This window comes from Mastigoproctus giganteus, chromosome 11 (genome assembly GCF_048544385.1).
Source record: "Mastigoproctus giganteus isolate SK-2022 chromosome 11, ASM4854438v1, whole genome shotgun sequence".
NCBI classification, from domain to species: Eukaryota; Metazoa; Arthropoda; class Arachnida; order Uropygi; family Thelyphonidae; genus Mastigoproctus; species Mastigoproctus giganteus.
In genome coordinates this window covers 90627053-90846231 of record NC_143585.1, presented here as the reverse complement: position 1 = coordinate 90846231, position 219179 = coordinate 90627053, and the positions used below count along the sequence as shown (strand labels likewise).

The window sequence follows — 219179 nt, the reverse complement described above, 5'->3', positions numbered from 1 at the left end:
TTCTGGAAACTCCAGACTACAACTTGAAATCCATGCTAATGAAATCCTATCAGACCTAGATGAGTGGTGTAGTTTGGTACACAAACTATTTCTATTCCCAAAACAAAAATTCTTCTCAAAGGAAAATTAGACTCAAATAGACCTCCAAGTATTAAGATTAAAGAACAATCAATAAAATTAGTTAACTCGTACAAATACTTAGGAATTATGTTAGATAAACTCCAATTCATTGCTAAATATGTACCACGCAAAATCAAGATTTTGACAGGCAAAATAAACAGAATTACCAAAGGTTCTTGGGGTCTGAAACCCTCCACTCTCAAGCTGTACTACAAATGCATATTTATTCCTATTGTCTGCTATGCTTGATTCAAGTCCAGTGCTTCTTCCTGATTGCAACTTCAAGAGCTTGTCCCACGATTTCAACGTCAGCACTACAATGGCAAACTGCCAATTAAATATGAAGTACTGTACAATTACTTTCAGTACTGTAGAAGGAACGATAATGGAGCACAGTTAAACCAGTTTTCTGTTAACCTTGACTTGCCAGTGAAAGAAGACAACACTAGATTAAGAAACCAGTTCCTCCAGGAGTGGCAAAACAAATGGACTAATGCCAACACTGGAAGAATTACTACCCTTTTTATATCTCAAGTTGCTGAATTTGACAAAAAAAGCTGGCCCTAGTTTAACCCAGGTCTTCACCTAGGGTTATTTCCTAACTTTCTTTCTATCCAGGCATGGCAGCCTAAACTCAAAGGTTTTTACTCTGGGTTTGGCTGCATCTCCTCTATGTAAATGTGGCTCAGAGGAGACACTCCAACGTGTAATCTTAGACTGTCGATATTATGTAGATATTCAATTTGAACTTCAGACCTTGATGTAAATTTATGATGTAAATAACTTCAAGTTTTTAGAATGTAAAGAAAATTATCAGGCACTGGCTAACTTTGCAGACAAGGCTTTCCACAGAAGGAAAGGACTTGATGACTGAGTATAATTATGTTATTAGTGTACTATCACTGTATATAGTTGCCTTGGTATTAATCGTATTGTTATAGGACCTCTGATGGATTGGAAATTCATTTGTATTTATCGCCGGATGGCAATATTAGCATTTGGTATATATATGTTGATGTGCCAGGTTCACTGTTGAGTGGGCAGTGTCCTGGGACTTGGGTGTCTAATAAGGTGTATAAATTGTAAATCTTAAATTCTATAAATTGTAAGATATAATGTCTGACCTCACTGTAACCAAACTGGTAAGTTTTAGCTATCTGTACAAGTTGTGAATTTGAAAACCAAAGCTTGAAACACAGCAGATGATATCAAACATCATTACATATCAAGATGCCTATTATAACTGCATTGTCCAAGACCAAAACCCAGGACTTTTACAGATGCTTGTTGGATTAACTGTATTGTATAAGGAAATTTTGTTTAAGACAACAGAAACTGGTGCCTTTAACATATTGTAATAACTGAGTTCCAAGTGTTATGGATATCATATAGTCAAATGTGCGGCTATACTACATTGATCTCAGACAAGAGACATTGTTTATATAATTATTCCTGTTAAGTTGGTGGATCAAGATGTTTTGCAAAACCACAAATTGTAAATAATGTACAGTTACTCTTCAGCAGCCACTTGACCCTAAACACTATGTACTACGTATTCTATCAAGTCCTTCCCTGTCTGCATTGCATGGACTTCATACTGATGAACTGAGGGACACTATTTTGTCATCGCTGTATATATTGCATTCGTCAGTGACGTCACTACTAGGTGCTGTGGAATGTGTCCAGTCATGGAGACAAGGGTGGTCATAATTTTTTGGCTCATGAGTGTATATGTTTACTTCCTTTTATCATTTTGTTAATCTAAGGTCATTACACATGCAGAAACAAACTTTTTGGAATCAGTCTGAAATAAAGCAAGTCTTCCTTCACGATGAGGAGTCAAAAAATCACTGTACCTGAAGAAAGTCCAAAGTTTGTCCCAATGTAAAGTGCCTGCCAACTGTGCTTTATATATATAACCTACCTTGATGGTAGGCATCAGGAATTTATCCCACAAGAGTGTGAATAAACATTTTTTAAAAGATGTTCTGTAGCATTTATAAGAAATGTGACAAAAATAGCCAAAGAAAACAAAACTCTCCCTCTGTATTGAGTGCATAGGAATATTTCTTAAAGCATCTTTTGTCTCTGACTGACCCATTGTACTTTCTTTTTTTTTTTTTTTTTTTTTTTTTTTGAAAGCCAAAGCTTGAAACACAGCAGATGATATAAAACATCATTACATATCAAGATGCCAATTATAGCTGCATTGTCCAAGACCCAGGACTTTTACAGATGCCTGTTGGATTAACTGTATTGTATAAGGAAATTTTGTTTAAGGCAACAGTATGGAATAGATGCTAAATTCAGTAAGTATGAAGAACAACATACAATTCACTAACCTTCTGATTACACCTTAAAACTGACTGGGCTAACAGTTTGAACAAAATAAGTCAGCTTGTTTCAGAGAATATACTTTTAAATCTGAAAATCAAATGAGTTTATAAAATTTACTGCAAAATATCTTTGAATGATCAAGGAAGGAATGTATAATAAGCAATGAATCTCCTTCACTTATGAGAAAAGTTCAAAGCAATAAAATAAAGCAACCCTAAGTATTTTTCACTTGGGAAATTTATTACACAGGTATGGTGACAATATGGCAAACAAGTCTATAAAAATTCTACAAATTTTACCTACAAATTTTACAAATTCTACCTATGCATTTAATAGTAAATAATTTAAGAAGAATATTAAAAGATTCTATGAACAAAACTTAAGTTAAAATTGGAACTATATATATTATCAGTATTTTGGATTAATTAACATAATCTAAACAAAAGATTCAGAGAATTTTTTTAAAATCTAACTAATTCACATGAATAAAATTACATTACTTCACTATTAAAGCAATTTTAATAGTTATCTGTCCAATGATTACAATGTTTTAATGACTGCAGTTTGCATAATAATTTCTGTAAAAATTATTGTATAATGCATTTAAGATGCAAACTTTAGTTATGCCAATTTCATTGTACACTGTGAAAATCTAAGAAAAATGAACAAAACATAATTGAAAATTCAATTCAGATGAACTCTCCCCAGTTATCAACTTTTGCTGATGACCTGATATGCTTTATTCTCAGAAGATTCTGTCCATGTAAAGTAAACTGTGACCATGCAAAAAGTTGAATGAAGGCACATACTAGAGGAATAAATATTAACAGCCAAAAACAAGCTTCTTGGTAGGCAGGTGTAGTGACAAGTTTTCCTTGGTGTCCTGCACCAAGCTTTATGCTGTTGCTAGCTGTACTTCCAAATAGTTCCTCTCCTGTTAAATAGTGAAAAACATTAAAAAATTATTTTTAATATAATGCCACCATGTAGAATTGCTTTTTTTTTTTTTTTTTTTAAATCTAACATACATTTTGATCAATGTTTCTCAAATGCTAGTCTAGGAAAACATTTTGCCAATCTAATAAACTTTTATTAGCCCATTATACATTTTTTTGTTGAGAACCACTGCATTAGATAAAGAAATATTAATTTCTGAAGGAATTAATAATTGTAACTAAAAGTATAGTACTTTATTTCTTTAACAAAGAAAGACAATAAAGAGAAATGCAGGAATGCATTTCCCTTTATTGTCTTCATTTCATTATAGCCTAAAATACACATTAATATACATTAAAATACATTATCTCACTACACATTTAAAAAGTTTTTCTCCTAGTGATATTTATTTGAGCCAATGGGAGAAGAGGGTGGGGCAATTATGTCACTTATTCGAGCCATAATTGCCTCCATAACGTTCACCAACCTCATGCATGTGGTTCACTGTCTAATACATGACCACACCTGGCATTATTTGATGTTCCATGTAATGTTCGCTGATGAAGGGACACAATATAGTTTGTATGTTTGCAAATAGTTTAGTATTTTGTAAATATTTTAAATATTTGTATAGTTTGTAAATATTTTAGTCCTACTCTTTCGGATGCAACAATATTGCTCATGCATTACATAGGTCATTTCCTGATTAGATATCGATCAGTGCGTTTTGACAGGTGTGTATGGAATCCGTGATGTTTGATTTGTTAATTATACGTACTAATGTAGTAATTAACACAATGCCGCAACCTAGACTGGCAATCACCAATTCCAAGAGAAAATGATGGTGTCATGAGTCTTCACAGAAATATAGAGAGAAACATGCCGAAAGGTTACAAACTAATTATTGAATAAGTTCAATGATGACAGAGCAAGTGGAAAATCAATGCTACAGGAAGTGGGTAGCTAATAGGGTCAAAAAACAGGCCAAAACTCAGCAAACCATTAAACAGCTCAGGCGGAATGTAAGACCTTCACAAGATCCTGATAATGAAGAAACCACTGAAGTATCATATTGCAATTTAGGTAATATGGTAGATGGATGTCAACATTGCATTGGATTATCTTTTCACGGCGAACTTGGAAGAGCCACATATTTGTGTTGTCACGGAGGGAAGGTATGTTTGCCAACTGTAGATACCTATCCAGATGCTTTAAAGACTTTGACAACACATAAAAAGGGAGACATTTCCAAGAAAATGTTCAAGTCTACAACAATCTTTATGCCTTCGTGTCTTTTAATGCCAAAAACACGGACTTTCAAGGTGGCGGTGGCCCTCATATGAATACGAGGAGGTGCCATGGTGAAAGGAACGGCGAGTTTAATGACCTTTAGAGATGTTCCACAATTAGGCCAAATCTACATTTATGACGTGGAGAAGCATTGATGGAACGAGCTAAAATAGTGAAAAGGACTGATGGAGACTCGGAACGCTTTCTCGTTTGAGTCTACATAAGCGAGAGTTGGCAAGCAAAGCGTGCAGGTGGTGGAGCTCCCTAGTACACATTAATATAATATATTAATGTATATATAATAAAGTATATACATTAAAACAAATTCAAAACAAAAAGATACATTAACATTATTTTAGTTATGCATGCAACTATATGGAGCAATGTGAACATGTTTACTCTGAGTTGTTCTAACTGTTGCACATGGAAATTTGAATGACACTTTAGTATCTAAAGCAACAATACTGGCAATATTGTTGCAAGATATTCATGCTTCAACATTCCAGGAGTTAATGGCTGTCAGTAGGCAGATAGGGAAACCAGACAGGCTCACCTTTTTCTTCTACAGAGGATCCAAATTGAAGTCTAGGCCCCTACACAATATATGCCCCATCATCCCTCATCATCTGCACATTGCATTCATACTTCCCTGACTACAAACTAATTTATTTTTAAAGGTATTCAAAAATTTTATAGGTTTCATAATTAGCTCAACCTGGAAGCAAAAGAGGCATTCGTTTTGCATAAAATATACATTTTTCCATTTTGAAACCATATAATTTTGGGGATGAGGCTTCTATTGAAAAAAATACAGTACATTTTGTTTGTTTGTTATTAGGTTTTTAGGAGCATTAGCAACTAAGGCCATGTTGCTCGGGGATATGCGGTGGTCATTCCCTGACCTTTCAGCATCCTCCGTATTTGGTGGTGATGGGCTCGAACCCCGGTCTAATCAAGAAGCGTGTGCTACGTACTGCTGCTCCTTCCCACCTGGCTACAGAGGCGCCTAATACAGTACATGTATTTTAAGGATGTCTGTAACGATGCTTATGAAACAGTTCGTAAAGCCTGTAGTATTCCCACCACAAGAACTATTCGGTGTAGTTCTCCCACCCCAAGAACTATTTCCTAGACCGGTATTCAGTGTCCGGTGGATGTGGCTCTTAAAATATCAGTTGAACGGAGGAGGATAAGTGTAGAGTGTGTTTAGTGTCAAACGGCATCAGGTGTTTCCCCCATCTCTGTGTAGTATACATTGTAGGTGTGAAACAGAACATTGTCAATGCCAGAGGTTTAAAGGTGTATGGATCTTGTATATTTGTAGCGTCGTGTATCATTGTTCCTCTGGTCATTTGACTGCTGGGCCCCTAATGGGACCCAACCTTGCCTACACTCCGCCCCATGTAGGCAGACCAGGTACACCAGTATTATAGTTATTTACTCTGGCAGGTCCTGCCACCTAATTTCCTGAGATTTCAGTAGCTAGGACCTAAAAAAAACAAAAAAAAAAACAAACAAACCCATGCTATAGATAGGGGTAAGCCAAAAGGAGTACAGGAACTCCCCAACTTATATAAGGGTTGTGTTCCACAAAATGCTACGTAAGTCAGGGAATTTCCCACATGCTTGTGCAGCATTCGCAACTGTGCTCGTTGAATTGATTGAATCAAAAAATAAATGTTTGAGAATTATTTATTGTATTTATTCAATTTTTTATCTCATGCACAGGAAAAATTACAAAAGTGTGCAATTTAAAAAATTTAAAAATTATAAAATTACAAAAAAAGAGAGACAGGCATAATGTCAGTAAGTTTTACCTCTCGGACATCGTTGCCAGAATCGACAGCACCTTCAGCTGATAAGTACGGCGCTGCAGAGGATGAGGGCTGTGTAGATTTAGAAGGGGTCGGTAGCTCAACCTTACCAAAGAATATATTAATGGATGACTGCACAGTGGCCTTTTTCGTTTCACCATAGATTTCTTTGTAGTAAGCAAGCATATCATTCACCCCTCTGTTAACTTTTAAGAATTGTTCGCTGTCAGGATCATCTTCTCAAACGTCGCCATTGCCAATGCAATTTCATGAAATGCCACTGCCATCTCTCTGGTGATAAAGCATCTCGGCTCCTCATTTGGTTCATCTTGAGTTTCGCCAGCATTTTCTTCTTTTACTATCGCTGCCTGCAAGTCAATAAGTTCTTCGTTAGATAGTTCCTTCTCTTCTTCCTCTATTAACTCCTCTGCGTCTTTCGAATCAACCTCCAACTGAAGTAGTTCTGCAACCTTTACAATCTTATCTGTAACCTCTTCATGTAATTCATCTTTTTCAAATCCTTCGAAGCCTTTTACGTGGTGTGTGCATATTTTCTTCCATGCACCATTAAAACAACTTTTAATAATTTCTGCCCAGGCCTTATTAAGATGGTGTAGTAAATGTTGTAAGATTTCCAAAAGTCTCTTAACGTAAAATTTTTCTCATCGTCTACTGCAGACAATGGATGAGCAAATCTTGAGTAAATAGTATGTTTTTAAATTTGATCCAGCATTTTTTTTTTTCCCCATTCATTTTAATCTTTAAATCAATTTTGTTGGTTTCCTAGCACTGCCAGCACTTGCAATTTCCATTGGTCCCTTTCCCTTCACCATTGTAATAAGTAAATAGGAATGAAGAGACGATTCTGAAAATTTATTTGTGTTTTTTTATATGACTGAAGATGTCAGTGAAGAGGAACACATTTCACCATAATAGCATAAAAACCCACACAATTGCAGTTATCGGTATTATTGCAAATGCAATAAGATCGAGTTTACTACCCATTTATAATTAGGTGCACTAAAAGAAAAGCCCAGTAAACCGAAAAATGCAAATTTTTTTTTATTGTTTTATGATTGTGACCTCCAGAAACGTGCCTTAGAAAAATATCACAAAGGCATTCAAAATTGATCCTTTAAAGGGAACATATGATAACGATGAAAGGGTAGTGTGATTTCCATTATAAATATGACCTTTTAGAAAGAAAAATAGCTTAGTGATACAGCGAAATTTTCAACTTTCAAGACTTGGAACGAATTACAAAAAAAAAAATAAAAAAAAAAGGTGTTATTGGGTTCAACATTATGATATTTTCAATGATACCTCCATTTATTCCTATGTTTCCCCAATTTTTTTTAAGTTTGCACCGGCTGGCAAAAACTTACGTAAAGTTGAATTTCTGTAAGTTGAGTATTACGTAAGTCGTTGAGTTCCTGTACTAGTTATGCGATTTAATGTAATTAAGTTTGTGGGTATAGGGCTCAAGCAATTTAACAATGATTTGAATGCTAGTAGTTGTAAGTTAGAGGGGGGGAGACTGAAGGTTGGGGGGGAAAGACAGATACTGGGTCCATAGAGAAGACTCCCAAATCAATAGAGCAGGCCCATGCCCCACCAGAGGGGTGGCAAGCAGGGATATCAGGGGTAACCTCCCCCTCCCACCCAGGGAATGGAGGAAAAGGACCACGCAAGGGAGTGTGGCTAGGAAGGCCTAATGGCAGCAGCTGAGGTGCTGGTGGTTGTATCCCACCTGAGACAGCATGCCTACTAGGAACAGCATGGATGATCTTGGGGTCCATAAGGTTCCCATGGTCATCCATCCATCTAGTGGAGAGGCTGGGATAGAACATGCAATTTATATCATTCATTCACTCACCATTTTTTTACATTTTATGTTACAGTTTTTCCTCCCTACATTTCAAGGCAAGTTTTATAGTTTTTACATTTTACAACATTTTTTTTACTTTTTTTTTCCCCATTCATCCATTATTCTCACCAGGGAGAGTTACTTATTAAACAAGCAAAATTGACACCAAGCTGCCAATCCTACCTGTCCAATTATTGCTTTTAAATTAATTCAATGCTTGTTTAACCATTACTTTAAAGATGAAGCAACAATTTAAACAAGCAAAATAATTTAAAGAAAGCTCACACAATTTAAATGACATACAAATAATCAAATTTAGGAGAATATTTTGAATATTTATCTACATATCTTAATTGAACAAAAAAAAATGCACACATTTATATAACAATTATACTAATACAAAATTTTTTTTTGAAAACAAACTTCCTGTCATACTTTTACATTCTGCCTTCGACATTTATACATTCAACCCTATTTCTCGCATTCATTCATTCATCCAGGCACACACTTTTTCATCCTTACATTCACACAGCCCATTTCACTCAGACTCCACAGTCATTCGCTAATTATACTCAATTTCTGCATTTACTCTTTCAGCAATCACCCTTTCTTGCACATCCATCCTCAGAGGCTTAAATTATCATTCACTTACCCTTCCTAACATTTCCTTTCACACTCTCACCTTTACATTCACTCAAGTTCTCATTCATTCAATCCTCATTCATACTAGCATACTTCAGAAACCTGCAGCTTACTAGTTTTTTCCAGCTGACAGGTAACCCTGGCTGCATGTCTATACCAATCTCTTTAAAATCCTATCCATGAGTGTTGCCATGTTTGGGAACTCAGTGTGCTTTGATTGGACGTATGCTATGATGAGGGCAGTACCAGCCTGCCTTTATTCCCATCAGTCACATTTGGTTATTTTCCTACCTCTATGGTTCCCTGGCAATGAACCAAACGAGTCCCCAGAGGCAGGGTCTCAAATCTGGTAAAGTCCGGTAATTTCTGAGTCAATTCAGGTGTGTGTTCAGTCATGTAAAGATTTTGTCATTCACTGGGCATGGGGAGAGAAATGGGCTGGTTACATATTTGGTCTATTGATTTGGTACAGGGACTGGTTGAAGAGCTTGTCTCTGCAAGTTTCGATGGATTTCAAAAATTTTTTGAGCATACTTGGTGAAGGCCTCTTCCATGATGAATTGATGTTCTTGGCCCCTAGGAAGGGGTCCAATTTCTGTGATTAACTGTCTACATTGATTTTCATAGATTACACAGTCATATAGAACAAGTGCCCAATCCTCACTTTCGCCACGTGTACAGTGGGGGAGATCATCGGCCAGTCCCAAAGAGTGCAATTTAGCCTTAAGGGATCCATGACCTATCAATAGAAATGTGGTATAAAGTCTTGGAGCATACCACTTAGGTGGTTTTGGGCTAATCATAGCCACCTGTGGAAAAAAATTTTTGGTAGTAGCACCTTTGGTCTCTTGCTTCCATCCAGTTTGGCATATCTGATGTAGTCATGTGGCAACTTGTCGTTTTTCTGCCTTGATGTCATTGGCAAGATTTGGGGTTATGCCCAGGAAACCCATGGGGATTCCTTTTTTAAGTCTATAATATAGCCCTTTTTTTTTTTTTTTTTTTTGCAATTTCAAGGTGCAGTGTAGTAGGGTACCAGCCAAAACCTGCAGGACCAGGATACTAACTGTACAGCATGCTCTAGTTATTGTTAATAAGATTGTTCTTTGAATGCTATTTAATTTTGCTGTTTCTAACTGTGGCTGTGCAATGAAACCATACACCAACACCACTGGAGATGACAAGTAAAAACACTGCTCTGTAAATGAGTGCGCTTGAGACCCCAATCGGCTTGTCTGATTCTGGCAATCATTCCGGCATAGTTTTGGACTTTTTTGGCCAAGTATAACAGGTGTGGGTAGAATGTTAATTTGGAGTCTAGAATTATGCCTAAGTATTTCAATTCTTGGACCATGTGAATTGAGGTATCACCTAATTTTATCACTGGTGGTAGTCTTATATTTAGATTTCCTTTCAGTAGGATACATTTAGTTTTTTCTGTCAAAATTTTGAGCATGTGGATTAACACCCATTCCTGCAGTTGTTTGAGTGCCATGTTTGTTCTTTCTTCCACCACCTTTCTGGTGTTACCTTTTACCAATAAGACAAGGTCTTCAGCAAAGATTTAGGCCCTGTCTGTAGGGTCTAAATCTTTTGTCAGGAATTCACCAAGCACAGAGGTCCAAAAGAATAGACCTAGTACTGAACCCTGTGGGCAACCTTTAGTAACTGGGCATTTTATTTTTTGGGCCAAGATGGGTGCTTATACATTGATATAGATTTTGTGGTACATTTGTCTGGCGGAGTCTTCTGAGGATACTTGGCCACCAGAGGGTGTCAAATGCACCAGCGAAGTCAATAGATATTGCCAAAATGTACTTTTGATCACTATTATTTACTGTTGTTAGGATGTAGTGCATGGCATCCTCAGTTCAGGATCCTTGCTTGAAACCAAATTGCTGTTCAGAATTTAGGTTGGCTTCCGTAAATATAAATTAAGTCTATAGAGGAGTAGGCATCAAAATGGGAAGCATTCAAAGAACTTATCTTGGAAGCTACTAGGCTTTACATACCAACTAAGAAATATTGTTCAAGGTTTAGGCCTAAGTGGATGTCAGATGAACTAATGAGACATATGACAGAGAAGAAAAATGCATGGGATACATACAAATTAACACGTGACACAGAAGCCTATGATAGATACAAGTTCATCTGTAACCAAGTTACAAAGGAGGTTAGGCAGGCGAAGGCAGATTACGAGAAATCTTTGGCAAGGGATGCAAAGAAAAACAGCAAAGAGTTCTTTACTTATGTAAACTCTAGAAGAAAGGGGATGAATCAGATTGGTCCACTTGGTGATCCTGCTCAGGTAGCTAACAAACTGAATGAGAATTTTGCATCGACATTCACACATGAGGAGTTATTCAGCGAGGGGAATGCCAGAGGTGTATTCAACTCTGGCAGTAAGCTAGAGAATCTTGTAATAACTGAGAGTAAAGTGGAGGAGAAATTGTCGAAGATAAATACAAGAAAGGCAATGGGGTGGATGGGATCTATCCAGTTATATTAAAGGAGGCAGCAAAGGAAGTAAGCAAACCCTTAGCCATAATTATGAGAGCTTCCTTGGACTCAGGGGAAGTACCCATGGACTGGAGATGTGCAAATGTGACCCCAATTCACAAAGGAGGATCAAAGGGCGACACAAGTAATTATAGACCTGTTAGTTTAACTTCTGTTCCTGGAAAATTAATGGAGGCACTGGTTAAAGAAGCACTGCAGGATCATCTAGACAAGACTTCAGTTATAGCTCAGACACAGCATGGTTTTGTTAAGAGGAAGTCTTGCCTGACCAATTGGATTGGATACTATGATGCAGTCACAAAAGAACTGGATGCAGGGAATAACTTTGATATTATATACTTGGATCTTAGAAAGGCTTTTGATACTGTTGCACATGGAAGACTGCTGCACAAATTGGAGCAGTGTGGCATTGGAGGCAAATTGCTGCTATGGATAAAGGGGTGGTTGAGGGGGAGAAGACAGAGAGTGGTAATCAATGGACACTGCTCATCGTGGACTAATGTTATTAGTGGAGTCCCTCAGGGTTCAGTATTGGGTCCATTATTGTTTTCTGTATTTATATATGATATTGATGATGGTATATCAAGCTTAATGTCCAAGTTTGCAGACGATACGAAGGTTGGCAGGGTTGTCAAGGACACTACTGACACTATGCTACTGCAACAGGATCTGGAAAGGTTGAGCAGATGGGCTGAGAGGTGGCAAATGAAGTTTAACATTGACAAATGTAAAGTACTACACATGGGAAACAGCAACCCCAGAGCAATGTATCAACTCTGTGGTACTACACTGACAGTGGTAGAGAATGAAAGGGACCTGGGGGTGGTTGTGCAGGCAGATATGAAGTTTTCTGACAGTGCAGACGGGCTGCAAGAGTAGCTCATGGTGTATTGTTGATGATATATAGGAATTTTTCTAGCAGGGATAAGGAGGTGATTATTCCCTTGTATAAGGCAATGGTCAGGCCACACCTAGAGTACTGTATACAGGTCTGGAGGCCTCATTTCAAGAAGGATGTAGAGATACTGGAACGAGTACAGAGAAGGGCAACAAGATTAGTGAATGGAACAAAGGGGTGCTCTTACGAAGAAAGGCTTAAGTTTTGCAAATTACAGTGTCTGGGGACTAGGCACCAGCGAGGTTTGTTTGTTTGTTTGTTTGTGTTTTATTGGCGCATCAGCAACTGAGGCTATAATGCGCCAAATACCGGTCATATATAAAAGGTAAAAGATTCAGTGACCTAAGTAGTTAGGCCACCATGTCCATATGTATAATAACAAAGATATAAAAAGTAAACCAATAAATACGTAACAATAACGTAAATTTTTATATACAATTAAAAACTTTTATTAATTTGAAATAGCTAAAAACAGCAGACACGTTGTCGTTGTCGGATAAAATCTGACTGAGTGTATACGGCTCAGTCAGATGATTAAAAATGCTAGAACGGATATTGCTAAAATCTGGACATTCGATTAAAAGGTGTCTAATTGATATAATTGTGCCACAAGACGCACACATAGGAGGGTCATCAGCCCTCAGCAGAAAAGAATGTGTCAAATGACTATGTCCTATGCGGGTCCGGGCAAGAACAACTTCCTCCTTACGATTCCTGCGCAGACAAGACTGCCACGGTTCAATAACAGGCTTTATACGATGTAATTTATTCGCAGTCTGTCTATTCCACGAATCCTGCCATTGGGAATGTACCTTTTGATGTACTGTTTGCCTGTAGTCTGTATAGGGGACTAACAGGCAACGGTTATTATTGGGAATTGCTGATTTGGCTGCGGCGTCAGCCAAATCATTTCCCCTAATCCCAATGTGGCTGGGAATCCAGCAGAAGCGGATGTCATATTCGCGTTCATGGAGAACGTGAATCTTCTGCTGAATGCTAGACAGAACTGGATGAGGATTATACCTCACAGATATTAAAGCCTGTAACATGCTAAGAGAGTCGGAATATAAAATGAACCGTTGGTATTGGCATTTACTAATATGATCCAAGGCTAACTCTACAGCGTGCAGCTCTGCAGTAAATATGCTGCAATCAGAGGGAATCTGCTCTGATATAGTGCTGTCTGTGAAGACAGCAGCAGATCCCACATATGATTCCGACTTCGAACCGTCTGTGTAGACTGGCGCGAAGTCGGAATATTCAGTTCGGTGAGCTGAATGAAGCTGCAGGTAGACACATGATGGCGTGTCCAACTTTCCCCAGTTTCTAAGCGACAAGTCGCATGCCGGGACACGAGCATGCCAGGGTGGAAAGGGTTGCTTTGATGTTTGGGCAACCTTGTCTACCTTGATATTAAGTTCTTTGAGTAGCTCTTGGAAACGAATACCAAAAGGACGATTGGCAGTCTTACGGGTATTGTATAAATTTTCCCATCGTGGCTCAAAAACGAAGGGCCACGTAGGATGGTCTGGCAGGGATTTCAATTTTAAAGCATACTTTAAAGACAACTGCTTACGTCGAAGTGATAACGGTGGTTCGTTTGCTTCGACGTATAAGCTCTGGACAGGAGATGTGCGATATGATCCAGTAGCAATACGTAGGGCCTGATGATGGACGGGGTCCAGCCATCGCAGGACACTGTCTCTGGCTGAGGAATATACATGGGACCCATAATCTAGTTTGGATCGCACAAGTGCACGGTAGAGCCGAAGAAGGATACATCTGTCTGCTCCCCAAGATGTAGAGGAGAGCGAGCGAAGCATATTAAGGCCTCTTGTGCACTTTGTGCGGAGCTGACGAATATGATCTAAAAACGTCAGTTTTTTATCGAATATGAGTCCCAAGAATTTTATGTTCGCTGCTACTGGAATGGCATTTTGTCCGAGCCTTAATTCAGGTTCAGGATGAAGATTACGCTTGCGACAAAAGTGTACGCAAACGGTCTTCTCCGGCGAGAACCTGAAGCCATTAGCAGGTACCCAGGAATTCAGACTATCAATGGCTTTCTGCAGTTGTCTTTCAATAACCCTCATGTTGCACGACTGGCAAAAAATGCTAAAGTCATCAACATAGAGGGCACTGTTTACAGTCGGAGGAAGTTGTTCTGTGATGGAATTTATTTTTATGGCAAAAAGCGTGACACTTAATACTGATCCTTGTGGTACTCCCTCCTCTTGGCTAAAGGAGCGAGAGAGTGAGGATCCCACACGAACTTGGAACGATCGATTGGCTAAAAAGTTTTGAATAAAAAAAGGCAGATGCCCTCTTAGGCCAAGGCTATGTAAGTCTTTTAAAAAGCCAAATCTCCAAGTTGTGTCATACGCTTTTTCCATGTCAAAGAACACCGACACCAAGTGTTCCCGTTTTAGGAATGCATCCCGGATAGATGCTTCCATTCTAATAAGATGGTCCAAAGTGGACCGGTTCCGTCGGAAGCCGCACTGGATGTTGGAGAGAAGGTCATTTGATTCTAAATACCATAGTAAACGAGAATTGACCATTCTCTCCAGGATTTTGCACAAACAGCTAGTCAGAGCAATAGGACGATAATTGGTGGTGACTTTTGGATCCATTCCTGGCTTAGGAAAGGCAAGAACGATTGCCTTTCGCCAGGAGTCCGGAAACTGCCCTTCAGTAAAGATTCTGTTATACAGAAGGAGCAGACAATCCATAGATTTTGGTGAAAGATGTTTAATCATTTCATAATGGATGCCATCTGGTCCAACGGCACTTGCTTTGGAAAGAGCGAGGGCTCTTTTCAATTCCACAATAGTGAAATCCCCGTTGTAGGGATAAATGCCCTTAGTTTTAAAGTTAAGTGCCTGTTTTTCTATTTTATATTTCAGGACCAGGAACTCTGGGGAATACGAAGATGTTGCAGAGATGTTAGAGAATGTTTCCCCAAGAGCATTGGCTATTGCAGTTGGATCTGCAATAGCGCATCCATTATAATCTAGGATTGCAGAAGGGTGGGAGGTATATTTTCCCTTCATTTTCCGGATTTTATCCCAGACTACCTTAGAGTTGGTAGACTGGTTAATAGATGATGTAAAACGGATCCAAGATTCCTTTTGACTCTGACGACGGATGTAGCGTGCTTTAGCTCGTGCACGTTTGAAGACTATAAGGTTGTTCGTGGTAGGATATCGGCGAAATATCCCCCACGCTTTGTTTTGAGCCTTTTTTGCTGCTGTGCATTGTGAATTCCACCAAGGTTTGGGAAATGGTGGAAACCGGGCTGATGTTTTTGGGACAGCATTAGCAGCTGCTTGGACGATGATTTCTGTGATGAACTTTACTGCGTCATTGATCGGCTCTTGACTGACTGTGCTAAGATCGAAATTTGCCTGTTGTTGGAAGGCAGTCCAGTCAGCCTGATCAATCTTCCACCGTGGTAACCTAAAAGGAAGACATGGTCTCCCACTGTGTAACAAGGTTATCACAGGGAAGTGATCGCTTCCGTATGGATTCTCCTCCACTTCCCAGGTGAGTGAAGGGAGTAGAGAAGGGGAGCAGATAGATAGATCAATGGCAGAAAAAGTACGGGTAGGCATGTGGAAGAAGGTGTTATTTCCAGTATTTAGAAGGGAAAGGTCATTGTCATTGAGCATACGCTCAATGACTCGTCCCCTTCCGTTGACGTTAGCACTACCCCACAGGGTGTTATGTCCGTTAAAATCCCCGAGAAGTAAGAAAGGGGGAGGCAGCTGCGTTAGAAGATCATCAAGGTCTGCTGGGGAGATGTCAGTCCCAGGTGGCAAATAGACAGAGCACACAGTTAATAAAAATCCCACCGTAAGGCGAATTGCAACAGCCTCTATGCTAGTTGTAATTAGTAAGGACTGCACTGGGGTCTGGTTACCCACAAGGATAGCCACTCCCCCATGTACAGAGCCATCCGCAATTCTATCCTTACGAAAAATTGTGGTGTTATGCATCGTGGGATCGTCACTTGCCTTTAGATATGTCTCCTGCAAGCAAAAGCAAACTGGCTCGTGCTTTTGCAGGAGGGCCTTGATGTCATCTATATTTCGCCGGAATCCACGACAATTCCATTGTAGGAATTTAGCCATTATTTTGGCTTGGTGGGTCCGTCAGGCGGCTTCCGAGGTGCTGAGGGCTTACTTTTATCAGTCTTGGATTTATCTTTTTTGGGGAAGAATGGACGCTGTCCCGTGTCCATTTCCTCCTCCGCAAAGAGTTCCAAGACGGACTCTTCGGGTACCTCCTTCTGCTCGACATCCATCTTTTCTTGGGTACTAGGGGGTACTTCCCCTTTTTTGTTCTTTTCTTTAATAGTTAACTTTGGAACTTGTGGAGCATCAGGAGGTACCGATATAGGAGTGGCAGCTGATTGGTCCTTTTGTGCAGGTTTTTGAGAACTTAATAGATACCGCGCGATGGGAGTGAAAGACTCCTTTGGAGGAATGGTCATGTCCGTCTGAGTTCCAACGGAACATCTCCCTGCTACCTTCTGGGCGTAGGTAGGTCTGTTGATATTCAGGGGTTTGACCGATTTCCTTGCCTCCTGGTATGATATGTTAAGCTCGGCCTTCAGCCGTTGAATCTCTTTTTCTTCTTTCCACCTCTGGCATGCTCGTGAGTAGGCCGGGTGTTCGCCCTCACAGTTAATACAGGTGGGTTTTGCGGCTGAACATGCTGTTGTTTCGTGGTCCTTTGCACTGCATCGAGCGCATGCAAGGACTCCACGGCAGGCCATTTGGGAATGTCCATACTTTTGGCATTTAAAACACCGTAAAGGATTTGGTATGTATGGACGCACTGAACAGTTGATATATCCAGCTTTAATCTCCTCAGGAGGTTTAGGAGTGTTAAAAGTCAGGATAACGCTCCTGGTTTTAACAATTTTTCCATCCCTTCGCGCAGTGATTCTCTTGACGGCAATGACTCCCTGTGGTTTTAATTCGGAGCAGATTTCCTCCTCGTATACGTCGAGAAGGTCCCACTCCGAAATGACACCTCTAGATGAATTGAGTGTTCTGTGTGGTGTCACTGTTATAGGGATTCCTCCGATTGATGTTGTTCGGAGTAGATGTTCTGATTGCCTGTCAGTTTTGGATTCAATTAAGAGGTCTCCAGAACGGAGCCTCTTAACTGATTTGGGGGAACCTGCTATCCCATCTAACCCTTTTTGAATGAAAAAGGGCGACATTTTACCAATCGGTTTTTCACCGGTTGAGTGCATAATTAGGAACCTGGGTACAGGCCCTGATGTTACTTCTGTTCGCTGCCTCTTTGTACTAATAGTACTATCTGGATCTTCATCTATGTTTGCAGATAGGGACCGGGTTGGGGCCCCTGAAGAAGTTAGTTTATCAGGATTCATGAGTTTTTTTAAGTGGTTCAGTGCCCGGGCTCCCCACCCACCACGGAGCCCAAAGGGACGCCCACTACCCGGCATGCAATAAATGCGCTCGGGAGTGGGACGCCAGGGCTACCCAGACACCATACCCGCACCGCCGCCAGCCTGAATCCTGTCCCTCGGACCATGAGGGTAGGGGCATGGCTTTGACACGGTTGACCCTCGCAGGCGAACCTACTAGCCGATTGATCCTAGCCGGGCCTTCCAGGACCACCCGTCTTGTCGAAGCAGGGGCCAAAGTGGTGTATTGAAGCTGGGCCCCTCAACCACCAGGATCCCCCTTTCCGAATTTCCACGGGTCGCAGCGCATGGCAAACACGCCGGATTCCATTGATGTAAGCCCGGAACCTAGGCTGTGGGCGTTGGATCCCAGTGATGCTAGTCTGGAAGTCCAGCAGCGTCACTGGGAGGTCCCCTCACCACGTACAGGTGCCCACGTCGAGGGGCCAGCGAGGTGATCTGATAGAGGTGTATAAAGCCTTGAATGGTTTGAGCATGCTCAATGTTGATGGGATTCTTCCTCTTGCTCAGAATAATCACCTGAGAGGGCATAAATTCCAATTGAGAAAAGACAGATGTAGGATAGACGTGAGGAAATTTGCCTTTAGCCAGCGGGTGATTGGTTGGTGGAATAGACTTCCATCCCTTGTCGTGGAAGTTGATAGCCTAAATAAGTTTAAGGCTCAGCTGGACAGGTATTTCGAACGAACAGAGAGGTGAAGTGCAAGTGGTTATTTTTTATCTATTTATTATTATTATTATTATTTATTTTTTTTTTGTTTTATTTTTTTGTTTTTTTAGCTGATGCTGCATAAGCTTGCTTTCTTGCATCAAATGCCTCTACTAATGCATTCCATTATTCTTCCTAGAATAGGCAATAAAGCTATAGGTTTGTATGTTTAGGTTCAGTAGGATTTTTTCCTGGATTCTTTAAGATTAATCTAATTATAGCTAGTTTCCATGCTTGTACGAATAAGCCAAGCAGTGATTAAATAAGTTCAGTAGAGTATCAGGAGAAATTTCTGCTAACATTTTAACGGTTTCTATTTCAATTAAATCAGGTCCAGGGCACTTATTGTTTTTGGTTTTTAAGAGTGCTGCTTGAAGTTCTTCCATGGTAAAGGGTGGTTCTATTGACATATTGCTATAATTTATGTTGCTGGTCATTATGTCACTTTGAGCCTGGGTTAACCCTTGGTCCTCAGACTGGAATAAAAGATCTAATATGTTATTTACGGAGTCTGCCCAAGTGTTGAGTTGGGGTTCCATCAGCCTTAACTGTATAGTTCACCACATCACCTCTTCGTAGTTTGTTGGTGACAATCCTGAAGACCACACCCCAAGGTTGGCATTACCGGATATCCCCACCAAGGACCACCAACATTCCTTCTTTTTTGTCCTTACTAGAGCAGTATATGAGTTTCTGCGAGTCCTAGAGGAATCTCTCAGAGCATCAACATCATTCTGGGACGAAGTTGCCCTTGCTCTCTGGAAGTGTTTTCTGGCTTGGTGCACCTTTCACTGGAGTATATCAAGTTCAGGGCACTACCAGGGAACAGCATTCGGTTTTCTTTTGGATATTGCTAGATTGGATGCTTTTTGAAGCATAATTGTGACATTTAGGTTGTGTTCATCTGGGCTATAGTTGTTATGGATCTGAGTCTGCTGCTGTTCTATTTGGTTTTGGATTTCATCTGTGAAGGTCTGCCAGTTGGCTTTCTTTAAGTTATATCTGATTATATCTTGGAGTGGTTGTATCTGGCTGTTTGTCTGTTTAAGGTAAAAGTTACAGCCCTATGGTCTGAGGTGGTCCAAGTTTCTTGGACCATCCAACTGTAATTTTGGTAGATATGGAAGCAGTGGCCAAAGTTATATCTATATCACTTTCCCACAGTGTACTACTGTAGGTAGGTAGGTTGTGGGGTCTATTTATTACCTGTAGGGTAAAAGTGGTTAGGTGGTCTGTTAGGAGTTGGCCATTATGTGTTCCTGGTCTGTCAACTCTATGGCTATGCCAGAGGCTTGAGCAACAGTTGGCATCCACGGAGACTATTATCTTAGAATTTGGAAGAACTGTCAGTACATTTTGTAGATAATGAATGCTGGGATTTATATCCCTTCCTGGCCTACAGTAGAGGAATACAACATGAAAGGATCCTGTTTGACTAATTATTTGTGCACAAAGTGCTAACCATAGCCTTTGTAACCGTAAGAGAAGGATTTCTAATTACTATAGCTGTTAGTGAGGTTTCATGTGAAACTTCTATTATTATTTTGTATGTTCTAGGGAATCCCTGAACCATACCCTGATGAACATATGGCTCTTGGATTATCAGGATATCTATATTATTATCCTCTGCTTTAAGTTTGATTTGATCCACAACTTTACATGCTTTGTGAGCATTTTAATTGGATGAACTTTAGAGCCCTGTAACAAGTCTGGTTTAAATTAAGGCCCATAATTGGTTCTCAATTTAAGCTGTTTTACCATTTTTTGATAGCTGGGACAATTATTGTCCCTAAGACTACGGTGAAAGTCTATTTTGGCCAACTTACATGTACCACGCTTAGGCTGTGTGGTTCTACTGTTACAGTTTTTATAGTCATGGCCAGCGACTGCACAGTGGCCACAGATTGGGTCTTTTTGCTGGCACTGCCTAGCTGTACCAAATCTGTGGCAGTGGTAACATTTTGTAACTGGGAAATATTCTCTGAATCTATGGCTTGTCCAGCCAGCATTGATTCTCTGCTGATTTTTTAGGATTGTCCATGCCCTTGGAGAAAGGGCCACAATGGCATTTAATTAGACATTTTTTTTATTTGTTGTTCCATGTTTGATTTGGAATTCCTTAGCCATTTCATCTAAGGCTAATTGCTCACTGAAATTTTTATAATAAAAGTCCATCATGACCTCTCTCATGGGGGTGGTTTTAGGCATGTCAAAGATAATGATATTTGGGTTTCTACCCTTTGGCTTTTCAGCTTGTAATCCTAGTTTTTGGATGTCCCTATATAATTTCTATATCCTCTTTAGTGGCCTTCAATTAGAACACCATTGTTTCTGGTTTTCCTAAGGCTATTAACTTCACTTCCTTCAGGTGAGGTTTAAATTTAGTCAATACTGTTTCTTTGACTTCTTCACTATTTTTTAATGAGGATTTCTCTGTAGCTTTTAATATCATTACATTTGTATCCTTTTTAGGGGTTCAGTCTTTTTTGTCTTTGTTATTATCTCTTTAGGTTGAGTCCAAGTTTGTGGCAGTTCCAACGGCCTGTGCATAAGTTTATACATTTATGCTTTTATATGCTTCTTTTCCAGAGTTTAAAGCTTCAACTTTGGTTTTTAACACTTTGTTTTCCACATTCAGTTTGTTCACTGTGCTCTTTAATATCATCCAGTATTGGACTATTTGTAGGAGGATAAGTGATGAAACGTTGACCATTTGGCAGAATCAATGGACACATTCTGAGAAAAAAGCAGACATCTGTATGCCCCCCCCCCCTCCGTTTGTACCAGCTAGCATAGAGCCTGGTTGTCTGCTGTGTCCTGATCGGACATGGCTGAAATCGAGGTTGCTCTAGTTGGGGTTAGCGATCTCAGACTTATGCTCATGTGGTAAGCCTGAAATGGGTATCCACATTGTGCTGAACTGTCCACAGTACTCTAACCTCCAAGTGAGGTTGGAGAGAGAGGTGCTCTCTCTCTCTCTCTCTCTCTCTCTCTCTCTCTCTCTCTCTCTCTCTCCAGATCCACTTTGGTGGAGTTATGTAATGATTTAACAAGTTTTGATAGATTTGTAGAATTTGTTAAAGATGTGTTTGTACTTTGACGATTGGTCGATGGTTAATGTTAAGATTAATCTAATATGTTAGGATGTCAATGACATCATAGAATCGCTAGATAGGGTGCCCTACCTCCTCGTGGTGGGGACGGAGACGCCATCCCCACTGCAAGGCTAAATGGTCATTCTATCATAGTCAATTGCCATTAGAATGTTGACTTGTGGTGAATATACCAATAATATTGTTGATTAACCTTGATTACCGATGAAAGAAACAAGTTAAAGACCAATGTATTAGCTGCATATGTGCAGAAGCACAGGAGGCGACTAAGATATAGGGACAAATGACCCCAAGAACTATATGGTATATGGAGCATTCTGCTGCATAATTGGAATTATAACTCTGGTAACACTCTTTGCAATAAGCAATGTAAAATTTTTTGTATTTTACAAGCAAGGTACTTTCAACAATGATCACTTTTACTAAAAATATTCAATTTGTAATTAATTGCAACTATAATATGTTCATAATATGATCAAAATTTATATATAAACATGAGTCTGTACCGAAGTCATAAAAATTAAAGTAGTTTATTAAATGAAAAAAACTTAATAAAAGTTTATCCCAAACCTTATAATATTGCTGGTTCAGAGTAAAAGATAAAAGTTATTGCTTTGTATTGTTTTTATTTTTTTTATGAAAACCCCAAACACGAGAGGTATTAGAACCTATAGTACTTGGTACCGTGCTTGGGTTGAGAAGACGAAAGAATATATTTGTTGACATTAGACTTGAACTTCCATAGACTGTAATTTTCAGGAAAGACATATGAAGGAAGGTTGTTCCAGAAAACGGCAGTTGAATGAATAAACGAGGAAGATGAAAAGTTGGTTCTGTGAGTTTGAAGTTGGACAGAAAATGGACGTTGGCTGGTGGTGGCACGTGTTCGGACTGTTTTGAAAGAGAGAGCGGGAATAATAGAAGCCAATTCAGGAGAACAGTGCCCATGGAAGTACCTGTAGAAGAGGCATGCAGCAGAAACAGTATTTCTATGAGACAGCGAGTGACAAGACTCTGTTAGAGAGGAGTCATTAATTAACCTAATTGCCCTCTTCTGAATGGAATCTAGAAGCCTGAGAGAGGTTTTGGGAGCACCGCCCCAGATGTGGGAACAATATTCCATGGAAGGGCAGATTTGCAATTTGTATTAAGAGAATATTAAATTTAAACCATAATACTAACTCTCCACATTTATCAGTACACATTCCACAATATGTAGGGACAAAAATAGTTGATAATATTATAGAGTCAGAATTAGGTGGGTTGGAAAACTGTTAGCTTAGGGGCTGACACAGACTAATAGCAGCTGCAAGAAGGAATGAAACTAATTTTTTTGCTGCTTCTACTGTAATATACAGTGGCTTGGAACCAAAATTACATGGTGTTGGGAGTCCTCGTGGGAAAAGGAAATAAATGGTCAGTGATAGGGTTACTAAGAAGGAAAACAGGCACATTTATGCATGCTTGTACACTAATGGTAGGAGTACAGTAAATAAATGCGATATATTTAAAGTACTGGTTAAGTCATCAAATGTGGAATTTAAATATGGTGAGTACAATGTGTACAGAAGTGAAGTGACAAGTATGTATTTATCTCATGTAAGTGAAATGGAACCTGAGGTTTCTCTCATTGTCCATAAAGTGCATGTGTGAAGACTACAGACACTGTATAGCCAATCATGTGAGTAGCATTAGCATTAGTAGAGGCATATGATTCAAGAAAGCAAGCTAAAAAAACCAACACACTTCCATTTCACCCCTCCGTTCGTTCGAAATACCTGTCCAGCTGAGCCTTAAAATTATTTAGGCTATCAACTTCCACAACAAGGGATGGAAGTCTGTTCCACCAACCAACTACCCGCTGGCTAAGGGCAAATTTCTGCACATCTATCCTACATCTGTCTTTCCGCAATCTGAATTTATGCCCTCTCAGGTGATTATTCTGAGCAAGAGGAAGAATCCCATCAGCATTGAGCATACTCAAACCATTCAAGGTTTTATGCACCTCTATTAGATCACCTCGCCGGTGCCTAGTCTCCAGACACTGTAATTTGCAAAACTTAAGCCTTTCTTCGTAAGAGCAACCCTTTGTTCCATTCACTAATCTTGTTGCCCTTCTCTGTACTCATTCCAGCAGCTCTACATCCTTCTTGAAATGAGGCCTCCAGAGCTGTATGCAGTACTCAAGGTGTGGCCTGACCATTGCCTTAATCAAGGGAATAATCACTTTCTTATCCCTGCTAGAAAAATTCCTGTATATCATTGACAAGACACCATGGGCTACTCTTGCAGCCCGTCTGCACTGCTCAGAGAACTTCATATCTGCCTGCACAATTACCCCCAGGTCCTTTTCATTCTCTATCACTGTCAGTGTAGTAGTGGCAGTTTTCGTGAAAGAATGAGTGACCTAGCATGAGGGAAAGAGAGAGTGAATGGGAATGAGTGGAAGAGCAAATGTAATTGGCCGAAAGAATACAAAGTTAAAAATAACTTACATTACTTTATACATACTGTACCAACAAACATTTACTAACCACATAAACACTATCACTGCATTCTCCCCTGGCCTGCAAAAAAAAAAAAAAAAACTTGCGGCTAGGCCTGCACCACAACTGAAGAATAACAGTAAGTTGAGGTGCCCAGAGAGTGCAGTGCAGAAAGTAAGAGTCAAATAAATGAGATGAGAGCTAGAAGAATGAATAAAAGTGTAAGCGTGAGAAAAAGAACCTTCATACCAGATTCGACACTCCTTGGACATGACACCAAAGAAGACATTCTGCGGCTTTGCTGCCAACAAGCCATTGACGATCTGAACTGGGGACTCTAACCTGGTTCCCTTTAAAACCCCATCCCCAGGTAAACAGCCTCATAGTTACCTCACCCAAAACCAGGTTCTTAATCAAGCAAAAAACAAACACCCATGAAATACATAAAAGCAGACTTTTTGAGAGTTGATAGTAGGTCCAACTGTGGCATGGGTGTAGATGACTCACCCATGATTTCATTCTCAATATATTTGCTCTAATTGTAATTAGAACAAATATATTCACTTTGACAGCACTAGGTTCATCTAGGCTCGATTTACTCGACACAGTCATGACACCATATACATATACTGATGCAGGAAGAGTATCTAGGAAGTTTTAGTCATAATACTCTATCTAACACTGATCAGCTAAGAAATTTACAGCTGGTGGGGCCAGCCAGCCAGCTAGAAAAATGCTATACTTATTGTTATGTCTCTAAGAGAATAGAATAACTGAAGTGAAATGGTTGTTAAAATGTGAATAGAGGTGTCATCTCTATGTATATTTCCAGAGGTGTATTGCTAAAAAAAAAAATAGTACCAGAATGCTCGTTCTCCAGAAGACTATATGATAACGCCACATCGACTGTACAGTAACTGAACCAGACTCACAGTTCATAGAACAACCAGTTCTAGCATTCAGCTCATGGCAAATCAAAATGCAGCGTTCGCACACATCACAGTATATCTCATTTGTTAGATCTGTTTATCTAACACATCGTACTTTAGTAAGAAACGTTAAATTTTCATTGTAAAATTTATATTTTTGTTTTTAAATAAATTTTTAAAGAAATCTATTAATTTTTTTTTAAAGATTACTATTAATATATATTTTTAGTAGCTATGGGTAAAATAGATATTTCTCCCTCCCCTTTGATTATGCCATTGTTTCATAATATTGATGTATAAATTTAATGATTTTCTGTTATGACTTTTAGAAACAAGTACCAGAACGTCGTTCCGGTGGGTTCAGGACCGAATACACCACTGTATATTTTTCCCAACAATGTTGTAGCTGATGTTATAATTTATAAACTACATTGGCATCTAAGGCCCAGTGTGTGGGTAGGAGCTTTAAAAAATTCGTCAAAATTTATAATGAATTTTATAGATTTATTTTGAATAATCCATAAAAATTCAAATAAAGTCCTATATTGTTGATTGGGAAATGGTAGCAACTTTGAAATATATCACATTTTGAATAATACAATATCGAATTAATGATGTAAATTAATGAGGTATATAATGTAATGAAATCAAAAAATGGAAAGCCTGAGTGTTACACTAGCACAAGCTTTTTAAATTGATATCTGTAACAAAACTTCATCATCTGTTCTGTTTTGATATTTTTTATACAATGACATTATTAAAAAAATAAGCATACTTTTATTTAAAAAAGTAAAAAGAATAAAAAAATTTCACAGTGTATCACAAGCAACAAAAGGTAGAGAGCTACTGCTTTAGGACAGGATTAAACTCTTTGAAACTTTTTTTTTTTTTAAATGAGCTATTTATCTTATTTTGCCCATGATTTTGAAAATGTTAACAGTAAAAGATTATTTTTAAAATAATTGCTAATTGTTCATTCTAAATGTTTTTAGGTAACTCACCTGTATGCCATGTTATAAGCCAAGTTCCTAGTAAAGGTGCTAGAGTCTGACCTGGCTTCGATAATAATGATGAAGTGCCAAATATTAAAGCTGAAATTGCTTGGGGACGTTCATTTCTTACCATGTCTTCGTCGACTAGATCACTAACTATTAAATTGAGTAATTTGCATGTTCCCTCAGTAAAAATCCGATTGCTGTTAATAATAAATAAAAAAATAATAATAAAATAAAATCATATAAACAAACAAACAAACAAATAAACAAATAAATGTGTATATATATATATATATATATATATATATATATATATATATATATATATATATATATATATGGGGGTGATCAATATTTGGGAAATTATGAAGCTTTAATATTTATTATTAGCTACACAGCAAGGAATTAACAGGCTTTTTCTGCACTGGTTAAAAAAATAAAAATAAAACAAATAAAATATAAAAAACAAATAATAAAACTTACTAATATCAAAAATAAAAAGAAAATAAACAACTATCTAGCACACCTTTGAATAATCCCAAGCGATTACCCAGATCTCTATGAATAGCTTACCAGCTATTCAGATAGTTCTTGAAAGTAGTCTCCTTAACATTTATACATGTACTGAATATACATCAATTGCAATGCAACTCTTCTGGAAGCATTCCTGATAGGCTTGTTTTGGAACTGCTAACAGTTCTTATGTCATATTCTGAATAATTTCCTCAGCTGTTGTAAATCTGTCACCTTTCAAGAGGGGAGCTTTAAACTTGGGGGAATTATCACAGGGAGCTAAATCCAGTGAGTATAGAAGAAGGGGACCACAGCTGTGGTGTACTCCACAAGGAATTCTTGAATAGAAAGTGTTGAGTGTTCAGGAGCACTGTTATGATATAAGTGCCAATTTCGTAAAACTTATACTTTTCTGGTGATTTTCTCCAAATAGCATCATGCAATTGCCATGGAACTGTTCTGTGGGATTCCTGGTTTACTGTCTGATCATGCAGGCATGTTAATAATACAATAAGCATGTGATCTTCACATTTTATTGAGATTATCTTGCTTTTTTGGGTATTGGGAATATTGGTGAGTGGGGTGAATGTTAATTATTGTTAATTAACGTTACGCTTACTGCACGAATATTGGGGGGAGTGAAGTTAACAACTCTTCAGGGACACCCCCACCCCAGTGTTTTGAGGGGGAAGGTCTCTTCAGGAAGTGCATGGTGCTGGACCTTCTGATGCGGCACTTGCATTACGCCTTCGCACTTTAGAGAAGTGGGGTGCTCCAATATTTTGCACTTCAGTGTAGATTCGGCATAATGTGTTCGTCTCGTGGTTTTGATTAGGACCAGATCTCATATACCCTCAACATAGGAGAGAGGAGAGAAGAGAAGAGAAACTCACCTCTCCAAATGTTGCAGTTTGGACCTGTTAGCGTTGTATAATATTGTGGAACTTAAGAAAGTTCATCAATATGCAATAACCCTTTCATTTTGATCTTATCGAAGTCTGCCGATTACTGGTGTGATTAGGAGCTTAGCAAAGAGGCAAAATTTCAACATAACAAAGGTTTATTGAATATATATATAAAAAAAAATATGTACACATCATTTACATTCTCTTAAAATCTTCATTATAGAAACATAATTTTCACAAATATAAAGTATTACAATGGTTCATTTGGTTATTTCATACCCCTTTACAAAGGGTCATACCATCAACATAGTAATTTACGGTATATAAACTTCTCATATATGTGGCCATTGCTTAAGTATCAACATCTTACTCTTGACTTATCCCTCAGTATAATATTTAAGTAAATGGGATAATCAAACCTTTACTTATCACCTGCATTAACCATTTAATATTCATGCTATTCTCCAAAATTAGGTTCTGTGACATATAATTCATGTCATGCTTAACATACTAAATCATAGGAAGGAATCATCTTCTTTTAAAACTTAGTTATTCCGTTATTATTCCATTTAAAGGTTTGCCTTTCACACACACATCTTACACATAATGAAGCTTTTCTGCTTACCCTTTTTATCTTCTTCTTTAACTCTATGGGCTGGCTTCTCTACTCGGGCGTTTTCGCCTTGCTTTCTTGCTTCTCTGGAACCGCTTTTATTCTATACTTCGGCTATGGCACTGGCATTTTGATAACTCTTTTACTGCACTTTTCACTTCAACATAAACACCAACTACCAAAAGACTGACCGACCAACTCTTAACAACCCCGGGTCCCGTTAAAGACCCCTTTATAAACCAGGAGCAGCTCTCTATGTTTAGACAACTACTCCTTCTCACTGGATGTTCCAAGTCCAGGGTCAGATCCCAAGTGCCTCAACAGCGTGTGATGGATAAGGAATCATCACCCCATCCTCCAGAAATTTCACATCCATTGAACCATAGGTAAGTCACAACTCTTTTGGTATAGTCACCACTGTGGTTCTGTGCATCACATGCACAATCTTGACCATTTTGGGCAAGCAAGAGTGTTACTTAACACCAGAGAACACTTACAGAGAGCTCAAGGTGTTTGCTGTACACGTGGGAAAACAATTTTTCCTCACTCTACACCCCGCTCTAGTGTCATCCCATACTTGTGAAGCTCTCACACGTTTATAGGGGAAGAAATCGTTTTTTTCTTGACCCTTTCCTGACCTTACAACGGAAATCTACCACTGTACTGTGAATGCAAACCTAGGCTTATGTGGCATGTACATCTACATGGCTTCTTCTATGCTAGTTACGAGTGGGTGGGCTTTTTCTTAAGATTCTTAATATTTTAACTCTAATTTTGAATATTTGCTTGATTCTACTGGTTTCCATCCTTGTTGATGGAATTAACAGATTGGTTAAAATACAGGTGCTCAATTAATAATATAGATATCAGCAATAAAGGAAACCAGGTTAATATTGGTTTTATCATTTAATAAAGGTTTAATTTAATCAAAAGAGAAAGGTGGGATCTATACCACTCGTAACAGGAAGGCGGTCTTCCATTGAGAGGACTCTGTCTTTGTTTCCGATCACACACACACACACACACACACACACACACACACACACACACACACACACACACACACACACACACACACACACACACACACACACACAAATTAGATACTTTGTTCACTTCACTTCTGTTTTAAAATTTGAAATAGAGGAATCTTGCTTTCCACAGAGAAGTAAACACCTTTACTGAATATTGCTTTTTTCTGTGTTCTCATCTTTAAGTGAAAGCAATAACAAATATTTCACAAGAACTCACACAAAACTGCTGATGTCTGTATAACTAGTAGCAGAGGAAAACAAGCAAACTCGAAATGTAAAAAATGCCAATTCGTATAATTTTGCAGAATTAGCAAGTGTGAGATGACACACCACTCTACGATTTTACCTTAGAGTTGCAAAGAGCATAGCTTAACACCCATAGGTTCTTGCACTCTATTACTCTGTGAAAACGGTTAATAACAAAATATTTCATTTTTTCCAGGAGCTATTACAGTAAATGTGTGACTATATTTAAGGAGGTAGAAAAATATTTTCAATTTTTCATCATTGATTAACTGTTAATGCTGGATTATTATTTTGGGATGGCACATGTCAAATGAAGCTACTACCATTATGTTATGTCAGGTGGGCTGATATGTAAGGATGCTATACATGTATGCAATTCAGGGTGAGAATAAGCAAGAAAAAGATTTAAGTAACTTACATTGAATGGAATGGTAGTAAGTGCCTGGGATACTCTGGTATGAGCATCGCAGAAACTCAATTCTGCTGAGGTTTTGTATATGACTGTGTTTGGGGTGTACTGAGATTGGTCCAATAACGAAATAACATCTAACCAACAGAAATCCAATGGTTGGAAACAGCTCATTGATGTGAGGCCAATAGAAGCTAATAAGACACAAACAGGGTAACAAAAAGGCTACAGGCAGTCAAAAAACAAACTCATTACAATACAGCCAAGAAGCATTTCAGAATGCACAACTCATGTCACTGATGGTGTATCGCAGCTGACAACTGAACTAGGTTCCACTCTTATCAGCAAAAAAACAAGGTTACAGTGAACTCGAAAACAACACTACTGAGCTGTGGTGGATTGAAAAAATATTGCCTGGCCTGAATTCTATTTCCTGTTGTTAGACACTGCTGGGATGACCAAAATATGGAGAAAACGGCATGGTAAGTTTACGAGCCCATTTTACCAGGTGTCAACATTGTAGGCTAGTGATGGCAGTGCATTGGTGTGGTAAATGTCCTTGAGGTTGTCACAGACATTCTCTCAGATATGCCAGACAAGCTGTACTTGCTACCTGGGAGTCTAAAAAGCTGATGGAAGTGATATTCAGGTGATATTCAAGTGGACCCAATTTCGGTGATGTCCGGAAGTCTGTGACAGTCAAATCCTCTGCTTGCACTTTCACAATGGTGGGACTGTTAGTAATCCTGGGTATAACCTCCATGCACAAGCACACTGTGGGTGACCACCCAGGTGTGAACCAATGTAAGCAGGGATCGAGGTGTGGTGCACCCACCACATGGAGGAATGCCACCCCTCTGTGTTACCAGGCAATACTAGGTGGTAGATGACTCAACAACCAGTGCAATATGACCACTTTGCTTATTGGAGGCTTGAAGTGATGGAACCCATGTTTAGTTTCCAGAGCTAAGTAGTAGTAGTAGCGGCACATGATTTTTTTTTTTTTTTTTTTTTTATGTGAACCCCAAACACGAGAGGTATTAGCACCTATAGTACTTAGTACCGTGCTTGGGTTTGAGGTTAAGAAGATGAAAGAAGATATTTGTTGACATTGGACTTGAACTTCTGTAGATTGTAATTTTCAGGAAATACGTATGAAGGAAGGTTGTTCCAGAAAACGGCAGTTGAATGAATAAATAAGGAAGATGAAAATTTGGTTCTGTGGGTTTGAAGTTGGACAGTAAATGGATGTTGGCTGGTGGCGGCACGTGTTCGGACTGTTTTGAAAGAGAGAGCAGGAATTATAGAAGCCAATTCAGAAGAACAGTGCCCATGGAAGTATCTGTAGAAGAGACATGCAGCAGAAACAGTACGTCTATGAGAAAGCGAGTGGAGAGACTCTGTTAGAGATGAATCATTAATTAACCTAACTGCCCTCTTCTGGATGGAATCAAGAAGCCGGAGAGAGGTTTTGGGTAACCACCCCAGATATGGGAACAATATTCCATGGCAGGGCGAATTTGCGATTTATACAGAGTGAGCAGCTGTTTGGAAGAAAAGTAACGCCGAGAGCGAAAGAGAAAACCAAGTTTTTTAGATGCAGAGGAAGCAATATTTGTAATGTGCTTGTGCCAAGAGAGATTAGAAGTCAGGGTAATCCCCAAAAGAGATATATCATTTTGCCTAGAAATCGGAGTGTCACTAAAGATAAGCATAGGAGTAGAAGAATCCTTTTTGCGAGATATAAGACAAGACTGAGTTTTAGAAGGGTTGAAATCAACTAAGTTGTCTTTGCCCCACTGGAGAATTACCTGAAGATCGGCATTTAAGGAATTGGTAGCAGATTTTCGAGAAGTTGAAACTGATTGAGCAGGACAAGGTTTCTCAAAATGGAAAGTTGAATGCAATGTGCTATCATCGGCAAAACTATGGATAGGATTTCCAGTCAATGGAAGAAGGTCATTGATATACAAGAGGAAAAGAGTGGGGGAAAGAACTGAACCTTGGGGGACACCGGCATTAGTGGAGAAGTTAGAAGACAGAGAGCCATCTACCATCACCCTCAGTGAGCGATCAGAGAGAAAACTGGATAACCAATTACTAAAAACAGTTGGCAAACCATAAGATGGAAGCTTGTTTAGAAGACCTTTATGCCAAACACGATCAAAAGCCTTTGAGATGTCAAGAGCAACTACTTGTGTTTCACCGAACCTTTCCATTGAATTAGTCAATAAATGGGTAACATAAGCCAGAATATCTCCAGTGGATCGACACTGACGGAATCCATACTGGTGATCGTTGATCAGACGGAAGGTTTCTAGGTAGTTTAAGAGTTGGCGGTTAATTGATTTCTCCATTACTTAGAAAGAGTAGAAGTAATTGCAATGGGACGATAATTGGATGGGAGGGATTTGTCACCCTTTTTAGGAACTGGCTGGATATGAGCAAATTTCCAAGCAGAAGGAAAAACACCTTTGGAATAAGAAAGTGAAAAAAGGCGGCAAAGAATAGGAGTAAGTTCAGGAGCACAGGTTTTGAGAACAAGTGGAGAAATACCATCAGGACCTGGAGCTTTCTTAGCATCAAGATTCATCAAAATCCTTCTGATATCCTTTTGACGGAAGACCACAGGAGGCATTGAATGGAGCGTGTTGGGAATGGTGGGAGGTGTTTTACCAAGATCATTAATACATGAGCTGGAAGAAAAATGGGATGCTAGAAGGTCAGCTTTATCCTTGGCTGAAGTGGCAACAGAACCATCTGGTTTGGACAGAGGTGGGAGTAAAGATGGGCAAAAGTTGCGGCCAATAGCTTTGGCAAGAGACCAGAATGCTCGGCTACCATTAGGGCAAGAAGCAAGTTTTCTACTCTTAGCCTGTTCAAACTCTAGTTTGGACTGGTTAATAACTGCTTTACAACTGTTGCGAGCTTTGGTGTAGGCAGAAAATGAAACTGAAGAATTAGAAACAAGCCAATTACGATATGCAACGTTCTTCTCTTGGACAGCCTTAGCACATTTATTGGAAAACCAAGGTTTAGATAAAGGACGAGATTTTAAAGTGGAGTGTGGGATAAAGGATTCCATTCCTGCAAGAATAATTTCACTGACACGATCTGAGCAAACGTTGACATCAGAAGTTTTGAAACAGTAATCCGACCAAGGAAAAGAAGAAAAGAAGTCTCGCAGGTCATCCCATTTTGCATTCTTGTAATGCCAAACAACACGTGGTTGGGAATAGCCATGAGATAAAGGTTCCATTGGAGAAGAGACAATCACCAAGTTGTGATCTGAAGTGCCTAAAGGACCTCTCACTTCGACCGTGTACTTAGAAGGGTTGATTGTGAGAAAAAGATCAAGTGTATTGGCTGTATGATTAGGATTGTGTAGCATCAGCCAAAAAAAAAAAAAAAAAAAATCACACCATTCCCTCCAAATGCCTGTCCAGTTCCTCCTTAAATTTATTTAACCTATCAACTTCCACAACGACAGATGGAAGTTTGTTCCAGCAATTAACCACCCGCTGGCTGAAGGCAAATTTCCGCACATCTATTCTACATCTGTCCTTTCTTAATTTGAACTTATGTCCCCGTAGGTTGGTAATCTGAACAAGTGGAAGGATCCCATCAGAATTCAGCGTGCTCAACCCATTCAAGGCCTTATAGACCTCAATCAGATCACCGCGCAGGTGCCTAGTCTCCAGCCACTGCAATTTGCAGAACTTAAGCCTCTCTTGGTAAGAGAATCCCTTCATTCCCCTCACCAATCGTGTTGCTCTTCTCTGCACACGCTCAAGCAAATCTACATCCTTCCTAAAATGAGGCCTCCAGACCTGTACGCAGTACTCAAGGCGTGGCCTGACCATTGCCTTATACAGAGGGACAATCACCTCCTTTTCCCTGCTAGCAAAATTCCTATATATCATTGACAAAACCCCATGACCCGCCCTAGCAGCCTGTCTGCACTGCTCAGAAAACTTCTGAGCAGTGCAGAAAAGTTCCGGTCAACCATTCCCCATCTCTTCCATCATGCAGTATGACTGATGACTTTTGAGGTTATGATGGACATCATGGTGAGATCCAATCTTCCTTACATTTCGAGGGTACAGCTCTAAAACGGTGTTCACAGGCTGGCCGCTAGTTAGTACACCTGACTGAACCTTTTGGTAACTCTTTAGGTAACTTACTGAATACACCATGAATTGTCAAACTAATAGAGCAAGCTTATCTAACACTTCTTAGTTCATTTCACAAATATACGTGGTCTCAATTCTAATCTCAACGATGTCCACTTTCACTTGCAGTCTGCAAAACCCCATGTACTTTTTCTGACAGAATCTCAGTTATCGGTTGATTCAACTAATGCTCATCTCAGTTGCCCAAATTATTTGCTGTACAATTCCTTTCGCCTCAAAGATGGTACTTGTGCATATGTCCATACTGATATTCCCTGTCAGTGACTTGGTAATTTGGAATCTCCTCTTTTCGATCTTCTCTGGCTTAAAATTTCTCTACTTCATTGCATCAAATTCATCTGTTGTCCCTACCGTTTTCTCAACTTCACAAATCAGTTGGAGCTCTTTGACTTCCTCTCTTTGCAACTTGACTTTCTCCAGTCCAAATTTCCTAACAGTGAGGTAATTTTCCTTGGTGATTTTAATGTTCACAACTCCAGCTGGCTTGTTTTCTAGTCACACCGATCCAGCTGGTCGAGATGCTGAGGCTTTTGCAATTACTAATGACCTTGTACAGATTGTTCATTTACCTACAAGAATACCGGACAATCCTAACCATACATACAACACGCTTGATCTTTTTCTCACAAACAACCCTTCTAAGTACACTGTCAAAGTGAGTGGTCATATAGGCACCTCAGATCGCAACTTGCTGATTGTCTCTTCTCCAATGGAGTCTTTATCTCATGGCTATTCCCAACCTCATATTGTTTGGCATTACAAGAAGGCAAAATGGGATGACCTGCGAGACTTCTTTTCTTCTTATCCTTGCTCGGATTACTGTTTCAAAACTTCTGATGTCAATGTTTGCTTTGATCGTGTCAGTGAAATTATTCTTGCAGGAATGCAATCCTTTTTCCACACTCCACTTTAAAATCTGGTCCTTTATCTAAACCTTGGTTTTCCATTAAATGTGCTAAGGCTGTTCAAGAGAAGAATGTTGCATATCGTAATTGGCTTGTTTCCAATTCTTCAGTTTCATTTTCTGCCTACACCAAAGCTGGCAACAATTGTAAAGCAGTTATCAATCAGTCCAAACTAGATTTTGAACAGGCTAAGAGTAGAAAACTTGCTACTTGCCCTAATGGTAGCCAAGCATTCTGGGCTCTTGCCAAAACTATTGGCCGCAACTTTTGCCCTTCTCTGCTCCCACCTCTGTTAAAACCAGATGGTTCTGTTGTCACTTCAGGCAAGGATAAAGCTGACCTGCTAGCATCCCATTTTTCTTCAAACTCATATATTAATGATCTTGGTAAAACACCTCCCAAGATCATTCCCAACGTGGTCCATTCAATGCCTCTTGTGGTCTTCCTTCAAAAGGATATCAGAAGAATTTTGATGAATCTTGATGCTCACAAAATTCTAGGTCCTGATGGTATTTCTCCACTTGTTCTCAAAACCTGTGCTCCTGAACTTACTCCTGTTCTTTGCCGCCTTTTTTCACTTTCTTATTCCAAAGGTGTTTTTCCTTCTGCTTGGAAATTTGCTCATATTCAGCCATTTCTTCTTTTTCAGCCATCCACTCGCTCCAAATGTTTGTCAAGTTCTGCCTTGAATCTATTTAAGCCAACTTCTACAACGACAGATGGTAGTTTGTTCCACCAATCAACCACCCGCTAGCTAAAGGCCAACTTCCGCACATCTATCCTACAAACCGACTTTCCTCAATTTCAATTTATGCCCTCTCAGGCGATTACTCTGAGCAAGAGGAAGAATCCCATGTGCATTGAGCATGCTCAAACCATTCAAGGCTTTATACACCTCAATCAGATCACCTCGCAGGTGCCTAGTCTCTAGACACTAATTTTCAAAATTTAAGCCTTTCTCCGTAAGAGCAATCTTTTGTTCCATTCACTATTCTTGTTGCCCTTCTCTGTACTCGTTCCAATAGCTCTACATCCTTCTTAAAATAAGGCCTCCAGACCTGTATACAGTACTCATGGTGTGGCCTAACCATTGCCTTATACAAGAGGATAATCACCTCCTTATCCCTGCTAGAAAAATTCCTGTATATTATTGACAAGACACCATGAGCTACTCTTGCAGACCGTCTGCACTGCTTAAGAAAACTTCATATCAGCCTGCACAATTACCCCCAGGTCCTTTTCATTCTCAACCACTGTCAGTGTAGTACCAGAGATGATAATACGTTACTCCTGGATTACTGCTTCCCATATATAATACTTTACATTTGTCAATGTTAAATTTCATTTGCCACCTCTCAGCCTATCTGCTCAACTCTTCTAGATGCTGCTGCAACAGCGCACTGTCATTAGTGTCATTAACAACTCTGCCGACCTTCGTATCGTCTGCAAACTTGGACATTAAGCCTGATATACCACCATCAATATCATTTATAAATACAGAAAACAAAAATGGACCCAACACTGAACACTGGGAGACTCCACTAATAACATTAGTCCATGAAGAACAGTGTCCATTGATTACCACTCTCTGTCTTCTCCCACTCAACCATCCCTTTATCCATAGCAGCAATTTGTTTCCAGTGCCACACTGCTCCAATTTGTGCAGTGGTCTTCCATGTGCAACAGTATCAAAGGCTTTTCTAAGATCCAAATATATGATATCAAAGTTATTCTTTGCATCCAGTTCCTTTGTGACTACATCATATTATCCAATCAAATAAATTAGTCAGACAAGACTTCCCCTTAACAAACCCCTGCTGTGTCCAAGCTATAACTGAAGTCTTGTCTATATGATCCTGCAATGCTTCTTTAACCAGTGCCTCCATTAATTTCCCTGGAACAGAAGTTAAACTAACAGGTCTGTAATTAACTGTATCTCCCTTCGATCCTCCTTTGTGGATTGGGGTCACATTTGCACATCTCCAGTCCATGGGTACCTCCCTGAGTCCAGGGAAGCTCTAATAATTATGGCTAAGGGTTTGCTTATTTCCTTTGCCGCCTCCTTTAATATAACTGGATAGATTCCATCCACCCTAGATGACTTTCTTGTGTTTATCTTCAACAATTTCTCCTCCACTTTCCTCTCAGTTATTACAAGATTATCTAGCTTACTGCCAGAATTGAATACACCTCTGGCATTCCCCTCATGTGTGAATGTAGATGCAAAATATTCATTTAATTTGTTAGCTACCTCAGCAGGATCATCAACAGTTGAACCATCGATATCAAGTGGACCAATCTGATTCATCACCTTCCTTCTAGAGTTTACATAAGTAAAGAACTCTATGCTGTTTTTCTTTGCATTCTTTTCCAAGGATTTCTTGTAATCTGCCTTCGGCTGCCTAACCTCCTTTGTAACTTGGTTACAGACCAGCTTATATCTATCATGGGCTTCTGTGTCACATGTCTAATTAGTTCATCTGACATCCATTTCTTGAACATTTCTTGCCTAAATTTTGAACAATATTTCTTTGTTGGTATGAAAAGCCTAGTAGCTTCCAAGATTAATTCTTTGAATGCTTCACATTTTGAATTTGCTGTTGGTAACATCAGTTGGTTCCACATCAGTTGTACTCCCCAAATTCCAGTTCTGCACTGCTTATGTCTGTGTGACACCATGTCTCTAATATCCCAACAATATCTGCCTTTGATGTCTTGACTAGCACTTCAAGCTCATCGAATTTATTAAATATAATCCTAGTTCTGGTGTTCATGCAAGTATACATGCACCTGTTTCTACTCTTAGTTACCCTAACACTAGGGTTACCATCCGTCCTCTTTTAACTGGATTTGTCCGGATTTTTTGGCTAAAATTTTTGTCCGGGTGGATTTTAATAAATTTGTCTAAATGTCCGGATTTTTATATTATACTCCATTTTTTTTATGCAAGCTCAATGGAAACTACCAAGTTACGTTATACAGAATCTTTTTCGGAACAGGAGACGACTCTTCAATTTGAATTTCCGTGTTGACAATTAGGCAGAAGACCCCGACGACACTCAGTTTAGTGCATTGAGATTGTTACCAACCCACTTCAGAATTTATGCACATATAAATTTTATATAGTCTAGCAATACAATATTTTGGTTTAGAGAGTAGATAACGCGTGAAGATCAGATGGTGTGCTAGAAAAAGATATATAAATTACAGGAATTTCAGCATGTCAAATAAATATTGACAGTTAGAGAGACTGTTTTCTCTAGAAATTGATTGCAGCATATAAAAACATGGATTTTGAGCAAATTGATCGAAAGTTGCGTACTGTCGACTAAATTTGTTATAATTAGCAACGGTCCAATCAAGAGGCAGACACTAGTTTATTTAATACCAAAGTTTACCTTTTTTTAAAATATTGTTTGTTTTTCACTTTAATTACAAAAATATTTATTATCCATCTTTATACCTATAGGTACTTTTCTGCAATTAGGTTAGTTTAGTTGTGAATGTAAAACATAACCTAACCATAATAAAATTTATGCTTCACTACTTACAATAAAAAATATTTATTATTATTTCAATTATAAAAATTAATATTATAAAGACTATACTTTCCCTAAAATGCCTAAAAGGAAGTGCATTTTACAGAAGAGATGAAAAACAAATTTCCATGTTTTGTATCTGGCCGAGAGGAATGGGAAGCTGAATTTAAAGTTTGCAGAATGGGGACATATGTTTCAGTAGCCAATAAAGGGGTTGGTGATTTGAAGCATCACATTGAAACTGAGAAGCACAAGAAAGCAGTTCAAGGTGAGGCCTCTTCAGGAAAGGTTAGATTTTTTTGTCAAAGCTGTCGGTAAAATAGAATATGATCTGGCTGCTGCAGAGGGTACCTTTGCTTTTCACACTGTTAAACATCATAGTAGTTACAAATCAATGGATTGCACAACTGTCATGTTAAAAAATGTATTTTTTGATTCTGAGATAGCAAAAAGATTTTCCTGCGCTAGAACCAAGACAGAAGCCATTGTAAACTTGCAAATCATTCTCTTAATGTTACTGTAAAAACTTTAAAAGAAAAGAAAATTTCATACTGTGGGGTCTCAACTGATGGAAGTAATCATGGTTCTGAAAAAATCTTCCCATTAATTATTCAGTATTTTGATGTAAATGAAGAAGGGTTACAAACAAAATTAATTGAATTACAGAAGATGCCTAACGAGACTGCAAATACCATTTCTACATATGTTAAAGAAACTCTTGAAAAAAATGGTTTGTGTGAAAAATGTATTGCATTCACTGGGGACAATTGCAATATAATGTTTGGAGGACTGAGACGAAATGAAGAAGGGAATAATGTCTTTGCAAAATTAAAGAAATTGTTGCATAACAATACTTTGATTGGAGTGTGCTGCCATGCACAATTTTGAACAATTGTCTTCAGAATGCCGCAGAACTTTGAGAAGTTGATGTAGAGAACATTGTTTTTAAAATTTACCAATATTTTCATAATTATACAGTCCGGACTGAAGAGCTTAAGGAATATTGCGAGTTTGTTGAGATTGAATATAGACAGCTCCTTTCTCACAGCAAGACGAGATGGCTTTCATTATTTCCAAGCATCACAAGGCTCATAGATATGTTTCCAGCTTTACAGGCTTATTTTCTGTCCCAAGAAAAACCTCCCATTGTGATTAAAAGGTTCTTTGAAAATGGATTTAGTGAGATTTATCTTTGGTTCGTGCAATCATTTATGAGTGTATTCCATACACACATACAACGAATTGAAAGACAAAGTAACTCAGTTGCAGAAGTGCTAGATGTCTTAGTTTCAGTGAAAGAAATTATCTCGAAACGGATGGATCACAACTTCATGCCATTAAGAGTAAAGGAAATGCTATACAAAAAACATGATGAAGAATTTGTACTTGAATGTGAAAACTTTTCTAGTGATACAAAAAATCTGTATAGAAATTGCATGGAATATTTAGATAAGTGGCTTCACCACATGGAATCCATTTCCTGTTTTATGTGGATGAAAATGGATGCAGTACCAAGCTGGAATGATGTAGAATGTTCCATTTCCTACTTGATTGACAAAGGGGTAACAATTGATGATGTTAAGTGTTTTGACCAATTTAACAATTTGAAGAATTTTTTTGAGGGTCAAATGAATAATAAAGACTTTAAAAACATGCTTATACATGAAAAGTGGGCCAAATATTTTAGTAATTCAAAAAATATTGAATTCCATTCAGAACTGTTGAAAATTGCCCAGTATTTTCTTTGCAATTCCTCCTCACAATGCAAATGTAGAGAGAGCATTCTCTCTAATGCAAAGTCAGTGGATGAAAGAAAGGAATAGGTTAAATGTCAATTCTGTAAAAGGTATTTTGTTTTTGCAGTACAATTTCAAACTTATGTCATGCGCTGATTTTTACACATATTTCAGAGGCAATCCAGAGCTATGGAAAGAAATAATTTCTCAAGACATCCTAAACATCAGTAAATGTGGTTTACATTGTTTTTATTTTATTATTTACATAATATATTTGTCCTCTTTTTTTTTTTTAATCCAAGATGAATTTTGCCCTCTTTTATTTGCCCCAAAATATGTAAATGTCCTCTTTTCATGAGTGCAGAAGATGGTAACCCTACCTAACACAGCCCATGTATTTACTTGTTCCACTATGACTCCCAGCAGTACTGGAAATTCCCATTGCCTTCCTTTCCACTCTGCTGCTCAATGGCATTTCAATAGAAGTAGCACAAGAATCACTTTTACCTCTGCCAGTGGCTACTGTTAATCTATTAGTCAGTGTATCGACCCAAGCTAGCAGTTTTCCGACCCATCTAACTTTGCCTCGATAGCATGAGCAAATATTCTTCCACCCTTTCTATTTAAGTGTACCCCATCCCTGTAAAAGCAGCCTTTCCTGTTAACAAGTACAGACCATGCTGAGAAAAATTCTACTCCTTGAGCCTTGTACAATCTCTCCAGTGCTGAATTGATCAACAAGGCTCTCATGATATACTCCTCTCCTCTCGTTTCTGGGCAGAATTGCAGACACTTTCAAATTCAACCCTAACTCACGGATTTTTTTCAGCATTGTCTTGTACTTGTTAAGTAATTCTGCTGGTCTCCTACTCTTAATATCATTAGTGCCAACATGTACAAGAATATCACCCTTTGTGCCCTTAAAGGATGATATCTGCTCTACGTCATCAACCTTTTCCCATGGCAGACATACCCTGCTCTTGTTCTATTTTTCCTTTTTGCACAATATGTTCCCCGTTTCCCTGACAATAGAGTCACCTACAACAACTAGTTCCTTTGGGACCAGCGCATTCTGCCTTGGGGGTTGCCGCTGTGTTGCATGATGTTCAAGTGCAAGCTCTGGCATTGATGTGGGCAGCTGAGAGCTTGATGGGCCCCTCAATTTAAATCCTTCGAGGGCATCCACCCTGTCCTTCAAGCTCTCAATATAGGCCCACAACAATGCCAAGTTGATGCCCGATTTCGTTGCATTCCTTACATCGCGCACACACAGACATTCCCCTTGGCAATATCATGTCCCGTTCCTGATTGCGCTACAAACATCAAACAAGCAATGCATTTCACTAGACTGATTCAGAGGACAACCACCTCAACCTCAGTTCTCCCCTAAGCCACAGCACTTCCACTAGTTTGAGCCTTTTGCTTTGCTGCTCTGGTCTGAGTCATGATTTCTATTCAAGTTCAATAAAATTTCAATACAAAATATAACCCTAAACCTACATCCAAATGCCGTTATAACACTATATATATATATGTATTTCAGTATAGTATATTATCTCCGAGTTACGTTATATGACTTTCTTATCCCTTGTCAACTTATATGTATTAATTTATGATGTTATGTTTGTAATAACTAGGTCGCTATATTTATTTAGTCAAAAAAGTACAATTCAATTGATAATGAAATTTAATAAGATTAATAAAGTTTACTGATTAATTGATACTACTATACTCACTATCTAGTTTTCCGTTAAACCTTACGCTAGCACACGTTGTATGGTATAACAATGGCGGCAAGTTACGAATGGTTAATCTGTGGACATGAGGTATTTGTATTTACTTTTAAAATCGCGCTATCTAAATTCAAAATAGTTAAGTAATTCCGCCGGTCAGCTACTCTTAATATCATTAGTGCCAATGTGTACAACAATATCACCCTTTGTACTCTTAAAAGATGATATCTGCTCTACAACATCATCAACCTTTGCCTCTGGCAGACATACCCTGGCCCTGTTTCACCTATCCTTTTTGCACAATATGTTCCCCATTTCCCTGACAATAGAGTTACTGACAACAACTAGTTCCTTTGGGACTAGCACATTGTGCCTTGCCACTGTGTTGCATGATGTTCAAGTGCAAGCTCTGGCATTGATATGGACAGCTGAGAGCTTGATGGGCCCCTCAATTTAAATGCTTCGAGGGCATCCACCCTGTCCTTCAAGCTCTCATATAGGCCCATAACAACACTGAGTTGGCACCCAATTTCCTCACACTTGTTACATTGCACACACACAAAGACATTCCTCTTGGCAAGATCATGTCCCATTCCTGATTGCTCCACAAACATCAAACAAGCAGTGCAATTCAAAAGGCTGTGATTCAGAGGAAACTGACTCCCTCAGTTCTCCCCTCAGCCACAGCGCTCCCATTAGTTTGAGCCTTTTGCTTTGCTGCTCTGGTCTGAATCATGACTTCTATTCAATTTCAAATAAGATTCCAATACAAAATATAACCCTAAACTTATATCCCAATGCAGTTATAACGCTCTATATATATATATATAAAAAATAGGGATGAATATATGGCCTACTGCAAGCTGTATACTGTTGTGTTCATATATATGTTCAGCATCTTATAGTACTTATTATGCTTTTACTATAATAACTATATTATAGACTGATATAATGTATAGTACTTAATTGTGCTTTTACTATAATAACTATATATATATATATATACTGAAATATATATATATATTTCAGTATTGAATATTATCTCTGAGTTACGTTATAAGATTATCTCCTGTCAAGTTATATGTATTAATTTATAATGTTATGTTCGTAAAAATTAGGTTTTGTATGTATTTAGTTAAAAAAAGTACAATTTAATTGACAATGAAATTTAATAAGATTAGTAAATTTTACTGATTAATTTATACTACTATACTTGCTATCTATTTTTCCGTTAAACCTTACGCTATCTAGTTTGGGGTACACATCGTATCGTATAACAATGGTGGCAAGTTATGAACAGTAAATCTATGGACACCAGGTATTATTTACTTTCAAAATCACGCTATCTAAATTCAAAATAAACCACAGAGCTTGACTAGGTCTATAAGCTACTTAAAGAAAATAATTTAATCTACCAATTAAGTCAATAAAACGGCTAAATATAATTAAAAACTTAGCATTTGCAGGAGCTGCAAAGCATGTTCAACGCGTGGATTAGATACCCTTACTGATTTCTTGTCTTAATGGCCTTATTGCATCTATACAACTTGCCCATCTTGTATCGCTTACTGGTTTTAAAAGTAATTTCAAAACATGTTTTTTCAAAATGTCCCAACATTGCATGGACAAAGAAAAAAATATAAACAATTCTTGAAATGAGTTAAAAAAATCTACTGTTTCAAAATGAATTTTGGCAGCATCATTAACCACCAAGTTGAGACTATGTGCAGTGCATGGTACAAAAAAAGCACGGGGGTTGATATTTAAAATTTCTTTGCAAACCATTGTTTGCCCCTCATGTTAGTTCAGTTGTCATAACCTTGCCCACGCATATCTTTAATAAAAGGTAAAGTGCAGCCATTATCAACCCACTGCAGGATGGAAGCCTCCTCAACAATTCATGCTGAGGGAAATGGACCATAATCTGCCACGCTGGTCCAGTGCGGGTTGGCAGATCGACCGTATTCAGCAGTCAGGGGCTTGAACTCCGGTCTACTCAAAGAGCATGTGCTACTGCACTCCCGCTCCTGACCACTCGGCTATGGAGGCACCTTAATATAAAGGCTTAATTCATTAAACTTGTTTAAAATAAATGCACTTAACCCTTCTCCCATTGAATTTGTTATAGGGGAAAACGTAAAAACTGTTCTCTTATATCTACTTTTTTGTTAACTTCATTTAAATTTACAAATCTAATTATAATAGTAGGTTGTTCTGTATGGCTTACGTCAGGCGTACCATCTAATATTATAGAAAAATATTTATGTTGTTTTGCCATGAACAAAATGTTGTCTTTAAAATTATTTCTCTCTCTCAATTTTGTCACCCAGATATGTCGGCATACATGTTTGAGCATTTTGTATTCTTCAAAGGTGTTGTGAAATAGTTGGATCAAATTTTGAAATCATTTCCACAGCTTTTAAAAAATTGCCATTATTTGAATCAAATAAAATATTACTCGTTCCCCTAAGGGCTAAATTTTGTTGTGCCAAAAACTAAATTATATATATTATCCGTTTTATTACTTCATACCAATGAATTTTTTCACGATTAAAAATTTTTTGCTCTTAGTGATCTATCGTGGTTTTGTTTTCTAACGCTTTTCTAAGATCCATCCATTTAGTATAATTTTTAATACGAGTTTCATTCAATTCATGTCTTGATAAAAATTGGGATAAATGTTGCCAGTCTGAAAATCCATTTATAGCTAACAAATTCGTGGGAAAACCGAAAATTCACCGGGAAAACAAAAAACATCATTCAAAGATATAGAGTAGAGCAACCAATTTCTTGAGGTTTTCCCCATTAGATAAAGTACATTTGTAATATCAGAAATTTATTCTCATTGTCATCAACAGAATAAATAATATTTTTTACTTATACAGGTTCATTTTGAATTAAAACTTCCACCAACTTATTAGACAGCCTTAACAGCCGCATACCGGAATCATTACTTATTTCATCTACTTCAATATCCTTTATTTGCATTTCGGCAGAGTCTTTTTCAGCACTACAGTCAGTCCTCGTATAACACATGTTTACACTACACGAATTCGATCATACACGATTTATAAATAGGGGAACGTTATCTTATATAACACGAACCGAATTTGCTTATGCACGATTCGCCTTTGTGTTTACAAGAAATGGCAGTCGAACGCGGAATCGCCCCAACCGAACGCAACACGATAGGAATGAAGAGAAGATTCTGAAAATGTATTTATGTGTTTTATCAGTGAAGGGGAAACACATTTCACCATAATAACGTAAAAACCCACACAATTCCAGCTATCGGTATAATCGCAAATGCAATTAGATAGAGTTTACTACCAGTTTATTACAGATTCCACTAGCAGAAACGCAACTGGAAATTGTTTTTATTGTTTTATGGTAGTAACCCCCAGAAATGTGCTTTAGTAAAATGTGAAGTGTTAATGGTGTATCTCGGCCTTTACCGTGTTGTTTATTCAGTTGCTACACGCGCGCAGCTTTGTTTATGTGTATCAAGCGTGCCTCCTCGTTTTGTAATTGTGCTTTATTCCCTAAAAATGAGTAAAGTACTTTACCCGGGAAAATTTTGTAGTGGCCTCATACTAGCATTTATGGCCAAAATCACACCAGCCTCACCGTGGTTTTTCCCGGTAAGGCTTATGGCCAGTCCGCCTCTGTCGATAGAGAAAAAATATGAAATTGTGAAACGCTTTGAGTGAAATGAAAGACCATGTGATATTGCACGTGCTACAGACCTAAATGAGGCAACCCCGAGAATTACAAAGAATGCAGAGAAAATAAAAACAACTTTTATAGCAGGAACAACTCAAAGTGTAATTTAAATTCATTAGATTAAGACACAAAGAATTGGAAGAGATGGAACCGCTGTCATCTGTTTGGATAGAAAATCAAACAAAAAACAAGTTTGCTTACGATAGAAGCAAAAGCATTAGCAACATTTTATTACATAATAGTCGTAATAAAATACATAAGTATTTTATTACGATTATTTATTGTGTATTGTAATGTTTTGGTTACAAATGTGTGTTCAATCTTGAGTGGCCGGCACCTAACCCTATTTTTCCCATAGGGCCTGTTGTTTATATTGCATGATTCTGCATTGCACGAGGGTTTCTAGGAACACAACTATCGTGCTATACGAGGCCTGACTGTACTTCTATCTTGACCTTCATTTTTATTCTTGTCTTCTTCTTTATAATTTTCTTCGACGGAACCTGAACCACTTTCACTACTTTCTGATGCGGTTACTGGACACATTGAAGATGCTGTCGGTTCTTCAAGACAAAGTATTTTAAAATGGCACCTTCTCATTTTTTATTTTCTTCATCTTTTACTTTTCTTTTTTTACAATATTGCACACTGCAAAATCTTTTTGTTTTTCGGTAAGTTTGGCTGTCTTTAGGCATGGCTGAACATAAAACAATATATTCTATTACTATTATAAATATACATACATTTTTCAGTTACGAAAACTCACCTACTGCAGGGTAATTTAAAGTCAATATTTAATTTAAGTAAATAGATAAATTGTAATAAACTTAACGCTGATAATATTTATTAAATTTATTTTTTAATATTCTTATGTAATACACTTCACTTTAAAATAAAACTATTAAATGTTAAATTTCAGTTCATTACCTCCGTAAATGATACTCGCTATAACATAACTGATAAAAGATTTTAGTTGGTGGCGACTAGGTACGAACAAGTAATTCCCCTAAATTTGATCCAATTGTCTCAGCAAACGCATCCCTATCATTAAACGAGGTAAACCATATAATGGGCTCTCAACATCTCAACTACTAATATATGAATGAAGAATGAAAAAAAAGTTACAGGTTCACTATCTAATCATTTTTAAAAATTGTTTGTTTTGTTAAGTATAGAGTTATTTATTGGATGTCTAAATAAATGAAATTTAAGAAATGCATAGTATGCATACATTGATATCCATAGCAGTTTGCTCAGTGCCTTGGGTTAAAAACCGACAAATACTGAGTCAAAAAAATAAAGACTACATTTACAGAACAACTATCAAGAACAATAGCCCTTTGATAAGTGTTTGGCTGCCTGTTATTTTTATGTTAGTTTATTATGACAAGAATTTCTTTATTTGTATTTTCTTTATTCAAATTATGCTTAGATTCTACATCATTTCGGCTGCCCTTGGATTTTGCTGACCGTATTCGTTGCACACTAATGCAGGGTTGGAATGGCCCTGCAGGAGATTAATCACACCTATTACAATCAAAGCTCTTTATAGTGACCACACCCCAAAGGAATGAGAAAAAGGTTGTTATATTGATACTTCATAAAATCAACAAAAGAACAAAAAAAGTGAACATTTAATTTAATTCTACTAATACAATACATAATTTAATTCAGAATATGTACTACAGCAGTGGTGTCCAACCTTTTCCTGCACGGTTGTTGTTGTTATTTGGTTTTTAGGAGCATTAGCAACTAAGGCCATATTGCTCCGGGAATATGCGGTGGTCATTCCCTGACCTTTCTGCATCCTCCGTATTTGGTGGTGACGGGCTCGAACCCTGGTCTAATCAAGAAGTGTGTGCTCCGCACTGCTGCTCCTTCCCACCTGGATACGGAGGTGCCTTTCTGTATGGGGGCCGTATTCAAGGTTAGATTTGTTTCGCGGATCGCATTAGAGAAAAAAAATTGTCAGATTTACATATCTTGTTACACGTAAAAGGAAGTTTCTATTTTCATGTTACTGTTTTTACTTTTCAAGCTATATATAAAATATGAAAATTCCCAGCACTTTTATATACAACAAATCTATGCCAGTGATTTATTTTTTAGATTTTATTAAAATTATAAAAATACGACTTTTTTTTAAATACTTTACTTTTGTTTAAAAAAAAATACTTTAAAAAAATGCTCACTTTAGAAAATTTACAACCTGAAAAGAATCACTGCTTTTCAATATTAAGGTGCATAAATAAATATAATGTTAAACCTAAAATTGAAATATTCAAAAATTTTATTAAGTACAATACACAATAACAATTACTGAACAAAACAACATTTAATGAGATAATTGATGCTGGATATTTTTAGATAATTGTTCAAAATTTGGTTGCAATTTTGTGAGCCAATCTCAATAAAAATGAAGATTATGTCCTGATGGTATTTCTCGATGGAGATCCAGGTCCCAAAGGTACTTCTCCACTTGTTCTCAAAACCTGCGCTCCTGAACTTACTCCTGTTCTTTGCCACCTTTTTTTCACTTTCTTATTCCAAAGGTGTTTTTCCTTCTGCTTGGAAATTTGCTCATATTCAGCCAATTCCTAAAAAGGGCGACAAATCCCTCCCATCCAATTATCATCCCATTGCAATTACTTCTACCCTTTCTAAAGTAATGGAGAAATCAATTAACCACCAACTCTTAAACTATGTAGAAACCTTCCGTCTGATCAACGATCGCCAGTATGCATTCCGTCAGTATCGATTCACAGGTGATATTCTGGCTTATGTTACCAATTTTGGGACAAATTCAGTGGAAAAGTTCGGTGAAACACAAGAAGTTGCTCTTGACATCTCAAAGGCTTTCAATCTTGTTTGGCGTAAAGATCTTCTAAACAAGTCTTCCATCTTATGGTTTGCCAACTGTTTTTTTTTTTAACTGGTTATCCAGTTTTCTCTCTGACTGCTCACTGAGGGTGATGATAGATGGCTCCCTGTTTTTTAACTTCTCTACTAATGCTGTTGTCCCTCAAGGTTCAGTTGTTTCCCTCTATTCTTTTCCTCTTGTATGACCTTCTTCCATTGACTGGAAACCCTATCCATAGTTTTGCTGATGATACCACATTGCATTCTACTTTCCACTTTGAGAAACATCGGCCCTGCTCAATCAGCTTAAAAACTTTCTTCGAATATCCGCTATTAATTCCCTAAACGCCGATCACCAGGTAATTCTCCAGTGGGGCAAAGACAACTTAGTTGATTTCAATCCTTTTTAAACTCATTCCCGTCTTATATCTCACAAAAAGGATTCTTCTTCTCCTATGGTTATCTTTGGTGATACTTCGATTTCTAGGCAAGATGATATCTCTTTTGGGAATTATCCTGACTTCTAATCTCTCTTGGCACAAGCACATTACAAATATTGCTTCCTCTGCATCTAAAAACTTGGTTTTCTATTTCACTCTCTCGGTGTTACTTTTCTTCCAAACACCTGTTCACTCTGTAAAAATCGCAAATCCGCCCTACCGTGGAATATTGTACCCATATCTGGGGCCATGCCCCCAAACCCTCTCTCAGGCTTCTAGATTCAGTTCAGAAGGCTTAATTAATGACTCATCTCTAAAAGAGTCTCTCCACTCTGTCTCATAGAGATTCTGTTTCTGCTGCATGCCTTTTCTACAGATACTTCCATGGGCACTGTTCTTCTGAATTGGCTTCTATAATTCCCCTCTTTAAAAACAGTCCAAACACGTGCCACCACCAGCCAACATCCATTTACTGTCCAACTTCAAACTCACAGAACAAACTTTATTTTCCTCGTTTATTCATTCAGCCACCGTTTTCTGGAACAACCTTCCTTCATATGTATTTCCTGAAAATTAGCATACAGAAGTTCAAGTCTAATGTCAACAAATATCTTCTTTTGTCATCTCAACCTCCAACCCTTGCAAGGTACTAAGTACTATAGGTTCTATTACTTCTCATGTTTGGAGTTTTTATAAAAAAAAAAAAAAAAAAAAAAATGCTCATCTGTTATTCTGTTTCTTTTAAAATAGTTATTTGATTTCACGAGTGAAAAAATTTGCTTGCAAAATATGTTGATCCGAATAACGTAGCCCTTTTCATGGCATTTTCTTTTAGTAGCAGAAAATCTTCAGATGGAGAGCATTGTAGAATTCAAATAGTTTATTTTCACAGTCCATATACTTATTTTTGAATTGGCTTGAAGATCCATAATTTTCAGCCATAGAAGTAAATGGGTTCTCAAACAAAAGCTTATCTTTTTCATGGGGTTTTATATCAGCAAATCAACTTTCAAACTTGTCAAAAAGTAACTGTAATAACGAAAGGCAGCGATTCTTTGGAATTGTGTTTTTCCTTTAGCTCAGTACAACTTTCAAAGTGAACTAAATTGTCTTGCTCAAGTTGGGATTTAAATAATAATTTATTCTGAAATGATTTGATATCACTAAACAAATCGGACCAATTTTCGTTCCCCTGTAGTTTTAAATTAAGAGCATTTAAATAACTAGAAATGTACAGGCAGTTCTCGCTTTACAAGTTTTTTTCTCCCAAGTATCAACAAAATCGAAAATATGAACATTAATTGCAAAAAAATGAATGTTAAACATTCAAAAATACCGCATCCAAACCATGTGCGTTGCTATACAATACAGTGTACCCCACTTTACGATATTAATCAGTTCAAGAGACACCATCGTATTGTGAAAATATCGCAATGTGAATCCACCAACATACTGTTTTTTGATAATTCGTTTCAAGATCTCGGAAGTTGAAATTTTTGCTGTATAACTAAGCTATTTATCTCTCTAAAATTTCATTTTTAAGATAACGAGTGTGACCTTAGGGCCATATAAAAGGTCGTGAGTGTGGTTTGCCAACTGTATTAGTTACAAATTCAAATCATTAAAATGCACTACACTTTCATCGTTATCATATGTTCCGTTATAAGAATTAATTTTGAATGCCTTTGTGATATTTTTCTAAAGCACGTTTCTGGAGGTCACTACCATAAAACATTAAAAAAAATTTGCACTTTTCGGTTTATTGGGCTTTTCTGCTAGTGCATCTAGTTATAAACGGGTAGTAAATTTATTGCATCTGATAATACCGATAGCTGGAATGCTGGGGGTTTTTAAGTTATTATGGTGAAATGTGCTTCCCCTTCACTGAAATCTTCAATCGTATAAACAAACAAATAAATTTTCAGAATCTTCTCTTCATTCCTTTTTTTTAAAGCTTTGTAAAAACTTCTTATGCCACGCGAATCATGTTAGTTGCAATTTGTGTGCTGTTAAAAAATGCTTATGCAATCATGAAATTTATAATTAAAAGAGAAGATTATCTTGGAAACAAATGCCTCTTGAAGCATTTCTGAAGAAGACGAATCCTTATGCAACAAACCAACGAGTGCCTAGCCAATAATGAATGATCAACGAGTGTGCATTTAGTCGATGATGATGAAGAAGAATAAACATTCTTTAACATTTGTAAGTCATAAATAATTTCTCTATTATTATAATTTGCTTGATTTTACAGGCTACGTTTTCATTTCTTTGGATAAATCAATCATTGTTTAAACAAACTAATTAGCTAACTAATTTCATTGTCGATAACGTAACCCCTATTTTTAACGTTATGTCTATGTGAAATAAATTCCTGCTTTATGAGCGCATGCTAGGAACAAATTAACTCAAAGTTGAGAACTACCTGTATGTATGAACTGCAAGATCAAACAGCCACTCCATATTTGATAGTTGTTTTATTGGTTTCCCCTTTTCTGTGTTGAAATTCAGTGATGTTTCAACAGCCACATTAAGGCCATGTGATCACATAAAATTTATAGTTGAAATAACCACAATCATAACGTGTTGGGGATCCAATACTGTCCCATAAATAGCTTCTTGATGCACAATGCAGTCCAATCTGAGGTTCAGCTCCAATATCTATCATTTTCTTGGTTATTCTACCCATAAGCTCAATGTTTTTACCAGTCATATTTTTTGCACCGCCAGTTGTGACTCCTACCAGTTTTTTAATATTTAATCCTAACTTTTCAATAGATTGGCAAAATTTTTCAAAAAAATTCACTTGCAGTTGTTCTGTGCATACTCTGTACCTCCACTTAATCATAATCCACTAAAATTATGATCAATTCCACGTATGAAGATGAGGAGTTGGGCTGCATCATTTACATCAGTACAGTCATCCAGTGCCACACTAAAATATTTAATTTGTTTTATGTTTTTCAAAAGTTGCTGGAACAAATTCTTTCCAGTATCTTCTACTCTTCGAATAATTGCTTATCGAGACAAACTAATGTCTTGCATCATTGTTCCTCTCTCCGGATACATTTCTTTCACAATTTTAACTAACACCATTTAACAAATTCACCATCAATGAACAGTTTACTTTCAAAAGCAATCAAATGTGCAACTTGATAACTGGCACTTACAGCAGATAAATTCCTTGATTGATACGTTTTCAGTGTGTTTTGTCGGTTTCTTAATTTGTTTTGTAACTTTGAACACTTCTTTTCGCAACACTCCTTTATGTTGATCATAAGATTTATGCTTGGAACCAGTGTCGTTTTAAATTATATTCTTTAAAAATTGACACAGTCTCCTGACACACCAAACACACTGCTTTTTCGTGGTAATCAATGAAGAAATAGTCTTCAGTCCACCTTGGATCAAAAACACGACACTCCAACTCGAATTTCCCCTTTTGGAACATTTTTAAGAATGATTTTTTTAAAATCAATACAAATTAATAATTAATTCAATGCAATGAACAAGCTATATCAAAATACATAACTGTATTTAGCATAGATATGACTACACTGAACCACATGTACACTTTTGATATAGTCTAGCTGGATGTTTGCATGCCTGTACATGCAGTGGCAATCGACGCTGTTTTAGTTTACTTCCTGCGTGGGCCTTATAAAAATTATTCGCAGGCCGTATGTATTACAGTATTACAACCATTGTAATACTGTAGTACAAGGGTTGGACACCATTGTACTACAGTATTAAACAAGAAAATTGACATCCAAGCTCTTTTGATCTGTTTGATACATAATTGGCAATGTCTTCAAGTCTTTAAAAGCATCAGGGCTTTTGGGCTTTCCCAAAGATTAGAGAGAAAGCTTCTCTTCTGTGCCAGACAATATTTGCCACTAGGAGAATGGAGTCATCTGTTTTTTTTTTTTTTTTTGATGCCACTATATTTTTCACCTTTAAATGTAAGCATTTTATCCAGTAACAATTAAAAAAAATAATAATAAAATATTCAGTTTCATCAGCACTGAAGATACCATATCCGTTGCATGTCAGCAAAACACATTAAAACATTCTCCTTTAATCCCTTGGTAGCTCCAGTGCTGATGGCTGCACTTTTGCCATACACTTTTTTTGAAGACAGCCCATGACAGGTCTTACATTTCTGGAGCCATCCATCTATCAAGGCCTGAATTCTTCAATAAACATCCAACGTGCAAACAATTCAGCCTTAGTTTTTAAAAGATTTCTATCTACAACAGTGGTGTCTAACCTTTTCCCGTACAGGGGTCATATTCAAAGTTAGATTTGTTTTGCAGGCCGCACTGAGTGATTTAAGAAAAATTAGTGTGTTACATTCTCCATATCTTGTTACATGTAAAAGGAAGTTTCTATTTTCATGTTACCATTTTTTATTTTCAGGGCTATATATAAAAAATGCAAACTCCCAACATTATGTGCAACAAATCTATGTCAGTGATTTATTTTTTAGATTTTATAAAAATCTATAAAAAATATGGCTTATTTTTGTGTTTTAAATAAACTTTACTTTTAAATGCTCACTTTAGAAAATTTACAACCTGAAAAGGATCACTAATTTTCAATATTAAGGTGAATAAATAAATATAATGAAAAATTGAAAATATTCGAAAATTTTTTAAAAGTACAATACACAATAACATTTACTGAACAAAACTTAACATTTAATGAGATGACTGAGGCTGGATATTTTTAGATAATTGTTCAAAATTTGCAATTCTCAATACGGAATAACAAATGAGATGATGCTCATCTGTTATTCTGTTTCTTTTTAAATATTTGACTTCATGCGCAAAAATTTGTTCTCAAACATATGCTGATCCAAGCAAAGTAGCCATTTTCATGGCCGTATAGGCCATATAAAAATTATTCGTGGGCTCTAAGGTTGGACACAACTGGTTTACAGGAATAGTTTTGGCATCTTTCATTTTGAAATGAGAATATTGTAATAGAAAAGGAAAAATCAATAAAGAATGTGGCAAGTTTGAGGTAGCAAAAGAGAATTCAAGTAGTCTTTCATTATAACGAATGTAAAATAGTATTAGGTTTATCAGAAATTGGCCAGGATCTACCACACAGGTCATTATAACATGCTGGGACATTAAAAAGTCACTATAAAGAGCTTCTACTGTATTATTCTATGCCTTCTTCACAGTTTCTTTCCTTCTTGTACTTACACCTATACCAGATATAAAATTGTAAATAATGCTGGCCATTTTTTTTTTGCACAATGTTACCTCACAGAGCAGTACTGGACATTCTGTTCACAATAGTCTTCCAACTTATATCATTTATGTCATTACCATATAAAGTTTTTTTTGACATTATGTATATATAAACACATGAATGGAGGTACACCATATGTTACATATGTTTAAAAAAAAAAAAAACCCACCAAGATCAATGTACTGTTTACTTCTTCAAGGGATGAAAGGGGAGGGGGAGAATTGTATCCTGATGAGTGTACTTTTATTTGGATTTACTGACTTAAAATAAAGTGGGAACCACTCAGATTATGAGCAGGGTCCTTTTAGAATTCTTGTGTTTACAGCCTGATACAACCCAAAATTTACAATACCGAGGAGGCAGTCCATAATGCTTTGGTACTCTAATTTGTATCTATTTTGATCTATCTTGAGACAAGATTGAAATTGACCTTGCCAATGTTTTTCCAGTTTATATTTACAACTTTTAGTGATCAGTATAATTTCTTGTAGTGTCAAAAAAAGATTCATGCAAAAAAAAAATAAATAAATAAAAATAATTGTTTGCCTGCATTTTTTTCTGCAAACTCTGACAATTATGATACTGAAGTAAATAAATTACTGCATAAAATAGAATGGACTTTATTTGTTTGCTATTAGTATGTCTATGATTATTCAGTTTAATCCCAATGCCTAGATCCAGGCCTGCTGTATAATATCATAAAATAGGCAGTGCAGAAAGAAATTCCATGGTCAAAGGAAAACATCAGAGTTTAATTACATGAAGGGAGACCACAGTGGATTTAGGTATTTTTTTTTTTTTTTTTTTTTTGTTTCATTAACTGGAGCTATTCCTATACGCTATTTGATACTAATGCATTACAGGAAGTGACACATTATAACTACATAATTGCCATAATGTCAATAAAAAACAGATTCCTAGGGAGGACTACAATTTTTTTTTTTTTTTGAAATTTGATAGACAGAAAGAGGACAATTTGATAGACATAATAGGACAATGGTGAAACCACACTTGGAGTATTGAACAGCCTGAAGGCTACATCTAAAAAACAATACAGAACATCTAGAGGTGATAAAAACCATTGGAGATGGCTTGTACCATCTCTGAATGTGGTCTGCAGAGTATTAAATAGACACCTTGGAAATTGTGTGGGGGGATGAATTTGAAGTGCATAAGGCCCCTGAGGAAAATTAGTAAAATAAATGGAGGAATATTTTTGCTGGTGAGTAAGACAAGAACCAGAGGGTACAAATATAAAATATTAGGGGGTAACAGCACACTAGATTTTATGAAGTTTATCTTCAAGCAGTATGCTGTGGAACACTGCAATAAGTAGCTTGAAAGGGTGGTGCCGAGGTAGGCAGTTCAGCAAAAGAGGATACTCTCCAACAGTAATCAATCTGATATGAATTCAGTTTCATTTTGGTAATATAATTAAGTAAGCTGCAGTTTTCATTTCAGAAGTGACTCGTTCACTTCCATGTTTATAGATTAGGGATGGATGGACAGAAATCTGGTTTAATGACTGCATTTCATTCCTTGAAAATATAAGCAGAATTATACAACATATTATCTCTATTGAATGTTGATTAAACAGACAAATCTATCTCACTGTGGAAAACTGCTCTGGGTAAGATTTTAATAACAGCATCATAAATGGATATATATCAAAAGCTAATTACCTTGCAATGAAAAAGCACAGCAAGTAAATATGACTTGGCCCCATAAACCACATGACTAAACTGAGCAATAACTTTATAACAAATAATCCATAGACCACATAATATGAACCCCAAGTCTGGCACAGTTGCATAAAATAAAGATTATTGATGTGTGGAGCCAAAAAGGATACTCCCAGCAATACTGATGCTGTACTTGGTGTCAAAGTACTTCCTAGAAGTACTTCCAGAAACAGAGGAAAAAAGTTACTGTTGAAGTGGCAATTAAAGACCTGTAATTATATTAAAGTTTTATTATACAAAACTCTTTGGAAATTATTTTATTTAAGACAGTAACATCTTAATTCTATTTTATTTTCAATAAATGAAAAAAATCAAATCATTCCTTTGATACACACACTAAAATATTCTACTATTTTTTCTTATTTATTTTAATATATATATATATATTTTTTTTTTCTTATTTATTTTGATTACTTTTTATCTCTTTATTTAATTTTGGAACACACACATGCACGCACACGCACGCACGCACACCTCTCAATTTTCATTAAATATCCAATAAAGAACACAGAATGCTTTAGATAATAAGGAAAATACTTTTCAAATGTGACATATTTAATCTTGTAGACAAAAAATTCATGAAATCCATTAGAGCAAATATTTATTTATTTATTATATTATTTCGATATGCTATACACTAGTACATACAGAATTACAAAATATGTTAAAAATAAGTATCTTTCCTGTAGCACAGAATAATTCTTTTCACCATGTTTAAAAAGATATAGCAAAATGTTTCTCAAATTATTTATCACACTTTAGAGTAAAATAATTTTATATATTGTTATTACATATATAATCTTTATAATTCAACATAATCAAATTTCTTTTGATTATGTTGAAAAAAAATAAAGAATTTGTACCTGTGGTGGTCATCCTGTACTCCACATTCTAATCTCACTGTGGAATTTATGTCAATTTATATATATTCAGAGATGAAAACTAATTGATATCCTAACAATATGTCTACCTCTACCATTTCATGGTGTAACCTATCAGTAGGTAGCCAGCCAGTTATATGGCTTTGGAACAAATGAATGAATGAAGATTGGCTGTCAATATAGAAATGAACCGACAAACTGGATAAATTATAGTATGAAACCTTTTCAATATGAGAGGATAAGAAATCAAAACAATAGCAGCTGGGATGTTGCTTATATCAACAAGGTCACCCACTGTGCTTATAAGGAACCCATGAACACACACTAATATACGTGATACCGGAGCAACCATCAAGATAAGTACAATCAACATGAAAAGAATAAATGGCAAAGAAATGGAACAGACATCTACTATTCAATATATCAAAATAGTTGTCACAAAAACCAAGAGGATTAATACATGGGAGTTGCAGTAAAAACAATAATTGTAACCTAATTTATTTTAGAAGTAAGATGATACAAGAAATGTATAGCAACAGCTTTTAAAAATAAGATGGAAGAAAATTTGATTGGCTAGGATGCATTATCTAACAGTTATGTGGGCAAAATTTAAAATGGAATGTTGAGAGAAGAAATCTGTCTGTGCATTCTTTAATATATTAGAAGAGAAGAATAAACATCTACTATACAGTGCAGAATTAGAATTTGGGGAGTACAATGTGTACAGAAAGGATAGACAGGATAGGAAGGGAGGATGGGTTATACTGTTAGTTAAGAAACACAAATTCTAAGGCAGTGCATCCAGTTCTCATGGGGGGACAGTGCAATGTTGATTCGGTTTGGTGTGACATAACACTGGGAAAGCAAAAATGAGGGTAGGAGTGTGTTGTAGATCTAACGACTCTGATAAGTACAATGAACAACTGTACAGAGAAATAGTGGGCCAGTAAATCAGAATGTCAGAATATAAATTGGAGAATTAAATAATAATTACAGTTTAATAATATGAAAATCGCTGATTAAAATTTGTAAAAAAATCATACAAATTATTAAACACACAACAGTATTATAATAATCTTATTCTTCTTTTACATATATATCAATCACACTTCATTTATTAATTTTTCCGATAACTCATTCAGACCTAAGCTTATCTTCTTGCAATATTACAGTTTAGATACATATGTAATAAAAAGATTACAAAATGTATTGTTTGTAGGCTGTGACTAAACAGTTTTGTTTGCAGTATACAAAGGAAGAATTAGCTACAAGCCTCTTGCTGTGAAAAAAACAAAGGGAATCTGAAAACCATAAAGCAAAATTGCTGACAATTGAAATAGTAGCTGCAATAGCCTCCTCTCTCTGCCCAACATCGTTTAGCCCTTCCCCTGAAAGCTGAGGGACATTTTCTAATTCAAATAGCATCCATCACTGAGGAACTACTTCAGGAAAACCTATTCATGGCCTGCCATCCAGTTGTCTTGTTTGCGATATACAAACAAAGAATTAGTCGCAAGTAGACCATTTGTATGAAAAGCTATCAAGAGATGGTTTGTGTGAAAATAAATGGAAGCTGAAAACCATAAAACAAAAATGCCGACACTTTTAGCTACAATTTGTGCAGCCAGAAATATTGCCCATTTAATTATTTTGTAATTTTTGTATCTTTTGAATTTTAGTGATTTATTTTCGCTGTGTACCACCGAACAAATACCACATGTAGTTGATGTGATTTTTGCATTTATTTGATATAAATTTATTGAATTCATGTTTTATAATTACAACATTGCATAAACTGATAATATGGACCCTAAAGAGCACAGTAGCAAGAAAATTAATTAAAATTAAACAAAAAATGTGGCGAAAATTTCAATGTTCGAGGTCTTTGAATGAATATTAAAATAAAAATTACTATTTTTTGCTGGGGGAGTTATTCCTCTGGAGTGAAACTCGCCCACAGTTACCCCCTGGATACAACACTGTATGGTAGTCATAATCTAGTATGTAATCAAGTCAAAAAGGAGGTTAGGCAAGCAAAGGCAGATCACAAGAAAAATAGCAAAGAATTCTTTACATATGTAAACTCAAGAAGGGTGTGAATCAGATTGAATCAGGCAATGGTCAGGCTGCACCTTGAGTACTCTATACAGGTGCAGAGGGCCTCACTTTAGAAAGGACATATATCTGTTGGGACGGGTGTAGAGAAAGGCAACCAGATTGGCATAGGAACAAAACAGCATTCTTACCTAGAAAGAGCTTCCATTCTGCAAACTGCAGTCTTGAGCCCCTGCAGGGAGATCCGATTGAGGTGTTTAAAGCCCCGAATTGATGCATAAGCTGAATGTTAATGGTATTCTTCAATATGCTGACACTTCACACGAATGGGCATAAATTCAAGTTAAGGAAGGATGGCTGCAGGATAGATGTGCATAAGTTTGCTTCAGCCAGAAGGTGGTTGATTGTTGGAACAGGTTTCCATCAGTTGTTTTGGAAGTGGATGGTAACTCTTGAATAAGTTCAAGAGAGAACTAGACAAATTCTTGGAGGATACAGATGAGCGTATTTTGTGTTTTGTTTTTTTTGGCTGGTGCTATATGAGCGTGCTTTCTTGCATCATTTGCCATTACTACTACTATTAAAACCACCACTTTGCTTACTAGAGGCTTGAAGTGGCTGAATCGATGTTTAGTCTCCAGAGCAAAACTATGGCAACCCTCCCTCCCCATCTCGTCAACCATGCAGTATGATCGATTTCTTTTGAGGTTATAATGGATATCCTGGTGAGATCCAACCTTCCTTACATTTCAAGGGTACAGCTATAAAACGGTGTTCGGACATCTATTAGAGAGCCCACTGACCTATTGGTAACTCACTAGGAGGCTTCTGGATCAGCTAGAGTATAATCTCGCTGCCTCAACTCTGCCAGATAGTGACCAGAGGAGTCCAAGTAGTGTGTACACGTGGGGCCATTGTTGAAACCATGTTATGTCAAGGAGCTGGGTACATTCTTGCCATGTGTACACTATATCCAAGAATTTCATTACTTCATACAGCATGTCCCCCCCACCTCCTGTTCTAACTACTGAATCCATCATGAATGGTCAAACTAATAGAACAAACTTATGTGCGAAAAAAAACCAAACTTCCCAAACACTTCCTTGTTCATTTCATGAATACACCTGGTCTCAGGTCCAATCTCGGTGTCCATTTCCACTTGCAGTCTGCCAAACCCCATGTACTCTGACAGAATCTCAATTATCACATGATTCAACCAATTCCCATCTCAGTTATCCAAATTATTTGTCATATGATTTATTTCGCTTCAAAGGTGGTACTTTGCATACGTCTGCTCTGATATTTTCTGTCAGAGGCTTAGTAATTTGGAATCTCTTCATTTCAATCTTCTTTGGCTTAAAATCACTCACTCACACACACACACACACACACACACACACACACACACACACACACACACACACACACACACACACACACACACACACACACACACACACACACACACAATCATTCTCCCAACTCCACTAATCACTCAGAACTCTTTGAAACGGGCGCCTCCGTAGCCAAGTGGGCAGGAGCAGCAGTGCGTGGCACACGCTTCTGGATTAGACCGGGGTTCGAGCCCGTCACCACCAAATACGGAGGATGCGGAAAGGTCATGGAATGACCACCGCATATCCCGGAGCAATATGGCCTTAGTTGCTAATGCTCCTAAAAACCAAATAACTAACAAACAAATAACAAACTCTTTGAAACCGGACTTTCTCCAGTCCAACTTTCCTAACAGTGAAGTCATTTTCCTTGGTGATTTTGATGTTCACAATGCAGTTGACTTCCATTTTATACTCACACAGACCCAGCTAGTTGAGATGCTGAGGCTTTTGCAATTACTAATGACCTCACACAGATTGTTCATTTACCTACCAGGATACCAGACGATCCTAACCACGCAGCCAACGCGCTTGATCTTTTTCTCACAAACAACCCTTCTAAGTACACGGCCGAGTGCATGGCCCTCCAGATGCCTCAGATCATAACTTGGTGATGGTCTCTTCTCCTATGGAGCCTTCCCCTTGTGGCCATTCTCAATCTTGTGTTGATTGTCATTAAAAGAATGCAAAACGATTTGCAAGATTTCTTCTCTACTTTTCCTTGGTCAGATGACTGTTTCTAAATCTTTTGATGTTAATATTTGCTCAGATCATGTCAGTGCAATTAATCTTGTAGGGATGATATATTTTATTCCACACTTAACTTTACAATCTTATCCTTTATCTAAACCTTGCATTTCAAATAAATGTGCTAAGGCTGTTCAAGATAAGAATGTTGAATATTGCAACTGGCTTGTATCCATATCTCCAGATTCATTTTATGCCTACACCAAAGTTCACAATGATTGTAGCACAATATGGCCTTAGTAGCCTTTGTGCGATTAAACAACATACCAAAACCACAATGATTGTAAAGCAGTTATTTATCAGTCCAAACTATATTTTGAACAGGGTAAGAGTAGAAAACTTGCTTTTTGTCCAAATGGTAGCCGAGCATTCTGGTCTCTTGCTAAAGCTATTGGCTGCAACTTTTGCCAATCTCTATTCCCAACTCTGTAAAAACCAGATGGTTCTATTGCCACTTCAGCCACAGATAAAGTTGACCTACCAGCACCATACTTTTCTTCTAACTCATGTATTGACGATCTCAGTAAACCACATTCTACCATCACAAGTACACTTCATTCAATGCCTCCTGTGACTTTCTGTTGAAAGGATATCAGAAGGATTTGAACAATCTTGATGCTAAGAAAGTTCCAGGCCCTGATGGTATTTCTCCACTTGTTCTTAAAACCTGTGCTGTGTTGTTGCCGTTTCTCATTTTCTAATTCCAAAGGCGTTTTTTCCTTCTGCTTGGAGATTTTTTTTTTATAAATCCAGCCAGTTCCTAAAAAGGCTGACAAATCCCTCCTATCCAATTATCATCCAATTGCACTTACCTTCTACTCTTTCTAAAGTAATGGAGAAATCAGTTAACTGCCAACTTTTAAACTATCTAGAAACCTTCCATTTGATCAATGATCGCCAGTATAGATTCTAGCAGTGGCAATTCACTGGTGATATACTGGCTTATGTTACCCATCTATGTAAAAAATTCAGTTGAAAAGTTTGGTGCAACTCAAGCAGTTTCTCTTGACATTTTAAAAGGTTTCTGATTGTGTTTGGCATAAAGGTCTTCTAAATAAGCTTCCATCTTATGGATTTCTAACCGTTTTCTGTAATTAGGTATCTAGTTTTCTCTTCGCCTACTTACTTCAGGTGATATATTTATATTATATATATTATTCACTATATATTATTATTAGCTATATGGTGCAAGGAAGCCTGAGGCTTTTGCTGCACCAGCAAAAGCCACAGGTGATGGTAGATAGCTCTCTGTCTTCTAACTTCTCCACTAATGCTGGTGTTCCACAAGGCTCTGTTCTTTCTCCCACTCTTTTCCTTTTGTATATTAATGACCTTCTTCCATTGACTAGAAATCCTATCCATAGTTTTGCTGATGATAGCATGTTGCATTCCACCTTCAAGTTTGAGAACCTTGCCTTGAACAAACAAGGCCTTAAATGCTGATCTCTAGATAATTCTTCAGCTGGGCAAAGATAAATAGTTGATTTTAATCCTTCTAAAACTCAGTCCCGTCTTATATCTTGCAAAAAAAATTTCTTTTGTTCCTATGTTTATCTTCGATGACACTTTGATTTCTAGATAAGGTTGGGAATTACCTACACACTTGCTCCAAATGTTTGTCTAGTTCTGCCTTGAATCTATTTAAGCTGTTAACTTTTAAAATGACAGATGGAAGTTTGTTCCAGCAATCAACCACTCGCTGGCTAAAGGCAAACTTCTACACATTTATCCTACAACTGCCTTTCCTCAATTTGAATTTATGCCCTCTCAGATGATTATTCTTAGCAAGTGGAAGAATCACATCAGCACTGAGCATGCTCAATGCCGATGCTCCAACCATTCAAGGCTTTATACACCTCAATCAGATAACCTTGCAAGTCAGTCTTCAGACACTAATTTTCAAAACTTAAGCCTTCTCTGTACTCGTTCCAGCAGCTCTACATTCTTCTTAAAATGAGGCCTCCAGACCTATATACAGTACTCAAGGTGTGGCCTGACCATTGCATTATCATTATAATTATTATTATTAATAGCTACATGGTGCAAGGAAGCCTGAGGCTTATGCTGCAGCAGCCTAAAAAAAAAAAAAAATCCCAATTTACCCTGAAAGAGAGAGAGTCAAAGGTAGAAGCAAATCAGCAAGAAAGAGAAGAATGATGATATCCAGCTCAGGATCCTAGGTCCATACTCACCAGATGTGAGCCCCTGGGATTAATACAAGGGGATAATCACCTCCTTATCCCTGCTAGAAAAATTCCTGCATATCTTAGACAAGACACCATGAGCTACTGTTGCAGACCATCTACGTTGCTCAGAAAACTTCATATTTGCCTGCATAATTACCCCCAGGTCCTTTTCGTTCTCTACCACTGTCAGTGTAGTACCACATAGTAGGCACATTACTCTGCAGTTACTGCTACCCATATGCAGTATTTTACATTTGTCAATGTTAAACTTCAGTTGCCACCTCTCAGCCCACCTACTCAACTTTACTAGATCCTGTTGCAGCAGCATACTGTCATTAGCAAACATGCTGACCTTCATATTGTCTGCAAACTTGGACATTAAGCATGATATACCATCATCAATATCATTAATAAATACAGAAAACAACAATGGACCCAGCACTGAACCCTGAGGGACTCCACTAATAACATTAGTCCATGAACAGCAATGTCCATTGATTACCACTCTGTCTTCTCCCACTCAACAATCCCTTTATCCATACAAGCAATTTGCCTCCAATGCCACACTGCTCCAAATTGTGCAGCAGTCTTCCATGTGCAAAAGTATCAAAAGTGTTTCTAAGATAAAAATAAATGACATCAAAATTATTCTTTGCATCAATTTTTTTTGTGACCGCACCATAGTATCCAATCAAATTGGTCAGACAAGACTTCCCCCTTAACAAACCCATGCTGTGTCCGAGCTATAACTGAAGTTTTGTCTAGATGATCCTGCAGTGCTTCTTTAGCCAGTGCCTCCATTAATTTCCCTGGAACAGAAATTAAACTAACAGGTCTGTAATTACTTGTCACCCTTTGATCTTCCTTTGTGAATTGGGGGTGACATTTGCACTTCTCCAGTCCATGGGTACCTCCCCCGAGTCTAAGGAAGCTTTCATAATTATGGCTAAGGGTTTGCTTACTTCTTTTGCTGCCTCCTTTAATATAACTGGATAAACCCCATCTAACCCAGGTGCCTTTCTTATGTTTATCTTCAACAATTTCTCCTCCACTTTGCTCTCATTTATTACAAAATTATCTAGCTCACTGCCAGAGTTTAATTCACCTCTGCCATTCCCATCTCCCTGAATAACTCTTCATGTGTGAATGTAGATGCAAAATACTCATTTAGTTTGTTAGCTACTTGTGCAGCACCATCGATATCAAGTGGACTAATCTGATCCATCCCCTTTCTTCTAGAGTTTACATAAGTAAAGAACTCTTTGATGTTTTTCTTTGCATCCTTTGTCAAAGATTTCTTGTAATCTGCCTTTACCTTCCTAACCTCCTTTGCGACTTGGTCACAGACTAGCTTATATCTATCATAGGCTTCCATGTCACTTGTTAATTTATATGTATCCCATTAATATTTCTTCTCTGCCACATGTCTCAATTTATCTGACATCCATTTATGCCTAAACCTTGAACAGTATTTATTAGTTGTTATGAATAGCCTAGTAGCTTCCAGGATTAATTCTCTGAATGCTTCCCATTTTGAATTTGCTGTTGGTAACATCACTTGTTTCCACCGTATAGAATTTAAATAATGTCTCAGACCACCATAGTCACTTTTATGACAGCAAAAACCCTTCTCTTTGCCCCTGATGATAGTTACCTCTTTGAGTGATCCCACTTCAGCACACTGTGATCACTGCCACCTAGTGGTTCCTTTATCTGCAGATTCTTAATGCATGAAGAATCACTACCGATAATCAGACAAGAGTGTTACTCCCTCTAGTTGCCTCCCAAACATGCTGCTGTAGAAAATTATCATCCAATGCCTTGCTAAATTACCGCAAATGCCTTGCTAGCGTGCGAGTGAAAAACCCACAAATTCCAGTAATATCTGGGAAATTAAAATCCCCCATTATAAAACACTGATTTACTGGCCCACTCTATTTCTCTGTACAGTTGTTTATTATACTCATCAGAGTTATTAGGCCTATAACACACTCCTACTGTCAATTTTGTTTTCCCAGTGCTTATGTCACACCAAACTGACTCGACACTGCACTGTCCAGCCGTGTCGACTGGCTGTACTTCCTTGGTTTTCATGCATTGCCCAAATTCCAGTTCTGCAATCCTTATATCTGTGTGACACCATGTCTCTGATATACCAACAATATCTGCCTTTCATGTTTAGACCAACACCTCAAATTCATCAAATTTATTTACCAAACTCCTAGCATTGGTGTTCACGCAAGTATACATACACCTGTTCCTATTCTTAGCTACCCTAACGCAGCCCATGTAGTTACTTGTTCCACAATGACTCCCAGCAGTCTCTGAAATCTCCTGCGCCTTGTTTTCCAGGCTGCTGCTCATTCCAATAGAAGTAGTGCAAGAATCACTTTCACCACTGCCAGTAGCTACTGTTAATCTATTAGTCCATGTATTCCCCCCCCCCAAAGCTAGCAGTTTTCCGACCCACCTAACACTGCCTCAATAGCATCAGCAAATATTCTTGCACCTTTTCTATTTAAGTGTATCCCATCCCTATAGAAGCAGTCTTTCCTGTTAAAAAGCACAAACCAGGCTGAGAAAAATTCTACCCCTTGAGCCTTGCAATCTCTCCAGGGTCGAATTCATCGACAAGGGTCTCGTCATAATATACTCCCTCCTATTATGTTTGGGCAGAATTGCAGACACTTTCAAATTCAACCCTAACTCACGGCTTTTTTTCAACATTGACCTGTACTTGTTAAGTAATTCCACCGGTCTCCTTCTCTTAATATCATTAGTGCCAATGGGTACAACAATATCACCCTTTGTGCCCTTAAACAATGATATCTGTTCTACAATGTTATCAACCTTTGCCCCTGGCAGACATACCCTGGTCCTGTTCTACCTATCCTTTTTGCACAATATGTTCCCCGTTTCCCTGACAATATATTCACTGACAACTAGTTTTGTGGTTCCAAAGGAGTGGTCCTTTGAGACCATGCATTCTGTCTTGGGGGTTGCCACTGTGTTGTGTGAAGTTCAAGTGTAAGCTCTGGCATTGATGTGGGCAGCTAAGAGCTTGATGGGCCCATCAATTTAAATCCTTCGAGGGCATCTACCCTGTCCTTCAAACTCTCAATATAGGCCCATAACAATACTGAGTTGGCGCCTGATTTCCTCACACTGCTTACATTGTGCACACACAAAGACATTCCCCTTTGCAATATCATGTCCCTTTCCTGATTGCTCCAGAAACATCAAACAAGTAGTACATATCAAAAGGCTGTGATTCAGAGGACAACCCCCCCCCCCTCAGTTCTCCCCTGAGCCACAGCAGTCCCATTAGCTTGAGCCTTTTGCTTTGCTGCTCTGGTCTGAGTCACGATTTCGATTCAAATTTCGAAGAAACTGGCTTTCTGCCGGAACAAACTTCCATTCAGTGTTGTAGAAGTGGGTATTGTGATAAATTGAAGGAAGAACTAGACAAATTACATTTCCTTACATCATTTTCCACTGCTAATATTAAAACTTGATATGCACCCAAATTCTTTTTAATTTATGAAAAAGTTTGATTTTTTTTATTCTGTCTGAAGAACACCAATGCTCATCCAATACTTATTAAATGTGATTTTATCTTTCTGATAAAAACTTTGAAAATTTAAAAATGTGTTTTACATACGTTATTTTCAACGAAATAAAACTTTTATTAGTTCTGCTGAAAAGAAAAAGTCGCAAAATTTACAGTCATAAAATCTAATCACAAAACCAATAGTCATTTCCATTTTCCAGTTCAGAATACCATTAGGTGCATGACAATTTAAACTTACATGGGCAATAATATATTTTATCAAACAGCAAAAAGGATAAGCAGATAAATAATAATAATTACAGACAAGACCAAAAACGAAAAAAAGAAAAAAAAAAGTGCTACTTTCAGTTTCAGCAATGTATTATTTATATAATTTTGAAGTGGAAGGCAAAATTAGTAAATAGCTGTGCGGTAACCGATGGGTTCTTTGCATGCAAAATTCAAGTAAACAGAATAATTGTTCACTTTTGAACCTGCTCAAATAAAAGTTTGACTATAATCAATTAATGTGCAATAGTTATTTTGGAGAGGAACCTATCATGTCATGTACCGGAACTTGTGGGTTAAACAAGCATCATCAGATGAAGTTTTTTACCATCTAGAGCATTTCCACTTTTTTTTTTTTTTTGCCATTAGTCATGCAGAACTCAATGCAAACATTGTTCTGCTGCTTTCATATCTATCAGGAAGGAGAAGTAAATCTTCTCCCCACCACCAACATCTTTTCCAGCTTTCAATTTTCATCCAGAAAACAGGGCAAACTGACCTTTGCTACACACTCAAATATTCTACCATGCATATTATGTCAGTACTTATATCCAAATATATGGACATAATACACATCATAGAAAAGGACATGGGAAAACCTAACTCTTCTTCTCCTTTGGGATGCTATTATGCATGCATTAAGGTTGCAAATTAACAAAGGCTGAAATACTGGAATATTTTAAAACAGAAGAGAATTCAAGATCTGAAATCTCTCTCTCCCATCCTTTAATAATATAATGATTTTCAACCATAAATTTTGAAGTATTTTAACCAATAAAGGTTAAAATACTTAATATGAGGAAGAAGAAAAATTTCATAACACAAGTTTTCAAAGAAGTTATATTCAATACTTGAGTTTTAAAACTTACCTGTATCAAGTTCATAGAAGTGAACCAGAGGAAGTTTTTATGCTTACTGAGTTGCAAAACGTATGACTTCAGAGTATATGCAGTACTTGGATTTGTTTTATTAAAATCCATTGAAACCCTGAAACACACAAAAACACAAGGAATTAACTAGAGTTTATATGCATATATACCAGGTGGTTATAAAATAAGTTTCCCTATTCAGGAGACCTGTGTCAAAATGGTTAGAGAGATAGCACTGTGAAAATCGGTGGGAGTGGGTATGTCATTTAGGGTAGGGGAAGCGATTTGTAGAATAAAAAAAATTAGTTCAAATTTCTGCCACCAAGGGATTGAGATCTGGGGATCGAGCTGGCCAGAACTGCAGAAAGTCTCTAAAAATGATGTGATCATTTCCGAATGTTGAAAGGAGCAGTTCCTTCACTTTTCAACCAACTTGGAGAGGGACACCATTTTGCATGAACACTACGGTCTCCAAGCATTGCTTTCTTGCAGAGCAGGAATAATGTGATCTCTTAGAAGAGCTCAGTACTGTGCACCTTACAGGGGCCATGAGGTGTAGACTCTTCAAAGAAAATGGTCCAATTATAAACTCTGCTGTGAATCCAAACCATACTGTAACGTATGGATTTTGTAATGGCCTTTCATGCACAGCCGATGGACGAGAAGTTCCCATATTTGGCAGTTTTGTGCATTTACAGCCCAGTGAAGAGTGAAATGTGCCTCATCAGACCACAAGATCATTCGAGCCCATGTATCGTCAAGTTGTATATGAGCCAGAAATCATAGAGCAAAGTTTATTCGTTGTTGCTGATCACAAGACTTTAAGTCTTGCACCACGTGAATCTTGTATGGGAACCAGCATAAAATTATTTGAAGCACTTTATGTACAGTAGACCAAGGAAGGTTCGAGTATCTTGACACACCTCTGGCACTACTGATTGGTAGTGTTTCGCATTTTGACCATTGCAACCACCACTTCATCCACTACCTCCGTTCCGATACGTGGTGGTCCTCTGACTGGAATTACACGTAACTCCCCGGTTGCTTCAAATTTCTTTATTAGTTTTCAAAGCCCCACCGATGTCAAAGGTCCTTTATGCAAACCTTTAAGTTACCGATATTCACGTAGTGCTGCATTAGCATTATTATTATTCTGGTAGAACAGTTTTACTAAAAGAGCATGTTCCTTTTTTTGTAAGAGCCATAATGGTTATTGACTGTGGTCTTTCTGCTTTTATCTAACAGGATGTCATTTGCATAAGCAGCATTTCTTGAAGTAAATGAAAAAAAAACCTTTTTCCCCCTGGTGGCAAAAATTTGAACTCCCCCCCCCCTTCAAATCGCAATTTTCATAGCTCTATCTCTAACCATTTTGACATTAGGGTCTCCTGAATAGGGAAACTTATTTTATAACCACCCGGTATGTAAATGTATATATCTGTAAAGCACACTATAATTTTTTCTGTGATAACTAAAACTTGCATTAGATTCCTAATTATTTGGTATATAAGAGACATGGTGTCACATAATTATAAGGAATGCAGAATTGGAGGAGTATGATGTGTACAGAAAGGATAGGAGGGGTTATGCTGTTCGTTAAGAAACACACAAAATCGAAGGAAGGGCATCCAGTTAACATAGATGAACAGTGCAATGCTGAGTCAGTTTGGTGCAACATAAGTACAGGGAAAGAAAAAGTGAGGGTAGCAGTTTGTTATAGGTCTAATGACTCTGATGAGTGCAATGAACAATTATACAGAGAAATACAGAGTCGGCCAGTAAATCACAGTGTCTTATAATGGGGGATTTTAACTTCCCAAATGTTGACTGGAATTTGTGGGTTGGTCACTCACACACTAGCAAGGCTTTTATGGATTTATTGGATGACTGTTTTCTACAGCAGCATGTTAGAGAGGCAAACTAAGGGAGTAACACTCTTGATCTGATTATCAGCAGTGACTATTATTCAGGCATTAAGAATTTACAGATAAAGGAACCATAAGGTGGCAGTAATTACAGCGTACTGATGTGGGATTTACTTTAAGATGTAACTACCATCAGGGGTAAAGGGATGGATTTCTGCTTTCGTAAAGGTGACTAACAGTGGTCTCAGAGTTTTTTAAGTTCTATACAGTGGGACCAACTGACGATGTTACCAACAGCAAATTCTAAATGGGAAGCATTCAAGGAAGTAATCTTGGAAGCTACTAGGCTTTTTTTCCAACTAAGAAATACAGTTCTAGATTTAGGCCCAAACGGACGTCAGATGAACTAATGAGACTCGTGGCAGAGAAAAAAAAAATCATGGGATGCGTATAAATTATCAGGCGACATAGAAACCTATGGCAGATAGAAGCTAGTCTGTAATCAAGACACAAAGGAGGTTAGGCAAGCGAAGGCAGATTATGAGAATTCTTTGACAAAGGATGCAAAGAAAAACAGCAAAGATTTCTTTACTTATATAAACTATAAAAGGAAGGGGAAGAATCATATTGGTCCACTTGATATCAATGGTTTGACTGTAGATGATCTTTCTCAGATAGCTACCAAAACTAAATGGGTATTTTGCATCTACATTCACGCATGAGGAGTTATTCAAGGAGAAGAGGGCTAGATGTTTATCAAATTCTAACAGGGAGATAAATGATTTTGTAATAACTGAGAGCAAGGTGGAGGAGAAATTGTTGAAGTGAAACATAAGAAAGGCATCTGGTGTGGATTGGATCTATCCACTTATATTAAAGGAGGTGGCAAAGGAAGTAAGCAAACCCTTAGCCATAATTATGAGAGCATCGTTGGACTCAGGGGAAGTCCCCAGGGACTGTAGATTTGGATATGTATCTCCAATTCACAAAGGGAGATCAAAGGGTGACACGAGTAATTTGAACTGTTAGTTTGACTTCTGTTCCACTAAAAATAATGGAGTCACTGCTTAGAGAAGCATTGCAGGATCATCTAGACAAGACAGCAGTAATAATTCAGGCACAGCATGGGTTTGTTAAGGGGAAGTCTTGTCTAACCAATTCGATTGGATACTATGACATCATCAGAAAGGAATTGGATGCAAAAAATAATTCAATATCATATACTTGTATTTCATGAAAGCTTTTGATACTGTTGCACATGGAAGACTACTGTACAAATTGGAGCAGTATGGCATAAAGTGCAAGTTGCTACAATGGATAAAAGGATGGTTGAGTGGGAGAAGACAGAGTGGTAATCTATGGACACTGCTCTTCACGGACTAATGTTATTAGTGGTGTCCCCCAGGGTTCGGTGTTGGGGCCATTGTTTGTTTTGAATATTTATCAATGATACTGATAAAGGTATATCAAGCTTAATATCAAAGTTTGCAGATGGTACAAAGGTTGGCAAGGTTATTAATAACAGTAATGACAGTATTCTGCTGCTGTAACAGGATCTGGAAAAGTTGGGAAGATAGGCTGAGATGTGGCAACTGAAGTTTAACATTGAGAAATGCAAAGTACTGCATATGGGTAACAGTAACCGCAGAGAAATGAATCAACTGGGTGGTGTTACACTCAGGGTACTGGAGAATGAAAGAGACCTGGGGATAATTGTGCAGTCAGATATGAAGTTTTCTGAGCAGTGCAGACAGGTCAGGCAGACAGACAACCGAGTGATATTATAAGGCTCCTTCGTTAGACTATGGACCCTAAAAAAGGTTAAGAAACACTGATGTATAGGATGTTTGTAAATAGACGTAAACTAGTAGTGCTGAGGCTTTATTTATGCATTTGTTTGGGTTTCGTGAAATCTCTCCAAATCATTGAGCATTAGTTTAGATGCTGGTCTGAACTAATAATTTTAAACATGATTATACATCAGCAAGCTTAAATTTTGATTATAAAAAGAGAATTTCAGCTAATTATGGCGTTTATTGTAGTCTCTTCTGTTGCTTGATTCAATATGCTGGGAATAATTAAATTAGGATATGGGATAAAAAAAATAATAAATCAAGTTAAGAAATTTAAAAGCTCTATTTTCACAAAGTTTACTAGGGGGTCACTGAACCTTATCTTTGTGCAAGTTGGTTTGGAACTGGCAAAGATACTGCTTTGGGAAGATATACCAAAGTTTTTGAATGGAGCTAAATCTCTATAAGAAATTTTCAAAAATGAGTGTTACCACAAATCAATTTAATATTGTTTTTCCACCACTATATATTACATTAAAGAACAAAAAATAACAATTGAAACAGCTGAAAGTTATCTTATTGTTAATTTTGTCTCTATACTTTAGAGTTATGTATTTTCTTTATTTTAATGGTAGGTGTGGTGTGTAAAAGCAACTTAGGACATGAGGTACCAGTATATTTTCTGTAACAGTGTGCACTCCTTGGTTGGTTTGGCTAAATGCTGGGCAAAAAACTGAGCTTCAGAAAAATAAAACATGCAACTCTTGTCCAAAAATAGGAATAAAATTTTAACTAACCCTAAAGATATCTTTCTCTGACTTTTCTGGAAACAAATTCACTGCAGAATGCATAATATTCCAGTGCTGAATGTCATTCTGAATGGAAAGAACTGGCAATCCTGATAGGCATTCTGTCTTAATTAGTTTCATTCTTGAAAAGCACCTTTCAGCAGATGCAGTAGTAACAAGAATAGTCAATTATTCTTAACAGAATAAAAAAATTTAGATACAATTCATAGAGAGTTTCACTGAACAATAAATTTAAACAAGTCTCTCATGTTGGAAATATCTGAAGGAACAATTGTACTAAATACTTGTGATTTTTCAAAAAGTCTGTAAAAATGAACATCAATCATTGCTAAAAGATAAGCTATTGTTTAAATCTTTGCAACATTTCAAAACATCTACCAAAATTTTTTTTCAAGTTTGATATACTTCAAATTTATGAAAAAATCAGTTTAGTGATTCTAACCGAATTTCTAAATTTGCTTTAATTTAATTAATTGTTATGCTGAAATATTAGATTCTGAAATGACTTGGACTTTTTATAGTTTCAACATTTTCATAATCATTTCTCTTTTTTTGTAACTCTTTCTCTTCTCTTCAAATATCAAATTAACAGTTTTCTGAAGATTGGCAAACTCCTTTTAATGCAAAATGAAACCAATTTGAACAATATCGATCAATTTAAGCACAAGACCATTGAAGATGAGAGACACTGTTCTTTAAATGAGCTTCAAATTTTTAACAAATTTTATTTATTTATTAACACAAAACAAAACTTAGTACCTTTTATTTAATAAAAGGTCTACAGGGTCCAATGCACTTTGAAGTTGATAACTTTAAATAAAAGGAGTTGACTTTATCTCTTTTCAAATAACTGCCTGTACACCACACACACAGAGTTAATTATAATCATGAATTTTATCACACAAAAAAAGTTACATCCCACATTCCCAGTCAAAAGAATGAAAGGGCACCTATTCACCACAGAACTTTTTAGCTTGAATTTCAGCTCGATTCTGTACTTTTTTGTAATTTTATGTGTGGGTCATATAGAAGCAGTACTTGACAAAATTAAGGTAAGCACGTTCTTACATTAAGATAGCACTCTGTACAATGTTATCAATGACCGTACAAACTGAAGCATTGTTAATTTCATTTAAAAGCAATTTGCAGTCAGTCATGGTTGCCAAATAACTTTACATATTACAAAGGTTTTGCATATGAGGCATTGCAATAAAGTTCCCAGACTGGTGCAATAAAAGAGAACAAAGTGCAGTTCAAAAATAGTTTTATTTTTATTCAAAGTAATGCACTTATTACACTGTTATAAAAGTTCTCAAAAAGAGTCAGAAAAGGCACATCCAAAGAAATGTTCAGTTTGGAAGTTACATTTTTCTTGGTGTTCTCAACATCCTGAAATCTTTCCTTTGAGGGAAATTTTTGCCTTGGTCAAGAGGAAGAAGTCTGCTGGCACTAGCTTGGAAGAGTAGGGTGGATGGTTGATCTGTACAAAGTCACATTCCATTAGAAATGTCTTCACAACAAGTGCAGAATGGGAGAGGGCATTGTCATGTAACAAGAATCAGCTGCCTTTTTATCAAAATTGCAACTTCACCTGTGAAATGCACTTCAACAGTCTTTTATACAAGATATGCAGTCAAGATATGCTCTTTGAATGTAAGTCAACTGCTCATAGTCATATTATTGTAGTCAGCACAGGCATTACTACAGAGACTGGTTACACCACACAGTCAGTGACTAGTATAATCTAACAGTATGGCAAAATACTTAACATATTTGATTTTGTTCACTACTGTCTACTTGACTTTATTTGCCATTAACAATGCTATCAGCTCTTTTTGTATTTCATTGCTTAACATGTTTGCAGCTGGAATGCAAATTTGCATCAAAATGAAGTACAATTTTTGTGCCTTAATGCAAATATGTGTCCTTTCAATTTCAATCAATAAATGAGTGCTGTAAAAGGAAAGGCACTTGAAATAAACAACTCAGTGATATTGGCATGCAGACTGAACTATGAGCTATTGCATTATGGCTAGGATTTTGCTTAGTGTAAAATGCACCATCTAGTTTAGTATTTTTTCTTTGCTTATGTTGAAGTGTGTGGGACTGTTAGTAATCCTGGGTATAACCTCCATGCACAAGTACATGGTAGGTGACCACCCAGGTGTGAACCAACGTAAGCAGGGGTCGAGGTGTGGCACCCACACCACATGGAGGAATGCGCCCCTCTATGTTACCAGGCAGTACTAGGTGGTAGATGACTCTCATCAACCGGTGAAATACCACCACTTTGCTTATTGGAGGCTTGAAGTGGTGGAACCCATGTTTAGTCTCTAGAGCTAAGTTCCGGTCAACCCTTCCCTATCTCTTCATGCAGTATGATTGATGACTTTTGAGGTTATGATGAACGTCGTGGCAAGATCCAATATTCCTTACATTTCGAGGGTACAGCTCTAAAACGGTGTTCGCAGGCCGGCCGCTAGTTAGTACACCGGGCTGAACCTATTGGTAACTCTCTAGGAGGCTTCCGGATCAGCTAGTGTATAATCTTGCTACCTCTACTCTGCCAGATAGTGACTGGAGGGAGTCTGAGTAGTGTGTATGCGGGGAGCATTGTCAAGGCCACGTTATGTCAAGGATCTGGGTATATTCTTACCATGTGTACGCCATATCCAAAAATTTCATTACTTCATACACCATGTCCCACCCACTTTTTCTTACTATTGAATACATCACGAATTGTCAAACTAATAGAGCAAGCTTATCTGCGAAAAGATCTAAACCTCCCAAGCACTTCCTAATTCATTTCACAAATATACGTGGTCTCAATTCTAATATCAATGATGTCCATTTCCACTTGCAGTCTGCCAAACCCCATGTACTTTTTCTAACAGAATCTCAGTTATCGGTTGATTCAACTACTGCTCATCTCAGATGCCCAAATTATTCGCTGTATGATTCCTTTCGCCTCAAAGGTGGTACTTGTGCATATGTCCGTTCTGATATTCCCTGTCAGAGACTTGGCAATTTGGAATCTCCTCTCATTGATCTTCTCTGGCTCAAAATCTCTCTACCTCATTGTGTCAAATTCATCTGTTGTCTCTACCGTTCTCCCAACTCCACTAATCACTTGGAGCTCTTTTCCTCTCTTTGCAACTTAACTTTCTCCAGTCCAACTTTCCTAACAGTGAGGTAATTTTCTTTGGTGATTTTAATGTTCACAACTCCAGCTGGCTTCCGTTTTCTAGGCACACCGACCCAGCAGGTCGAGATGCTGAGGCTTTTGCAAATACTAATGACCAACTGTTTACCAACTGTTTTTAGCAGATTGTTCATTTACCTACAAGAATACCGGACAATCCTAATGATACAGCCAATACACTTGATCTTTTTCTCACAAACAACCCTTCTAAGTACACTGTCAAAGTGAGAGGTCCTTTAGGCACTTCAGATCACAACTTGGTGACTGTCTCTTCTCCAATGGAACCATTATCTCATGGCTATTCCCAACCTCGTGTTGTTTGGCATTACAAGAATGCAAAATGAGATGACCTGTGAGACTTCTTTTCTTCTTTTCCTTGGTCGGATTACTGTTTCAAAACTTCTGATGTCAACGTTTGCTCAGATCATGTCAGTGAAATTATTCTTGCAGGAATGGAATCCTTTATCCCACACTCCACTTTAAAATCTCGTCCTTTATCTAAACCTTGGTTTTCCAATAAATGTGCTAAGGCTGTTCAAGAGAAGAATGTTGCATATCGTAATTGGCTTGTTTCTAATTCTTTGGTTTCATTTTCTGCCTACACCAAAGCTCGCAACAATTGTAAAGTAGTTATTAATCAGTCCAAACTAGAGTTTGAACAGGCTAAGAGTAGAAAACTTGTTTTTTGCCCTAATGGTAGCCGAGCATTCTGGTCTCTTGCCAAAGCTATTGGCCACAACTTTTGCCCATCTCTGCTCCCACCTCTGTCCAAACCAGATGGTTCTGTTGTCACTTCAGCTAAGGATAAAGCTGACCTGCTAGCATCCCATTTTCTTCCAGCTCATGTATTAATGATCTTGGTAAAACACTTCCCACCATTCCCAACATACTCCATTCAATGCCTCCTGTGGTCTTCCGTCAAAAGGATATCAGAAAGATTTTGATGAATCTTGATGCTAAGAAAGCTCCAGGTCCTGATGGTATTTCTCCACTTGTTCTCAAAACCTGTGCTCCTGAACTTACTCCTATTCTTTGCCGCCTTTTTTCACTTTCTTATTCCAAAGGTGTTTTTCCTTCTGCTTGGAAATTTGCTCATATCCAGCCAGTTCCCAAAAAGGGTGACAAATCCCTCCGATCCAATTATCGTCCCATTGCAATTACTTCTACTCTTTCTAAAGTAATGGAGAAATCAATTAACTGCCAACTCTTAAACTACCTAGAAACCATCTGTCTGATCAACGATCGCCACTATGGATTCAGTCTGTGTCGATCCATTGGTGATATTCTGTCTTACGTTACCCATTTATGGACTAATTCAATGGAAAGGTTCGGTGAAACACAAGTAGTTGCTCTTGACATCTCAAAGACTTTTGATCGTGTTTGTCATAAAGGTCTTCTAAACAAGCTACCATCTTATGGTTTGCTAACTGTTTTTCATAATTGGTTATCCAGTTTTCTCTGATCGCTCACTGAGGGTGATGGTAGATGGCTCTCTGTCTTCTAACTTCTCCACTAATGTTGGTGTCCCCCAAGGTTCAGTTCTTTCCCCCACTCTTTTCCTGTTGTATATTAATGACCTTCTTCCATTGACTGGAAATCCTATCCATAATTTTGCCGATGATAGCACATTGCATTCCACTTTCCATTTTGAGAAACCTTGTCCTGCTCAATCAGCTTCAACTTCTCGAAAATCTGCTACCAATTCCTTAAATGCCAATCTTCAGGTAATTCTCCAGTGGGGCAAAGACAACTTAGTTGATTTCAACCCTTCTAAAACTCAGTCTTGTATCTCGCAAAAAGGATTCTTCTGCTCCTATGCTTATCTTTAGTGACACCCCGATTTCTAGGCAAAATGATATATCTCTTTTGGGGATTACCCTGACTTCTAATCTCTCTTGGCACAAGCATATTACAAATATTGCTTCCTCTGCATCTAAAAAACTTGGTTTTCTCTTTCGCTCTCAGCGTTACTTTTCTTCCAAACAGCTGCTCACTCTGTATAAATCGCAAATCCGCCCTGCCATGGAATATTGTTCCCACATCTGGGGTGGTGCCCCCAAAACCTCTCTCAGGCTTCTTGATTCCATTCAGAAGAGGGCTAATTAATCATTAATTAACCTAATTAATTAGGTTAATTAATGATTCATCTCTAACAGAGTCTCCCCACTCGTTTTCTCATAGACGTACTGTTTCTGCTGCATGCCTCTTCTACAGATACTTCCATGGGCACTGTTCTTCTGAATTGGCTTCTATAATTCTCGCTCTCTCTTTCAAAACAGTCCAAACACGTGCCGCCACCAGCCAACATCCATTTACTGTCCAACTTCAAACCCACAGAACCAACTTTTCATCTTCCTTATTTATTCATTCAACTGCCGTTTTCTGGAACAACCTTCCTTCATACGTATTTCCTGAAAATTACAATCTACAGAAGTTCAAGTCCAATGTCAACAAATATCTTCTTTCGTCTTCTCAACCTCCAACCCAAGCATAGTACTAAGTACTATAGGTTCTAATACCTCTCGTGTTTGGGGTTCACATAAAAAAAAAAGTTATTTTATCTAGTTTAGTATTTTCCACAAGAAGAAAAGAATTTTTTTTGAAAATTATAGATGCTGAATTTTAATTTTTTAGTTTGTGAAATACAAAAAATTATCCTTAGTTTAAGTCTACTGATAAAATGTTTTCTTATAAAATTTTACCCTAAAGGGTTGTTATAATGGATCCACAGCCTGGGGCATCAGGTCTGAAAATAAACAGGGATAGACAGTATGTTGAAGATGATAATATTGAATCGGCTCTTTATAATGTGTCATCTGATACTGAAATAGAATTCTATTCAAGTGATGTGAATTGTGGATCTCATTCAAATGCATCTGTTGATGTTTAGAACACTACAAATATACTAAAAATCATCACTCCAAGCATTACTTGGAGTGATGATCCTTCACAGATGAAATCCATTTACTAAAAAGCAGTACCCTACTTGTTCCAACACCCCAAGGCACACATAAAGGACCCTCACAAATATAAGCAACATCGAATGTGTTAAATAATGATCATGGATTTCATTTTCATTTATACAATGGACAGTTTTTTGAAGGAATCCCAAATACTTTGTTTGTTTTCAATGGACATCTACAGAATATTCTGACATCTGAGAGACACTACTTTAAAATTTTCTGTCAATTTTCTTTAAAATTTATAAATGAAATAACAAATAACTGTGTTGTTATTTCATTTATACCAATTTGCACACCAATATTCTCTAACTGGTTATACAGCATTTTCTGTTTTCATTTTGATATACTATGAATTACAAGACAATTTTTTGTTTAGTGTTTAACAGACACCAAATGAGCAAAAATATCTGTCTTTCCTCTGGGCAGTTCCCATTCCCACATGGCATCTGCAAGACACTAGTGATGAATCTGTCAAATCTTGCTGTACAGTTTTGATTTCACTGGCTAAACATAAACAGCTGACAAAAATACATATGTTCACACTGCATCTGATGCCATGAAAGTGTCGGTTTCAATTCTTTCGAAGAATTTCCAAGGTTACTCATCTAAGGGGATGAGTAACCTTGGAAATTCTTAAAAATTATAAAATCTTTATTATTATAATTGGTTTTCTCATTTATTTTCATTCAATTTTTTTAATTGAGTTCATAAAATGATAATTAATAGATCACCTTTTTCAATTGAGTAAAAAAAAGCTAAAAATAATTTTTTTATAATTAAACAAAAAGGGGGTGAGTCTCACAGATTCCAAGCAAGCATCACTGCTAAATTGAAGGCACAAGTGATAGAAGGTTAAATAATCATATCTTTAATAAAAAGATTGATGCACCTAAGACTAGTGTGCGTGAAAGTTACAGCACTGATTTTGTTGTTGCAAATCAGTACAAATATTAATATTGTATTGTATTAATAATAATAACAATAATTAAATTAAAAATTATTTATTATTATTACTTCTACCTTGTGAAAAAAAGGCCATATAAATTCCTCCCATTCCAATGGTAAGTATCCCTCAGTTCTGTCAAATGACAGGAATAAAACTGACATTTTCCAAACTTCATTTTCTCACTGAAGCCAGTCTTCTATATCTATGTGACTATTAAAAAGAGCAGATATAATCACTCTGCTAACTACATGAGTGCCTTTTCAGGTTACTTAAAATACAATTATGAATTTTTTTCATAATTGCAAATTTCCTTAATTTCTTTTTTTTCCAATATAATCAATGTATTAATACTACTAATGGATAGATCCTATGTATAGTAGTCAGTGTTCTCCCTAGAACATTTTGTCAGCTGGGTGGCATTATGAAGTAGCCAGGTGGGGGTGTAATACTTTGCTACATTATAAAATTTTCTGTTATTTATAAATGCAACTTAAGCGATCCAGAGCAAAAATTAATTACATAATTTAACATTACACTCCTGCCGCTTTGACATTGATTGCATAGTATGTTCGAATTAATAATGATTGAGATTAGTGAGCAGTACCACGAGAATCGCTTAAATTTTAGCTAGGCGGTCAGTTAAATTCACCGGGCGGTGCACCCATTCAATAGGTCCTGGGGAGAACACTACCTACTGATGAATATTTATCACAATGCATCTTTGGTAATATCATCTTTCCCATGGATTCAAGGTATTATTTGTGGATTTGGAATTTCTCCTAATATAACCTCTCAAATGTCAGGTATTTATTTCAATAATTTATTGAATTTGAGGAATAAATAAATGAAGTATGAATATATATGCATTCACGTCATACATGTAGTGAAATAACAAAATGGCTGCAGATTTGCTAGTCTGACTAACTTATCAGATTCAATAAACATTTAAGATTGATCACAGTCATTTGGTCTAATTTTACATGATTAACTTAAAGAACTGAGTGTGAGATAATTGATCAGCCAATGACAACAAGAAACCAATAATGAAATATATACCGATATTATTCCTTTTCCAATATTTTATGAGTATTGGAAAAACAAATGCAAAGAAGCAAGCCAAAAACATTATACATCACACAAAAAAAACAAAACAAAAAATTTACTCATTTATCCATTCCTTTAACATTAATACTACACACTTTCACAACACCAGGTAGAAGCTTATTCTAAGAATCAAATACCCCCTGGCTGAAAACAAATCGTCTTCCTCTTGAATGTGTCATCTAAGAAAGTGTACAGATATCATTAGCATTTAGTTTACGCAATGCTTTTGAAGCCATAAACATTTCATAAACTTCATTGCACAGATTAGCATTAGCAGAGGCAATGATGCAAGAAAGCAAGATTATACAGCATCATCCAAAAAAAAAAAAAAACTTGCCATTTCACCCATCTATTTGCTCCAAATGTTTGTCTAGTTCTGCCTTGGATTTATTTAAGCTGTCAACTTTTACAACGGCAGATGGCAGTTTGTTCCAGCAATCAACCACCCGCTGGCTAAAGGCATAATTCCGCACATCTATTCTATAACTGTCTTTCCTCAATTTGAATTTATGTCTCCTCAAGAAATTAATCTAGGCAAGAAGAAGAATTGTCAGCATTGAGCTTTCTCAAACCATTCAAGGCCTTATACACCACAATCAGATCACCTGGCAAGTGCCTAGTCTTCAAACACTATAATTTGCAAAACTTAAGCCTTTATTCATAATATTAACCCTTTGTTCCATTCACTAATCTTGCTGTCCTTCTCTGTACTCGTTCCAGCAGCTCTACATCCTTCAAATGAGGCCTCCAGACCTATATACAGTACTCAAGATGTAGCCTGACCATTGCCTTAGCCTTATACAATGGGATAATCACCTTATTCCTGCTAGAAAAATTCCTGTATATCATTGAGAAGACACCATGAGCTACTCTTGCAGACTGTCTGGAGTGCTCAGAAAACTTCATATCTGACTGCACAATTACCCCCAGGTCCTTATCATTCTCTGCCACCCTCAGTGTAATACCACACAGTTGATACGTTACTCTGGGGTTACTGCAATCCATATGCAGTACTTTACATTTGTCAATGTTAAACTTCTGTTGCCACATCTCAGCCCATCTTCTCAACTTTTCTAGATCCTGTTGCAGTAGCGTACTGTAATTAACAACCCTGCCAACCTCCATATCGTCTACAAACTTAGACATTAAGCCTGATATACCTTCATCAATATCATTAATAAATACAGATAACAACAATGGACCCAACACCGAACCCTGGGGGCCTCCACTAATAACATTAGTCTACGAAGAGCAGCGACCAATGATTACCACTCTGTCTTCTCCCACTCACCCATCCATTTATCCATAGCAGCAATTAGCCCCCAATGCCAGACTGCTCCAGTCGATACAGCAGTCTCCATTTGCAACAGTATCAAAAACCTTCCTAAGATCCAAGTATATGATATCAAAATTATTCTTTGCATCCAGTTCTTTTGTGACCACATAATAGTATCCAATCAAATTGGTCAGACAAGACTTCCCTTAACAAACCCATGCTGTGTCCAAACTATAACTGAAGTCTTGTCTAGATGATACTGCAGTCCTCCTTTAACCAGTGCCTCCATTAATTTCCTCAGAACAGAAATTAAACTAACAGGTCTGTAATTACTTGTGTCACCCTTTGATCCTCCTTTGTGAATTGGAATGACACTTGCACATCTCCAGTTCATTGTTCCTTCCCTGAGTCCAAGGAAGCTCTCATAATTATGGCTAATGGTTTGCTTAACTTCCTTTGCTGTCTCCTTTAATATAACTGGATAGATCCCATCCACCCCAGGTGCCTTTCTTATGTTTATCTTCAACGATTTCTGCTCCACTTTGCTCTCAGTTATTACAAAATCATTTAGCTCACTGCCAGAGTTTAATACACCTCTGGCATTCCCCTCCCTGAATAACTCCTCATGTGTGACTGTACATGCAAAATACTCATTCAGTTTGTTAGCTAGATGAGCATGATCATCAATAGTTTAACCGTTGATATCAAGTGGTCCAATCTGATTCATCCCCTTCCTTCTAGGGTTTAAATAAGTAAAGAACTCTTTGCTGTTTTTCTTTGCATCCTTTGCCAGCCTAACCTCTTTTGTGATTTGATTCCAGACCAGCTTATATCCACCATAGGCTTCTGTATCACCAATTAATTTATACGTATCCGATGCATTTTTCTTCTATGCCACATTGTCTCATTAGTTCATCTGACATCCATTTAGGCCTAAACCTTGAACAAATATTTCTTAGTTGGTACGAAAAGCCTAGTAGCTTCAAAGATTAATTCTTTGAATGCTTCCCATTTAGAATTTGCTGTTGGTAATGTCATTTGGTCCCACTGTACAGAATTTAAAAAAGTCTCAGACCATCATAGTCACCTTTATGAAAGCAAAAACCTTTCCCTTCACTCTTGATGGTAGTTACATCTTCGAGTAAATCCCACATCAGCACACTGTAATCAGTGCCACCTAGTGGTTTCTTTATCTGTGGATTCTTAATGCAGAGATGTCTAGTTTCTGGACACCGCAATTTACAAAACTTGAATCTTTCTTAGTGAGAATATCCTTTTGTGTCCCTGACTAATCTTGTTGCTCTTTGCTGTATCCATTCCAACAGATCAACATTCTTTCTAAAATGAGGTTTCCAAACCTGTATGCAGTATTCAAGGATAGCCTAACTATTGTTTTATACAAATAGGGTAATCACTTCTTTATCCCAACTGGCAAAATTCCTGTATATCATTAATAGAACACCATGTGGTGTTTAAGTGGCATGTCTGCATTATTCTGAGAATGCAGATGTTGGATTGTATAACCCTTTGTCTTTTTCATTATTAACTACTTTGAGTTTGATGCTTTCCAATTGTTATATTATTCTGGGATTAATGCCAACCTTGCATTTATCAAGTAAGATTTAACAATTTCAACTGTCATTTTTCAGTCCATCTATCTAGTTTATCTAGATATTTTTGAAGTTGCGTACCCTGATTAATGTCATCAACCACTCTATCCACCTTTGTATCATCAGTAGACTTAAACATCAATATCATTAATAAATATTCAAAACAAGACAAAACCAAACCTTGTGGTACCCCCACTCATAACATAAGTCCACGAAGAGCAGTGGCCATTTATAACCACTGTTTCCTACCACTAAATCATACCTTTATTCATAGTAACTTTTCCCCCTAATGCCACATCGGTTCAATTTATATATCAATCATTCAAGTAAAAAAAAGTATTAAAAACTTTAGTGAAATAGAGCAAGGGTGGCCAACAAGTCGATTGCGGCTTTAATTTCGGTTTCGGTTTAAAATTCGTTAAGACGAATTTTAAATTTATAAAAACAGATTAGTTAAAATCTAAATGTTATTGTTGCATAATAATACAAATATTATTATTACAAATCTGTTGAATCACGCGACTACTCTTGTCGTTGTGCAGCCGCTGGGCTTGTCTAGTGAAAACTCAAGCAATTACATTGTGGAGAGCACATAGTGTATGTGTCAAACTCTTATTTAGTTTACTTAATATTAATAACTGGACAGTATTTATATGTTAATTTAATACCCTTTGATTTAAAATGAATACTACGAAAAAGAGTAAAACGTATCATTTTCATCAAGAGTGGGAACTGGAATATTTTTTTATAATGATAAAAGAAAAATGTTGTTTGATTTGCGATGCTTTCGTGGCTATACCCAAAAAAGGAAATTTAGAAAGGCATTTTCAATGCACTCCATGGTAAATACCAATTGGATTTTCTGCCAATAGTAGTGACCTTTGAAAAAATAAATTAAAAGAACTTAAATCCAGATTATTCACACAACAAAATTTCTTCATGACACCTAACTTAAAATCCAAAGCAGAAACTGTAGCGTCATTTAAAGTGAGTCATCTTCTTGCAAAAAAAAAAATGCAAACTATTTTCTGATGGTCAATTCATCAAAGACGGATTTTTAGAAATAACAGATTCTCTTTTTGAAAATTTTAAGAACAAAAATGAAATTAAAAGTGCTCTTCAAGATCTGCAATTATCTCGAAATACTGCAATACGAAGTAAAAATGTGAGCGAACAATTGCGTGCACGTTGCTAATTGTGTGTCCTTTTCTTTACAACTGGATGAATCTACAGGTGTCAGTGATACAACTCAATTGCTCGTTTTTATTCGTAAGGTTTTCAATGATTCTACCACTAGAGAACAACTGCTGGGTATGGTTTCGTTAAAAGAAAGAACTAGAGAACAACTGCTGGGTATGGTTTCATTAAAAGAAAGAACTAGAGGCCTTGATATTTTTAACGCATTCAAAAATTTTATTGAAAAAAAAAAAAACTATTTAAGCTCGTATCAATAACAACAGATGGAGCCAAAGCAACGATGGGGCATCTTAATGGATTCATTGCATTGGGCCAAAAGGATGATGAATTCCCAGATTTTTTCAGTTACCACTGTATCATCCACCAACAAGTGTTAACCAGCAAAAGATTAAATACTAAAAGTGTTATGGACATAGCTTTCAAAATCGTGAATTCCATCAGAGGACAATCTCTTCAAAGGAGACTTTTCAAAATGCAACTCGATGAAAAAGAACACAATCTAATTTTACACACAGGCGTGAAGTGGCTGAGTTCGAATAATTCCTACAGAGATTTCGAAATTTGCTGGGCCTTTTCCACCCGGTGTGGGGAGGACAGTGACGATACCACTGTGCTACACACACATGCAGTGAACTTTTAAATTCCTGTTTTGGTTCCACATATCTATGTGAATTGGCCTTTTCATATTTGAAATAAACAAAGACGAAGAATCGTTTTACTCTTACGGACTTGCATACAAAAGATTCTTTACGGTTGGCCTTATCAGAGTATATTCCTGATTTTGAAAGCTTGGCAGATGACACGAAGACAAAAACTTTACATAAATTAAATATGTATGAATTTAAAATAAGAATTCTAAATTGTATTTAATTTTAAAATTTATAAACAACATTTTTCAATGTGTTGATTAGCTTTTTTTAACCATGTGCAATGGAATTCTTGAGATGGTAGATTGCGGCACATTTTGAAAAAAAAATGTAGATCACATCACAAATTAAGTTGGCCACCCCTGAAATAGAGTATGTTGTCAAAATTATTCTTAGCATTTAGTTCCTTTGTGGCAACCACATAGTAACTAATCATATTGGTCAGGCACATTCTTCCCTTAACAAATCCATTCTGTGATTGCCTTATCACTCCACTGATTCCTCATGCATAGAAGTTATTTCTAAAATTAATCTGTAATTGTTCACCTCCTCACCCATTGATCCCCTTTGTGAATAGGAGAGACATATCTGTTGGAATTGGAAAGGTTCAAATCTTTCCTAATTCTAAGGTTGCTCTGATAATTATGGATAAAGGTATACTTGCTACATGATGTTGATTTTAATATTTGATAGACATCGTCAGCCCCATACACTACTTACAGATACAATTTCTCTTCACCTTCTTTTCAGCTATTATAAAATCATTTTAAGTCAGCTATTATAAAATCATTTTAAGTCACAATTATTAGATAAAGAACAAATAACTCTCAATCAGTGTGTGGCATCCCCATTTCTGAAGACTTTTCATTTTTGAATGTAGATGCAAAATACTGTTTGGCAGCAAACAGTGTTATCATTAGTTATGCCATTTATATCAAGTGGCTCATCTGAATCCTTCTAATGTTAAAATAAGCTAAGAATGCTTTGCAAATTTTTTTGCACTGTTATCAGACTTATCATAAATTGCTTTCTCGCGTCTAACCTATGAGTAAGGCAATTATAGATTAATTCATAATTAATGCAGGATACTGTATCTCCTGACAATTTCATAGCTGCTGTCTCTCCAGATTTACAATGGAGACTTCATCTTTTTTAGACAACTTGACCATTTTCTGTCTCACTGTTATAATGTAGTTGATGGCAAAGAATTGTCTTTTTGCAGAATCTGTTTTTCTCCATCTTTTTCTTTTCACAAAAAATAAAGCTGTGTTAAAATTGGAATTTTTTTTTTTTTTTTAATTTTGATTCACTGCTTATTTTCATTAATGAATTGGCTGCGAGGTGTGCTGCAGCAGTCAATGTTGCAAAATAAAAATATGGGATAATAGCAGTGATCTCCATTGTGGTATGGTCATTTTATAGTACTGGTGCATAATGCAAAACTAATTAACATCTCTCAGTAGGATGCTAAAAAATTTTAAGCAACATTTTAGAAGACATATATACAAGATTTTCTATGTAATGTAAAATCTGAAAAAGGTAATATGTTTGACTTGCTTACCTTATGTAAATGTGATTTTTCAGTTTCAAGGAACAGGAAACGCAGTGTAATCAACACGTTTGCAAATAAATAAGCATAACGATAGCATGCAGTGCATAAAAATAAATGCCAAAATAGTTTGTTTTTTTTATGAAAACCCCAAACATGAGAGGTAGAACCTATACTACTTAGTACCGTGCTTGGGCTGGAGGTTGAGAAGACGAGACAAAAGAAGATATTTGTTCACATTAGACTTGAACTTCTGTACACTAATTTTCAGGAAAGACATATGAAGGAAGGTTATTCCAGAAAACAGCAGTTGAATGAATAAATGAGGAAGATGAAAAGTTGGTTCTGTGAGTTTGAAGTTGGACAATAAATGGATGTTGGCAGCACATGCTCAGACTGTTTTGAAAGAGAGCAGGATGAGGCAACCAGAGAGGGTAATACTCTTGATCTGGTTATCAGCAGTGATCATTCATGTATTAAGAATTTGCAGATAAAGGAACCATTAGGTGGCAGTGATCACAGTGTACTGATGTGGGATTTACTTAAAGATATAATTACGATCAGGGGTAAAGGAAGAGATTTTTGCTTCCATAAAGGTGACTATAGTGGTCTCAGACAGTTTTTAAATTACAGTGGGACCAACTGATGATGTTACCAACAGCAAATTCTAAGCGGGAAGCATTCAAGGAATTAATAGTGGAAGCTACTAAGCGTTTCATACCTATTAAGAAATACTGTTCAAAGTTTAGGCCTATATGGTTGTCAAATGAACTAATGAGACTTGTGGCAGAGAAGAAAATGCATGGATGCATATAAATTATCAGGGGACACAGAAGCCTATGATACATATAAGATAGTCTGTAATCAAGTCACAAAGGAGGTTAGGCAGGCGAAGCCAGATTACGAGAAATCTTTGGCAAAGGACGCTAAGAAAAACAGCAAGGATTTCTTTACTTATATAAACTCTAAAAGGAAGGGGATGAATCTAATTGGCCCACTTGATATCGATGGTTCGACTGTTCATGATCCTGCTCAGATAGCAAATAAACTGAATGAGTATTTTGCATCTACATTCACACAAGAGGAGTTAAGGTTTGAAAATGCCACAAGGTTATCAAATTGTAACAGGGTGCTTAATGATTTTGTAATAACTGAGAACAAAGTGGAGGAGAAATCGTTGAAGTTAAACATAAGGCACCTAGGGTGGATGGGATCTATTCAGTTATATTAAAGGAGGTGGCAAAGGAAGTAAGCAAATCCTTAGCCATAATTATGAGAGCATCCTTAGACTCAGGGGAGATCCCCATGGACAGGAGATGTGCAAATGTGTCCCCAATTCACAAAAGGGGATCGAAGGGTGACATGAGTAATTACAGACCACTTAGTTTAACTTCTGTTCCGGGTAAAATAATGGAGTCACTGGCTAAAGATGCACTGCAGGATCATCTAGACAAGACTGCAGCAATAATTCAGACACAGCATGGGTTTGTTAAGGGAAAGTCTTGTCTGATAAATTTGATTGGTTATTATGATGTGGTCACAAAGGAACTAGATGCAAAAAATAATTTTGATATCATATACTTGAATTTCAGGAAAGCTTTTGACACTGATGTGCATGGAAGACTACTGTACAAATTGAAGCAGAATGGTATTAAGGGTAAGTTGCTACAATGGATAAAAGGATGGTTGAGTGGAAGAAGACAGAGGGTGGTAATCAATGGGTGCTCCTCTTCGTGGACTAATGTTATTAGTGGAATCCCCCAGGGTTCGGTGTTGGGTCCACTGTTGTTTTGTATATTTATCAATGATATTGATGAAATTATATCAGGCTTAATATCGAAGTTTGCAGATGATACAAAGGTTGGCAGGGTTGTTAATGACAGTAATGGCAGTGTGTTACTGCAACAGGATCTAGAAAATTTGGGCAGATGGGCTGAGAAGTGGCAACTGAAGTTTAACATTGAAAAATAAAATAAATAAATAAAAATAAATAAAAGAAAAAGAAAATAAACTCCTTAAGTGTAGTACCAACTGTGTGGTACTACACTTAAGGAGGTAGAAAATGAAAAAGACCTGGGAGTAATTGTGCAGTCAGATATGAAGTTTTCTGACCAATGCAGACAGGTTGCCAGGGCAGGTCATGGGGTGTTGTCAATGATATACAGGAATTTTGTTAGCAGGGAAAAGGAGGTGATTGTCCCTCTGTATAAGGAAATGGTCAGACCACACCTTGAGTACTGCGTGCAGTTCTGGAGGCTTCATTTTAGGAAGGATGCAGATTTGCTTGAGCATGTACAGAGAAGGGCAACAAAATTGGTGAGGGGAATGAAGGGATCCTCTTACCAGGAGAGGCTTAAGTTCTGCAAATTGCAGAAGCAGGAGACTAGGCACCTGCATTCCACTTGTTCAGATTACGAACCTAAGGGGGCATAAATTAAAATTGAGGAAGGAGAGATATAGAATAGATGTGCGGAAATTTGCCTTTAGCCAGCGGGTGGTTAATTGCTGGAACAAACTTCCATCTGTCGTTGTGGAAGTTGATAGGTTAAATAAATTTAAGGAGGAAGTGGACAAATATTTAGAGGGGATTGTTTTGTGTTTTTTTTTTTTTTTTTTTTTTTTGGCTGATGCTGCATAAGATCATACGCTTACTTTCTTGCATCACATGCCACTACTACTACTATAGAAGCCAATTGAGAAGAACAGAGTGCCCGTCGGATTATCTGTAGACAAGGCATGCAGCAGAAACAGTACTTCTATGAGACAACAAGTGGAGAGACTGTTAGAGATGAGTCATTAATTAACTCTTCTGAATTAACTAGAAGCCTGAGAGGGGTTTTGGGGGCACTGCCCCAGATGTGGGAACAATATTCCATGGTAGGGCAGATTTGCAATTTGTACAGAGTGAACAGGTGTTTGGAAGAAAAGTAACACTGAGAGCAAAATAGAAAAACAAGTTTTTAGATGCAGAAGAAGCAATATTTGTAATGTACTTGTGCCAAGAGAGAGATTAGAAGTCAGGGTAATCCCCAAAAGAGATATATCATCTTGCCCAGAAATCAAATTATCACCAAAGATAAGCATAGGCACAGAAGAATCCTTTTTGCAAGATATAAGACAGGAATGAGTTTTAGAAGGATTGAAATCAATTAAGTTGTCTTTGCCCGACTGGAGAATTACCTGGAAATCGGCATTTAAAGAATTGGTAGCAGATATTCGAGAAGTTGAAGCTGATTGAGCAGGACAAGGTTTCTCAAACCGGAAAGTGGAATGCAATGTGCTATCATCGGCAAAATTATGGATAGGATTTCCAGTCAATGGAAGAAGGTCATTAATATACAAGAGGAAAGGAGTGGGGGAAAGAACTGAACCTTGGGGGACACCGGCATTAGTGGAGAAGTTAGAAGACAGAGAGCCATCTACCATCACCCTCAGTGAGCGATCAGACAGAAAACTGGATAACCAATTACTAAAAACAGTTGGCAAACCATAAGATGGAAGCTTGTTTAGAAGACCTTTATGCCAAACACGATCGAAAGCCTTTGAGGTGTCAAGAGCAACTACTTGTGTTTCACCGAACCTTTCCATTGAATTAGTCCATAAATGGGTAACATAAGCCAGAATATCACCAGTGGATCGACACTGACGGAATGCATACTGGCGATTGTTGATAAGACGGAAAGTTTCTAGGTAGTTTAAGAGTTGGCGGTTAATTGATTTCTCCATTACTTTAGAAAGAGTAGAAGTAATTGCAATGGGACGATAATTGGATGAGAGAGATTTGTCACCCTTTTTAGGAACTGGTTGGATATGAGCAAATTTCCAAGCAGAAGGAAAAACACCTTGAATAAGAAAGTGAAAAAAGCTCAAAGAACAGGAGTAAGTTCAGGAGCACAGGTTTTGAGAACAAGTGGAGAAATACCATCAAGACCTGGAGCTTTGTGAGCACCAAGGTTTTTCAAAATCCTTCTGACATCCTTATGACAGAAGACCACAGGAGGTATTGAATGGACCAGGTTGGGAATGGTGGGAGGTGTTTTACCAAGATCATTAATACATGAGTTGGAAGAAAAATGGGATGCTAGCAGGTCAGCTTTATCCTTAGCTGAAGTGATAATAGAACCATCTGGTTTTGACAGAGGTGTGAGCAGAGATGGGCAAAAGTTGGGGCCAATAACTTTGGCAAGAGACCACAATGCTAGGCTACCACATTAGGGGGCAAGTAGCAAGTTTTCTTCTCTTAGCCTGTTCAAAATCTAGTTTGGACTGATTAATAACTACTTTACAATTCTTGCGAAGTTTAGTGTAGGCAGAAAATGAAACTGAAGAATTGGAAAAAAGCCAATTACGATATGCAACATTCTTCTCCTGAACGGCCTTAGCACATTTATTGGAAAACCAAGGTTTAGATAAAGGACGAGATTTTAAAGTGGAGTGTGGGATAGAGGATTCCATTCCTACAAGAATAATTTCACTGACATGATATGAGAAAATGTTGACATCAGAAGTTTTGAAACAGTAGTCCGAACAAGGAAAAGAAGAAAAGAAATCTCGCAGGTCATCCCATTTTGCATTCTTGTAATGCCAAACAACACGACGTTCGGATTAGCAATGAAATAATGGCTCCATTGGAGATGAGACAATCACCAAGTTCTCATCTGAGGTGCCTAAAGCACCACTCACTTTGACCGTGTACTTAGAAGGGTTGTTTGTGAGAAAAAGATCAAGCGTGTTGGCTGTATGGTTAGGATCATCCTGTATTCTTGTAGGTAAATGAACAATCTGTGCAAGGTCATTAGTGATTGCAATAGCCTCAGCATCTCGACCAGCTGGGTCGGTGTGACTAGAAAACATTAAACATTAAAATCACCAAGGAAAATTACCTCGCTGTTAGGAAAGTTGGACTGGAGAAAGTCAAGTTGCAAAGAGAGGAAGTCAAAGAGCTCCAAGTGATTAGTGGAGTTGGGAGAAGAGTAGAAACAACAGATGAATTTGACACAATGAGGTAGAGAGATTTTAAATCAGAGAAGATCAAAGAGCGAAGATTCAAAATTACCAAGTCTCTGACAGGGAATATCGGAACGGACATATGCCCAAGTACCACCTTTGAGGTGAAAGGAATCATACAGCAAATAATTTGGGCAACTGAGATGAGCAGTAGTTGAATCAACTGATAACTGAGATTCTGTCAGAAAAGGTACATAGGGTTTGGCAGACTGCAAGTGGAAATGGACATCATTTAGATTAGAATTAAGACCATGTATATTTGTGAAATGAACTAGGAAATGTTTGGGAGGTTTAGATCTTTTTGCTGATAAGCTTACTCTATTAGTTTGATAATTCATGGTGTATTCAATAGTAAGAAAAATTCGGAGGTAGGGGAGACACACTGTATGAAGTAAATTTTGGATATGGCGTACACATGGTAAGAATATACCCAGATCCTTGACAAAACATGGCCTCAACAATGCCCCCTACATGCACACTACTTGGAATCCCTCCAGTCACTATCTGGCGGAGTAGAGTTAGCAAGATTATACACTAGCTGATTCGGAAGCATCCTGAAGAGTTACCAATAGGTTCGGTCCCGTGTACTAAATAGCGGTCGGCCTGCAAACACCGTTTTAGAGCTGTATTCTAAGTCGCCAGTCATACTGCATGATGGAAGAGATCGGGAAAGGTTGACCAGAACTTAGCTCTGGGGACTAAACATGGGTTCCACCACTTCGAGCCTCCAATAAGCAAAGTGGTGGTATTGCACTGGTCGATGAGTCATCTCCCACCTAGGATTCATTCAGGTTGCATTTCACGTTAACAATGTTATAGGTGCCAAATGTTTATTTGTATCTTTTGTCATAGGATATAATCTTCCACTGAGTTGTGTGATTACACAAGCATGTTATTCAGAAATGTTTCAGCAAATCAGAAAAAAAAAAAAAAAAAAAGGTTGTGGAAGAACAAAAACAAAAGGCACTCTCAGTGAAATTGCACAGATAAGGAAAGAGGAGCTAGTGATGGCCTGAAAATTGGGCTGTTTTCAATGGCTACAGATGGCAGTAATCAGATTGATTCCAAGCTGTCAATGTCTGCCAGAAAGTTAAGTGTCAACTTTTAGTCCAGTATTCAAAATTTCTCATCCTTTCAAACTCCAATAAACATTAAATGGAAAAATCCAAGAATAATACTATAATTCTATGTCCTGATACATAAAAATAATAAAACAACATTTTCATGTTGCATTGATGAGAAAATGCAATTGAGTACCATCAAACAGGTCAATTGTGGACCTATTTTTGTATTAATACCTTCTCTTTGTAATGCACAATTCGTTAGCAAACTTCTCTTCACTAGAAATAAATACTAATGAATTAGTTTTAAATTTTTTCCCCCACTTTTTTCCAACTTTTTCTTTTCACTAATAGCATGTTGGGCCTGCTTGAGTGCTATTGGAATATGCCCCTTTACTAAGGACACACACACACACACACACACACACACACACACACACACACACACACACACACACACACACACACACACTGTTGCATAGCTGTCACAAGATTACAAACCATATCTATGGATTTGATTTACCATACAGCTTAAAGAGCATCCCACAAATGCACAGGCCATTCAAACTTCATCCCATACATGTTCAATGGGATTGAGATCAGACCTTCTGAATGTTCTACATATTATACCTACACAACTCCAGCCATGTGGCGTGGTGTATTATTCTAGTGAAAGATACCAATGAGAAGTTAATAGAAACAATATTAGATCTACAATCTCAGCAAAACACTCCCTCAGACCATGTTATCATTACAACCAGCCTGAAATATGCTCAGTTGTGTCTACTGCTCCATGCATTGGTGTGTGTCTACTGACACACACACACACACACACACACACACACACACACACACACACACACACACACACACACACACACACACACACACACACACACACACACACACACACCAGAAGGAAATGATTTTGAATTAGACATACTGTTTCAGAGAGAGAAAAGAGAGAGAGAGAGAGAGAGAGAGAGAGAGAGAGATCTATTCTGCTGACTAACAATGACTCCTCCTCCAGTGCTGGATTAAGGTACAACCTAGCAAGGCCCTTGCCCGGGGCACTAAATTTTACGAATCATGAAAAAGAAAAAAATAAATGAAAAAAAATATATATATATATATATCCTTAGTAAAGGGGCAATCTCATTCTGCCTAGGGTGCAGAAATACCTTGTTGTGGGCTTGTCCTACTTTGTGACTCAAGTGACTCAAGCTCACCTTTTTTTTTTACACTTCATTCTCCATCAGTGACGAGCATGCTTCAACAGCCACTGATTATAATTATCATATATTATAATTGTATATATAATTAAAGCAATTTAACAGTCTAATTAAAGCAATTTAAAATAGAATTTCAAAGCCAGTTTGCGTGTGCCTACATGCTTGTCTGTTCATAAAAGGCCAGCCTCTTTCCTTTATAGCTGACCAGTTGCCTGTTTCAGTGTGTTTATGGCTTTTTCTAAAGCTGCTGCTGCTGCTGCTTTTCTCATAAAACACTTCAAATTTCCAATGCAAGGGCTAACTTAGCTGAGATCTACAACCTAGAGCATGTGCCTAATAATTGCTATTGTCAGGAAAGCAACAAATGAATATATTTTCCTTCAGTGGCACATTTATGATTATTTGGAGGTGGAGACCAAAAATAAAGGACACATTACTGCTCTTAATTTTCAGAGTTGGATATCAGCCTCTAAAGCCTTTTAGGCATGCTTTGCCACTGTAATTTCTATCAAAGACCTTTGACAACAGCATTCATTAGGGATTGCTCAAAACATTTAAGGCACGATATTGCATTGACAGTTAAACCAAGTGACACAGTTAGATACATGTTCTTACTCAAAGCAGTAGTGATGACATTTAACTTAACATCTGTGGCAACTATTTAGAATACAGCAAGAATTATCTCCCACAGTGTGTCAATGTTAGTAGCAACTGGAGATAAGCATATATGTCTGCTGCAGCACAAAGGGCCTCAAAATTTGCAGATGATGTCAATATTGATAGAGTAGTTAACAATCTGTGTCAAGAAACACTCCTTCAGGAGAAAAGTTATAATCTCACTGTATAAGGCAATTGTAAGGCTGCACTTGGAATATGTGTTCAAGCATAGAGACTGCATATAAAAAAAAGATATCAGGCTTCTTAAACGGATCCAGTGATGGGCAACGAACCTGTAGATCACTTGACATCAGCAAAAGTGTGCCCATATGAGGAAATACATCGAATATGTGGGATACACATACACAGCTTGGTAACCAGGCACCTTAAAGGAGAACTAACTGAAGTGTATAAGACTAATTAATTAATCTTAACTATTATTTTTTATTTATTTATTTGCTCTCCTGTTGCAGCAAAAGCCTTGGGCTTCCTCGCACCTTATGGCTACCGCTAATAAGGTTTAACGTACTGATAATTCCAACTGTGAACTACTTATGTGGAGTGTAGACTGGACATCATCTGCAGAGTAATTTACTGTGCCACTATAGTAGCCACCAGGATGAACGGAAGAGAAACCATAGACCAACAGAAAACAAAATGCAAAGACAAGGAACCACCAGCCTGGGAAAGACAGCAACAGCAGAAGATAAAAAAAAATATAAGAATGAAGATAGGCCAACTGACCCAGTACCAACGCGGTAACAGAGGTAAGAAACTGGTTAGAAAAGTGAAGACCATCCTCAAGAAAAACATCTACAGCACACGAGACCTATAATCAGAGGACTGAAGAATACCTTGACACCCTCAAGCAGAAACTCCTTGCACTCAGTAAGAGACTACTGTTACAGGCAAAGTGTCTAGAGAAAAACAGGATATTTGTTGAAAATTAGAGAGCTTTCTACAAGAAAATCAGACAAGAGGAAAAGGAAGACAACAGACCACTCAACTAGAACTCCTTGACATAACTCCTCCACAACCCCTACCCCCGAGTCTCTGACTCAAGGAATCGCATACCTGAAGACCAAGGACAAAGACCACAAACCTGGTGAAGTAAAGACCAATCACCTGTCTCCCAACAATGTACAAGATCCTGACCAGCTGCATAACCAAGAAGATATCAGATGACTTGAAAAGCTAGAGCATCATGGCTAAGCAGCAGAAGGGACATAAGCAGATGAGCGACTGACTTATGGAGCAAGCCTACAAGAAGAATCGCAACCTGTACATGGCCTATATCAGCAAGTGCAAGGCCTTCGACTCCATGCCCCATTGCTAGTTGTTTGAGACAGTGAAGATCTACAAATCAACCTGACATGACACTTCCTAGAAGCAACCATAGTGAAATGGAGGACCACCATCGAGGTCATTAACATCACAACCAGACCAATCCCCACCATTCTGCTGTCCACCATGCTCAATAACAGCAAGTACAGATATACCCTAAAAGAACGGAGGAAGAATCTATACATCCTCTCTCTCACCTGATGTGCATGGATAACGTCAATGTCGCAACTGAGAATCAATTCCTACAGCTACTCCAGATCACCGAAGAGTTCAGCACTGGCATTATATGATGCAATTTGGTCTAGACAAATGCATCATATAATGCATCAACTGCATCAGGGAGATCCAGTCGGACAAAACTACCAACCGAAGACCAGTGAACAGACTGAAGCCATGACATAGGGAAAGACCTACAAGTTAGAACACAAGGAAATTAAGGCTCTCCTGACTGAGTGTGAGAAGCCTCTCATGGCGGGAACATGTTCACAGGCGTAAACACCTATGCAGTCCCAGTACTAATGTAATGACCATCCTGATCACTGTCAACCACAAGCATGGTGTCAAAGAGCCTCCAGAGAACACTTACATGGAACTCCAGAAAGCCACGATTCTGAACATCTGTAGGATAGTAAGAGAGCTACTTGACCAACAGTAATAACAATAATATTAACCAGGTATAATGAACCATCTCATGCATTTGGTACCAGTGCTGGGCTGAAAAAAAAAAAAAAAAAGTCTCATAAAGGATAATTTTTTTTTATAATAATAATAAAAGCTGTAATGTTGTCAATGAGGGAGAATATTTAGCATATTAATTTATCACAGTGTAGGCCTTACCAGAGTGTTGCATGAGCTGTCAGTTATACTCTAGTTCTGAAGAATCATCATAACGGGAGTAAATAGCTTTAAAAAACCCAACTTTATTCTCAAAAGGTGCAGATAGAATTTGAATACATGTGGACTGCAATTATCAATAGGAGGGTAGAGAAAATTGTTTAATATATTAATATTTCCTAGTAAGTCTCACTATAGCACTGCTTAGGCTCATTGCTATATTCTCATCCCAAAGAATATTCTAATGAGAGCAAGTAACCTTTAAATCAGTTCCCAAAGGGGGCGGTGGGCACAAAGAAGCAGGGGGGAGAAGATGCATTTGAGGCCAGACCTTCCCAAGTGTGTTGATCATTTATTTACTATTGTTCAGGTAAGTGAACAGCACAAATATTTGTGCATATTTGTTAAGTAATTACACAGGGTGTCACACAAATGACGAGCAGAACTGACAAGATTCTGTTCTCAAATTATAAGTGAAAATCACACACCCTTGTCTGAGTACAGCGTTTTCAGGAAGTATCATCCTTAGGAACAATGGTCTCTGTGGCAATTTTTTTATTTCAAGCGTAAAAGGTTTTTTTTTACTTTCTTTTGTATGCCAAGAATCTGCATATTTAATGAAAAACAACGACGATAAAATAACCAGAAATAGAAAGAAATATTTTACTGTGGCAATTATATAAATAAGGAAGTACTGTTTTACATGTCATCACATGAAGTAATTAAGAGTATTTCTTTAAGCAAAAATTCAGTTCAGAGATGAAATGGCTGAGAATGTGGAAGATATGTAGCATACTAAGGACTTCAGAATTTGCATTACAGCTAGATGAGTCAACTTTGCCAGGCAATGGATCTTTGTTTCTAACACATGTGCACTTTATAAAAGATGAAAGTTTAGTTCAAGAGTTGCTGTTTGCAAGGCAGTTAGAAACAGATACTAAAGGTGAGTCAATATTTCGTGTTGTTCTTTAAAGACAAGAAAATTCCACTTGCTAACATACTTGCTCTTGTGACGGATGGAGCTCCATCAATGACTGGTCACTACTGTGGTTGTGTTGTGTACTTGAAGAAAGTTGTACCAAATGTCTTTACCACTCACTGTCATTCAATGCTAATATTTGGTTGCAAAAAACCTCAGTGATTGCCTTCACAAGTCATTACTGGTGTTAATAAAATCAAAGCCCATGCTCTCAACGATAGACTATTCCAGGAGAATAGTTGTTGAATGTTGAGAATGATGATCTTCAAAGTGTGTTGTTTCACACTGAAGTTCGTTGGTTATCAGAAGGCAACTGCGTAAGATGCTTTTATAAATTATTGTCTTTTTGACTCTGTTGTGGAGTTTTTTTTTCAAAAGAAAGATGCTTTTCTCAGTGATAAACCTAAAGGTATCAGGCATGACATTGCATATTTGTCCAAACTATTTGCAAAGTTCAATGAAGTGAATTTACAGTTGCAAGGAAATGATATCAACCTTATTAAGGCCAAATCTGTAGTATTCACTTTTATTTCAAAGTTAAACTTTATTCTAGTGCAATATAGGCCATCGCAAGCTATATCAATTTCCCTCTCTGTCTGAGCTAGAAAAGATTAGTGGGATACAGGATGATGATCTGCGAGTCTTTTGTGACCACTTGGATACACTGCTTAAAGATATGTCTGAACGATTTAAGGATCTTGTTTTGATAGAAATTCCAGATTGGACAAGAAATCAATTTTTAGATATTGAGGAAGTTGGGGTATTAAACTTAGAGGAAGACTGAGTTACAAAATGATATTGAACTGAAACCAAAATTTAAGAAATCTTATCAACAGTTTTGGTTATAGAAGAAAATTTTTGATCACTATCCTGCACTATGGACAGTGGTTAAGAAGCTACTTATTGCATTCCCAACTTCATATTTTGTAGAACATGGTTTTAGTGTGGTCATCCAAATTATCTCCAAGCAAAGAAATCGACTCCAGATTACTGAACATGGTGATTTAAGACTCCTTCTAAGAGACTTTAAACTGGACATTGAGAAACTGGTATTATGTCATCAAGCCCATCTCTCACATTAAAAATTTTCTGAAAAATTAACTTGCTACTAAATGTAGTTCTAAGACTTTTGTTAAATGATTGTCGGATTTTGAAAAGCTAGATTCACTAGTCCAGTAATTTCAATATGTTGAATTAAATAAAATAAAACTTTTAATAAGTTTGAAATAAATGTGCAATCAATCATTATTGTTTTAAATTATATATTTTTTTATTATCTTCCTCATTGGGTCATGCAGTCTGCCACTCTGAAAAATATTTTTATAAGTTAAGACTGGGGGGCATTGGGGATGCATTTATGGAACCAAGGGAGCGGTAACTCAATAAAGTTTGGGAGTCACTGCTTTAAATGCTCACACATTTGATTTGTCTGTATTCCTAATATTCTACTGCTTTACATGTCATTTACATTTGATGAACAGTTACACTCCTACCCACAACTGCGTTATATACATAAGGGTCTTGGGCTCGTTGGACACCCAAACTGCCCTATTAGTAATATAATTATAGATGCAGACAGTGAAGGTGGAAACTAATGTTAAAAATCACTTAAATTTCTCAGCATCTCAGGAAAAGTAGAATCACATACTACATTCACAATAAATGCTCTCATTTATTTTGCATACCGTATGGCAGAATTGTCTGAAGATCTTTCTCAATATCCACTCACTGGTGATTTCATTTCATTGAATGCATGCTTGACTGCCAGTTTCATTATGAAAATCAGTTTTAAGATTTATCAGCAATCCTTTTTTTCTAATATAAGTGAAGCATTTACTTTTCTGATATTTAGACAGCAACTTGTGATGTAGGAGGGGGATAGCATATGTACTCCTGTCTGTCTTTGTCTAAACTAAAAAATCAGAATTTACATATAAACTGAATGGGCATACTATCTCATTGCCATTCGGTTAAACACTATTTTTTTTTTTGGGACTACAATGTCATATTAACTAATTAACTGGTTCATGTGGGAAATAAGTATAACCACCTAATTAACTATATTAGGTGGTTACACTTATTTCCCAAATGAACCTGTTAATTAGTTGTTTTTTTCATGGTTGTCTTCCATGAAAATTAATTGTTATAATAACCACTTTTCTACCATGTGATATTAATAATATAGTTTATTAAGCTTATAGCCCAAACCTATACATTCAAGGTAACATTTCAGGTGACTTACCGCTGTCTATTATCAGACCAAATATTGGCTGTTAGCGGGAGAAAGAGCCGTGCCGAGGCGAACGAGGTTCTTCCCTCAGCTTAAAAGGGCACCAAAAGAAAGATTAAATAATTGCCAACGTTGCCATCATTAACAGTAGGGCACGATTTTTCACTCTTGCCTCAGGTACTAAAATGGCTCGCCATGGCCCTGGGAGAAAATATCAAGAGTTATAATTTTGGGAACATTTGTAGTTAATTATTAATTGTGAATTATATGGGTTTTCAATTACATTAGGGTTAAACAGGGTTGTACTTTAGATTAAGGTAAATACATACAGATACACATACATCAAAATTAAAAATTCTTACTTGCTGTCAAACTCCTGCTTACTGATGCCACCTACATAAAAATGCACATACATAAAAATAAAATTATAGGATTAAATCTATTAACCAGTAGTAGGGTGCCAAGTTTTACTATCCTGGATCCAGTGGTTCTTGTTTGAGATGTGCTACCTTCATGCTTGGATCATCTGCAGGAAGCCTTCTTCATAAAAATGTTCAGAACCTCATCAATTAACAGGAAACACGGAATTAAATTTAACCCTCAATATTTCCACCTATTCAACAAAAAAATAAAGGAGTATATAGAAAAACAGGAAAAACAAAAAAGAAAATATTCCAAAAATCTAAAAGAGCAGCCCACACAACCCCCTCCAGTACCAGCTTTAAGATGACCTGAGCAAGAAAGTAGCACACTTCAAACAAGAACCACTGAATCCAGGATAGTAAAACTTGGCACCCTACTATTGGTCAATAGATTTAATCCTATAATGTAATTGTTGGCAGTACCTTTTGCAAGTATGCACAACAGGTTTGGTGGCATCAGTAAACAGGAGTCTGACAACAGGTAAGAATTTTTATGTATGTGTATCCATACATATTTACCTTAATCTATAGACAACTCTGTGTAACCCTAATGTAATTGAAAATCCTTATAATTCACAATTAATAATTGTGAATTATAAGGGTTTTACAGCAGACTTTTGATTAAACAGGATCAGATTAACTGGGACACTGACTCCAAATAAAAAAAAAAAAAAAAAAAAAAAAATTAACCAGAAATCAAAAAATTCAAGTAATAACTAGAATAGGCATAAAAAGATATTTTGAAAGTCGTAAATAAGTGATATTATAAGTCGTCATTGCGAGATAAGTGTACCTATTATCTTGCAATCCCGCTGTCTTCACACTCGCCGCTCAAAAAAAAGAGAAGAAAGTAAAAAAAAAAAAAAGAGAAACAAATGTTTAGTTTGTTTTAGTGCATAGAGTCGATTGTTGTGTTCCGTTGCAGTGCAAAAGGACAAATTTTGTTTCGTTATTTATGTCAGGGATGTTAGAATTTTTTTATAGTAATTTTTTTTTTTGTTCAGAAATTGCGAAAATGATGGGTAAATGCAAAAAAACTTGAAATTATTCAAAAGTTTGAAAACTGTGCATCTGTTAAATCTCTAAGGAACCATTATAATGTTGTTGACCAAACCATACACAACGCCATAAAAAAATAAAGGGAAGTTATTAGACTTAAAATCGACATCGCAAAAAATAAACGGAAGCATCGTATTGGAGACGCGAGTAGAGCGTGGTAAGTTTTATCTATCGTCATATTTTTTACGTAGGTTGCTGAACATTTTTCGATACAGTAAGTCCCCGACTTATGCAACTACGGTTTTACGTAAATTTTTTTTAACCCAATTTTTTTTTTTTTTTTTTTTTTTTTTAGGATTGCAAAATTTAAAACAAACAAAAATAATAAATAAATAAATAAGCAATCAGTAACGACGATCATGGCACACACAAATTGCACAAGTGAGATATGGAGTAACAAGAAAAAAAAATAGGAAAGAAGAGAAGATTCTTACAATTTATTTATCGTTTTTTTTTTTTTTTTTCTATATGACTGAAGATTTCAGTGAAGGGGACACATTTCACCATAATAATGTAAAAACCCACACAATTCCAGCTATCGGTATTATCGCAAATGCAATAAGATAGAGTTTACTACCCATTTATAAGTAGAAGCATGAACAGAAAAGCCCAGTAACCCGGAAGGTGCAAATTGTTTAATGACAGTGACCTCCAGAAATGTGCTTTAGTAAAATGTGAGTTCGCATGAGGTGATAATAGTGTGTTTCCCCCTTAACCCTGTGAAGTTCTTTTCAGAAAATTTCAATTTGACCGTTATCATGGTACCGACTAAGAGAATAAGTAACAGCACTACTAGTAAATCTATCAACAAAAGGAAAGCCATTGATTTGAATCAGAAAATTAAACTAATAAGGATGTATGAAAATGGCCAAACATCGCACAAAATTCAGATTTGTCAATAATAATATAGTAGCAATATGTTATTAGTCATTCCTGAGTTACGTAAAACTCGACGAAGTAAGAAGTCCTGGAACGTATCTCTTACGTATGTCGAGGACTTTGTATTTTTGGATTAACCGGAAAATTGATTATCCGGGATTTCTTTTTTACCATCTATCCTGGAAAATCAAGAGTCTACTGTAATTACAAATGTTCCCAAAATTGTAACTATTGACATTTTCTCCCCCTAACAGGCAATGTTTGGTCTGATGATAGGCAGCAGTAAGTTGCCTGAAATGTCACCTTGAATGTATAGTGGTTTGGGCTATAAGCTTAATAAACTATATTATTAATATCACATGGTAAAAGAGTGGTTATTATCAGTGGCGGATTCAGGGTAGGGGCACCGGGGAATGTCCCCCAGCCTGTCATTTTTCGGAAAATATATACCAGTTGTTTAAATTCCCTTTAGCTATAAAAAAAAATTTTTTTTTTTTCATTGTTAACATAGGATTTTATCGATTTTTGCATTGTGTTTCAGCTATTTTTAACTGACTACAGTTGGCAACACTGATGCTAAACTGATTGCTATTCTAATGCACAAAATGGTGCCCCTCCTGTCATTTTTTTTTTTTTTGGATCCGTAACTGGTTATTATAATTAATTTTCAAGCATAACCACTATTTAAATCTCATATTAAAGTGTCATTCTTGACATTCCTTTGGTCAATGAGTGGACATCAGGAAAGTAGATAGGTGAAACATTTCCTGGGTACCTTCAGGTCAATTCTCTCCTTAACTAAAAAAAAAAAATAAATAAATAAATAAATAAAAGAGAGGAAAGAAAACATACCTTTTACAGTTATTTGACGAATTACAAAAACACTTGTTAAGATATGAGCAGCTCACTCTGAATCCTATAGCAGATACAATAGCTAATACAAAACAAAACATTCGAAATATATGAGGACTACTTCGATCCCAAAATATGTATGAAAGAAATACTGATGATGAGCCTATGCAGCTAAAGAATGAGTTAAAACTGTTAAAATTTGCTCTAATATTTGCAGATACAGCCAGATCTGCTAATAAAGCAGTGTGCTGTAAATCAATAATAGTCAGAAAACTGTCATACAAACAGAGGCACAAAACAAATTGAAGTCCAGCTGGAAACCATGGATACCACACAGTCATAAATGCAAAAGCAAGCAGAGGTCCATTTCTTGCCAAAGCTGCTACACGTTTCGTTATTATTTCTGCTTCGCTAGCAGTGGATGATTTCTTTAAATATGACTGATCACTTATCCACCCAAATAGTGGGTCATTAAAGGAATTCCACAATAAAAAGACAGTTTCTCCTAACCAAAAGGCACTTCTATCAATCTTATAAATAGAAACAAAAGTTTCTATATGATACAAAAGAAAAATATTCTGAAGAAGTGATAAAAATAAGGCAAGAGATCCATAAGCAAGGTATATAGGTAAAGTTGATTGATCCATTCTCTACTTGAACTGCTTTCAATGAAAAAGATTTACATTTTTTAAAATTGCTCAAACAGAAATTATCCTGAGGGGGAAATGTTTAATAAGATGCATATCAAAGACCTAAAGAGGATACACATGAAGACCCTTAAAAAAAGCTTATCCATTTCAGCTGTCCTTAATAGCATTATTTCATCTGAAAGAAAAAAAAAAAAAAACAATGAATAAAACATTTAGATAAACTATAACTTCATTCTGAATAGTTATATAATTATAATATATAAATTGGATTTAGGAAAGTGATTTTCATTGTATTATTATGATATTAAAGTGACAGTAGTCATACATACTTTTAATGAACCACAAATTTAAAAAATAAATAAATAAAATAATTAATATTAGTATCAGTAGTGACAAATAATGCATAAAAGCAAATTTATACAGCATCAGACAAAAAAACATGTCCCATATTACCTTTCATGCCCTCTAATAATTTGTCTGGTTCTTAAATTTACTCAAACTACATACTTCCACAACCTTAGATAGAAGTTTGTTCCAACAATCAAACACCCCCCCCCCATGGCAGAAGCCAATTTCTGCACATCTATCCTACAACCATCCTAACATAATTTCAATTTATGCCCCCTCAAGTGTTTAATCTAAGTGAGAGGAAGGATGCAATCAGCATTGAGCTTACTCTATCCATTCAAAAGCCTTCAGCACCTCAATCAGATATCCCCACAGGTGCCTAGTCTCCACACTCTTTAATTTGCAAAATTAAAGCCTTTTTTGCTCTTCTCTGTATCATTCCAATAGATCCATATCTTTCCTAAACTGAGGCTTCTAGACCTACATACAGTATTCAATATGTAGCCTAATACAACAGGATAAGTATAAGTATTTGCCATATAGTGTAAGGACACCACATGCTTTTGCTGAATCAGCAAAAAATAAAAATTGAGAGGAATCCTTTCAGCTATTTTTCAGCCCACCTACCTAATTTTTCTAGATCTCATTGCAATAGCATAACCTGATTATTGTCATTAACCATCCTACCAACCTTTGTATCATTTGCAAACTCAAACATTATGCTTGATATTCCTTCATCGATATCTTTAACCCCAGGGACTCACATTTGGTGAGTATGAGCTTGGCACACCCAGAGTCCTGAGCTGGATATCATCATTCTTCTCTTTCTTGGTGATTACCTTCTACTTCTGACTCACTCTTTGGTAACTCAGAAATTTTTTTTTGCATAAGCCTCAGGCTTTTGTGCACCATATGGCTAATAATAATAATAAATAATGAAAACAGCACAGAGGCAAACAGTGAACTGAGGGATTCCACTAATAACAGTAAACCAGGAAGAGCAATGCCCAGATAATCACTCTGTCTTCTCCCATTCAAACATTCCTTTATCCATAGAAGTAACTTGCCTCTAATGTCATGCTGCTCCAATTTGTACAAAAGTCTTATGTGGAACAGTATCAAACGTTTTTCTGAAATCTAAGTATATGATGTCAAAGTTACTTTTTACATCTAGTTCCTTTATTATTGCATCATAGTACCCAATCAGATTGGTCAGACAAGGTTGCCTCTTAACATATACATACTGTGACTGCAGTATAACTTCATTCCTGTCTAGATGGTTCTGCATTACTTCTTTAATCAGCAACCCCATTATTTTCCCTGGAAGAGAAGTTGAGCTAAGGAGCCTCTAATTACTCACATCACTCTTCGACCTCCTCCCCTTACAAACTGGGAATACATCTGCACATCTCCAGTCCATAGGGACCTCCCTTGAATCCAAGGATGTTCTCATAACTATGGCTAAAGATTTGCTTCCTCCCTTAATAAGGCTTTTTTACATTTAGCTTCAATAATTTCTTTCCTACTTTTCTCTCGGTTATCACTAAATCATTTAGCACTGTGTCAGAATTTAATATACTTCTGGCACTCTCATTTTTAAAAAAAATTCCTCATGCATGAAAGTAGATGCAAAATATCTATTTAGATTGTCTGCAACCTGACCAGGATCATCAACAGTTAAATATTCATATCTACAGAACTACTGTGATTCATCCCTTTCCTTCTAGTGTTTACTTAAGTAAAGAAATCTTTGCCACTTACCTTTGCATTCTTTGCCAGGGACTCCTTGTAATCTGCCTTTGCTTCCCTAATGCCCTTTGTGACTTGACTGCAGACACTAGTCTGCAATCTTATATTTACTATAGACACTAGCCTTATATTTATTGTATGCTTAAGTATCACCTGATATTTTATATGTATCCAATGTATTTTTTTTCTCTGTCACAAGTCTCATCAGTTCAGACATAATATCATAATATCATACAAAAAATCTAGTAGTTTTACGATTTCTACCCTGAATGATTCCCATTTAGAATTCACTGTTGGTAATGTCATCATTTGGTCCCACTGAATAGATTTTAAAAACCTGTCTGAGACCACTATAGTCATCTTTATGAAAGCAAAAGCCCTTCCCTTTGACAGTAGTTATATCTTTAAGTAAATCCCACATCAATAAACTATGATCACTCCCACATAGTGGTTTTTATTATTATTAGCCATATGGTGCAAGGAAGCCCAAGGCTTATGCTGCACCAGCCAAAAAAAAAAAAAAAAATTCCTGACAGAGAGAGAGAGTGAGTGTGTGAGTGTCAGAAGTAGAAAGGAATCACCAAGAAAGAGAAGAATGATGATATCCAGCTCAGGACCCTGGGTTTGCCAAGCCCTCACCAGATGTGAGCCCCTGGGGTTATCTGCAGGTTCAAAGTGCATGCTGCTGCATAATTAAGAGTCACTGCTGATAATCAGATCATTAAAAAATATCACAAAATAAATCACCCATATCCTTGTGTGAATGTGCATATTTTCCTTAAATCTATCCACTAAGAAAAGCATGGCTTGGTAATAATAATTGCAGGGTATAATTCTCTGAATGAATACATGCTTTCAAACATTCAAACATGCTAAAGCAAACAACTGTTTGCTTTAGGATATACAGCAATACCCTGATAATTGGTACCAAAACTGTACAATGTTATGTGAAACCATGCTGATTGAGGTATAATTATAATGGGTATTAGTATTAGTAATGGCCACATGGTGCAAGAAAGCCTATGGCTTATGCTGCACAAACCAAAAAAAAAAAAAAAAAAACACCCAAATAAGACAATGATGAAAAAAAAAACAAAAAAAAAAAACTAATAATTAACAAAAGAAAAGGAAATTAAACCTATCATCCTATGCGTTTCCCTCACCCAAAGGTACTCTCCAGATGTCCTTTGAATTTCCCCAAACTATCAGCCTCTACCACCCATGTAAGCGACTTATTCCAGTAATTTATAACTCCTGGCTAAAATAAAACTTCCTGCAGTCCAATCTAAACATCTCCCGCCGTAACTTGAATTTATGTTCCCCTAGTTCTAGCATCATTTATAAGCTTGAAAATTGTCATCCTCATTCATTTTACTGATGCCTCTCAGAGCCTTAAACACCTCAATCAAATCTCCTCTAAGGTGTCTAGTTTCCAAACTCTGCAACCCACATATTCAAAGTCTTTCTTCATAAGGATGCCCTTTTGCCGATCTCACAAGGAGAGTTACCAGTCTTGGAACCCTTTCAAGAAGCTCGATGTCTTTCTTTAGGTGCAGTTTCCTAAAGAAATTTTAATTGAATGTGTACCAGAGAAAAAGTCTATAAACAAATTATAATAAATCTATAAACAATATGCAGTTGATAGCCAATTAAAATGATTTGAAATTAAAAATATTGCAAAAATTTTATTAATGAAAGGTAACATCATTAGATATGAGGGAAAAAAAGAGCTTTATTTAGGTATTTCAATAATAGAGTCTGGTGAAGTCATCTCTTCTTTTTCTCAGTGTACAAGTTTTTGTAGCATCAAAACCCACCTTGTAAAATTTGCCATATCTTGATGCTACGTTCAACATCTGGACCTCCATTCATAATCACCTTGCACACCATGTCAACCCTCCCCCGAAAAACTTTCTCCAATTCTTCTGTTAAATTCTTTTGTGTTATCAACTTCAGAATTGTTTTCCTCTTCTTCATATGCAGTTTCCTTGTCAATTTCAAGGAGAGTTGCATCATCTAAGTCATTTGCATGCGAGTCAATGCAGTCATACATTCACAGTGTCAAAAAGTTTAAAATCAAGTCTTTTCTGATCTTCACAATGTCTTTGGCAGTTGTCTGAATTCTTATTCAAAATTAGTGAAATAATTTGCCAAATGGGGCAAAACATGCTGCCAAACAGAATGCATGTTGTTGGCAGTGATTTCTAGCCAAGATGCAAATATATTTTCGATCGTATTTAAAGGGGTAAAAAATAAATTGTGAAATGAAAAGCAATCTTGTCAGGATGGAATTAAGAATACTGAACACCGTTGCACATTGCTGATGACTGCCTGATGGAATCTACTGGCACATGTGCATGTGGGACAATAGAGTTGGCACTGCAGCATATATGTATGCATTCCTAGGCTACAACAATGCAGCATATATGTAAAGTACGTGTCTAGGCAATTGAATAAGTTTTAATACGTAAAATAAATTTTTGACTTAAACTTAATTGAAAACCATGTTATAGTGAAACCCGTGCTAAGCGAGGTATTGCTGTATGCATAAACAAAGAGGATCTATTATATGCTCCATAAATAAACCAAATTTGCTGTCTTTGCAAAATTGAAAGCAGTTTCTTTGTCCTCCTGATCCCCCTTTCCAGGAAATTCATACATTTTTATTATCAGTTCAAATTATTACACATCCAACTTTAGTGTTATCATTATCCCCTTTAAGATACTATGTGCAAATGTATCCTTAATTCACAAAGTGGATTCTAAGGATGACACGAGTAATTACAGACCAGTTAGTTTAACTTCTGTTCAGGGGAAAATAATGGAGTAACTGGTTAAATGTATTTTTGATATATGATATCAAAAATAATTTTGATATCATATATTTGGATTTCAGGAAAGCTTTTGACACTGTTGCGCATGGAAGACTATTGTACAAATTGTAGCAGAATGGTATTAAGGGCAAGTTGCTACAATGGATAAAAGGATGGTTAAGTGCGAGAAGACAGAGGGTGGTAATCAATGGGAGCTGCTCTTCTTGGACTAATGTTATTAGTGGAGTCCCACAGGGTTCGGTGCTAGATCCACTGTTGTTTTGTATATTTATCGATGATATTGATGAAGGTATATCAGGCTTAATGTCGAAGTTTGCAGATGATACAAAGGTTGGCAGGGTTGTTAATGACAGTAATGGCAGTGTGCTACTGCAACAGGATCTAGATAATTTGGGCAGATGGGCTAAGAAGTGGCAACTGAAGTTTAACCTTGACAAATGCAAAGTACTGCATATGGGTAGAAGTAACCCCAGAGAAACGTACCAACTGTGTGGTACTACACTTAAGGTGGTAGAAAATGAAAAAGACCTGGGAGTAATTGTGCAGGCAGATATGAAGTTTTCTGAGCAATGCAGACAGGCTGCCAGGGCAGGTCATGGGGTTTTGTCAATGATATATAGGAATTTTGCTAGCAAGGAAAAGGAGGTGATTATTCCTCTGTATAAGGCAATGGTCAGGCCACGCCTTGAGTACTGCGTATAGGTCTGGAGGCCTCATTTTAGGAAGGATGTAGATTTACTTGAGCGTGTACAGAGATGTTGTTGTTGTTTTGGTTTTTAGGAGCATTAGCAACTAAGGCCATATTGCTCCAGGATATGCGGCGGTCATTCCTTAACCTTTCCGCATCCTCCGTATTTGGTGGTGACGGGCTCGAACCCCGGTCTAATCAAGAAGCGTGTGCTACGCACTGCTGCTCCTTCCCACCTGGCTACGGAGGCGCCTCGTGTACAGAGAAGGGCAACAAGATTGGTGAGGGGGAATGAAGGGATCCTCTTACCAAGAGAGGCTTAAGTTCTGTAAATTGCAGTGGCTGGAGACTAGGCACCTGTGCGGTGATCTGACTGAGGTATATAAGGCCTTGAATGGGTTGAGCACGCTGAATTCTGATGGGATCCTTCCACTTGTTCAGATTACGAACCTAAGGGGGCATAAATTCAAATTAAGAAAGGACAGATGTAGAATAGATGTGCGGAAATTTGCCTTTAGCCAGCGGGTGGTTAATTGCTGGAACAAACTTCCATCTGTCGTTGTGGAAGTTGATAGGTTGAATAAATTTAAGGAGGAACTGGACAGGCATTTGGAGGGAATGGTGTGATTTTTTTTTTTTTTTTTTTGGCTGATGCTACATAAGCTCATACATTTGCTTTCTTGCATCACATGCCACTACTACTACTACACTGCAGGATTATCTAGACAAGACTGCAGTAATAATTCAGACATAGCATGGGTTTGTTAAGGGAAAGTCTTGTCTGACAAATTTGATTGGATACTATGATGTGGTTACAAAGGAACTGGATACAAAAAATAATTTTGATATCATAAAAGCTTTTGACACTGTTGCGAATGGAAGACTACTGTATAAATAGAAGCAGTATGGTATTAAGTAAAGTAATAAGGTATGGTATTGAGCAATAAGGATAAGCTACTACAATGGATAAAAGGGTGGTTGAGTGGGAGAATACAGAGAGTGGTAATCAATGGACACTGCTCTTCGTGGACTATTGTTATTAGTGGAATCTCCCAGGGTTCAGTTTTTTGTTTTCTGTATTTATTAATGATATTGTTGATGGTATATCAGGCTTAAATGTCTAAGTTTTCAGACAATACAAAGGTTGGTAGGATTTTTAATGACAGTAGTGATAGTATGCTATTGCAACAGGATCTGGAAATGTTGAGCAGATGGGCTGAGAGGTGGCAACTGAAGTTTAACATTAACAAATGTTAAATACTGCATATAGTTATTGTTGGCGACTCTACCGTCAGTGAGACGGGGAATATACTATACAAGAAGGATAGGTGGAACAGGATATGTCTGCCAGGGGCAAAATTTGGTTGTAGAGCAGATATATCTTTTAAGGGCACAAAATGTGATATTGTTGTACATGTTGGAACTAATGACATTAGGAGTAAGAGATCTGCAGATTTACTCAACAAGTACAGGTCAATATTGAAAAAAGTCACAAGTTACGGCTGAATGTGAAAGTGTCTGCAATTCTGTCCAGACACGACAGGAGGGAGTATATGATGAGAGCCTTGTCGATGAATTCTGCCCTGGAGAGATTGTGCAAGGCTCAAGGGATAGAATTTTTTTCAGCCTGGTCTGTGCTTGTTGACAGGAGAGACTGCTTCTACAGGGATGGGGTACAATTAAATAGAAAGGGTGTAAGAATATTTGCTGATGCTATCGAGGCAGTTTTAGGTGGGTAGGAAACCTGCTAGCTTAGGGGGATACACAGACTAAAAGGTTAGTCTCTGTATTCCCCTAACAGATTTAACAGTGGCTGCAGGCAGAGGCAAAAGTAATTCTTGCACTGCTTCTAGTAAAATGAGCAGCAGCATGGAAAGCAAGGCAATGGAGATTTCTAGGACTGTTGGGAGTCATAGTGGAACAAAAAAATACATGGGCTGTGTTAGGGTAACTAAGAGTAGAAACAGGTGCATGTATACTTGCATGTACACCAATGCTAGGAGTATAGTTAATAAATTTAATGAGCTTCAAGCACTAGTCAAGACATCAAAGGCAGATATTGTTGGGATATGAGAGATGTGGTGTCATACAGATATAAGCAGTGCAGAATTGGAATTTGGGGAGTACAATTTGTATAGATAGGACAGGAAGGGAGGAGGAGATTCTGTTAGTTAAGAAACACACAAAATCTAAGAAAGTGCATCAAACCGATGTTGGTGAACAATGCAATGTTGATTCTGTTTGGTGTGACAAGCACTGGGAAAGTGAAAAATGAGAGTAGGTGTGTGTTATAGGCCTAATGAATCTGATGAATATAATGAGCAGTTGTGAACAGAAATAGAGTGGGCCAGTAAATCAGAATGTCTTATAATGGGGGATTTTAAATTTACAGATATTTACTAGAACTTGTGGATTGGTCACTCAACAGTAGCAAGAATTTTTTTGGATTTTTTTTTGATGACTGTTTTCTACAGCAGCATGTTCGCGAAGCAACTAGAGGGAGTAATACTCTTGATCTGATTATCAGCAGCAATTATTCATGCATTAAGAATTTTCAGATAAAGGAACCACTGGGTGACAGTGATCACAATGTACTGATATGGGAATTACTTAAAGATGTAATTACCATCAAAGCTAAAAGGAAGGGCTTTTGCTTTCTTCAAGGTGACTACAGGGGTCTCAGACAGTTTTTATATTCTGTACAGTGGAATCAACTGATGATGTTACCAAAGTTGAATTCTAAATGGGAAGCCTTCAGGGACTTAATCTTGGAGGCTACTAGTTTTTCATTCGAAATAAGAAATATTGTTCAGGCCTAATTGGATGTGAGATGAATTAATGAGGCTCATGGCAGAGAAGAAAAATGTATGGGATGCATATAAATTATCAGGTGACACAGAAGCCTATGGCAGATATAAGCTTGTCTGTAATCAAGTCACAAAGGAGTTAGGCAGACTAAGGCAGATTACGAGAAATTTTTGGTAAAGGATGCAAAGAAAAACAGCAAAAAGAGTTCTTTACTTATGTAAACTCTAGAAAGAAAGGGATGAATCAGATTGGACCACTTAATATAGATGGGTTGACTAATGATGATCATGCTGAGGTAGCTGATAGGCGCCTCCGTAGCCAGGTGGGAAGGAGCAGCAGTGCATAGCACAGGCTTCTTGATTAGACCGGGGTTCGAGCCCGTCACCACCAAATACAGAGGATGTGGCAAGGTCAGGGAATGACCACCGCATATCCCGGAGCAATATGGCCTTAGTTGCTAATGCTCCTAAAACCAAATAACTAACTAACTAACTAACGAGGTAGCTGATAAACTGAATGAGTATTTTGCATTTACACATGAGGAGTTATTCAATGATGGGAATGCCAGAAGTTTATCAAACATCTAACAGGGAGCTAAGTGATTTTGTAATAACTAAGAGAAAAGAGGAGGAGAAATTGTTGAAGTTAAACATAAGGGAAGCACCTGGGGTGGACAGAATCTATCCAGTTATATTAAAGGAGGGAGCTAAGGAAGTAAGCAAACCCTTAGCCATAATTATGAGAGCATCCTTAGACTCAGGGGAGGTTCCCATGGACTGGAGATGTGCAAATGTATCCCCAATTCACAAAGGGGGATCGAAGGGTGACACGAGTAATTACAGACCAGTTAGTATAACTTCTGTTCCGGGTAAAATAATGGAGTCGCTGGTTAAAGATGCATTGCAGGATCATCTAGACAAGACTGCAGCAATAATTCAGACACAGCATGGGTTTGTTAAGGGAAAGTCTTGTCTGACAAATTTGATAGGATATTATGATGTGGTTACAAAGGAACTGGATGCAAAAAATAATTTTGATATCATATATTTGGATTTCAGGAAAGCTTTTGACACTGTTGCGCATGGAAGACTATTGTACCAATTGGAGCAGAATGGTATTAAGGGTAAGTTGCTACAATGGATAAAAGGATGGTTAAGTGCGAGAAGACAGAGGGTGGTAATCAATGGGTGCTGCTCTTCTTGGACTAATGTTATTAGTGGAGTCCCACAGGGTTCGGTGCTGGGCCCATTGTTGTTTTGTGTATTCATCAATGATATTGATGAAGGTATATCAGGATTAATGTCCAAGTTTGCATATGATACAAAGGTTGGCAGGGTTGTTAACAACAGTATGCTACTTCAACTGGATCTAGTAAGTTGGCAAATGGGTTGAGAAGTGGCAACTGAAGTTTAACATTGACAAGTGCAAAGTACTGCATATGAGTAGCAATAACCCAAGAGAAACGTACCAACTGTGTGGTACTACACTCAGGGAGGTGGAAAGTAAAAAAAGACCTGGAGGTAATTGCGCAGTTGAATATGAAGTTTGCTGTGCGGTGCAGATGGGCTGCCAGGGCAGGTCATGGAGTCTTGTCAATGATATATAGGAATTTTGCTAGCAGGGACAGGTAGCTGATTATCCCGTTGTACAAGGTATACCTACAGTACTGTGTATAGCTCTGGAGGACTCATTTTAAGAATGATGTAGAGTTTCTAGAATGAGTACAAAGAAGGGCGACAAGATTGGTGAGGGGAACAAAGGGGTGCTCTTACCAAGAAAGGCTTAAGTTCTGCAAATTGCAGTGCCTGGAGAGTAGGCACCTGCGAGGGGATCTGATTGAGGTGTATAAGGCCTTGAATGAGTTGAGCAAGCTGAATGTTGATGGGATTCTTCCTCTTGCTCAGATTAAGAACCTGAGGGGGCATACATTCAAACTGAGGACAGACAGTTGTAGTACAGATGTGCAGAAGTTTGCCTTTAGCCAGCGGGTGGTTGATTGCTGGAACAAACTTCCATCTGTCATAGAAGTTAATATCTCAAATAGATTTAACTAGACAAACATTTGGAACGAGTGGATGGGTGAAATGAGAAGATTTTTTTTTTTTTTGGCTGATGCTGTATAAGTTTGCTTGCTTATGTCTATAAACTAATGACTGTTTAAACTGTTTTTTATTCTGATTTCAGAAACGTTATTCATTTTTTCTATAATGTACCGTTTTTTCACAAAGCACCTAAGCTGATGTCATGAGTTGTATTATTGAACTTAAGTTAAGAGTAAATGCTGGGAATTTGTAAACTAAATTCCCAGCACGGGAATTTGTAAACAGCCTTCAGTCATTATTTTCTTGACATTCAGAGCTCCATGCAGCAGTGTTTATCAGTGTAAGCTCAGTTTCTTTTTGAGGTTATGTCAAACTTGTGCTGAAAAGTGACTAAAAAAGTGAGTATATTTGTTAGTAAGATATGTAGTCCTCAAGCAAAGACAAGATATTACAGAATTTGTAAAAAAATGTGTATTGTGCTTAGTTTTGGAGTGAAACTCAATGACCAAGATTAATGGGCTCCACAAAGTTTGCTGAAACTGTGTTGAAGCACTGAAATTGTGTAAAAATTGTAAAAAGAAGGCAATGCCATTTGCAAACCGATGATTTGACAGGTGCCTACAAACCACAGTGATGACTGTTAGTTAATGTAGAGGGATACAGTGCAAAGACTAAGAAGGGAATTATGTATCCTAATATTCCAACTCCCATCAGACCAGTCCCACATGGATATCACCTGCTGATTCCATGTCCTCCACTTATATTGGAAGACTGTGGCTACAGTGAGTGCTGAAAGAGAAGCGTCTGAAGATGAAACTGAAGTTTGAATACCTGGAGACACTGAGTCTTTGTCCAGCCCTCAACTGTTTTCACAACAAGAACAATGATCTGGTAAGAGATTTAAATTGACCAAAGGAATCTGAAGAAGTCCTTGGTTCTAAACTTAGGTCAAAAATCTTTTAGCACATGGTACTTTCTCATGGTACTGACACATAGAACGAGAACTGGTTCCCTAGTTTTCTGAGGACAATTCTACGGGCTTTTTTTTTTGCAGTAATATAACTGACCTAATGAACTATTTAGTAATTAGTTACAATCTCACAGAGTGGAGAGACTTTATTGACTCATGAAAGAGAAGCCTCAAATGTGTGTTGCTCCACACCTTTGATATAAATGAAAATATGGTTCAATTCCAGTAGCTCATTCTGTGCATTTGAAATAAATATATGAGAACTTTAAGAAGATGTTGATGAATATTATGTATGAAGAACATGGTCGGTTGATCTGGGCTGACTTTAAAGTGATAGGCACGTTACTTGGACAGCAATCTGGCTACACAAAAATGTCTTGCTTTTGGTGTGAGTGGAACAGTCGAGCAAGGAGTAAGCACTGGGATGTAATGATCTGGCCAAAGAGGGGCAGTTTGTTGCAAGAATCATAGAACATAGTTCATAAACCACTGACCCCAAAACTGTCCTCTTTCCACCCTTGTGCATCAAACTGAATTTGATGAAACAGTTTGTGAAAGCTTTACTTCAGGAAGGTTCCTGCTTCAACTGCCTTTGTAGTAAATTCCCATCGATCACTCACAAAAATACCTTGTTTTAGTCCAAGAGAAGCTAAAACAAGGAATTTTTATTGGACCTCAAATTTGCAAACTGATGAGGGTCCAAGATTTTGGGGGAACTATGAATAAAAGAGAAAAACAGGCATGGATTAGCTGCAGATTTGTTGTTGAGAACTTCTTAGGGAACAACAAGGATCAAGACTACAAGAATATAAGTGAAAATATGTTGACAAACTTCAAGAAGCTGGGCTGCAACATGAGTGTCAAGGTACATTTTTTACACTCCCACATTGACCACTTCCAAGAAAATCTACAAAGTGTTAGTGAACAACAGGGTAAGAGGTTTAATAAGAGAATGGGGTGAATAAGGTGAATAAAAGAATAGGGTGTTTCACTAGGATATTAAAGACATGGAGATGAGGTACCAAGAGAGATGGAATGTCAGCATGACTACTGCTGGGTGCTGAAGAGGGACCATAAAGTAGAAGGATCTTCAAGAAAATCAAAGAAATGAAAATTTGCCCACCATAGATCAGTTTTTTAAAATGAGAGGCGAGTGTTTAGTGGACTTTTTACCACATTGACCTTTTTAATAGTGTTTTAACATGCATTTAAACATAAAAAGTCTAGTAAAAGATACAGCCAAAATTAATAAAAATTTGTGAAAAAATCAAATCTTTTGTGATTTTTGAAGAAACTTGATGCAATAGAAATAGATGGAAATCATTTTTGAAATCAGCAGTAGAAAATGATTCAAAAACACCCTTTTCTAAGAAAACATCAGCAATTTTTTTTTTTTTTTTTTTAAATGCAGAGTAGTATTATTAGAAGGAATGGGCAATAAAGTAAGTAAAAGTATTTTGCTTAGGTTATGTCATATAAGCTTTTCTTTCTTTGTATAACGTTAACAAAAGAGAGATCCTTGGGGCCCTATTTTTTTTTTGAAAAAATAATTAACTAGCAGTGTTAACGAAAAAAAATAAGTATTTATTAATTAAATTCAATTTTGATTGTTAACTGCTGAGACTCACTTAATAATTTTAGTATTTCATGGCACAATTTAATAAATTTTATAGCAACAGGTAGAGAGTGACACAAATGCTGTGTTAAAACCTTATTGACTGCTATCACCAGAGTTGTTACTACTCTGTGGCTATGACCACAGAGTAGTAGTAGTTACTACCCTGTGGCTATGACCTTTTGAACATGTTTAGCAGTTAGTGCATCTGGATGTTTCATACTGTGTTCAGTTTTGCTAAGCTTCATTATGAAGATGAATAAGTACAGTTACAAAAACTTATCTTGTTTGAATGCATTTAGCAGCATACCTGGGGGTTTCACACGTAAGTTTTGATATAGCTTCATATGAGGATGAACAAGTGCAGTTATAAAAGCTACTGGTGACAGTGGAGGATGTGTTAAACTATATGCAGGGGTGCATCGTCTGCGTGTGCAATGTGTGTGACACACACAGGCACCAGGAGGTCAAAGGTAAAATTTGTTGAATTTTAGAATATTATTTTCTAATGTTTTTAATTAATGGGGTGCTGTATACATTTTTGCACACAGGCACTGCACACTCCTGACTATATGAATTTTATCTGATGATTATAATTAATTTTAACATTTTTAATTAAGATTTAATTTTAACATTTTTAATGTAAATTAATTTTTTACATTTTTAATAAATATTAAATTGCTACCAATAAACATAAAAATCATAGTACATGTATTATTTATTTTCACAATATACCCATACACAAAATCTACATTTGTATATTACATAATATAGACCTTTTGTTATATAGAGGGTGTCTCAAAAATATTGGCACATTTTTAGGGGAGGTAGGTAACATCTAAAGGAATGTGAATTGCATAGGAACCCATAACCGGAAACGTCACCGTAAGTCGGTAGACGGCACTGTTCATCAGTTTGCGAGAGGGAAAATTTCTGGTTTACTCATTCAAGCAGTAGTCGCCGCACAAAGAGTATGCATCGATATACGAACTGTGAGCTGGCAGATATGCACCTAGTGTATGGATTAGCAGAGGGCAATGGACGAGCCGCTCAACGAATTTATGGAGAACACTTCCCAGACAGACAGACATGTACCAGACCACCGGTTCTTTGCGCGTGCACATCAAAATTTGTGCGATTATGGGTCATTTAGAGGTAACAGGAGTAGTGTGGGCAGACCACGTTCGACGCGAAATCCCGCCATGGAAGAAAGTGTGTTGAATGCCATCCAGAATAATCCTACTACCAGCACACGTGCCGTTGCCTCTGCCTTATGAGATCTCGTTGCAGTGTGCAGCGTATCTGGCACGACAATTCCTTACACCCCTTTAATCTCCAAAGGGTTCAGTTACTGCTCCCCAAGATCACCCTGCACATGTGGCTTCTGCGTAGTGGTTTCTCCAAGAAGGTGTTCAAGACTTGAATTTTCCAGCCTATGTTTTGTTCACGGATGAGGCTTATTTCACTCGGGAAGGCTTATTCAATTAGCACAAGTACAATGCTTATGTGTGGGCTCCAACAACCCACACGGTGTGCATCCCCATGCGGTACAACATCGCTTTGCAATAAATGTGTGGGCAGCTCCGCTAAATATCGGATCTTTCTTGAACAAGTTCTACCAGGGTTACTTGATGTTCCAGCAAATGTGAGACACAACGTTTGGTTTCAACATGACGGGGCGCCTGCCCATTATGGAAGGTGTGTTCGTGACCATTTTAACAGGCATTTTGGGCATCGATGGATTGGCCGTGGTGAACCCTTTGCTGGTCTCCACGCTCACCTGATTTATCGAGCCTTGATTTTTTTCTGTGGGGGGGGTCCTCAAATCTATCGTGTATGAATCGCCTGTGGAGACGGAAATGGATCTTGTGGCGAGACTCATCTGCGCTGCTACTGCTACTATCAAAGAAACTCGAAGTGTGTTCGACCGTGTCTGCCAATTCATGCTGTGTTGGTGTCACGCATGCATTTCGTCTCATACTCCATTGTTAATATTATGTGAAATAAAGTTTGCCACTAATTACTGTCTTGTGCCTCTGCTACTACTTTCTCGTGACGTTTCCGGTTATGGGTTCCTATGCAATTCACATTCCTTTAGATGTTACCTACCTCCCCTAAATGCTTGTACCAATATTTTTGAGACACCCTGTATAATAGGATGTGTGTGTGTGTCTATTTCAGATACCCATTAAATATACCATGACCAATTAGGAAAAAAAAAAAAAAAACTGAAACCGAAATCAAATTTCGGTCTGCCAAGACAGGGTTATTCATTTTACGTTACAGCAGGGCATGGGTTCTGAAAATTAGTCATATTAGCCACATCAGTAGACCCTCTTTTCTTTAGTCATCCCTGGATGTGGAGGAATGTTGGTGTCTGTCTTAATTTCATTATTTTTGCTCTTTCCTTTAAAAAGTTTGTATTATGACATTTTATTACACTGCACAGTAAATTGTAAAGAAAGCAATAAATATAAAAAGTAATCTCTCATGGAGCAGGTCACTAAACCAAACATACAGGCATAGGTCACAATATGATATCGTTCACTGAAGCTGTATATTGGAGGCTTCAATTATGTAGCTGAGCCACTGGCTGTTTGGTACTGTCCTACTAATTGATATCTCTGTAAGCAACACATCAATAATGGAAGCAGATTTTGCCATTATAAACTGAATCAGGAAGAACTCAAAGTAAAACAAAAAACATAGCATTCTGCCAAATTTCAAGGGCTGTTTTTGTCTGATGAAGATGCACGAATTCTAAGGTTTTAATTAAAAAGGTTTAACAAACGATGTGTATTTGTGAGAAATACATATGTAATAAATATATTTCAAGCAAATATATTTATTGCACATATGTTTTTGAGATATAATATCAACACTAAATACAATGGTATTAATGTATATCTTTCTGACCTTAAGCAAGTACTTTTAATTCAAGTAATCTTGTACTTTAAAAAAAAAAAACTTTAGTGTCGTGAGTCACGGTCAGCCAGCAAGTCACCGCCAGTTCCATCCTGGCATAAATCGTATTCTAACCGGCAGTTCCGACTTGACTGAGCAGGATTACCTTAATTCACGCTTAAGAGTTATCATTATGCATAATAATTAACATTTTGCTTCTGACGGGATTCGATCCAGTGACCTTGGGTTTTTGAGGAAAGCACCTTAACCACCAGAACTAGATGACGGAGGACGTGCTCGATGTTTTCTTTCCACAGAGCCACAATTAACGAAACTTTCAGAAACTTCAAATACAGTATACATTTTTTCTTATTTTTTTGCTTTGAGTAGTCGTTCGAGAACCAGTCATTCTACTAAAACTACATAAAGGTTCTGCCCACCCCCTCCTCCGGGGGTACGCACCACAGTTTGGGAAACTGGGAATATGCCGTCTGTGATACTATGGTGGTCACGCCGCTTGAACTTTGCCATAAATGTCACATTTTGTGACATTTAGGGTACAAACACTGTCTCGTGATGATTAACGTGTTAATTTGTAGATCAAGTTTTTCTCTGTGGTGTTATAAACATTTATTCACAATTTCACAAACCACCTAAATCCATGTTGTTTATACGTTCTGTAACAGGCAGAATGCAGGCTGACCTCCTCATTTCTGAGAGAAGACGAATTAATTATACTTTAAAATTCCTAATAAAATTCGACATGTTAATGTTTTCTTTTTTAAAATATTTGAATTCTGTTGCATGAACTCAAATATCCAGCCACACTAACTGGCATTTATCATTTCTTACTGTATTTATATCGTACATTTTTAGTATTCTTGCGAAAGCAGTAATGATATCTTCACACATATATATATAACCTTACTTATAACGCCAACGATAAAATAATGACATTTTCCCCTACAAAAACTTACCAACATTGCATTTTAATTATCTACAAACACAGAGTAGTAATATACAAATATTGTATATATAACCAGTGAGACTTTGCCAGGAAATGACGTAACGACTAACCACAAACATACCTCACTAAGCCAACTGAATCGTGACAGAACTCATGGATAAATAGTTTCCCATGAGTAAACTCAGATGTGGTTACTGTGAAAATGGGTGTAGACAATCAGCTGATGAGAAATGCATCCCTCATAATTTTTGTTGTAGACCTTTTATTTATCATTCAAGCCATCGCACCAGGTAAGAGTTTTATTAATTTAAACAGATGAAGAAGAGATACAGAAAAACTTCGAAGTAACACATAAAACTTCATTTGGATTCTTATTCACATCGGTTGTTGCCTTTTGGATATAATTTTACCTAGGATATTATTTTTTATCTATTTTGTATATATCGAGATAGACATTAGGTATCTGTCGAGAAATGCTGGACGTTTCTATAAGTCTGGATATTACATTTGTAATATATATTTATACGGGGTATGTGGAATGCTGGGAAAGGTATATTTGTATTACTGACAGTTTTTTAATTTATTACAGCTTACTAACTGACATTTTTTTTTTTTGTCAAAAATGTGAACAAAATGTAAATGATAACTCGGATTAAAAAAAAAAAAAAAAAAAAAAGACTTTATGTAATGTCAGATTTAAGATAGATAGCGCATATTTTCAGTGTTCCTAAAAATAATATCGTGGGGCACTGGGCCAATAGTAAATGCATATTTCCGGAATCTCCAAGACATTAGGACCCCAAAGAAACTTTGCCATTGCATTTCAGTAAATCTAGTCTTGAATCCATAAAGAGTGATGAAAATTATATAGTTTATCATTTACAGGTATAGTTTGTATACTGTGATATAACAATGATATAGTTTATATACCGTACTGTTGTTTTCAACCTTAGATTTGATAATAAGTTAATTTTATGCAAAGGCGTAATTACAAATTCTTGCCCTTCTGCAAGATTTTTGAAGGGGACCCTCTCAAGCTTTTTAACAAGACCATGCCAACTGTTGCACTCCCTCTCCTTTTTCTCCATAGTAGTAGACCCACAGAATGCAGTTTTGCAAATGTCCCCATAGATTCTATTTATTTATTCACAACCAGTAGTTTATCCTGTTTATCTGGTTTTTAGGAGCATTAGCAACTAAGGCCATATTGCTCCCGGGATATGCGGTGGTCATTCCCTGACCTTTCCGCATCCTCCGTATTTGGTGGTCACGGGCTCGAACCCCAGTCTAATCAAGAAGCATGTGCTACGCACTGCTGCTCCTGGCTACGGAGGTGCCAGTTTATTCTGTAGGTAAGCCTGTACAGCCAGTGGGCTAGAAGGGTGTACAAATGTTTCATTATTTACAGCATATAATTTTATACCAATAATAAAAAGAATAGTGATATTAAATACATTAAAATAGAAATGTGTAGGGAACGATGTAACACATCAATTCTTCAGAAATACACATTACTGTTACATATATAAAAATTAGAGGTTATTTTCCTAGATAGGAATTGTTTATCTCTACATTATATTATTTATATACTATAATTTATATGTAAAGTAAGTTTTTAGTGTTTTATGATAATTATGGTGAATTGAACAAAATTTGATCCAGAATTTGGCATCTCTGTTTTATTTTTCTTCTAACTTATTGGGATCAATTTGTAAAGCATTGAAATACTGGATGGCATTGCTTAGGAACATTGCTCATAATGAGGCCCCATACAAGCAAGATATAGATATCATTAAAGTTATGCATATTTTGTTTCTACTGATTACTTTGTTGGCATATACATACCAACAAACTAATTAGTAGAAGATATATATGTATAACTTTAGTGATATACAGATAAGTGAGTGGAAAGTTTCTAAAAATAGTGAATTATTTCCAGTACTTTTTTTTAAAAAGGAACTGAACAGTTTCGTTTATCCATTTTGTGGGTAAAACAAAACCCCTTTCTGTACATAAGTATTATCAAAATTATTTAAACTACTTTTATTGTACAGGCATTATCTATCTATACATTAAAAAAAGTTTTCCTTCTAGTGATATTTAGTCGAGCCAATGGGAGAAGAGGGTGGGGCAATTATGTCACTACAAATGTGCAGGTAAATAATTACATAGGTCATTTCCTGATTAGATTTTGATCAGTGCATTATAATGTTAGTATATTAGTATAATGTTATTATTATACAAATAATAACAAAACTATACAAATATTTACAATTGTACTTCTATTATGTCGGGACAATGGGTCCCTTCATCAGCTGACATTAATGTACTAAAAATGTTACAATGGAACATCAAATGATGCCGGGCGTGGTCACGTATTAGACAGTGAAGCACAAGATTGGTGAATGTTAAATGGAAGGAACAAATGGGTTACTAGGCAGAATCAGACACTTGCTGTTGACAGTGTAGAGCGTGTACGTGGGACACATGCCAATCGTTCGTTGCATTGCAAGACAACTTAACAGGAGAGACTGCTTCTACAGGAATGGGATACACTTAAATAGAAAGGGTGCAAGAATATTTGCTGATGTTATCGAAGCAGTGTTAGGTGGGTCGGAAAACTGTTAGCTTGGGGGATACAAGGACTAAAAGATTAACAGTAGCCACTGACAGAGGTGAAAGTGATTCTTGCACTGCTTCTATTGGAATGAGCAGCAGTATGGAAAACAAGATGCAGGGTATTTCAGAGACTGCTGGGAGTCATTGTGGTACAAGTAAATGCATGGGTTGTGTTAGGGTAGCTAGGAATAGGAACAGGTGCATGTATACTTGCGTATACACCAATGCTAGGAGTTTGGTAAGTAAATTTGATGAATTTGAGGTGTTGGTCAAAACATTAAAGGCAGATATTGTTGGGATATCAGAGACGTGGTGTCACACAGATATAAGGAATGCAGAACTGGAATTTGGGGGAGTACAATGTGTACAGAAAGGATAGACAGGATAGGAAGGGAGGAGGGGTTGTGCTATTAGTTAAGAAACACACAAAATCCAAGGAAGTTCAGCCAGCCGACATCACTGGACAGTGCAGTGTTGAGTCAGTTTGGTGTGACATAAGCACTGGGAGATCAAATTGAGAGTACAGGCAGTGTAATGTGTTATAGGCCTAATGACTCTGATGAGTATAATAAGAAACTGTACAGGGAAATAGTGGGCCAGTAAATCGGAGAGTCTTATAATGTGGGGATTTTAATTTCCCAGATATTGACTGGAATTTGTGGGTTAGTCACATACACTAGCAAGGCTTTTGAAGATTTATTGGATGATTGTTTTCTACCTCAGCATATTTGGGAGGCAGCTAGAGGGAGTAATACTCCTGATCTTATTATCAGTAGTGATTCTTCATGCATTAAGAATCTGCAGATAAAGGAACCACTAGGTGGCAGTGATCACAGTGTGCTGAAGTGGGATTTACTCAAAGAGGTAACTACCATCAGGGTTAAAGGGAAGGGTTTTTGCTTTCGTGAAGGCGACTATGGTGGTCTGAGACAGTATTTAAATTCTATACGATGGGCCTAACTGATGATGTTACCAACAGCAAATTCAAAATGGAAGGAATTCAAAGAATTAATCTTGGAAGCTACTAGGCTTTACATACCAACAAAGAAATATTGTTCAAGGTTTAGGCCTAAATCGATGTTAGATGAACTAATGAGACATGTGGCAGAGAAGAAAAATGTATGGGATACATATAAATTAATGGGTGACATGGAAGCCTGTGATAGATATAAGCTGGTCTGTAACCAAGTCACAATGGAGATTAGGCAGGCAGAGGCAGATTATGAGAAATCTTTGGCAAAGGATGCAAAGAAAAACAGCAACTTTGGTTAGCAGCTTTCGTTTGAATTTTATTGGTGCATTAGCAACTAAGGCTATAATGCGCCATCCATAGCAGCAATTTGACTCCATTGCCACACTTCCTGCTCTTCACGTGACCTGACACATTCCAGTGTGATGCATTGAAAAAGCTGACATGATCTGTGCAGTACAAGCCTTTTATATTAACCCCAGGGGCTCACATCTGGTGAGTATGGGCTTGGCACACCCAGGGTTATGAGCTGGATATCATCATTCTTCTCTTTCTTGGTGATTCCTTTCTACTTCTCTCTCTCTCTCTCTCTCTCTCTCTCTCTCTCTCTCTCTCTCTCTCTCGGGGTAACTCGGGAATTGTTTTTTTTTAAGCCTCAGCTTCCTTGCACCATATAACTAATAATAATATATGTTAACCTGTAAAATCAGATAATTTACTTGAGGTGAATAAAAAAAAAAAAAGTTAATTCTAGATATCTTTCTATACTGTATAATCTATCTTATTAAACGATGTATTTATTAGAATGTACAAAAGTAGTAGCTGTACAGGGAGATGGAGTTATCTTTTGGTCCAATCTTCATTAAATAAAATAGAAAATGTCTAAAGCTGAAAAAATGATATTGAAATCTGGTGATGTTGGTTTTGATCAATGGCAGGCAAGGCATTGCCTCCAGAGCAAAGTGGCAAGGAACCAGTGAATTTTGTGGTAATTTCATAATATTAGTGTTATTGGTTTCTAAATAGGAGCAATATTAAAAGTCGTTTGAAAAGAGAAAAATCTAAGCTCAAAGAGTAGAAGTGCTCCTTTTTGATATTCCTCTTAAAGTCCTTATAGACAAATTACTGTATATAGAAGGCGCCTCCGTAGCCAGGTGGGAAGGAGCAGCAGTGCGTAGCACACGCTTCTTGCTTAGACCGGGGTTCGAGCCCGTCACCACCAAATATGGAGGATGTGGAAAGGTCAGGAAATGACCACCGCATATTCCCGGAGCAATATGGCCTTAGTTGCTAATGCTCCTAAAAACCAAATAACAACAACAACAACTGTATATAGAATTTGCAGAAAAAAAAAAGTAGTATCTTTTTAGACACTTTAACATATGTACTTAAGCACTTATTGTCTTCATCATATCCATCTGTTTGTCTGTCCATCTACATGTAACAACTCAACTCCCAGAGAATGGATTTTCTTGAAATTTTACATTTAGTTCATATAGAAAGGTTTTGTGAGCCGAATTTGATTAAAATTGGACAAACAGAAGTTTGACAATTATTATTATTTCTTTATTCCATCCAATTTGTATGGAAAAAGAAATTCATTAAATGTGGTTTTAGTGTAGTATTGCTAGCTTTAACAGTCTGTGCACGCTTCCCACCTATTGTTACATAAGAATTGTGAATGTTGTGCCACTTGTAAAGAGATACATATATGAAGAAAAAAGAGACTTTAAAATAAAAAGTATGTGGGAGAAGAGCAATAAATGTTACACAGTTGTAATTAAACTGAGTATCTAAGTTTCAAGAATTTAAAACTATAGACTTTTATTAAAATTTCTATAAGGTAATAATCTTAGTAAATTATTGATAAGAAGATAACTATATTTTCATTTAATTTCAGAATGACAGAAAAGAAAAAAAAAATTCAATTAATTTTAAGAAAAAAAGTAGAATGTGCCTAAAGTGTAATGTACTATGTACATTACGTAACTTGTAATGGAAGTATGTTATCAGATCATTATCAGCTGTATGGTGCAAGGAAGCCGAAGCTTTTGCTGCACAAGCAAAAAAAAAAAAAAAAAATCCAATTTACCCAGAGAGAGAGAGAGAAGTAGAAGGGAATCACCAAGAAAGAGAAGAATGATGATATCCAGCTTAGGACCCTGGGTATGCCAAGCCCATACTCACCAGATGTGAGCCCCTGGGGTTAAGATGTTGGATATTATTTAAAAAGAAAAAGAGAGAGAGAGAGAGAGAGAGAGAGAGAGAGAGATGGAAGTGTTGTATTATGTAGCATAGCTCATGAATGTTAATTCCACTCTGCTGTGGTACACTGTATTGGTACGTAACTCTGTAAAAATGCCAGAAATGGGTGCAGTAATGTATTTATGCAGTGTGCATGTGTTTTTGTTCTGCTGTTTAGTTGTTTTTTTTCTGGCCACTTTTTTACTAGGAAGCAGAAATTCAAAGAAAGCTATTTACCACTACCCATCCATACTGTGAAGAGGCAGACCATAATTATTCATGTACTGACTTGGTGGACTAAATCCCCCAATAATTGGTACTAGTGCAAGACCAGCAGATGGAGATGCTAGCAAATCCTGCCCTTGCAGGAATAGAGAAAAAAATGGCAGAGATGTCGTATACAACAAAAGGATACAAGTATATGAGCCAGGCAGAAGAAAGTCCACCTCCACTGAGCGTTGTCCAGAAATGTCACATTATTGAGATGAATAAGAGTGCCGAAGTTGAGAGTCTTTTCCAGATGAATGAAGTCCATGTCCATAATAGGTCATCACCAACAAAACAGAAGTTCGTTTATGGGTGGTTCCTGGCAGAGGGTTCTTGATCAGAAGAAAACTCATGGTAGCACTGTAGATATAATCTCTGACCTCCTCACACCAGGTGGAAGAGGTCTAGCTTTGAATCCCATCAATTATACACTGGCCACGCAGGAGGTAGCTATTGTCGGTGACTCAGTTGTCAGGGAAATGGGAAATATATTGTGCAAAAGATATAGGGGGAATAGAACCAGGGCATGTCTGCCAGGGGCAAAAGTTTGTTATAGAGCCAGAGATCAATGTCATCTTTTAAGAGCACAAAAGGTGATATTATTGTATACAATAACACTAATGATATTAAGAGTTGGAGATCTGAGAACTGACAACAAATGCAGAGCAATATTGAGAAAAAGTAGAGCGTTAGGGTTAAATTTCAAAGTATCTGCAATTCTACTCAGACACAGAGGGAGTACATGATGAGAGATTTGTCAATACATTTGGCCTTGGAGAAATTGAGCAAGCTTGTGGAGTCGAGTTTTTCTCAGCATGATCTGTGCTTATTAACAGGAGAGACTGCTTCTACAGGGATGGAATAAACTTAAATAAAAAGGATGCTTTCTTGTATCATATCCTATGGTAATGCTAAAGATGTAACTACCATGAAGGGTAAAGGGAAGAGTTTTTGCTTTCGTAAAGGAGACTTCAGTGATCTCGATCAGTTTTTAAATTCTGTACAGTAGAACCAGTAAGTGATGTTACCAATAACAAATTCTAAATGGGGAGCATTCATGGAAATAATCATAGAAGCTACTAGCTTTTCATACCAACTAAGAAATACTTTTCAAGGCTTAGAACTAAATGGATGTCAGATGAACTGTTGAGACACATGGGAGTGAAGAAAAATGCATAGGATGCATATAAATTTTCAGGTGATACAGAAACCTATGGAAGATATAAACTAGTCTTCAGTCAAATCACAAAGGAGGTTAAGCATGCAAAGGCAGATTAAAGTCTCTGGCAAAGAAAACCAAGAAGAGCAGCAAAGACTTCTTTACTTATTTTTACAGTAAAAGGAAGGAGGTTGAATCACATTGGTCCATTTGATATCGATGGTTTAATTGTTGAGAACCTGCTCTAGTTGCTTACAGGCTGAATAGGTATTTTGCATCTACATTCACACATGAGGAATTCTTTAGGGAGGCAGATGCCATAATTTATCAAACTCTAGTGGGAACTCTTTATGATTTTCTGATAACTGAGAGGAAAGTGGAAGAGAAATTGTTGAAGTTAAAAAGAAAAGAAAAGGCACCTGGGTGGATGTGATCTATTCAGTCATCGTATCAAGGGTTGCAGCAAAAGAGATAAGCAAACACTTAACCATAATTATGAGAGCTCCTTTGGATTCAGGGAGGTCCATGTGGACTAGAGATGTGCAAATGTATTCCCAGTTTGTAAAGGGAAATCAAAGGGTGATGAGTAATTACAGACCTGTCAGCTTAACTTCTGTTTTAAGGAAAATAATGGAGTCACGGGTTAAAGAAGTAATGCAGGATGATCTAGACAGGAGTGCAATATTACTTCACTCATAGCATGGTTTTGTTAAGGGGAGATCTTGTTTGATCAATTTTATTGGATATTATGATGCTGTGACAAAGGAACTATGCAAAAAAATAAATTTTATATTCTATACTTAGGAAAGCTTTTGATACTGTTGTACATAAGAGACTGCTATACAAATTGGAGCAGAGTGTCATTAAAGCAAATTTGCTGCTGTGGAGAAAAGGATGGTTGAGGACAGAGACTGGTTATCAGTGGACACTGCTCATCGTGGACTAATGTTGTTAGTGGAGTTCCATAAGGCTCAGTGCTGAGCCCACTGTTTTCTGTTATTTTTTAATGTTATGATGAGGGTATATCAGGCTTAATGTCTAAGTTTTTACAGATTATACAAAGGTTGGTAGGGTAATTAACGACAGTAATGAAGGTATGCTGCCGCAACAAAATATAGAAAAATTAGGCAGATGGGCTTTGAAATGGCAATTGAAGTTTAACCAATGCAAGGTACTGCATATGGGTAGCAGTAATCAAAGAATAATGGATCAACTGACTGGTACTACACAGGGTAGTGGAAAGTGTAAAAGACCTGAGAATAACTTTACTATCAGGGATAAGGATATAAAATAGATATAAGCTGGTCTGTAACCAAGTCACAAAGGAGGTTAGGCAGGCAAAGGCAGATTACGAGAAATCTTTGGCAAAGGATGCAAAGAAAAACAGCAAAGAATTCTTTACTTATGTAAACTCTAGAAGAAAGAGGATGAATCAGATTGGTCCATTTGATATCGATGGTTCAACTGTTGTTGATCCTGCTCAGGTAGCTAACAAACTAAATGAATATTTTGCATCGACATTCACACATGAGGAGTTATTCAGGGAGGGGAATGCCCGAGGTGAAGTAAACTCTGGCAGTGAGCTAGATGATTTTATAATAACTGAAAGGAAAGTGGAGGAGAAATTGTTGAAGATAAACATAAAAAAGGTACCGGGGTGGATGGGATCTATCCAGTTATATTAAAGGAGGCAGCAAAGGAAGTAAGCAAACCCTTAGCCATAATTATGAGAACTTCCTTGGACTCAGGGGAGGTACCCATGGACTGGAGATGTGCAAATGTGACCCCAATTCACAAATGAGGATCAAAGGGTGACACAAGTAATTATAGACCTTGTTAGTTTAACTTCTCTTCAAATAGGCCTATGAGGTTGGGCGAATTCATATTCACAAGCCATTATATTGATACACCAACCATGTTGTATTAAAATAATAATTTACCTTTAATACTGCAAAATAGATGTATAGATATTTACAATTAAAACTATTTACAATAAAATATATTATAATACAAATAAAAGTGATATAAAACGTTAAAACACTTAAAATACCGGATACCGAAGCTTTCAGAGGCATCCGCCTCCTTTCTCAACAGTACATTTTTAGTTGCAACACATCCTTAAATAATAGCAGGTTCATGGCTCACGTGGTTCCACAGGCGCATGGGCGGTATTCCCCTCATGTGTACTAGAACCGGATATGGCTCGGGAGTGTGCCAGGCGGAATCGAATCATCCCGTCCGAGTACTACAGCCTCGAGGAGGGGATGCATAAGAACTCCCCTGTCTCTGTTAATGGTATTGTTCTCGGATGAACAAATTCATAAGCTCTCAAGCCATTTGTGGTCCCAAAATCTATGAGCATGGTCGACGATGACAGCTTCATCTGGGGAGATCTGCTGATGCTTTTCCCAAAAATGTTCTGCCACAGCAGACTTCCCATAATCCACGATCTTTATAGCATTCATATGTTCCCCCAGACGGTCCTTGAACTGGCACCTTGTTTCACCAACATAACACTCCCCACAATCCGGGCACTTAATCTCATACACTACCCCACTACTACAATCTTTTGTTATGGGGTCCTTAACCTGAGACACCACTGTGTGCAACCTCCGTCCTGGAAGCTGCACACAGTGTATCTGGCAATCCCGTAATACTCGTACTAAACATTCGGTAAGGCCAGGATAGTAGGGAATGTAGGCTGTGGCAACTGGTGTGAAAGGCTCTCTATGATACTCCACACCTCTAATGTACCGTATTTCCCCATGTATAAGACGCACCTTTTTTCAAAAAATTTGGGGTCAAAAAACTGGGTGCGTCTTATACAGTGGTTGTAGATTTTTTTACTTGCATTTGCCCCTTTTTCGCGCTTTTTGTCTTTGCGCTCATTGTTTCGCACTTGTTACCGGTATATTAGGTTACGTTTTGCCACATTCTGCCCAGAAATGGCTCAGAAAAGATTTTCGTACAGTGCTGAATTCAAGTTATGAGGAGTTGTATGAATTTTATGATGAATAAAACTTGAGTTCAATAACTTTATGTAATACATTTTTTTTCAAATTTTGGGCCCCAAAATTAAGGTGGGTTTTATACATGGGAGCGTCTTATACATGGGGAAATACGGTATCTGTCCATGACCTTCTTGGGGATAACCGCATTTCTTGAGGTCTGCTGTGACTTCAGCCGACCGGGCTAGCCGAGTGGGTAAAGTACCTACCCGGCAACCCAAAGGTCGCGGGTTCGATTCCCGCCTCGGGCTTGGATCAAAGTACTGCAAAAACCTTGGGAGGTGCAATATGGCCACAGAAGCCGATGCACCAACAACTACCAAATCAATCGCTGTGACTTCTAATTTCCTTTTCTCTGTCCCCGGGGGTACTGCAGTGGGACTCAACCCTATCCAATAATGCTTTAGTGACACTATTCTTATGTTGGTTAGTTTGTGCCGAACTATGAGTGTACTGGCCTCGGCACATAGGCTTCCTATAGACTCTAGTTTTTAACCTAAGGCCTTCTCTATAGACCAATACATCAAGGAATCGGAGGGTACCATCCACTTCCACCTCCAAGTTAAACTGAATGAATGGGGAGAAACTATTGAGAAAACTAAGTACCTCATCCTGTCTTCCCCTCCGAATAATGGTAAACGTGTCATCGACATACCTTTTCCATTTGCGCATGGGGGGATCCAACCCATCAAAAATCCTGGTGTCCAATTCTTCCATAGCCAAATTTGCCACGATGGCACTTATGGGAGAACCCATTGCCGCGTCGTGAACCTGCTTTTACATAACATCCTGAAATACCATAGTGGTGCTGGACACAAAGTTCTACACCACTACAAATATCGTCTACATTAATGAGAGTCCTGATACTTAAGGTATCATCTTTCTCTAGGGCCATTCTTACACATCGTACTCCATGTTCAATGGGAATGCACGTAAACAGAGACACTACATCAAAAGCTATCATAGTCTCACCCTCTTCTATACTCTGTTCCTTTCCAAATGTCACAAAGGCCTTACTGTCCTTAATAGTAAAGATGGAACGTCCAACTATGGGGGAAATCAACTTGGCTAAACATCTGGATAAAGCATGGGGTAGGACTACCGAAAAAGATATGATCGGTCTGAGTGGGACCCTCTCCTTATGTGTTTTCGGAAGACCGTAGAATCTGGGTAGCTGACATCCTGTTGCGTGAAAGTGCGCTGTTGCAACAGGATCTAGAAAACTTGAGCAGATGGGCTGACAGGTGGCAAATAAAATTTAACATTGACAAATATAAAGTACTACATATTGGAAGCAGTAACCGCAGATTAACGTATCAACTCTGTGGTACTACACTGACAGTGGTAGAGAATGAAAAGGACCTGGGGGTAATTGTGCAGGCAGATATGAAGTTTTCTGAGCAGTGAAGACGGTCTGCAAGAGTGGCTCATGGTGTCTTGTCAATGATATACAGGAATTTTTCTAGCAGGGATAAGGAGGTGATTATCGCCTTGTGTAAGGCAATGGTCAGGCCACACCTTGAGTACTGTATACAGGTCTGGAGGCATCATTTTAAGAAGGATGTAGAGGTGTTGGAACAAGTACAGAGAAGGGCAACAAGATTAGTGAATGGAACGATGCGTTGCTCTTAAGAAGAAAGACTTAAGTTTTGCAGATTACAGTGTCTGAAGAAGCTGCATCTAGGCATCTGCGAGGTTATATGAGGTGTATAAAGCTTTGAATGGGTTATATGAGGTGTATAAAGCTTTGAATCACCTGAGAGGGCATAAATTCAAATTGAGGAGAGACAGTTGTAGGATAGATGTGTGGAAGTCTGCCTTGTGCCAGTGGGTGGCTGATTGCCTGAAGAAGCTACCAATCCATTGTTGTGGAAGTGAGTTATTTGAATAAATTCAAGGAAAAACTAGATAAAATAAATCACAAGATAAATTACAAGTTAAATTAAATTTAATATCTTTCTATACATTAGCATTAGCATTAGCAGAGGCATTTGATGCAAGAAAGCAAGCTTATGCAGCATCAACCAAAAAAAAAAAAAAAAAATAACCACTTGCACTTCACCTCTCTGTTCGTTCGAAATACCTGTCCAGCTGAGCCTTAAACTTATTTAGGCTATCAACCTCCACCACAAGGGATGGAAGTCTGTTCCACCAACCAACCACCCGCTGGCTAAAGGCAAATTTCCGCACGTCTATCCTACATCTGTCTTTCCTCAATTTGAATTTATGCCCTCTCAGGTGATTTTTCTGAGCTAGAGGAAGAATCCCATCAGCATTGAGCATGCTTAAACCATTCAAGGCTTTATACACCTCTATCAGATCACCTCGCTAGTGCCTAATCTCCAGACACTGTAATTTGCAAAACTTAAGCCTTTCTTCGTAAGAGCACCCCTTTGTTCCATTCACTAATCTTGTTGCCCTTCTCTGTACTCGTTCCAGCAGCTCTACATCCTTCTTGAAATGAGGCCTCCAGACCTGTATACAGTACTCTAGGTGTGGCCTGACCATTGCCTTATACAATGGAATAATCACATCCTTATCCCTGCTGGAAAAATTCCTGTATATCATTGACAATACTCCATGAGCTACTCTTGCAGCCCGTCCGCACTGCTCAGAGAACTTCATATCTGCCTGCACAATCACCCCCAAGTCCCTTTCATTCTCTACCACTGTCAGTGTAGTACCACAGAGTTGATATGTTGCTCTGGGGTTGCTGTTTCCCATGTGTAGTACTTTACATTTGTCAATGTTAAACTTCATTTGCCACCTCTCAGCCCATCTGCTCAACCTTTTCAGATCCTGTTGCAGCAGCATAGTGTCAGTAGTGTCCTTGACAACCCTGCCAACCTTTGTATCATCTGCAAACTTGGTCATTAAGCTTGATATACCATCATCAATATCATTTATAAATACAGAAAACAATAATGGACCCAACACTGAGCCCTGAGGGACTCCACTAATAAGATTAGTCCACGATGAGCAGTGTCCATTGATTACCACTCTCTGTCTTCTCCCCCTCAACCACCCCTTTATCCATAGCAGCAATTTGCCTCCAATGTCACACTGCTCCAATTTGTGTAGCAGTCTTCCATGTGCAACAGTATCAAAAGCCTTTCTAGGATCCAAGTATATAATATCAAAGTTATTCCCTGCATCCAGTTCTTTTGTGACTGCATCATAGTATCCAATCAAGTTGGTCAGGCAAGACTTCCCCTTAACAAAACCATGCTGTGTCTGAGCTATAACTGAAGTTTTGTCTAAATGATCCTGCAGTGCTTCTTTAACCAGTGCCTCCATTAATTTTCCTGGAACAGAAGTTAAGCTCACAGGTCTATAATTACTTGTGTCAGCCTTTGATCCTCCTTTGTGAATTGGGGTCACATTTGCACATTTCCAGTCTATGGGTACCTCCCCTGAGTCCAAGGAAGCTCTCATAATTATGGCTAAGGGTTTGCTTACTTCCTTTGCTGCCTCCTTTAATATAACTGGATAGATCCCATCCACCCCGGGTGCCTTTCTTGTGTTTATCTTCAACAGTTTCTCCTCCACTTTACTCCCAGATATTTCAAGATTCTGTAGCTTACTGCCAGAGTTGAATACACCTCTGGCATTCCCCTTGCTGAATAACTCCTCATGTGTGAATGTCGATGCAAAATATTCATTTAGTTTGTTAACTACCTGAGCAGGATCATCAACAGTTGACCCATCAATATCAAGTGGACCAATCTGATTCATCCCCTTCCTTCTAGAGTTTACATAAGTAAGAACTCTTTGCTGTTTTTCTTTGCATCCCTTGCCAAGGATTTCTCGTAATCTGCCTTCGCCTGCCTAACCTCCTTTGTAACTTGGTTGCATATCAACTTGTATCTATCATAGGCTTCTGTGTCATGTGTTAATTTGTAAGTATCCCATGCATTTTTCTTCTCTGCCATATGCCTCATTAGTTCATCTGACATCCATTTTGGCCTAAACCTTGAACAATATTTCTTAGTTGGTATGTAAAGCCTAGTAGCTTCCAAGATAAGTTCTTTGAATGCTTCCCATTTTGAATTTGCTGTTGGTAACATCATCAGTTGATCCCACTGTATAGAATTTAAATACTGTCTCAGTCCATCGTAGTCGCCTTTACGGAAGCAATAACCCTTCCCTTTACCCCTAATGGTAGTTACCTCTTTGAGTAAATCCCACTTCAGCACACTGTGATCACTGCCACCTAGTGGTTCATTTATCTGCAGATTCTTAATGCATGAAGAATCACTGCTGATAATCAAATCAAGAGTATTACTCTCTCTAGTTGCCTCCCGAACATGCTGATGTAGAAAACAATCATCCAATAAATCCACAAAAGCCTTGCTACTGTGTGAGTGACCAGCCCCCAAATTCCAGTCAATATCTGGGAAATTAAAATCCCCCATTATAAGACTCTCTGATTTACTGGCCCACTCTATTTCCCTGTACAGTTCCTTATTATACTCATCAGAGTCATTAGGCCTATAGCACACTCCTACTCAATTTTGATCTCCCAATGCTTATGTCACACCAAACTGACTCAACACTGCACTGTCCAGCGATGTCGACTGGCTTCACTTCCTTGGTTTTTATGTGTTTCTTAACTAATAGCATAACCCCTCCCCCCTTCCTATCCTTTCTGTAGACGTTGTACTCCCCAAATTGCAGTTCTGCATCCCTTATATCTGTGTGACACCACGTCTCTGATATCCCAACAATATCTGCCTTTGATGTTTTGAGCAATACCTCAAATTTATTTACTAAACTCCTAGCATTGGTGTACACGCAAGTATACCTGCACCTGTTTCTATTCTTAGCTACCCTAACACAACCCATGTGTTTACTTGTACCGCAATGGCTCCCAGCAGTCTCTGAAATACCATGCATCTTGTTTTTCAGGCTTCTGCTCATTCTAATAGAAGCAGTGCAAGAATCTCTTTCACCTCTGCCAGTGGCTACTGTCAATCTATTGGTCTTTGTCTCCCCCCAAGCTAGCAGTTTTCTGACCCACCTAACACTGCCTCGATAGCATCAGCAAATATTCTTGCACCCTTTCTATTTAAGTGTATCCCATCCCTGTAGAAGCAATCTCTCCTGTTAACAAATACAGTCCAAGCTGAAAAAAATTCTACCCCTTGAGCCTTGCACAATATTTCCAGGGCCGAAAAGTTAAGCTAATAGGTCTTTAGATAATTATAGAATGGCTAATAGGTCTGTAATCCTCTTTTGATCCTCCTTTGTGAATTGGGATACATTTGAGGATCTCCAGTCCATGGGGACCACCTCTAAATCCAAAGGTGCTGTCATGAGCTAAGGGTTTGCTAACATCCTCCTTTAATATAATTAGATAGATTCCATTCCAGGTAACTTTTTTATGTGTAGTTCAATTTATCTTCCACTTTCCTTTCACTTATCACACTCATTTAGTTCCTCATTGGAGTTTGATAAACTTCATGCATCTCCTTCCTTAAAGAATTTGTGATATGTGAATATAGATGCAAAATACTTATTCAGTTTGTCAGTAACCCGAGCAGGGTTGTCAAACAGTTAACCCTTTGAGATCAAGTGGCCCAATGTGATTCAACCCTCTCATTCTACTCTTAATATAAGCATAGAAGTCCTTTCTGCTGTTCTTTTCTAGAGACTTCTAATCTGCTTTAGTTTTCCTAACCTCTGTTACTTGATTACAGATAATTTATGTATACTATAGGTTCAGGGCCGGGCCCAAAATTTGCGAGGCCCTGTTAAAAAATTACCTGCAGACCCTGGGGTTCTGCGCAAAACTTATATGGGGTGTTTTTGTAATTGTGATTTTTTTATTTTTTCACATTTTACAGTAACTAAGAAATAATTAAATTTAATTTATAAGCCAATAAGGTGAAAATAAAATATTTTCATATTATAAATTATTAAGTCTGTTTCCGTTATTATTAAAGATATTTATATCATGTAAATTATTTGCATAAATTTTTTTTTTTTTTTTTTGTCTTTATAAATGCAGTATTAATTTTTTAAAAATTATCAGTGTACCTGTGTAGCATAAGAACAGTCGATTGTGTTAAGGAATAAAAGTATTTCAAAATATTACACATTTGATTATTTATAATATCACTTTAGTAAATGATACGATACAATAATAATGGCTTGTTATTTAATTATTTTAATATTTTACAACAGACTGTGCTGCCAGTAAACAAACTCAAATTTGCATTCCCAAAATATTGGATTTAAAAATAAAATAAGGTATAAATAATTATTAATTTATTGAAAAAGAAAAGAATTACACAAAAGAAAAGAAAAGAATATCTCACATATAATATAATGAAACAAACAAAAATAACAGAATCATTCTGAAATTCTGGAAATCAATTTTAAATTCTAAATCACATTAAAAGAGTGCACTTTTTCCCCACGGGAAAAGAAATTAAAATGGGAAAAAATTTCCCGCTTTAATTCTTCATCATATTTTAACCATACTGATTAGGAGATAAATTTCATGATATTTATAAGCAATGCTAAAAAATTGAAATCGTATAGCTATATGCTACACAACTTATCTGTTAGCATATGCTAACAGATAAGTTTCACATTATATCTTTCTATACATTAAAATAATTTTCCTCCTAGTGATACTGTATTTCTTCAGCCAATGGAAGAAGAGGGATGCTGGTTATATGGTGATATGCAGCAAATACTAAAATACGTAACAGAAGCTTTTACTGTGGTAAAACAAGCTTCTGTTTTAGCGTGATCATGCTAGATGAACCTCATACTCAATAAACAAAGCTCGTGCTTTGTTTATCTAGCATGACCACGTGGTACCATTCTTGATTTCCATATGTAACATTTATGTATTCGTAGCAGAGGAACACACACACACACACGCAGCGTCGAGCAGGGGGTGAAGCCCTCTAGTTTTTAATTATAAAAATTACTTACTTTGAGAAAAAATTGAAATATATGGTATGAACAAACCATTTTGTAACTGAAATATAAATGTGAAACAGATCCAGAAAATAAGAAAATTAATGTAAGCCTGCAATGTCATGTACTATATTCATTTCAAATGAATTATTTGCCTGCTGTGTTGAATACTGGTAAACCAATCAGATGACCAGCAAGGCTTTTGGGTATGTCGGACAGGCAGTTGGATAAGTTTTACCAGTACCACTAAGTTTTGAAAAAAGCTCAAACAGTATGCCTTGGAATTTTTATTGACTTTGAGGGAGCTTTTGACTCCATTCAATGGAACTGCGTTCTTATGATGTTGCGACTTGCAGGCTCTTCAGCTAACGTTGTTAGGGTGATGAGGGACTACTTCATGCACCATACAGTGACTTTTAAGTCATTGTTTGGTTCCATTGTACGAGCGGTGACCAGGCCATGCCCACAAGGATCTGTTTTTGGACCGCTAATGTGGAACCTAGTTTTGTAGGACTGTGCGTAGGGACTTCGAACATACAGAGATGGTGGCGTATGCTGATGATCTTGTGCTGCTTGTTGAAGTAAATTCATAGACACAACTAGAAACCAGGTTTTGCTGGAACTTAATAACCGGTGTAGGTTACATAAACTGACTGTCAGGAATCAAAACAAGGACAATGGTCTTCAAGGGTCATTTTTCAGGTAGAAGATCCCCAATTGTGAGAATGAATGGGTCGATCCTAAAATCGGCAAGGCAATTAAAATATCTAGGCATTATGCTTGATGGATCTTCAACTTTCAACTTGTATGTTACGTGTCTATCAGAAAAGGTGAGGAAATTTATTCGTTTGATTACTGGAATCACTAGATTTGGCTAGGGAATAAAAGGTAAGGTGCGGAACTTGCTATAAGAATCTCTATTAATCCCCATGTTAACATACGGTGCACCAATTTGGTTTGAGCGTGTAAGTGGAAAAGTATTTACTAGAAAGCTCAGTTTCATTCAAAGAGTAATGCTCTTTAGTATGTGCATGGTGACAGAATTGTGTTGACCCCAGCTTTGCAGGTTGTGACTGGAAAATTGTCGGTTGATCTGCATTTGGTGTATTCTGCGTTGGCTTACTCTGTCTGTTCTTCCCTGTTCTTTTCTGAATATAGAGGTGGACATCTTGGCAATCCCAGGAAGGAAAAGGAAAGAATCTGGGATGCTCTGGTAATTGTCTGGCAGGAGCTTTGGAGTGTTTGTGATAAAGGATTATGCAAATAAGTTTTCCCAGGTATAAGAAATGCAGCCTAGATAAAGTTTAAATGGTTTGCACCAAACTTACAAGCTATGTTCTTATTGACTGGTTATGGTTGATTAATGCAGCAAAGTTACACAATTTAGGAATCACTAAAAGATCTAGTTGTCATTGTGGCAAAAGGGAATCATGGGAACACGTACAACTGTGAGGAGTACAGCGATCTGGGAATTGAATTGCTATCTCGGGTGAGTAATCTCAATCTTATGGAAGAAGGCTGTGAGATGATTTTAGTTCATAAACAGGGGAACTTCTTGGCTTTGCAACTACTATATTTGTTAGACAGAAGACTTCTGCATCTATAAGCCTTGGATTGGTAATGTGGTATGGGGTAGTGCCGGATTATCTAAAGTGCTGTGGAATCATTCCGAAAGGCTCTGCTTTGGTGGAGGTACAAGTCACCTATATCCACTCCAGCTCCTTGTGCTGGTATTTCTGTTTCTCAGCAGCTCCTCGTGCTGCTGGCTTTCCAACAGACATCTGAACAGATGTAATGCTTTGCAATGAAGTTTGGTCTTTGTCTGAAATTAAATTATATGTACATTTATTTTTTATGTATTTGATTATTCTCAGTTTTTTTTTTATATGTATCTGTTTTAGTTGTGGCGGTTTTCCCATCCCTGTACTTGGGCAAACAGCAGAGGGAGTATATTAGAGTTCTGCTAAATTATGTGTAACTGACAGTGGGGTTGCCATAGGTTGGCTGGGACTGCTTTAATTAATAAATAAAAAAAATAAATAAATAAAATAAAAGTACTACTAAGTTGCAAAGTGGTAATCCCTTTGACTCTTAATTCATGCTTAGCAGCAGCAACAAGATTTCCTCAAGGCCAGAGATGTGAACAATGTGTTTCCAGTTAAATCTCGTAATTTCATCATTATATGGAAATTTTCTTTGTTCTATGGAAACCATTTTAAATGTTCGATATCAAACGAAACATACACATTGAGAATGGCATATATGCTCAGAGTAATTTTGAAGTCAACTCGTGCAAGTGCTATTGGAGTGATGATAATGTGGGTAACTTGACATTTAGACGGCGGTAGGCTTGTTGATAGAAATTCGGAAAAGACACATGATATTTAGACCATTTGGGCACGGGGTCCTGTTCAACAGAACCGATTGAACATTCTTGTTGCCGGCACTGTATAGGTTTCTGTATCCCCTAATAATTTTTATGCATCCCAGTTCCCGTGCATTTTTCTTCTCTGCCAGAAGTTTTAGTTCATCTGACATCCATTTAGATCTTAGCTTTAAACAGCGTTTGTTAGTTGGAATAAAAAGCCCAGCAGCATTCTATGATTCTGGCCTTTTCTATTTAGAATGTGCTGTTGGTCTATTGTATAGAATTTAAAAACTGTCTGAGATCACTGTAATCACTTTTACGAAAGCAAAGTCGTGTTTCTTTACCCTTAACCGTAGTTATATTTTTAATAAAATTCCACATTAATAAACTGTGATCCACCCACTGGATCTTTTACCTGCATATTCTTAATGCTTGGAGAATCGCTGCCGATAACCAGATCAAGAGTATGCTTGTTGTCTCTTTAATGTGCTGCTGTAGAAAACAGTCGTCCAATAAACCTAGATATGTCTTGCTAGTGGGTGAGTGATCAACTTACGAATGCCAGTCACCTGGAAAGTTGAAATCCCCCATTTAAACACTAAGCGATCACTGAATTATTATCACCTACCATGTTGGGTCACCGATTGTATGGATAACAGTCACTATTTACCTAAGCATCGACTCCACTAGATGTCTGAAGACATCTCTAAGAATCTGCAGAAATGCTGCCTGCAAGTGTTTCCACATTGTCGGTGCAGATGATGGTTGCATGCCTATATACCTCACTTCCTGTTCCAAAACATTCCACAAGTGTTCTGTTGGATTGAAGTCAGGCGAATTTTGAGACTAATCAAGATGGGTGATATTTTCACTGTGTTCTCCAACCACTTGTACATTGTGTGGCCCTCTTGTAGCATAGTTGGTAGAATCGCTGTCCTTCCCACACCAGGTGTGAAGAGACCTCAGTTCAAGTACAGTCGGTGATGTGAGGAATTTTTTTCACAATGGTGCTGAGATTCTCAGTCAAGGGTAGCATGATTTTGTCTCCCGCAAACTCAAGTTTTTTTACAGCAAACAGAAAATCGACCACAGAACATGCAATTTACTGACAGCATATACAGAGCAATATGGCCTTAATCGCTGAAGCGCCTGAATCCCTACTACAAAACAGAACAATGCAGGCATTTCCATGACATATTATCCTCGCCTGTTATAAAGCCTTGGAAGATCTATCTCTCCGGAAAAAATGCAACTTGGCAGGGTGCACATGCCTATTTTGCAGATGTTCTGCACAAATTCAGTTTATCAGGTGGCGATAGACAGAAGTCTAGGTGCCACCGTAGACATAATAAAATACTACCACTACTATTAGTTGGCTTAAACTGAATTCCAAATACCAATTATCTCGTTTGCAACATTTCTTTTTTTAATAGTTTAAACAGGTTTATATATATATTTTTTATTTCTGTGTAATAATTATTAGTGCAAAAAGTAATAGGAGGTAATGCGTGTTTAGGGGTGTGCAGAGGGGGCATATGCACCCTTAATCAAAAAAAAAATTAAATTAAAGAAAAAGAACGCAGAAGGCATTCTAAAAAAAACTCAAAAGCCTGGTCGCAATGCTCCCCCCCCCCTTACGATGATACCTGGATACGCCATTGCCCATTATTGAAAATTTGCATGATGAATACTGTAGTTTCAAAAATGAATTGGACAGTATTGCAACGGCCCGTCCATAAAGATTCTCTGGGTGACAGATTCACTTTCACCCACACAGTTGTTGAAGAATTGTTCTCACACGAAATTAAAAATTTTTTTTTTTCTATTGATTAAATAAATTTTTAAAAAAATCTTATTTTTCGTCAAAATAATCATGATTTCTTCGGGACTTTTTGGCAGTGATGCAGGTTGTGTTTTTTTTCTATTGGTGTGTGTTTTGTCATTAATTGAAAAGATATATAATTTCTTCTGTATCAGTTCTGAAAAAAATATTTGGAAGGCCTTTGTTATATCTTCTGCAGCTCTCTTCTTTCCGTGTGCAATTACTACTTGTTCGGTGCGCAGTTCCTACTTCATTTTTGGGGGTGGGGGAAACCGTTCTTAGTAATTAACTTCCTAGTCGGTGCCCAATTCATACACGCCTGAACTTATATACAGCTCCGATGAGAATGGAAAATGCAGTACCCGGCACAGCAGTTCTTCAAAGGAACCCTGCCGAGACCTTAATATTACAATCTTTAAGTAATTGAATTTATTATTAATAATCGCCAAAAAATTCCATAAACTTAAAATAAAAAAGTTTTTATTGTTTAATTATGCTGTCATTTGTGTAAAAAATGGCGTCAGTGCAAGAGAACGCGCACACTGCAGTGGTCGTCAAAGTATCTCAGAAGAGCCAGTTGAAGAGGTACGTGCTGCCTTTTTTCATAGCTCACGGAAATCAATCACGTGAACGTCAGGGGTATCGAACGTGCCCCTAGGAACTGCAAATTTCTGTACATCTATAATTTGCAAATGCTTCTAGAAATCAAGCTGAGCGACAAACTGGCGAAAAGCTTCGCTATTGGTATTCTTGATTGCATCGACCAAAACCACGATTTCTTGAGTCGTGTTATGTTTTTCCCACGAGGCACCATTTCACATTTCATGATAAGGTAACTGACACAATGTTTGAATATGGAATCCTGAAAACCCGCACTGTATCCAAGGCAATCATAAGTGAATGTGTGGTGTGGTCTTATGAAGGACAGGATTATTGGGCCGTTCTTCTTGGAGTATACTGTTACAGGAATCACATATCTAGACATGCTGGAGCAATACGCATTTCTCCCGATTGTACACCTAGCCCAACAATTTTTCAGCAAGATGGAGCACCGCTTCATAGGAGCGTGCTGGTCTGCAATGCTCTGAATGACACGTTCCTGAACTGTTGGATTCGGCACGGTGGATCGGTACCATGACCCCATCGTTCATCTGACTTAACTTCCCTAGATTTCTTCTTCTGGGACTATGTGAAAGACATTGTTTATTCCAACAATGTATCTAATATCGCCACCTATTGCGTATATGCATCGTGCAAGCAATTGCCACCATTAGTACAGATATGTTGAAGCGACCTGGTCTGATATCGAGTATCGTTTGGACATTCATCATTGCACCAAAGGAGCCCATGGAGAAGTCTGCTAACTTTTTTGTATTATAAACTGCTTGAGTTTTCTTTCCCGTTTAAAGTTATTAACATTTCCTAGTGCACTGGGTTTGCTTTTGCAAGACGTTTAAAGTCGGGGACATTCAAAAGCGACACCCTGTATTAGAATTAACCTGTTGATTTTTAACTCTCACTTTACACGTGGACGCAGGCACTCAAAATTTAATATAGTAGAGCGTCGATAAAATGAACTAATTGGGACTGGCATAGTTCGGATTTTCGAACTTATAAAAAATACCTTCTAGAGACTAAAAACAGGTTTAGTAAGTTTAGAAATAAAACACTTAAGTTGTACTTTAGTATTTTTTATTCATAGGTAACAAAACAAATGGAACTTTCAGTCACAATAACACATATATAGGCCTTTAACGGAAATAATTACTTACTTTTTTCTGCACCATTTTTGAACTTCGTTTCTTTGCTGCCAGATCTCTTCTTTTCAGCAAGAGTAGTTGAGTTGGACAGTATTCAGGTCGTTGCTCGTACCTAACCCTCGTGGGTAGCACGGTTGGTAGAATCATCGCCTTCTGGGTGTAAAAGACCTGAGTTCGAGTCCCATCAATAATGGAAGGAATTTTAATGGAGATTTTTCACGACGTGGCTGAGTTAGTCGGTCTCAGGTAGCATGGTTTTTCTCCCTGAAACTCGGGTTTTTCATCCAGCAAACAGAATTGATCACAGAACATGCGATTTACAGACAGTATACACGGAGTAATATGGCCTTAGTTGCTGATGCGCCCAGAACCCAACTACAACAATAACAGCATCTTCAAGGGATAAGTCATTAGCTGTTCTCAGTTTTTTTTTTTTTTTTTTTTTTTTTGCACCATCATCTGAATCAAGTTTCGATGCGAACTTCAAATTTCTTTCCTTGTTGTTTTTAATTTCTGTTATGGTTGACTTTCCAACCTTGTAAAGTCTTGCTAATGAAGACCGCTTATCTCTGAAAGTCTGTTTATATTCGATTTAATTGTTAAAATTTTCTGCTTCCTTTTAAAAGACAAAGACAATAACTTCAGTACAGTAAAGTAAATGTTCAGAATCTCTTCATTCCTATATCTAAACTCTGTAAACATTTTACTCCGTATCTCACTTGCGCATATCGTGTTAGTTGCAATTTCAGCGTGCCATGTTCTTTGTTGTTGATTGACGATTAGCTTTTTTTACTGTCAGCCAACAGAAATATCAGATTACCAAGTGTTATGTTTATTTAGTACTGTATGTATATTAATTAAGATATGTATGTAAGTGTAAATTTATTTTTATTTTGCTAACCTGTGGATAATATTCTTCAGATTTTCACATATCATTTAATTTTGTTAATTGATAAGGTAAAATAAAATTTATAAATTTGTGCTTTATATCTTCATTTTTATAGTCTGTGGATAATATTCCTCTGATTTTCGCTTATTACAATTGCCGTTTAATAGAATCAAAATTCAATTCACAAACGTGATCATAATAACTGGCGCTTACTGCAATTATTTTACGGCACCTCATAAAAAAAATAATAATAAATCCTGGCTTGTTCGGATTTTCGAAGCTCTACTAAAAGTGTTTGAGAAAATAAATGGAAAATGAACGAATACAAAATAGAAAGATGAGAGTAGGTGATATAGTTACAAATTGAAAAAGTAAAAAGCATAATAATAAGAGATGAATTACTTTTTCAATTTGTAACTATACCACCTCTTCTCATCTTTCCATTTTGCTTCGCCTATTTTTCTTTTCACTTCTCAACGACCTTTATCTATACACAGGGCCGACCCCAAATTTTGTGGACCTCTATTCAGGAATAAAAGGCCTCCTTAGCCGAGTGGGCAGGAGCGGGAGTGCAGTAGCACACGCTCTTTGAGTAGACCGGGGTTCAAGCCCCTGACTGCCGAATACGGTCGATCTGCCAACCCGCACTGGACAAGCGTGGCAGATTATGGTCCATTTCCCTCAACATGAATTGTTGAGGAGGCTTCCATCCTGCAGTGGGTTGATAATGGCTGCACTTTACTGTTTTTTTAACTTTTATTCAGGAATTACTTGCGGGCCCTGTTTATTTTCTTACCTCCAGAAGTTAAAAACAATTCAGATATTATTGAAAGTGAGTATATCATAAAAATTTCATTTTTAAATAACGTCCTATGTTCGATATCAAACGAAACATACACATTGAGAATGAAGTATACGCTCTACTTCTAGAAATTTTCAAGTCGACTTGCGCAATTGCACTTGGAGTAACGATAATAAGTAAGTGTAAGTGTGTGTTGTTGTCTTACGGCACCAGGGGTTTCCCCCATCTCCGCGTTGCTTTCATTGTGGTGAACCAGTTCACTGGGAAATGCCAGAGATTTAAAAGTGTGTGGGAATTGTTCATGTGTTGTGTTCTGTACCGTTGTTCATCTGGTCATTTAGCCGTTGGACCCCCTATTGAGGCCCAACGTTGTCCCACTTACGCCCCATGGAGGCAGACCAGGAACCCAGTAGCTGTAGATTCACTCTGGCAGGTCCTGCCGCTTAATTTCCTGGGATTTCGGCGGCTAGGACCTTAAAAAAATAAATAATAAATAAATAAATAAATAAATAAAAACTAAAAAAAAAAAAAAATATATATATATATATATATATATATATATATATAATATAATAAAATAAATAAATAAAAATAATAAAAACAAATAAATAAAAAAAATATATATATATATATATATATAAATAAAAAAAATATATGAATAAGTGAAAAATCTTCGCAATCGTAGGGGTAATATCGCTTTGGTTTGCTAGGCCGAGTTTTGGGCGTAAGGTAATTTTATCATTTTAAGGTTTTGACGTGTGGGGCTTTCGCAATGATGAAGGTAGAGAGGGGAGGGAGACCGAAGACTCGGAGGAAAAGACAGAAATATGGGGCCAATAGAGTAGATAACCCCAGTTTTCAGTGGGGCATGCCCCACCAGAGTAGAAGTTTGGGGGTGGAGGAGAGGGAACAAAAAACGTCCCCTCCCCACCAAGGAAGTGGGAATAATAGGTGAAGAGGGCTAGGGTGTCCTCTTCAGATCACCATCAGGCTGTTTGCAGCTGTGCTGCGTTCTGTTCTGCTTTGTCACACATGGGGCGAGCCCCGTCCTTGCTTTTCTTTTCCATGTGATCAGCACTCTTCTTGTCCAAGTACTGGTCCTCTGCAGGGTTTCAATTTTCTATCACATTTGGCGCCGATTTTTTTCAATCTCTGTGTACGTTGCTGTATATAGCTATTAGTGTTTTTCTCCTGGTGAATAGGTCTTGCGCATACTGGGAGAGTGCCCTATATTCATCCTCAGTGTCCAGGAAGTGGTGCTCCAGTCCTTTTGGGAAGTATCTCAATCTTGTTATTAGTAGCCCTCTGAGGTCTTCATAGTGTTGGCAATCATAGACTATGTGGCTCCAGCTTTCAGTAACAATAATGTGGGTGTTAACTAGACATTAAGGTAGTGGTGGCCAACCTTTTACATACCATGCGCCAATTTTTTCACATACGAGTTCAGATGCGCCATACAACTCAAGCACCTTTTCTACCTTCTTACGTTCATGGTTGGGGTTGGAAAATAGGGATAGGGGTAGGATCTGCTTCGCTTAGGGGAGGAAAAAGAATAACTCAAACACGCAACTAAATTAAATTATGTACGCCAGTTCTAAAGACACATGTTTATTGGAGCACCAATCTACAATAGTGAGAGATGATCTCTTGGACGAGAGGGCGACCGCTGTCGTGGAACCCGCCGATAGTGTTGCAGCTGCCGGAGAGTCTCGTTTGGTGAAAATAGCTCTGTACCACAGTTGTTGGATGTGATGAGAGCTCTGAGCGAGATGGAGCACCGAGAGCGAAATCAGGTTGGAACTTGGAGTCGTCTGTTCTCTCTGCTCGCTAGAAGGAGTCCAGGCATATCCTTAATAACCTTTTTAATAAAAGTATGTTTATGAACATAATTAACATTTTTAAATGATTTAATTATTGTATGTAAAGCAATTTCTATTACAGCACATAAACATTAATACCATTAATGAGACTTTTGAGCCTGTTTGGATTTCTCCAGTCTTTCAACGTTTGGTGTTAAATTTGTTACTGAGAGCAGCGGAGAATTCTTCAAATTTTAATCAGTCATTCGCGACCTCGTTTTGCTTTTCATCAATTTCGTGGATGAAAATGTTTGTTCACATCTGTATGTCGTTCCGAAACGACATATAATTTTTTGCAAATTTTCTTAGTTCTGGGAAATGTTCACAGGGTAATGAACGCCAGAAATTAATCATGGCAGAAGCATTTTGATCTGAAAAAGGCACATCAAATTTCATTTTTAATAATGAATTTGTTTTTAAATGAATAAGTTCCATTTGTATATTACTAGGCATCTCAATTATGGTTTGTTCACTAAGGAAAAATGGATTTATAAATGCGAACGTGTAGTTATTCTTCTTTAGCCAAATCATGAAAACGACTTTCAAATGACACTCGCAATACCTTGATTTTTTCAAGATATTTGGTCGAATTGCTATCATCCACAGCACATTCATTCTGCTCTTTCAAGTGTGGAAATTGACTTAAATCATGATTTTCTAACTGAGAGATGAACAGTTTTAATTTCATTTTAAATGAATCGATGCCATTTACTAAGCTAGGAAATAATTTATTCCTGCCTTGTAGTTTCGAATTTAGATCATTGAGATGACTAGTAACATCAACTAAAAATGCCAAATCAAATAGCCATTGTTATCTAATAATAAGGTTCTTTCATCGGGTAGTTCATTTTCCTGTTCTAAAAAATTATAAACAGGATTTTTTAATTTCCAAAATCTACTCAGAACCTGGCCTCCAGAAAGCCAGCGCACCTCACAATGAAGGACAAGTTCACCATATTCCAAATCTAACAACTCACAATATTCTCTGAATTCTCGTCTGTTTAATGCTCTCGCTCTAATTTTATTCACAAATTTCACAACCGGTAACATAACACGCTGCATATTTAAAGTTTTTCCACGCAGTGCCTCTTGGTGTATAATGCGGTGATATTTTAGTACAGGACGATTTAAAAAAATTTCAAGCAAAGTTGTAGTGCCATTGGCTTTACCTATCATTGACGGCGCTCCGTCAGTACACACACTGATGAGTTCACTATAATCTAATTTTAGATTTTCTAGGCACGATTTTAATTTTTCAAATATGTCTGATCCTCTTGTTTTACCATGCAATGACTCCAGACTGTCAAGTTCTTCAAAGACATTAAAATTATCATCAATTCCTCTTATAAAAATGCTTAACTGGGCTACACCACATATGTCCGTTGATTCATCCAAAGCTAGAGAAAAGAAAGTACAAGAATGGACAAGATCTTCCAGTTGCCGAGATACATCCTGAGAGAGTTCCTCGATACGTCTCGTAACTGTCTGCCTTGATATAGCAATTTCGTCCGCTTTCCTTTCAATAACTTTATTACCAAGATGACGTGCAAATATTTGGAGACAAGGCTTAACAATTTCTTCTCTGTCAGAAAAAGGTTTCTTTTTTCTCGCCAATACTAAAGCAATTTCATAGGACGCCTTTATCATCACCAAGTCTTCACAACTTACTTTAGGAAATATATTTTGTCTTCTTCTGATTTCTTCCTTTTTCTTAGTCACATATTCTTTTCGTAGCTCAGACCCAAGAACGAGCTTCATTTTTCCTTCTACGTTAGTCTGATGCTGATAGTGAAAGAAAGAGTTTGTGAAAGAGTACTTTCACAAACAATGCAAAACGGTTTTCCTGATGAACTTGCTATAAATAACAACTCATTTTCCGTAATATCACTTTCTGCTTTTCTTTTGCTCATTTTCTTTTGAACTGTGGTGGATAGAAGGAATAAAAAAAGAAAACAGAAAAGTACAAAACTCTAGAAGTCTAAATGTTGAAAAAGAACAAACAGATCACAAGTATGTACGTCGTATCACGCAGAATATCAATTGTAAACTGTCGAAAAATTTCGACGAACTGATGAGCAGGCGCGACCGGGGGGGAGCTCCCCCCTACTATTTTTTGAGTTGGCAAAATGCGATTGATGGAAATTTCTCGTAGATGAAAATACCTCAAATTTATCACTTCATTCTTTCCTTTTAACTCGAAAGACTTCCGACAAAGGATCTATTTGTATATTCTCAGCCCCCTGAAAAAGTCCCGTATTGCATTTATTTTCCCACTTGTGCATAGAGTTAGGCAACGGCCGTACAAAAGAATGGACGACTAGGTCCTCGATATATTTTCAGAGCCATAGATCACTTACGGTCAAAATTCAGAAGTGGAGACTATTTAATTTATTTCTTTTGCTAAATTGAGGGAATTGACACGTTTATGCACGTGTAAGTGGACAGAAGGTGGCGAGTGTCTTAAGCCGTATGCGGAAGGACCTGAAATGAAAGGAAATAGAACCAAAGAATCGGCAATATGGGCTTTGGGTACTTGAGAAATTTTATAATGAAATGCGCCACTTGTAATCTTCCAAAGCGCCACAGGTTGGCCACCCCTGCATTAAGGGCTATACTAGACGAGTGCTTAAACCGCTTGGTGTCAGCTGGTGTTGTGAATGCTTCTAAAACAGCAAACTACACGTAGCGCTCCTAACGTCAGATCGTTTGAAACTAGACGGGTCGCTTCGAACGTTGCATTGGGTACCACCAGCGACTCACATTTTCCATTCTCAGTTTCAAGATGGACGTGTGCTGCTTCCAACAGATGAATTTCCTTGATTTTGTGTTAGTAGATGCAATACACATTGAAGAAAGGAAGTAAGATCTTTTCGTTTTTCAAAAACAGTCCGTTACAATTCTTTCGGTCATGTTTTTTTTTTATGCCATTTTTTTTTTTTTTTTTTTTTTTTTTTTTTCCTGTATCATGCTGACAACGACGCTGTACTTTGCGGCTTACTGCTGCCTTTCATTGCTTTCAAGTTGTATGTATTGTCCATGAATCCCGGAAAAAAAATAGCCCATTTTCTTATTATTATAATAAGATTACTTAAGTAGGTAAAACTCCAGATCAGTGATTGACAGTTGCCACTTGCTGCTTTCCCCGCCCACTGTCACCCAACTTGATATGCCTAGGGTGTTTTCCCCCCAGTGGTGTATTCGGGCCGGAACAACGTTCCGGTACATTTTTTATAAATGTCATAATAGAAAATTAAATTTATACACCTAATGTTATGAAACAATGACATAATCAAAGGGGAGGGAGAAATATCTAATTTACCCATTGCTACTAAAAATATATATTAATAGTAATCTTTAAAATTAATAGATTTCTTTAAAAATTTATTTAAAAACAAAAATATAAATTTCGCAATGTAACTTGAACGTTTCTTATTAAAGTACAATGTGATAGATAAAGAGATCTAACGAATGAGATACTGTGATGCGTGCGAACGCTGCATTTTGATTCGCCATGAGCTGAACGCTAGAACTGGTTCTATGAACCGCGAGTCTGAAGTTATAAAAGTGTTGTATTGAAATTGGAAATTAAATGTTTCCGAACTGGGATGAACTATGTAATGATGAGAAGAAACAAAGCACAGTTCTGAACTTTATATTTATTGTAAATATTACTTCTACTTTAATAGTGTTTCATTAGTTTACGAAATACAAGTTTATTCACTTGCAGAGACAATTTATTAGTAGATTCTGGGTTATCTGTGTACAGAATCACGAATGTACATACATAATTTAAGTTAATAAAGAACCTTATTATTAAATAAGATGAAAACAGTAATCGGAACACTGCTGAAGAATATCCAATGCAACAGTACAACTAATGTTGGCGTTAAGAAATGTGCACGCTGTCTTCTTCCAAAACGAATTTTGAAAACCTTTTTTTTTCAAAGATAACTTCGGTGTCTTTCTTTCTTTTTTGAAAAGTATTGTGAAAGCAATGGAAGCACGCAGTAAGCCGCAAAGTACAGAGTCGTTGCCAGCGCGATACAGGAAAAAATATAGATAATAATAAAAAATAATAATGCACGCAACTGTTTCTTGGCACATAAAAACATGACCGAAAGAATTGCAACAGATTGTTTTTGAAAACATCGTACTTCCTTTCTTCTTCAATGTGTATTAACACAAAATCGAGGAAATTCATCTATTGGAAGCTACATTGGAAACGGGAAAAAACTGATAACACTGCAACGCGCATTTTGTGGGAGGTGGGGGTCTTATTTATTTTATTTCGCTATCTCTATTGATATGCTTACTCAATTTGATTACATGAAATAGGCAGTAATAAGGAGAAGTGCCCTCAAACCTCTGGTACCCACTTTCGCTACCTGACTGCAGTATCTAAATCAGAATTTTCCCGATCCAGATGGCGTTGTGATTTCCCTCGGTCTTGATAGAACCTAATTATGTCGGCAAGCCAGTGTCTGAGTCTATGAATAATTACAAACAATTATTATACCTTTGAAACATCTTTAATACATGTCATAATATATACAAGTACGCCATAATACATATTATAAATTCCATAAGTATAATATTTACAAATTCTTCTCAAAGTGAAGACAGCTCAAACATACCAGCAGATTCTAATCTGGTTACTTCATTGGATTTACCTTCTCTTGGTGAACAACATAGGCATACTTTTAACATTTATTCTTGCTCTATAACAGGTTAGGCTATCTTACCTAATATATATAATTCCTTCTAACATTATGGGAATCTTCTAATCTTGAAGCCATTCCAATTCAGTTTTAATGCCAAATTCACTTATCCTATTTCTATCTACCCTTAAAAATAAATAAATAAATTTTCTGTTTATACTCCGGGACGACCAAACAGAGGTGTTTAACAAGCTGTGATCTACTTTAATTTCTACCTTTGGTACAGAAACATCCTATAAGTATCAAGTTTCTTAATTTACGAAAATTTACCTTTCTATAAAGCATTAATGGTCTCTGCTGTCCCTAACATTTGTCGCAACTTTACCTTACCCTATTAATTGACACAAGTCCATCGAGTTATGCTCAGATGTCTGACATAACCATCTCCTTTTGTGTAAATCTGGCCTTAAACGTTTCTCTTAACATTTCATTTACCTAAAGCACTCAATCTATTACTCAGGGATACAAGAACCTTAATATTTGCAAACATACAAGTCCTTTGGTTCTAATACATTCGCTTATATTGTCTTACAATTTCCATTTTCTCTGCCACACTCCTTTTTGCTGTACTGCCCATTTTCAGGCCCACACACACGTGTGTGTGTGTGTGTATGTGTGTGTGTATATATATATATATATATATCTTGGAATTTACTTTGTGGCTTATATAGCATGAAAGTAACAGTCCACTTACTTTATTTCTATCTTGCTCTTGCCTTGTCTTAAGTTGATGTTCTATTGGGTATTTACTGCTGCTGCTTCAAACTTTCGGAAGGACCTCTGGTGATTGTCAATTATTAAATCTAAGAGATGGCCTTCATTCCAGTTTAGTAAGCTGTACTGCTGGCGGATTGTGGTAGACAAATAAGGACCGGCTCCACACTTCTATAGATTCCATAGGGACATCGCTTTATTTGGAGATTCTCTCTCCCTGTCAGGCACATAATTATCTTAACTATACAAGCACTATCATTATTTTCTCTTACTTCTCTCGCAACGCCGATCTTGTTCCGGACCTACACTCAGACTACGACTTCGACTCTGTGCCCCGACTCCTCTGTCTCATCCCCTATCTTTTTCCCCAAAATCACATGTTAATTTCTCTCATCTATTCGTTCGTCCTTCATCGCCTGATCTTTTCCACCAATTCCGTCGAATTCCTTTTTCTTAACCTTTATTTCCCGCCTATTTTCTTACTAAGAATATCGTATTCTTTGTTAATATTTCTTATTGTTTTTAAAATTCCTAACCTACAGCCTTCCCAGTGAATCGCTTACAGCAGCCCTCTTCCACAATTTGTCACGGGCCTTCACTGATTTGGCGTGACCACTAAGCCTTTCCTGTTGCTTGGTTTATGCCAGGCTCCTTACTTGCACTTATTTCTGGTGTGGTGTCCCTTTGTGAATTTTAAGTGAACCTTTTAGTCACCATTATCTATGCCTGAGCTCTTAATCGCCCCTTTTGTCAAAACTTCGAGTTGTTCTAAGTGACATTATCACTTCATCATCAGCCATTTTCAATCCACTGCAGGATGAACGCCTCTCCAGCAACTTTCCAGTTCCTTCTGTTTTGAGCACCGGCCATCCATTTACTACCCAAAAACTCATGAATTTCATCTATCCATCTCCGCCTTTGTCTTCCAGGTTTTCTTCTAGCTCCTCTTGGGTACCATTCTGTTATTTTCTAAGTCCATCTGTCATCATGTCTTCAAGCTATGTGTCCTGCCCAAGACCATTTTAGTTCTTTAGTTTTGATAAGAATGTCCTTTACTTGAGTTTGCTGCCTAATCCATGTGTTTCTCTTCTTATCTAACATTCTGATTCCCAATATAATTCATTCCATTCTTCGCTGTGTAGTTCTCAGCTTCTCTTCCATTCTTTTGGTGAGTGCCCAAGTTTATAAGTCATGGTGGGGAGTATACATTGATTCATTATTTTACGTTTCAGACAAACTGGGATATTGCTCTTCAGTATGTGACTATATTTCCTGAATGCTATCCATCCAAAATTTATTCTTCTCTTGACTTCCAGCCATTTATCATTATTACAGCTAATAACTTGTCCCAGATAAGTATATGACTCCACCTTTTCAATTACTGCTCCTTCAATCATTATTTCCCTTTCCGTGGCATACTTGTTCATTATTACTTTTGTTTTAGCCATATTCATCTTTAGTCCAAAATCCTTACTAACTGTGCATAACTGATTAAGATTTTCCTCTAATTCTTTGGGATCGTGGCTTATGACCACAATGTCAGCTGCAAATCGTAAATGGTTTAGGTACTCTCCGTTCACATTGACTCCTTTCTGCGACCAGTCTAATCTTCTGAAAGCTTCCTCAAGGGCAGCAGTAGACAGCTTCGGAGATATTGTGTCTCCTTGTCGAACTCCTTTCTCGATTTTAAATTTGCTACTGTCTTTGTCTAGTCTAATAAAGGAGGTAGCACTCTCATATATTTTCTTCAAAATCACAATATATGGGGTATCTATGCCTTGTCTTTCCAGTGCCTGAAACATTGCCTTATGCTGTATGGAGTCAAATGCCTTTTCAAAATCCACAAATGCCAGGCATAATGGTGTTTTATATTCATTTGCTTTCTCCATTAGCTGTGATATTACGTGAAGGTGATCCATAGTTGAGAATCCTGTCCTAAAGCCAGCTTGCTCTTTCGGTTGATTCTCATCAAGTATTCTTTCTAATCTGTTAGTAATGACCCTTGTGAACAACTTGTAGATGTGAGATAACAAGCTAATTGGTCTATAATTTCCAATTTCTGATTTATCTCCTTTCTTATGCAGCAAAACTATGATTGCATTATTCCACTGCTTAGGCGTCACACCTTTTCTAATGCACTTTGTGAAGAGCCTTGCCAGTTTTTGTATGTCTCTTCCTCCCAATTTTAACAACTCTACAGTAACTTCATCTTCCCCCGGGGCTTTCCGATTCTTCATTTTATTCAATGCATGTTCTACCTCATCAGGAAGAATATCGGGTATGGCGTATGTGTTGCTACTTTGCAATCCATCTTCCCCACTGCTGGCATCATTCCCTCGCTCCTTGTATAATTCTCTATAGTAGTCTTCTGCTATTTGAATTATGCCTTCTCTGCTGTTTATAAGTACACCATCGCTATTCTTCAGTTTCAGTATCATTTGTCTTTCTGTATTGCTGCTCATAGCTGCTGATTTAAATCCTTTGTTTTCCCTTAATGCTTGTTCTACTTTTCTTGTGTTAAATCTTCTTATGTCCTCTCTGAGTCTCTTTCTAATGGCTTTGCATAACTCAGTATACTCAATTTTCTCCCTGTCAGTGTTTTTCCTGCTCTTCATTTGTCGTCTTCAGTTCATCATGACAAGTGTTTCTTGACTAATTTTTTCTTCTTTGGATTTCTTTTTCCCTATAGGTTTCTTGGGCTTTATCACTTTCAGAAAGTTGTAATATTCCTCGTCGATATCTTGGTCCTGAGCAGTCTGCAGAAGCTCAAACTTGTTCTTAAGTTCCAGTACATACTGCTTTTTTTCCTCCTCTGTTATCTCCAAGACCTTTGCATTATTTACTCGAGTCAGTTTTTTCCTTTCCTACATCTATATCAAGTGTAGTAATATCTTACCATTCTGTGATCACTTCCAACATTTACCTTATTCAGGACGGTAACATCATTCACGATATATCTTCTGTTAGTGAGGATGAAGTCGATTTCATTAGTTGTTAATCCATTTGGACTCTTACATGTCCACTTTCTGTTCACCCTTTTCTTGAAAAAAGTGTTCATTACTGACAGTCCTTGAGATTCTGCAAATTCCACAAGTCTTTCACCTCTTTTATTTCTTTCACCAATTCCAAAATTTCCTATAGTTCCTCTTTCTGCGCTGTTTTGCCTTTTTCCAACCTTAGCATTGAAGTCCCCCATAATAATAGTGTAGTGGGTTTTCTGCTCATCTAGAAGACTCAATTTCGGTGTACATTTCTTCAAACTCTTCATCATCATGGCTCAATGTTGGTGAATAAATCATTATAATCTTTAGCTTGTACCTCTTAGAAATCTTGAGCATTAGTCTTGACACCCTTGGTGATGTACTTTTGAATTCCAAAATGTTATTTTTAAAATCTTTATGGACCAGAAACCCAACTCCACCTTCACTCTTTTCGCTGTTTCCATTGGTGTACAGCAGATTTCCACTTGATAAACTTATAAGTGATTCATTTCTTCTTCTTGTTTCAGCCAAACCGATGATATTCCAATTCACATTTTCTAATTCCTTTTCCAGCTCTAATATCCTGTCTTTACCGATGAGTGATCTTACGTTATAACAGGCCAAGTTCAGTTTCCGTGCATGGCAGCCTGGTCGTACTGAGAAATTCTTAGCACCCTCTGCTTCCACTCTGATCCTCTCGCTGCCGTAAGAGGGAGAGTGAAAGCTGCTGGGGACCGAGGGCCCTTTGTATTGTTGTGCTGTCATATGCTGGAGGGTTTGGTCTTTTCCTCTTCACGCTGACCAGGCGTCTTGAAGAGAACCACTCTACACGTTCGTTGCCACCTAAGTGACGTAACAGTGCTTACCATCGAGAAGGTGTGCATGAGTGGATTTTAGGGAGGCAGGCCAACCGGACTTCTCCTAAATCTTCTGTAATAGAAAGATATTGGATCCATCAGTGTTTTAGGCTGAGTGTCTGATAACACAGGATACCTGTTCCCCTCTAAGCCCATTATCACTTAGAACACTTAAATTTATACTAATATTTTCGTTGTTCCTAAATTCAACCTTCTTTAATTATTCTTTCACTCGCCGAGTCCCAAAACACCAGATCAAATAAGATCTACTCTTATAATTAAAAAAAAAAAAAAAAAAGTTTGCTCTATTGTAATTGTTTTTACGGAATAATATCGGTACAGTACGTTTTCTGGATGTTGATCTTCTAACGAAATTTCAGGAAAATATTTTTATTGATAGCTGCGTAACAAACTTCGAAAACTGTTGTCTTCTCATGAACATTCGTAAAATCAAACAACGCTAATCCTTTATTGCACGAAAAGAACTCCGTTACAGTGTGGGTAGTGGAGAATGTTTTCTGCTTCAAATGGATGGAAAGTATTCGTCAATGTTCCATCTGGAAATAATGTTGAGTGGTGGAAAGACAGGAGCATAGGTGTTTTATTCTGAAAAGTCCCGTGCGGTAAAATCAAACAGGAAATTACCCTTTATGTTACCGAAATATATGTTACTTTGTTTCCTGTAAGACACAGAGCCTTAGAAATACCTTAATCTCCGAATAAGAATAGCGGATAGAAATAAAAATTTTACAAATTGAAGAAAACAACATTTCAGTTGTTGTTGTTGTTTGGTTTTTAGGAGCATTAGCAACTAAGGCCATATTGCTTCGGAATATGCGGTGGTCATTCCCTAACCTTTCCGCATCCTCCATATTTGGTGGTGACGGGCTCGAACCCCGGTCTAATCAAGAAGCGCGTGGTACGCACTGCTGCTCCTTCCCACCTGGCTACGGAGGCGCCAACATTTCAGTAATATTTCAATTAGTGGGAGTTGGCCTGTCGGTACAGCACATAAAGCACAGATGCAAACATCGGTACTGATTTCTGCATCGCGGTATCAAATAGTAGTAGTTGTGGCATGTGATGCAAGAAAGCAAGTGTATGAGCTTATGTAGCATCAGCCAAAAAAAAAAAAAATCACACCATTCCCTCCAAATGCCTGTCCAGTTCCTCCTTAAATTTATTCAACCTACCAACTTCCACAACGACAGATGGAAGTTTGTTCCAGCAATTAACCACCCGCTGGCTAAAGGCAAATTTCCGCACATCTATTCTACATCTGTCTTTTCTTAATTTGAATTTATGCCCCCTTAGGTTCGTAATCTGAACAAGTGGAAGGATCCCATTAGAATTCAGCGTGCTCAACCCATTCAAGGCCTTATACAGTCTCCAGCCACTGCAATTTGCAGAACTTAAGCCTCTCTTGGTAAAAGGATCCCTTCATTCCCCTCGCCAATCTTGTTGCCCTTCTCTGTACACGCTCAAGCAAATCTACATCCTTCCTAAAATGAGGCCTCCAGACCTGTATGCAGTACTCAAGGCGTGGCCTGACCATTGCCTTATACAGAGGGACAATCACCTCCTTCTCCCTGCTAGCAAAATTCCTATATATCATTGACAAAACCCCATGACCTGCCCTGGCAGCCTGTCTGCATTGCTCAGAAAACTTCATATCTGACTGCACAATTACTCCCAGGTCTTTCATTTTCTACCACCTTAAGTGTAGTACCACTCAGTTGGTACGTTTCTCTGGGGTTACTTCTACCCATATGCAGTTCTTTGCATTTGTCAAGGTTAAACTTCAGTTGCCACTTCTTAGCCCATCTGCCCAAATTATCTAGATCCTGTTGCAGTAGCACACTGCCATTATTGTCATTAACAACCCTGCCAACCTTTGTATCATCTGCAAACTTCAACATTAAGCCTGATATAACTTCATCAATATCATTGATAAATATTCAAAAAAACAGTGGACCCAACACCGAACCCTGTGGGACTCCACTAATAACATTAGTCCACGAAGAGCAACACCCATTGATTACCACCCTCTGTCTTCTCCCACTTAACCATCCTTTTATCCATTGTAGCAACTTACCCTTAATACCATTCTGCTCCAATTTGTACAATAGTCTTCCATGCGCAACAGTGTCAAAAGCTTTCCTGAAATCCAAATATATGATATCAAATTTATTTTTTGCATCCAGTTCCTTTGTAACCACATCATAATATCTTATCAAATTTGTCAGACAAGACTTTTCCTTAACAAACCCATGTTGTGTCTGAATTATTGCTGCAGTCATGTCTAGATGATCCTGCAATGCATCTTTAACCAGTGACTCCATTATTTTACCCGGAACAGAAGTTAAACTAACTGGTCTGTAATTACTCGTGTCACCCTTCGATCCCCCTTTGTGAATTTGGGATACATTTGCACATATCCAGTCAGTGGGAACCTCCCCTGAGTCCAAGGATGCTCTCATAATTATGGCTAAGGGTTTGCTTAGTTGCTTTGCCGCCTCCTTTAATATAACTGGATAGATCCCATCCACCCCAGGTGCTTTTCTTATGTTTAACTTCGACAATTTCTCCTCCACCTTGCTTTCAGTTATTACAAAATCATTAAGTATCCTGCTACAATTTGATAACCTTCTGCCATTTTCAAACCTTAATAATTCCTCATGTGTGAATGTAGATGCAAAATACTCATTCAGTTTGTTAAATTCATAAATTATCAATATAACATCAAAACTCTGTATTGACATTCTGTAAAATAAAATAAAATAAAATAATGTTCTCGGGAGACTAACTATGTGTGTTTCAAACATAATATAAAACTCATTTTTTTTTTTTTAACCTATTTGAATTTGCTGGATGAATCCATCATCGTCGTTTTCTTTCTATTCGCAGTCAACTACATAAATACACAATACGTCCAACTTGAACAACATCCATCTTGAAACTTCGAATAGAAAAAGTGAGTCGCTGGTGATACCCAATGAAATGTTAGGAGCACCCGTCTGGTTTGAAACGATCTGACGTTAGGAGCGCTACATGTAGTTTGCTGTTTTGGAGGTATTCACGACGCCAACTTACGCTCGCGCAAAACAGCCAATCCAGGTTACAGCTACTCTCAAGGATATGTTGCAGTGCAGCCAGTGGCATCTGTAGTGACAAATCAAGCCAGCATGCAATACCAGCAACCATTATTAAGTCAATCTATGTCATCAGCTGACTAATTTTGATCTAAATCAACAACAAGCTATCAGTAACCAAACTCAAGCTCTTTCACAACCAACAATGTCTACAATATCAAAGATTAGCAGCAATATATCAACCCTAGTTAATGCAGACAACAGCAATGAATGGAAGACACCATCAAGAAAAACAAAGAAATAGCCCGGGATCTGATACAGAAATGACAAAGCAAAACAATACTCAACAGTAACGAGCAACAAATTCGATGTACTAGCTCGAGACACGGAAGAAGATAACGGAGAAGATGATCATGAAACGCAAACAAGGAAAACTCCTGCCGTACCTGCCATCCATATAGAAATTGAGGACATAAAACCATTACTAGGAAAACTAAACTCAATTGTTCCTGAAGAATATATGTACAAAATAGAAAACAGAAAAAAGATCAGAATTATGCCAAAAACTAGTAAAGCACATACGCTAATAGCCAAAGCACTAGAAAATACCTATTACATCTTTTATACCCATTCACCAAAAGAAAATAGATGCTATAGGGTTGTACTGCGAGATGTACACTACTCTACAGAATTAGATGACATCAAAGCTGATATAGAAAAACAACCATCAGGTTGTGAGGAATCTACAATATAAAACAGAGTATCCAAACTGCCTCTATCAATGTTTTTCATCGATCTAATGCCAAAAGCAAACAATAAAGATATATACAATATCCAATACATCCTTAACGCCAAAATAAAATTCGAACCACCTCATAAAAAGAGGGAACTAGTGCAGTGTAAAAGATGTCAACAAAATGGACACACCAAAACTTACTGCCAACGTCCATTCCGTTGCGTAAAATGCGCTAAAAACCACCCGAAAACCAGCTGTCCAAAAACTGACAAACTCCAGCTAAATGCGCTCTTTGTTCTTAATTAGACATCCAGCCAACTATAAAAGATGTACCGTTTACAGGGAGATCCAAGCAAGAAGATTTCCATCGAACAGGGTGAAACAACTGTCAGCAACAACAGGCAATTCAGAACAAGACACAAGACAACAACCTCAAGTCAGACCAGGATTATCCTACGCTCAAGTAGCGAAAGGAAGATCCTGCAAAACATGCCAATACAAGTGCAACATTCTCTTTTCAGACAAGCGGAAAATCAGGCAAGGTTGACAGAAGACATAAGAACGATGCTCAACCTGCTAACAGCACTTGTAGCAAAACTTAAATGATAAAATCGTTAAAAATTGCTCTGTAGAATGCCAATGGCCTGGATGGACATAGCCAGGAGGTAAAAACATTTATTATTGAACATAACTTAGATATCATGTTGATTACAGAAACACACTTTACAAACAGAAACCATTTTTAAATGAACTATAGCTACTACGACACAAAACATCCTGAAGTAACAGCTTGGGGAGGCTCAGCAATAATTGTTAAAAACTCCATAAAGCACCATGAGCTAACCAAGTACAAATCAAATTCTACCCAAGCAACGAGTATTGCAATTGAAGACTGGAGCGGTCCCATCACGATTTCTGCAGTCTACTGCTCACCAAGCTATAATAGTAAAAATGATTTCATAACCTTATTCGAAGCTTTTGGGAATAGATTTATCGCAGGAGGAGATTACAATGCCAAGCATGTACAGTGGGGGGGGGGGTTCAAGAAGAATAACACCGAGGGGACGAATACTACAAAGATTAATGCAAGAAAATCATTACGAACATTTATCTACCGGCGAACCAACATACTGGCCGACAGATAGGAGAAAAGTTCCCGATATATTAGACATCTTCATAACTAAAGGCATCGTGGAAGATCACACAGATATAACATCGAGTCTCGACCTATTTTTTGATCACTCCCCAGTAATAGCAAATTTGAGCTCGCATATTATAATCAGACAGAAACCACCAGTTCTTCATAATAAACACACAAGATTGAGAATACTTCCAAGAGCTAATAAATGAGAAAGTAAACTTAAAAATACCTCTTTAAACATCTGACAATATTGACCTAGCTGTAGAAAACCTAACAACTACAATACAAGCTGCTGTCTGGGAAGCTACACCAGAAATAAAAACACACAGGAAAAAACAGAATTTGCCAATCATCATAAAACAAACAATATCAGAAAAACTAAAACTAAGACGAGTCTGGCAACTGAGTAGACACCCTGAAGACAAAAGAAATTTTAATAACGCAGCAAGAAATTTAAAAAGAATGCTCTATGCAATAAAAAATGAGTCAATTCAAGAACATCTGGAACAGATAACTGCAACTGATGCCACTGACTATGCCTTGTGGAAAGCCACAAAAAGAATAAAACAGCCAACACAACCAGTACCACCCATCAAAAAACCTAACAATGACTGGGCAAAAAGTGACTCAGAAAAAGCCAACACCTTTAACTGAACACCTGGCAAAAGTTTTTCAACCATATCCCTCTGAATCTACAGCAGAAGAGGAAGAAGAAATCCATCGTTATCTTGAAGCTTCTTATCAACTGTCGCCACCTGTAAAAGCTTTCTCGCCAGCGAAAGTAAGGAGTATCATACAAAGAGAACTGCATTCTTAAAAAAGCTCCGGGGTATGATTTGATTACTGGTAAAATACTCAAAGAACTACCTCCAAAAGGACTAATATTTCTAACGCACATATACAATGCCATAATACGCGAGGGTTACTTCCCAGCAGCTTGGAAAGTTGCCCAAATAATAATGATACTAAAGCCTGAGAACCCTCCAATGAAGTAACATCATATCGGCCCATCAGTCTACTACCAATATTATCAAAAATAATAGAAAAACTAATATTAAAACGGTTGAAACCGATCCTAGAAGAAGAAGAAGAAGAAAACTTAATTCCACCACATCAATTCGGATTCAGACAGCAACATGGCACTATTGAATAAGTGCATAGAGTTGTAAATTTTATCAACAATTGTCTGGAAACAAAAAAAAATATTGCTCGGCTGTGTTCTTAGACATCAGCCAAGCATTCGAAAACGTTTGGCATGCAGGATTACTATACAGACTAAAGCAGGTACTACCTCACCAATTATATATAATTATCAAATCATACCTCACGGAAAGATATTACCAAGTGAAACTGAAAGAATAACAAACCAAGTTATACTCAATATTCTTTGGAGTGCCACAGGGGAGTGTCTTGGGACCAGTTTTGTATACAATGTACACCGCTGATCTCCCAAATTAACGATAACACCCTAGTAGCAACATTTGCTGATGACAGCAGAACTTGTAACTGATAAACCCAATAATTGCAACACAAAGGTTACAAGAACAACTTAACCGGACACAAGCTTGGCAAAAAAAAAAAAAAAAAAAATGGCGGATGAAAACCAATGAGACAAGAAACATGCCCACCATGGAAATTAAATGGCCACGCCATACCGCAAGCAGATGCTAAGTACCTTGGCATCCATATAGACAGACGCTTAAACTGGAGAAAGCACATTTGGACAAAGAGGAAACAACTTAGGCTAAAGGCTAGCAAGCTGTATTGGCTAATTGGAAGAGATTCCAAGTTATCATTGGCAAACAAGCTACTTATATACAATGTCATGCTGAAACCCGTGTGGACCTATGGCATCCAGCTTTGGGGCACCGCCAGCACCTCAAACATAGAAATACTACAGCGCTTTCAATCAAAGATGCTGAGAATCATTACCAACTCGCCCTGGTATGTCACCAATAAAATGATGCATAGAGACCTGAACGTGCCAACGATAAAAGAAGAAATACGCAATTACAGTGAGAAATAACAACAATGACCAGAAGCGCATCCAAATTACCTGGCGATGAACCTGTTGGATAACAGCGAAGTTCCCAGAAGATTAAAATGCCAACATCCGCTGGACTTAGTGTAGTGCAGTGCTCAATGTTTGTTTTAATTAAACTAATCTATTCGGTGTGAATGCAGTCGCCAGTGATTAAGTAAACTCAATAGAAGTGTCGTCACTGGACGTCTCCTTCATTCAAGACATCCTACTAACATTTGTCATACATCAAATTTACTTAATGTTCGTTTTCTCGAACAGATTGTAAATGAGCATTATAGTAACAAAAAAAAAAAAAAAACGCTCGCTCTCGTCTAGCATATCCCTAAGACGGCGGTAGGCTCGTTGATAGAAAAGAAGCGTATAATATTACTATTTATATTAAAGTGACTAGACGTCTCGGATTATTCGGGACAGTCCCGGATTTAAGTTGTTTGAATTATTAAGAAAATTTCACTCCGCAGAAAAATATATTTAATTTCTGTTGTTTTTATTGTCAAAAGAAGTATGCATTATTATTTCACAGAAATTCCTATATAATATAGGTATTTCTGTGAAATAAAACGAATATGTGTGGGGGAAAAAAAAAAACAATAATTGTAAAATTGATGTCCGCATTGGAATACTAAGAATCTGGTAACTTTAATTTAGACCATTTGAGTGCTGGCCCTCTCTATAAACAATATAATTATGGTCGTCGGGTGATTTCTGTCTATCAGTGGCCCTTGTCTATAAGTTTCCTTTCCATTTTTTTTTTATTTTTTTTTATCATCGTTATATATATATTGTACGTTAATTATTATTTTTTAATTCATTAAACTTTATTTGTATAAAGTTTATTATGATCTACCTTATGTCTATACAACAAAAATATTACTGTTTTTAAAAACTTTAATGAAGCCACTCACTTTAATTAAGCATCTGTAAACGGGGCATCGTTTGCTTAGCAGTGGAATGCAGATACACACCACTGCACAAATCTGTAGTCATAAATTGCAAGTCAACTCATGTGATGAGGAAGAACGGTCATTCACGTCTCTTTTGACTGATTTATTTTTTAAGATCGGTATTTTTTTTTTTTTTTTGTCGTTGTCTGTTCTTACCACGCATTTGTTGCTTAATAAAACTTGAAAGAATAATTACTTTTATTTGTTCGTTAGGAATAGAAATCTATCTATATCAAAAAGCATTTAAACTCCGTTTGTATATTATTGGAGAGCTACAGTAGCAGAGTGAGCAGCAGTATAATCCTTTCATTATAAACTTCTGTTTAAATACAGCGCATGCATAATTAGTGTTGTAAACTAACACTAACAAATTTGTTATTTTTTACAACATAACTCAGTGAGTGTTTAGTTGAGAACTAATTGTACCTATACGAAGGGTGGTTCTAGGGTAGGAGCGCCATAAGGTTGCCGACCCAATACGGGACATGTGGTGGCCTCGGGGAAGGGGGGGGGGTAGTTGGTTGAAACGAAAGACAAGATTCTTTCTTCACAGTATCTATGACACAAAAGAAAGTACTGTATACTAAAATTTAACTGTAATTGTAACAAGAAAATAAATTCTAAACCTATTAAAGTACCAGTTTTATTTATTTATTTTTTTTTGTCCTACCTTTCATACTTCTGAGATTTTCACATTTTTGAGGAGGGCTTTCTCATTTTTAACAAACTTGTAAAATTTTTCACAGCTTAGGTTAAAATAACAAAAAACCTGAAGAACAGCTTCAACAGTATCAGGAGACAGTCGGTTTCTCTCGTCCGTCCACTAAGCCTTCATCAAAGAAAATATTCTTTCTACAGAGCCATTGGGGCCTGGAATGGCAAAAATGTACTCACATAATTTTATTAGCCCTGATTTCTGCTCGTTATGTTTAGTTTCCTTAAAAAATTTGAGCCACTTCTGTTGCATATCCATTTCATTCCATTTTTTATCATCTGACAGTTTATTTTCCTCTATGTGATCTCTGAGATAAACTGATCGAAATACATGTTTGAATGGCCCCGAGTGCCAAGCGATCTTTCTAGTGCGATTATCTAGCGTTTTTCCTAGGGCGAGTACTAGTGCTTTCTTAAACCTTCTGGCGCCTCCGTAGCCAGGTGGGCAGGAGAAGCAGCACACGCTTCTTGATTAGACCGGGGTTCGAGCCCGTGACCACCAAATACGGAGGATGCGGAAAGGTCAGGGAATGACCACCGCATATCCCCGGAGAAATATGGCCTTAGTTGCTAATGCTCCTAAAAACCAAATAACAATCTTAAACCCTCCACCGCTCGCAACGTTACTGCTTCCCTCGCTGAGCAACATAACATTGCTCAGCGAGGGAAGTTGCTCAACGTTACTGCTAACCCCGCTTGCAACGTTGCTGCTATCGCTAGCATCGTACTGCTCTCCTAATCTTCTGATCACTTAGTCACTGGTTGGCACCGCTCCTGCCTCCACGTGACAGGGTCAGCAACCTGGGAGAAGAATCACCCTCTCCAGGGGCTAAAAGGAGCAAGCATGGATTTGAATAATTTTCCGCCATTAGAGCCTTCAAGCTCAAGATCGGAAATGTCTGATGTCAATGACACCAATCAACTGAAAAGAATTCTAAGAGAAGTGCAGTGCAATGAGATGCCAAAGTTTCTGGTGATACACTCTCTCTCTCTCTCTCTCTCTCTCTCTCTCTCTCTCTCTCTCTCTCTCTCTCTCCAACCAGCCTGTAGGCAAGTTATCACCATTTGTTATCCAGAGATTTTTGGAATCCATTGCTGGAACATCAAAAATGGTTAAACGTTTACAATCGGGAGACCTCCTGATAGAAACAGCATCGTCCACACATTCTGAGTTGCTGCTCAAAACAACAACTTTAGGTGGGCTGCCAGTATCTGTCACCCCTCACAATAGGTTAAATTCGTCCAAAGGTGTCATCACAGAATGGGACCTAATTACAGTGTCTGAAGAAGAATTAGTTAAAGAATTGAGCAATCAAAAGGTAATCAGCGCCAAACGTATGACTAAGAAAGATGGAAATCTCGATCCATAATCTTAACTTTCAACACCCCAGAATTGCTATCATCAGTAAAAGCTGATTACTTAAATTGTAGAATTCGGCCTTATATCCCTAATCCCATTCGTTGTTTTAAATGCCAGAAATATGGACACTCCCAGCAGGCATGTAGAGGTGATGCCATATGTGTCCTATATCCAGTTCCAAGAAGCATACTCAAGCAGATTGTACAGCCTCTACTCCCGTTTGCCCCAGCTGTAAAGAAAGTCATCCAGTCTTTTCAAAATCATGTGAAATGTGGAAAACAGGAAAGAAAATACAAAAATATAAAACAGAACATAAAGTGACATACCATGAGGCATGTAGACAAGTTATGTTGACAATGCCCAGCCGTTCTTAAGCATCTCACACTAGAAGCTCTCACTCAACAGCAGCTCAAACTGACGTATCTATACCACCCAGGACATCTATAGCTAACTGGGTTAAAACTACATTAGCAAACTCTGGAAAAAACACACCTCAAGCTAAAACCAGCGAAGCGACCAAAACTGCAATTAGCATCCCGACCGATAATGCAAAGGTTTTGCTTGACAGTGAACAACAGAAAACTACTAAAGAAAGCAAGAAAACTGAATAGCCCACCAAGAGCATGAAAGTAGAGTTCATTCAGAAATTGAGGAACCCATACTTGCACTCCATGCGAATGACACAATGGATATTGGACGCCCCACCTTCCCAAAAAAAGACCGGAAAAAATGCTCCTCATTCAAAAAAACAGTCAGATGAATCATCCTCAACAAAACCTAAATGATGCACACCATTTTACAACGGAATTGCAGGGGCTTTTGTTGCAACACAGACGATATAAAAGATCTAATTAACCGGTTTTCTCCAGTTGCCCTATGTCTCCAGGACACTTACCTAACCTTAAGCCGACCGGGCTAGCCGAGTGGGTAAAGTACCTGCCCGGCAACCCAAAGGTCGCGGGTTCGATTCCCGCCTCGGGCTTGGATCAAAGTACTGCAAAAACCTTGGGAGGTGCAATATGGCCACAGAAGCCGATGCGCCAACACTTACCAAATCAAAAAAAAAAAAAAAAAAAACCTAACCTTACAAATTTCTCCTTCGATAAAGAACTACTGCCTTTATCGAAGAGATCGTAATACAGCTAATGCTGCCCATGGCGGTGTGGCAATCCTCATAAATTCAAAGATCCCAACTAAACATATCCCTCTTCAGACTGAATTAGAAGCTGTTGCTGTTCGTATAACTCTCCATATTGCCATAACGCTTGTCTCACTATACTTACCGCCAAACCATGCTTACTCTTCAAAAGACCTTGAAAATCTCATCATACAGATTATTATTAGTAGTAGTAGTAGTGGCATGTGATGCAAGTGTATGAGCTTATGCAGCATCAGCCAAAAAAAAAAAAAAAAAAATCATACCATTCCCTCCAAATGCCTGTCCAGTTCCTCCTTAAATTTATTTAAACTATCAACTTCCACAACAATAGGTGGAAGTTTGTTCCAGGAATTAACCACACGCTGGATAAAGGCAAATTTCCGCACATCTATTCTACATCTGTCTTTTCTTAATTTGAATTTATGCTCCCTTAGGTTCGTATTCTGAACAAGTGGAAGGATCCCATCAGAATTCAACGTGCTCAACCCGTTCAAGGCCTTATACACCTCAATCAGATCACTGCGCAGGTGCCTAGTGTCCAGCCACTGCAATTTGCAGAACTTAAGCCTCTCTTGGTAAGAGGAACCCTTCATTCCCCTCACCAATCTTGTTGCCCTTCTCTGTACACGCTCAAGCAAATCTACATCCTTCTAAAATGAGGCCTCCAGATCTGTACGCAGTACTCAAGGCGTGGCCTGACCATTGCCTTATACAGAGGGACAATCACCTCCTTTTCCCTGCTAGCAAAATTCCTATATATCATTGACAAAACTCCAATGACCTGCCCTGGTCGCCTGTCTGCATTGCTCAGAAAACTTCATATCTGACTGCACAATTACTCCCAGGCCTTTTTCATTTTCTACCACCTTAAGTGTAGTACCACACAGATGGTACGTTTCTCTTGGGGTTACTTCTACCCATATGCAGTACTTTGCATTTGTCAAGGATAAACGTCAGTTGCCACTTCTTAGCCATTTGCCCAAATTATCTAGATCCTGTTGCAGTAGCACACTGCCATTACTGTCATTAACAACCCTGCCAACCTTTGTATCACAGGCAAACTTCGACACTAAGCCTGATATAACTTCATCAATATCATTGATAAATATCCAAATCAACAGAGGACCCAACACCGAACCATGTGGGACTCCACTAATAACATTAGTCCACAAAGAGCAGCACCCTTTGATTACCATCCTCTGTCTTCTCCCACTTGACCATCCTTTTATCCATTGTAGCAACTTACCCTTAATACCATTCTGCTCCAATTTGTTCAATAGTCTTCCATGCGCAACAGTGTCAAAAGTTTTCCTGAAATCCAAATATATGATATCAAAATTATTTTTTGCATCCAGTTCCTTTGTAACCATTAATCATAATCATCATAATATCCTATCAAATTTGTCAGACAAGACTTTCCCTTAACAAACCCATGCTGTCTGAATTATTGCTGCAGTCTTGTCTAGATGATCCTGCAATGCATCTTTAACCAGTGACTCCATTATTTTACCCAGAACAGAAGTTAAACTAACTGGTCTGTAATTACTCGTCACCCTTCGATCCCACTTTGTGAATTGGGGATACATTTGCACTTCTCCAGTCCGTGGGAACCTCCCCTGAGTCCAAAGATTGCTCTCATAATTATGGCTAAGGATTTGCTTAGTTGCTTTGCCGCCTACTTTATTACAACTGGATAGATCCCATCTACCCCAGGTGCCTTTCTTATGTTTAACTTCAAAAATTTCTACTCCACTTTGCTCTCAGTTATTACAAAATCATTAAGCAGCCTTCTGCAATTTGATAACATGCCATTTTCAAACCTTAATAACTCCTCATGTGTGAATGTAGATGCAAAACACTCATTCAGTTTGTTTGCTATCTGAGCAGGATCGTCAATACTCAACCCATCTATGTTAAGTGGACCAATCAGATTCACCCCCTTCCTTTTAGAGTTTATATAAGTAAAGAAATCCTTACTGTTTTTCTTAGCATCCTTTGCCAAAAATTTCTGGTAATCGCCCTTCGCCTGCCTGATTACCGACTAGCTTATATCTGCCATAGGCTTCTGAGTCGCTTCTTAATTTATATGCATCCCATGCATTTTTCTAATGTGACGAGTCTCATTAGTTCATTAGATAACCATTTAGGCCTAAACCTTGAAAATATTTCTTAATAGGTATGAAACTTTTAGTAGCATCCACGATTAATTCCTTGAATGCTTCCCACTTAGAATTTACTGTTGGTAACATCGTCAATTGATCCCACTGTACAGAATTTAAAAACTGTCTGAGACCACTGTACTCACATTTACGGATTCCTCCACCTTTCTGTATATTAGTGGATTTTAATGGGCATCACCCCTTATGGATGATGCCCATTAAAATCCAAAATTAGATAAACAGGGTAGACTCATTGAAAGACTTCTAGAGGCCCAAAACCTAATCATACTCAATACTGGTGCACACACTCACATACAGCTCCAAATGGACACACCTCAGAAATTGATCTCTCAATTAGTTCTCCAATACTGGTCCCGACTATAGAGTGGTATTTACTAAAAGATCCCATTGGGTAGTGACCACTTCCCAATTGTTTGTAACCTGCTCACTACAAAACCACCCCTGCAGGAACTGGAAATTCTCTAGAGCCAATTGGGCCAAATTTCAGTCAGCAATCACTCTGGACAAAAAAAAAAAAAAACTATTCAACTACAGCCCATAGATAAAGTCACTGATTATATCACATCCTGTCTTTTAGTTGCGCTAAATATTAAATTCCATTATGAAATCCCAAACCAGACGGCACTTAAACTACTGGTGGAACGAAGAGTACACAAAAGCGAAGAAGGAAAAAAACAAAGCATTTAATTTATCCCCAATCTAATTAACAACAAGAAGTTAAGGGCGAAAGTGCGTTTCATTCAAAGGAAAGCCAAGAAAGATTCATGGACTCGGTTCGCATCTACTTTCGCCGACCGGGCTAGCCGAGTGGGTAAAGTACCTGCCCAGCAACCCAAAGGTCGCGGGTTCGATTCTCGCCTGGGGCTTGGATCAAAGTACTGCAAAAACCTTGGGAGGTGCAATATGGCCACAGAAGCTGATGCGCCAACAACTACCAAATCAAATCAAGCATCTACTTTCAATAGAAACACCGACTCCCGATTAATATGGAAAAAATCAGACTGCTTTCTGGGAAGTTTCCAACCATCCCTTCCCCAATTCTTTCTTGCAATGGGTAAGAATTCTCTTCTCTAGATATTGCAAATTCCTTGGCCAAAATCTTTGCCCAAGTCTCATCTGCTTCAAATTACACTCCAGAAGATGAAGACCACCACTGAACAGAGATCCATCAGCTTTCGAACCTCACAATCATTTCTATACAATCAGCCTCTTCAATATTGTAAACTTTTACAGGCCATTAAAACAACACGAAACACTGCCGCTGGGCCAGATGGCATATATTATGTCATGCTGCTAGTCTTTTTTAATCGGATCTTCCTGGAAAATATTTTTCTAACCTCCTGGCACCATGCTACAGTTTTAGCCTTTTTGAAGCCTGGAAAAGATCCCTCCAATCCATATAGTTACAAGCCAATCTCTAGTCAAGTTGCCTTGGTAAGATTCTCGAAAAAACTATTCACAGTCGACTCATTTGGATCATTGAAACTCAACATCTACTGAGTAATTGTCAACATGGCTTTCGCCAAAACAGGTTATCCTTAGATCTGATGATCAAGGCTGAATCCGAAATTCGCAATGCCTTTGTAAAAAACGAACACCTTGTTGTGGTCTCAATAGATATAGAGAAGGCATTTGATACCAACTGGCGGTATGGCATTCTCAGTGACCTTCATACTCTTGGTTTACGTGGCAACCTGCCGATGTTTATTAAGAATTTCCTCCAAAGCTGCACTTTCCAGGTTCGATATCAAAACTCCCTTTTTTCTGTCTTCTTGCAGGAAGCATGAGTACCAAAAGGGTCAGTACTGAGTGCAACCCTATTTGCCATTAGAATTGATTCCATTACAAAAGAACTCCCAAATACTGTGGAGGCATATCTTTACGCTGACGATCTCTCTATTTCTTGCCATTCTTCGAACATGAGATCTATCGAACGGCAACTGCAAAAGTGGGCTGAGCTCAATGGATATCGTCTTTCCCATCTGAAAACTGTTGCGATCCACTTCTGCAATCAGCGCAAATTGCATCCACACCCTAAACTTCGGATATCAAATTGCATAATTCCGATTGCCAATAATATTAGATTCCTGGGATTGATCCTTGACAGCAAGTTAAACTTCTCTGAGCACATTAAATTAATACGCACTACCTGTAAAAAAGCTGAACATGCTAAGAATTTTATCTGCCCGGTCTTGGGGAGCAGATCGTAAAACTTTGCTGCTTTTAAATAGAGCACTGATTACATCCCGTTTGGACTATGGTGCTCCAGTTTATGATTCTGCCCGAAGGATTGTATTGCATTGGCTGGATCCTATATAACACAATGCACTGCAGATTTCTCTTGGCGCTTATAGGACATCTCCAACCTATAGTCTATACATTGAAGCTTATGTACCTCTGCAGGAGGATGTTCCTGGTAACCCAAAGGTCGCGGGTTCGAATCCCGCCTCGGGCTTGGATCAGAGTAAAATGCAAAACTTTGGGAGGTGCATTATGGCGACAGAAGCCGATGCGCCAACAACTAACAAAAAAAAAAAAAAAAAAAAAAAAAAGGGAGGATGTTATTACTTAAATATGCAGCCAAAATACAAAGTTGCTCCCCGCATCCTATTCAGCCATATCTCTTTAATCCACCATTTCACAATCTCTATAGAAATAAACCAAGTAAAATACGACCAGCAGGCCTACAGCTCCTTGAAATAACACAGAATTGGAATGTTTCTCTCTACAATAGGCAACAGGTCAAAAATTACTCTCCTCCACCATGGACCACCTATCCTCAACTGAAATGTGATACATATTTTCTGCAACGGGGAAAGAAATGTCTGCCGACTCTAAATGTGCAACAACTCCATGCTAGCCATATTCAAAAGTATGCTGACTTCCTACCGATATATACGGATGTTCCAAATCTCACTCAACTGTTGGAGCAGCAGCAGTGTTTCCCTGTATCATATCAGCTTCTCTTCCACTTGAGTACAGCAACTTTTCAGTGGAACTATATGCAATTCAATTAGCTCCTGAGAATTTGACTCTCCACCCATCTGCAAAATATTTAGTTTACACCGACTATTTCAGCTAAATTAGTGCAGTGCAGAATCCCTTTCATAAGGATCACCCTGTTATAAATAAGATCAGGAGTTTGCTGTTGAAAATTGAAGACCGCCAACAACTAGAAGTTTTGCTGGATTCCTGCACATTCAGGTATTAAAGGAAATGAAATGGCTGATATTTCTGCTAAAAATCCATCAACTTTAGACTTAACCTCTATCTTCATTCCAGCTTCTGATTATAATATCATAATTCAAGCAGCATACCATGCACAGTGGACAGAGCTATGGCATAAACAAACAAATAATAAACTCTTCAATTGAAACAAGATCCAAAATTTTGGCACTCAAGCATTCAGACAGTTCGGCGAGAAATGATTCTCACACGAAATAGAATAGGACATACTCATCTGACTCACCTCCATATGCTCACAGGCGATGATCCTCCTCAGTGTTCACACTGCTCGGAACAGGGCGCCTCTGTAGCCAGGTGGGAAGGAGCAGAAGTGCGTATCACATGCTTCTTGATTAGACCGGGGTTCGAGCCCATCACCACCAAATACGGAAGATGCGGAAAGGTCAGGGAATGACCACTGCATATCGCGGAGCAATATGGCCTTAGTTGCTAATGCTCCTAAAAACCAAAACAACAACAACTGCTCGGAACATCTAACAGTCAAACATATTTTGATTGACTGTGCACATTATCATCAACATCGAACTTCAGTATTTCTTTCTCTGGCTAACCTCCGAGAATCGATCACATTTAAATCGTATCATTGGAGAGAAGGCAAATATTAGTGAACTTTACTGTTTTTTGAAAGAAATTTGGAATTTATGAGCGAATGTAAATAGTTTCTGAGCTGAAATGAAATTGAGCTGGCTTTATATTAATTATTATATATAACATTCCTATGAATAGGTGCACTATAGCCAAAGCAGCTTGTGCGCCATTAAACACCCATACCACACACGCGCGCGCACACACACACACACACACACACACACACACACACACACACACACACACACACACACACACACGTTTGAATTTCCCATACTAAGTTTTTTTCTTGGAGATGAAGAAGGGACTTTTCGACAGATTCCCAATTCGGAATATTGTTTAGATACATCCAGGTGTTAAACACATCCAATGTCTTGTATGAAGCTTCTAGTTATGCGGCCTTTAGTGGAGTCATTCCACCGATTCTGCCACACTGTTCTTATGTGGTCTGTAAGACGTCTTTTTTCCTGTCAGAGTTGGGTCTGTAGTGTATCCCAAATGTGTGATTACCCTTCCTTTGGCATGTTGTGCAGCAGCCCACGGCCGACAATCTCCAAGTCCAGAGGGAGACATCACACAAGGACCTGGAGAGCGTGGGTGCTCACCATGCAGCATGCTCTGGCTGTGAAGAGAATTATTCGATGGTTGGTTACCAATTTCCTTCTGTTAACAGCAATGCTTGCCTCAGCGTACCAGCTCCCACTGCATAAGCCATTGCCGGGATAAAGAATGCCTTGTAGAGGATGGTGAACGGCCTCTTCTTCAAACCCCAGTCTCTGCGTGTAACCCTAGCGAATAGGGCGGAATATTTCCTGAATTTTACTCTGAGGTAACTAAGATGCGGTGTGAAGTTGAGTTGTCTATCGAGGATAACACCAAGATATTTGACTTCTGTTTGGAGTTTAATGGTTGTTCCATTTATCTTGATCTGGGGAGGTCTCCTGGGATCAAGGGAGCCCTTGATTAGTATTGAATGTCTTTTCTGTTGAGATGTTGAGTAGGTTCCCATTTGCTCATCCTTGCAGAACATAAATGGCTTGATTTGCATGAGTCTCCAGCTGTGAACTGCTATTAGCCTGCAGCGTCATTGATATTTATTACTTAAAGCAGTCCCAGCCAACCAATGGCAACTCCGCTGTCATTTACACATAATTTAGCAGTACTCTTATATACTCCCTCTCCTGTTTGCCCAAGTACAGGGAGGGAAAAAACCTGCCATGACCAAAAAATATTGAAATGAACAAATTGAAAAACAATCAAATTACGTAAAAAATAAAATATACATATAATTAAATTTCAGACAAAGTCCAAACTTCATTGGAAGATCTGCATCTGTTCACAGTCTGTTGGAAAGCCAGCAGCGCCAGGAGCCAGCGGGTGGTTAATTGCTGGAACAAACTTCCATCTGTCGTTGTGGCAGTTGATAGGTTAAATAAATTTAAGGAGAAACTGGACAGGCATTTGGAGGGAATGGTGTGTTTTTTTTTTGTTTTTTTTTGGCTGGTGCTGCATAAGCTCATACGCTTGCTTTCTTGCCTCCATGCCACTACTACTACTACTATTTCAGCTGACATGGATTATCGCTAGACACTTAATTTTTCTCATAATGTATAATGAGGGCAATTACAAGCAAACCATTAATTACTGAATCGTGCATTTATGTATATCTGTAACTATACCGTCATTTGTTCTAAATTTTGTCACATATGATTCGACAAGCTGTATTTATCACTTCGTGTAATTTCTTCCTTTCTGTTATGTTCATATAAGATTTTGTTATTTATTCATTATTTTCTTTCTATTTCTTTTGCGTCTTAGTAATAAAATATACGGGGTGATTAACTACCAGTGTGACAAACTTGTAGGAGGGGTAGGGGGCACAAAGACGAATCGGAATCACATAGCATTGCAGGGTTCGAAATGCCTTCGTCATGCGGTAGAGGACGTTGAACGGGAGGTAGCGTGAACAGCGATCCCGTTGGAAGTCAGCATTTGCGAACCGGTTCCCGAGGCAGTAGGATGGACGAGTATTCAAACGTTGAACTGGCCGACATGCACCTCGCGTATGGAGCTGCGGACTGTAACGGGCGCGCCGCTCTGCGCTTCTACCAGGAACGTTTCCCGCACAGGCGTGCTCCTCATCATACGATTTTCGCACGTGTGCACAGAAGGTTACGTGAGACTGGTTGTTTCACGAGAGGTACCATGAAGTGAGAGCGAACGATGAGGACGCCAGACAATGAGAATGTCCTACGTCTTGCAGAAGACGTAGTACGAGTATTCGAACGATAGGCCAACGATTCTGATATCCCTTCTTCAAAATAGAATCATCCAAATGTACATAGGAAAAGAAAGGTATACTAGACAAATACAAGCAGGCGTTCCACAAGGAGGAGTGTTGTCCGGAATTCTTTTCACAGCTATCATCTACCCACTAATACACAATAGAACAGATATGATATAATTAGCAGATGATTTAAAGATCTTCACAAAAATAAATTCGACCGATGAAGCAAAAAACGCCACAGGAACCATCAACAAGACCTTATCCAAAGTACAGCAGTACCTCACGAATTTTGACCTGCAAGTGAACCCTGAGAAATCTGCCATCATGGTATTCTCTCTTAAACCGATACCAATCATAATTCAGCCTGCAATTGACGGAGTCCCGATCCCCTGTGTTGAAAAGCAAAGAGATCTGGGTGTAATCTTCGACAGAAAATTAAGATTCCATCATCATATAGAAGAACTCTGTGCTAAATTCAACAAGAAACGGTGGGTTGCCAAGCAGCATTTGCTACACATTCAAAACATAAACCTGATAAAAATGTATATCAGGATGCTGATTTTCGGAGGTGTACTGTATGGAGTAGAGTTGTGGGGTTCAGCTGCAGACACCACAATTAAACCATTAAAAGCCACTGAATACTGGCTCCTGAAGTGGGCAACCTGGAAGTGTCATCTCCCACCACAGCAGCGCACAACACCGATGGCTAAAGCGCTGAATTTAACCAGGTTTTCAGCATTAATGCACGAGAGAAGACTCATCTTCACCGAAAAAATGATTTCCGGGAGAGTCTCAGCACCCAACGTTTGGGACACCGTGTGCTGGTGGATTCCCCAAACAGCTTTCCGCTCCACTCCCAAGCTTCTTGCTCTTCCTTCGAGGCTACATTGGAAAGATCGGTTCCTCCCTTATCAGAAGCTCCATCTGGTTCAATCCCTGGACGCTGACTTATTTAAAATAATAGATGATAAAAAGTATAGACGGCTCATCCTAGATCTGCACGTGGTCTCCAGAATTACCAACTGATCTCAGATTCTTATGGCTGGGCAAGAAACTCTCAGAAAACTTGACTCGAGAAAATCTTTTGTTATCACTATTTGTATTATTTGTTATTTTGTATTAGTTTTCCTTCCAAATCAATGTTATCTGCTATGAGTACTTTTTTTTTTTTTTTTTTAAATATAATCTGCCTATAACTAATCTTTATAATCCGGCGAGGTTATCTCTGCCGCTTGTTAACCCCTGGCATGGTGCCGTAAGGGCATTGTATGGTCGTGGTACCTGCGTGTACCGGTGAACTGTACAATCAAGATCTTATTATTAATTCCCAGTCCACTGTATGGAGGGTACTGTCAATAAACCAAATGAGTTAATACCATCTGCAACGCGTCCACTCATTGGTGCCTGCGGATTATCCACTCCGGAGGACTTTTGCTACTTGGTTTCTTCAACAGAAACGGTTCGCAAATGCTGACTTCCAGCGGGCTCGCTGTTCACGCGACCTCCCGTTCAACGTCCTCTACCGCATGACGAAGGCATTTCGGACCCTGCAATGCTATGTGATTCCGATTCGTCTTTCTGCCCCCTACACCTCCTGCAAGTTTGTCGCACTGGTAGTGAAACACCCTGTATAACTCGATATGACTGAAAAAAAATTAATATATAGGGGTGCTTTTTTTTTCTTCTTTTAGGTACCAGAATGGCTAGTGACGGTTTTGTATATACAGTACAGTATATCATGAATTCTGAGCCAGCACATGCACTATATGTATTTATATGTGCTAAGGCTGTTCAAGAGAAGAATGTTGCATATCGTAATTGGCTTGTTTGTAATCCTTCAGTTTCATTTTCTGCCTACACCAAAGCTCGCAACAATTGTAAAGCAGTTATTAATCAGTCCAAACTAGAGTTTGAACATGCTAAAAGTAGAAAACTTGCTTCTTGCCCTGATGGTAGCCGAGCATTCTGGTCTCTTTCCAAAGCTATTGGTCGCAACTTTTGCCTATCTCTGCTCCCACCTCTGTCCAAACCAGATGGTTCTGTTGTCACTTCAGCCAAGGATAAAGCTGACCTGCTAGCATCCCATTTTTCGTCCAGCTCATGTATTAATTATATACATGTGAAAGCTATATTTATTATATAGCTTTCACAATGCAAAAACTATATAATAAAGGAATTTTTACATTAATTGGATGTGGAAATACCAGATAGTCTGTAACCGATTACGTTATTAATGATCTTGGTAAAACACCTCCTACCATTCCCAACACGCTCCATTCAGTGCCTCCTGTGGTCTTCTGTCAAAAGGGTATGAGAAGGATTTTGATGAATCTTGATGCTAAGAAAGCTCCAGGTCCTGATTGTAAAAGTTTGTATATCTCTATCAGGAGATATACCATCTCCATACTATTTCTACACTTGTTCTCAAAACCTGTGCTCCTGAACTTACTCCTATTCTTTGCCGCCTTTTTTCACTTTCTTATTCAAAAGGTGTTTTTCCTTCTGCTTGGAAATTTGCTCATATCCAGCTAGTTCCTAAAAAGGATGACAAATCCCTCCCATCCAATTATCGTCCCATTGCAGTTACTTCTAATCTTTCTAAAGTAATGGAGAAATCAATTAACCGCCAACTCTTAAACTACCTAGAAACCTTCCGTCTGATCAACGATCGCCAGTATAGATTCCGTCAGTGTCGATCCACTGGTGATATTCTGGCTTATGTTACCCATTTATGGACTAATTCAATGGAAAGGTTCGGTGAAACACAAGTAGTTGCTCTTGACATCTCAAAGGCTTTCGATCGTGTTTGGCATAAAGGTCTTCTAAACAAGCTTCCATCTTATGGTTTGCCAACTGTTTTTAGTAATTGGTTATCCAGTTTTCTCTCTGATCGCTCACTGAGGGTGATGGTAGATGGCTCTGTCTTCTAACTTCTCCACTAATGCCGGTGTCCCCCAAGGTTCAGTTCTTTCCTCCACTCCTTTCCTCTTGTATATTAATGAACTTCTTCCATTGACTGGAAATCCTATCCATAGTTTTGCCGATGATAGCACATTGCATTCCACTTTCCATTTTGAGAAACCTTGTCCTGCTCAATCAGCTTCAACTTCTCGAAATTCTGCTACCAGTTCCTTAAATACCGATCTTCAGATAATTCTCCAGTGGGGCAAAGACAACTTAGTTGATTTCAAACTTTCTAAAACTCAGTCTTGTCTTATATCTCGCAAAAAGGATTCTTCTGCTCCTATGCTTATCTTTAGTGACACTCCGATTTCTAGGCAAAATGATATATTTCTTTTGGGGATTACCCTGACTTCTAATCTCTCTTGGCACAAGCCCATTACAAATATTGCTTCCTCTGCATCTAAAAAAACTTGGTTTTCTCTTTCGCTCTCGGCGTTACTTTTCTTCCAAACAGCTGCTCACTCTGTATAAATCGCAAATCCGCCCTGCCATGGAATATTGTTCCCACATCTGGGGTGGTGCCCCCAAAACCTCTCTCAGGCTTCTTGATTCCATTCAGAAGAGGGCGGTTAGGTTAATTAATGATTCATGTCTAACAGAGTCTCTCCACTCGCTTTCTCATAGACGTACTGTTTCTGCTGCATGCCTCTTCTACAGATACTTCCATGGGCACTGTTCTTTTGAATTGGCTTCTATAATTCCCGCTCTCTCTTTCAAAACAGTCCGAACACGTGCCGCCACCAGCTAACATCCATTTACTGTCCAACTTCAAACCCACAGAACCAACTTTTCATCTTCCTCATTTATTCATTCAACTGCCGTTTTCTGGAACAACCTTCATACGTATTTCCTGAAAATTACAATCTACAGAAGTTCAATTCCAATGTCAACAAATATCTCTTTCGTCTTCTCAACCTCCAACCCAAGCACGGTACTAAGTACTATAGGTTCTAATACCTCTCGTGTTTGGGGTTCACATAAAAAAAAAAAAAAAAAAAACTCCGCCAGCTCTTGAGTTCATGAGATATATTTGTGGCTACGTTTTGAAATAATTGATCTTTTATTGTAACCACAGAAGTGTATCCTGTTTAATGTTATGGTTCATACCATCAAGCATGACTATCGGTTGTTTTGAAAAGAAACATCTGTGAACGTAGCGTGTCCGACAGTAATTACATGGAGTGATTTCTCGAAGCCCTTGCTCTGCTATTCACTCTAGCGCGTTGTCAGGTTATGGTCACTTCGCTCGGTGCACCAGTGACACTGAAATTTTCTTCTTTATAGGTGCTTCTGTGATGCCTGACACAATTCGTATTTGGATAAATGGGGCGATATATATCTGATCTTTTTGCATGAATAAGTGCAATCTGAAGAAAAAAATTTTAAATGTGAGATGCTATCGCGAACTTCAAATGTATTACCAGTGATGGAATTATATGAAAAAAAAGTTCAGTCTAAATATCGATCAATACAAAATACATCACAAAGCGAAAGCTATGTAATAAAGGAATTTTTACATTAATTGGATGTGGAAATACCAGATAGTCTGTAATCGATTACGTTATCGACTGTAGTTTCGCAGAAATTTTATCGGCTTTTCAAGTTACCTACAGGCACAGAGTCAGTAGCATATCCAGGTATCATCGTAAGGGGAGCATGGCGACCAGGTGTTTGAATGTATTTTTTTTTTTTTTTTAGATAGACCTAGGAACACTTATACACGCACATGTTTTATTGATTATTATCTTTATTTGAATATTAGGAAAGCATGTGAATAATAATACGTATTAATCACAGAAAAATGGCAATAATATATTATTTCCGAACATTTGGCAATAGAACACACGGAACAAACAAGTTTATGGAATACACATGTGTATATAAGAAAATTGTAAAAGGAAAGAATAATAGAAGTATGTGCAGCGGCAGATTTACAGTGAAGCTTAAGCTTCAGGGCCCCTCACTTACATGGACCTCTTCAAGGCCCTGGGAGGGGCTCCTAGCAATATGTTCCCATGGTCATATGTTTTTGTAAGATTTGCAAAAGGGGCACACCCAGGGTCCTGAGCTGGATATCATCATTCTTCTCTTTCTTGGTGATTCCCTTCTATTATTATTATTATTATTATTATTATTATTATTAGCTATATGGTGCAAGGAAGCCTGAGGCTTATGCTGCACCAGCAAAAAAAAAAAAAAAATTCCTGAGAGAGAGAGAGAGAGAGAGAGAGAGAAGGGAAGAATGATGATATCCAGCTCAGGACCCTGGGTGTGCCATGCCCATACTCACCAGATGTGAGCCCCTGGGGTGTATTTCTGACCCCCCCCCCTCTCTCTCTCCCCCTCCCCGGGGTAACTCAGAATTTTTTTTTTTTTTTTTGGCTGGTGCAGCAAAAGCCTCAGGCTTCCATGCACCATTTTAATCACTGCTGTCTCTTTCCGTTCCGACTTCCCCTCTATCACACTGCCGTGTTGCGTGGCGTTGGAGTCATGGGCGCCGGCAGGATATTTTGCAAAGTGCATGTAGGAATAAATTTTTGTTTTTTTACCAATTTTTTGGAAAAAAAAAATGCAATATTTTAATTAAGTCAAGTTTGACTGATTTACGTGTACAGCTGTGCCAACGTTTCGTGATTTGTGGGAGAAAGGACTTGTAATGTTTCAATAAATTAATGAAAATATTAAATTGTGTATTAGTTCGATATCCAAAGGTTTGAGTGACCATCGGTTTAAAAAAATACAAAGAAATTTTGCAATCTTTTTCTTAAAGACGGCCCCACAAAATATGTTCCCATAGTCATATGTTTTTGTAAGATTTGGAAAAGTAAGATATTTTAACCACCGCTGTCTCTTTCCATTCCGAATTCCCCTCCGTCACACTGCCGTGTTGCATGGCGTTGGAGTCATGGGACCGGCAGGATATTTTGCAAGGTAGGATATTTTGTAAGGTGCATGTAGGAATAAATTTTTGTTTTTTACCAAATTTTGGGAAAAAATGCAATATTTTAATTAAATTTTAATCAAGTTTGACTGATTTACGTGTACAGCTGAGCCAACGTTTCGTGATTTGTGGGAGAAAGGACTTGTATTGTTTTAATGTTTCAATAAATTAATAAACTGAGTGACCATCGGTTTAAAAAAATACAAAGAAATTTTTGCAATCTTTTTCTTAAAGACGGCTCCACAACCCCCCCCCCCCCTATGAAAAATGCTGTATTGCTTTCTGCCGTTGCAAGTTCTGTATCGCCAATTTTCTTGAACGGCAATACTCTGATGCTGAAAACTAAAGTCTCTTCGGCTGTCTTGGGATTGGTTTGTATTATGATGCCTTTCAATATCACTTAATTCGGCTGTCAGCTTGCATTTACAATATTTACAAAAACATTTTAAATAATCATCTTCTAATTTGCAGAGCCAGTTCTTAGATTTAACATCTTTGAGCCATTGATTACGAAAGTGCCGACTATATTTTTTGCTCATTTTCAAAAAGGGAAAAGTACATACTATAGTTTAATATGAAAATTCATAAGCGAAAAAAAAAAAATAGTTGCCTACTCAAAAGTAATTATTTTATTTTTTTTTTTTTTAGGAGCATTAGCAACTAAGGCCATATTGCTCCGTGATATGCGGTGGTCATTCCCTGACTTTTCTGCATCCTCCGTATTTAGTGGTGATGGGCTCGAACCCCGGTCTAATCGAATCACCACTACGAAAAAGGGCAAGTGTTCGTCAGCACTCTGTTAAACATATGCAGAAACGATTTAAGTTATTGCAACTTTTTTCTGGGCAGTCTACTCCAGTAATTCAAAAAGTGAACCAGCATAAAGCGACCCTCCGTATTAAAAAAAAAAAATTAGACCGTCGAATTTCAAAGAAAGGAAGTTGAAGAGTTCTGAGTGATTGGTGGAAATTCATATTATAATATATTTCTCTGATCTGTAAATGATCCAGCAACGAATTTTCAATTAAAAAGAAAATTACTGATATCAAAGTAATAAAATTACAAACCGTTCTTTCAAATTGTTTGAGACTTAATGGACCATTCATAATTTGTGAATGTAAACTTATGAAAACTGGAATTACAAATATGCTTACCCGAAGGCCATCGAAGTCGTGTGATCAAGCAAGATTTTTCAGTATAGTCGCCAAAAGGCGACTGTATTTTGCAGGTTGTATCCAGGTGCTGCAATTTGCAGCACCTGGAGAGTAGGCACCTGTGAGGTGATCTGATTGAGGTGTATAAGGCCTTGAATGGGTTGAGCAAGCTGAATGCTGATGGGATTCTTCCTCTTGCTCAGATTATGAACCTGAGGGGGAACAGATTCAAATTGAGGAAAGACAGTTGTAGAATAAATGTGCAGAAATTTGCCTTTAGCCAGGTGGAACAGACTTCCATCTTTTGTTGTGGAAGTTGATAGCCTAAATAAATTTAAGGCTGAGTTGGAACGAATGGAGGGGTGAAATGGGAAGGTTTTTTTTTTTTTTTTGGCTGATGCTGTGTAAGCTTGCTTTCTTGCATCGTATGTCTATAGTAATGCAAAATTCAATACACTTTCTGGCATAATTAACGAGCTTTCATAACTAGAGTAAATTGGCCCCAATGCAAACAAGGTCTTGGGCTCTGCTATCCCTGCTAACCCAACTCCAAAAAATTTCGTTTTTACTTTTTCCAAACAAAGAAATAAAATAACAGGAGGATGACAATTCTACCAACAACTGTTTACTTACTTTTTACTTTATTATTATTATTATTATTAATGGATATTAATGAAGCTAGACTAAAATATTTAAATTGGTATATTGATGATAATAATAATATACAGTATTTAATAACAATCACAACATTAATACAATACACAATGTGGTAATACTCCCGATTTCCCTCAACAAGTCCATATTTCGTAGCATGATTATTTGCCCCTAAATACTTTATAGTCTATATCACTACACACCATCAGGCATCTCTCATATTGTGAAGTTATACTTAATAAATCGGTTGTCACTATTGCAACACCAGGGTACCTGCCCAACCACCGAAGAGAAGCCAACAAGCTTTGAAATGGTGCCGTCTGGGTGGTGGTGGTGGTGGTATCAGCTGAGAATAAATAACAGTAGTCTTCTCCACTGGTGAAGTGTTATTTATTCGAGGTAGTACAATACCATGGCAAATCGTTGTGAAGGCAGTCACAATATGAGATATAACCAAAACGATGCCAATTTAATTAATTAATTTAACTACTTTGGTGGATAGCAATGTTAAAAAGATGCATTTGCACTAACCTACATGTTAGTCATTCTACCTCCATATTTTGAATAACGGTCAGAAACAATGGAGTGATTGATATCTGCCACTCACTGCTTTCCCCGCCCATATGTAACACGCCAAAGTCATGTGATATCGTAATACAGTACATCAAAGCCTAAATAAATATAAAGAGAAACTACAATACGTTATAAGCAAAAGTAATTACAAATTTTGAAAAAATAAGTCGGGTTTTTTTCTTAAATCTCTTCCGAAGTTTCGTAAAAACCTAATCTTTAGTTAAAATTTCTTTTACAGCTGTGTTTTTTTTTAAATAGGGAATTTTTTTTTTTTTTTTTTTTTTTTTTCGCTATAAAAAACAGCGGTGAGTAGGAGAATAGAAAGCCTAACTAAGATTCCAGATAGTGAGGGCTCGGGATAATCTTTGGTTAGAATATTCATTACAGCGGTTTTTAAATAGAGAACTCGTTTTCTGCTATAAAACAGCGGTGAGGTGGGGGATAAACACCCTAACTAAGACTGCAGATAGCGAGGGCAAATGATAACTCCCCTCCAAACCAAACTAAATTCACATCCATTGAAACAAAAATACGCATTCACAGTAATCACCCAATCACAGAACTCGATCGTAATATGTCTCTGTTTAAGACCATGCCCACTGTGCAGAGAAAACTTATACCCAAATTTTGGAGTATAGCCCACAATTAGGACTTAGAATACTGAGATTCCGATCATTTTTTTCCGGTATTGATACAAAAAAAAATCGGTTTTTCGTTACTAATTTAAAAAAATAATTATCCATGATTTATTCACACAAAAAGGTTATAAAATCGATAACAATAAATCGTTAATACTGCTGAATTTGCAAATGAGGGATTGTTATATACAGTACAAATGCAACGGAAATCTGAAAATGTAGTGAAACGTATAAGACATAAAACCTTACAAAATATACTTCTCTTAGTAACTTACCCTTAATGCCATACCTCCAGAGGCGGATTTAACGGCAGGCGGGCGCCCTGGGCCCCGACTTCTGAAGGGCCCCTCAAAACCCCAACTTTACACTTTTTTTTTTTTTTTTTTTTTCTAATGACACCAAGTTTGGTTTCGTATGTGCAATTTTAATTACGTACAAGTTTACAATCGGCGGTAAAACCTGATAGTATGTTTATATTCGCTTATTTTCATTATTTCATTACTACACTGCATACTATACACATACTACGCTGCATAGACCCCGCGCGGCTGCGCTACCGCTCATCGGAGCAATAGAGTGTTTTTGCTACTTTGTACTTACAAAGGTTCTCCTGCAGTGCAGACTCTACACGCGTATAATCGTATATTGTTGAAATTATATTAAGATAAAATTAATTCCTGTTGTTACATCAGCGCCTGGATTTTCGTAGTTTATGAATAATGTTTGAATTTTAATTAATCATTAATTTATTGCACTATAACGAAAAATCTCTTCTCTAGTATTCTAATCATTCAGACTATTAAATTTTGTATTTTTCTTTTCATTGATAGGCTACCAATGGTAGCTAGAAAAATGAAACGACATCTATCAGGGGCTGAAAAAAGGCAAATTAAAAAAGACGCGAATATAATATAATGTAATACATGTATTATATTCAAATTTTATTGGAAATAAAACATTAATAGTACATAATATTTTTTATTTATTTAAAAAAATGGTTAACATGTATTTTTATTTTCCCTGTCTCTCTTTTTTTTAAGGGGCCCAATATTTTCTTCTGCGCCCGGGGCCTCAACCGACCTTAATCCCCTTCTGCATACCTCTCCAGTTTGTACAGTAGTCTTCCATGTGCAACAGAATCAAAAGCTTTCTTGAAATTCAAGTATATGATATCAGAATTATTTTTTGCATCCAGTTCCTTTGTGACCACATCATAGTAACCAATCAAATTGGTCAAACAATATTTCCCTTTAACAAACCCATACTGTGTTTGACGTATAATTCTGGCCTTGTCTAAATGATCTTGCATTATTTCTTTTACCAGTGACTTTGTTATTTTACCTGGAACAGAAGTTAAACTAACAGGTCTGTGATTACTCATGTCACCTTTTTATCCTCCTTTGTGAATTGGGGATACATTTATACATCTCCAGTCCACAGTGATCTACCCTGAATCCAAGAATGTTCTCATAATTATAGTTAAGGGGTTTTTTTTTACTTCCTTTGCTGCCTCCCTTAATATAACCAATTAAATACCATCCACCACAGATGCCTTTTGTAATGTTTAACTTCAAATTCAATAATTTTTATTCCACTTTCCTCTCAGTTATTACAAAATCATTTAGCTCCCTTTAGTTTGGTAAACTCCTGGCATCTGCTTCCTTAAAGAATTCCTCATGTGTGAATATAGATACAAAATACTCATTCAGTTTGTCAGCAGCCTGAGCAAGATCAACAAAACATTGATGGTAGTTATATCTTTAAGGAAATCCAAAATCATTATGATGCAATCACTGCCCCCTGGTGGTTCTTTTATCTGCAGATTCTTAATGTGAATAATCATTGATTGAGGGAGTAATAGTTCAAGACTATTTTGTGTGTAGCATCATACGTATCTCTGTATTAAAGGTGTAAAATTTCAGCCCTGTGTCTTAATTTGTTTTTCTCTTACAGAGCTGAATGTGGGATGGAGTAGCATCGCGGACAAAGTTGAAGCCAGAGCTGTAATCTGGCATCTGTTCTTGAGGGGAAATCCACGAGGAGATGACTGCTGTATATAAGGATGAAGCCCCATCCTATGGCATGTAAAACACTGGCATAGACAGTTTAGGTGTGGTCGTACATCAGTAGAATCTGAGCTCATTCCATCCCCATTCAGCCATTGATGACAGCACGATCAGAAAAGTGGAGTTGTTAATCATGGAAGATTGCCAGATATCTGTGTGTGAATTGTCCCAGGAGGTGAAGATTAGTGTGGGCTCTGTTGAAACAGTCATGACCAACTCCATTTATGGAAATTGAATGCAAGATGGATTCCCCAATTATTGACTGGTTTCCAGAAGGCTGATCGACAACAGAAATCACAAGAGTTGTTAGCCTGTGCCAAAAAAATTGAAGTCTTTTTCTCTCATCTAATCACTCGGGATGAAAGTTGGATACACCATTTCGACCCAGAAAGTAAAAAGCAGTCCATAGAAGCTCCTGCCTCCCCGTGGCGGGGCCGGAAACCTGGGAGGAAAAGCTCTCACTCCCAGGGCTAAAAGGAGCAAACATGAATGACTCAAACATTACCACGAATCCCAAAAATCTGACTCCTTTGAGTCGGAAAAATGAGGACAATGTGACTATTGCAACCAAAAGGCAAAAAAAGGAAATAACATCACTTAATGCACCTACCTTTATTGTCTTTAATTCTACGACAGAACAGCCATTAGGAAAATTGTCGCCATTCGTCATCCAGAAATGTTTAGAAAGTGTGGCTGGAACACCAAAAAATGTTAAGCGACTAAAATCAGGCGACATTCTAGTCGAGACAGCAAATGCCAAACACGCAGAAAGACTGCTTCAAATGAAAACATTTGGTGGGATCCCAGTAAAGGTCTCTCCCCATAATACGCTAAATACATCGAAAGGAGTAATTTCTGAATGGGACCTTATCAGCGTCTCCGAAGAAGAAATTAAAAATGAACTTGAAAATCAAGGCGTTATAGCTGTGAGAAGGATTAAAATTACAAGAGATGGGACACTTATTCCAACCAGAACTATCATACTGACGTTCAACACTCCTAAACCACCTACATCTGTGAAGGCCGGATATCTAAATTGTAACATCAGACCATACATTCCAAATCCTCTCCGCTGCTTTAAATGCCAAAAGTATGGTCATTCACAAATGGCATGCCATGGTGTAGCTATCTGTTCCAACTGCGGGTCCCAGGAGCACAGCAATCAGAACTGTTCATCCGAGAAATTGAAATGTCCAAACTGCAAGGGAGACCATTCTGCCTATTCCAAGAATTGTGAATATTGGAAAAGAGAAAAGCAGATTCAGCGGTATAAAGTGGAACATTCTGTCACATACCAAGAAGCTAAGAGAACTATACACCCGACTATCTTAAACAGACCTTCCTACGCGCAGGTCATAACGAATCATCGTACAATAGAAACCCAAACAGATTTTACAATCCCTCCAAAGAAATCTATCTCAGACTGGGCACGAGCACTACTTACAATTTCCCAGCCAAAACATCAAGAGAAACTCACCAACACACCACTTTCCGTGCCTCCCGATAAAAAAACACTCAGAATCGAAAGCCCCTCAAGGAAAACGTAATGTCATAAGTCAGAAGGCAACCAAACAAATGGAGACAGAAGCAACCAACCAAGCAGATGAATCAGTATTAGAGATTTTCGCGGAAGACGATATGGACACCGGAAAACCATATTTCCCGAAAAAGGAAAAACCAACGTGTGAAAGACTTAAAACAGCATCTAAACAGACCGAAAACCTCTCCAAAACCAAATAATGAAAACCATAATCCAGTGGAATTGTAGAGGACTCCGCACTAACATAGGTGATATATATGATCTGATTACACAGTATGCACCATTATGTCTTTGCTTACAAGAAACCTACCTCAGACCTCAAGACTCTACCTTAATAAAGAACTATACAGCATACCAAAAGGACAGAGTAACAGGTGGCACAACCCATGGTGGTGTGGCAATACTAATAAATTCTCTCATTCCGTCCCAGATTGTCCCGCTAAACACAACCCTTGAAGCGATTGCAGTAGCATAGCCACTAGATCCCTCATAACAATAATAACAATTTATGTTCCACCAAACCAAAATTTATTACAACAGGACTTAGAAGACATTGTAAGGCAAGTACCAACCCCCTTCTGTATACTAGGCGACCTCAATGGGCATAGCCCTGTGTGGGGTAACACAACCACAGATCGGAGAGGAAAACAAATTGAAAAATGGATAGACGAGAATGATTTAACTTTGTTGAACGACGGCAAACATACTTATACACATCTTCCATCAGGAAATACTACAGCTATAGACCTGTCTATATGTTCTCCAATACTATTTCCAATACTTGATTGGTCAGTGCACAGTGATCCTCTCAGCAGTGATCACTATCCAATAATCATCACCATGGCATTAGGAACCACATGCAAGTCACGCAAAACTCCCAGATGGAAAATAAATGAAGCAGATTGGGAAACTTATAAATCATTAGCAAAACTAAATGTTGATACTATCAAGCAAAAACCGTTAGATGCAGCAGTACAATATATAACAAATAAAATAATTCAAGCTGCTGAACACTCTATCCCAAAAACATCGTCTCACTTTCCAACACATCCAAAATCATGGTGGAATGCAGAATGTGCGCAGACTAAGAAAGAGCGAAACAAAACCTGGAGTACTTTCCGCAGATATCCAACTTTAGAGAACCTCATATTGTTCAAGAAGGCACGGGCAAGAGCCAGATATATTAGGCGGGCCAGTAGGAAAGAATCCTGGATAAAATTTGCATCTACATTAACAATTTCTACACCATCTAAAACTGTCTGGAATAAAATTAACAAAATGAGTGGCAGATACCCGATTACTCCAACTCCGATCCTAAACTGGAATGGACAAGTCACTGCAGAGCCGTCAGAAATAGCCAATGCACTGGGTGAAACCTTTGCCAGAATATCAGCGACCACTTCATATACTCCCAGTTTTCAAATATACAAGGCAAGAATGGAAAGACATAAACTGAATTTTTCCACAAGAAATAATGAAGAGTACAACCTACCCTTAACATTCTACGAATTGAAACACGCTCTGTCCCAGACAAAGCAAAGTGCTGTAGGTCCAGACCAAATCCACTATATGATGTTAAAACAACTTGATGATCAATCCCAATTGGCATTACTAGAACTATATAACAGAATCCTTCTAGAAAACCAATTTCCAGACAGTTGGCGTCATGCAATAATTCTTGCTTTCCCAAAATCGGGGAAAGACCTCTCTGACGCACGCAACTACCGTCCAATTGCTCTAACCAGTTGCCTGGGAAAAGTTATGGAGAAAATTATCAATGCTCGTCTAACATGGTTTTTGAACAGAAATAACCTTCTCAATCCAGCACAGCATGGTTTCAGAAAAAATCGTTCAACACTAGATTTACTGGTCAAATTAGAAAACAGTGTGCGGAATGCCTTCATCCGAAAAGAGCACCACGTAATGATATGTTTTGACATAGAAAAAGCTTACGATACTGCGTGGCGTTATGGAATTATTCAAAACCTATACCACCTTGGATTACGTGGACATCTTCCTAAATATATTCAAAATTTCTTACTCCACAGGTCATTTCAAGTTAGATTGCAGAATACTCTTTCAAAAGTTTTCACCCAAGAAGAGGGTGTACCTCAGGGGTCTGTGCTTAGCACAACCCTCTTTGCTATCAAAATAAACTCCATAACTGAGCATATACCAAAACCTGTTGATACCGCTTTATACGTTGATGATTTCAGTATGTCCTATCACTCTCAGAATATGCGAACAATAGAACGGCAGTTACAGGGAGCAATAAATAAAATAAGTCAATGGGCACAAACAAATGGCTTCCGGTTTTCCACACAGAAAACTGCATGTATACACTTCTGTAGGAAACGAAACCTACACCCTGATCCTGAACTTAAACTAGATGGATATGTGATCCCAGTTGTACCAAACATAAGATTCTTAGGACTGCTCTTAGATAAAAAACTGACATTCCTTGAACATATTAAGCAACTAAGACATTCTTGCATCAAGAAGCTAAATCTACTCAAAGTTCTCTCCGCAACAACTTGGGGTGCAGATCGACATACACTACTCAAACTTTATCGAGCAATAGTGCGTTCCAAGCTGGACTATGGAGCGCCAGTTTACGACTCCGCAAGACCAAGTGCACTGAAATGGTTAGATCCCATACACCACAGTGCACTCCGTATAGCACTTGGAGCTTTTCGCACTTCACCTGTACAAAGCCTATATGCAGAAGCCCATGAACCTTCACTACAACTTAGACGACAGAACTTATTATTACACTATGCTGTAAAGATAAAATCCATCACCGATCATCCAAATAGAGAGGTTCTGTTTTCATCGTACTTTGAAAACGTATACCAAGCCCATCCACGAATAAACCGCCCTTCCAACATCCGTCTAAAAGATTTACTGTTATGCCGAGAGCTTAATTATGATAACATAGCTACCACGACTACACACATCATTCCACCATGGATTATAATTCAACCTGTGTGTGACCTGCATTTCCAATCTTGGGGGAAAACAAATCTCCCGAGAACAAACTACCAGCAACTACATGCAGCATACAAAGAAAAATATGAACATTACACTTTCATATACACAGATGGCTCAAAAACAGAAACTTGTGTAGGAGCTGCGATTCACTCTGAAGACTGTACTCTCATCCAACAACTTCCAAAAGAATGCAGCATCTTTACAGCAGAATTACAAGCCATTTTGATGGCCGTAAACAAAATTAAACATGAACAGATAGCAGACAGCATAATTTTCACTGACTCGCTTAGCTCTGTCATTGCTTTACAGAATGCCAATACTAAAGCACACCCAGTTTTACAACAGGTACAATATTCAGTATCTAAGCTATTGCAAAATAATCACAAGATCAGTTTCTGTTGGATTCCAGGCCACACAGGAATAACTGGGAATGAAAGAGCAGATAAAGCAGCAAGAGAAGCTGCCACCTCTTACTATGCCTTCCGCTCAATACCATATACCGATTACAAGTCGTTAATCCACCAAAGCAGTTTAAAACAATGGCAACAACATTGGAAAGATCAAAGTAACAACAAACTTCGTGTAATTAAACAAACACTCCGACCATGGACTACCAGTTGCCGATCCAACAGACACGAAGAAGTGATCCTTGCTCGATTGCGAATTGGGCATACCCATATGACCCATTCTTACCTACTCAGAGGTGAAGACCCTCCTCAGTGCCAAAACTGTCAAGTTCCACTCACTGTACATCACTTCATGGTGAACTGTCCAAGATTTACTTCAGAACGTATAAAAGCCTTTCAAATAACCACGAACGCGCAAAACAACCTAACGCTCAAAACAATTTTAGATAACCGGCCAAATATTACCGACGTTTTCTTTTTCCTTAAGTTAATCGGATACTACCAAAACATATAAAAATAAATAGTGTAACATTTACAAAAACGTTACATAATTATAAAATAAAATCTTGGCTCCCATCTGAACAACATTAAAAAAATGTTGAAATATGAAACTCTAACCTAGATTAGGCGCATTATAGCCTAAGCTGCTCTTGCGCCAATAACTCTCAAACAACAACAACAACAGCAGTCCATAGAATGGACATCACAGTTCTCCACCCCCAAAAAGGCAAGGCTCCAAGCATCAGCAGGAAAGGTCTTGCTGACAGTGTTTTGGGATGAGAAAGGCGTAATAATGACTGATTACCTTCCAAAAGGTAGAACAATTACAGGTGCCTATTATGCCAACTTACTCACAAAATTATGGGAGAAAATCAAAACATATAGGCTTGGCATGCTGTCCAAAGTTCACAATGCCCCAGTTCACACTTCTGCAATTGCAACAACACAAGCGGCCACTTGTGGATATGAAATACTGCCCCATCCAGCCTACTCACCCAATCTTGCACCATCGGACTTCTTGTTTCCTTCCCTCAAATCATTTCTGCGGGGGACCCACTTCCCTGACAACGAGACACTCATTTCTGCAACAGAATCATGTTGCAAAGGCCAACCTCACCACGTCCAAAAAAACGGTATCCATAGCCTCATCCATCAATGGGGAAAAATGTGTAAATATGCATGGTGGCTATGTAGAGAAATAAAACTTGTGCCAAGAATCAACAGGCTAGCACCTCTGCAGCTAGGTTAGGGTGATTCTTTATTGAACCACCCTTGTATGTTGCTGTAGAAATCTGTCATCCAGTAAATCCACAAACTTCTTGCTAGTGTGCAAGTGACCAACCCACGAGTTCCAGTCAATATCTGGGAAGTTAAAATCTCCCTTATAAGAAATGCTTTACTGGCCCACAATTTCTCTGTACAGTTGTTCATTATACTCATAACACCCTCATTTTTGCTTTTCCAATGCTCATGTCACACCAAACTGACTCAACATTGGACTTCCTACATGTGTCAACTGGATGCACTGCCTTAAATTTAATACTTCTTAACTAAGAGCTTAACTAAGAGCATTTGGTCCTTGAGGTTGTCACAGACATTCTCTCAGATATGCCAGACGAGCTGTACTTGCTACCTGGGAGTCTAAAACGCTGATGGAACTGATATTCGGGTGATACTCAAGTGAAGTGGACCCAATTTCGGCGAAGTCCGGACGTTCTGTGACAGCCAAATCCTCTGCTTGCACCTTCACGACGGTGGGACTGTTAGTAATCCTGGGTATAACCCCCATGCACAAGTACATGGTGGGTGACCACCCAGGTGTGAACCAACGTAAGCAGGGGTCGAGGTGTGGCACCCACACCACATGGAGGAACGCCGCCCCTCTGTGTTACCAGGCAGTACTAGGTGGTAGATGACTCTCATCAACTGGTGAAATACCACCACTTTGCTTATTGGAGGCTTGAAGTGGTGGAACCCATGTTTAGTCTCTAGAGCTAAGTTCCGGTCAACCCTTCCCTATCTCTTCCATCATGCAGTATGATTGATGACTTTTGAGGTTATGATGAACGTCGTGGCGAGATCCAATATTCCTTACATTTCGAGGGTACAGCTCTAAAACGGTTTTTGCAGGCCGGCCGCTAGTTAGTACACCGGACCGGACCTATTGGTAACTCTCTAGGAGGCTTCCGGATCAGCTAGTGTATAATCTTGCTACCTCTACTCTGCCAGATAGTGACTGGAGGGAGTCCGAGTAGTGTGTATGCGGGGAGCATTGTCGAGGCCACGTTATGTCAAGGATCTGGGTATATTCTTACCACATGTACGCCTATCCAAAAATTTCATTACTTCATACAGCATATCCCACCCACTTTTTCTTACTATTGAATACACCATGAATTGTCAAACTAATAGAGCAAGCTTATCTGCGAAAAGATCTAAACCTCCCAAGGACTTCCTAATTCATTTCACAAATATACGTGGTCTCAATTCTAATCTCAACGATTTCCATTTGCAGTCTGCCAAACCTCATGTACTTTTTCTGACAGAATCTCAGTTATCGGGTGATTCAACTACAGCTCATCTCAGATGCCCAAATTATTCGCTGTATGATTCCTTTCGCCTCAAAGGTGGTACTTGTGCATATGTCCGTTCTGATATTCCCTGTCAGAGACTTGGCAATTTGGAATCTCCTCTCTTTGATCTTCTCTGGCTTAAAATCTCTCTACCTCGTTGTGTCAAATTCATCTGTTGTCTCTACCGTTCTCCCAACTCGACTAATCACTTGGAGCTCTTTGACTTCCTCTCGTTGCAACTTGACTTTCTTCAGTCCAACTCTCCTAACAGTGAGGTAATTTTCCTTGGTGATTTTAATGTTCACAACCCCAGCTGGCTTCCGTTTTCTAGTCACACCGACCCAACAGGTCGAGATGCTGAGGCTTTTGCAATTACTAATGACCTAGCACAGATTGTTCATTTACTTACAAGAATACTGGACAATCCTAATCATACAGCCAATACGCTTGATCTTTTTCTCACAAACAACCCTTCTAAGTACACGGTCGAAGTGAGAGCTCCTTTAGGCACTTCAGATCACAACTTGGTGATTGTCTCTTCTCCAATGGAACCTTTATCTCATGGCTATTCCCAACCTCTTGTAGTTTGGAATTACAAGAATGCAAAATGGGATGACCTGCGAGACTTCTTTTCCTTGGTCAGATTACTGTTTCAAAAGTTCTGATGTCAACGTTTGCTCAGATCGTGTCAGTGAAATTATTCTTGCAGGAATGGAATCCTTTATCCCACACTCCACTTTAAAATCTCGTCCTTTACCTAAACCTTGGTTTTCCAATAAATGTGCTAAGGCTGTCCAAGAGAAGAATGTTGCATATCGTAATTGGCTTGTTTCTAATTCTTCAGTTTCATTTTCTGCCTACACCAAAGCTCGCAACAATTGTAAAGCAGTTATTAATCAGTCCAAACCAGAGTTTGAACAGGCTAAGAGTAGAAAACTTGCTTCTTGCCCTAATGGTAGCCGAGCATTCTGGTCTCTTGCCAAAGCTATTGGCCGCAACTTTTGCCCATCTCTGCTCCCACCACTGTCCAAACCAGATGGTTCTGTTGTCACTTCAGCCAAGGATAAAGCTGACCTTCTAGCATCCCATTTTTCTTCCAGCTCATGTATTAATGATCTTGGTAAAACACCTCCCACCATTGCCAACACACTCCATTCAATGCCTCCTGTGGTATTCCATCAAAAGGATATCAGAAGGATTTTGATGAATCTCGATGCTAAGAAAGCTCCAGGTCCTGATGGTATTTCTCCACTTGTTCTCAAAACCTGTGCTCCTGAACTTACTCCTATTCTTTGCCGCCTTTTTTCACTTTCTTATTCCAAAGGTGTTTTTCCTTCTGCTTGGAAATTTGCTCATATCCAGCCAGTTCCTAAAAAGGGTGACAAATCCCTCCCATTGCAATTACTTCTACTCTTTCTAAAGTATTGGAGAAATCAATTAACTGCCAACTCTTAAACTACCTAGAAACCTTCCATCTGATCAACGATCACCAGTATGGATTCCGTCAGTGTCGATCCACTGGTGATATTCTGGCTTATGTTACCCATTTATAGACTAATTCAATGGAAAGGTTCGGTGAAACACAAGTAGTTGCTCTTGACATCTCAAAGGCTTTTGATCGTGTTTGGCATAAAGGTCTTCTAAACAAGCTTCCATCTTATGGTTTGCCAACTGTTTTTAGTAATTGGTTATCCAGTTTTCTCTCTGATCGCTCACTTAGGGTGATGGTTGATGGCTCTCTGTCTTCTAACTTCTCCAGTAATGCCGGTGTCCCCCAAGGTTCAGTTCTTTCCCCCACTCTTTTTCTCTTGTATATCAATGACCTTCTTCCATTGACTGGAAATCCTATCCATAGTTTTGCCGATGATAGCACATTGCATTCAACTTTCCATTTTGAGAAACCTTGTCCTGCTCAATCAGCTTCAACTTCTCGAAAATCTGCTACCAATTCCTTAAATTCCGATCTTCAGGTAATTCTCCAGTGGGGCAAAGACAACTTAGTTGATTTCAACCCTTCTAAAACTCAATCTTGTCTTATATCTCGAAAAAAGGATTCTTCTGCTCCTATGCTTATCTTTAGAGACACTCCAATTTCTAGGCAAAAGGATATATCTCTTTTGGGGATTACCCTGACTTCTAATCTCTCTTGACACAAGCACATTACAAATATTGCTTCCTCCGCATCTAAAAAAACTTGGTTTTCTCTTTCGCTCTCGGCTTTACTTTTCTTCCAAACAGCTGCTCACTCTGTATAAATCGCAAATCCGCCCTGCCATGGAATATTGTTACAACATCTGGGGTGGTGCCCCCAAAACCTCTCTCAGGCTTCTTGATTCCATTCAGAAGAGGGCAGTTAGGTTAATTAATGATTCATCTCTAACAGAGTCTCTTCACTCGCTGTCTCATAGACGCACTGTTTCTGCTGCATGCCTCTTCTACAGATACTTCCATGGGCACTGTTCTTCTTAATTGGCTTCTATAATTCCCGCTGTCTCTTTCAAAACAGTCCGAACACGTGCCGCCACCAGCCAACATCCATTTACTGTCCAACTTCAAACCCACAGAACCAACTTTTCATCTTGCTCATTTATTCATTCAACTGCTGTTTTCTGGAACAACCTTCCTTCATACGTATTTCCTGAAAATTACAATCTACAGAAGTTCAAGTCCAATGTCAACAAATATCTTCTTTCGTCTTCTCAATCTCCAACCCAAGCACGGTACTAAGTACTATAGGTTCTAATACCTCTCGTGTTTGGGGTTCACATAAAAAAAAAAAAAAACCCCTCTTATCCTGTCTGTCTTTTCTGTATGTATTTACTTCCCATATTAAAATTCTGCACCCCTTATATCTGACTGACACCACAGGTCTAATACCCCAACAATATCTGCCTTTGATGTGTTGACCAGCACTTCAAATTCATCAACTTTATTTACTATACTCCTGGAACCGCATCCATCTGTTCTTACTCTTAGTACCTTAACACAGCCCATGTATTTACTTGTTTCACAATAACTTGCAGCCGTTTTTGAAATTCCGGGAACCTTGCTTTCAGGGCTGCTACTCATTCTAGTAGAAGCAGTGCAAGAATCACTTTCACCTCTGCCTACGGCTATTGTTAATGTATTATCCTGTGTATCCCCCCCAAGCTAGAAATTTACTGACCAACCTAATACTTCTTTGATAGCGTCAGAAAATATTCTTGCACTTCTGCTATTTAAGTGTATTCCATCCCTGTGTCTCCTGTTAACAAGTACAGATTGCGCTGAGAAAAATTCTACCTTATGAGTCTTGCACAATCTTTCCATGGCTGAATTGATCAACAAGACTCATCATATACTCCATTCTGTTGTGCCTGGGCAGAATTGCAGATGCTTTCAAATTTAAGAGTAGTCAGGTTAACTAATGATCCCTCTCATACAGACGGTCCAGTCTCTATCAATGTGGATATTTAGTTTTCTGCTTTATGCCATTTTTATAGATATTGCCATGGGCATCTTACTTCTCAATTAAATCTGTCATTTCTCCTTCCACATGTCCAACTGAAGACATGTCAGTAGTCAATATTCATTTGTGGTTCTACTCCAAACTCACAGATCTAACTTTTCTGTTCTTCGTTATGATTACTCTGGCGCAAGCTTCCTTTTTATGTTATGTATTTTCTGAAACTTATGGTCTACGGATACTGAAGTCCATTTTCATCAAGTTTTAATTCAAACGTGATTGATAAAGGTTATTACAATAACTTTTTGTATTTTTATTACTATGGGATAAAAAAAATAATGTGCTATATTTGTAAATTATGTATTTTCCTAGGCTAGTCCAGAATGTACCACTGCCTGACTGATTGATTTAAACACACAAAGAGAGAGGGAGAGATCTTTTGTTGTACAACATATGGAAAAAAAACTGAAGCCCAGTTTTTTCCATATGTGAGGTCATATTTATTGTAGTTTCTTATAAATTCAAATAAGAAAATTATCTAATCAACAGCACTATTTTACTTCTGTTTTTAAAGTTCATCAAAATACATTTTTATGTTTTACTTAAAATGGTTCTTTTTTTATAATTCTTTCTAACTATTTAAAAAAAAAAAACAAAAAATAACTTTCCAGATCCACGAGATGAGTTTTATCATCATGAAGTTGTCCGTCCAGTCATTTATGGTAAAGATGGGAGACAAAAAAGGCATATAGCAAACATGGTAAGGAATTCATATTTCATATACAGTCGAAGCTCTATATGACGACTCTATAGGGGAATGAGAAAAACGGTGTTATATCTGAAGGGCGTTATATCCATTGTTCATAAAATTAGCAACAAAACAAGTAAAAGCTTGAAAATTTGATGTAATGCTACTAATACAATAAAGTATAATCTTATTTATATGTACTAGAGTATTAAACAACAAAATTATGATTGTAGAGTGCAGTTAAAGTTACAATTAAATTGTAAATTTCACTACATACCTATTAAGACCTAACAAGAGAATTGTTTTATACTTTAAAATAATCTGGTAGAGCATGTTTTTAAAGAGAATTATGAAGATGCACAATAGCAGTTATTTCACTTTCATAGTTAGGCCGTGCTTGAAAAAAATCTATGTACAAGTTCTAATCCTTGATGAGCATCTTTCACTGAAACTCAATCACAGTAGGTTCTTCATCACTACAAATTTCTGAAGATTCAATTACGTCTGCAATGAGTTCTCTTCATTCGTGCATATCCTGAAATATTCAACATCCACTTCTGCGTTATGCAGAAGCTTAAGTTTAAGTTTTCTTGTAAGTTTAGGCGATGGATGACACACGTGCTTAAATATTTCTTCCATACTATTGGACTGTTCTTTGCAATTAATAGAGGAAGAAGCATGCTAAACTTTACACACTGCATCATTCAAGGCAGTAAATCCAGCATGTTTGAAGCAGTTGGTAATCACTTTTTCATCAACTTCATCCCATGCTGAAACACACAAATACATTTCCAGCTGGATGTCGATTTAGCATTGGCTTTTGCTTTCAAGATATAGTACAATTTTGTTTAATAGCATTGTTTGGTAGCTTTTCTTAAATGATTTTCTTTTTATTCATTTGTAGCATCAATGTCCATGGCTGCATTTTCTCCACACTTTTTTGAATAACAGGCCATGACGTCTTTAATTTCTGGAACTATCCATCTGAACTTTTAAAATTCTTCAACATCCGTTCAATGCACAAATGATTCAGCTGTAGCTTTTCAAAGATAACCATCTATGGAAACGTTTTCTGCATGCATCATCATTAGCCATTCCAAAAGATCCAGATACTTAGCCTTTCGTTCTCGAATCCTACCCCATACAGCAGATTTCTTGGTCAAGATTCAGAATAGCAAACAGGAATGCTGAACTGTTTGGTGATGTCCGTCTTAGAATTCACACCATTATCTATAGCTTGCAAAATCCTAATTTTTATCTGCAATCCACTTTCTTTCATCCATACAATAAACATACTCTATGTAATGAACTTCAAGCCGTTGTTCATTTCATTACTGCATTGCGAGAAAAGAGTGTGGAAAATCATAAAAAATGATTTGTGGCCCCTATTCAGTTTAAATTTTTTTCTGAGTCTCTCTTAGTTGCATTCCTAACCCTATGTATTAAAAAAAGCTACTGGAAACTATGCTCCATCTCCATGCGAGAAGCTTTGCATGGAGCATAGCAGACACTTAAATTATAATTACATAATATTATATATATTATTAATTTATAATCATAAGCGAGAATTAAATTTGTTAATTATTTTTCTAAATATTAATATTTTCGGCACTTTAAAATATTTAAAGAAAGTCAAACATTATTCGTTTATCATGATGTTCCGTGTTTGCCGTGCTTTCGACCGCAACGTAACATATGGGACAGAGGGTCTTTTAAAAAATTATTTAAGATCAACAAGTGAGGCCCCCCTCCCCCCCCAGTAGGCCGGGTGTGTCCATGAGTTAAAACGGCCCAGAGTATTGGAATAAAAAAAGTAAAACTTCAGATTAAGAGGTGGAAATTTATGGTCTTTATATAGAAATCCTTTTATTTTCAAGGTCGTTTTACATTTAGTATTTTACATTTACTAAATGTAAAATAGCATTAGGTTAATGAAAATTGGCCTGCACCAACCACATAGGATGTTATAACATGTTGGGATGTTAAAAAGAGGGTTGCTATAAAGCTCTTCGACTGTATATATTTATTTTATTTATTTATTTTTTTTCATTTTAGTAAGAGAAAATACCAAGTTTTAGCTTGGTATTTTCTCTTACTAAAATGAAAGTTTATCATGGTATTTTCTCTCTTACTTTAAGAAATAATGCAAAACTAAAAAACAATATGCTTTAGTTGCAACAAAAAGTGATGCAAGGGAAGGGGGAATTTTTTAAAAAAAAAAAAACCTTTTTTAAAAAGGCATATAGCAAATGTTTAATGACTGTGTAGCTAATGGTATGCAAGTTATTGAATTTTAAATTTCTTTAACTTATCAGTTCCAATTACAGTTGTCTCCCACTATTAGGTGGTTTGCTCAGTGTACACTATAGTGCTCTGTATATTTTAATACCCTCCCTCAAAGTTGCACTTTGTTTACCCCAAAATAATTTTATTTAATCCAAATGCTTAGGGGAGGGCGAGGGGGAGTTATCCATTAAGAGGTGTTTGAGATGCTGCATCCAAAAAATATTTTTACTGCAATGCTCTTCGTTTTAATTTTCCATTCGATGACTGCAATTCACAGCACTTGATTTCAAAGGCATATTTTTGGATTTAATAGGCGTGTTAAACTCTAGTATACTATAGCAGCCATTTTTGATCCATAAAAAATTGTCTGTCAGAGTGACAAAATTTAAAAGTTTTGTATTCCTCAAGGAATGTGATTAATTTTTGATAGACATCATTTTCAGTGAAGCAACATTTCTTCAATGGCTTCCTTTCCATGTATGCACTCTTCATTTCCTTCTTTTATCAGATTGTCTAAAGATATGTTCTTGACATTCATGTGTGTGCATGCACATATATTTTTATAAATTTATAGTCCCAACAAAATAATGTGTGTTTGTGGATGTACATTCCTTGATATGTGTAGCGTATGAAATTGAAATAATATTATTTCAAATACTATATGAAATAATACTATTTCATATTACAAATTTGTAACTAATTAAAACTATCAAATAAAAGCCACAGCAACACAAGTATCTGCCTTTGGTTCTGTGACAAAAGGGAAGTGGGATCTCTACAAGTGATCTCACTGGAATGTGAAACTCTACAGCTGTCATTTCTTTGAGAGCTAAACAAGGGCTCTCTTTCAAAAGATGCAAATTAATGTCAACAGCTGCAACATGTTACAGAGCAGCATACCCCTTCCTCCAGTGAACATAATGATGAGTCTCAGAACAAGTGTTCTTACCTAAAGACAATCACTGACAATTACTACATTGTTAATTCTTTTCTCCTTCCCCCTGAAATAGCAAACCTGCCAGAATAATTAGTCAATATGTTCAAACATTTGATTTCAAATGACTTGTTTGTATTTGTCTTACTGTGAAAAACCCTCTGTAGTGTTGGTGGTCTATATAGGCAATGACATAGCAAAAGTTGATCCATGCCATGAATGGAAATAAAAAATGTATCTTTGACATGGTAATAAATTTATCTATTACATTCACTGGTGAAACCTAAGGACAATAAATGTGCATTCTCGGAACTTCATTTGAAAGTTTCCTCTTCTGGTTTCAGTTAGACCAGACCAAAAAAAAAATTGCATTTTCAGTTCAGTCCCCAGTGCTATAAACTCCAATTTAAAATGCACTAAAGTACTAAACTCTTTTAGGATTACAAGTAAAAGCCTCCTGCTGGCCATTTATAATACAGCAATTTATAAGATTCTGAAACTTTTTAAAATTTTGTTATTGTAAAATTCAAAATTTAGTTATCACAGTAATGCATATATAAATTGTAGTTTTGCAGAAGTACTTCATTTTCAATAAGCATCACAATTTAGTGGCAAAGTAACAAATATTGATATGCTAAGTCACTTTCCACATATTCAAAAGCCCCTCATCTACTATTATGTAGATAACCCTCCACTTATGTAATAAATGTCTTCTGCCTTACATCATGTGCTCTTGAAAGAACACTGTTCATTTGGCCTTCCCTGACTTGCTGCTGCAATGTACATTATGCATTATTGCCCAGGATATCTAGACCTCAGCACATCAATGGGCATAATAATTATCATAATCGAAATAATTGATTACATGCAAATTAGGTTACAAGACAGATTTCTATTACATTTCATAATTAATTTGCATATAATTATTTTAATTATATGCAAATTTTCTTCCTATACTCAATTATTGATCATCTGATTATGAAAATAATTCGATTATGCCCATTGTTAAGCTCTATATTCATAGTTTGTCTAAAACAACCAATTGTCCCAGACAAAACCATGAAATACAGCCCCAGCCATTGCCCTGCTTCTGCCAAACATAATTGTGGACATAATATCTGGCAGATATCTTTCTCCAGGCATCTGACACACACACACACACACACACACACACACACACACACACACACACACACACACACACACACGTCAGACTTGTAGACTGTGATGCATCACTACAAAGCATAACTTTCCATTGGTTTACAATTTAAGAACAGTGGGCCTACACCAGCTATACAGTATCTGCATTAGTTGGAGTGTAGTAGTCCATATTGCTGTATGGTTCAAAAACTGTACAGAAAAAAAAAGGGTCAAGTAATTGGACATAAACAAATGTGTCATGACACATTTTTCTCTAGCCTTTTACTTTTTTTTTTTTTTTTTTTAACCAAATTACCCAAAAACACTGATTAAAAGATTCACTAATTAATATAATTTATCATGAATTCATTATTAATGCAACAATGCTGATTTTTCATTTTGCCGAATTAAGTAAGCATTGGGTTTGTTCAAGCCATTCACAGCCTTAAACACCTTAATCAGATCACTTCACAAGATCTGGAGCCTAGTCTCCAGATGCTGCAATTTGCAGAACTGAAGCCTTACTCGGTAAGAGTACCCTTTAGTTCCACCTACTAATCTTGTTGCCTTTTTCCTTTGCACCAGTTCCAACAGATTTTCATCCTTCTTTAAATAACACTTCCAGACCTATGTGCAATACTCAAGATTTGGCCTAAACATTACCTTATACAGTGGGATAATTACCTCCTTATTCCTGTCAGCAAAATTCCTGTATATCATTGACAAAACCCCACGAGCTGTCCTAGCTACCCATCTGCATTGCTTGGAGAACTTCATGTGTCCGACAGCACAATTATCCCCAGATCTTTTTCGTTCTCTGCTACTAGGAGTGTGGTACCATACAGTTGGTTTATTCTGAGATTACTATTACTCATTTACAGTATCATTTGTCAGTGTTAAACTTCAATTGCTACTTTTCAGCCCATCTGCCTAATTTTTCTATATCTTTTTTGCTGTAGCATACCGTTATTACTATCATTAACCACCCTGCCAACCCTCTTATCATCTGCAAACTTAGACATTAAGCCCGCTATGCCTTCGTCAGTATTATTAATAAATATTGAAAACAACATTGGGCCTGGTACTAAACCCTACAAAACTCTACTAATAATAGTAATCCATTAAGAGCAGTACCCACTGATAACCACTCTTTGTCCCTTTATTTATAGCATAACAGTACTTGCCTCTAATGTACACCGCTCCACTTTGTACAGTAGTGTCAAAAGCTTTTCTGATATCTATGTATATGATGTCAAAATTATTTTTTTTTTGCATCCAGTTCTTTGTTATGGTATTATAGTATCCAGTGAGATTGGATACTAAGATCATCCCTTAATAGATCCGTGCTGTGACTGCAGTATAATTATCCTAATCTAGGTGGTCCTGCATTACTTCTTTAACCAGTGAATGACTCCACTATTTTACCTGGAACAGATGTCAAGCCAAGGTCTATAACTGCTCACTTCACTCTTTTTGAATTGGGATACATTTACACATCTCCAGTCTACAGAGACCTGATTCCAAAGGTGTGCTCATAATTATAGCTGAAAATTTACCTTGTCTCTTTTTCTGCCTTTCTTAATATAATTGGATAGATTCCGCTACCCCAGGTGTCTTATTCACTTTTACTTTCAATACCTTCTCTTCCACTTTCCTCAGTTATCACAAAATCATTTACTCTCTCAGAATTTTAGGCACTTCTGGCAGCCCGTTGAAAAAAATTTCTTATGTGTGAATGCATATGCAAAATATCTATTTGTTTTGTCAGAAACCTGAGCAGGATCATCAACAATTAAATCATTCATATCTGCTGTACCAATATACCTGAGTGCCAACACACCTGAGGGAGCATAAATTCAAATTGAGGAAAGACAGTCTTAGAATAGATGTATGGAAATTTGTATTTAGCCAGCGGGTGGTTGATTGCTGACTTTGTCTATCTGAGTTTGTGGAAGTTGATAGCTTAAATAAATTCATGTATAAGTTTGCTTTCTTGCATCACACGCTTCTACTGATGCTAATATTATTCATCTCCTTTGTTCTAATGTTTTTGTAAAGTCTTTGCTGTTTTCCTTTGCATCCTTTGCCAAAGACCTCATCTGTCTTAGCTTACCTAACCTCCTTTGTGCTTGATTTCAGACTAATTTATATCTACTCTAGGCTTCTGTTTTGCCTGATCATTTGCATGCATCACACATATTTTTATTCTTTGCCATGAGTTTGATCAGTTCATCTGACATCCACTTAGATCTAAGCCTTGAACAGTATTTCTTAGTTGGTATAAAAAGCTTAGTAGCCTCTACGATTACTTCCCTGAGTGTTTCCCATTTAGAATTTGCTGCTGGTAACATCAGTTTGTATAACAGTATTCAATTTAAATATTGATTTTGACCCCCCCCTGCAGTCACCTTTCCAAATATAAGATCCATTCCCTTCACTCTTGACAGCAGTTAGATCTTTACGTAAATTCCGCATCAAGAAACTGTGATCACTGCCACCTAGTTAGCCTTTTAGTGCAGATTCTTAATGTATTAAGAGTTGCTGCTAAGAAGAATTTTATCAGGGGGTACAATTTTTTTTTCGAGCCCCCTTCCCTTCTCCATTAGTCATCCTGTTTTTATCCACTACGGTTTTATGCCATGAGCTGTAGACTGTAAGGCTAAAAAGGGTATGTAAGATGAGAGAGGGGTGGAATGGAACGCTCTGTTGATTTTTTGCATTTGAGGCCTTATGCTCCTATACTCTCTCCATGATAAATATAATTAAAATAAAATAAAACAGAATCAGAGAGAAAAAGCACATTTTATTTTAACATCTTTGTTTATGCTACAATACAGATAAGGAGAAAGAATTCACATTGAAACATCATTTTATATTGCAATGCAGATCAGATCATCAGAAGACATAATTATTAGTAAAAAAGAAAAAAAGGTAGATAGGCTTATTATTTACTTTAATTAAAAAAAAAAAAAAAGTTTTCCTGGCCTTTTTTTGTGAAAAATTTGGAATGACAACAAGGAAATTAATTGTTCTGGCAACGTTTGATTCAATACTTAGCCTGACCAAATCCACAAGATGTTCCTGAGACATTGTAGACCTTAAATAATTCTTAATCAGTTTGAGTTTGCTAAATGACCTCTCTCTGCTGCTGTTGCTGGAATTGTTAATAGTATTTTTAAGCTAACACAGACATTTGGAAAGAGATCACCAAGTCTGTATTCTGTAAACAAGTTCAACAAATCTAATGGCTTTACTGTGCAATTACAAAATTTGCTTTATGTAGTGAGGGTAAATGTTGCATTTCTTTTCCAAAATCATCACCGTTAAGGTCAGCAGGATATTGCTCTTATAAAGATAAAGCTTTTCTCTCCACGTCACTTTCAGACATGGTGAAATATTTCCACAAGAAATCAAATTTTTCTGCCAACTACTTAACAGCATTGAAGTGGACAGTTAATCCTGCTATAACATTGTCTACCAAAACGTAAAACACACACTTTCTGAAGTAGGCCTCTTCTGGTGTATCATCTGTGTCATTCATTTCCTCCAAGTTAGCATCAGGTGTGCTGTCATCATGTGGCCTTGCCCTCTTGTGCCTAACTTTACATCTATGGGAGAGTTTTATTTCTATCTTTAGGTTTGACACAACCAGTTTGGCTTCATTCCACATGCATTTCGAAGTTTTGTCAGATCTGTGAGGAGAGTTTCTATGTTTGCTACTTCAACATCCAGTGTGGCATCTCTAGCTTGGATGACCTTGTTGCAAATATCTATGCCAGCTAATATTTTGTACCACACAGTTGACATTAACACACAGGCAAAAGATGTCACATATAATAAAACTCCATGGACTTCATTTCTTGTTCTGGCCATCAAATTTAGTTCTGGGACATCTTCCAGTGGTAATTTAATGCCAGGCAAGTGAGCTGCAAAAGGCTTTACAGATTCAACACGATCTGACCATCTTGTTTCACACATACCATGAAGTGAAACAACCAGTATGGTTTTGTAGTAATTCCCACTGCTTTGGACTGGAACTGAACAGGTGGTACACAGTTTGAATTATTCCAAAACAGGTTATTGCTTCAGGTATGCATTCAGCAGCATCATTTCCACATAAGTTAAATGTGTGACAACCACAAGGTGAAAAAATTGCTGTTGAGCATTGTTTTTGTATTTTTCCTTGTGTGCATGGTATTTTACAGCCATATTTGCCCCATTATCGTAGGCTTAAGTATAATCACTGAGAGGAATAGCATGTTCTTTCAATTTATCGGTTATCAACTGAGCAATTTCTTCCTGTCTTTTGTTGCTACAATCTGCAAACTTGAGAAATCTTTCTTGAATCTCATATACTGCATTTCTTTTAAAAGTACGTATCTCAAAAGAAATGTTGTTTGTTCAATATGGGAGGAATCTGGTGTGGCATCTACTATTACTGTGAAGTACTTTGCACATTGCCTCTCCAGCAGAATATGTTGTTTCACAAGATTTGAGCATTCTGCAATAAATTCATTTTGTGAGTCAGGGGACAGATAATGAACTTGAAGCCGCTCACACTCCTTTTCTGTGACTCCTCTACACTTAGCACATGTTCCTGAAGGATAGGGTCCCACCTGGAGAGCAGTTCAGTGAGTCCTAAAGAGTGCCCACTGTTTGAATCACCAATTCGATGGGATGAAACAGTAAATGCCAGACCATCTTCTCCCAAGAAGAGTACAACATCGATGATGAGCTTTAAAAGATTGTACCATTTCACAGCTTCAGTTTTGATTGACGCTTCTAAGATGGTATCAACTCCTGTCCTAGACAACAGGCACCTTTCTAGTTCTTGCCAAGCTAAGTAATGTTCTCTGTGACTATTACCTTTTTCATGTTTTGGGATCCTGTAGGAAAGTTTCCACCACTTCCCATTAGAATCCCAGCTTCAGCAGATACCAGAGCAGATTTAGATGCAGAAGTGCTAGTCTTGAGACTATTGACTGTCTTGTGCCAAAATAATCGACATGGAAAGCAATATAATGCTTGTTTCTGTTGACTCCAGACAAGCCAGTCTCTTACATGTAGTTCTCCATTGGTGCTTTGAAATTTCAGTATGCTTTCTGGGAAAACTTGATTGCAAGTATCTTTTGGGAATGTTTTAGGCAGAGGATGTGACCATTCGTAACATACTTTTCTGTTTCCTTTTGAGATGGAAACTCGGTTGTGATACATCCAATGTCAAGGCCTACATTATGATTACTCCTCTCATTTTCCAAATTCACTTCCACATGCTCATTTGTGTCTGTTTTCCATTTTCTGCATCTGGCTCTTCAACAAAATCCTGTGCATGATTAGCCAAATCAACTGCTCCTTGTTTGGGGATGTTTTCAACAGTTTCTTCTTGCTCCAATTCTGTAGGTGAGTTCAATGAATAAAAATAAATAAATAAATTATTGCGAGTATTAAACTGCCAGCATATAGACCGGCAGATACAGTGAGTGTCGTGCATGCTCAGTCAAGTCGGAATTGCTCTGTCAGAATGCCATTCACAACAGGTTGGAGCTGGCGGTGACTTGTGAGCTGACTGTGACTCATAACACTAAGGGCAGAAACACACTACTATCATTTCACGGGACTTCACTTGTATACAGGTCTAACGGCAAATGTGGGGGGAGCTATATTTGCCAATTAGTTTATTTCTCGGAGATGCACTGTTGTCATTGGCTGTATTCACAAGATAACACGTCGGGCTTCAAGGCCAAATCACGTTGTCAGGAGCTCAGATTTTTCTGTTCAAATAGAAATTTCACTAGGAGTGACAAAAGGAAAATGGAGGAAATGCTAATAGAAAATTAAATTACTGTACAAGTCAATAATCTGTTTTGAGCGCACAAGTAAGAATATCTGAAAACAAATAACAACAACATCAAGGACGTTGCTCCTGTGCCTATTCCGAAGCACCCTCCACTTCGACCAGCTACTCGGCATACTCACAGCAAATGTCCAGTCATAAAAAAACAGACCAAAAGTATTACAATTAACAAATTTTGAGGAAAAACAAATTAATAATTTCAATTTGCACAACTCGTAACAATTTCTTACAAGTTCAATTTTTAGTGTTGAGAAGTAGTTTTTTGTTGTTATTAAATTAAATGTAAAAAATTTGTTTTGTATTTTGACAGAATAACTTCCTATTCAAAATTAACCTTACAGTATTTCAATTTTCCTTAAACATACAACTAATTTTTCCTTAGTGCTGATTGAATTTTGAAATTGCGTATTTTGCCCTTGAATGTCATCCTTAATTAGACTGTAAGGGAAATTAAATTCTTCTTTATTCACCTGTAAGTACATCTTAAAACAATTTGTCTTTTTCTAAGTCCTGCAGTAAATGATGGAATTCCGCCTTTTTCTGTTCTCTTCCAGTTTATGTCATGTATCCATTGTGTACTCTTGTTTTCTCGGCTATAAGAAAAGCACATGCATTTTCTAAATCTTCTTCAAAATCGGAAGAGGATGAACCGTGGCAATTCATTTCACTTCAGCTTTCCTCTTTGATGAAAGCTGAAGGGAAACACATATACATTAGAGTAGGGTTGCCAGATGTACCCCATTTTGGGGTATAATATCCCTTTTTTTGGAATTATAATAAATTTCCAAGATACTCCTTTTTTAAACTTTGAAATAATGGGGTATTTGAAAAAAGCAGAAATCATAAAATAACCTGTATAGATGATTATTTAGGAAGAAAGAATTAACCGACGATAAAGTTGTTGAAATGCATCCTTAAAGACTCAAAAAAAAAACAAAAAAAAACCCGACATTCTATCCTATTTACAAAGAGGGTTATAGAATATTTATTGTAACCTTTAACATTCTACTTGACTGCTTTTTTATTTCATTGTAATGTTTTAAGGCTCAGGCAATAAACTTTTCTTTTTATTTAAAATTCCCAATATCAATATCGATTTGCTGTATGAAGAATATGTTCTACTGAAATCATTCTATAAAAATATTGAGACAAAAGACCTCAAAAATACCACAGATGTTTGGATAAAATTTTTAAATGCATACAAAGTACGTAATACAGAAAAATATTAATTTTGTTTTTGCTTTGCCTCACTCAAATGCAATGAGTGAGCAAGCATTTAGCTCAATGTTTAACACATGGAAAAAGGATAGAAATAAATTAGACCTAAAGAATGTTGGAGAACAGGTGGTGAAAACCAATTACAATATGTCATGCAAAGAATTTTATGCATATGCACTAAAAAATGAAAAACTGTTAAAGAAAATTTGCTCAAATGAAAAGTATTGCTAGGTAAATATTTTCTTTTTGATAAAAGAAATCAGGTTTACTTAATATGTATTGTAAACAGTTATGTAAAACATTTGAAGTTAATATTTATAAAAGTTTCCTTTAGTGTTTTAACTCTTGCAATAAAATTTTCCAAATTAAACAAATTAAAGCACAGGCTTTAATTTGTTAATTGAAAAGCACAGGTTATAATTCAGTTAATTTTATTAAAATTTGACTAATTTTGCATTCCATGAATGTGTAAAAATAAAAAAAAATATAGAAATAAAATATTTGTTATTAAAATTTTTCATTTTTTTAAGATAATGCGAGTACCTCAAGACGAGGAATGAATACCCCAAACATAAGCATGAGTAACCCAAGATCAAATTTTCAATCTGGTTACCCTACGTTACGGTGATGCATCTTCTCCGACCAACTTCACAGTTTATGCTAAACAGCGACATGATGAGAGTCCCATGACGTGATAATAGTGTGTTTCTGCCTTAAAGTGCAGGATTACCCATACTACTATAGCTAAGTTCAAGCAATGTCAATGTCCACAAGCCAATGATAAAAGCTATTCCGATTTTTAATAGGCTTAGCTAACCGGCGTTCATAGTTATCATCATTAGGCTACAAAAGTTCTATAGGGACTCGCATCTGTTGAGTATGGGCTTGGCACACCCAGGGTCCTGAGCTGGATATCATCATTCTTCTCTTTCTTGGTGATTCCCCCCCCCCTCACTCAGGGTTACTCGGAAATTTCTTTTGGCTGGTGCAGCATAAGCCTAAAGCTTCCTTGCACTATATGGCTAATAATAATAATAAAAATAGATAAGCTATGAACTGTTGCAATAATGTGTAATATAGCAGTGCTTCCCAATATTTTTCATGCCACAGCACACTTGAGAACATATAATTTTTGTACGGCACACAGAGATTTGTTATGTTATTTTTGGTTTTTAGGAGCATTAGCAACTAAGGCCATATTGCTCCGGGGATATGTGGTGGTCATTTCCTGACCTTTCCACATCCTCTGTATTTGGTGGTCACGGACTCGAACCCCGGTCTGATCAAGAAGCGTGTGCTACGCACTGCTGTTCCTGCCCACCTGGCTACGGAGGCACCTACACACAGAGATAAACTGGAGCAGATTGTGGGGTGTCCGTAAGGACTTTGTGAAAAAATGTTTTTAACATTATATGTAATTACGATAAGAAAAGTAAAATATAAATACTACAGAAGATATTAAATATTTAATACTCAATTCACACAAAACTTCAAATAAAATCTTTTAAAATTTGTGAAATCACGAAAAATAACTTTTTGAAATTCATATTAGATCTTTCTATGATCTACAGGTTTAAAATAAAAAAAAAATAAAAAATAAAAAATACTGACACCAGAATAACAACATTACAGATCATTCTGTGAAGTTGTAACAAAATGCAAAGAATAGTAAAAAAAAAAAAAGAAATCTATAGCATCGAGTAACATTATTATCAAAACTGGACAACCTTTTGGCTATAGCAGACATCATGGGTCATTCAACATTTGTGAACAGAGGTAGACTGAGTCAAAAATTCTTAACAGGGGAAACCCTTTACCCGTGATGGTAGTTACCTCTTTGAGTAAATCCCACTTCAGCACACTGCGATCACTGCCACCTAGTGGTTCCTTTCTCTGAAGATTCTTAATGCATGAAGAATCACTACTGATAATCAGATCAAGAGTATTACTCCCTCTAGTTGCCAATGACACTTGACAATGCAGAATCACAAACACTTGACAATGCAGAATCACAGAATATGAACTGCAGAACTTTCTTTCTGTGCCAATAAAGTAAAATGAAAACATTTGATTGGCTGATTTTTTTTGTTTCGTTTCCCCAGTTTCTCTTTCAAGTAACTTTGCAACAAATTTTCCCACCCCAAGCGAAAACAGAACAGATACATATAAAACGATTATAAAATGTATTAAAAGAGACAAAGTCCAGTCCTGTTGGCTGTATAGAAAGAAAACAATAGACAGGGGTAGAATGTTGTTGTTGTGAAAATAGCAAATGACCTCAAAACCATAAATTTAATGAAACTGCATGCTTTGGAGTGACATGTTGGACAAATAACTTGTGTGATCGAAACCTGCAAATTTTGGGGTGACTAAAGTAGATGTTTTACTCTTCCTTGTCATTGTTTAATTCCCTCTCTGAACACCATGAGATAAATGCTAATTACACGAAGGGTTCCTCCCACTGCATTGGTCACTTATACAGAACGTAATCGACGTATGCGAGGATCATCAGCAATTTAGATGTGTCTCTAGCGAGCATAGTAATAACTAATTCGTAGTCCTTGAAGTTTTTCGTTTCAGATAAACAAAGAAAAAAAAGGAAAGAAAAAACAAATCTAAGGCACTAAAATGACAACGCTGGCCATAGCTAGACTGTTATGTGACAAATTTGTGTTTTGTAAAATAAAACATATTGCCCTGTGACAACAATCAGTGTACACACACACACACACACAAAAAATGTAAAATTAATTCAATGCTAGAATAAAATGAGATGTGATGTACACACCGTGTGTATATATATATATTTGGCACTGGTTTTTCTGAATATTTCACGACTATCTTTTATTTGCTACTATTTCTATAAGGTGGAACAGTCAAAACAATACTTGGATGGCCAGTCGCTGTGCTGATAAGAATCTGTTACCTTTAATTTAAAAAAAAAAAAAATTCTCGTTTATTAATGAAATTTGTTAATTGTCTTAGAAATGAATCTGACTTCTAAATTTAATGATTCCCTTTCAAGATCGGGCCCAAATGCAGCTGCATTAGAATAGTTACGCCACTGAATAAAATCATTGGTTTTTCTGGAGATTGGTTTTCAATTAGCTCTTCGTACACTGAAAACCCCTTGAGAAAATAGAAGCGGAACGCCTCCTGCATTCTTTTTCTTTAATTTCGAATTTTTGGTTAAGGGAAGGCATATTCTCCCCCTCTGCCCCACTGAATATGTCCCTGTCCCTAACCTCTGTAATATAGGTTAATGATACTTTGGCTCCCGGGCCCCCCTTTGAACCCCGGGCCCGGGTACAATGCACTCCCTGCACCCTCCTCTCATAGGCCCTGGCGGCTGCTGATAACCAGACCTAGGATGTTGATTCTCTAATTACCTGTATAACATTCTGGTTTAGAAAACACTCATCCAATAAATGCACAAGAGCATTGCTCTGTATGATTGACCAACCCACAAGTTCCAGTCAATATCTTGAAAGTTAATCTCCCATTAAAGGACAATCTCATTTACTGGACCACCTTATTTGTCTTTACAGTGCAGTTGTTCTTTATACTCATTATAGCCATCAGGTCTATAACAAACTACTACTCATTTTGCGTTCCCAGTGTTTGTCACACCAGACTGCCATGGGCATCACTCCACTGATGCCCATGTCAAATGGGCGCACTACCTTAGATCAATATTGGAGAATACTTTTATACACAGTCAATAAGTTTTTCTCTTACTGTCCAACGTGTGAGACGAATAAAGTTCCTTTAGCCAGAAAATTAGTGCTGCACATTACCATCATGTTCCAGTTGTTTACCAGTTAGGTATTACTAGCTGGTAAGACTTGCATCTGATGTTCCAAAGGGATGGAAATAAGTAGGTGCAAGATTGGAACTAAGTGTTAGTTAGGCCAGAACATCCCAACTATAGCACCATCACAACCCGCGGGTGTGGTTAGCTGTGTTTACACCACACTCATAATGTTGGCAGTCCTTTTTTTTAAAAAAAAAAAAAAAAAAGTTTAAAACTTCCATAACATAAATTATAATGCAGCTGCATGTGAATAGTTTTATTTTTTTTTTCAATATCATGATTAATCACACTAGTGCTTTTTTTGTCTATCCCCCCCCCCCTCATTCAGACATGAAAGTTGCAAGCAGTGAGGTTATTTCAATGAAGTGCATTAACCAAAATAATCAATCATTTGGTTATTTTGGCAAATGCACTTTAACAGTATGTTATTTTACTTTATTCACAATGTGAAGTGAAATGCTGTTGTATGATAAAAGAACAAGTTAGTTAACATATGCAGTGTATTACACTTCAGGTGTATTAGCAAATAGTAATAATTTATGATTTATAACAAAAAAAAAAAAAACTGAGCGTTTGCTCAATTTTCTGTTGAAGCAAGTTTTATGTGTGAACTGAGAAAATTTTATTTCTGTGTATCTGCTGCACTGGTTGTTCATATTTCCAATGAGTGCCTGGTAACAGACAATATCTAATGCTTCAGTTACAATATACAGTATATGGACAGCCTATGTGATATGTATGAATAAAATAAATAATAATTTACAGATTTCTATTGGTCCAGTTTTAATGAAATTTGGGAAGACTTGACAAACAAATAAAATTTAATGAAAATCCATCCATTAGGAGTCAAGTTATTACATGTAGACAGAGAACAACGAAATAATAATTGCCAATTTTCTATTGGTTTCATTTTAATAAAATTTGGGAAGGCTCTACCAAATCTTTCTAAAAGGTCCAAATACAAAATTTCATGAAAATCTATATACTAGGAGTCAAGTTATTACACGAGGATGATAAAAAGAAAAAGAAAATAATAGCCGCTGGGAATAACTGGTCCAATATTAATGAAATTTGTAATGGCTTGATAAATCTTTCCACAATGCTAGAGTATAAAATTTCATGAAAATCCATGCACTGGAATTCAAGTGGTTACATGCAGCTGGACAGACAAGGCAAAGGAAATAGACACATTATGATGTGTCTGTTTCCTATGTTGGTTTTCCTGATATCCTAGAGCTGATTGCAAGACTATGGGAAAAGTCTTTACTTTAAGTAATTCCATGAGTAGTAATTATATTTTCTTATAACAAAAAAAGAAAGTTGCACAGGATGAATAGAAAATATCAAAAGATACAGAATAATGCTTCAGCAGTTTAAGCCATATAAATTAATCCATAATAAAGTTACTCTGGAGTGAGAAATGCCAAGGAAGATGGGCAACGGAAAATGAATAATATTTTTTTTGCATATGTAGACATTAGAAGGAAGGTTAGCTTTGGTAGTTATGGCTATAAATCAGGGGTTCTTAAAGGGGTGACAATTGGTTTTTTTTTTTGGGGGGGGGGGGCAAAAAAACATGGGTATTACAATGTTTATGGCCCTCCAAAGTTCAACCCTACCCGATGATATAGTGTTCTTTAATATTTAGTTTCTATCATTGGGTTTTCTTTTCCCCCAAGACAACTGATTTTTAACATATGGGTATATTACAAGGGTCGGCAACCTTTTTTGAGTTAAGAGCCATTTTTGATTTAATTAAAAAAAAAGAATCTGAAGAGCCGCACCTCAGCTCAAGCTGTGGGGGGAGTTGTTTAAGAAATGGAATAGAGTGGGAAGGTGTTCTATTAAAAAATATATATATTTTTTGAAATATTATTTATTAATACTGAAAAAATGTCACAAACATCCACTTAGGTATGAATTAATGTGACTTTGACTTTTGCTGCTGAACTTCTTGAGCGACTCTCTCAACATCAGGCGAGTATGCGGTAATTTTCATCTTTAAACATGCAGAGAAACTCTCATGGTTTAGATGGTTTCTTGATTTATTTTTAATATAGTTCATGTTTGAAAATATTTGTTCGCAGAAATACGTAGCCTGTTGTACACGTGGGCTAAAAGTTAAAAAGCCACAGTTACATGTTCAAAGAGCAGCATGCAACTCGCGAGCTGCCGCAGGTTTCCGACCCCTGTTATATTATATTAGGAGTGAGTGAGAAATTTTGATAAAAGGAAGGTAGTGGGTGTGATTTAATTCAATCACCTTTGCTTTTCATAGGCATTAAATGCCCAAGTGCTTTCAGAGGTAATGTCTCTGCAATCCTTGGCGTTTGCACCTTTCTGACAGCTACGACCACGGTGGCGGCATGGTGGACATAGTTTTATTCTTTTGTTTTATTGGTCAATATATGAGGCATGGATGGGATGAGGTAATGTTTCAGTCTATTGTTTCTACTTTCTAAGTGACATTTAGTATTGGTTTGTTTCCTTGTGGAAGATGCTTATTTTTGATCCACAGTGCTTTTGTGAGTTACATGGGCTATGAAAGTAAAATAAAAATAGTTTATATTTCATTATTTAATTCTTTGTAGTTATTCAGCCCATCATCAATCAGGTCAAGTGCTGAAAAGAAAAAGTGTTGACAGTAGCATTAGCAGTAGAGGCATTTGATGCAAGAAAGCAAGCTTATGCAGCATCAGCCCAAAAAAAAAAAAAAAAAAAAAAAAACACTTCCACTTCACCCCTCTGTTCGTTCAAAATACCTGTCCAGCTGAGCCTTAAACTTATTTAGGCTATCAACCTCCACCACAAGGGATGGAAGTCTGTTCCACCAACCAACCACCCGCTGGCTACAGGCAAATTTCCGCATGTCTATCCTACATCTGTCTTTCCTCAATTTGAATTTATGCCCTCTCAGGTGATTTTTCTGAGCTAGAGGAAGAATCCCATCAGCATTGAGCATGCTTAAACCATTCAAGGCCTTATACACCTCTATCAGATCACCTCGCTGGTGCCTAGTCTCCAGACACTGTAATTTGCAAAACTTAAGCCTTTCTTCATAAGAGTTCCCCTTTGTTCCATTCACTAATCTTGTTGCCCTTCTCTGTACTCGTTCCAGCAGCTCTACATCCTTCTTGAAATGAGGCCTCCAGACCTGTATACAGTACTCTAGGTGTGGCCTGACCATTGCCTTATACAATGGAATAATCACCTCCTTATCCCTGCTGGAAAAATTCCTGTATATCATTGACAATACTCCATGAGCTACTCTTGCAGCCCGTCTGCACTGCTCAGAGAACTTCATATCTGCCTGCACAACCACCCCCAAGTCCCTTTCATTCTCTACCACTGTCAGTGTAGTACCACAGAGTTGATACGTTGCTCTGGGGTTGCTGTTTCCCATGTATAGTACTTTACATTTGTCAATGTTAAACTTCATTTGCCACCTCTCAGCCCATCTGCTCAACCTTTCCAGATCCTGTTGCAGCAGCATAGTGTCAGTAGTGTCCTTGACAATCCTGCCAACCTTTGTATCGTCTGCAAACTTATATTGACTAATAAAGTCAATGCAGACTTGCATTTAAAAATTCAAATTTTTAAATTAGCTAGACGAAAATGTTACCGCAAAGGAGATAACAGTTAAAGAACTAGATGAAATCTTTCATATCGCAGAGAACCTCAAACAAAAGGCTTGAGGTTCTCTGTGATATTTATTTCGCCAGGGCCCAGAGAAGATTGTTGTCAACTATCGGAAATTGATTGATGAAAAGAGAAAGTCAACACTGTTCAGATATTTTGGCAACAGTCATTTCTTCATTGTTCCGCAACAGTCATTTCTTCAATGTCAGAGGTTTCAAAACTTTCTCGGTTCACGGTGCCCGTAGTGTCTCAGTAATTTTTTTACGGTGCATGTAGACCAAAATAAATACTTAACAGTTCCGTTTATTAAGTAGTTAGATCCAAACAACTTAAGAAATGTTGAAACTGTGAACTACATTGAGCTAATAGTTCACGCAGTGTCCGACAGATGTCGAGTATTGCTGTGTTTCCCTCAAAAATTTAAAATATTCAACAGCGCACAATTTGAGAACTGTTGTGTTATGCAATAAACATTTAATTCCATAATTATTTTCATTATCTTTTACATTGTATACAGTTATAAAGTTTTTTTAAAAGGTATTTTTAAAATTCTTTATGGACATTCCAGAAGGTCAAGGACCAATTACAATTTTTCCTATCGATTATTATATTCGATTAACGAGTTTCCATTTTGCACGATGTGCTCGTGGGACGAATTAATCGCATTAATCGAGGTCAGCCTATATGTTCCAAAGTTCTTGCAATACACTGCATTGTGTGCAATGATAAAATAAAATCGCAATAAAAAAATAATCACATAGCAAATATGATCGCCTTTTAAGAAAATTTTGTGTTGATAATGAACACTATGTGAGGCTTCTTTTACATACAGAAGTCAGGTGGCTTTCTAAAGGAAACTGTCGAACAAGATTTGTAAACCTTTTTATTATGATAATTAGTTTTTTTAGAATACAAAGGAGATCAACAAAAACAATATACACAAATAAGTTTTCAACTTCAAGGGAAATTAATTACGGCGATAGGCTACAAACACATATTAAAAGCCTTCACTGAAAAATTGGAAATATTTGAAAGCTTTTACCTTTCGTCATACAAAGTAGTTTAATGAGAAAACAATTTCTTGGTATGCACGAGTTAGCTGAAA

General features: G+C 37.5%; 2 protein-coding genes across 3 annotated transcripts; both read right to left on the bottom strand.

Moving 5' to 3' along the window:
- Positions 1-3075: 3075 nt before the first annotated feature.
- LOC150078250 (solute carrier family 68 member 1-like) lies at positions 3076-121216 on the bottom strand. 2 transcript variants are annotated; one of them, XM_090384652.1, is made up of 6 exons: positions 121156-121216; positions 103460-104284; positions 67943-68060; positions 55913-56181; positions 26127-26320; positions 3076-3391 (listed from the first exon to the last, which is right to left on the bottom strand). In XM_090384652.1, exons 2-6 carry the CDS (start codon positions 104104-104106, stop codon positions 3147-3149), a joined length of 1473 nt encoding a protein of 490 aa, XP_090240778.1. In that variant the 5' UTR covers positions 104107-104284; positions 121156-121216; the 3' UTR covers positions 3076-3146. The 2 variants fall into 2 exon arrangements, with proteins under 2 accessions (XP_090240778.1, XP_090240776.1); XM_090384650.1 differs by lacking the exon at positions 121156-121216 and adding an exon at positions 121045-121138.
- A 27301-nt stretch (positions 121217-148517) lies between these two features.
- Positions 148518-149492, bottom strand: LOC150078249 (SCAN domain-containing protein 3-like). The gene has a single exon (XM_090384511.1). It carries the CDS (start codon positions 149490-149492, stop codon positions 148518-148520), a length of 975 nt encoding a protein of 324 aa, XP_090240637.1.
- Between the last annotated feature and the right edge of the window lie 69687 nt (positions 149493-219179).

Bases quoted from the DNA above. Each gene is read 5' to 3' on its own strand.
- LOC150078250 (XM_090384652.1), bottom strand. From the start codon at position 104,106: ATGGATCAATCAACTTTACCTATATACCTTGCTTATGGATCTCTTGCC. The intron at 68,061-103,459 runs GTATGTTTTCTT...TGTGTGTTTCAG, and splicing joins TCGTCAAATAACTGTAAAAG to GGTTTCAATGGATTTTAATA. The intron at 26,321-55,912 runs GTAATTAGCTTT...TATTATTAACAG, and splicing joins CTGTGCTTTTTCATTGCAAG to CAATCGGATTTTTACTGAGG.
- LOC150078249 (XM_090384511.1), bottom strand. From the start codon at position 149,492: ATGAAGCTCGTTCTTGGGTCTGAGCTACGAAAAGAATATGTGACTAAG.